The following is a 288,358-nucleotide window of genomic DNA, read 5'->3' as shown; positions in this document are numbered from 1 at the left end:
GTACGCGTACTAAAAAAATAATAAAAAAAATAGAAAAAAAGTACTGCAAATAAATTTTACATGTTTATTTTAAAAAATATATTAAAAAAAACATATTAAAGAATTTTAAAAATTTAATCATAGTCTTTATAAAAGGTAAGAAAATTAAAATAAAAATATGTTAGAAAAAATAGAAGAAAAAAAAAAATTAGCATTTAAAAAACCTTGCAAATTCACTGAAAAAACCATGGGTTTCACACACGTTATAGTTAGGAATTAGCATTTAAAAAACCTTGCAAATTCACTGAAAAAACCATGGGTTTCACACACGTTATAGTTAGGAATTAGCATTTAAAAAACCTTAGAAATTCAGTGAAAAAAACCATAGGTTTCACACATGTTATAGTTAGCTGGACATTTTACTCGTAAAAAACCATTGAAATTGCCACGTTATAGTTAGTTCAGCTAACTATAACTCGCGCGCCCGCAATGCACTGCTGATGACGTCACATATTACATCACTCATGACATGGTCAGTGACATCACTCATGACATCACTGATGACATCTCAAATGACATCACTGATGACATCATCCTTGTGATAGAGTGGTAGACCTCCTCTCACCCTAATATAACCTTTGATACACACATACAAAAATAGAGACTAAAATTTACAAAAGAATGGACATACCAATAACAGTTACAACAACCTCTTCAGTAATTCTAAGATCCACATACACATCCATTCATTCACCAACAGTTCAATACAGTCACTCATACATGTACTCACTTATCATATGTACTCATACACCTATACATCCTGTTACACAATGCCACTTATCCATAGAGCTACTCACACACATAGTCACCCATGCTAATAAAGAATAAAACATACATTTACTTGCATATACAGTTATTCACACACCACCACACTTACTTCTACGGAAACTTACACATACTTAGTCTTTTAAACAATCACTTATAGAAACACATACTTATTCATACAGGAACTCTTCCAATGTCTCACTCTCACATATACTCACTTATTTACACCAATAGTCACATATACTAGTTTAAAACATATGTAGTTACTCATAAAGACACTATTGAGACAGTCATTCACTCACTAACACACCCATACACACACTCATCCACCCATACAGTCCTGCACACATGCTGTCTTCAACATATACAAAGAGTGAGCCACTCATTCATGCACCTATGCACTACGTAATACCCGCCACCGAACCATGAAGACACTCAGACTGATACTCAAAAAACCAACTAATAACCCATATAGACACCCATGTAGCTACTCACCAACCCATGCAGCCACATATACACAAAGTGAGAGACTGATACAGATATTTCCATATTTAAACATTACTCACTAAGCCATGTATTCACTATGATACACTTAATCAGTCAGCTACACAATCAATTTTTCAAAAACAAATCATCCATTTAGACACTTATATACCCATTTATTCTTCCATCGACCTTGAGATATACATAAATAAAACATATTTAATTTTCAGGAAAACACACATTCACTGGATGATGTCATCAGTGATGTCATTTGAGATGTCATCAGTGATGTCATGAGTGATGTCACTGACCATGTCATGAGTGATGTAATATGTGACGTCATCAGCAGTGCATTGCGGGCGCGCGAGTTATAGTTAGCTGAACTAACTATAACGTGGCAATTTCAATGGTTTTTTACGAGTAAAATGTCCAGCTAACTATAACATGTGTGAAACCTATGGTTTTTTTCACTGAATTTCTAAGGTTTTTTAAATGCTAATTCCTAACTATAACGTGTGTGAAACCCATGGTTTTTTCAGTGAATATATATATAGATAGATATATATATGTATGTATATATGTATATATATATATATATATATATATTCCAAAATTGCATTGAAAGAAATCCATCCAGGAAAAAACAACGCTTCACGGCACCCAGTGCTTTTAAGGCAGAGTTTAATTAGGCCACACAAACTCTCCTACGGATGTTGGATATATATATATATATAACAAATTCACTGAAAAAACCATAGGTTTCACACATGTTATAGTTAGCTGGACATTTCACTCGTAAAAAACCATTGAAATTCCCCCGTTATAGTTAGTGCAGGCAACTATAACTCACGCGACCGCAATCCTCTGCTGATGCTAATACTGTATTTAGACACTTATTTCCCATGTCTTCTTCCATTAAATTTTAGCTATACATATATTGCAAATATTTGTTTTTCATAAAGACACATATGTCATCAGCAGAGGATTGCGGTCGCGTGAGTTATAGTTGCCTGCACTAACTATAACGGGGGAATTTCAATGGTTTTTTACGAGTGAAATGTCCAGCTAACTATAACATGTGTGAAACCTATGGTTTTTTTCAGTGAATTTGCAAGGTTTTTTAAATGCTAATTCCTAACTATAACGTGTGTGAAACCTATGGTTTTTTCAGTGAATATATATATATATATATATATATATATATATATATATATATATAATCTACTTTTTTTTTTTTTTTTTTTTTTTTTTGTCCTCATGTGCCGCTTTCCACCCATTCTATCTGTGTAACGCCCAAGGGTGTAAGTTATCTTATATTCAAGGAGGTCTGCTAAGCAGAGAGCTGGGGAAGCGACGATACGAGATCTTCACTCCAGCTTCCTACCGCAAAATTCTCCAAAAGATAAAAAGCAACTTAATCATAGGACTGGAAGTATCCACCAACACAATATTTCACAAGCTTCCCCCAACCCATCACACATAATGATCAAAAAATAACAGCCAAAATCTGTGTTTCTTTTTCAGGGGAGCTACCATGTCCAATTTACCAATGTCTCTCATAGCTCTAATCCACATGAGATCTGTGGGGGAGTCAGAAGAAACCCAAAGTTTACAAATTTCCCTTCGGGCCAACAGTATGGCATAAAACACCAATTTTGCTCTATCGTCCAAGCCCTTACCTTGTAGATCCAGTCTACCTGTAATAATATTCTCAGGGCTTACCTCAATCTTTTGCTTGAGCATGACTGCCAGACATTTACTTACAGCGTCCCAAAAGATCTTGATCGCCGGGTATGTTGCAAACATGTGAATATCATCTTCATTTGGGCTATTACATTTGGGGCATCTTACATTACCACCTTCTTTAAATTTTGCCAGCCGCTTTGGAGTCCAATATGCTCTGTGGAGAGTGAACAAGTGGTTTCTTCTTAAATTCGCAGGTTTAACCAATTTATATAGTATCGACATAGTTACTTGCAATTGGTCTTCTGTCGCGATCTTTGGCAAGCTCTCTCCCCATAGTTCCTCCGGCAGAAGAAAAGGGCCATCTTCCAGCTCCATTATAGCCCAGTACCATGTTGCCACTTCTTTTTTAAAACAGACTTCCAATGCCAATTTTGCCTCAAAGTCATTATATCGACCTATAAGATGATTTTTCCCAGTGGCCCAACTTTGAATTTGAAGATATTTGAATTTAGAAAACTTGGGACCCCAGCTTGAGTCACATTCAAACCATGGTAGCAAACAACCGTCGACAAATAACTCCCCCCATTTCTGAGGGCCCTCTAATTTTAGAGTCATTGCCAGGGCATCGTTGGTCCAGCTTGGAGCTCCCGGAGTTTCCCAAATTGGTGCATTCACGCTAAAATATGGAATTTTTGTGGCCCTTCTGACGCGATACCAGACCGTAGCAAGGTCTCTCAGGACTTTCAATCTTACTTTCTTAAAAAATTTTGGGTCTGAAAACTTATACATAAAACCCGACGGCTTGACACCCTCAATTCTTAACAAAATTAATAGTAGTTCCCCAATCGCTGAATTTCCTGGCGTTCTCAAAAGCATTCTATAGTTTTTGAGCAAAAAGGCCCAGGAATATATTTGAAAGTCCGGAGCTGCCAGTCCCCCCTTAACATGTTTCCTGCTTATCTTTTTCCACGATAGCCTAGACCCCCTGGACGACCAAATAAATGATCCGATCTCACTTTGCAACTTCATTAATCCCATATATATATATATATATATATATATATATATATATATATATATATATATATATAATCTACTGGCGGTCGACAGTAGGTAGTTATAGTTAGGACCGAGTTTCCATAGGAAATCTGAAAATTCTACTTTGAATAACTTTGGCGCTGGTTGACGAATCCTCGTGAAATTTTCAAAACTAATGGGGCGCTCCGTTCAGCTCCTACCCTGAAAGTCTCGGGGTGATTCGTCAAGCGGGGGCCGAGAAAAAATGGGGGTCCCAAAACGCGTTTTCAACATGCATTTTTCCATAGGACCTTTAGTCGAAGGTACAGCCCGAACGGCTGAACAGAATTACTTGAAATTTGGCAGAGAGGTAGTCCTCAGGTCAGGGAAGTGCCTTTTGAAGGTCTGGTGTCAATCTGTTCAGTAGTTCCTGAGAAAATAGCATTTAAAAGCATATAAATATCTATAAGCGCGCACCGTGCGCGCACCGTGCGAGCACCCTAACGTGCGCGAGCGTAATTCTGATTGGTGGTTACATGTTAGTCAACGTTCGAATCGGTCGAAATCAGGAAGTGTCGCCGCCATTTTGTTTGTTTTCAGTGCGAGAGTGAAAAAGGAAGGTGGCGAACGTGAAAAGGGGTCAGGGTAGAGAGTTCCTGACCCCCTAGCCTTTGTCAGGGGGTCCCTGAAGGACCCCGAAGGCAGAAATTTTGTTTTTTTTAAATATCGCGGGGGTGCGCACGGTGAAAAACCAAAAAAAAAAAAAAACATTTTAATACGTAGTTTATTGTAAAATAAATATATATAAAAAATAATAATACATAAATAAATTAGCATTTAAAAAAACGTACAAATTCACTGAAAAAAACATAGGTTTCACACACGTTATAGTTAGGAATTAGCATTTAAAAAACCTTGCAAATTCACTTAAAAAACCATAGGTTTCACACATGTTATAGTTAGGTGGATATTTCACTCGTAAAAAAACAATGAAATTCCACCGTTATAGTTAGTTCAGATAACTATAACTCGCGCGACCGCCACTCTATCACAAGGATGATGTCATCAGTGATGTCATGAGTGATGCCACTGACCATGTCATGAGTGATGTAATATGTGACGTCATGAGCAGTGGATTGCGGGCGCGCGAGTTATAGTTATCTGAACTAACTATAACGGGGGAATTTCATTGTTTTTTTACGAGTGAAATATCCACCTAACTATAACATGTGTGAAACCTATGTTTTTTTAAGTGAATATATATATATGTACATATTGATCATAGATTTCAGGGGCGTTATAGTTAGCTAGACATTTCCCTCGTACAAAACCCTAGAAATTCCCCTGTTATAATTAGTTCTGCTAACTATAACTCGCGCCCCCGCAATGCACTGCTGATGACGTCACATATTACATCACTCATGACATGGTCAGTGACATCACTGATGACATCACTGATGACATCTAAAATGACATCACTGATGATATCACTGATGACATCATCCAGTGAATGTGTGTTTTTCTGAAAAGTTTAAATATGTTTTATATATTTATAGTGAAAGGCATATGGAAGAATGAGTGGGTGTATAAGTGTGTGAATGGGTGATTTTCTAGGTGCGTAACTGACTCTATAAGTGAGTCATTAAATGTATCTTACTGCAAACTAGTGACTAAACTGTGTGAATGTCTGTATGTGTCTGTGTGTTGGTGTATAAGTGGCTGCATGGTTTTGTGAATAGCTATATGAGTGTCTATATGGGTTATTGATTGGTTGTCTGAGTTTCTGTATGGGTGTCTGAGTGTTTGTGTGGGTAGGGTGTGTGTGACTCTGTGCATAGATGTGTGAGTGGGTGATTCAGTGGGTGCATGGTTTTAGGAGTGCATCTGTGATGGACTGTATGGTTGGGTGACTGTATGAAAGGGTGTGTTAGTGATTGAATGTATATCTCAGTTGTACATGTGTCAGTAACTACATATGTGAAACACAGTGTATATGTGTGTAAGAGTATATAACTATTTATATGTGAGAGTGTGTGATTTTGGAAGTGGCTGTATGGATGAGTGTGTGCTTGTATCAGTAATTGTATAAGAGCGTCAGAATTTGTTAGTATTTTTATGAGTAAGTGAACTTGAGTGTGTTTAACTGTATAGGTGAGTAAATTGGACTGTAATTAATTATTTGCATGACTGACTAGGTGTGTCAGTACCTCAATGGATGATTGGCGGTGTGTGAGTGTCTATATAGGTGTATAAACGCATATGATTGTCCTGTACTGAGTGACTGTAAGTATGAGTGACTGTACAGGTGAGTGAGTGGAGGTGTATGTAGACCTAAGAGTCAATGAGTGGGTATGTAGTTATTGGTATTGGAGTATCTATGGATTTCAAAATGGCCGTCTGAAATTTTGAGTCGGTGTATCAAAGGTTATATTAGGGTGTGAGAAGATGCACTAATTTATCACATGGATGACGTCATCAGTGATGTCATGAGTGAAGTCACTGACCATGTCATGAGTGATGTAATATGTGACATCATCAGCAGTGCATTGCGGGGGCGCGAGTTATCGTTAGTTGAACTAACTATAACAGGGGAATTTCTAGGGTTTTGTATGAGGGAAATGTCCAGCTAACTACAACGCCCTGAAACCTATGGTTTTTTTAGTGAATTTCTAAGGTTTTTTAAATGCCAATTCCTAACTATAACGCCCCTGAAACCTTTGTTTTTTTCAGTGAATTTCAAAGGTTTTTTAAATGCCAATTCCTAACTATAACGTGTATGAAACCTATGGTTTTTACAGTGAATTTCAAAGGTTTTTTAAATGCTAATTCCTATCTATAACTTATCTCTAAAGATATCATGTTTAATGATTTTCATTGGATTTCTATATTTTCCAAATTCAGTGTGTCAATTTCATTAATTATGTTTTTTTGAAATTCTTTTTTATCACCATTTTTTAAATTTATTGTTTTAATTAATTATTTTTTGGGGTTTTTCAAACATATTTTTTTATATTTTTAAAAATATTTCTTTAACTATATGTTCAAAACTTTATTTTATATATTTTTTTCCCATGTTTTTGGATCCGCGCACCCTATGTGCACCGTTCTCGATCCCTATGCGTTAGCATCCGTGCATGGTATGCGTTGGGTACGTGTTTAGTGTGTGATCGCAATACAGCAGGTACGCAACTCCCAGCCTATACGCGACACGTTCGATGTACGTAACGTGACGTTTACGCGCTTCCGTGATGCGTCATCTGCGTCTATGACACGGTAGGTGCGCGGATCCCGCGAAATATTTAACATTTAAAAAGACATATATATATGTATTTCATGTGAATATTAATTGAAGACAAACTCTAAACTAGTCTTAAAACTAATATATTTTTACATCTAATCCTATAAGTTTTTTTTATTCAATTTCGCGGATGTGACCTGCAAAAAAAGAGATTTGATTGGTTCATTACACTTCCTCTTCTAACTATTGAAAGACCCCACCCAATTCAATCATTCTTCTTTGACCTTCTTTGGAGGAGCATCTCTTTGCAGAGAAGAAGATTTTTAGACTAATTTTACACTTAGCTCTAACTTTATTCAACTAAAAATGACTTCAGGGCAGCAGGCATCACCTCCATCTCCTCATACATCTGAGGATGAATTTTCGGAGGAGGCACCACGCAAAGAACGTTTTTCTTCAGTGGTGTGGAAATTTTTTACTTTTCTCGAGGGGCAGAATAAGACCAATGCCACCTTGGTCACATGCAAGATTTGCAAAAGAGTGCTGTCGCGAGGGGATCCTAACAAGAAATACCCGTGTAGCACGGCTAGTATGATGAAACACCTAAGGACCCTTCATCCAAACAATCTTGCACGAGAAGAATACCGACGGATGAGACACACGCCTGCTCCTGCGCCTTCCACCTCATCGCAGCCGAGCACTTCAAGAGTGCATCCATCAGCCCAAAATTTGGACATCCGTCCTCAATTTCAATTTTTCAAAGTGCTCTGCACTAAGTGCATTGCGACTTTGTGCTACGGTGAGCAGTCGATCGATCTGATCTGCTGCCGGCAAGAAAGTCACATTTGCAATTTTTTTTTTTTTTTATTGTTCCCCGAAGTTCATTGTTTGGTTCCTCCTGTTTTGTTTTTTGTTTTCTTTTTGCAGAAAAACCCCCAAAAATTTAAAATTGTTCAGAAACCCCCCAAAAAAATATAAAAGAAGAAAGGAGAAAAAAAAAGTTCTTGTTAGAACTAACTTTCTTGGTTTAAAAAAAGAGCTAAATTTCTTTGTTAGTGTGTGAAAGTTTAGATGAATGTATGTGTAGTACGTAATTGACTGAATGAATGCATTATTAGCGTATGGTGAATGTATAAGTGCAGAACTATGAGGAAGTGCTGCGGCATCACACAGTAACCTCTTTAACTACAGTGTGCTGTAGTACTTCCGAAGCACAGGGATGCAACATATGTACATAAATATGTTGCAAATCTATGCTTCTCTCTACACGGCTGCATAAACTGCAGCTATGTGGTGACACAGGCTCCCTTGCACCTTAGTGCAAGGATATCTGTGTCATGTGCTGTTTGTTTTTGTGCAGGAAGACACACCTTCCTGCACAAAAACAATCAGTAAAGGTATTTTTCTCCTTCAATGTATGCTGAGCATTGTAGCATGCATTGAAGATATAAAAATGTGGAGAAATGAAAACAATTCTCCTTGTTGTGCTTTCCTATACCAATTTTAGAATGGTGCAGCATTCACACACATATCGAGATTTATGATTTCTGACAAATCTAGACATGTGTCTTGTTCTATGAGTATTCAGTGCAATCATGTACAACAACACTTATAGAACACTCTTTCAACGCAAACTGGTGTGCATAATGAGGTTGTATTTACATGGAGTATAAAAAGTGCACAGAGTGCCTTTTTCCCTCTTTGTAAATATGAAAGTGTGTCTTGCGCAATAACTATGTTACAAAAAGTGACATATTTCCAGTTTTAAAATTCCTTGCGAATGATAGAAGGTAAGCACAGAGTTTTGTCTGCAAAGATGTTCAAAGAAGAATGATTGAAATGATTGCGGTCCTTCAATAGCTACAATGGGAAATATTATGAACCACTCAAATCTCTTTTTTTACAGGTCACATGATATCTGATTATGGTCAGATTTCAAAACTACATAGGTATAAACAGAGTGTTTTTAGAAACGTGTTACAACTTTGTAACTTCTTGCAGACCTCCTCATTCTGCATATTGAGACTTAGTTAGAATTACCTTCACAGTAAAAGCAATAAAAAATGGTATACATTTTTTTCAGATTTTCATTGCAATCTAAATTCATATAAATTGCTTATTTTTAAATTTGGATCTGTGAAAGAAAAAGAAAAAAAAATTATAACATGTAATAATAAATTTTTTACAACACAGCATAATTTCCACAAAGTAATTTGTTTGCCTTTTTTGCTGTTCTCAGAATATATTGAATTTTACTAAAAATAGTGATTTCAATCGTACTCATCACTTAACAGCGGGCAAAAAAAAAACAATCAGAAAGATTGTTAAAAAAACAACAACATGCTATTCTCAGCAAAATACCACAAGATACAAATCACAGATATATAAAATGCTTACGGCTAACAAAATGTTATACGTTTAACTTACAAAAACTGTAAATGTTGTTGCTTTAAAATATTCAACGAATCTGAGGATGAATTTTTGGAGGAGGCACCACGCCCACAACGTTTTTCTTCAGTGTTGTGGAAATTTTTTACTTTTCCTGAGGGGCAAACAAAGATCAATGCCACCTTGGTCACATACAAGATTTGCAAAAGAGTTCTGTTGCGAGGGGATCCTAACAAGAAATACTCGTACGGCACGGCAAGTATGATGAAACACCTAAGGACCCTTCATCCAAACAATCTTGCACGAGAAGAGTGCAAACGGATGAGAAACACCCCTGCTCCTGCGCCTTTCTGAGTTTCTTTTCTTTTTCTTTTTTTTTCTGGCATGATTTCTCTATTTTTCAGTTGAAAAACAGTATCTGTAAAAAAGAATCACAAATAAATGTATATTAATAACTTTCAAATGTATACTATTCCATTACTGTACAAACACATTTTATATAAAAACTGACTAAGAAACTATAGTCCTGAACCACAAGTGTGACGATGGTTAAAACACTACATGCATAGTGCATACTACTTTGAAGCAGTTCATGCCCTAAAGCCTACCTCACTAAAAGACTACATGCTAACTGACTGAATGATTACAGTACTATAAGGAGACACACTGGGTGAGTAACAGGGTATTTGCTAGAAGTGTATGAATGCTGACTGGGGAATTGAAGGTGTGAAAGACAACTGTGTAGGTGGTTAGAGGCCTGCATGCATAGTGAATAGGCATTTGAAGCTAAGGCCTGGCTCACTGCATGAGTACTTGGGAACTGACGGAATGATTAGAGTACAGCAAAGAGAGTGCCTGGGTGAATTTATAAGTGGTTGGCTTTTGACACAGTGAATGGATTGGTACTTGGTACTGGATGGGTCACTAGAGGAGTGCAAAGGGAGTGACAGAATGTTTGCTGGACTGTATGGATACTGACTAGGGAATTGAAGATGTGAAAGACAAGTGTATAGTATGTTAGAAGACTGCATGCATTCTGCATAGACATTTGAAGCAGTCTATGTGGTAAGGTATGGTTCACAACATGAGTACTTGGAAACTGACTAAATCATCAGACTAATGCTAGGACAGTGCCTGGGTAAAACTTTAACATTTTCAGTTCTGGCACAGTGAAGAGAATACTACATGGTACTGCACTTTAGTGTCAAACCCTGACTCATTTTATGAATGCATATGCAAAGAATAGCTTCTAAAGCTACTAAAACTTGACAACATGACCGGTTTTAACCCGTTCCCTGCTCATGACAGAACCACTCCGTCATGAGCCACGGACGCCGTGTGCTCATGACGGAGTGGTTCCGTCATGCTGCGGCCGTTGGCGTCCGCTCCGCCCACGCGGCACTGATTCCCCGCCTGTGCGGGCGATCAATGCAAGTGGGTGGAGTCATGACAGAACCACGCCATCATGAGCACAGCTCGCCTGTGACTCATGACGGCGTGGTTCCGTCATGAGCATGGCGGCGCCGTGCCGACCCCAAACCCCCCCAGCGCCGCGGCGGAATTCGTGCCGCGGCGAAGGGGTTAAAACAGTTATCTGTCAGCAAATACACGATGTTACCAAGTGCTTCTATCACAATCCTTACCCAAATGCACACAGACTCACAGTGTGATTTTAGACAAGCAACACTATCCTAGGAGTTCACCAAAACTCATTCACTAGTCTAGAAGAGGTAAGGGTACTGCACACAATCTACATATTTAAGTACAGCACATTAGTGTCAAAGCATGACTCATTTAATCAACGCATAAGCAAAGACTGGCTTCTAATGCTACTAAAACTTGACAACATGACAGGTTTTGGGGACTTAACGAACCGCACAGAAGCTTACCCGTGCCGTGTACCTGCTGAGCAGGGTGCTCCAGATCTCCTTGGGTGTCCCTCCCGCCGCCGCATCGACAATCCCTCGTGGCCGCAGTGCGGAGGGACTCCATTGCCCAGACTGCCCAGCGCTCAGGGGGCTGCACCAAGAAACGACGCCTACGCGCCTGGCGGCGCTATTTAAAACTGCTTTCCTCCGGCGGAGTGGGGGGACTTAACGAACCGCACAGAAGCTTACCCGTGCCGTGTACCTGCTGAGCAGGGTGCTCCAGATCTCCTTGAGTGTCCCCCCCACCGCCGCATCGACAATCCCTCGTGGCCGCAGTGCGGAGGGACTCCATTGCCCAGACTGCCCAGCGCTCAGGGGGCTGCACCAAGAAACGACGCCTACGCGCCTGGCGGCGCTATTTAAAACTGCTTTCCTCCGGCGGAGTGGGGGGACTTAACGAACCGCACAGAAGCTTACCCGTGCCGTGTACCTGCTGAGCAGGGTGTTCCAGATCTCCTTGGGTGTCCCTCCCACCGCCGCATCGACAATCCCTCGCGGCCGCAGTGCGGAGGGACTCCATTGCCCAGACTGCCCAGCGCTCAGGGGGCTGCACCAAGAAATGACGCCTACATGCCTGGTGGCGATATTTAAAACTGCTTTCCTCCGGCGGAGTGGGGGGACTTAACGAACCACACAGAAGCTTACCCGTGCCCTGTACCTGCTGAGCAGGGTGCTCCAGATCTCCTTGAGTGTCCCTCCCGCCACCACATCGACAATCCCTCACGGCCGCAGTGTGGAGGGACTCCATTGCCCAGACTGCCCAGCGCTCAGGGGGCTGCACCAAGAAACGACACCTACGTGCCTGGCGGCGCTATTTAAAACTGCCTTCCTCCCGCGTCGCGGGACAGCGCGTGGGCGGCGCCGGGCTAAGCCCGGGCAAAGGGCGGCCCGTTGTGTGGCCGTTAGGGGGCCGGAAGGGGTCGGGTTGGGCCACCCCCCTAAGCCTCGAGGAAACATTCCATGCGGCAAGTAATTACTGTGAGACATTGTGTGACTTATTGTGGGCTCAAATCAATCGAGATTGGATCATCTTGTCTAGCCCACTGCTTTTAGATTGTTGTGGTGTATATATCTTGTGAGACTGACTATAGTTAGTTTTACCTTTTAATTTACTGTTACCTATATTTGTCTAGTATGCCGCGATCCAATAATGAAATATATGCTATCGGCCAGGGAACTATTGATAACTATCTGGTGAAGAGAGTAAGCCAGATTAATAGTGACCGGCGTGCTTCGCTAGGGAGGGAGAGCCCAGCACCGGCTTTGGTGGACTTGCACTTACCAGTGGTGGATACTGAGTGTGAGGCTTCAACGAATAACACAGCCACTGAAAATGTAATGATGCCAATGGTGGTGAATGTTGAGGTTCACTCAGACGAACATAACATGGCAAGTGAGGTAATAGAGGAAATGCCATTAGTCTCAAGGCCAGTGCGAAACTGTAGGAAAGAGCTGCCTAAACGGGGGGCAAAACACAACAAAAAAAGATGTGAGCTGGATCAGTCAACTTGTACTGGTCCAACTTTAAACCCTTTCGTCTTAGCTGGAAACACTGAAAGTGGTCCGATTATGAATACTGACCAGTTTGCCATTCTTATCAAAAACCTAGAGGCAAAGTTAGAGGAGAGGTTAGAGGAGATGATTAGACCTCTGACCACCAAGATAGACACCCTGACGACGGAGGTGGCTAGGCTTGGTGGTCTTGTATCTATACACTTGGCAGCGGTCACAAGCGAAAGGGCTAAGGATAAGGTTACGGTAGAAGGGCTGAGAGACGTGACGAGTGATGAAGGTTATCAGAATACCTGTAATACTTGCAACACTGTTGAAGGAGCCATTTCAGTGAACAAGACATTAATTACCCCAGATACTTTAGTAATACCTGCCCCGCTGACGCAACATATTATAGCCCCTAATATAGCCCTGAGGTCTAGATTATATCATAGACCTTCCAGGACCAATCGCTATCTCAATTTGCCACCTGACTGTGCACCGTACGTGGTAGTCCTAACTAATTTTCCACCTTGCGGCTCCCATCCTGCCTCACCGTATGGTGAATCGCATGATTCACTTAAAAACAAGACAGTCGCATGGCTCAATAAAAACTGTGGCTTCCTAATTCCATACCTTGATCAGATAATGGCAGTGAGGAGGGTGGACTGGGTAGGTCCGTCTAAAAAGCAAGGAAATGGGGATTGTGTCGTTGTGAATTTTAAACATCCCCAACATGTGGCAACTGTACTCTTAAGAGCATCCACACTTATATATAACGAGAATAGTATATGTGTTCGCCCACTGGGGTATTTTTATACGCATTTGTGCAAAAATTCACCACCGCAAATGTTAATCAGCCCTGCAGTTGAATCTCAGACCCCGATGACGAATACCCAATTTGTATATAGCACTGTAAAATCACGTGGGTTTGGTAATGTTGTCAAGGCTCAGAACGGGACTAATTTTGTTGGCCACTTTCACCATGGGTCTAATGTTAATACACAGAATAGGTATGAAGTGCTATCCGGTCTTGAGATGTGCGACTGACATAAAGCACCTACGGGACAGGGTACTGAAGTAATAGGCGACTTAGCACCTGCTGTAAACTTACAGGGAAAAGCAATGACCAGTAATGTTGTCTCGTGTAATATCGCGGGACTGGCTGCTAAGATGGCGGATGCTAATTGGGTTAATTATATTAAACAATTCAAGGTAATTTGTCTACAAGAGACCTGGTCGGTAGAGTGCGACATGTTCATAGAAGGATATAAGGCCTTTTATGTGCCAGCTACACCATCATTTAGAGGTAGATCAAAGGGGGGACTGGTGACCTTTGTCTCTATTACACTCCCCTGCAACACCCGTAGAATCGCAACACATCATTTTGGAATGATGGGCCTAGTTTTAACGCCCCTAATGTTAGCTCAACGTCTAGTCCAATAACTGCGTTGCATGTTTTTATTACTACTTCTATAAAGGATTTTACTCATAACCTCATGATCATGGGAGACTTTAATGTACACCTGTGTGGTGACCCTTTGAGGAAATGTCTAACAGATCTGCAGTGTGAGCGCCTGTGTGGTTTACATCTGGAACATACGGTAGATGGGGAACTTTGTAACGATTTATTGAACAATGTAGATCTTGTTTTGGCAATGGCACTGTTTTGATATCCCTACTTTCAAAGGGCATGGCGGGGGCACCATTATTGACCATATGCTTTTGTCAGTACCAATGCAGACCTTCTTGGATTTGTTCAAAATAGTTCAGAGTGAATTTAGTGATCATAACCCCCTGACAATTCGCCTAAAGGGCCCCTGGATTAATATGGAAAAACAGATCTGCAGTTCAGGCAGGCTGGGTACAACTGATGGGAGGAGGCAACTTAAATGATCAATGGTCACACAAGACCAACTATATAAAAATATTATAGACAAATGCACTGAAGATATAAAGACCTGTATATGTGAGGGGGGAGACCCAAGGCAGGTTCTTACTGCATATCATAACCTGACGGAGAAGGTGTCTAAGCTGTTGTTGGTCCCCGCAAATAATATGGAGAAATGTGGCCCAAGATGGTTTAATCATGACTGCTCCAAAGCCGCTCGCAATCTCAGGAGAGCCCTGGCAGTTAAACCGAGAATCCAGGAGGATGTAAAACTATGTAGGAGAGAATATAAATCTGTTACTGCATCTCATAAGGAGACTTTAAGAGAGGAGGCTTGGAGCGAGATACTTAACCCCGCCACCCTAAAAAGCAGTTCCAGATTCTGGGCGCTAGTTAAAAAACCCTTTTTGGTAGAAGATCCTGGTGATGGTTTAGTTTGTTGCATAACCAAAGAGGAGTGGGAACACCATTTTAAACAACTGTATTACTCAGCTCTCAGAAATAATACCGAAATAAAGTCTCGATTGATTGATTGACAGGTTTTAAAAGAGTTATCTGCCAGAAAATACACGATGTTACCAAATGCTTCTCTCACAGTGGTTCCCAAATGCACACAGACTCACAGTGTGATTCTAGACAACAACCACTATACCTAGGAGTTTACCAAAAATCATTCACTACTGTGGAAGTGATAAGGGAACTGCACACAATCTACATATTTCAGGATTGAACTTTTGTGTCAAAGTCTGACTCATTTAATCAAAGCATAAGCAAAAACTACCTTCTAATGCTACTAGAACTTGACAACAAGACAGGTTTTAAAACAGTTATCTGTCAGCAAATACACGATGTTACCAAATGCTTCTCTCAAAGTGGTTCCCAAATACACACAGACTCACAGTGTGATTCTAGACAAGCAACACTATCCCTAGCAGCTTACCAAAACTCATTCACTACTGTGCAAGGGGTAAGGAGACTACACACAATCTACATATTAAAGTACAGCACATTAGTGTCAAAACATGAATCATATTATCAATGCATAAGCAAAGACTGGCTTTTAATGCTACTAAAACTTGACAACATGACAGGTTTTAAAACAGTTATCTGTCACCAAATACACAATGTTACCAAATGCTTCTCTCACAGTGGTTCCCAAATGCACACAGACTCACAGTGTGATTCTAGACAACAACCACTATACCTAGGACTTTACCAAAAATCATTCACTACTGTGGAAGTGGTAAGGGAACTGCACACAATCTACATATTTCAGGACTGCACTTTTGTGTCAAAGCCTAACTCATTTAATCAATGCATAAGCAAAGACTGGCTTCTAATGCTACTAAAACTTGACAACATGACAGGTTTTAAAAAAGTTATCTGTCAGAAAATACACGATGTTACCAAATGCTTCTCTCACAGTGGTTCCCAAATGCACACAGACTCACAGTGTGATTCTAGACAAGCACCACTATCCCTAGGAGTTTACCAAAACTCATTCACTACAGTGGAAGTGGTAAGGGAACTGCACACAATATACATATTTCAGGACTGCACTTTTGTGTCAAAGCCTGACTCATTTAATCAAAGCATAAGCAAAAACTGCCTTCCAATGCTACTAAAACTTGACAACAAGACAGGTTTTAAAACAGTTATCTGTCAGCAAATACACGATGTTACCAAATACTTCTCTCACAGTGGTTCCCAAATGCACACAGACTCACAGTGTGATTCTAGACAAGCAACACTATCCCTAGCAGCTTACAAAAACTCATTCACCACTGTGCAAGGGGTAAGGAGACTACACACAATCTACATATTAAAGTACAGCACATTAGTGTCAAAGCATGACTTATTTTATCAATGCATAAGCAAAGACTGGCTTCTAATGCTACTAAAACTTGACAACATGACAGGTTTTAAAACAGTTATCTGTCAGCAAATACACGATGTTACCAAATGCTTCTCCCACAGTGGTTCCCAAATGCACACATACTCACTGTGTGATTCTAGACAAACAACACTATCCCTTGCACTATACCAAAACACATTTCTTCTTCTAGAAGGAGTACTACATTTTAGTATGGAAACATAACTCATTTCACAAATTCATAAACAATGACTGGTTTCTAATTCTACCAAAATATAAAAACAGCACAGTTATCTGTCTGCAAACACATGAAAAACACAAATGCTTATCACAGAATGGTTTCTACATGCACACACACTGTCAATAAGATTGTAGAGAAAAAAAGTACTCCCTACACTTTAGCAGGAGAAATACATTAGTCTGATTAAAATCAAAATAGTCTACATACATCCCCTCACAATTAAATAACTCACCTTTCAAGTTGTTTTGTAGATTAAGAAGTATATCAGTCACACATCAGATATCAGTCACACACCACATTTTCTTTTACAGAATCTCTGCACTGTGCACCTCTCAGCAAAAACAAAGAATGGCAAAGATTCCCTTTCATTTTCCACACATGTACATGTAAACATCAAATCACAATCCTTCACACATGAATTCAAAAGCAACACACATTTCTATTGGTTAAACATTTCAACCCTTTCCAAATCAAATACATTTCAACCCTTCCCCCAATCTGCCTTCTGCCTGTTACCATAGAAACAGGTCATGGAACACTGCACTGAGCACACAGGTCACAAGTTCAGCACACAATGCTGCTAAACAAGACAGCAAGTGTGCTTGACTTTTCAACATATCAGCTTATCATATATAATGTTCCTTACAATCAGTTTTTGTTAACCAATAAGAATCATGCCTTTAAAAAACAGAAATATACACCCTACCTTTCAGTGTAGAAAGTTGTCATATAACCAATGATTTCTTGTCTTTTTTCAAAACTAATTTCCTTGGATCCGCGCACCCAACGCAAGAGGATCCGTGCACCAAACATGATAGAATGCGCGCATTTCGCCTTTTTTGTTTTTTAAAAGGGGGCCCCATGGGTTCCTTCTGGGACCCCCTAAGCACCTCTAGAGGGTCAGAGTTTTTCCACTCTGCCCCCTTTATATGTTTTACACACTTATTCCCCTTGCTTCTTCAGCCTCGCTTCTACCGAGGCAGAAAATGGCCGCCAACAGTTCCTAGTTTCGAATGTAGACAGACACTCGACAGCCAATTAGCATTCAGCGCGCGATCGGGAGGGTGCGCGCTCGATTCGGGGAGGGTGCGCTTACGGTGCGGGTAGGGTCTGCGGATCCTTCCCGGCCATAGATTTCACAAACTTTTTTACCCTAATTTTCTCAGGAACTAATGAAGAGATTCACACCATTTATGCAAAAGGCACGAGTCTGAACTGAGGACTACCTCTTTGCCAAATTTGATGTCATTCCGTTCAGCGGTTCGGGCTGTAGCTGCGACAACAGATCCTAAGGGGAAATTGCATGGGGAAAACGCGTTTTGGGACCCCCCTTTTTTCTCGGCCTCGCTTTACGAATCACCACGAAACTTTCAGGGTAGGAGCGGAGCTGAGCTAGGCAAAAGTTTGGAAAATTTCTCGAGGATTCATCAACCAGTACCAGACTTATTGGGAATAGAATGTTGCAGATATCCTATGGAAAATAGGTCCTAACTATTACTATCTACTGGCAACCACACACAAGGTTGCCCCAGTTGAGGCGGCCACCACGGAGGACCTTCTGACAATGAGGGCTCCGATCAGTTCAGCTCACCCACAGTCCTTTGCAGTACACGACGCGGCTCAACGCGTTTCGGGCCACCGCCCTTGCTCCCGAGCCTGAAAACATGCACAGATGGCAACCGTTAGTTTTCTCTCTGCTTTATTTTCAAATCTGTCCCACCGTGTGGGAGTGTATTGGCACCTATTATGGCGTATGCAGTTTGATGCATTGTGGTATTTGCAGTCAGAAACAGCAAGTATTACCCCAGTGGGTTGGTGCCATTTGTCCGAATACAATTTCAATAAAATCCACAGTGAGTGAAAGGAAAGTGGAAAGCTGAGCCTCAGGATTACGTCTCCCACTTGTTTGGAATACCTCCATTCCATGCTGACACTGAGCCTTTCCAAGTGCCTGGATCCGCTCAGACGCGGCGGGCCAACCTCGCGACCCGACAACGCCGCTAATTAAATCCACACACAAGGTTGCCCCAGTTGAGGGGGCCAACACGGAGGACCTTCTGGCAACGAGGGCTCCGATCAGTTCAGCTCACCCACAGCCCTTTGCAGTACAATACGCGGCTCAACGCATTTCGGGCCTCCGCCCTTGCTCACGAGCCTGAAAAAATGCACAGATGGTATATATATATATATATATATATATATATATATATATATATATATATATATATATATTATCTACTGGCGGTCGCCATTAGGACCGTGTTTCCATAGGAAATCCGCAACATTCTATTTTGAATAACTTTGGCGCCGATTGACGAATCCTCGCAAAATTCTCAAAATAGGTGGGGCGCTCCGCACCGCTCCTTCCCTGAAAGTCTCGGGGGGATTCGTCAAGCGGGGGCTGAGAAAAAGGGGGGTCCCAAAATGCGTTTTCCCCATGCATTTTTCCATAGGATCTTTAGTCCGAGCTACAGCCCAACGGCTGAACAGAATTACTTGAAATTTGGCAGAGAGGTAGCCCTCAGGTCAGGGATGTGCCTTTTTAAGGTCTCGTGTAAATCTGTTCAGTATTTCCTGAGAAAATAGCATTTAAATCAATATATATATCTATAGGCGCGCTCCGAGCGCGTACCGTAAGCTTACCGTACGCGCACGCCGCCGTGCGCGAGCGTGATTCTGATTGGTTGTTAGATCTTAGTAAACATTCGAATCGGTCGAAACCAGGAAGTGTCGGCTGCCATTTTGTCTCTCGCAGTCTTTTGGCGGGTGAAAAACAAAGGTGGATAACGTGTAAAGGGGGCAGGCTGGACAGTTCCTGACCCCCTAGCCTTGGTCAGGGGGTCCCAGAAGGACCCCCAAGGGCAAAAATGTATTTTAAATTTTTTACGAAAAATCGCGGAGCGTACGCGCACGGTAGAAACGGAAAAATTCCGCGAACTACGTAACGTGGGTGCTCGGTGCGCGAAGCGCACCGTGCGCGCACGGTACGCGCACGGTGAAAAACCTTAAAAAAAATAAATAAATAAATAAATACATAACTTAGCATTTAAAAAACCGTACAAATTCACTGAAAAAAACATAGGTTTCACACACGTTATAGTTAGATATTAGCATTTAAAAAACCTTGCAAATTCACTTAAAAAACCATAGGTTTCACACATGTTATAGTTAGCTGGGCATTTCACTCGTGAAAAACCAATGAAATTCCCCCGTTATAGTTAGTGCAGGCAACTATAACTCACGCGACCGCAATCCTCTGCTGATGACGTCAGATATTACATCACTGATGACATATGTGTTTTTCTGAAAAAAAAATATTTGTAATATATGTATAGCTAAAAATTAATAGAAGAAGACATGGGTAAATAAGTGTCTAAATACAGTGATGTAATATCTGACGTCATCAGCAGAGGATTGCGGTCGCGTGAGTTATAGTTGCCTGCACTAACTATAACGGGGGAATTTCATTGGTTTTTCACGAGTGAAATGCCCATCTAACTATAACATGTGTGAAACCTATGGTTTTTTAAGTGAATATATATATATATATATATATATATATCTACTGGCGGCGCCAGTAGATAGTTATAGTTAGGACCTATTTTCCTTAGGAAATCTGCAACATTCTATTTGGAATAACGTTGGCGCCGGTTGACGAATCCTCGTGAAATTTTCCAAACTTTTGGCCAGCTCCGCTCCAACCCTGAAAGTTTTGCGGTGATCCGTCAAGCGGGGACCGAGAAAAAAGGGGGGTCCCTAAACACGTTTTCCCCATGCAATTTCCCATAGGATCTGTTGTCGCAGCTACAGCCCGAACCGCTGAACGGAATGACACCAAATTTGGCAAAGAGGTAGTCCTCAGTTCTCGTGCCTTTTGCATATGTGGTGTGAATCTGTTCAGTAGTTCCTGAGAAAATTAGGGTAAAAAAGTTAGTGATATCTATGGCCGGGGAGGATCCGCGGACCCTACCCGCACCGTAAGCGCACCCTCCCCGAACCGAGCGCGCACCCTCCTGATCGCGCGCTGAATGCTATTTGGCTGTCGATGGTCTCTCTACATTCGAAACCAGGAACTGTTGGCAGCCATTTTCTGCCTATGTAGAAGCGAGGCTGAAGATGCAAGGGGAATAAGTTTGTAAAACATATAAAGGGGGCAGAGTGAAAATACTCTGACCCTCTAGAGGTGCTTAGGGGGTCCCAGAAGGACCCCCTGGGGCCGCCCTTTTTAAAAAAAAAAAAACGGCGAAATGCGTGCATGGTGCACGCATCCTATCGCGTTGGATGCACGGATCCTCTCGCGGTGGGTTCGCGGATCCAAGGGAAAAAAAATGAAATTGTTGGGAGATAAAGATTAAGCTTAAGTGTTTTGTTCTTGAGTGGCTCTAAAAAGAGCCGTTGTGTTCATTGAGAGTTTTTGGTACTTATAAGTAAGTACCTATACAGAGTCTAAAATTGTTGAGGAAGACTCTGTTTCCTTGATCAGTAAAGTGTACTCCATCTCTCCTATACATCTCTTGCATATGAAAGCGCAGATTGTTATTGTAAATGGACCCCATTCTGTAGTCTCGGAGAAAAGCAGAAACAGATTTATTCACATGTTTCCTAGCTTTCTCAATCTCTGGACAAAAATGATCGGACCAGTTCCATTTTTGCCTTTGGCATATGTTAGAGTACACAAAGGCAGTTTTAGGGAAAAGTTAAATCAGTTGTGCAAAGGTGTCCTTCATAAGCATTTCCAGACCTACCCCAGTCAAAGTGCCTTGGTCATTGCCACCACAGTGCACTATTATGAGGTCAGGGTGTTGGATTTGCATGAAGGATTTCACCAATGGCATCAATTGGTGCCACTTTAACTCTCTCTGTCCAATCCATTTAATGTCTACATTTGGCAAACCTAGGTCTTTGTGAATGCCTTTGTTTTCTGCATACCTTTGGCTCCAGAAAATGTAACTGTGTCTCACAATCCACACTGTAAGCCTCTTGTAAGGAGGTCTGGATGCACTCAGATGGTCTCTGTAAATTAAATGGCAGTTTGGAAAGTAAGATGTTTCTAAAATGGTGGCTGAGATGCAATTTTGAAAAAAGACAAGAAATCATTGGTTGTTTAACAACCTTCTACATTGAAAGGTAGGGTGCATGTTTCTGTTTTTTAAACGCATGATTCTTATTGGTTAACAAAAAGTGCATGAAAGGAACATTATACATGATAAGCTGATATGTTGAGAAGTCAAGCACACTTGCTGTTTTGATTAGCAACATTGTGTGTGCTGAACTTGTGACCTGTGTGCTCAGTACAGTGTTCCATGACCTGTTTCTATGGTAACGGGCAGAAGGCAGATTGGGGGAAGGGTTGAAGTTTATGTCATCTGGAAAGGGTTGAAATGTTTAAACAATAGAAATGTGTGTTTGCTTTTGAATTTATGTGGGAAGGAATGTGATTTGATGTTTACATGTATATGTGTGGAAAATGAGAGGGAAACTTTGCCATTCTTTGGTTCTGCTGACAGGTGCACAGTGCGGAGATTCTGTATAAGAAAATCTGGTGTGTGACTGATATCTGGTGTGTGACTGATATACTTCTTAATCTACAAAACATCTTGAAAGGGGAGTTATTTAATTGTGTGAGGGGATGTATGTAGACTATTTGTATTTTAATCAGACTAATGTATTTCTTCTGCTAAAGTGCAGGGAGTACTTTTTTTCTCTACAATCGTATTGACAGTGTGTGTGCATGTAGCAACCATTTTGTGATAAGGATTCGTTTTTTTCATGTGTTTGTAGACAGATAACTATGCAGTTTTTATATTTTGGTAGAATTAGAAACCAGTCATTGTTTATGAATTTGTGAAATGAGTTATGTTTCTGCAGTAAAATGAAGTACTCCTTGGAGATGAAGAAATGTGTTTTGGTTAGGCCTGGGCAAAAATTTCGTTCCGTTCGCGGAAATTGCGATAATTTGACATTTTTGCGTTCCGCGGAGAGCGCGAAAATGTCAAAAATTCCGGTTTCCGCAGCTTGGCGATAATTTGTTTCTTGCTCGCGCTGTAAAATGATACATTCTCGCGCGCGCGCGATCGCCTTACCTGAATCCCTGCGTTCGCCGACAAGTTTTCTTGATCCGGTCGCGTTCTCCATGAGATGTTGTATTGTTTTTAGCCATTTGCGCTGTCTCGCGACAGTTCGCGCCCGCAGTGACGTCATGCGTCGCGCGATCACGTCTTTCTTCTCGCGATCATGCACCGCGAGAACAACTCAAAACAAGATGGCCGCGCCCGCAAGCAACCACATGGGTAAGTTGGCGACCCGCAACCATGCAGAAAATCTCGCGAACATGCCGGAAAAAAACTTCCGCATCTTCGCGATATTTCTGCTTGTTTGCGATAATTTTAAACATTCTCGCGATAATTTGCGAAGGTTAATTCCGCAAATTCCGCCCACCCCTAGTTTTGGTATAGTGCAAGGGATAGTGTTGTTTGTCTAGAATCACACAGAGAGCCTGTGTGCATTTGGGAACCACTGTGAGAGAAGCATTTAGTAATATCTTGTATTTGTTGACAGATAACTCTTTTAAAACCTGTCATGTTGTCAAGTTTTAGTAGCATGAGAAGCCAGTGTTTGCTTATACGTTGATTAAATGAGTCAGGCAATGATACAAAAGTGCACTTTTGAAATATGCACATTGTGTGCAGTTCTCTTACCACTTCCATAGTAGTAAATAAGGTTTGGTAAACTCGTAGGGATAGTGGTTGTTGTCTAGAATCACACTGTGAGTCTGTGTGCATTTGGGAACCAATGTGAGAGAAGCATATGGTAACATTGTTTATTTGCTGACAGATAACTATTTTAAATCCTGTCATGTTGTCAAGTTTTAGTAGCATTAGAAGCCAGTCATTGCTTATGCATTGATTAAATGAGTCAGGCATTGACACTAAAGTGTAGTCGTGAAATATGTAGATTGTGTGCAGTTCACTTACCACTTGCACTGTAGTGAATGAGTTTTGGTAAACTCCTAGGGATAGTGGTGTTTGTGTAGAATCACACTGTGAGTCTGTGTGCATTTGGGAACCACTGTGAGAGAAGCGTTTGGTAACATTGTGTATTTGCTGACAGATAACTGTTTTAAAATCTGTCATGTTGTCAAGTTTTAGTAGCATTAGAAGCCAGTCTTTGCTTATGCGTTGATTAAAAGAGTCAGGCATTGACACTAAAGTGCAGTCGTGAAATATGTAGATTGTGTGCAGTTCCCTTACCTCTTCCACTGTAGTGAATGAGTTTTGGTAAACTCCTATGGATAGTGGTGCTTGTCTAGAATCACACTGTGAGTCTGTGTACATTTGGGAACCACTGTGAGAGAAGCGTTTGGTAACATTGTGTATTTGCTGATAGATAACTGTTTTAAAACCTACCATGTTGTGAAGTTTTAGTAGCATTAGAAGACAGTTATGGCTTATGCTTTCATTAAATGAGTTAGGTATTGACAGTAAAGTGTAGTCGTGAAATATGTAGATTCTGTGCAGTTCCCTTATCACTTCCAGTGTAGTGAATGAGTTTTGGTAAACTCCTAGGGATAGTGGTGCTTGTCTAGAATCACACTGTGAGTCTGTGTGCATTTGGGAACCACTGTGAGTGAAGTGTTTGGTAACATTGTGTATTTGCTGACAGATAACTGTTTTAAAACATGTTATGTTGTCAAGTTTTAGTAGCATTAGAAGCCAGTCTTTGCTTATGCGTTGATTAAATTAGTCAGGCATTGACATTAAAGTGCAGTCGTGAAATATGTAGATTGTGTGCAGTTCCTTTACCACTTCCACTGTAGTGAATGAGTTTTGGTAAAGTCCTAGGGATAGTGGTGCTTGTCTAGAATCACACTGTGAGTCTGTTTGCATTTGGGAACCACTGTGAGAGAAGCGTTTGGTAACATCGTGTATTTGCTGACAGATAACTGTTTTCAAACATGTCATGTTCTCAAGTTTTAGTAGCATTAGAAGACAGTTATGGCTTATGCTTCCATTAAATGAGTTAGGTATTGACAGTAAAGTGCAGTCGTGAAATATGTAGATTGTGTGCAGTTCCTTTACCACTTCCACTGTAATGAATGAGTTTTGGTAAAGTCCTAGGGATAGTGGTGCTTGTCAAGAATCACACTGTGAGTCTGTGTACATTCGGGAACCACTGTGAGAGAAGCGTTTGGTAACATCGTGTATTTGCTGACAGATAACTGTTTTAAAACATGTCATGTTCTCAAGTTTTAGTAGCATTATAAGCCAGTCTTTGCCTATGCGTTGATTAAAAGAGTCAGCCATTGACACTAAAGTGCAGTCGTGAAATATGTAGATTGTGTGCAGTTCCCTTACCTCTTCCACTGTAGTGAATGAGTTTTGGTAAACTCCGAGGGTTAGTGGTGCTTGTCTAGAATCACACTGTGAGTCTGTGTACATTTGGGAACCACTGTGAGAGAAGCGTTTGGAAACATTGTGTATTTGCTGATAGATAACTGTTTTAAAACCTGCCATGTTGTGAAGTTTTAGTAGCATTAGAAGACAGTTATGGCTTATGCTTTCATTAAATGAGTTAGGTATTTACATTAAAGTGTAGTCGTGAAATATGTAGATTCTGTGCAGTTCCCTTATCACTTCCAGTGTAGTGAATGAGTTTTGGTAAACTCCTAGGGATAGTGGTGCTTGTCTAGAATCACACTGTGAGTCTGTGTGCATTTGGGAACCACTGTGAGAGAAGCGTTTGGAAACATTGTGTATTTGCTGATAGATAACTGTTTTAAAACCTGCCATGTTGTGAAGTTTTAGTAGCATTAGAAGACATTTATGGCTTATGCTTTCATTAAATGAGTTAGGTATTGACAGTAAAGTGTAGTCGTGAAATATGTAGATTCTGTGCAGTTCCCTTATCACTTCCAGTGTAGTGAATGAGTTTTGGTAAACTCCTAGGGATAGTGGTGCTTGTCTAGAATCACACTGTGAGTCTGTGTGCATTTGGGAACCACTGTGAGGGAAGCGTTTGGTAACATCGTGTATTTGCTGACAGATAACTGTTTTAAAACCTGTCATGTTGTCAAGTTTTAGTAGCATTAGAAGCCAGTCTTTGCTTATGTGTTGATTAAATGAGTCAGGCATTGACACTAAAGTGCAGTCGTGAAATATGTAGATTGTGTGCAGTTCCCTTACCTCTTCCACTGTAGTGAATGAGTTTTGGTAAACTCCTAGGGATAGTGGTGCTTGTCTAGAATCACACTGTGAGTCTGTGTACATTTGGGAACCACTGTGAGAGAAGCGTTTGGTAACATCGTGTATTTGCTGACAGATAACTGTTTTAAAATATGTCATGTTCTCAAGTTTTTGTAGCATTAGAAGACAGTTATGGCTTATGCTTCCATTAAATGAGTTAGGTATTGACAGTAAAGTGTAGTTGTGAAATATGTAGATTGTGTGCAGTTCCCTTACCACTTCCAGTGTAGTGAATGAGTTTTGGTAAACTCCTAGGGATAGTGGTGCTTGTCTAGAATCACACTGTGAGTCTGTGTACATTTGGGAACCACTATGAGAGAAGCGTTTGGTAACATTGTGTATTTGCTGACAGATAACTGTTTTAAAAGCTGTCATGTTGTCAAGTTTTAGTAGAATTAGAAGGCAGTCTTTGCTTATGCGTTGATTACATTAGTCAGGCATTGATATTAAAGTGCAGTCGTGAAATATGTAGATCAGGAGTCTCCAACCGGTCGATCGCGAGCTACCGGTAGCTCGCCGACCCCCTGTGAGTAGCTCGCGCCAGTATATAATACGGCTTCATTCTGAGCATTCATTTATTATCACGTCGGTGTCTTTTGCCCACCCTCACCCAAACCGGCTGCTCAGAATGGCTGAACTGAGCTTAGATGGGGCGGGGCGGGCCGAAGAACATGACGTTCTTCCTGCACTCTGCACAGTCACGCGCCTTTTCTAGACTGGCACAGCGCTTGATTTATGCCGCTGATCCTCACCGAGAAGCTGTATAGGTAGGCAAGCCATTGTTCTTGTACCCGCATATTCATTAAAAGAGGCTCAGTGCAGGCAAAGCCCTTTGATTATAGTGTCGGCTGCCACGCGCTTTAAATCTACCTTCAATAATAAAACGCGGTGGCAGCCAACGTTTAAAATCCAAGGTCCTTGCCTTCACTGGGCCACTACCGCGTTTTACATTGCCTTCTACAGTAAAGTGCGGTGGCAGACCGCGTTAAAATTCAAGGTCCTTGCCTGCGCTGAGCCGCTTTCACTGACAACACCGCACTTTAGATTTGCATGCGCGTAGTAGTCAGTGAAAACGGCTCAGTGCATGCAAGGCGCTTTGTTTTCAACTTCGGCTGCCACCGTGCTTTACATCTGTGTTCAAAAGTAAATTGCGGTGGCAGCGGAGGTCAAAATCAAAGGGCTTTGCATGCACTGAACTTCTACCGTACTGTACATCGCCTTCAATAATGAAGAGGGGTGGCAGTAATGTTAAAATCCAAGCCAGGTCCTTGCATGCACTGGGCCTCCTACTGACTACTCCGGGCTTTTTATTTCCATTTGCATAATAGTCAGTAAAAGAGGCTCAGTGCATACAAGGCCCTTTGATTTTAACATCGGCTGCACTGCGCTTTTCATTTACCTTCAGTAGTAAACCGAGGCGGCAGTCGATATTAAAATCAAAGGTCCTTGCCACTTCATTTGTCGCGCTTAATCTTTCTGAATAAGTGACGCACTCTCTTTTTTCATTTTGACCGAGCCTAGGGAGGCAAAGGAGTCTCTCCCGTTCAGTGAGATTCCTTTAAGATTTAATATGTTATTTTGCGCCGTTGTTTTAATAGTGGCCGTTTGGAGTTTGTCTCCCTGCTTGCCAAAACCCACATGGTGAAACCGATCCAGAGGAGGGAATACCCTTCGCTCGCAGTTTAAATAACCTCTGGTCTCGGTTGAATAGCGCTGCATGAATAACCCAAAAGAATGCATCATTATAGCCATGGGTCCCAATTCTTCCCTTTACACTGGACTGTACTTTGCGCAGAGGACTCTGCTTGTGACGTCAGCATTAGTGATATAATTTTGCATCTCCTTTCTGCGGACTCATATCACTCATCATCCTGAACTGCAAGTTTCCCCACTCCAGCATGGCAGGTACCCAGAATAGCTCCGCAGTCCTTCTCTGTCACTGTGTTGGTGTCTGTCTCCCTCTGTGCGGTCAGGCTGCAGGGAGTGCTGCTGGTACTTAGTCTCCACCAGTGGTTCTGACTGTTTGATTGTAATGTCGGCTGCCACCGTGCTTTACATCTGCCTCCCATAGTAAAGAGTGGTGGCAGCCGAGGTTAAAATCAAAGAGTCTTAAATACACTGAGTCACTTTCATGGATTGCCAAACGAAGGCAGATATAAAGCACGATGTTGGCGAACAGACAAAACTGTGTATTTTCTGACAATGGACATTGCAGAGTCGAGCCATGTGTTCTAGCACTGAGTGAAGTGCTTTTTTAGGGAGAGTTGAGCATTGGCACGGTGGAAAAAGGACCGTTTTTTTTCTAAAGGTTTAAAAGAAATGCAAGTGGGTGGGCATGTGCAGAGAGTGCATGGTCTTTCTGGTAGCTTTGAAGGGTGGGAGGAGCTACATTACTCCTAATGCAAAGGAGATATTTACCATGAAAGAAAATGATTCCTGTGTGGATGCCATGGATTTATCCAGAATACTCGAGGACCCGAGGGAAACACCTGGCCAATTACGTAAAAAAAGCAACAACATTGGCATCTGCTAACAAGTCCTAAGAGTCAATACGTTATATAGTCATGCTGCAGAAAACTACACAAAACCACTAATACTGTCAACATTTAAAAGTAATGCTTTGTTTAGAGCGCCCAGTGTTTAAATGTGGTTTTATAATAATATTTAAGTAATGGGGGATCCAGATTTACAGGCAAAACTGGTACCATGAAACAATACAAGTATTGGGGGCTAGGCTGCACAGAGTGGTGCCTCTGCTTACTATGTAACCACAGTATGGGCTCCAAACAAATTCGGCTTAAAATCACTGAAGCTGGGTGTGAGCCGCTCTCGCTCGGAAAAATTTGCGCGTTGCGTGGCCTTTAGTAGCTCACAACCATTTTCACTGATCAGAAATAGCTCTCACTGCAGACAAGGTTGGAGACCCCTGATGTGGATTGTGTGCAGTTCCTTTACCACTTCCACTGTAGTGAATGAGTTTTGGTAAAGTCCTAGGGATAGTGGTGCTTGTCTAGAATCACACTGTGAGTCTGTGTACATTTGGGAACCACTGTGAGAGAAGCGTTTGGTAACATCGTGTATTTGCTGACAGATAACTGTTTTAAAACATGTCATGTTCTCAAGTTTTAGTAGCATTAGAAGACAGTTATGGCTTATGCTTTCATTAAATGAGTCAGGTATTGACAGTAAAGTGTAGTCGTGAAATATGTAGATTGTGTGCAGTTCCCTTACCACTTCCACTGTAGTGAATGAGTTTGGTAAACACCTAGGGATAGTGGTGCTTGTCTAGAATCACACTGTGAGTCTGTGTGCATTTGGGAACCACTGTGAGAGAAGCGTTTGGTAACATCGTGTATTTGCTGACAGATAACTGTTTTAAAACCTGTCATGTTGTCAACTTTTAGTAGCATTCGAAGCCAGTCTTTGCTTATGTGTTGATTAAATGAGTCAGGCATTGACACTAAAGTGCAGTCGTGAAATATGTAGATTGTGTGCAGTTCCCTTACCTCTTCCACTGTAGTGAATGAGTTTTGGCAAACTCCTAGGGATAGTGGTGCTTGTCTAGAATCACACTGTGAGTCTGTGTACACTTGGGAACCACTGTGAGAGAAACGTTTGGTAACATCGTGTATTTGCTGACAGATAACTGTTTTAAAACATGTCATGTTGTGAAGTTTTAGTAGCATTAGAAGACAGTTATGGCTTATGCTTCCATTAAATGAGTTAGGTATTGACAGTAAAGTGTTGTCGTGAAATATGTAGATTGTGTGCAGTTCCCTTACCTCTTCCAGTGTAGTGAATGAGTTTTGGTAAACTCCTAGGGATAGTGCTGCTTGTCTAGAATCACACTGTGAGTCTGTGTGCATTTGGGAACCACTGTGAGAGAAGCGTTTGGTAACATTGTGTATTTGCTGACAGATAACTGTTATAAAACCTGTCATGTTGTCAAGTTTTAGTAGCATTAGAAGCCAGTGTTTGCTTATGCATTGATAAAATGAGTCATGATTTGACACTAAAGTGCAGTACCATGTAGTATTGTCTTCACTGCACCAGAGCTGAAAATTTAAATGTTTTACCCAGGCACTGTCCTAGAAGTAGTCTGATGATTTAGTCAGTTTCTAAGTACTTCTGTTGTGAACCATTCATTACCAAATAGACTGCTTCAAATGTCTATGCAGTATGCATGTAGTTCTCTAACCACCTACACAGTTGTTTTCACACCTTCAATTCCCTAGTCAGTATCCCTACACTTCTAGGAAACGCCCTGTCAGTCCCTTTGCAGTCTTCTAGTGACCCATTCAGCACCGTGTAGTAATCCATTCACTGTGCCAAAACCCAAACAGTTATAAATTCAGCAAGACACTCTCTTTGCAGTACACTAATCATTCAGTCAGTGCCTAAGTATTCATGCACTGAGCCAGGCCTTAGCACATGGATTACTTCAAACCCCTATGCACTATGCATGCAGTCTTCTAACCACCTACAGACTTGTCTTTTACACTTTCAATTTCCTAGTCAGTATCCATATAGTCCAGCAAACATCCTGTCACTCCCTTTGCACTCTTCTAGTGACCCATTCAGTACCAAGTACTAATCCATTCCCTGTGCGAAAAGCCTACCACTTATAAATTCCTCCAGGCAGACTCCTTGCTGTAGTCAAATCATTCAGTCAGTACCCAAGTACTCATGCAGTGAGCCGGGCCTTAGCACATGGACTGTTAAATGCCTATGCAGTATGGATGCAGTCCTCTAATCACCTACACAGTTGTGTTTCACACCTTCAATTCCCTAGTTAGTATTCATACTCTTCTAGCAAACACCCTGTCACTCACCCAGTGTGTCTCCTTATAGTACTGTAATCATTTAGTCAGTTAGCATGTAGAGTTTTAGTGAGGTAGGCTTTAGGGCATGAACTGCTTCAAAGTACTATGCACTATGCATGTAGTGTTTTAACCATCGTCACACTTGTGGTTCAGGGACATAGTTTCTTAGTCAGTATTTATATCAAATGTGTTTGTACAGTAATGGAATACTGTAAATTTGAAAGTTATTAATATACATTTATTTGTGATTCTTTTTTGCAGATACTGTTTTTCAACGTTAAAATCGAGAAATTATGCCTGAAAAAGAAAAGAACAGAGACAGGAGGATTATTTGAAGAAACATCAACAACAAGTATCGAATGAACAAGATAATGTGGCTAAAAGGAAAACAAATTCTGGTAAGATCACGAAGCAATTTATTAAAATTTTTTGTAGGAGCAAACAGAATGTAGAGAATGCTGCAACTTCAGAACATTTTTGAAGTAAGAAAAAAAATCAAAATAAGAGAAAAAGTTAAAAAGCAAATGTTCAGTCAAAGGAGATAAAGTATGGTAAAAGAAGACAAAATCAGTATAAGGAATTACGCAAAAAAATATTTTACAAGAGAGTAGTGCATAATTTGCTGAAAGATATGAAGAAATATAAAACGAGAGCTTTATTTTAAAAATAGAAGAAGCATATTGAAAGCATTGTGGAAAAGGCTTTTGAAGTAAAAAGGAAACTGTTTATTTTACTGTTACACAGAATTCGATCACTAGATAAACCAATATATGTAATGAAGGCCAAAAGTAGGAGGAAAAGAGTTATTAATAAAAAAAATGCTTGTGATGTTTTTTTGGGAGAATGGAAACACAGTTCTAGTTCAGAGCCTTTTTTTAATGAAGAGAGTTATTCACTAAGTGAAAAATTATTGTACGCAGTTGACACCAGTGGTAGAGGTTATGAGGTTAGTGATGGTTGTCCAATGGAGAAAGAGAAAATGGTTGAAAGAAATGCAGAAGAAGTGATAGCTGATGAAGTTTTAGGGAGACATGCTAAAAACCCTGTGCACACTTGGGATTGCAGTAGTGTTTGTAGTGTACGACAGGAATCTATTGAAAAATGATGTAGTTTTTTACGAGTCTATACTAAAAAAAGTGTAAAACAAAAGATTAAGCTGTTGCAAGGACTAGACCCTTGCAGAGTGAGAAAACATACTGGTTTGCAAGGTCATTCTCTGGCTTGTCTTTCTAGGAAAGTTTGTGAAAGTGTTTTTCACCATTTCAGAATGCTGGCAATACATCATACTCAAATGCGGAAGTTAGTGAGAAGATTGTATTATGCAAAAAGTCCAGCACTAAAGTTAAGTGAGTTGAACAGTGCTCTTTTACGTGGGTCAGTTTCAGATGTGAAGCAGGTCTGTGAGGATATTGAGTTTTGTTACTTTGGGCCTCAGCAAGAGAATGAAGAAACTGACACATTAGTAGAACAAAATGTTGAAGACAATGTAGAACCTGTAATTACAGAAAAATTTGAGGATGAAATCACAAAGTTTAAGGTAATTCCAGGTGAAAGACCAAATGTTTCTTGTATTTGTTGTCGGCGAAGTCACTATAAAAATCAGACTAGGGGTGTCAATCTGTATTTAAAAAGTGAAATAGAAGATAATGATAAGTGGATGGAATTTGCAACTTATTTGTTGGTAGAGGATTGTTTTGATTTGGGATGTGAGCAGCATATTTGCAAATATTGTTATAATAAATTAGATGAGAATAAAATGCCTGCTAGAGCTGTTCATAATAATCTAGAGTTGGTTGCTATTCCTCCAGAGCTGATTGATTTAAATACGTATGAGTCTATTCTGATACAATGTGTTCACCCGTTTCAGGCTATTGTTCGTATGGAGCCCAAAACAAGTAAATTACCTCCATCAGAGTTGCAAAGAGGATTGAAAGGAAGAGTTGTGTATTTACCATTAGATTTAAGGAAAAATGTTGAAACTATTGGTGTAGATCATGCAGAAAATGAGCCACTAGTCATTCTAGTTAATGGTGTTCCTACTAAGAATAAGAGAATCTGGCAAGAGTTAGTGGATGTTAGAAAAGTGCAAAAGGCATCATTGTATCTGTTAAAAAATAATGAGTACTATAGAAATGTGTTTGTTGGAGAAGAAGAAATAGATTTAGCAGAAGATAGTGAAACATTAAGTGGACAAATTGAAAAAGTGGACATGTTCAGATGTGAAGAGATCTATGAACATTACAGTGTACATCCACTTCATTCCAAAGAGGTGATGGGGAATACAATTGAGCTGTTTCAAATGAAAAAAGCAACAGGAAGTCCCATGAGTGTATGGGAAGAGAGCTTGGAAGCTCGTTGTTTCCCGCAGAAAAGGTGGACAATATGATGAACGTCCTGTGCAGATTCCTGCATCTGAATATCGGACAACAAGATTATATGCAGAAGATCCAAGATTTCGACAATGTATCCCTTATATGTTTCATCTTCTGTTTGAAAGTGACTTGTCTGGAATTTCATATGCAGTAAATCACATTTTAAAAACTGGAATGCATCTTCAAAATGTAACTGCAAAGGATTTTATGGATAAAGTGCATCAGAGAGATGATCATTTAGAATCTCAGTTGATTAATCTGATGGCATGTCAGCGTGGGACTAATGAATATTGGTACCATCGACATGGAGAACTGAAATGCATGCTACGGAACTTGGGAACTCCTACATGGTTTGTTACACTAAGCTGTGCTGAGTATGCTTGGGATGATTTACTTGAATTTCTTCAAGAGGCAAATTCCAATATAAAAAATATTGAATACAAGACACCTGGAGAATTGTGCTCTTTGGATCCTGTCAATGTATGCAGATATTTCAATCATAGATTTGAAGCTATGATGTCTTTCATCTGCAATAAAAAGAATCCTCCTCTTGGAGAAGTTGTGGATTTCATTTGGAGAAAGGAGTATCAAGCAAGAGGTGCTCCTCACATACATATGTTGTTATGGGTCAAGAATGCCCCCAAATTTGGAACAGATTCAGATGAAACTGTTTTGTCTTTCATTGAAGATTATGCTTCATGTGCTCTTCCAAATAGCAGAGAAGAGAAAAACTTAAAACAACAAGTCTTACGATTTCAAAGCCATAGGTGTGGAAAATACTGTCGACGAAAGTACAAGTCAAAGGAAAAGTTCTATACCAAATGTCGTTTTGGATTTCCACGTCCTGTATTAGCCAAAGGAAGAGTGAACAGTTTTATGTCAGCTGTACGACATATCATCACAAGAAAGTCTCCAAAAAACACCTACAACTTAAGAAGAAGCGAAGAATCAAAATACATAAATGACTACAATCCAGTTATTTTATCCATGTGGAACGCTAACATGGATATTCAGTATGTTGCGGACAATTCCATTGCTGTTGCTCGATATGTAACGTCTTACATTACTAAATCAGAAAAGACTGAATTGAAAGAAATGTGGAAAGAGATTTCTCACGAGAAGACTCTAAGTAAGAAATTATACAGTTTCAGTTTGAAGATGTTATCGCATCGTGAAATTGGAGCATATGAATGTTCAGATCGGTTATCATCTGCAAGTCTATATTACAAAAGTAGAAGAATCATTTGGGTGAGTCTAGGTCTTGCAGAAAAATCCTAATTTTAAGACATTCGGTATTCACAGAAGGCATTTCGGAGTCCTAAAGTTAGGACTCCTAACTTCTGTGAATACCGAAATGAGTAAGTGTCTTCTGTGAATGCCAAAATGAGTAAGTGCCTTCTGTGAATATGAAAATTGTAGTAAGTTTAGTATTTTGTCTTAAGTTAGTTCTGTGAATCGGGCCCTGAGAGATTTCTGTATTTAACATTACCAGACTGTAAATCAGTGTCTTTCAATAAATTAGTGAAAGGTGCAAATCAAAACATGGAGTGTAGCCAATGTAAATCAGAAATGTTATCCACGTTATTCTTAACAAAATATGGAAAATACATTATTTTAATGATGCAACGTTGTACAGCTGATAGAAGAAAATTGGATACTTTAATAAAGCAGTTTGTAGCAACACAAGTATCAATATCAGGAAGGACTTTTGGAGCAATTGCAATAATTTTCCATGATGGTCCTTCCACCACATCTGGACATTGCACTGCCTATCTAAAATGTGACAAAGGCTGGACACTTTGTAATGATGCCCAGTTGGTTTTCAAACAACGTTTGCCTAGGGAATTACAAAATTCCTACCTAATATTTTTAAAGCCAAAGATTTAGGAAGATAATTCACTCTCTGAGGAATTTATTATTATAATTTAATAGGACTACTATTGGACAATTTACATAAAGAAGAAGTGCAAAAATACCATTTGCCCTCAACGGAAAGGTATATTTTTGAATTATGGTCATTTATTCGGTGATTATTTTAATGCGGCAACATTTACAGTTTTTATAAGTTAAAGTTATAAAATTTTGTAATCTGTAAGCATTTCATATATGTATGATTTGTATTTTCTGGTATTTTACTGAGAATAGTATGTTGGTTTTTTTTTAACAATCTTTCTGATTGGTTTTTTTTTGCCCGCTGTTAAGTGATGAGTACCATTGAAATCACTATTTCTAGTGAAATTCAATATATTCTGAGAACAGCAATAAGAGGCGAACAAATTACTTTGTGGAAATTATGTTGTGTTGTAAAAAATGTATTATTATATGTTATAATTTTGGGGTTTTTTCTTTCACAGATCCAAATTTTAAAATAAGCAATTTTTAACAATTTATATTTGAATGAAAAACAGCAAAAAATGAATACCATTTTTTATTCCTATTACTGTGAAGGTAAGTTTAACTAAGTCTCAATATGCAGAATGAAGAGGCCTGCAAGAAGCTACAAAGTTGAAACACGTTTCGAAAAACACTCTGTTTATGTAGTTTTGAAATCTGACCATAATCAGATATCATGTGACCTGCAAAAAAAGAGATTTGAGGGGTTCATAATATTTGATGTTTTTAGCTGTTGAAGTAACGCAATCATTTCAATCATTCTTCTTTGAACATCTTTGCAGACAAAACTCTGTGCTTACTTTTATCATTCGCAAGGAAATTTAAAAACAGAAATATGTCACTTTTTGTAACATAGTTATTGTGCAAGATACTCTTTTATATTTACAAAGAGAGGAAAAGGCACTCTGTGCACTTTTTATACTCCATGTAAATACAACCTCATCATTTAGACCACTTTGTGTTGAAGGGTGTTCTATAAGTGTTGTTGTGCATGATTGCACTTAATACTCATAGAACAAGACACATGTCTAGATTTATCAGAAATCATAAATCTCGATATGTGTGTGAATGGTGCACCATTCTACAATTGGTGTCGGAAAGCACAACAAAGAGAATTGTTTTAATTTCTCCACATTTTTATATCTTCAATGCATGCTGAAATATTCCGCATACATTGAAGGAGAAAAATGCATTTTCTCATTGTTTTTGTGCAGGAAGGTGTGTCTTCCTGTAGAAAAACAAACAGCACATGACACAGATATCCTTGCACTATGGTGCAAGGGTGCCTGTGTCACCACATGGCTGCAGTTTAAGCAGCCGTGCAGACAGAAGCATAGATTTGCAACATATTTATGTACATATGTTGCATCCCTGTGCTTCGGAAGTACTACAGCACACTGCAGTTAAAGAGGTTACTGTGTGATGCTGCAGCACTTCCTTATAGTTCTGCACTTATACATTCACCATACGCTACTAATGCATTCATTCAGTCAATTACGTACTACACATACATTCATCTAAACTTTCACACACTAACAAAGAAATTTAGCTCTTTTTTTAAACCAGGAAAGTTAGTCCTTACAATAACTTTTTTTTTTCTTCTTTCTTCTTTTATATTTTTTGGGGGGGTTTTCTAACAATTTTGTGATTTTTTTGGTTATTCTGCAAAAAAAAAAAAAACAGGAGAACCCAAAGAATGAACTTCAGGGAACAATAAAAACAAAACAAAAAAAACCTACCAAATATGACTTTCTTGGCGGCGGCAGATCACATCGTTCGACTGCTCGCCATAGCACAAAGTCTTATTGCACTTAGTGCAGAGCACTTTTAAAAATTGAAATTGAGGACGGATGTCCAAGGTTTGGTCTGATGGATGCACTCTTGATGTGCTCGGCTGCAATGAGGTGGATGGCGCAGGAGCGTTTCTCATCCGTCGGCACTCTTCTTTTGCAAGATTGTTTGGATGAAGGGTCCTCATGTGCTTCATCATACTTGCCGTTCCGCAAGAGTATTTCTTGTTAGGATCCCCTCTCAATAGGACTCTTTTGTAAATCTTGCATGTGACCAAGGTGGCATTGGTTTTATTCTGCCCCTCGGGAAAAGTAAAAAATTTCCATACCACTGAAGAGAAACGTTCTTTGCGTGGTAACTCCGGCAAAAATTCATCCTCAGAAGTATGAGGTGATGCAGGTGATGTCTGCTGCCCTGAAGCCATTTTTGGTTAAAAAAGTTAGAGCTAAGTGTAAACTTAGTCTAAAAAATCTTCTTCTCTCCAAATAGGTGGTTCTCCAAAGAAGCTCAAAGAAGAATGATTGAAATGGGTGGGGTCTTTCAGTAGTTAGAACAGGAAGTGTAATGAACCAATCAAATCTCTTTTTTTGCAGGTCACATGGGATCCGCGCACCGTGCACTTACGCAGCACGTACCCAGCGCGCATCCGCGAAATTGAATTAAAAAGAAATATAGGATTAGATGTCAAAATATATTAGTTTCAAGACTAGTTTAGAGTTTGTCTTCAATTAATATTCACATGAAATACATAAATATGTTTTTTTAAATGTTAAATACTTCACGGGATCCGCGCACCCACCGCGTCATAGACGCAGATGACGCATCGCGGAAGCGCGTAAACGTCACGTTACGTACATCTAACGTGTCGCGTATAGGCTGGGAGTCGCGTACCGGTCGCATTGAAATCGCGCACTAACCACGTACCCGACGCATACCATGCACGGATGCTATCGAGTAGGGATCGAGAATGGTGCGCTTAGAGTGCGCGGATCCAAAAACATGGAGAAAAAATATATAAAATTAAGTTTTGCACATATAGTTAAAAAAATATTTTGAAAATTATAATAAAATATGTTTGAAAAACCCATTAAGTTCAAATAATATTTTTTCATTTTTAAATTCATCTAAACTTTAACACACTAACAAAGACATTTAGCTCTTTTTTTAAACCAGGAAAGTTAGTCCTTACAATAACTTTTTTTTTTCTTCTTTCTTCTTTTATATTTTTTGGGGGGGTTTTCTAACAATTTTGTGATTTTTTTGGTTTTTCTGCAAAAAAAAAAAAAAAAACAGGAGAAACCAAAGAACAAACTTCAGGGAACAATAAAAAAAACAAAAAAAAACTACCAAATATGACTTTCTTGGCGGCGGCAGATCAGATCGATCGACTGCTCGCCATAGCACAAAGTCTTATTGCACTTAGTGCAGAGCACTTTTAAAAATTTAAATTGAGGACGGATGTCCAAGGTTTGGTCTGATGGATGCACTCTTGATGTGCTCGGCTGCAATGAGGTGGATGGCGCAGGAGCGTTTCTCATCCGTCGGCACTCTTCTTTTGCAAGATTGTTTGGATGAAGGGTCCTCATGTGCTTCATCATACTTGCCGTTCCGCAAGAGTATTTCTTGTTAGGATCCCCTCTCAATAGGACTCTTTTGCAAATCTTGCATGTGACCAAGGTGGCATTGGTTTTATTCTGCCCCTCGGGAAAAGTAAAACATTTCCATACCACTGAAGAGAAACGTTCTTTGCGTGGTAACTCCGGCAAAAATTCATCCTCAGAAGTATGAGGTGATGCAGGTGATGCCTGCTGCCCTGAAGCCATTTTTGGTTAAAAAAGTTAGAGCTAAGTGTAAACTTAGTCTAAAAAATCTTCTTCTCTCCAAAGAGGTGGTTCTCCAAAGAAGCTCAAAGAAGAATGATTGAAATGGGTGGGGTCTTTCAGTAGTTAGAACAGGAAGTGTAATTAACCAATCAAATCTCTTTTTTTGCAGGTCACATGGGATCCGCGCACCGTGCACTTACGCAGCACGTACCCAGCGCGCATCCGCGAAATTGAATTAAAAAGAAATATAGGATTAGATGTCAAAATATATTAGTTTCAAGACTAGTTTAGAGTTTGTCTTCAATTAATATTCACATGAAATACATAAATATGTTTTTTTAAATGTTAAATACTTCACGGGATCCGCGCACCCACCGCGTCATAGACGCAGATGACGCATCGCGGAAGCGCGTAAACGTCACGTTACGTACATCTAACGTGTCGCGTATAGGCTGGGAGTCGCGTACCGGTCGCATTGAAATCGCGCACTAACCACGTACCCGACGCATACCATGCACGGATGCTATAGAGTAGGGATCGAGAACGGTGCGCTTAGAGTGCGCGGATCCAAAAACATGGAGAAAAAATATATAAAATTAAGTTTTGCACATATAGTTAAAAAAATATTTTGAAAATTATAATAAAATATTTTTGAAAAACCCATTAAGTTCAAATAATATTTTTTCATTTTTAAATTCATCTAAACTTTCACACACTAACAAAGAAATTTAGCTCTTTTTTTAAACCAGGAAAGTTAGTCCTTACAATAACTTTTTTTTTTCTTCTTTCTTCTTTTATATTTTTTTGGGGGGTTTTCTAACAATTTTGTGATTTTTTTGGTTTTTCTGCAAAAAAAAAAAAAAAAACAGGAGAAACCAAAGAACGAACTTCAGGGAACAATAAAAAAAAACAAAAAAAACCTACCAAATATGACTTTCTTGGCGGCGGCAGATCAAATCGATCGACTGCTCGCCATAGCACAAAGTCTTATTGCACTTAGTGCAGAGCACTGTTAAAAATTTAAATTGAGGACGGATGTCCAAGGTTTGGTCTGATGGATGCACTCTTGATGTGCTCGGCTGCAATGAGGTGGATGGCGCAGGAGCGTTTCTCATCCGTCGGCACTCTTCTTTTGCAAAATTGTTTGGATGAAGGGTCCTCATGTGCTTCATCATACTTGCCGTTCCGCAAGAGTATTTCTTGTTAGGATCCCCTCTCAATAGGACTCTTTTGCAAATCTTGCATGTGACCAAGGTGGCATTAGTTTTATTCTGCCCCTCGGGAAAAGTAAAACATTTCCATGCCACTGAAGAGAAACGTTCTTTGCGTGGTAACTCCGGCAAAAATTCATCCTCAGAAGTATGAGGTGATGCAGGTGATGCCTGCTGCCCTGAAGCCATTTTTGGTTAAAAAAGTTAGAGCTAAGTGTAAACTTAGTCTAAAAAATCTTCTTCTCTCCAAAGAGGTGGTTCTCCAAAGAAGCTCAAAGAAGAATGATTGAAATGGGTGGGGTCTTTCAGTAGTTAGAACAGGAAGTGTAATGAACCAATCAAATCTCTTTTTTTGCAGGTCACATGGGATCCGCGCACCGTGCACTTACGCAGCACGTACCCAGCGCGCATCCGCGAAATTGAATTAAAAAGAAATATAGGATTAGATGTCAAAATATATTAGTTTCAAGACTAGTTTAGAGTTTGTCTTCAATTAATATTCACATGAAATACATAAATATGTTTTTTCAAATGTTAAATACTTCACGGGATCCGCGCACCCACCGCGTCATAGACGCAGATGACGCATCGCGGAAGCGCGTAAACGTCACGTTACGTACATCTAACGTGTCGCGTATAGGCTGGGAGTCGTGTACCGGTCGCATTGAAATCGCGCACTAACCACGTACCCGACGCATACCATGCACGGATGCTATCGAGTAGGGACCGAGAACGGTGCGCTTAGAGTGCGCGGATCCAAAAACATGGAGAAAAAATATATAAAATATATAAAATTAAGTTTTGCACATATTGCACATTGCTCGCCATAGCACAAAGTCTTATTGCACTTAGTGCAGAGCACTTTTAAAAATTGAAATTGAGGACGGATGTCCAAGGTTTGGTCTGATGGATGCACTCTTGATGTGCTCGGCTGCGATGAGGTGGATGGCGCAGGAGCAGGAGCGTTTCTCATCCGTCGGCACTCTTCTTTTGCAAGATTGTTTGGATGAAGGGTCCTCATGTGCTTCATCATACATGCCGTTCCGCAAGAGTATTTCTTGTTAGGATCCCCTCTCAATAGGACTCTTTTGCAAATCTTGCATGTGACCAAGGTGGCATTGGTTTTATTCTGGCCCTCGGGAAAAGTAAAAAATTTCCATACCACTGACGAGAAACGTTCTTTGCGTGGTAACTCCGGCAAAAATTCATCCTCAGAAGTATGAGGTGATGCAGGTGATGCCTGCTGCCCTGAAGCCATTTTTGGTTAAAAAAGTTAGAGCTAAGTGTAAACTTAGTCTAAAAAATCTTCTCTCCAAAGAGGCTCAAAGAAGAATGATTGAAATGGGTGGGGTCTTTCAGTAGTTAGAACAGGAAGTGTAATGAACCAATCAAATCTCTTTTTTTGCAGGTCACATGGGATCCGCGCACCGTGCACTTACGCAGCACGTACCCAGCGCGCATCCGCGAAATTGAATTAAAAAGAAATATAGGATTAGATGTCAAAATATATTAGTTTCAAGACTAGTTTAGAGTTTGTCTTCAATTAATATTCACATGAAATACATAAATATATTTTTTTAAATGTTAAATACTTCGCGGGATCCGCGCACCCACCGCGTCATAGACGCAGATGACGCATCGCGGAAGCGCGTAAACGTCACGTTACATACATATAACGTGTTGCGTATAGGCTGGGAGTCGCGTACCGGTCGCATTGAAATCGCGCAGTAACCACGTACCCGACGCATACCATGCACGGATGCTATAGAGTAGGGATCGAGAACGGTGCGCTTAGAGTGCGCAGATCCAAAAACATGGAGAAAAAATATATAAAATTAAGTTTTGCACATATAGTTAAAAAAATATTTTGAAAATTATAATAAAATATTTTTGAAAAACCCATTAAGTTCAAATAATATTTTTTCATTTTTAAATTCATCTAAACTTTCACACACTAACAAAGAAATTTAGCTCTTTTTTTAAACCAGGAAAGTTAGTCCTTACAATAACTTTTTTTTTTCTTCTTTCTTCTTTTATATTTTTTTGGGGGGTTTTCTAACAATTTTGTGATTTTTTTGGTTTTTCTGCAAAAAAAAAAAAAAACAGGAGAAACCAAAGAACGAACTTCAGGGAACAATAAAAAAAAACAAAAAAAACCTACCAAATATGACTTTCTTGGCGGCGGCAGATCAAATCGATCGACTGCTCGCCATAGCACAAAGTCTTATTGCACTTAGTGCAGAGCACTGTTAAAAATTTAAATTGAGGACGGATGTCCAAGGTTTGGTCTGATGGATGCACTCTTGATGTGCTCGGCTGCAATGAGGTGGATGGCGCAGGAGTGTTTCTCATCCGTCGGCACTCTTCTTTTGCAAAATTGTTTGGATGAAGGGTCCTCATGTGCTTCATCATACTTGCCGTTCCGCAAGAGTATTTCTTGTTAGGATCCCCTCTCAATAGGACTCTTTTGCAAATCTTGCATGTGACCAAGGTGGCATTAGTTTTATTCTGCCCCTCGGGAAAAGTAAAACATTTCCATACCACTGAAGAGAAACGTTCTTTGCGTGGTAACTCCGGCAAAAATTCATCCTCAGAAGTATGAGGTGATGCAGGTGATGCCTGCTGCCCTGAAGCCATTTTTGGTTAAAAAAGTTAGAGCTAAGTGTAAACTTAGTCTAAAAAATCTTCTTCTCTCCAAAGAGGTGGTTCTCCAAAGAAGCTCAAAGAAGAATGATTGAAATGGGTGGGGTCTTTCAGTAGTTAGAACAGGAAGTGTAATGAACCAATCAAATCTCTTTTTTTGCAGGTCACATGGGATCCGCGCACCGTGCACTTACGCAGCACGTACCCAGCGCGCATCCGCGAAATTGAATTAAAAAGAAATATAGGATTAGATGTCAAAATATATTAGTTTCAAGACTAGTTTAGAGTTTGTCTTCAATTAATATTCACATGAAATACATAAATATGTTTTTTTAAATGTTAAATACTTCACGGGATCCGCGCACCCACCGCGTCATAGACGCAGATGACGCATCGCGGAAGCGCGTAAACGTCACGTTACGTACATCTAACGTGTCGCGTATAGGCTGGGAGTCGCGTACCGGTCGCATTGAAATCGCGCACTAACCACGTACCCGACGCATACCATGCACGGATGCTATCGAGTAGGGATCGAGAACGGTGCGCTTAGAGTGCGCAGATCCAAAAACATGGAGAAAAAATATATAAAATTAAGTTTTGCACATATAGTTAAAAAAATATTTTGAAAATTATAATAAAATATGTTTGAAAAACCCATTAAGTTCAAATAATATTTTTTCATTTTTAAATTCATCTAAACTTTCACACACTAACAAAGAAATTTAGCTCTTTTTTTAAACCAGGAAAGTTAGTCCTTACAATAACTTTTTTTTTTCTTCTTTCTTCTTTTATATTTTTTTGGGGGGTTTTCTAACAATTTTGTGATTTTTTTGGTTTTTCTGCAAAAAAAAAAAAACATGAGAAACCAAAGAACGAACTTCAGGGAACAATAAAAAAAAACAAAAAAAAAACTACCAAATATGACTTTCTTGGCGGCGGCAGATCAGATCGATCGACTGCTCGCCATAGCACAAAGTCTTATTGCACTTAGTGCAGAGCACTTTTAAAAATTGAAATTGAGGACGGATGTCCAAGGTTTGGTCTGATGGATGCACTCTTGATGTGCTCGGCTGCGATGAGGTGGATGGCGCAGGAGCAGGAGCGTTTCTCATCCGTCGGCACTCTTCTTTTGCAAGATTGTTTGGATGAAGGGTCCTCATGTGCTTCATCATACATGCCGTTCCGCAAGAGTATTTCTTGTTAGGATCCCCTCTCAATAGGACTCTTTTGCAAATCTTGCATGTGACCAAGGTGGCATTGGTTTTATTCTGCCCCTCGGGAAAAGTAAAAAATTTCCATACCACTGAAGAGAAACGTTCTTTGCGTGGTAACTCCGGCAAAAATTCATCCTCAGAAGTATGAGGTGATGCAGGTGATGCCTGCTGCCCTGAAGCCATTTTTGGTTAAAAAAGTTAGAGCTAAGTGTAAACTTAGTCTAAAAAATCTTCTCTCCAAAGAGGTGGTTCTCCAAAGAAGCTCAAAGAAGAATGATTGAAATGGGTGGGGTCTTTCAGTAGTTAGAACAGGAAGTGTAATGAACCAATCAAATCTCTTTTTTTGCAGGTCACATGGGATCCGCGCACCGTGCACTTACGCAGCACGTACCCAGCGCGCATCCGCGAAATTGAATTAAAAAGAAATATAGGATTAGATGTCAAAATATATTAGTTTCAAGACTAGTTTAGAGTTTGTCTTCAATTAATATTCACATGAAATACATAAATATATTTTTTTAAATGTTAAATACTTCGCGGGATCCGCGCACCCACCGCGTCATAGACGCAGATGACGCATCGCGGAAGCGCGTAAACGTCACGTTACATACATCTAACGTGTTGCGTATAGGCTGGGAGTCGCGTACCGGTCGCATTGAAATCGCGCACTAACCACGTACCCGACGCATACCATGCACAGATGCTATCGCGTAGGGATCGAGAACAGTGCGCTTAGAGAGCGCGGATCCAAAAACATGGAGAAAAAATATATAAAATAAAGTTTTGCACATATAGTTAAAAAAATCTTTTGAAAATTATAAAAAATATGTTTGAAAAACCCATTAAGTTCAAACATTATTTTTTAATTTTTAAAAGAATTAATTGAAAAAATACATTTAAAAATGGTGATAAAAAAGTATTTAAAAAAAATCTCATTAATGAAATGACACACTGAATTTGAAAAATATAGAAATCCAATCAAAATCATTAAACATGATATCTTCAGAGATAAGTTATAGATAGGAATTAGTATTTAAAAAACCTTTGAAATTCACTGAAAAAACCATAGGTTTCAGGCCTGATATAGCTAGGAATTAGCATTTTAAAAACCTTTGAAATTCACTGAAAAAACCATAGGTTTCAGGCACGTGATAGTTAGGAATTGGCATTTAAAAAACCTTAGAAATTCACTGAAAAAAACATAGGTTTCAGGGGTGTTATAGTTAGCTGGACATTTCCCTCGTACAAAACCCTAGAAATTCCCCTGTTATAGTTAGTTCAGCTAACTACAACTCGCGCCCCCGCAATGCTCTGCTGATGATGTCACATATTACATCACTCATGACATGGTCAGTGACATCACTGATGACATCACTGATGACATCTCAAATGACATCACTGATGACATCACTGATGACGTCATCCATGTGATAAATTAGTGCACCTTCTCACACCCTAATATAACCTGTGATACACCGACTCAAAATTTCAGACGGCCATTTTGACAAGCATAGATACTCCAATACCAATAACTACACACCCACTCATTGACTTTTAGGTCTACATACATGTCCATCACTCACCTGTACAGTCACTCATACTTACAGTCACTCTGTGCATTTATACACCTATACAGACACTCACACACCGCCAATTATCCATTGAGGTACTGACACATCTACTCAGTCATGCAAATAATTAATCACAGTCCAATTTACTCACCTATAAAGTTAAACACACTCAAGTTCAGTTACTCATAAAAATACTAACAAATTCTGTGTCTTTCTGCAGAAAAACAAACAGCACATGACACAGATATCCTTGCACTATGGCCATACAGCCACTCCCAGAATCACACACTCTCACATATAGATAGTTATATACTCTTACACACATATACACTGCGTTTCACATATGTAGTTACTGACACATGTACAACTGAGATATACATTCAATCACTAACACACCCTTACATACAGTCACCCAACCATACAATCCATCACAGATGCACTCTTAAAACCATGCACCCACTGAATCACCCACTCACAAATCTAGTCACAGAGTCACACACACCCTACCCACACAAACACTCAGGCACCCATACAGATACTCAGACAACCAATCAATAACCCATATAGACACTCATATAGCTATTCACAAAACCATGCAGCCACTTATACACCAACACACAGACACATACAGACATTCACACAGTTTAGTAACTAGTCTGCAGTAAGATACATTTAATGACTCACTTATAGAGTCAGTTACGCACCTAGAAAATCATCCATTCACACACTTGTACACCCACTTATTCTTCAACAGGCCTTTCCCTATATATATATATTAAACATATTAAAACTGTTCAGAAACACATACTCAATGGATGATGTCATCAGTGATGTCATCAGTGATGTCATTTGAGATGTCATCAGTGATGTCATCAGTGATGTCACTGACCATGTCATGAGTGATGTAATATGTGACGTCATCAGCAGTGCATTGCGGGGGCGCGAGTTATAGTTAGCTGAACAAACTATAACAGGGGAACTTCTAGGGTTTTGTACGAGGGAAATGTCCAGCTAACTATATCACCCCTGAAACCTATGGTTTTTTCAGTGAATTTCTAAGGTTTTTTAAATGCCAATTCCTAACTATAACGTGCCTGAAACCTATGGTTTTTTCAGTGAATATATATATATGTATATATGCATATATGCTACTTAAGCAGGGCATATCTGGGTGAAAGAGGAACCCGTGGGCAAGCATTTCTTGGTATGAAAAGCATTATGTTCTGTTCACCATATTATTCCTCCTAAACCTAAATAAACATTGTCATGAGATGTCAAATTAGTTCTTGATTTTCTCTTGCAGTGGTAAAATGACAGACATCCTTCTTTGAAGTAATTGTCTGCGAAACCTATATTGCTGTATTCCTGATTTAGCTTCAATAGGGTGTCTGATGTCAAGGTGTTGATGGAAATAATAAATATTTTTCTCCATAAGGTGTTTTTATATTACCAGAGGAACTAAAACATTGTACACACCTAAGTTTTACCCTGCATTTTTAGAGTGTGTCAAATGATGTCAATTATATGTGGTCCAGGGTCTGAAACTGTATCTAGGGGGACCATGAACTGTATACCAGGAGGGACTACCAGTCCCAAGTTTCCACAGAGCTAGGAGGAGTCCTGCTACATTGTTTTGCATCTGTTGCCAGCACGTATTAGCCCATAAGGAGTCTGGCTTTGCTGAACTTGCTCAGGCAAATCCTGGGCCAAGGGCGGGCTCGTCCTGTGCCCATCAGCGCCAGGAGGAGACTGCCTCCTTAGCTCTGTGTTTGGACCTTGCAGTGACATTGTTAGAAATCTTGAGCAAAGGTATATTTATTCCTTCTCTTGCTGGCCCTTCTCCCTGGTCAAAGACCCAAGGTGACCCTACATTTTCATTATTGTAACTTACTATCAGTTTTAATACAATTGGATTCTGGCCAGATTGCCAGGTTCTCCCGTTGTTTTGTGAAGTAGCACTGGACAAATTCCCATCCTTGCGGTTTATTTGTTGATTTGTGCATCTTTTTTTCTGAAAAGCCGCATTTGACCCATTATAGCAGTGAAAAAATGAAGGGCTCCTGCTGGTCACAGCAAGTCTAGCCCATCTAAGCTGGTCTCACTGGCCGCCCATGTAGAGGGAGGATCTGTGCACGTGCTGCTTTGTTTTTATTTTTGCCTGTTTCTGTTTGGGAATTTAGATCAGGAGGGAGTAACATCTCGCCCAGCTGTGCTTTAGGCGGGGGGTTGATTGCTATCGGTCTTTACTATAACTGCTATTTTGTATTTGATATATTTTCTCTTTTCTTCTTCTTGATGTCAAATTGTGGCTCTAGCCCCTGAGTTTAATCAAAAAGGACAAGAGGAAAGCCACAAAAAGGCTCCTCATTGCTATGTCCCCTGCCTAGAGTACCTCTTTAGATAGAATGATCCATGGAGCTATGGGGGTTATTAGCACTGAGATTGAGCTTGCTGAACGCCACATGCCTCTCCAGTCCTGGGTCTTCCTAGTACAGAACTCTATCTCTACCACGTTATCCAGGTTTAACCAATAGACTTTGTCTATTTTAGTTACCTAAAAATTCAAGTAATACTGTAACTAATACTGCATTCACCCTAGAGACACATACCAGTGGAGCAGCCAAAAAGGGAGGGAGACCTAAGAAAGTTAAGCAGCCAGCAGCTCACAAAGGTCAAGTACCCTCCTAATATTATGAATCCCCACTAGGTATTGTTAAGCATACATCACAGGGAACCTGTAAAGGGGGGCTCATCATCTTTTAAATCCAAGTTTAAAGACCAAAATCTTGTAGAGCGAGTGTCTAAAGTCAGAGAGCTCATCCAGTGTGAACTACTCACCCTTATTTGCACCTGGATGGAAGCCATCAAGAAGCAGTTGACCCTTCTTAGGCAGGCTCAAGATAAATTAGCATCATTTTATACCACAGAGAATAGGTATCTCAGAGCCATCCATGGAATGACAGCTGAGGAGCATCCCATTACTAGCAGACAAGAGTCCATATCCCAGACCCCTCTTCCCAGCAGGAACGGCCAGGGACTGTTCATATACCAGCCAAAATTACATGCAATCAATATAGCAGAAAATTCTTCCAAAGGACTGCACCTCTGTGTTATTTTGGGATCTAGTGATCCCCAGAGGAGTCCTGCCCAACCAATAGTGATTCTTCCTCCAGCATCTTGTCCTTATGTTGTGATTTTAACCAGAGTCCCAAAACTGCACAAAGTGCAAACAGTGACATTTGAAGAGCTTTCCATCTAAAACATTGGGATGGTTAGTGCAGCACAGAGAATTTTCTCTCATGCACTCTACACAACCTCTTCACAAGAAGGCTTGCTTAGATTAGATTGGGCAGTGTGGACAGAGAGAGAGATTGTGTGATTAGTAACTTTAGATTCCCTATCTTGGCCCCAAGAGTGTTTTTTGGTTGTGCTGGTACTCATCCCTAAGTCAAGAGCCAGATTGAACCTTAAGTCCTAGGTTATTTCTACAGGCCCAGAATTCAAATCCATCCGTCCTCCTGCCAACAATCTTCAAGGTCGGGGCGTGGCCAAGCCGCGCGCTAAGATGGCCGCGCGGCGCTGAAGCTCCGCCGCCAGCCCGGCGCTAAAGCCCCTTTTCCTCCCCTCCTGCCACGGGCGCGGCACTCCTGGCGGCGCCGCTGAAGATCCTGAGACCCCGGAGCGAGCCGCGGCGATGATTGGGGCGCTCGTGACCGGCTGAGGACACATCGCCCTAGGTCCCAAGATGGCGGGCGACTGCGGGCTGCACAGACGGGAGTGTGAGACCAGAGGCCTCCGGTGAATCAGGTGCCCGGGGCGGGGCGTGGGGGGGGCGTTGAGCGCCGGGGTGCGGGCTGACGGGTGTCTGCAGTCCTCCCTGCGCCGCTGCGGGCTGGGGGAACCGGGAGCCTGGATCTTGCCGGGCGCGCCGGACTTGTCCCTACTCGTGTCCTCCTCCCTGGGGCCCCTGGTCTCGCGGTCGGGGGACCGGGGGGAGGCTGCGGGGTGGCCCGCTGGCGGTGTGGGGGGGCGGGTTGGACGCTGCGCTGGTCTAGCGCTCAGGCTGTCTCCGCCTCTCTCCTCGGGCCTGCTCTGGACGCGACCTGTGTACTGCGGCCTGGTCGTGTTGTCCTCCCTCGCCCTACCTGGCTCCGCTGGGGCTGGGCTGAGGCCTATTTCGCTATGGTCCCACCCCATTCCACTCTGGACCCTGCCTGCTGCACCTGGTGAGGTCCCGGACCGACGGCGCGGTGTAGCCGGGTCTGCGTCGGCATCCGGTGGGCACTGCGGCACCTGGGGGACCTGGGCGGCTTGACAACAGGCTGAACTATCCTGCCGGACTACTGCTGCGGCATAGCTGAGCCGACCTTACTCTACAGGCAGCGGGCTGGTGGCCCTCGGACAGTTGGTGGCATGGGTCGCAAAGACCCCAAACAGAAAACATTGCCATTTGAGAAACTCCCTGACCAGCCTGCGGGGGATCGCCCTGCCATGCCGGGCCCGGCTGAGGGGACGTCCGGCGGCCCGCTGACCGATGCCCCGTCCCCGGACTGGCTTCAGGAAATGCGTGCTGGCTTCATGGCCTTAGATGGCCGCTTCGATGCCCTGGACAGGACGTTGGAGAACATGGGGGCTAAGATCCAGGCTCATGACCAGCGTCTGGGAGAAGCTGAGGCCCGGATCTCTACTCTCGAGGACAAAGCAGTACAAGAGTCCAAGCGGGTAGACAAGCTTGAGCGTATCTTGAAAGAAGTGGCCATCAAGAACGAAGATTTAGAATCGCGCAGTCGGCGCAACAATGTGCGGATAACCGGGGTTCCGGAATCCACGGCCATGGGCCGGCTTGACGTTTTTGTAGAGCAGTTGCTTACTGACATTTTTGGGAGAGAAGCCTTCACTCCGGGATTTGTGGTTGAGAGGGCTCACCGCTCCTTGGGGCCGCGGCCTAACCCGGGGCTCCCGCCGCGCCCGCTTATTGCCCGTATCATGAACTTTCGGGACCGTGACACTGCCCTACGCCTAGCCAGGGAAAAGGGTGAGATCACTTGGCAGGGCTCGAGACTTTCCTTCTACCCCGATTTCACGGCCACGGTCCAGGAGGCCAGGCGGAAATATACGGGTGCAAAGGCTACGCTGCGAAATCTGGGCCTCAAATATGGTATGCTCTACCCGGCTCGTCGACGTCGAGGGCCGTACTCTGCTCTTTGATACCCCCACGGCGGTGCAGGAATTCTGTCGCAACTACAGGCCGCGTCGGGGCCCGCCGGGGGGTGACGAGGATGGACGTTCCCCCCCTCGCATTGGCGCTGCGCACAGCCAGGACCTGTTTGCGACCTCAGGTGTCGGCTGAGACGGCGCCCAGGCTCTAACTTAGCTTACATTGACTCTTGTTATTGGAGGACTTTTTGAATGATTGGTATATATTTGCTATACAGCGCTGGGTTGATTGCGGATCGTCGTCACCCCCCTTTGGTTGAAACCGTTGGGAGCACTTCTGGGTTATGATGCTCTGTCTTCTTTTTTTGGTATACATTTGGTATTACTATTTAGAGCTATGTTTTTTTCTTCCAGGTTGGGGATTGCCTCACGTTTGCGTGGTTTGGCTGGGTGGGGGGAGGGGGGTGGGGATGTTTAAGTTTGATTTTCATGACTTGGCTGTGTGTGAGCTATTATCTTTGGTACACGGAGGCGCTGCATCGCTCCTGCTCCTGCTACGAACAGTTTGGCATCGATGGCCCAGATAGGTCTGAATGTAACTCCCGCCAATCTCTCCTTAATGTCTTGGAATGTCCGTGGCCTCAATAATCAGCGTAAATGCAAACAAATACTACATTACTTGAATCGACACAGGGTCGACATTGCCTTTCTCCAAGAGACACACTTACACCCATCGGGGAATACCAGTTTTGCATCTTCCTGGGGCGCCCACCGCTATTTTGCCAATTTCAGCAACTATGCTAGAGGCACTGCGGTCCTAATTCATAAAAGGCTCCCGTTCCACTGCCAGACATTCCTGGGGGACAGGGAAGGGCGTTATTGCATTGTGAAAGGAGTGCTGATGGGGCACGTGGTCGCTCTGGTATGTGTATATGCTCCTAACACAGATTCCCCGGATTTTTTCCACGCGCTTGCTGCCCAGTTGGCCTCCCTAGCACCCGCTGCCATCCTGCTTGGAGGCGACCTCAACTTGCTACTGAATGTGGGGCTTGATAGCACCTCCGGGGCCACTGACTCCAAACCTAGGGCTAGACGCGCGCTCCTAGACCTTTGCACCCGTTTCTCTCTCACTGACGTATGGCGCAGGCGCAACCCAGACACTACGGCCTACACACACTTCTCTGGGCAACACAACACCTGGACCAGGATTGACTACTGGCTCCTATCTCCGGACCTGTCCCTCTGGTTTCGCACATCAGGGACCCTCCCTAGAACCTATTCTGACCATTCTCCTGTAGTACTGGGTTTAGAAGTTCCCCGCCCGGAGGGGTTTGAGCGGCAGTGGCGTTTTCCCGGAAGGGCCCTTCTGGATGATCTCTTTGTCCATGAGGTGTCTGAAGCAATAGAAGACTATTTTGCGCTAAACACTGGCTCGGTAGACTCATGGGCTGTCCTGTGGGAGGGGTTCAAGGCCTATATCAGAGGGGTTTGCATTGCTAAGCAGGCTGGGGTCCTGAGGGCGCTACGCACAACAATCACGCGCTTAGAGGCGCAACTGGATGCGATTGACATGGAGGCGCGACGGTCGCCCTCCGACGAGGTGTCTGCCAGGCGCTTGTGCCTCCTGTTGGACTTTCGGGAGGCTGCGGACAAGGAGATCCTATATCTGGGAAAATATCGGGTGGCTCGGCGGTATGGGGAGGGGGATCGGCCGGGGCGCACGCTCGCACAGGTTCTGAGACCGCCGTATAGTAAGTCCCTGATAACCGAATTGCGGGGAGTAGATGGTACGCTCCGCACGCAGCCCGCTGAGATTCGGGACGAATTCCTGGCCTATTATACTGAGTTATATACCTCCAAATTGGGTGAATCCACGGCCGCTCGGGACACCTACCTGTCGGAAATTGCGCTCGTGTTTCTGGATCGGGGCATGCAGGAGTTTATGGCGGAGCCCATAACGGTGGCGGAGGTACGGGGAGCGATTAAAGTACTCCAGAGCTCTTCTGCTCCGGGTCTTGATGGCTTCTCCGGAGACTTCTACAAGGCCTTCTCTGATCTGTTGGCGCCTAAGCTCATAGAGGTCTATGCGGAGGCGTTGGAGCGTGGTTCGCTCCCGGCTACTCTTCGAGAGGCGGTCGTAGTTCTGCTCCCGAAGCCAAACAAGGACCCATCGATGTGTGGGTCGTATAGACCCCTATCCCTCTTAAACACCGACTATAAGATTCTAGCCAAAATAGTAGCCAACAGACTTTCCCAGCTGATGGAATTCATTATCTCGCCCATGCAATCGGGCTTTATCCCCCGTCGCTCGACGTCGCTGAGTTTGCGGACTTTATTCACTGTTCTGCACAGAATTAACCCGGCCACACCTGCTGCTGCGATCCTACTGGACACCGAGAAGGCGTTTGATTCCTTAGAATGGCCATTCTTTCTTGCCGTTATGGAACGCATGGGCATGCCGGCGAACTTTCTGGCCACGACTCGTCTCCTCTATAGCCGCCCCACGGCACGCCTGCGTATCAACGGTACATTATCCCGACCTTTCTCTCTAACGCGTGGCACGCGACAGGGCTGTCCGCTTTCCCCGCTCTTGTTCATTTTAGCCATGGACCCCCTGATTCGGCATTTCCAGGAACGACACCTCCACAGGGGCCTTCAGTTTAGAACAGGCCCGTTGCTTGCCTCCCTTTACGCGGATGACACTATCCTGTATGTAAGGGAGCCACATATCAATCTTGCCCCCCTGATTCGGGAGATCCTACGCTTTGGTGGCCACTCGGGACTGGGCATAAACTGGCACAAATCCATCATATTCCCATTGACTAGTGGCACCTCCCCGTGGCAATGTGAGTTCCCATTGGAGTGGTGCTCGGATTCAGTACGCTACTTGGGCATTCAGATCCATTTGAGCACAGACGAAATCATCCGCCTCAATTATGGACGCGCGGCGGCGCGGTTGGAGACGCAGGTAGAGGGTTGGTTGCGCCTCCCGCTCTCCATGTCGGCCAGAATAGCCATCATAAAAATGATAGTGCTCCCCAAATTTTTGTATCTTTTTAACAATATCCCTGTTCCCCTCACTCGGTCTTTCTTTTCCACCTTGAGATCCCTCCTGATCCGACTGGTCTGGGGCGGGAAGCACCCCTGGATTCGCTGGAAGACTCTTACACTCCCACTAGATAGGGGAGGCCTCGGCGTACCGGATCTGTATCTCTACTATCTGGTCGCACAGTGTGCACATGCCTATGCCTGGTACCATCCGGACGCTAGGATCCCGTTTCTGCGCCCTGAGGCAGACTTTGTTCTCCCAGGCCAGTTGGCTGCCGTTCTGCCCAAGGGTATCCCCAGAAGCCCAGTGGATATCCAAACAGTGTCCACTACTAGCTGGGCCTGGAAGAAACTTTTGAGCTATTTAGCTCACCCTCGCCTATATTCCTCTTCGCTCCCTATTCGCAACCCGGGGCTACTGCCGGGCACAGATGAGGCGCTTGTGCAGCGAACGTTAAGCAAATTTAACCTCACCAAGATGGGAGATTTATACCCGGGAGGGCACATATTCTCGGCGTCGGAAGAGGCGCGTTTCAGCGAGGCTACCTTCATGGATAGGTTCGTTCTTCGCCGACTCTATTGCGCTGCCAGGGCGGTAATTGAGGGTTTCCCCCTTGAGCCTGCTTCCTTCGAACCCCTTACCATCGTTATTGACAGGGATACGGGGGCCCACATAGTCTCGAGGCTGTACAAGGCGTGTGCGGCTTTGCTCCCTTGTACGGATGACCGGGCACGGGCGGAATGGGAGACGGACTTGGGTAGGCCTATTACGGATGAGCAGTGGACGGCCTGCTGTAAGGTTACTGCTACGGTGTCACTGAACAGTCGTCACAAACTCCTTCACTATAAATTCCTACGACGTTGGTACATGACCCCAGACAGACTCCATTCCATTGACCCTGCACGACCTCACCTCTGCTGGAAGTGCTCGGCACCGCATGCAGACTTTGCACACTTGTCCTGGACTTGTCCTAGGCTGCAATCATTCTGGACACAAGTTTACAAGGTCTTAGAAGACATGTTAGAACTTACACTTGTTCCCGCTCCAGAGGTTGCGTTGTTGGGCTATACAGCAAATTTCCCTAAGAACGTTCGTAGGTTGGCCGCTATGGGTCTGCTTCTGGCCAAACGTGAAATCGCCAGGCGCTGGGGGGATAGACGGGCTCCTACGGTCAAATCGTGGCTCACTGCCATGGCGTTCTGCAGCACGAATAGCAAACTCTACTCCAGTCTCCTTCCCGCGGCGGCGCGTCCTAGGGACATCTGGGGCCCTTACAAAACATACATTGCGGGCCTCCCCGGTTCCTCCTCGTCACCCATTCATTCCGGTATAGTTCCAACGGGAGTGGGGTAGGCGAGTCGATATGGGCATCGAAGAATGGGGACGTCAGGAATTAATGGGATGATATGTTCCATGGGGCGTTTGTTGTGGGGGGGTAGATGGCATGGACTTCACAAGGGTAGCGAGGTAAGCGTGGAGGGATGGGGTGGCTGTGGACCCTCGGTGTGGATTGTTGATGTCAGTTTCATCTGTTTCAATTTAGACAAGTATTGATGGGGGATTGATCAAAGGGGTTCTGATGTCGGATGCCATCTATAAGTTACACATATTGTCAGGAAGCTGGAAATGTTATGATGTACCTCCATACTTTGTCATTCGTGAACGCACAGCTATCATTTGTGTATCGTTTGATTTTGCAAATCTAAATAAAGCTTTAAAAAAAAAAAAAAAAAAAAACAATCTTCAAGGTCATGTACACCTTTAGCTTCTGTTTGTCTTTCCCAGATGAAACTTGGTGATAATTTCCTTGTCCCAACCCATAATAGCTTGGAATCCCTAGCAAAGGTAGACTGACTCATTGAGAAGGGCAGTATCCAATCTTAATGCATTGGGGGTAGGTAATGGGGCTACCTTTGAATCTAGCCAGGAAAGGGATTTAACCTTACAAAGTTCACATAATTATCACAATATGTTCTCCAAATCGGTGAAAGCACACAGTCTATACAGTCACACTTTGTCATCAGTCGTACCTGTAGCAGATGTCGGGCAGCTTCCCAGGCAAAGATTCTAACCTCATTTCATGGAATGTGGTGGGTTTGGCATCTAAATTAGCTAACTCAGAGTGGCAGGAATTTGCGAACCATTATGACATTTGTCTCTTTCAAGAGACTTGGGGCTGCATTATGGAAGTCCCTGGGGGGCACAACAGGCATTTGCACCCGCTCTGCGCGCCCCCGGGGCACTTTAGTATTACAGAAGGTGCCCCCCACGCTTGTGCGTCCACTTCTGTAATACTGATAGTGCTGGTGCACATAAAGCGCCTGCGCTATCTTCAGAGGTCGTTCCCTTATTTGCATGGGGCGTAGCCCCAAGCAAATGAGGAAAGCCCTTTGCATCTGCGCTTGCATCATAATATAGTTGCGGGCGCAGAGGCAAAGAAGCTGTCAGGAAGTGCACTGATAGTGCTCACTGTCAGTACGCCCCCTGATAGCAGCCCTCTGGAGGGGGTCCCATGGACACCTCAGACATCCGCTAGCAGGCGGGTGCAGTCACTCTCTGCACCCGCCTGCAAGGGGATTTCTAATATCCCTTAAAAGTGCAAGCAGGTTGCTGACTGCACAGTGAAACCTGGAGCGGTTTCAAAACAGCCACTCTATTTTGCACATGAATGGGCAGCACAAGTTTGCGGCTGCCCTGGGGGCTGCCTTGGGGGCCGTGCATTCCATGTGTGCACTTTCCCTGTATGCGCCTGGTGCACCTGTTTTAAGGGGTGCCGGTGCAAAAAGGGAAAGTGCGCCCTTTACATATTAGGGTGCCTGGTCTTTACAGCCTCTCTATCATACAGGATATACTAACTTTTCCACGATAGCATTTTCCTTTAGGTAGGTCTTCAGGGGGACTGACGATCTGGGACCGAACTTCAATTATAGGTGCACTAAGAGAGGTTAAGGTGAACTCTCCAGATTTTCTCTGTCTTAGCTTAACTACATCCTCGGATGCAATATATTATATTTATAATGTATACTTCAGACTCAAAGGGACCAAAAGGGAACCTTCAGATTTGGACCAACTAAATGAGCATTTAGCCTCACTTCCAAACTACGCAAGGAAATTTGTGAGGGGCGATTTCAACTGCCAATCCGAACCCTGGAGCACAGATAGCCAGGTAATAATGGCTGATGAGGATACTGCTTGGTTCACCCCTGAATTAGAAATCCATCCTATTAAGAAATGGTCACCTATAGCAGTACAAATGAATGCCCTTATGTTAAATCAGGGATTAAGTGCCTGTAACAGGAGATCAATCTATGACAAGGCAGGCAACCATACCTTTAATAGGATTAATAATTTGGGTCTAATTGATTATATAATGCTGGATGTAAGACTATGGCCTCCCATATTTGACATGATAGTGATCCCTCGATGTGAGAGTGATCACAATGCCCTGGCGCTTAAGCTGAGTTTGTCTACTAGACTACCAGCTAATCATCAAGGAGAGCTAATCTGATTGAAGATTGAGAATCTCCAATAATAAACGTTGGGTAAAATGGAGTTGTCTGAAGCATTCTCAGGAGGGTGTAAGTGAGATATTTAGATTGCTTGCAGATGGAATGGAGGCTCTGCTACTGATGGGTCAGGCAGGGGGTTCTCTGTAATTCCCTTGGAGTGGTAGCAGAGTAGGTTGCTCCTCAAACTGAGAGACCATTACTACATTGATTCAGTGCATCCAGTACACAGGAAGTACCCATTGTCCTGGTATAACAAATCTTACAGAGACGACAAGACTCATTTGGTGCTTGCAATTAAAAAGCAAGATAGAATCCTAATCCAGGTCACCCAAAGATGTTATAGAAAATGCTATCTACTGCCAAATAGGATTGGGGAAAGGGACCTGGGATGATTAATGACAGGCTGCCAGTGCAAATGATCAGTGAATATTTTGGAACTTTGTGTCATCGTGCAGCAAGGATGGGTTCTGTACTATAGAAAATAACATAGCAGCAAGTGATTGGGTCACACGTTTTTCTGTCCTTTACGCGCAGCAGGTGGAAACGCAGGGGGACACGTGTAAACTATTGTTTTTTGGGGTTATTACCTGACCCATGGAGTGGGAGGGGGTGAGGTTGTCTTTTTAAACTGCCATTTTTTTGACCTGGCAAAGTAAACCTTTTGCCAGGCCCAAACCTTCCTTCTTCAATAAATATGTCACCCCTAAGGTAGGCCCTTTACAGTCTCAGGTGCAGGGTGCAGTATATTTAAAAAGTTGGACATGTACTTATACGTTTTACATGTCCTGATAGTCAAAACTCTTAAATTCATTTTTCACTACTGCAAAGCCTACCCCTCCCATAGGGTAACATTAGAGTTGCCTTATTATATTTTATAAGTATAATTTCCAAATGGGAAGAGATACCGGTTTATGTTTGGTGTCTCTAGAATCTAAATTTTAAATCCTAACTTGTGGTGAAGTCAGATTTTAAATTGTGATTCTGAAAATGCCACTTTTGGAAAGTTGGAATTTTCTTGCCTTAAGCCATTTTGTGCCTGTACCCTGTCTTGGTTCACATTACTGGGAGTAACTGACAGTTAGACTTTCTGAATTCCTCCCAGACAGTCACACCATAGTAGGATTAGGTGTACCTGAATGGGCCATCTGCTGGCAGGATAGGGGCAGAGCTTAGCACAGCCTTACTTGGAACTGAACAGCCTGTGCTCTGCCTTCACACAAAGTGCCTAACGACCCCACATTGTTTTTGCAGTCAGCTTGGAGCCAGGGCTGGGGAGGTAGGAAATTCCATGCCCTTCAAAGACACTGCCTAGAAGTTTCCCCCACCTTCCAGAACCAAGGCACCAGTGTATAAAAGAAGCACCTCAGACACCAACTTTTATGTACATTATTGGACCTGTGGGTACTCTGCCAGAAAGAAGGACTGCTGTGCTGCTACAAGGACTGTGCTACTCTGCTGGACGGCTACTCTGAAGGAGCTACTGCCCTGCAGTTGTGACCTGATGCCTGCTGCCCTCTTGCCTCTGGAAGAAGAACTGGATCTGAAACCCATCTTAAACCCAGGACCCCAGAGTGGGTCAAAGGGCTCGTCTGCTGGCCTCCTGACCTTAGCCTCAGGTACATCAAAGGCTCCCCAAGAGCTCCTGGACCCATCTGCAGTAGGTTTCCACCCCCCAAATTGTGCCCCTTAGGTCCTGGAGCCTTGGTGTGGATCAGCGGGCTCTAAATTCAAGCTTTTGGGCTCTTTGTGACCGCGAATAGGCCTGTTCGCACTGGAAACTCGCTCAGAAAATCAACAGAATCCAGCACCAGGCACCAGGCAGCCTATTCACACAGCAAGCGTCGATCACCCATATGGACAGCCAACGTGAAGCACCAGCCTTCCCATTCATGGCGCCTGACCTGCTACTAGTGCCATGCCTTCCACCGCCCAGGACGGTCTCCTTGCTCCCCGTGACCCCCTCCAGTGTGAATGGGACTCTTGGCACAAAACTTGAGACGGTAAACCTTTAGCGGGACTAATCTGGGGCTATATCGGACTTTTGAATTTGATCCAGTCCAGAGCAAGCAGATTGCCATAGTTGGCGCTTTATGCTTTTAGGCCCTATATTGCAGTTTATTCTTTAAAAATTAATAACTCCAGTTCTACTGATTGGGATTTGTTTGGTTTTGGTCTTGTTGTAGTTATTACGTTACTCTATTGGTCCAACTTGGTGTGGTGTTTTCACTGTTTTATTGTTTGAAGTGTTGCACAAATACTTTACACATTGCCTCTAAGTTAAGCCTGACTGTTCTCTGCTAAGTTATCAGGGGGTGAGCACACGTTAATTTAGGGCTTGCTTGTGCCTTATCTTGACTAGGATTGTGGTTGCTGCCTTCCAGGGCTGAAACTCCAGTCAATCAGTAACCTAATTTCTTACAATGGCCCAATAATAAATTTGTGGAAATATTAGCATGGATTAGACAGTTAAACTGTTTGGTGTTAAAGAGCACCTGCTGCACAGCTACCCCGATTGCTCAGTTCTTCAGCTGTTAAGCTGTTTTCCTGGCTATGTAGATGGTCTGTGAGCTAGTATGTGGGTCCAGTATTAGATATGTGATGCTAGTCTAAAAGTTTATCCCGGGTACTATGGTGTTTGCTTATTCTTAGTGGCAATGGTGTGTGGCCAGGCTGGAAAGCCAGTCTTTTTTAAATCAGTGGCTAGTTACTCAGTGGCACAATTGTCAGTTGGAGAATAATCCATTCTAGTCACACATCTACACACAAGCACAATAACACATATCCCATCACATACATCTAAGTCAAAGTGGTACTCCGTGTGCCCAGGACATGTAAATTAAAGGAATGTTGCTAGTGGGTCTGCAGCACTTATAAGGCCACTCACTTAAGTAGCTCTTGAGACATGTCTCCAGCCTACCATTGGAGCCTGTGTATGCAGTTTGAAACTGGCATTTCGACATGACAAAATAAACCATTTGCAGGCCCAAACCTTCCGTTTTAATACATATAAGTAACCCCTAAGGAAGGCCCCAAACAGCCCACAGGGCAGGGTGCCATATTGTTAAAAAGTAGGATGGGTACGTTTTAGTTTCACATGTCCTAATAGTGAAGAGCTATTAAATTTGTTTTTCACTAATGCAAGGCCTGCCTCTCCAATAAGATAACATTGGAGTTAACGTATTACATTTAACAAGGATATCTTCCAAATGGGATCAGGTAAGCAGTTCATGTTTGGTGTCTTTGGAATTGTAATAAAACATCCTCTTTTATGGTAAAATAAGATTTTGAGTTTTGCCGAGGCTTTCCGCGGCTTCCTGGCTTCTCGCGGCTCCCGGGGCTCCCGCGATCCCTGCCGCTTGTGGGTCGCTGCCACTGCTGGCTCGAAGACCTTGTTTTGGGCAGAAAAAGCGGAGCAGAGAGATCGGTGCAGCGCGGTGGTGGCTAACCTCCGGTAACGGTGCAGAAGCGAGCCGTTAAGTAACTCAGCCGTTCAGCCGATATAAAGACCTTGGCAAGGGGTCAAATGAGGATCTGTGCCTGAGCTTGAGTCTAAGTCTGACTCCGACGGACTACGGAATATCGATCACAGGCTTATTGGCTCTTCCGGTCCGTGGAGCCGTGCCGCGCTTTCCAGCAGCAGCCTGATCCACCTGATTTACCTGAATCAGCTGTGAATCAACTGGTAATTAGCTGGAAACCCACGCCGCTACAGTGGTAAGTGCGGTTGATTGCTGATGTCTGCAATGAGACAGAAGAGAGAAAAGCATACCTGTTGAATATTTAGGTCTGCTGAAAATAGCAGCTAAACTGCAAGATTGTTAGACTACCAGACTGACTGAAAACCTTTATTGAAAAACCTGCATTGCAGTATTACAGTGGTACGTATGCGGACCTGGAATCAGGAGGGACTGGTAATACCAGGAGTGCCGCTCGCAGGCGTAGGACCTTGCTCTGACTCAGGCTTACCTGGAACTGTCTCCCGCAGTGGACCTTGGCGCAGGACAGCACGGATCTTGGCAGAACTCTGTGGGGGTTTTAACTTCAACTTTTATTTTGTGTGAATTGCGGGACTGCGAGGACCAGAGTGCTTTCGTTCCTGCTGATTGCTCGCACCTGGTTCCTCTTCCCGCCCCTCATTCCGGCCAGTATTTCACGCCTCGCGGCCCCCGCTTCGCGGGAGCCGCTCGCAGGCGCAGGACCTTGCTCTGACTCAGGCTTACCTGGAACTGTGTCCCGCAGTGGACCTTGGCGCAGGACAGCACGGATCTTGGCAGAACTCTGTGGGGCTTTTAACTTCAACTTTTATTTTGTGTGAATTGCGGGACTGCGAGGACCAGAGTGCTTTCGTTCCTGCTGATTGCTCGCACCTGGTTCCTCTTCCCGCCCCTCACTCCGGCCCATTTAATCCTTGCCTGCTCTCGCGTTAGCGGGACGCGTGCGGGGCGAAGCCCGGGCCAAGGGCGGGCCCGTTCTAGCCCGTTACAGACCGGGTAAGACCGGACCGGGCCATTTTTCTTTCATTTTAGAGATTATAGCTCAAAATGGCAGCAAGGGAAACCCGTAGTAAATGTCTTGCAAGTAGTGGGTCTGTATCAGGGACTTTAGATGCATTTTTAATTCGAGCCAACTCTTTATTAAATAATGAGATAACGGTCCTTGAAAAGCGCCTTTCTATAGGCATTGAAAATGCCAAAAGATCCTCTTTGGGTCATATTGCCCAGGCAAGAACGCCTGACAATGTTTTTCTGACCGGCAAACAGACACTACCTATTGTTAGCCCTGCTACTCCTGTTACTAACTCCCCAACCGATAATGAGTCTCCCCAGAGAATGATTAATGCTAGGACATCGCCCGTGACAAGCCCCAATCTCAATCCCACTGTCAAACATAGTATGGTTAGTAGGAAGCGCTCTAGAGTTGTTAGGGAGGGAGCCATTCCTAAGAAGAATAAAGGCCCCCCAATAAAGAGGAACAAATTGCACAAGCCATTAGTCCTTCCCTCTTGTACTGATACAGTTCTTGAGAGCACTTTAAACTCTAGCGTGTCTCCCGTCGCTACTAGTAGATCTGTATCTACCATGACTATTTGTCCAGATCAGGTGGCTTCCCTCTGTTCTTCTTTAGTGACCCCTACCTCTAATACTAACTTGGCCACAAATATTGAACCGCTTTACAAAGATGTAAAGGCCTTATTAAAATCTTTGCTTGATCCTCTCTGTCTCAAGCTGGACCAACTGGAGGATAGAATAGCCAAAATGACAAGGGTAATTGAGTCTTACCCCAATCCCCCTATAGTTCCATCCTCTTCTGAAAGGGAGCGGGGTAATGCCGCTGCACTACAGAGTGCAAGCGCCTCAATCTTACAGCCACCCACACATACTCCTGCATTCTCGACATTGCCCGCCCAGGCTCCCATACTCCCTACCAGCAGTTCCATCCCTCCCTCTTCTATGGTGACAAACACAAATTCTCTAGGAAGGGTAGAGCCAGATTTGCTCCAGACTACTACTACCAACCTTCCCATTGTTGGAGCATATCTTACCCCAAACCTCCCCCCAGAGGCTGTCCCGTTTGTTGCAGTTCTAACGGGAGTCCCCAAACTTTCTGAAGGAACCATCGAGTCATTCTCATCGCTTAAGAATAAAGTGGTGAGTTGGCTTACAAACCACAGACCTCTCCCCCCAAATTTTTCAGGTGAGATTTTGATGGTTCGCAGGGCCCACTGGGTGGGTAATACTAAGAAAGATCTTACCGGGGATTGTGTGATTATAACCCTGAGGGATAAGGGTGCTGTTTCTTTCATCCTTAATTCCCCTCATGTAGGATCTGAATCTTTAATAAAGCCCTTCCCACTAGCTTTTTTCTATCCCCCATCGAGAAGACAACATGAACATAATTATGACCAAGGGTGGACACGTGTGGGTCGTAATGGATTCCGTAATGGGTATAGCACAAGATATGAACTACAGGGCTCTCCCTTATATATGGGGGACCACAATAGATTTAGATGTCTTAGCGAGGTTGATTGACTGGTCCCAAATACATGTTTAATCAGTGGGTTGTTCTGCGTTGAACCATCTACCCAAGGAGAATTAGATATGGGAATTACTAAAACCATATCACCAAGCCCGATTTTAAACTCAAATCCGGATGAGGGTTTTAAAATTTTATCACAGATTGTGTCTCCTGTGAGCTCCCCTATCGGCCCCTGCACCAGGGATAATGTCCCTGTCTTATGCTCTAGTTCTCCTTCTATAGCTGATTCCCCAAACCTAAGTATAGATGCCCCTACTATAGGAGAGCCCAAAACCGATGTTAACCTTATCTCTTGGAATGTAGCGGGCCTAAAAAACAAACAGATATGTAATGAGTGGGGTAATTTTATGGACACTTTTGACATTTGTTTGTTACAAGAGACATGGGCCGTGGACAACTACCAACGAGAGGGGTTCGCCTCTTTTGACATTCTGGCTTTATCTAGTGGCAGGGGGAGACCCTCTGGAGGTCTTAGCACCTGGGTTGCAATTCATCTGGGTGCTAAAGCTAGGCAACTCCAAACAGGATCGGATGACATTTTATGCGTTATATTGGACTTGCCTGAGAACAAGCATCTGGTTCTCCTAAATGTCTATTCTAGACCATCTCCTGGAGGACGTGAATCTAAGGTCATCACAGCTCTGAATGACTTTATTCTGACTTTAGATCCAGACTATTCCATCATAGTAGGTGGCGATTTTAATTGTCAGTTTGAGCCGCTCAGTCTCTTAGCCCAAAATGACCCTGTGGCGGAGGACACACATTTAAATATCCCTGACACTATGATCCCTACGGTCAGAGCTTGGACCCCATTAGTACTTCAAATTCTTTCTCTTACCCTTTCTTTATCATTGAGGGCTTGTAATGGTCGATTCAAATCCGACCAGCCTGGACACACCACTTTTAATAGAGCTGGGCATTTGTCGATCTTGGATTATATCCTGATCGACACAAAATCATGGAACAAGGTCTTAGATTTTAGTGTGCTTGTTCGTGATGATAGTGACCACAATGCCCTTACTCTGAAATTAAAACCAGATCACTGGGGATTTTCAACGTATGTCAGTGGGGTGTCCCTTCCATTGCAATCTTTAACTCTCCATAACAACAAACGAAGAGTCAAATGGTCTAGCATCCTCATGCATCCTGAGAAACTGGCAGAAACGTATAGATTGGCACTTCCCGGCCTTAATGAAATGGCCGGTGTAGTGCTAGACTGCTCTTCCGCGGAAAGTTTATCCAGCCCCGTTATTATCCACACTCAGTTATCAATGAAAATCCTGGACGTTTTTTCTCGCTCAGAGGCTCCTAAGGCACGAGCGCCCAATAAGCAATCTTGGTACACAGGTGAATGCAGGAAATTAAAAACCGAGCTGATTGTGGCAATAAAAGCAAAGGATAAACTTAGAACTAAATCACTCCGCGCCCTTTACAAACAACAGATCAATAGGGCTAGGAAGTCTTGGGAAGACGATATGTGGGAGGAGCTAAGAGTATCTTTACAGAATAAGGACTTTAAGACCTTTTGGGCTATTGTTAGCAATGGTAAGAAAGACTCTGACCCCATTACTGGCTCTAATATTGCCCCAGTACTCTGGGAAGGGCATTTCGGTGGCCTATACTCAATAGCGGATTTTAATCCACTTCCCCCAGTTGATTCTCCTCCTATTACAGCTTGTAGTGCTGCAGTTATCCCACGAATTAAAATTAAGGAGGTTCAACATGCCATTTCTATGCTCATACCTAACAAGGCGCCGGGCCTGGACAAAATCCCTGGCGATCTTTTTAGGTCTGAACCTACGGTGTGGGCTCCCTACTTATGTGTCCTTTTTAACTCTATTCTGTATGGTGCAGAGCCACCAGTAACTTGGCGTGGCGCAGAGATAGTGCCTATTCACAAAAAAGGCTGCCCTTTACAGCCCTCAAATTATCGCCCGATAAGTTTAATTGACACGACCCAAAAACTTTTCGGGCGCATAATTTTGAACAGATTACAGGCCTGGGAAGAAGAAAATAATGTTTTAAGCACTTTGCAGGCCGGCTTCAGGAAGGGTACTTCAACCCTTGACCAGATATTTCGTCTTCAGGTTATATTCTGGAAGACTGTGAGAGTAGAGGGTGGCAGCCTCTACCTCATTTTTGTTGATCTAAGGTCAGCTTTTGATCTGGTCCCGAGAGAAAAGCTCTGGGCCGTTCTGCAAGGGCTTAACATTCCCCCCTATCTCTTGGGTGTTTTGAAGAACCTACACAAGGCCAACTTCGCCCAGGTTAGATGTGGGAAGTTTGGCGAACTCTCTGACCGTTTTCCTGTTAGTCGAGGAGTTCGACAAGGATGTGTGCTAGCCCCCACGCTGTTTTGCCTATACATTAACGGACTTATAAAACACCTTCTAGCCCTCAAAGACACTGACGTTCCTAGGCTTGTATCGGGCAAGGTACCTGCTCTAATGTTTGCTGACGACACTCTGTTGTTGTCACGCACTCCCATGGGAATTCAGCGAGTCTTAGATGGCTTCGTTGACTTCTGTGGTGACAGAGGCCTTGAGATCAACCTAGCCAAAACGAAATTCATGATTCTGAACCCCCCTAAAAGTACCCGCCCGAGCCCAGTCCTGAACGGTATCCCCCTTGAAAGGGTGAAAACGTTCTCTTACTTGGGGATTACACTCCAGGAAGACCTTGGCTGGGGAGGCCAGGTGGTCAATTCTACACTTAAGCTGACCCAAACTACAGGAGGCATGGCTAGATTGTTTAGTGGCACGGTTTTCAAACCAGCGGCCCCAGTGGTAGAAATTTTTAAAACTCAAGCCCGATCTGCCGCTACTTATGGAGCAGAACTATGGGGGCATTCCCAAATAGATAGTCTAACGAGGGTCGAAAACTCCTTTATCAGGAAACTATTAAGTTTACCCCTTAGTACTCCGCTGGTCCCAATTAGATTAGATCTGGGATTGCTACCCATTGAAGAAGTGGTGGTGGCCCGGCCTGTCCAATATTGGAAGAGACTATGGTCCAATCCAGACCTGGAAATTTTCAGAGAAGAATTTCTGGATCTCTGGCCTACACTTAAACACATGAAGATCCCTTGGTTAACCCATGTTAGGGAAACATGCCTCAAGATTGGTCGCAGGGAACTCTGGGATACCCCAGAAGTTTCCTGCCTATCTGTTTCTAAAACCAATCTTGCTGAAGAACTAAGATATTTTCATCTAACACGCCTGCACATGGATCCGAACATGGGTAGGCTGACTGAACAGTTTCTCCAGATTAAACCGAACTATGGGAGGGAGTTATTTCTGGATCTGATTTTCCCTCCTGTAGCCAGGAAACTATACGTTCAATTCAGAATGGGTACCCTACCACTAAGGTCCTTCACTTCTAGATGGGACATTAATAATAGTATCTCATGCCCTGCATGTGGCTACAAACTGGAGGATGAAATTCATGTGTTCTTTGTTTGTCCAGCGTACATTATCCCTAGGAAACGCTGGGTAAAATCGATTTGTAGGAACCTTGGTTTTAGAGACTGTGTTAATGCCCTGCGAGTTTTAAAATACGACACCCATCCCCCAATTGTGTTCGCAGTTTCACGCTTTCTTAATGCTGCATGGCTTCAGCGTAGGAAATTTTCCACCAATTTTTAACAATGTGAAAATTTTAATTTAATCATTTTATTCTGTTTTGGTGGTTAAAAAGTGATCTGCTCTTGTTTTCGATATATATTTTGTTGTATTGTATTCTGCTTTTATGGCCCTTGTGGCCGAAATAAAGTTTTTGACTGACTGACTGACTGATTTTGAATTGCAATTTTGAAAATACCACTTTAAGAAAGTTGGTATTTTCATGTCCTAGCCATTTAGTGCCTGCAGCCTGTCTCTGGGTCACATGACTATGTGTAGTTGGCAGATGGTCTTTGTCTATTCCTCCTAGACAGCCACACACAATAGAGAGTTTACGTGTGCCTGGAAGGGCCATCACGGGCAGGATGAGAGAGCGGAGTTAGGCACAGCCCCCCTTACACCAGAATTTTCAATGATAGTCAAAGAAGGTAATTGATGAAGTTTTCCAAGGGCAGTCTATTCACTTGGTATACCAATACAATAAATCTGTTAATAGATCAATGAACTTAAGGTGTTCAAGTCACCAATGACACAATTGCAAGATAAGTTTACATAATCATGCCTATAGAAATCAAAAGAAGTTAGTCCTAATTAGAGGTGTAAACTGAATTGAGGAGAGCAAGATCTTAAGCTAAGTAAAAAGCACATAGATTGCATCTATATAGTGTTGAGCTTAGAAAGGTTTTTAAAAGTAAATCTATGGAGATTGTATAACAATGTTGGAACTAATTTACATGAGGCTATGCTAATTGAAGATCCGAAAGCTCAATCTCTGTGTCGATTTGTAAAGCAGTATTGGTTATTTCCTTCTTTCTAGAGACAATATTTGGTAAATGCAGTTTCCAGTTCATGCAATTGTAAATGGTTAATCCCAGATGTGGATAATTTAATATGGGATCAGCTGTGACTGCTGTGCTTTCTTGAGGCATGCTGTTGGAAATGTAGCTCCTAATGACACAAAGACTGCTTATTGTATTGTATTGTAATTGTATTGTAATTGCATTTATATAGCACTTACTACCGCTGACGAGGCATTGAAGAGCTTTTTCGGCAAGTAGCATGCTACTCTGGAACCCATAAAAGATTAGTGTTGAATTAGTACAGTGAAATATGAAAGTAATTTGAGTGGTGGATAGGTTAGTCAGTTGTTTGGATTCAGAAGGATAGTGAAAGGATAGTAGAAAGAAAAAAGTTTTGTATTTATATAGTGCTTTTTACCCCTGATGGGGTGTTGAAGTGCTTTTGGCGAGTAGCACGCTACTCCGGAACCCATAAAGGATTAGTGGTGCATTAGTATAGTGAAATTTGAAATAATTTGAGTGGTGGATATTAGTCAGTTATTTGAATTGAGAAGGATAACCGAAGGATAGAAGAGGGAAAAAGGTTTGCATTTATAAAGCGCTAGTTAACACTGATGGGGTGTTGAAGCGCTTTTCTGGCGAATAGCACGCCACTCCTGAACCCATAAAGGATTAGTGTTGAATTAGTATAGCGAAATATGCTTATGTCACAAATTCATCATGCTAACCATTAGAAAGATCCTATTATGATATGCAGTGGGTGTTAAGGACTGAAAGGTGCAACTTTCATGACTTTCCTGAAGAAAAAGGGTGAAGGTCATGTTTTGAAATGTTAGAGTAGCTGTTTGCAGGGAATGGATGTCTCGTCTGAGAAACACCTGCTGCCAGTCCTGTAAATTTGGATTTGATGTTGATAAGATTGTGAAGCTGTGAATGTAGGTGATTATATACTTGTATAGGGATGGAGCCCTAGCCAGGCATTATATAGAAGAGGTACAACATTTTAATACTATATGTTAAACCTGACTGGGATATGAAAGAGACAGAATATGCTTCTCATTAATGAAATAATTGTTTTCTACTTCTAGTCCTATTATTGTTCAGGATTTTAGCATACGTGGTATTGTCATAGCCAAGGTGTAAATGGATAACCCTCCCCTCCCCCGCTAGAGTGGTCAGGGAGATATAGAAAAGGACTATGTCGAACCACCTGAATTAACAAATCTCCTTTCATCACAGACCAAATTGGGAGATCAACTCTAGTTTTTCCATCACTAACAAACTCAAGGTATCTGGAAAAAAGCTGCAAAAAAGACTAGGTGTGAGTAGGAGGATGCGGTAGTGTGTGGGGATGAAGGGGGGCAGCCAGGTTGTGACGGCCCATCAGAGTGGTTGCTTCTTTAACCTCATTCACCTTGATTATAGCTCTTGCCCATCCACACTTTTAGAAACTCTCAGCACCATGGAGAAGGCTGTAAAAGTTTGCCAAGGGCTAAGGACGTACAAATGTCCATAACGTAGGTCTGAATCGTGAGGTGGCGTCCCTACAAGATCTCCTGTAATAGGGGGCATTTATAAAAGATGAGAGATAAGAACAGAAAGCCTTCTGGAAATTTACATGTGTTTTACTGTTAGGGTGTGGAATGCAAAGGATGGGCAGCGAGGCGAGGGAACTGCATCGCCAGGGCACCCAGGGGGCTTACGATTTGTAGCTGCGCACAGCATCACCGTCTCTCCAAGTTCTGCCCAGTTTAGGAGGCAGAGCTGAGTGCAATCTGGCTTCCTCTTATCTCTGTGGCACCAACCACTTTACAGTGGCTACTGCCTGCCTGTGTTGTCTCGGAGCTTAAAATAGCCCCCACGATGGGACAAGCAGTTTGCACTTCTAAGGGCCGTGGTAACTTAGCTTTATCATGGCACCAGTCCAAAAACAGAAGCATCGTACTTGCTGTACATCAGTCTTTAGGTCCCTTCTAGCCTCGTCCGCATCCGGCCCCGCCCACAAAGCTGTTTTCCCGCCTACCTCCAATACGCGGCTTGGATCCTCTGCTGGGCGGAGCAGGCTCTGTTAAAGCCTCTTTAAGCGCAGTGGCTTCCAGGCATCCAGGCTCTCCCGAGGTCCGCTCATCTTCACTCCATCGCAGGTAAGGGCTGGGTCACGGAGCGATGGGGGAGGTTGGGATCGTGGTCAAATGATACTCCCTATGTCATGTTTCCTAAATGGCCAATCTGCACAGGCTCCAATCTCTGCATTCTCAGGACAGCTAAGATTTGCAAATAGATGTTGAATCTCATTGCCAGTGCTGGTTGGGCACAGGGAATTTCAGTGTGATCAGCAAGGCAGTCTCATGGGCTTATCTCAAGAGACGTCCAGTGACTGCACCTCTCCTTCAGACGGATTCACCTTTCAAGGGCCCGTCCATGTCCTCTACAGCAGCTTCATACATGACGCGCACAGGCACTTTGGTCCTGTGTACACAAGTATTTTGTTATCGCCTTGTCTGTGATCGCAAAATCACATGATTTGTGTCCACAAAACACATTTCTACTATTTACAAAATACCTTTTACAAGCCAGAAAAGACTTTTAGACTCATAACAGGGATTTATGACCTTCTCTAAATCACAAATAGAAGGGAGCGTGCAAAGGGCGTCGCCAACCTGTTGGGGACTCAGAGGGGAATGCAGACATATGTTTGACCTCAATTGCTCATTGATGAGATGCCCACCCCTGAAAGGGGGTGGCATCTGATTCACAAAGGGGCAGCAGTCCTTCTTTAACATCTTCCTATTCGGTAATTATGAATGCGGTCCCTGGGGGTTACCCTGCCTGCTCCACCCGATACCTTCCCAAATGGGAACATTTTCTAAGAAAAAACAACTAAAAAAAATAATCTTTGTCTTCACCCTGAATGTGCTACTTTTATAATACCATGTGTCCTGTTTGGGATTGCATATACAGGGATGGAGAAGTGCTGGAGGACTGCTGTCCCTTGGACGCCACCATCCATTAGCAGTCAATCACAGACTGCAGTCTACCTCATTAATAGTCATTAGACAGGTCGTTTTGCCATCCCCTGGGAATGTGCAATTTGCGATGCAATTTACCAATTCACACGTTTCATTGCCAATTGCAATCCCGATCGCACAGCAGTCGATGTGGAAACTGCACCTCGCTGGTTTGTGACTGGACTGGGAATAGCACCTCAGGCCCTGTCATCCCTGCACTGCACCTTTGCCTTTTCTGGACTAGTAAAGGTGTTTCTCTCCACGGTTTCATTCCTTTTGGCTGATATTGCTTTATATACGATAAGGCAGTAGTTCCCAAACTTTTCACTCCTGAGGACCCCCATTGAGTCACTACTGGAAGCCGGGGACCCCCAGGCAATTTGTATGATTTAAATGTCAAATATTAAAACTGTAATTTGAAGAAAAAAAACCTGCACACATCAACCAAAGACTAGACTTGAATTACTAAAGATTTCAGTATTTTTATATTAAAAATATTTTCAAAAATCGAAAAATTCTAATGGGGAGGTTGGTGCTGCGTCTCGCAACTACCTTTACATTGTTTGGTTTTATTTTGCAGCCCAAGGCTCCTGCTCCTGCCTAGGCTGGACTGGTATCTTAAAGCTGCTCTGGCAAATGTTGTTAGACCCGTCCCCGCACAATGCACAACAAGTGCAGCGAGTGAGCCTGACCCCTACAAAGGGGGTTTGGGGGCCTCTCCACCAAGAAAATTTGGGGTAAAATTGTGTTTTTACAACACATTTGTCATTATATATTGAATTGTTTTAGCTTTCAAAGCATATTAAATAATGACCTTACTATGCACCAGGATACAACCATCTTTTGTCAATCTTTAATGATTGACAATCTTTAATGATTCCCTCACTTCTGCCCTCCAACAGTGCCTTTCATCTCTCCAAAGCCCCACTGTCACTTGTATTTAATTTGTTTTATAGCACCTCTCATACCACTGTAGGGTGTCAGAGCACTTCACATCACACACATACAGAGACAATTAATCATGCGTGTGTAAATCAGTGAATAGAAAATGTTACATAAGGCAAAGGGGACTACAAGGTGTAGGATTCACAAGTCATCCATACTGGTAGGCATTTTTTAAGAGTGCTTGGTCTGGAGAAGCACAAACTCAGGATTCAGAAAATAACACAGGGGTTGACTTTGATAATAAGGATTTATTTCTACCCAAACCAACCTTTTTAGCAGCATCGGGATAATGAAAGACTGGGAAAAAGCATAACTTAATTATTTGTGCCATGCAGTTTGCATGCAGCTCTTTGATGGCAGTGAACTTACGAACTGCACAATAACAAAAGAGTCTATGTGGCAAAAGCAGGAACTCACTGAGCCATGCACAAAACAAAATACTGTTTTTTTAATGCATGGTAGACATTCTTTGCAGCAGGCATGTTAACCACCTGGGCTTCCTAATATGAGTTAAAGCTGCCACTGGACAAAACCCCCATCTCTCTCCAGCAAATACATTAATCACCTGAGTTATCTTGACACTTTTATTGCTGCCCAAAAACTGCTGATTATGCAAGGAACTTTGCAGTGCTTTTAAAACTGCTCCCTGCGGACCCCCTGGGAATGTGTCACGGACCCCTGGGGGTCCCCGGACCCCAGTTTGGGAACCACTGCGATAAGGTGAATGCATTTACAGATCAGAATTAAGTTCTGCTGTTGAGAGCAGTTTGATATCTTGCAGAAATGTATGTCACTCCAGCAGCACCTATCTCAATCCTTTGATTTCTTTGGCTCTGTACAAACAGGAGCTTGGGAAACACCATAAACAAGCATTGGCATAGCCAATAGGTCTCGCCTTTGGGACCTTAAAAGTGCATAACTAAATACTAATAAGGTCCCAAAAGCGAGACCTATTGGCTATGCCAAGCGGCCGTGCGGCCGCGAAAGTGAAAGTGATCGCGCTCAAACATCATTCAAAGCGGCCGTGTGGCCGCTAAAGTGAAAGTAATTGCGGTAAAGAGCGGCGCGCGCGCCCGCACACATGCACTGTAGCTCTAGGCTGGCCTGGTAGCACTCTTTGGAGCCCTCTCAATAAGTCTCGCCAGACCAGCACATGCGCTGGGTCAGGCGAGACCTAAAAACAAGCATTGGCATAGCCAATAGGTCTCGCCTTTGGGAACTTATAAGTGTTTAGCCATTCAACAGTTGCATAACTAAATACTTATAAGGTCCTAAAAGCGAGACCTGTTGGCTATGCAAAGCGGCCGCGAAAGTGACAGTGATCGCGATCACGATCAAACATCAAAGCGGCCGCGAAAGTGAAAGTAATCACGGTAAAGCACGGCACGCGCGCCCGCGCACATGCACTGTAACTCTAGGCTGGACTGGTAGCACTTTTTGGAGCCCTCTCAATAAGTCTCGCCAGACCAGCGCATGCGCTGGGTCAGGCGAGACCTAAAAATGCGCTCACGTTTCCTGGAAACGTTTTGTAACATTGATCGTATCTACAGCCTTTTCTCCTTTCAAATACTGTTGTATTGTTCATTGCTTTACTTGGAAATATAGAAGTGCGTGTACTCACTATCCCAGAGTGCCTGTTTGTTTAAGAAGTACTGGATCTCTCCCTTTCAGTACCTGCCTATTTAAAGTACTGCTTATGAGTGGTGTTCATTTCTTTATTCCTGGGAGGAATTTCAAGAGTTTTTGTTAACTGTAACAGGACCTGCTCCTGGGACCCCTGCGTCCCCTGCGTTTAAGATAGTTCATTTTCTATCTCAGCAACTGAGTGAGCGAGTGAATGAGTGAAAGTCAATGAATGAGTTAATGAGCCTTTGAGGTAGTGAGTCTATGAGTGAGTGAATGTATCACTGAGCGAGGGAATCAGTGAGTGAGTGAGACTAAATAGGCTTTGATTATGAGTGGGTTGGAATTACCATACCCAGTGATACTATGCACATTTGACATAATTCCATCTTTAGGAAATCATTTTGGGCAGATTAAAAGTGCTAGCCATTTTTTTGCTGCTAAGGCTGTTTTTTGAACCCAGCTCCTCCGGTTGTAATGTGAGCAGTTTACGCTCAGATGAGCATCACCTGTCCATGCTGCTTAGGTTCAACCCATGCTGCCAAATTATACACTTTTCAAATGGCCATTGCGCTCTTTTCGGGCAAATGCACAGCGTACCTTAACTCCTGTTGCTGGGCTCACAATATATAGATAACTTAAATAAAATTAAACCAGTATCCTTTTCATACAGGGTCTTCTACTCGGGTTTTCAGCTTTGCAGAACTGTATATGACAGGTGCTGTTGTGATTTAATAAAACGTAGAGTTGCTGACATCTATTACATTGGTCGCTCCATATATACAGTGCAGATGGACGTTGGGGCAGGGGTATAACCTGCTGCTTGCATAAGCAGGGCAGGAGGGTGCCATTTTGGGTGCTGCGTCAGTAAGCACGTGCCTCTCCCCAGTCCTAGGCCCAGTGGCATAACGAAACTTGAGCCAGCCCCCCCCCCCCCCACCCCCCCAGCAAAGTACATGGAGGGGACCCTTCTCCCCGGCCCACCACTGACTTTGCTGAGGGTGCCCCCTGGAGCTCGGGCCCCCCAAACCGCGGGGACTGCGGGGGCTTATGTTACGCCACTACCTCACATCACACCTCCTCCATCATCCAAACACGCAACACCAACATGCCACACATTAGGCCCTGTTCAGCTCGTGGAGAGCCGTAGCTCCTGGCTACATATCTTCCGTCCCAGATCACTCATTCTTGGGCAGATAAGGAGGCGCTGCACTGATTGACCTGCATATCAGTGGCACGCGGGCCCTGCTGGGCGCGAGCCGCGCTCCTTTTAAGGAGAGTTATGCGGGAGATTTAAAGACCAACGCCAAGGGAGCCAGGAGCTGCGTTTATCCACCCGAACCCCTTTAAAATCATTATTATCGTAGGGAAAGGAAAAGGCCAATGTTTTGTGGTATGTCAGGGGACAGCGAGCCTGTGACTAAACGGGAGAGATGATGGAGACCCTAAGCGCACGAAGAGAAATGCAGAAGGGAGGCAGCGAGCAGGACCCTCCTCTCCTTGTATGGCGACAGGCCCTCGCACCCCTTGCATACCCTACGTATATGTCTTGAAGGAAGGACCCACACACCCTGTCTATTCATCTCTTGGCTGCTGGGGTGTCTGTACACTCCTTTGCCAATGTTTGTTCGGACCTTGTGCAAAGTTAGCAGAGCACTTTCCTGTTTCGTGCCCAGTATTCCCCCGTGACGTGTATGCACTTTATGCGTATATACGTCATGGAGGAATAGTGGGCATGCCTTTTTATGACATAAGTATGTGTCCATCAGTATGACAGTAAAGGTGTTAAAGCAGAAGTTCCACATTCCTTGTATTTTTCGTGTAGCACTTTTGTCCCCTAGCAGCATCGCTAGTTATGCTTCATGGAGGGGTTCACATTCACCAGGTACCTCTGCACATGCGCACTTTGCATGTCCAGTCTCTTCCCACTAACTCTTTTGTGCTGATGAAAGAAGACGGGCAGAGGACCCAGTCTACAGTTCTGATTAGATGAGTGCTGGATCTCCAGTTTGGAGACTGTAATAAGTACCAAATGATATCCTAAAAGCAGCACCCCCTAAAAGACTAATCTTGGTGGTCAAACTTGAGCGGATTTCGAAGGTTTATTGGTGAAAAGAAGTGCGGGCAGATGGATCAGAGTAAGGATAGATGGATGAAGAGAAGTAAGGAAGGATGGATGGAGGGGTGGATGGATGGACAGAAGGAAGGATGGATGGATTGATAGGATTGGTGGGTGATGAAGGGAATGGTGGGTGGATGAAGGAAGGATGGACGAGAGAAGGAAGGGGGCCGAGAGAAGGCTGGACGGAGAGATATACAAGTACATTCACTGAGAATGTAGGTGTAACATTCACGATTTGGTCAGAGTATTTCAGGATTTTTGAACGAGTGCCGGGCTCACTCGCCTGATTAACTCACTCATTTACTGTCATTTGGGATGCGTTTCAAAGTGAGGGGAAGGGGTATTTTATACGACTGCCACCTCCTTGAACGCACAGCATTTAAAACATGATGCAGTGAGGTATCGGCGTCCGATAGAACTACCTCTGTGGCTTTGAGAAATGATCACTTTTCCTCCTATGTAGAAGGTGCCTCTCTGCCTGCCGCAAGAACAGCACCTCCTGCTTGTCATAAGTACCATAGAGGAGTTGGGTTTCAGCTTTATAACCCAGGACTTGTTCCAGAGTTGCGTCCCCTGGGATATTTAGACACGTCTGCTCGATAACGCAATCTGACGAAGGAGCCTTCTTCACGGAACGCTAGCTCTTGGACGCTACTTATCATGTACCCCGTCCCAAAAACTGGCAAAAATGATGTGACCTAGAGCCATCTGGTTGCATAGGTGTTAGCTTAATGGTAAGTTTGGTTACACATTTGAAATATTTTTCTACCATGTGTTTCATCATAGACGCACCAGAAGCCAATGCTCTGCTGGGAGCCAAAAGCAGCTCTTTCAAATTTGCCCTAACAGCCCCCACATTGCCTGAGATGAGCAGGCTCAGTGAGTGAGCGTAACTGTTCAAAGGAGGCTTGAGAGGGGGTAGTCCACTCCAAGAACTATTTGGAAAAAGACACATTTTAAAGCACATTTTTCATCTTGTGCTGCCTTTTCTCTCTCGTATTTATCTCCTCCTTTTCTCATCTCTCTCACCCTTCCTTGAGATCCGTTTTCTTTTCTTCTTTCTCTAACGATAATATTTCTATCACTTCTTCTTGCCCCTTCTTTTTTCAGTTCCCTCCTTCTGACAAATGTTTGCTTCTTCTTCCCTTTGTCTTTACTTCATCTTATTCCTTTAACCTCACTATTCTATATTCCCATGTCTTTCCTCACTCCCATTATTTTCTTGCTTTATTTCCCACTTTATGTAATCCTTCCCTCCTCCTTCTCTCTCATCTTTGCTCCTTCTCCTCTTCCCTTTTTCCCATTTTCCTTCTATATTCCTTTCTCTCTTCAGCTTCTCCCTTTCTTAATTCACATCATTTTGTTTTCCCGTTTTTCTGCTCCTGTCTCCTTTCACACTCTACTTTTTTCTCTCCCTCTTTAGTCTTTAAGGCACAAACAAAGAAAGACGTGCACTACTGTCTGTGAAACCAGTACTTTTTTTTTTAATGTTTATTTATTTAAGTTTTAAAAGTACAAACAACAGCAAAAACATCAGCATGAGCAGTACCATATATAATCGAAGAATTTGGATAAGTACATGACATTCACAAAGAAAGAATTTAATCAGCTGTACATAGCAGGGTAGCCCCCAATTTTGCGGAGACATGTTCCAAATGCCCTCCCCCCATGTTCCTCCTTCTTAGAAGACCCCATTTACCCCGACCACATGTGCGCTCCACGACTCTCTAGGGTGTGTGTGTTAATACGTACATTCGGAAGATATCCCATATATCTCTCGGCCTAGAGGCCTCAGGAAGGAGCTCGGCATATATAAGGGATTGTTCCTGCCACATTATGAGATCTTGGAGCCAATCCTTAAATGTGGGCACTCTACCCCGCCCCCACCTGCAAGCCACCTTTCTTTTGGCCAGCAAAAGCCACAATGCAGCAAATTTCCTATTAGAGGCCTCCAGTTCTTCAGTGTACCCAGCACGACCAAAATGGGGGACATCAGCACTGACACCCCTAGCATTTCCTCGAGTGATTCGAGGATTTGCTGCCAAAATGCCATGATGGGATCGCATTCCCATGCCAAATTAAGGAAGTCTGCTTTACACCGCCCGCACCTGTCACAGCAATCATCCATCCGGAGTTGAAACCTATGCATCTTGGTGGGAGTGTAATACAGGCGATGAAGACATTTATAATGTATTATCCTCGAGCGACTATTGGCCAATATGCTCCCTGTCTGCTTACAACACTATATACACTGGTTATCTGGCAAGGGTTATCCTAACCCCATCCAGGCGGCGGATCTCCCCTCCCTGCTTCCCCCCCCCTCTTACCATCCTGCTATGTTCTGCTACCTCAAATCACCACTGACAACTTTTGTTGGGTGCCTGAAAAGGTCGCAGTTTATTCATATAATAACATTTTATACAATTGTAACACATTGTTCATGGTTATGTACATGTTGCATGGTTATTCTTGCCCCAGCTAATCACCTGGGAGGGGAGGGAACCCTTTTCTGTGTTTCCTGCTTCCGGGTTTAGGCTTCAGCTTGCTACCGATTGGGCGGGTCTCCGTTTGGACCTGTCCGGGCCGCAAGTGCCGTCCCGCTCGCCCTGTGTCCTTACATGGGCCCTCCCTTCTCCCAGAGGCCCCTGCCGGCTGGCATCCCAAGGGCCTTTCTTGTGTATCTACTTTAATTTCTTGTGACTGGGTCCTTTGTTTTTGTCTCCTTCTGAGCCCCTGCCGTGAGGCATCCGAAGGGTCATGGGGCGAGCATTGTCTCTAATCTTTGTTGGCGGCGTGCCGCCCTTTTGGCTCCCTCAGCGCCCCTGCCGTGCGGCATCCCCAAGGCACTGCGAGAGCCTCTCATCTATCTTCTAATGGGTTCTCCCCTTTCTTTTGTTAATTTAGTCCGTCTAGCTCCGCTACCCTCCACCTTGCAGCAGCGACGCCCGACTCTTAGGTGTGGGTGGGTGGGATTCTTCTTTCTTCGCCCTTGGCCCGGGGGGGGGAATTTGTGGTCACTGGACCCGGTGACCCCCTTTTATTCCCCCCCTTGGCCCCTGAGCTCGACCCCTGATTGGGGGGGGCTCGCTCGCGCCCTCGGGGGCCAATCCTGGCCCCCGTCGGCCTAGCCCTTATGTAAATGCCTGAAGGGGGTGGCCGGGGGAGGGGCGCCGCCCCCGGACGGCGTTTTGCCCGGGCCCCTATTGGGTCTGGCTTCGCCTACCCGGCCCGGGTTCTAACCCCATCCAGGCGGCGGATCTCCCCTCCCTGCTTCCCCCCCCCTCTTACCATCCTGCTATGTTCTGCTACCTCAAATCACCACTGACAACTTTTGTTGGGTGCCTGAAAAGGTTGCAGTTTATTCATATAATAACATTTTATACAATTGTAACACATTGTTCATGGTTATGTACATGTTGCATGGTTATTCTTGCCCCAGCTAATCACCTGGGAGGGGAGGGAACCCTTTTCTGTGTTTCCTGCTTCCGGGTTTAGGCTTCAGCTTGCTACCGATTGGGCGGGTCTCCGTTTGGACCTGTCCGGGCCGCAAGTGCCGTCCCGCTCGCCCTGTGTCCTTACATGGGCCCTCCCTTCTCCCAGAGGCCCCTGCCGGCTGGCATCCCAAGGGCCTTTCTTGTGTATCTACTTTAATTTCTTGTGACTGGGTCCTTTGTTTTTGTCTCCTTCTGAGCCCCTGCCGTGAGGCATCCGAAGGGTCATGGGGAGAGCATTGTCTCTAATCTTTGTTGGCGGCGTGCCGCCCTTTTGGCTCCCTCAGCGCCCCTGCCGTGCGGCATCCCCAAGGCACTGCGAGAGCCTCTCATCTATCTTCTAATGGGTTCTCCCCTTTCTTTTGTTAATTTAGTCCGTCTAGCTCCGCCACGCTCCCTATGGTTTCTCGATCAGAGGGAGCTCCCCCCAAGCCGACTCCTACCCTGCCTGACTGTCATAGGAAACCCCTCTGCTCCAGAACCCCTACAATGTTCAGCAGGAACATATCCATCCCCACCCCTGTGAGGTGAACTCCGTCCTCGCTGTGATACCCCGGGGATCTTAAGTTTATGAACCCATGACGTACGAAACCCCAGCCATTCGCCTTGCATACTTTTGCCATAGTAATATTGAGTTTCTTTCTAGACTTTTCCACCGCCCCCAGGTCGATTGCCCCCCGCCAGGCGTTCCGCACTATGATTTCTGAAAAAATTATGTCTGCGGGGCGTACCATTCGTGCTAATGCTGTGAGGCCCTTCTGCATGTCTTCCAGGAGTGCCTTCCGCCCCATTGCTGCCAAGTCATTCCCGCCCAAGTGGACCACCACTGCATCTGGCTTGCTGCCCCGCTGTAGCGCATCCCGCACCATGGACAGCAGCTCTCCCCATCTCATCCCGGGGCGCCCCCACCATTCTATGTCGGTGTCCCGTAGCCAGATCCCGCCAAAGTCCCGTCTGGCCGCTGCCCAACGCTGTGCCCGCGTAACGTACGAGTGCCCCACGATCCACACCTTCTTGTGTGCAGCGTCCGGATCTGGAAGAGAGGGGGGGGGGTCTTTTTAGCATCTTGCTGGGCGTATGTAACGCTTGTAAGCGCCGGATGCCCACCGCCCTATCCCCTTAATAGCGCCCCCCCCCCATGCCCAGCCCTGCCGCCGTGGTGGCCGCCCCAATCCTAAATGAGTGCGACCCATATTCCCGTGCGGGGAGACCCAAAGCTTCTACCGCCTTCCTCATTACCGCTATAAACTGAAAACGGCTGAGGAAAGATCCATCTCTGTGCTGAAATAGCGGCCCCTTCTTCCCCTGCTTGCTCTCTAGATACCTTCTTAGTAGACATACCGGGCAATGATCTGCATTGTCCGTGCAGTGCAATCTGGTCCATACACCCTTGCCCGTCTGGTCCGTCTTGGACCTTCTTAGCAGTATGTCCATGTGTCCCTCCTGCATGACCACCCCTTCTCTCTGCATGCATACTGCTCCTGCGTCCACCACTGAAGGGGCTACCACCTCGCTGACCCTATATGCCCCGAAGAATGCTACTGCAAACGCTGCCCGGAACAGTGCGACTTCATGCCTCGAGGAGCATATCCCGGCCAGGGCCCCCAGCATCGCCTGAAGTAATCTGAAGTGGATGGGGCGCCTCGCGTCCTCTGGTGCCCGCTGTAACCTGCCCCACCCTTTCATGGCCATGCGACATTCAAACGCCCCTGTTTGGTCGACGCGCCCTGACAATTTCGTGTAATATGCTACCGCACTTAAATGCGCTTGTGCCCAGGATTTTGATTTCCCTTCCTTGAAGGCCCAGTCGATGAAATCTAGAATGTCCCTTTTCCCGGCCCATTGCCCCCTTGAAAGTTTCCCAGCACCTCCGGTACCGGCTGTTGGTCTTTGGGGCCAGTGCATTCTCCAGCAACCATCTCAAACCGCTTCTACCCATGCCCACGCTTCCTCCGGCATCGGGGTCATCTTCCTGTCTGCGCCCGGGGCCAGCTTCCTGAATCTTTCCCACTGGAAACGAGAAATAGCATCCGCCACTAAGTTTTCCACGCCCGGAATGTGCCTGGCCCTTAATGCAATGTTCCCTCTCAACTGGCAGCCCACTAACTTCCTCAGCAAGGCCGCTACCGCTGGGCAACGCGCCGCTCCTGTGTTGATTGCCTGCACCACTGCGTGGTTGTCTGACCACAGCGTGATCTGCCTATTCGCGAGTTGGGGGGCCCAGATGTGGAAGGCTACAACTATGGGGAAAAGTTCTAGTAGTGATATGTTCGTGGTCAGCCCGGCTGCGTGCCACGCCGCCGGCCATGCCCCTGCCGACCACGCCGTCCCCAGGAGGGCCCCGAAGCCGTACCCCCCTGCTGCGTCAGTGTAGAGTTCTACCTCACTGGCCAGAGCCCAGGGGGCCCGCCAGATCAGGGTGCCGTTGAAATCTGTCAGAAAACTCTCCCATTGGACCAAGGCGTCCCTCACTCCCTGTGTAATGCGGACCCTGTGGTGCTTCTGTGCCAAGCCCCTCGTAAGCCAGGCTATCCGCCGGGCGAATGCGCGCCCTGCGGGAATTACTCTCATGGCAAAATTCAGTTTCCCCAGTAGCTGTTGTAACTCTCCCAGAGTCACCTTCTTCTGTTGCCTCAATCTACGTATGTCGCCCGGGGGGGGGATTTGTGACCCGGTGACCCCCTTTCATTCCCCCCCTTGGCCCCTGAGCTCGACCCCTGATTGGGGGGGGCTCGCTCGCGCCCTCGGGGGCCAATCCTGGCCCCCGTCGGCCTAGCCCTTATGTAAATGCCTGAAGGGGGTGGCCGGGGGAGGGGCGCCGCCCCCGGACGGCGTTTTGCCCGAGCCCCTATTGGGACCGGCTTCGCCTACCCGGCCCGGGTTCTAACTCCACCTCCCACAGAGTCCTGGAAGCCATGGGAGTGCACACCTCCAGCGCCTGTGTGTGGCGGTATAGCATGGAGACTACATGAGACGGTGAAGTGCACTGTAGTATTATGTGTAGTGGGCCCAGTGTTTGCGGCTCAAGAGGAAAGTCAGAAGTAATGGCCTTAACGCTCTGACGGAGCCTCACATGCATGAACAGCTCCATGGGCGTGGGTTCATCGTTAGAAAAGAATAGATTTTTAGTTTTAAAACTATCTCCAGCATACAGATCCCCCCCATGTGTTCATTTCGAACTTGCTTAGCATTCGCTGGGACGCGACCTCTCCCACTATCTCGAGGTCTGGAGACAGCACAAGTTGTAATCTTGACGAGTACAACATCAGGGTACCGAGTCTAGTGGCTATGTCCCTCCACGCCGCATTAGTGCAGTCTACCGTGGTGGGATCTTTGTCTCTGCCCTTGGGTTTATGCGCGATAAATCCTGCCAGTGGAATGGGATCCATGTATCCCTTCTCGATAGCTAAGTGTGTAATGTACGGGGCGAGGGTGGAACCAGTATGTGGCATAGTGTGACTGTGCGCTTATATAGTATAGTTTCATGTCCGGTGCTTTAAAGCCCCCTTGTGAGAAAGGGCGAGTCAGGGTGTCCCACTTTAGCCTGGGCTCTCTCCCCCCCCCTCCCTCCCCCTCACGCCAGCCTGATTAACTGTCATTGGAGCAGTTTGAAAAAATGTGGACCCGGGTTGTATGGTATGTTTAGGAACAGGTACAGTAGCTTGGGTAATATTAATATTTTAATTAGTGATATACATACCGCCATTGAGAGGAGCAGGGCAATCGAGCTCCTTATCATGTCCGTGAGGGATGCCAAAGTGCTGCCATAGTTAACACAAATCAGTTCCGCCCTATCCCAAGTGATGATGACTCCTAAATATTTTACCCCTTTTTGACTCCATACTTTAGGATTATCCCGTTGATACGGACAAGTAACCATGGTTAGTGGGAATAGTTGCGTTTTAGCCGAATTGATTGTGATTCCCGATATCCCACCAAAAGCAGTAAACTCTCGTAGAATGGGGTTTAGGCTAATCTGTGGGTCTCGCACATATAAAGTGAGATCATCTGCGAACAGGGATATCAAGATTTGTCAGGTGGGGTACTGAATCGCATGCTCGTGATATCTTTGATGAATCTTCACCGCTAGTGGCTCCAAGGACAGTGCAAACAATAGGGGTGATAGGGGGGCACCCCTGTCTCATCCCGCGCGACACTGGGAATGGAGCTGAGCACCTGCCTTTGACCGTCACCCTGGCCTGTGGTTGCCGGTATAATAGCTCGATCCAAGAAAGAAAGCCAAAGGGGACTCCCATCCTCCCCAGTATCCATGAGATGGCTCCACTCCGTCGAGTCAAACACCTTGGTGGCGTCGAGGAAGACCGCATTTGCCTTTATGTCGGTGTCATGTACAAGGCCCAGACCGCTGCACCTTTCTTAGCCCCTATAGCGGAGGTCGGCTGCTGGAAACGGGCCGCAGTGCTGTTCCGCGAGATGCAGGACATTTGGCAGGCTGCCGCGGGAGCCAGGTAACTACAGCTCCCAGCGGCCTGTGCATCCAACGACGCACGTGCACAGGAAGTGACGAGGCGCGAGGTCCGGGCGGCTACGTAAGCCGGAGCCGGAGAAGAAATGCCCGCAGATTATTCTGAAGCGCCGGAGAATACCTGATGGGGGGAATCCAACTGCCGTGATTCCAAGGGTGTGGTAAGGGTGTCGGTGACACTGCCAAGACTCAGTTATTTACGCTAGCGTTTCCTTCGCTAGCGAGCTCTGATGACTCTCAGCGCCAACTGCCTTTCGTGTGTTTCATGTGGATTAAGTATTTTGTTGCCGATATAGTGCGTGTGTACACGTTATTGGGTGACATTATCAGGAGGTATTTTGTTAATACCGCGCTATGGATTCTTGAGACAGGATTGTTTCTTCCTTATAAGTTCATTACAAATACAATGCCAGATGCTAAACATGATGCCAAATAATTATGTGTGATAAGTGTGTGTTTGTCTCGTCTTCTAGCCGGGGTTTGTAGAGTGGTCGCTAGGCAGCAGCATAAAACCATCTTCCCCAGTGAAGTCTACGCACACACCCTTTCGGGTGGGTAATTGTGTTACGTCTTGGCAAAGTGCATATTCTCATGTGGTGTGGACTAGTGTTTATGTGTTGTTTGTTTACCTACAGTTCTACAAGGTGAGCTTTACGTATCGAATTCCTACACCCAAAAGGAGACTAGGTGGTCCAGAAGAAGCTTTGCCAAATATTAATCGCCCTTCTTCTGGTACTGCCAGACTTGGTTCTTTTATTTTACAGGTAGACCTAGTAGTTAAGGTGGATTAAACTAGTGGGGCATTCAGTATAGTCTGTAATGTATGGTGTTAACAAACCTTTTGTTTCTTTACAGATCTCCTTCCCCTCTGTTCCCTTCCATTCCTTCCCCCGATTGACCCCCTTAAGCTTCCGTGCCTTTACGGCAACTCGGAATTGAGGTTGTCAATAGGTGGACCCCATTAAGCAACGAACCGGTCCTGAGAGGCCTCTGAGGGACCTGACAGTCTGGGTCTATGTCCTTGCAACAACGAGAACAGGGTGTGCAGATTATGTGAAGTTGAGCGGCCCGGGATGAAGTCCGCCTGATCAGTAAGGACTAGGGACCCCATAAGCAGATTTAGTCTGTTCGCAAGCACCTTGGCTAAGATCTTGATGTCACAATTTATAAGGGAAAATGGCTGGTGTGATTCACATTTATCCCCTGGTTTTACAGGCTTAAGTAGGGAGACTATAGTCACTTCTCTCATACTCTGAGGGAGGATTCCATCCTCTCTGGCCTCATTGTACACCCCCTTAAGTATTAGGACCAAAACATCGATGTACGTTTTGCAGTGGCGGCTACTCCATAGGGGCGTTTGGGCGCCGCCCCACTGCTTTCTCGCAGTGCGAGAAGGCAGAAACCTAAGTACGGTACGGGACGGTAAGCTTTATTTGATATATTGTTTCCCATTAAACCCCTCCCGCCTACCCCCATCCCCCGCGGTGCGATGACCCCATTTCCACCCACCCGCCCGTAATGCTGGCCGCGACTGGAGGGGCTGTGGTAACGATTGGCGAGAATATGGTTTTACGTGGAGAAGGGGACCCGGGGGATGGAAGGGGTGCAGACATCAGTTTGCCTGCTGCAACATAATGCCCCTTTTAATGAAACTGGCCCCCGGTCTGGATTAGAGAAGAGTGCTCCAGGCTACCATGCCTCCGGCCGGACGGCTGTTTACAGTGAGATACGCAAGGCAGAGGGTTGAAAAGTTGTGTAGTATTCCTCCCCAGCCCCAGGATTCACCGGAGGAGGGTGGGAGATGGACCGCCGCAGCTGCTGGCACACACACCCAAGTGTTGCATCGGCCTGAAATTTGGGTGAGAACTGAGAAGTCAGTGACAAAGTTTTGGAGCACAAATGGGGAAAAATGAAATCTAAAATCATTACTAACTCTCCGACATTTGTTGCCTCATCGCAGGGAATTGTTAATTTGTCTTTGTGTGCAGCTTGCTAATGTCAGTCGCTGTGATTATGACATTGCTTTTTGTAGTCTTCGGGAGGGCGGCTGAGCGAACCCTGGAAAGAGCATGCCAGGTGCTGCCCACCAATCACCGGGCAGCCTGCCCAGCACATTGATCTTTGTCAGCGGAAACCGTGCGCGCGCTTGAATGTTGTGGAATGCAACACTTCGTAGCCTTCTGAAAAAGCACAGAAACAGGGGCTAATGGCAAGGCCGTTTCACGCAGCATGGTTATTGCTTAAAGACTGTTCATGAGCTGCATTATAAGAAAAGGTGCGCAGTGAGTGTAGACCGATATGTTTGTTCAAACAGTTTGTGGTATGAAGGTCAGGGGTTTCAATTCTGTCAGTCGTTCTATCCATTGTAGCAAACATTCATAGATTTTGATCACTCTCTCAGAGAATTGAGATTCACCCATCTCTGCTTACATAATTACATAAGTAAATGGAAATGCACTACTCCGTGAATCTTGGCGTATCGTGATTAGTGAGCTAAAAACATGGTGTACGTGTTCCACCCAATGTGAGGTGAGTTAGCACATTCTTATTACAAGGGTAGTTCTCGCAACAGAAGCGTGTACTCTCTGATGTCCTCGGCTGCAGGAGGCAACAGTTATCTCTTAAAAGTCAATCACTCACACCCTCGGATGTCCTGTACAAGCTTGAACATTTGACTAGGAAGCGGGAGGTCAAGGGATGGCAGAGAGCTGGCACTGCCGCTGTTGCAGCAGGCATAGGGAAGGCAGGTGGAACAAGCATTCCAAGGGCAGGCGTGAGAGGGGAAATAAGAGGCAGAGAAAGGGTTTACACTAACCAAGAGGAGAGGCAGGAGTCAGGAGCGAGATGGAAGGGGGGAGGAGGCTGTGTGTCTGACTATTTGCCTGCATTATAAAAGTGCATTATGACAATAATGTTACGCCTCACCACTTTCAAATGTCACCAGCCGCCACTGACGTTTCGTAAAAATCGGCCGGTAGGCAGTTAGAGCCGGGTGCTTTGCCATATCGAACCTGCATAATTGCTGCCCTTATCTCACCCTCCTCGATCTCCGCCGCCAGGGACTCACATTGTGCCTCCCCAAGCCACCCTAAGGCCACATCCTCCAGATATGTTTCCAGGGAGATAGCCGGATGTCTCCAAGAGGAATACAGTCTCGATGGATGGAGGTTCCAGCGGTCTCTACCACAGCCAGAGGCCAACTAGAGCCACATTTCGGGGGGGAGGGGGGGGGGCTGGATCTTTAAGCAATAGGCAGAGTGGAGCTGCAGGGGCTCTTTGAAGGGGTGAAACAACAGCGAGGCCACATTAACATTCAAATGGTCTTTTAAAGACCTGTGAAGTGCTCGGGTGTGGCTGTGTGTGTACCCGGGAAGCTGTCTCATCCCGGCTGCCACACACGGGGGGGGGGCTGAAGCCTTTTGAGGCCAATGGGTGTTGCGCGCCTGACCACAGCACTTTCCTTTGTCCGCCGCGGCGGTAGAGCTCAGGAGCAGCAGAATTTCCCTCCAGCCTCCACGCTTCCGGGATGCAGCAGGCAACGAGGCAGTCAGGCCTCCAACAGGAACCTCTCAGTTTTCCACCTCTCGAGGTGTGATTTGTATTGTTGTCCCGAGAGCTCCTCGGTCGCACCTCAATCAGGAGGGGAATTTCGTACACGCGCCAGACTTCAAGCAGGGGTGAGAGGGTAGTATAGTGACGGATTTAGCATCCGGGCTGCGGAAGCTTCACAGCTGTGATGCCATCTTGTCCGTGCGCCCCCGTCTGTGAGACCTGTACTTAAGTGAAGTGTGAAGCCAGAGACCACGTAGTGTCTCACAGTAATGATCAGACTGGTAGGTCCTCCTTGTGCAGTTTTGTGCATTTCACCATATCTCACTGACTCTTTCACTACCAACCAGATTGGCTCGAACATATGAGCATTTTAACTCCTCAATCTGCCCAGAAATGCAAAATGATCCTTGATTAGCCAGTTTACCGGGTATACCATGGTTGTAGTTGCCTGCATCTTCCCAAAATATGGTCTCACACCACCAGAGGAGAAGCTGCTCGGCAACTGATACCTCTAAGCAAGATACCACATTACACAATAATGGAGGAGACAGGCCTTCCACACACCATGCACTTGAGATGCTCCTCCCCGTCATGCCTCCCATGCTGTTGTTGTATGTAGTTGAAATGTGCAGGGGACTGCGCATAGGCATCTCCCAGATTTTGCTCCTAAAGTTTCAGAGAATAAAGACCTGACAGGAAGCATTAGGAAGTACAGTGCATGGAACACTGAAGCAAAAATACTGCTTCTGCTTGCCATCCAGTAGAATGGCAAGCGTGGGATGCCCTCGTGTTATCAATGAAAATGGGATCCCAGAGTTCCTTTTGCAACTTGAAAACAACCACAATTGGGGTGTAGAGGGCCTTAAAGAGCCGTTGGCCCTAGTACCACTGCACAATTGATAGCCACATCGCAGTTGGCCCGAAGTCAGCTCATAATCATGTCAACTGTTTGTGTTTTTTACTTTACTTCAGGTGAAGACAAAGAGAGAGAGGAAGTAACAGTGATGTCTGAGTGAGAGATGACATGTAAAGGAGGCAAAGACGGTGAAGGTAGGAAGAGAGATTCCAACATAGACAATGACAGAGAAGAGGAGGGGCGAAGGAGACAAAGTGTGGAGGGACAGATGGAGGAAGAGGTGGAACAGAACAGAGAAGGCGAACAACACAGGTGTGAATTTGTGGAGGGTGCGGTTAAGGGAGCAAAGGTGGAAACGTTGCGCACAAAAAGATAGGGAGGCAAACCTGGTGAAGCACTAGAGGGACCAGCTTTAACACTATTGGTGCCCAGTACGTTAATGCTTTTTTGTGTCTGCCCCTTCCCCTCATTAACTCCTTTTCCCCGGATTTCCTCACTACCAACCTCCACTAGTGGCCTCATCTATAGCTCCTCCTTCAGAAATTAACACTTTTCAGCAACATTAGGAGAATGAAAGACCGGAGAAAAAACACATGCCACTCTAACCTATACCATGCCATTTGGATGCAGCTCTTTGAAGACAGTTCATAGGTCCGTGTGCTTTATTAGGATTGTAACTTATGAACTGCAAGTCACAAAACGAGCTGTGAGAAAAGCAGCAACCAACTGAGCTATCCACATAAATACAGCTCTGTGATTTGCATGATACCAGTTCTTTGCAGCAGCCATATTAATCCTTTGTGCAACTAAATGAGGAACCAAAACTGAAACTAGACCAAACCCCGAAGATTAATCGCTAGAGTCATCTTGACATTTTTATTGTTGCCTGAAAATTGCTGGACACATAACTTCAGTAACTCTGCAACAGGTGATCTTAAACCCATAAGATATTTCTACATATAGCACCCAATAGCACACCTCAGCTCAGCGCCAGGTGTGGCTGCACCACCCTAGAGCCAGTCCTGTATGAGAATATTAAATGTCATTATTTATGCAGTACGTGGCAGTTCATAGTGTCTGCTGTAAGCACGGCCTAGTCACATTAAAAGCCTGATGCCTTTTCGCAATATGTTTCAACTTGATCCTGTGCTTCACCTCCAGGAATCACTGACAGAACATCGAAACCACAAATATCGTGTGGATAGAATATCATGTCAAAAATATCGAGGAACGGAGAGTGGTGGGTGAGTTATTTGGCTCTGTTAGGTCCCTGTTCTCACTGTTCTTGTTGTTGCATTGGGGCTATACACCTGCTATCCTGTACGATGCCTGTATTCGCATTGATGCGCCCTATGTAAAAATCCATTATAAATATTGAAGAAAAAAAATATTTAGCACCAAAATATCAATAAGATAAGTGCAAATTGGTAAGTATAGATTTACCATTCTTAACTCATGATCTATGTACCATGAATATATATATATTTTCAAGATACATATATGAGGAGTTATATACAGTAAAACTTTACTTACCTAAAGAAACTTACATTCACAATATTTTTTGTCCTCGATGTTTTTGGCACGATAATTTGTCCCACAATATTTTGTGTTTTCAATATTCTGTCTAAATAACTCCAGCCAGTGTGCAGAAGTCAGTAAAAGATCAATGGGATCAAACTCAGAAGGGCCGAACTTTCACTCACTCACACATGTATGCTGTACATACATACATACAGGAACACATCCCTCCCTCACACCAAAGATGTTTTTATTTGTGTAGTTAAGTGCTTCACTGCTGCACGTGCTTCATACACAGGTCGTGGCTGTTTCCCCAGTATGTCTCCCATAGTCTGCTCCATGAGCTATCCACTACAACATGCAGATGCCAGTCATATTTACAGTGCTTTAAGGCAAGACCGATGGCACGTGCTCTTGGTTTCCTGCACTTTCATTCACATTGTGCGTGTGCCCTCGACCTTAACAGAAGGGGAAGCACAGGCAAGTGTGGGGCGAGGTTTGGGGAAACTGATGAAAATGGCCACCAGAATGCGAAAAACCAACTCCTTAGAGCAGTGACCAGCTGGAGAATTGCCCAGTACACATATATGGTGGGTCCTCAGGCTCCCACCTACCTGGATGGGCCTACAGCCAGTCAAGGCCCTTTCACACCCAGCAGCTGTGCTCTCGCTCTGTTCTTCTCTGGTTTGCATCTCTTCTGCTCCTTGGCCCCGCTTTCACCCATTTGTACTCTGTCCTTTGTCTCTTGTTTCTAGCCTTTCTCAGCTTATGCTCCACTTTACTCCAGGTCCTCTGACCTCCTCAGGGCTTTCCTGTTACCCTCTCTCACTCTCCTCACTCTCTCCGGTTTCTGGTCTTTCTTATTTTCTGCTTGTGCTATTGGGGCCTACATGGTGCCCTCTCACTCTCACTCTTCTCATGCTCACTGTCTCCTGTTTTCTGGTCTCTTTCACATGTTGCTTGTGTCTTGCCTTCTGCTCACTTTCACTCTTCTGGTCTGCCTTTTTCCCCGCTCTCCCTCTACTCACTCTCGCTAACACACTTCTGGTTTTCTCATTACATCTCTCCTTTTCCATTTCTGCCCTTCTTTTTCTTCTTTCTAAATTTCTGCTCTCTTCACCGTCCCGCCACCTCCCTTTTGCTGCTCCCATTGCTGTTTTTATGCTATCACCACGTTCTCCTACTCCCCCCTCCCAGCTCTTTATTTACTCTTGCAGCCCATGGTGGAGCGTGGTGGGGGTATTGGGAGAGAGAAAGAAGCGCACCATATATCGTCATTGCCCCGTGGTCAGGGTCGGACTGGGAACCAAAACCGGCCCCGGCAAGGTGCTCGGCCGAATCCCCCGCCCCCCACGGGAGGGTTGGGGGTGCCGCCGAGCTCTTTTCCAGGGCCGGTTTTCGGCCGATTTTGTTACAGGGACGATTTTGCAGCTATGCTGCAGAAACGGCCCTGTAACAAAACCGGCCCCCACCCGTGCGGCGCACCGGGGGATTGCCCGGTGCCCGCTATGGCCAGTCCGGCCCTGCCCGTGGTGCACAGGGAAGGGAGGGGAGGCTACGCAGAGTGGCATCAGCAGGTTTGACTGCTGTTCTAGTGGCTTGGGGTTCTTCCTCCTAAGTAGTGGAAGAGCATGGGGCAAGGAAAACAGCTCATATAACCCCCAGGAGCAGTGGGGCTGGTGAGATTAGCAAAAAATTGTGACTCGCAAGATAGGGTTGTACATACCCTATGCTGTTTTTGAAAGCGCAAAGGGGTTCGCAAACCCGTTTGTGCATGCAAAAATGGCCGTACATCTGGCCCTAAGTATGTTGTGAGTTTAAGCAGGTATCTTTTTACACTTAGGAAAATCATGCAAAAAAAAAGCTTTATCAGCAGGAAACAGCCTGAGCAACTTCCAGTGCATGTCATGCAATCCGGTACCGGGTCATTCTGATATCATCAGTTATGTGTGAGCCTCCCCAGGAGTACTATGTACATCTCAATATAAATTATGGTAGACTAGAGGCAGCCCAAAGAAGAGATCATGGAAGACTTGCTTCACAGAAATGCAATGTATTCTGTAAGATCTGAAAGAGAGAAGGGGGTGGAGGAGGGATAATCGACACAACTAAAAACCCAGGGATATAAATATTGTGAATGAAGTGAACATATTCAAGGAGATGCTCTTGGATTAACAACCCAAGAGTAGTAGGAAAAATTTGAATTCACCACCTTCAAGATGCTTTTTTTTTTAAATGTCACCAATTGCATTACTTGGAGAAGTAAAAGGAAATATCATATGAAAAAATACTACAATCCTCCCAAAGTATGTTTTCCAGTAGAAAACATACACAACTGTTTTACAAACAAGATTACATTTTTTGTGAGAAAATCCATTCTCCGACTTGGACGGTTGTTGTTTGGAATTGTTTTGGAGGAGTGTAGTAAGGGTTAAGGTATGTACAGTTGTGGGGACCTCATTCTCACAATTTTGTATTATATATTTTTTCAATTTGCAAGCTGCTTGCAATTCTTTAAAAAAAAAGAAGGTGGCAGCTCTAGGGTACTTGCACAATTGTGGAAAAGACGTTCCCGCTACTCATCAGGGCAGCGGGCGGCAATGGGAAACCGGTGCTAATCGGTAACAATGCACTTGGGGCTAAGCATAACCCTGAGAGGTAAGGATTATTTTTTCCCCATTCAGTTGTCAATGCTGTCCTTGTCCTTAGAATGACTTTATACTGCAGGAAATCATCTGGTGCATAAATATTGCCATGTACCAAATAGACCTGTGACAACTTTGCTTTGCTACTGCCTTTGTAAATGGCTAAGTATTGTGGCTTTACAGGCAATGTTTCTAACTTTGCTCATCCCTTTTAGGGGTCAGATGTATAAGCCGGAATTTCATTGTGGAAAGAATTCCAAATGTCTGCACCTATTATTGCACTTAATGACGATCACTGCACTCCTAACTCACAGGCAGGTAGATCTTAGATGATCTCTACTCCAGTTACTCTTGGACATGCTCTGGTTGACTTTGTTTTATTCCACACCAGGAGCAATTGTCTTCTCATTGGTCCTCCCACAGGTACAACTCTTTTGGGATTATGGCTGGCAAAAATCAGAATTCTAATTCAAAATGTTGTGAAACAGCTAAAGCAAATGATTCAAAATATGAAGAATTGATAATTTGAGGAATGTGTAAACCCTACTCCCATAAAGCAGTATGTGATCACCCTACTTCTGAAGAAAGATAATGCTGAAGTTTGGGTGCTATCAGACTATGGTTCTATGACTTTTCAAAGTTTTTGAAAAAGTCTCCACCTTACAACTCCAGAATTACATTGAAAAATCTGTCATTCTTGGGGAGAGACCACCTGGGCCCGTATTACAAGTAGAGCCCACTGTCCTTGTTTGAGCTAAGGAGCACCTTTCAACAGGTGTGCCGAGGGTAAACCAGGACAGTGCACTCTATTACAATGAAGTGCTGCCCCGAGGGCAGCATGAACCTGTGCCTGCCCGAGGGGCAGTGCATTCAGTGAAATACGTCAAGTGGCAGTTTACAAGCCACTCTGTGTTTCACAGTCCAGTGCTATCAGTATTATAGAAAGAGATGCACAATCGTCTACGACCCCTTCTGTAATACCATAGTGCCCCGGTGTGCACAAAGTTAACTCACTCCCCCATTAGGCCCCCAGGGCACTACGTGAAATATGGCCCCTGGTTTCCACCCCCCATAAGGGCACCAAGTTTGATTGATTGATGTTCAGTCATCTATGATAGATATCTTATGTAGGGGTGGGTGGTAAACTCCATTCTGCCGGCAGAGTTCACAGAGTTCTGCCACTTGGAGCACGGAGTTTGGCAAAATCTTTATTAACCACAGCAAAATGGAGTTTACCAGTGCCGCTGCCAACCCTGTGTTATATTCTGAATCTTTGCACCATCTCCGTGCACAACTGAAATATTCTCAGCACATGCGTACTAACCACCACATGAGGTAACGTCCCTGCAACATGCAGAAGCAGCAGCGCTCCGATCTGAGCTGCTGTTATGCATGCATGCTGGCACCCATCGTTCTGCTCTGCTTACAGGTTTTTGTGGCAGCCCAAGCCTGCCATTCATGCTCTGAGATCTACTGCTTCTGACTGCTCCAACAAGGGAGGACTCAATTTTCTGGAGAACAGGCAATGTTGTATGCAGTGCATGTCGTCGGATTGTGGTGAGAGATTCAGCAAAAGCCGTGTGGCAACACTGACAGGAACGAGGGACTACCAACGTGCACCAGTATGGTGATTAGCAGTGTACAAATGTACGGATACAGGGCTGTCATGTTGTCCTGCCCTAGTACGTCTTAAATAATGTGTCCCTCGCTCTCATGTCTTTGGGCTTCATCCTCTCTCACTAGGTGTTTTGGCCCATCCATCTGAGTGAGTTCCCAACTCAACTGGGTGTATTAATGCACCGCTTGCCAAGGTACTTCTGGTGAGAGGGAACCTGCTACAGCGCAGCCGGGGAGGTGGCCTAACTCTTGGATCTCTTCTATGGGCGGCAGAACCCTGAGCCGACCCTTGTACTCCGCACTGACAGAGCAGACAACTGCTGTTAGGGAGGACAGCAAGGCAGGTGCATTCCAGCAGAGCCTGGTCTTTGCCAACGACACTGTGGCACAAATAAAATCAATGCGGCATCATCACTCCATCGGCTCGTTTACAGGCCACTCACAAAGAAGTACTCAGTAGTATTGAAACATTAAGAGGGGTAAGGTGCCACAGACGCATGTTTTAAAAAAAAATAATAATATACTCCGCCCGCTCGTGTAACTCCGCAGAACTCCACGGAATTTGAAGGAGTTTTTTAATAACTCTGCAGAATTCCTTGTAGTGAAACTCCACAAGCTCCTCCCAGGCCTAATCGTATGTTCTGGGGACTTTACATTACTAATTATTCTGGATCTCTCTGTGGTCTATGACACCCTTGACCAGCCTATGCTCTTAGAAACACTTGGTAGAGCAGTCTTGGGTACAAAGCTTTTACTTGGGCGAGTCTCCTTTTAGTATGATCGGACACCTAGAGTGACCATAGATCAGTGTCAGTCAGAGCCCATGGCGGTCAGTTTTGGGGTGCCACAGGGTTTCATGCCTCTCCACACTTTTTTGATGTGTATGCACAATCATGGCATGAACTTCTGACTAATGTGGACATGAATTTGCACTGCTCTTTGGGCCATACTCAGGTGGTCTTTTGCCTATCTAAGCACTATAATTCACATAGAATGTAACCAGAATCTTTGGGGAAATTCAAATGTAGCTCTTAATGCTGCAAAGACTGAATGTCTGTTGTTTAGTATTGATCATTGGCTGACGTGTCACAAATCTGAATATTTTTATTTTCTTGTTGATTTGGCTAAAGTGGAACCAAAGGACAAAGTAAAATCCGTAGGAGCATTTTTAGATGAACTGATGACCATGGATAGAAAAGACAATCGGATAATATGATCTTTAAACTACGATCCTAAAATCCTATGAAAAATTGATCAGATGCTTCCACGGGAGACCCAGGCAGCATTGCTTGAGCTATTAGTGGCTCTAAACTATATTACTACAATATTCTGTTAGCCAGCACATTAAAAAAAATCTAAAAAAGCTACAACTACTGCAGAATTCAGCAGTGAGAGCAATTCTTGATCTCCCTAACACCTCACATATGTCTAAGGCACATGGGCACCTTTATTGGCTTTCAGTATTCTCCAAAATATGTTTAAATCACTTGCCTGTGCTAACAAATCTTTGTATGGAATGCTCCTGTATAAATAAAACAGAGATTTACCTCATTGCCTTACAAGATCTCTCAGATCTGTAGACAAGCAGCCCTTGACATCACAGAGGAGCATTAGGAGAAAAGCAGAAGGGAAGTCATCTCCGACCATTGCTTGCTCCTTATGGATGGTCTTAGGCAAAGGCAAAACCTTTCCCAACGTTTTTAAATTGTCAGGCTAATCCTCTACAGCTTGCTCTTTCACTCATCTATGTGGGCCGAGATGGGGCAAGCAAAGGTTGTCTGCTGCAACCCGAGAGCAGGCTCTGCACCGCTCCGCAAGAGGGAGAATTAGGATTCTGTTGTAATGTACTAATTACTCAATGCACTCTCCCTACATAGGTTCTCTGCCTTGCTGCTCAGCCTATGATGAGGTCATATAGAATGTTTAGTATGTTTGTATTGGAAGGGAGAATCAGTTGGTGTGGACGGGCTGAGCAGCAAGGAGGCTGCTCCTGGTGGGGCCTAATACCTATCTTACTTGTTTCCTGTAACCAACCAACAAGGAAGTAACCTGATGAATAAATCTACTATCCTGCTTTACATCAATTGGCCTACGTACATTTCTTCCTTGTAACATTGGCGACAATCTGGAAGTACCTATGCATCGACTAAGGAGGAGACTTTAAGGACTCTAAGGTAAAAGTATTTCTTTTATGAGTGAAAGCAACGTTTCTCAAGCAAACTGGCACCCCCACCCAAGCCCCACCAGTGACCCTGTCATCGGTCGCCCACAACTCAAGGTGCCAGTTCCTGCTGCTTTGTTCCTGTATTGGCCTGAGTAACTTGCTGTAACATGCTACAAAAGCAGAAGATTTAGCGTGTCACCTGAGCTGATGGTCAGAGAGCAATGCCATCAAGAAGGCCATTAACCAGCATTGGCACCTAGTGGCTGACGAATTAGGTAACATGCCCACTCCCCTTCATGCCTTCAGAAAAGGTAAAAACATCTGAGATTATCTTATCAAATCTCTACTACCTACTAGTCATACGGGAGGACAGACTACCCTATGGGGTACTCAGGTCATGGGCCACCACCCATGTGGCTCATGTAAAGCATGCGCTCTAACCAGACCCACCAAAGAGTTTACACATAACAACCAAACGTACAAATTAAGGGAACACAGCAACTGTAACACCTCAGGGGTTATTTATGTTATCGCTTGCCCATGTGACTTCCTATACGTGGGCCAAACCATTCAGAAGGTTAAGTGCCGGATACTGCAACACTGCAGCCGTATCCGTTGCAAGACACCTGGGGCCCCTCTGGTTGAACATTTCACCAATTTTGATCATACAGCAGACAGCCTGAGGTGGTGGATTTTGGAAAAAGTTAAACCTAACCCTAGAGGTGGTGACTTTACTGAAATACTGAATAAACGTGAGTATAGATGGATCCATTCCCTTGACACGGTCACCAGGGGCCTTAACGAACTGGAAGAAACCAACAAACAAGTTCACACCATGAATCAAAGATAGAGTGATCCTTCCTTCCCCCCCCCCGACTCATTCTGTGATTAAAGGGCTCTTTAATCAGTGTTACGTATTGAGTGGGGACAGACTGTTAAGTATCAATTCACTGTATGATGACAGTAATGTATATATTGTGCTCTATAATCGTTAGTATGTATGTATATAATGTCTGTGAAATTACCATATATGTTTTATCATTGTCCTTGTAAATAAGTATCAATATGTGGGTTGTGAACAGTAATTGTGTCTGTAAGGTATTACAGCGGCGTTGACAAGTTGTTCTCATTGGTTGATTGTTCTAAAATTGTTTCAGAATTGAATTCTTTAGAGTAATGCATTCCCCGGATACACACTAGTCGCCATACGCCGCTTTTTCATTATTCGGTTCGACCATGGGAATGAATGATGTCACGCCTTCCACCTTGGAGAATGACGATCCACTGCCCCACAGCAGAGGTGGATTTTTCTGCGATCTGCAGTCCCTTCACTAATCCCGGACTCATGCTTGGTTACCTTGGCAACCTCACGGTAGCCTCGGTTTAGCACACTTACGCCGTGCGTTCCAACTGAGACGCGCAACCTTAGTCCGTCGACTATCTCCGAGCCCCTGACTTAAACACCAATACGGTTACCCTGGTAACCGCACGGAGCCTCGGACGAGCTCACACCGCGCCGGGCCTTCAACGGAGACAGACGCTCCGGTTTCTTGAACACATTTGATGTGTATGTCATGGTAAGCTCTACTAAACACCACCACCTTATGCTTGTAGATCGATCACTCACATAGGAGGCTTTTAAGTAACAATGCCCCCTCCTTGTTTTAGCCCTGATTGATTCTCTGCGCTGGGTATCCATGAACAGACCTTGGAAACACCGCTATCAGTTTCGACTTTTCTTCTGAAGCGGTAAGATACATGGGTCTTTATCACTCACAAAGAGCTGGTTAATTAGTCACTTGTTTCCCTTTAATATGGTTTGCACCATTAGTTGTCTGATCCAATTATCTTTCCATTAGACACGGAATTAAAGACCCTTCAATACCAAGCCCTCTTACCCGGCCAATTTCTCTGTGGAACCACACCACTAGGTAGGCGTTTTTCCCTACACACCGCTTTTTAACTGTTTTTATTAGGACAACTTCCTCATGCCGAATTGTTTTAATATTTCAGGTGGTTTAATTAAAGTACCCTCCAGTCGGGTTGCCCCTTATTGGTCCTGATGAAGACCCGCAAGGCCAAGGTTTAAAAATCCACATAGGCCATCAAGACGGGTCGAAACGTCGACGCCCACCCTTTGCTCCCTGGGACACAATTCCAGTCCTTCGTGCAAGACCACCAATGGGGTCTCTTTCCTGAACTATACGAATTGTGTTCTCAATAAATGTGACCAGGTTTTTTGGCTTGTGTACGGTGAATTACAACCGATTCACATTGCCTGTAATTGTAACTAATTGATTACCCCTACTACTATGCATCTTTCATTCCTTGTTCTATCCACGCACTTTTCAATCACTTTCCTCTGATGCACGTTTCCTCTTGGAGCAACCTTGTTCTGTTTTATGAATATTGCAGTAAAAATTGCCAAAATTATAAAATAAATGTATATATAACGGCTTTCAGTGTTTTGGTTGTTGTCCTTTGCTGATTAGAATGACCTATTCAATATTACGAGCCTCTGTTTAAGTATAATTGTGTCTAGGCTCCTGATTAGTTAACTAACTGACTAAGTAAAACATAATTTACACTTATCAATCATTGGATAAGGACCATTGTCTTTGATATTACTAATTCGCCCAGGTCCTTCTTCCTTGGGTTACCCCATTTTTGTAATGGTCAGAGAGGCCAACAGTCATCAAGTGTCTTGAAACATACAAGCATCATTTTTGATAGTTTCAACTTTTGGTGGCTGGAAATCATTTGGGCCTGCAGTCAGCAGATGATGAAATGGTACCAGCACTTTTGGGGAACAAGCAGCGCTGCATGTTTTTAGTACACTGTTTGAAGTTTGAACTATTGGTGGCTTGCAATTGCTGTATCTGTTGTGGGGAGTCAGTAACTTGGACGGCTTCTAACTTGGCACCGATTTTGTATATGACTCGGAGGCACTAATCGAGCCTCAGCTTGGATTTTATTTAATTTTGCCGTTTTAGACTCCTAGTCTGCATGTGGATGCGCTTTGGCAGTTGTACCGCTGCCACATATTTAAACAAGCACTGTTTACATTCAAAAGCTTGTTCACGCGCACCTTACCGTCTTCGTGATGCTGAGTAGAGAAAGGGGGAATCCTTCATGACGTCCTTGCTTCATTTTTCCTTACTGCTGCCTAGTGACGCCTGCTTACAGCAACGCACCCTGAGCCATCCGGCTCAACGTGACGACTTGCCGCCATCTTGTGCTTGGAAGTAGCACATAATGGGTGTACTGTTACTCTGCGGGGGATCACGTTCCTTGCTAACCTAGTTTGTGGTTGTTTTCTATGGAATTGATCGAAGCGGCAAGAACTACAACCTGACTGTTTACAAGCAACCACCCCGGACACTGGCGGCTTGGGTAGGTCTGGAAGTGAAGCGCTCGTTAGCGCTGGACCCAATCGGTGTCCTTTAAAGCCGCCAGCTCCGTTGCGAGCGTGTTTAGTCAATGTATTAGGTCGCAGCATCGGACGTGGTATGTACAATACACATCACCATTTTTATGTAGACAGTTCCTGATCCTGATGAATTGCCTTGATCCTTCTGACAAATATGGCAAGAAACATGTCGATCATTTTAGAGTAGAGCTTCACGTCTAGACACCTTACTTCTAGCACTTAGCCACTCTACACATTTTAATAGGGTAGTCTACCTTTTGAATAAAGCACTGTTAGGACTGACCAACCCTTTTTACCACACACTTACATCTTCTGCTACATTTATTTACTAGGCCCCTTACACCCAAGCATATATCGGCAGGAACAAAAGATCCCCGATAAAGAGCCCTGTTTCGGGAGCCCGTCAAGGATTGCAGCGCCGACTTGACGAGGGGCAATGCTCATATGATGAAGCATGACACCTAGCTTGCTGGGTGTGTGAGAGCATTAGTTCCACCTAAGGGAATCTTCCTGGTTCCCTGGTGTTTTCTAACAAGTCTTGGTGAATAAATCTTCCTTTTACCAACCGCATCTCCTCTTTCTAGTACTTGAGGAACTCTGTTTCCAGCTTTGGATATAGTCTGTTGGGGCTTGTACATTGGACCTCCTTAAATATAGCCCCTTGTCCCCCCTTTTGGATTACAAGCAATAGGAGTCATGACACCTCTTGTTGGTAGTCGCGTTATAGGTTTGGGATTCATCTCGATGTGCCTGATTCGGCAGTTTGAAATTTGCTGTTATTCCACTCGTTTCACTTACTGGATGGTACATTTCAATCAACATGTCAAATAAGAAGCAGCCCCGCTGATTAGACAACGGTGACTACATTTGTTGATTTTATTTTACTTGTTATGTTGAAGATATTGTAATCTGTTATGCTATGCATGTTAGTTATATTGCTGATGTACTGTTGATACGATTTACTGTTGTGTGCGATTTACGCTACATTTTTGGCGCATGTGTGTTGAATCTGTATGGAGTAAGAGGGGTGTCTCTGGTCATGTTGGTGTATATTTTTTTGGGGGGAGTAATTGTTGCCTTGTGTGAGGTGTTGGACTGTGCGTTGCGGGTGCACACGTGAGAAGACTACTTCTAGTGTAGTTTCTCTGACTTATTGGTTTTGGTGATACCCTGTTAATGGTTGTTGCCTCGTGTGAGGTGCTTGGACTGTGCATTGTGGGTGCGTATGTGAGAACACTACTTCTTGTGTAGCTTCTCTGACTTACTGGTTTTGGTGATACCCTGTTAATGGTTGTTGCCTCGTGAGAGGTGTTTGGACTGTGCGTTTGGCTGTGCACGTTGGGTTTAAAGATACCCATATTAAGTTTCAAGGGTGTTTCAAGAGTGTTTTGTGTTATAATTACCCTGTTTTTGTATGGATAGAGTCTTATTTTTTTTTTAGGTAAACCTGTCTTGTCATTTGTATGTGCAGTTGAGGGTTCTAGATCCCTGTTCTGGCGCAGCTTTGTGCCTTAGTTGTGGCGCAATGGGTACTCCGTAATGTAAATGTAAATGTAAATGAATGTGTCTTGTAAAGCGCACTGCTGCCCTGAGGCGTCCTGGCGCTGTAGACCGCTGGGGAACCCGTCCTGGCTATCCCTGTGAGATGGTCCCTCCTGGGTATCTCCAAGGTGAAACCAGGCATCCCCGGCGAATGTGGGGGGCCGTTGTGGAGATGAGGCAAGCTAATGCCCAGAGTTGCCGAGTGTGATCCCTGGTTAGAGTAGGCACCGAGGCGAGAATTATCGAGTCCGCTGGCCCTGGTCCACGACCCTGCCGCATCGGGAATTGAACCCTGGTCCCGGGCCGTCCTCTGCTTCCGGGTCTGCTACTCCGTGGGGTGTGACGGTATTTTACCGCACTTCGAGGTGTGAGTTATGGTGGATAGCATCCACTGTTTTTAAGTTTTTAAGAATGTGTTTCTTTACCTTGCATTCTTGATTGTTTATGATCATTATAGCAGGGGGGTGATGTATAATTATTTTGTTAATGCATCCTCCTTTGCTGAGATGTGTGTTTTATCACCTTCACACATCACAGTAACCTGATGAATAAATCTACTATCCTGCTTTACATCAATTGGCCTACGTACATTTCTTCCTTATAACAGATTCCCACACATCTCGCAGAATGGACAGACTGTATGGCTCTATGGACAGAGGGTAATGAGGAACTTAGGACTAGATGCACAAAGCATTTTTGCTGTCACAAATGACCCAATAAGCAGCACCGGGCTGTTGCGACACAAAAATGCTTTTTGTTATGTACAAGCACTAAATTGTGATTCGGAAACTTGTTACTAAATTTCAATTGGGTTTGCCAACAAAAACATCATCATCATTTGGAAGGGGCATGTCCAGCGCATCACTTCCATAGAGGGAATCTGAATGGTATGTACTAATGTTTTAGCGACCGAAAAAATGTCACAAAACATTCACACAATTAAAAGTTGGTGGTAACCCATTCGCATATGGGAAGGGGTCTTCTTGTGAGGCCTTCCCCTTTGAGAATGTTTGAAAAAGATTAATTAAGAGCAGGCAGTGGCTGCATTGAACAATGCCTGCTCTCAAAAAATAAAAATGAAATGTTTCATTTTTCTTTTGAAACACATCCAGTTTTCCTTCAAGGAAAATAGGCTCCAGACCCCAACAGGCTGCCATCCCTGTGATGGCAGCGAATACTAGTGGGTCACAAATTGCGACTTACCTCATTAATATTCATGAGGTAGGTGTATTTGCGACCCACTAGAAATTGGTAATTTGGAAATCGGGGTCAAATTTCACTTTAGTACATTATTAATAGCAATTACCAAATAGCAATTCACAAAAATGACTATTTGGTAATCCCTCATTTATTTATTTATTTATTTAAAGAGTTTTATATAGCGCTGGCTAGACCCGAAGGTATCAGAGCGCTTTACATTAGGTTCCACAATGTAACAGAAAATGATAACAATTACACATAACGTCAAAAAAAAAAAAAATAAGCAATACATTGAGAGAGGAGAGAAAGGAGAGACAAATAGTGTAGGGGGGAAAGGGGAGGGGTGAAGAGGGAGGATGAGTGAAGAGACGACAGGAGAGACGAAAGGAAGTCTGTCTAAAGACCGACTGGGTAGGTGACGTCCGAGGAGGGAATCCATGGCCCATCTCCCCTTTAGCTAAACAAGGTAGCTCCATCGGGCATCAGATAAAATAGCTAGGTCTCAATTGACGAGGGAAAGTTCACAGATAAAAAGGGTGGGGACTATGGGCAAGAACAGGTGAGGGCAAAGGTCAGTAGCTGGAAAGAGGAGTAGAGTAGAGCGGAGAGGGGTAGGGAAAAAGGGTAGGATGGAGATACGACGGAGAGACAAAGGGAAAGTCTGTCCAAGGTCCTGCTGGATAGGTGAGGGATGAGGGGGAAGTCCGTAACCCATCTCCTCTATAGCTATCAGATAGCTCCACCAGGCATCGGCCAAATAGCTAGGTCTCAACGTAAAACATAATGTTCGTACACCTAGCCCATAATTCTCTCTGAGTTTCATTGCAAAACCAGACCGCAACAAATCCCCAAGGCTTTAATAGCAACTTAACAGCAGTCCACAGTCCCAGCTAAAGATAAGTCCAAGAACCAGAGAAGAACTGCATTTTTAGAGGCCTGCATCAGCATCAAATGATTAACCAAGAATGGGCTCCTAGCTTGTTTGGGTGCTTGATTTTGTGTCTGGAAATTCAAAGACGTACATGCAGAAGGTGCAAGTGAAAATATGGAGAGAAAACAGGAAATAGATTAGGTGTGAAATATACAGATGAAGGATTTCATAAAGATGGCAAGAGGAAAAGGGGTGTAAAAGTCTCACAGAGAAGTTATAGAAGAAAGTAGCGCGAGGGAAGAACATGAGCAATTGTGACACAGAAGACCACTAACCCTGCCAAAGACCTGAGTCAAGTTTCATTGAAACTATAATATTCTCAGAATTCAAACATTATAAATTCTAATTTTTCACAACAATATAATTGTTATATATTTGATAATGCTAACAAGCATTGGCAAAGCCAAATATGTCTGCCTTGTTTCTGGTGCATGTACATTATTGTATGATATATTTTGATGCAGTAACAGAAAACTCACATAGAGGCACTTAAATGCAAGCCAAATTCACACTTTGTGAAGCACAGGAGTTTAGTTTGCATGTGTTAAGTCACACCTTTGATTTTATAGGCTACATCTTTTGAAAAGGATTAATGGTTACCTTTCTTTGGCCATGCCCCATTTACAGACCCTCTCACCCTTTTCATCTCTCTTAAATCCCTTCTCAGAAGTCATAAGCACCGGTACTTTCGTCACCTGAGGAAATTATGCTGCAGTGAGAAGGAGGAGTGATAGATTGTAGTGAATTTACTTTGGTTATCTGGTTCTCCCCATAGTGCTAGAGTTCACTCTTCTCCACCTAACCTACTGCCAGGTTTCGACTATATGGAACACCTGGTATATTGCACAACTCTGAAAAGAAGTCTATTTTTAAGAAGACCTTTAGTCCACATACTAACAAGTTTGTAGACTGCAGGTAATTTAACACGTTACACCTATGGACAGTTTTCTATTCATCAAAATGGAATTACCCTATTAAAGACGTCAAGAATTTGACTTTTATACATTTGCCAATAAAAAGACAACCTTCCATAGTTTATTAGAATATACTTCACACAGTTTTGAGATGGGCACAGTGGCATCAACCTTAGAGCCATGCTCACAGCACGAGTGTGAGATAAACCACGTCTAAATGGGACACCCTTGCATTCCACATTATTCTACAATCTGCAGGTATCAACATCCTCAGCAAAGTTCTGGGAATAAATATCCCCTCATTTGAAATTTGCTTGTTATATTTTATTTTGTGTACAGCACTTTATCACAACATTTTAACATGGGCACGTGGCAAAATAGCCACTGGTGGGTATTCTATTGTCAACAGCAGCTTTAGCCTTTCTCACAAATTTTTTGGAACAGGCTTTGGCTTTATGCCACAAACTAATTTTCAGTCATAACTCTACAACCCACATCAGGTGTGCTCAGCCTTTACATTGTTCCACTTGGAGCACAGCTTCCACTCCAAACTTTATTGATTTGTAAACCATGTGATGGAGCGGAAAACCGGGAAAATTGGGGAACAAACATATACCAGTATCCTCCCTGATCCAGCGCTAAACTGGGAAATGGGGAACAACATATACCGGTATCCTCCCTGCGACGCAGACTCGTCGTTACACACACTTATTCATACATGCATTCATTGGTGGGGCCCATAACACCAACACTCACACAACCTATTCAAGAGTCCAGACACAGGAGGGATGAGTGATTCAAGCGCCAGACATGTGGGGGAAATACCTTATAACCTATAGGGAAGGAAAAGTAATTTACAAATGTATACATTAACGCCCTTTCACCTATAGATCCTTAATTCCAAACATCAAGGCCCTCCTCCCTCTTCGATCAATGGATCAAATTAGTTGGATTGGTTGATGGTGATTTTAGAACCAGCTAAAACACATTTTAAGACTTCAGAATCTATCTTTTAAATGAAACTCATGACTCATGAATTCTCGTTAATCAATAATTGTTTATCTAATATTTCATAATGGTTTTAAATTCGCATTTGTCTTGTCAAAGTTTAGAAATTTTATATCAATATTTCAGTAAATTGCAGAACATCATATTTACCTAATCAGGCAAATTGGAGTCCTCTAATTCATTGGCTCTGCATAATGTTGTCGTAAATTGTCCGAAAGCAAGTCAAAGCTCAATAGTTCTTAGCTCTGCAGGTTACAGTCCCAAACTTCAGCGTCAGTGTCCACCCGAACCTCAGCATCAGCGTCAGTAATAAGGAGATAGAGATAGAGATAGAGGTCCCTCTCTATTCTACTACTTTATAATAAAATGAAATCGAGAAGATACAATATAAAAATTTTGGACAGTCGTGATTGGCTGGTTGAGATCGTCCGATGTCAAGTTTGAGTTTTCTGTTCAGTTCAAGGGGTGAGATTGTCCAAAGTCAACTTTTTCCGGTTTTATTGTAAGGTTGATTGTTCTCTATGCTTGGCTGGTTGCCCACTCTGTCCTTGCTCTAGTACATGTCGAACCAAAGGTCGTGACGAGGTTTAGGAGAATTCTTGCGCTTGCGCATCTCACTTCGCACCTCGTGGGACAGTGGCCACTTCGTCGTGTGGTGTCGGCGGCCATCTTGGTTTTAGGCCCAAGTGCTAATTTAAGCGAAACAAACACAAAAGTGTAATTAATAAATTGAAATAATGAATCTAATGTTAACCCCTTACTAATCCCTCTATGTGCTTGCATTTATCTAGCGTATAGCAACATTTAAAGCCATTATATTCACCTTTTCGGTCCTCCTCTGGGCAACATTACAAAAGCAACATATATCATGCAAAATTCTAATTACCACTTATACTACTGTTAATATGCGTACAGATTTTAGTCATAAAGGTTATTTTAGCCATTCAAATGCAAATCCCACGTGTAATTCGAATGTTAATAATATTGGTTAATAAAACATGCAAACTCATTTAATAATATTATAGTTAATAGATTATTTAATTAGTATTTTCATGCAGGATAGGGGAGGTATACAAAATGTTGTACTACCCGCTCCATCAATCCCCACTTTGGTGATTTTATCACCACACCATTAAATTTTGTATCAATTTTGTCATGAAAAGCGAAATGAACTCTTTAGTTTAGTTCACATCTCTGTTTCCCCAATTTCTTCTCTTTTTGCTGTTTTATACATATTATCTTTCATCTCTTCTAATTCTACTTCTTCAAATTCCCTCTCTTGTCTCTTATTCTGTCTTCTTTTCCAATTTTCTCTTTTTAACTTTTTCTGTATTTTCTTCCTTTTGTAACATAAACATCCTAGTCTTAAAATTAATACTAGAAAAATCACACATGTTAATGGAAATAAAATCCTACCTATAAATGTACCACCTAAGTTAAATAAGAAATCTTTAATAGAAGAAAGTTTCTTTCCAATCTTTTCCCAAACACTTTCAACCTCCAGTGGTGTAATTTCCTCACTCAATTCAGTTATATTTTTAATGTAGATCTTCAGATCTTTAATTCCGTCCGGAATGTAAGTACAGCAATATTGAACTTTCAGCATTCCACATACTCCACCCTCTTTTGCCAATAATATATCAAGGGCAAGTCGATTTTGCATCACCATGGCATGCATGGCAACCATTTCAGTATTTACCAATAAAAATCCTCCAGCGGTGCTTGTTGACAAGCGATCCACTACTGTTGACAATTTTCTAATTTTGTGTGCATTCAGAGATATTCCCACTGCTGGTATCAATGCTCCAAAGATGTCTCCTACAATTTCTGACCAAGATTCTCTTTTCCTACGTGTTAGTAGACTACCTAACTTATGTACACCATCTTCTCCTCTTCCCATGTGGAATATCTTTGGAAAAACCAGACCTACATACCATGTGCCATACCAATGGTATGGCAACCGATAATATGCCTTGTTCTCGCAGATAAAATATAACCCAGGAAAAACTGGAAAATTTCCTCCTTTAAATCCTCATCCACCCATGATTCGGTATGTATCATGGCATTCACTGTTACCTACAAAGTAATTATCATATGCAGTTTGATTCCTTCTAATACACAACTTTCCTTTCTGAGGCCAATCTAAAGCCATAGTTGGACTAGCTTCTCCTTTCAAATGCTTTTCCATTTCAACATCCCAGACTGTCTTTTCCTCTCTTCCCTCAGGTACTTTCTTTTGCATTTTTAATCTCCTTTCTTCAACCATATCCAAGAACACTTTCTCCTCCTTCTTTAAACTACACGTTAAATTATTCCTAAATATAGATTCTGTAGTTTCTAAGAAAAATTCACCTAATACCTTCGCAGGCTTTACTTTATTCAATTTGTTAATTACAGGTACTTGTGAAAATATGTTATCTACATCTGAAAAGTAATATTCTAATTTCCCTATTTTGTAAAAAAGACCAGCTATCACACTACATGTTTTTCCATACGTTACTAGAAGGTGATGGTAGGTCACTCCCTCAGATACAGGTGCAGGTAACTGCATGCAGACGTAGCAATCCCTCACATCCATTGTCTTTACATATTCATACAATAGTTTCGAAAATACATTGTTAGAAAAGTCATTTATAGACCTGTTTTTATGCAGATAATTTCTATCTATTTTAGTCAGATATACCTTTTGAATCTTCTCTATATTAGTTTTATTTTCACTATGTCCTTCTATTGTTCCTAGTGTAACTTTAAATGATATCATCAAAGCTAATACATTCCACAGAAGCATTAGTAATCCTGTACAACAACAACACATTTTAAACCACCTTCTAAGAAACGTACATTTAGCTTTTCTACTTTCTGTGTTTGCCATTTTCGTAAAAATGATCAATGTCTTTTGACTTAGCCTCTTTTATTTCACAACTAGTTTTTTCTAACCTAAGGCTCTAAGCACCTACTTGGTTCTATCAGTTATGTCTTTTTCCGTATTTTATTGTCTTTCCATTTGCAACACTTTTTGTCTTATTCAGTTTGGCATTTGATCGTCTTTTACTTTTCTCTCGTAATCTTGATACAGAACTTCCTGAACATCCGTTTTTTCTCCAATATCGGACAAGAAAGCTCTCAGGATTTCCGATTCTTCGTCTTCCTCAACCACTTCTTGTACAGTCACCTCTGGATTTTCTTGGCTATCTGCCTCTTCTTTTATTTCAGGCAAGGCCACATACGTCCATTCTGGCGACTTATACTTCTGGTTAGGTTTTCTCGTTCTTTTGCTTTCTTCCTCTGTAGTTACTTTCTCATTTTTCGGTTTTTCTTGACTGGATACTTCATTCACTTGTTCTGCTCTTGGTGAATTCACTCGTGTCAGTCTATATCTCAATCTCTTTATTTTGTTTGGCCAGATTTCATCTCTTGCTGGTCGTTTCATTTTATTTTTATCATTCTTTTCAGCTCTCCATGTTCTTTTCCTCAAGGCTCGACCTTCTGGTATTTCTTCATCACTATCCTCTGATTCTGTTTCAACTTGCTTTTTGCTTTCAGCTGTTCTTCTTTCCACCACTTCTTTTATTTCCCCTACTTCTGTCCCTCCTCGTGGTTCTTGCACACAATCTTCCTGCTGACTAACTGATCCTTTTCTAACTGGATGTTTGAATTCCCTACAACTCCTCAGGGGTCTTCGGCAAGACTCTTTCCCTCACTTTCTGTATCTGGCACCTGTCCATCTACTTTTGTTATTTCAGGTGGAATTTCTCTCGGTTTTCCATCAAAAACTTCCTTATCAACAATTTCTTTGACTGTTTTTTCACTGCTTTTCTCTCAATGTACCTGTTCTTGTTCAGTCTCTGAGTCTGAGCTGGTATCAGAAATCTGTAATTTTCTTCTCAAGGGAATATTTTCTGGAGCAACTATCACATTTGGTTTCGATTCCCCCCTTTCAGGGTTTTCTCTAGTTCTTGTTTCTTCAGCATCTGATTCAGAACTAGTCTCTGACTCTTCAAAATATTCTCCTTCCTTGTTATCCACTGGATTTGGAATTCTCAATGTGTGACTAGCATGAATCCAGTTCTTTATTCCAGCACACTTCACAGCTGTGGTTGTGGTCAAAATCACTTGTCGTGGTTTTCCCCAACGTGGGACCAGACAGTTCCTTCTTCTGTGTACTTTAATTCTCACCCAGTCTTCTGGGCTCAGATCATGAGCTTGCTTCCGTTCAAGAGTGGTGGCATCTGATCCAAACTGATGAAACACAGAATGAACTGCATCAGCCAGCCCCTTACAGTAATCCAACACCAAGTCATCAGTTATAGGCAACAACTTGTTGACTGGTATGAAAACATGTTGCATTGCTCTTCCCATGACAAATTCATGGCGACTCAGACCTGTGTTCCTATCTGGAATAGATCTAATAGTCATAAGTACAAGAGGCAAGACATCAGGCCATTTCAAACCTGTGGCTAAACACATTTTTCCCAATCGGTTTTTAATGGTGCCATTCATTTGTTCCACCACACCAGAAGCCTATGGGCGATAGGCACAATGTAGTTTCTGTTGTACTTTCAATGCTTCACAAATCAATTTCATGATCTCATTATGGAAATGTTTTCCTCTATCTGATTCAATTGTGACTGGAAACCCGAATCTAGGGATGAATTCCCTCAAAAGCAATTTTGCTACTGTGATTTCATCACTCTTTCTTGTTGGATATGCTTCTACCCATCTAGAAAACAAGCAGACCTTCACTAGAACATACCTCAACCTGTTACAAGGAGGCATTTCAATGTAATCAATCTGCATTCTGGTGAAAGGCCCTCCTTCTCGAACTATCGTTCCTAGACTTACCACTGTTTTCCTTCCAGGATTGAACTGCTGACATATAAGGCATCTTTGACAAAGGCTCTCAGCTACAAGTCTGAATTTTGCATTATACCATGTTTGTTTAAATGACCTAACCATTGCATCTCTCCCTATGTGTGCTTGTCCATGATACATCCGTGCCATGGCAGACACCATGCTATCAGGCATAACTGGTCTTCCATCTCGATAAACCCACACATGATCTGTTTCTCTTGGTGCACATCCTGCTTTTACCCATTGTCTCATTTCCTCATCTCCTGCTTCTTCCTGCAATTGCCTCACTTCTTCCTAGGTACTCACAATGTTAGTAAACAGTAGGGGGCAAGAATTCATTTCCCTTTCTTTCGCCCTGTTGATTGAATTTTGATTGCGCGCTTTAACCCTCAAGCCCTGGTGACATCAAATCTTACCTGTACAGACTGCACAGACTGCCGTGAGGGGAACGGCTCGACCTGAAGTCAGAAGACAGGTGCCCTGCAATTCTCATCGCCGTGAGGGGAACGGCTCTTTCAAACTTCAAATTCCATCATCCTCTGCTCCGGGCGCTCGCCGCTAACGTCATCTGGCAGCGCCCGGCCCGACATAAAGTTTCCTGAGGCTCCCGCAGCGCGGGACGCGCGCTTTAACCCTCAAGCTCTGGTGACATCAAATCTTACCTATACAGACTGCACAGACTGCTGTGAGGGGAACGGCTCGACCTGAAGTCAGAAGACAGGTGCCCTGCAATTCTCATCGCCGTGAGGGGAACGGCTCTTTCAAACTTCAAATTCCATCATCCTCTGCTCCGGGTGCTCGCCGCTAACGTCATCTGGCAGCGCCCGGCCCGACATAAAGTTTCCTGAGGCTCCCGCAGCGCGGGCAGCGCCCCGGCGAAGCCCGGGCCAAAGGCGGGCTCGTCCTTGCCCGTCCCTGACTGGACCGGGCTGGGCTGGGCCACCCCTCTAACGTTGCTGCTGAGTCCCTACGCACAAGGTAGAAGTGTGCTCTTAAATTGACTGGACAGTAGTCAAGTATGTATTGTATTTGCTGCATTTGCTGTTGAGGACTGTTGGCCACTAATTTGTATTAATTCAATTTAGAGTTTTACTATCAAGCCAGACGCATATTTGTGTTCCCCTGTACTGCTGAAACTGCCTTGAGTCCATATTGCCACTGGAGTGTTTCCAGCACATGATGGCGGGCAAAGGGAAGCGTTCTGGTGGGGGTGGGTATGTGTCTGGTACTCTTGACCAATTTATTACCAGAGCAGTTTCAGTATTAGAACATGAATTAGCCATCACTGAGCGTCGTTTATCTTCAGAGCTAATTCAAGCTAGACGCTCCTCTCTGGGAACTCTTGCATTAGCAAAATCCCCTAAGAGCTTAGCAGGGCAGGATATAGGTGACTTAGTTCAGCGGGGGAATACTGGGGATAGCACTATTATATCATTGGTTTGTAGTGACTCGATCGATGCCCTGGGTGAAGCCGTCCCTACAATAGGTAGTACTCTTAATATTCCTAAACCTGTTTCAACCTACCCCCAGACTAGGGCCAGCAGAAAAGCTGTAAAATCTTCTAATCTCAAGAGGAAAAGAGATGGGCTGACCCAGGGAGGGAGACAGGCGAAGCACTCCAACATTACGAAAAACACATCAACTGTGACGGGTGAGGCTCAGGCTGATGATAACTCACTCTTGGGCGAGACTATCAACAGGCCCTCGGACCAGCCCCAAAACAGTGATTTGATTGCCCAGATCGAGCAAATGATGCGTTCTCTATTATTGCCACTCTTAGAAAAGGTAAAAGTGGTCAATGAAAAGGTCGAACGACTTGAGCAAACTATTTTAGATAACTTTTGTTCACTGAAAAATGTTATCAAATTAGTTACTAAAGACAGTGACAATCCCATCAGGGTTAATTCTACTCTTCCTGTCTTACCACTTTCTCCTTCTGACCATGATGTGTCATCTAAGGACAATTCTAAGGTTGCCCCACCTAAGATTCTGGTCAAAGATAATGCCACCAGTCAAGGTGTCGGTCAAGAAAGGGTTAACCTAAAGGGTATTTCCAGTATTAACACTGCAAGTAAGGGTGTGCATAAAGGAGCAATTATGGAGTCTGGGGATAGAACTAACAAACTCCCCAGGGCTCATATTCATCTTCCTCCGGATTCCACTCCTTATGTTGCTGTTTTGACTGGTGTCCCTGAACTAAAAGATGGCATATTGGAATCCTACCAACAACTCAAAAACAAAGTTATATTCTGGCTAAATAAGAATAGACCGATCCCGAATTATATGGACGGGAATATTCTTTTTGCCAGAAGAGTTAGTTGGGTGGGCCCTAGACCCAAAGATGTCCCAGGGGACTCTATCATCATTAATTTTGAAGATAGACGCGTAGTGCGTTTTATTTGCGACTATCCATCTGTAGGTGATCGGTCGGAAATCAGGGTACACGATTTGAGCCATTTTTATAATTTTAATTCCAACATATCTGTAAGATCTAGTCAAGACCAGCCACGTCGGGGAACTTACTCAGTGCCTGCCACTCACTCCCCTGATTATATCAACAACTTATGTTACCCTGTAGCTTTAGCCTGACCGGCGCCCGAGGGGCAGCTTCTTATTATGTCTCCTATACCAAACATCCCTCTGGTGGGCCTAAGGGTGGAGAAGAGGCAGATATAACCGTGTATAAGCCATGTACGAAGACTACATGTAAAATTTTAAGTTGGAATATCGCGGGTATCAGATCTAAAAGTCAGGATGAGATATGGGCTGGCTATGTTATATCCCATGATATTATAGCACTACAAGAAACCTGGGATATATCGAACAGTTTTTCTCTGGATGGTTATGCCCATTTTTATATCTCAGCTACACCTAGTCTGGCGGGCAGGGCGAGGGGGGGCCTTGCACTTTTAGTTTCATTGAATTTGAAAGGATCTGCAACTCAGTTAGAATCAGGCTCCCAAAACTGTCTAGTCGTAGAACTAGCGGTTGTAAATTCTCCCACTTTGCTACTTATTAATTTTTATAATTCACCTGATAGTGTCAGTCCAAACCAGCATCTAGAATCTCTAGGGGAGGTTTTGGATAAATTCAGAGCGTCACACAATAGTCCCGAGGTCATCCTGATGGGTGACTTCAATATCCATCCATGCAGTTTGGAGTGTGTTGTGGAGGACGAAGGGGGACTTCCCTATTCGTCACCCACACACTTTGAACATACCAAACAAGGCGAGGCTTTGGAGAGCCTTCTGGCCTCCTCAAACCTCTCTGAATCCGGTTGTTGCATGGAAGGGCAGAGGACTTTTACATTTAAAGGAAAAGATTCAGGATCAGTCATTGATTACATATTTTTATCTTCTTTGATTTTGCCTTCGGTTTTAAACTACAGGGTAGAAGACTCTGTTTTCAGTGACCATAATCCCGTGATAGTAGAGGCTGTTCCGGAAGGGTCACTGATTTTTAAAGATATAAAAATTTCAGGAGCTACAGATCTTTTTTTAAAAGACCAGGGTAGGAGATTGAAATGGGCCAAAGTGACCCCGGTCACTTTCCTAAAAGAGGTCCTGACCAAGGTTGAAATGGAGGTGGGCATATGTCTAGATCACGCCAATGCCAACTCAAGGATAGTTGAGGCCTTTAACACCATTTGCCTACAAGTAAATAATGCCCTTTTGGTAAAAACCAACTCAGGCGGCCAAATAGGCAAAAAATGGTTTGACACAAATTGCACTAAGGCTCACTCTGCCCTCTTAAAGGCATTAAAAGAAACACCTAGAAACAGATCACTGAAAGTATCCTTGAGGAAACAATATAAACAGGCCATCACAGCTTGCAAAAATGAGATCAAGGAAGATGCTTGGAATGATTTACAGTCAGTCGAAATCTTGCGGGATAGTTCCAAATTTTGGGGAGTGATTAATCACCCATACTTTTCCGGTAGCGAGAATCTGGCCATGGAATGCAGTATTCCAGACGAGCGGTGGCTAGCTCATTTTGGAAACATTTACAGTCAGCACTCAAATGGGCACTCAGATGTGATGTTATCTTTTAACCAGGTTGGTTTAGTCTTGACCTTTAGGGAGGAGGATGTGGAAAAAGCCATTAACGAGACAACTAAAAAACGGTGTCCCGGCAGACCTATATAAGTCCGCCCCCAAATTTTGGGCCAAAATACTGACTAATGTTTTTACGCCGCTAGAGACAAGATCATCCCTGAGTCCTGGGCCAAGTCCATCATCATTCCAATTTTTAAAAAAGGTCAGAGGGGTGACCCGGCCTGCTATAGGCCTATTTCTTTAATTGACTCGGCCGTTAAAATCCGAGTCATCTTGGGCAGGCTGACCACGTGGCTTGAGGGTAGCGGCATACTATCTAATGCCCAGTATGGCTTTAGGGCCAACAGGAGCACGCTGGATCAATGTCTAAACCTTCACCTACTTATCTGTAAATATACAATCGCGAAGGAGGGGTCCCTGTATATGGCTTTCATGGACCTCTCCTCAGCTTTTGACCTGGTTAATAGGTCAAAGCTGTGGAGAATCCTACTGAATATGGGGGTTGATCCCCCTCTGGTTGGCTTCTTGGCGGACCTGCATTGTGGCTTATTAGCCTCGGTGAGAGTTACCCATGGAGGAAGGTGCACCAGCTGCTTTAAGTCAAAGAGGGGTGTTACGCAGGGGTGCATTTTGGCACCCCTCCTTTTTACACTATATATAAATGCACTGGACCCAGCTTTGGCCAACTCAACGGCGGACGTACCGCATGTAGGAGAGACTAAGATCCCAGTTCTCCTATACGCTGACGACGCCGTTCTTCTGGCTCGCTCTGGTGTGGCCCTCGATAGACTACTGGCCTCATTTGGCGATTTCATGACCTCTTTAGATCTGAAAATTAACACCCAAAAGTCTCAGGTCATGATTACTGGTCAGGCCAGTAGGAAAAAGAAATCCAAATTATTTTTTTGCCTAGATCATGAGATAAAAAGGGTCCCCATCTTTACTTATTTGGGGGTTATCTTTGATGAGAAAGGAACATGGGGTCCGCAACAAAAAGTAAAAGGCAATTCTGTGGCAAGATCGGCCGCAGCTATACTTGGTTTTGCCAAACGGTTGGGAGCTCACCCAATGGAGGCTATTTTAAAGGTCTATAAAGCCAAATCTTTGGCTATAGCCGCCTATGGTTCTGCCATTTGGGGCTATACTAATACTGATACCATCCAGAGGGTGGAGAACATGTTTTTAAGATCTCTGTTGTCCGTCCCTCAGTCCACACCCACCTTTACGATACATTCAGAGCTGGGTGTGGGGTATGTTGCAGACCTAATTAAAGTGGCCCCCGTTATTTGTTGGCTAAAAACCTGGCTCAACAAGGAAATTTCCTTAACCCACCTGATACTTAAAGATTGCCTTGCCCTGGACAGAGCCCACAGAATCCCTTGGCTGGCCTACGTTAAACGGACATTGGCAATAGTAGGCAGACCAGAGCTATTCAACTCCCCCGACCGTATTAATAAAAAGGATGTTATGGGGATTAAATCCGCATTAGTTACCCTATTTATAGCTGAGAGGGAGGACTTAGAATTAAAAAAGCCATTAGTTAGAAGGAACTATGCGCTTATAACTGTTCCTGGTCTTGAACCCTATTTGGCCTTTGTAACCAGTCCATTTCATCGGTCTCTCCTAATCAAATTTCGTTTTAAATTGATAAATTTTTTGCTTGGTTTTTATCCCACATGGGCTATCCCTGAAAACGCAATCCCATGCAACTGTGATAATTTCTCCACCCAGGACACATTACATTTTATTATGTTTTGCGAACACTACGCACAGATTAGGAAAAAATACCTGTTACCTATCCTAAAGGAGGCTGTTTTTTTACAAGTGAGGCCAGCGCTCCTGTTCTTGCAACTTTTGCCTAGCACCACTATTGCATTTTATGTAGCAAGTTTGTTAGTTGCGGCTGTTCGCATAAACAAGAAGCGTGTCAACGTACGGCCAAGCTCGATTATGATCTGACCTGGTGTGTAGGATGTGCAGGGTTGGTGGTTTCTCTCTTTGGAGTTAATTTTTGTCTCTATCAGACTTTTTTACATTGAAAATATATTAATGTATTATATCTATTTTATCTACTTTGAACTGAACTCATGAAATATGTTCATTTTAATTTTTTTTTATCTTGATAAATGTTATTCATAATTATTACTGTAATTGATGAACTTTTGTCCTGTATTTTATGTGACTATCTGTTTGTTATGTCTTTTTATGATTTTTATTAATCGAATAAAAGTAACTGACTGACTGACTGACTGATTGCAAGCACAATATTGTGCAACATCGTTAGCGTACTCATTACCAACTGCGACGTAATCTCCTGTCTGAACGTGTGCAGCACACTTCACAACGGCCAATTGTTTAGGCAGCTGTATCGCCTCATGCAACACTTCAGCATTCTTTATAGGAGTTCCACTCGAAGTCAGAAATCCTCTCTGCAGCCATATCTGACCGAAGTCATGCACAACACCAAAGCCATACTGACTATCAGTTATTACAGTTACTCTCACATTCTTTCCCAACTTGCATGCTCTAGTTAAGGCTACAAGTTCAGCAACCTGGGCTGATTTTACTCCCTTCAGGTGAGATGCTTCCATTACTGCTGCAACTGTGTATACTGCATATGCTGCACTTAGAATTCCTTCGTCTGTTCTCAAGCATGACCCATCCACAAACATCACAAAGTCACTTTCTGACAATGGTACATCTTTTATATCAGGACGTAGTTTAGTACAGAAATCAAGTACATACAAACAATCATGATCCACTTCATCTCTGACTTCCACATTCTCAGCATCAGGCAGTAACATTGAAGGATTCACATTCAAGCATCTCGTAAGGCTCACATTCGTTGCACCTAATATGGCCTTCTCATATTTAGTCAGCCGACTATGTGTCATGAACTGAGTGTGGCTCCTTGTTAAAAGGATTGCCACATCATGAGGTGCAAACACTCGCACAGGATATCTCATCACAATTCCTTCACTCTGTTCCAGACTCTTACAAGTAGCAGCTACTGCTTTCAAGCAACCTGGCAACGCTACAGCTACAGGGTCTAACATAGCTGAAAGTACAACTCAAATTCTTTTTCGTAATGAGGCATTCCTAACGCTGGTGCTTCACACAGACTGTCTCTCAATTGTTTAAAAGCTGCTAATTCTTCCCTATTTAAGTCAATGGGGTCTTTTACATCACGTCTTGTCAGGCATACCAAAGGTTTTGCAATCGGGGAAAAGTTACTTATCCACTGACGACAATATCCAACCATTCCAAGAAACATTCTCACTTCTCTTTGTGTCATTGGGGCTCTCATTCCTTTTATTATCTTGATTCTATCTGTAGTTATTTTCCTCAGTCCTTTTTCAAGTTTGTGGCCTAAATATTGCACTTCTTTCTGACAAAATTGCAATTTCGATGGAGATACTTTAAGAACTCCATCTGCCAAATGGTTTAGCAGTGCTATGGTGTCCATTACACAAGCTTCTGGAGTCTTTGATGCCACAAGTAGGTCGTCAATATATTGAACTAGCACTAAATTCTCGGGCATTTCTAGGTCTTCTAAAGACTTTTTCAATATCTGATTAAATATCGAGGGGCTTTCTGTATACCCCTGTGGGATTCGGCACCATGCCAAAATACGTTCACCAAAACGGAACGCAAACATTTGTTGACTGTCATGATGCAACGGGATGGAAAAGAAAGCGTGACACAGATCAATCACTGTATACCATTCTGCATCATGTGGGATCTGATACAAAATCAGATGGATTTGGTACAATAGGAGAACATGACACAACCATTTTGTTTATCTTTCTCAAATCTTGAACTATTCTGAACTTTCCATTAGGCTTTTTCAGTCCCATAATTGGTGAATTACATGGACTACTCATTATTTCTCTCAAAATACCCTTTTTAACCATTTTCTCAATTATAGTAGTAACTCCTTCAATTATCTCAGGTGTCAATTTATATTGAGGAACATTTGGGTAACTTATTCCTTCCTTCACTGTTATTTTTACAGGATCCACATTTTTCATTAAACCTTCTCCTGTGAAATCCCAGACTTCTGCTTTTACTGTTTGTTTCAATTCTCTTGGTAGTTCATCAGGGTTGAATACAGCAAATGCTTCAGTAATCTCAGGTTCCATGTTAGCCATTGTCATTTTATATAGTACGTCTTTATCAGGGGTCTCAAATGCTATACCATCAGGAGTACAAAATATGGTGCAATTCATCTTGCACAGTAAGTCTCTTCCTTACAAATTTACAGGACTTGAATCGCACACAACAAAGCGGTGCATTTCTGAAAATTTCCATATATTGACTTTTACTGATTCTGTGAGATATGTTTTAATCTGTCTGTTGGATACTCCAACCACTTGGATTGTTTTGTCCGAGAGAGGAAGGTTTTTAACATCAGCTGACCTAACAGTTGAGGAGCACCAGAATCTACTAGGAAAGTAATATTTTCATCATTTACCTTTCCGTCCACAAAAGGGCCTGTCTGGTCTACTTCTAGAGTTGCACCAAGTACGCACTCTTCTTCCTCCCTTCGGCACTGTCAATAACCTTCTTCTGACTCACTCTCATCGCGTTTTAGCCAATACTGCGAAACAGCGCTAGCTTAGTTACCTGTTCTTCGTAGTAGAATCCTGTCTCATTACTCTATTTCTGTGAACTTATGCTCTGTGGAAAAGGCGGTTTTGGCGCCTGATTCTGTTGGGTAACAACCTGCTGCTGTTGCTGCAGTTGACAACTCACCTCTTTCTGCACCTGCGGATTCAATGATGCATTATCACTGTTAGTATTCGGGGGAAATTTACACTCGGATTTCCAGTGCCCTATTCTTCCACAATTGTGACATGGCCATTTCTTTTTGGCTTCTTCTATATTGAACTGTCCCTTACCTTTTCCAGCATTAAATTTATGTTTTGATCCTGCACTATTTGCTTGTTCGGCCAACTGAGCTTCCTGTCTTTCTGCCACCTTTACCTGTGCCCACAAGGCTTTTACTTTCAACTTACGCTGCTTGGCTTCGATTTCATCACTAAAATATTTTGCATGTCTTAGTACTTCATCTATTTTCTTATTCTGCCAGTCTATTGTATGATGTTTAATCATTTCACTGATTTCTGGACGTAAACCATATACAAATCGGTATACAAAGTGACTTAAATCTTTTTCACTCACGTTTTCATCGCCACTAAACTGTTTAAAGGCAAGAATTAACCTCTCGTAGTATGCGTGTACTGACTCCTTAGTCTCCTGATGAGTTTGATCTATTTTTACGCAATCAGTCTCTATGGGAGGTACCTTGTTTTTCAGGAAAACAATTACTTGTTCATATTTTTTCATAACTTCCGGATCTGGGGTTCTTGTTTTTGGATCCCTAGGGTATTCTTGTGTAGGCCAATTAATCATCAACTTGCACTCTGTCCATAGATCTGCTGGTACTATTATGTCAAATAGACTGTTTAGATCAATCCATAAAACTTTCGATAATTTTACAAATTTATTCACTTGCCTGTACCACTCGACTGGCTTTTCGCGTAGTCGAGGGAAATCATTTGTAAATGACAAAATATCTTGCCTAGTCCAAGGAACATGTACACATCCTCCTCCTGGAATTTCTCTCATGGGACATTCTGTCACTACTTTTTCTCTTACGGGGAAAGCTGCAAATGTTTTGTCTACGTCTCCCCATTTTCTTAACAAAATGAGTATGTCTTTAATTTGAGTTATTCTTCCTGTGGTGTTCAGATTTTCAATATCTTTTTCTGAAAAATCTATCTGTATGGCTTTTGTAAAGCTTTTACCCTTTCAAATTCTATTCCCATTTCATTTGCCACTTCTTCTAGTCTTTCATGTAGACTTTTTGCTCTCCAGGTTATACTTTTACATATAAATATTAATTCTTCATCCTGATAATTTTTAAGCTTTTCTGTGGGGATAGTCCCTACTATTAATTCTTCCAAAACCATCCTTAACTTGGCCACATCTATAGATTGGGATTCCTTATCTTTTTGCTGCAAACTCCTTAGCCATTCACTCAATTCTTCTGAAGTAGGACCTACACTATCTTTCTCAGTATTTTGTTGCTCTAATCTCTCTGGTGTTCCTGGGACTGATTCTGTCGTCATTATTATCCTATCCACTAAACTTTGATTTACTGTCAAATTTCTAGATGTACTCTGTTCTAATATACTTGTTGTTTGTCTCCATGGGTTCTTGTCTATATTCTTTTCTGACCTCTCTGTTTGTTTATTACTGTTATAAGGAATCGTCAGACAATGCTTACTATCCTTCTGTTTATCAAAAATAGGCATTACAGGTCCTATGGTCACTGGAACAGTTACGGCTTCTAATTTTTTAGTTAATTCCCTAATCTTCTCAGTTAATTCTAAAGTGGTTTTTGCTAATTCAGTTGAATTTTCATTACCCATTTTACCATGTTGCGTTTACTCTAATTATTTAAAAGGATTGTTCCTTCCTGTCTCTGGTAATACTGATTCAAATGTTATATTCTGTGAAGTCTCTCTCATTTGGGCACTTGGTGTCACTATGGTAGAATCTGACTGATAAGGAGGTGGATTTTTATAAAACATGTCGTCAAGAACATCATCCTCCGATTCATACACACCATATCCTTTTGACTCGACATTAGTTCTCTTTTCCATACATTTTCTACTGCTGACTTCTTCAGTATGTCTTCACAGGGAATAAACCATCAGCCATATTTGCACTTCGCCATCTTTTCATTCTATCATCATGATTCTCCTGTCCATATGATTTACCAAACATGTATCTATACCTTCTGCCACTCCTCTGTCGTTCCCTGTTATGCATCTCATCTTCCCATTCAGTCAGTGCTTCAAACTGTGTTGATCTAGGTCTCGGTTCTAGATTCATCATTCTTTCTCTCAAATTCCTCAAAACCGCTAAATTAAATGAACCATGTTCTGGAAATGCTAAGACTCCATCATCTTTTGTATACTTTGCCCAATTGTCCAACCAAATACATGTATGATATCCGTATTTCGCAACCATAAAGGATGCGGGTGATTTTGGTAGGGGAAGCAATTGTCCCTCTCTGGTCACAATCGGTCTGTCCTTTTTAAATAAACACTTGATCTTTCCAACCCAGGACTTTTTCTCTTTTTCTGGTGGATCGTAATACATCATTTTATCTTCCGTGTATCGCTAGATTTTCCCTACAACTATTCTGTTGTTTTAACCAATCGTAGCGTGACTCACACTAATGCACCAATCAGGAGCGTCTATGTCACTTCTGTAATTCTCCAATCCCAGTGTGACTCACACTAACGCACCAATCAAGAGCGTCTACGTCACCCTGTAATTCTCCACTCTCAGCGCGTCATACACTAACGCACCAATCAGGAGCGTCTATGTTTCTTACTGACTGGCCAATCCCAGCGCAGTCTTTCTGACGTCAGCTTTTCTCGCTGCTCCTACTTCTGCTGACCCCTCCTTTACAAAATTTTTCTGCAAACTTTTTACATTCACTTTTACTAAAATTCTGTAAGTAGCGACTTAAAAACGCCACCATTATCTGTTTCACTAACAAAAGAATAGTTAATGACCTTTCTTACAAGAATTCCTTCTTTCCCGAGAGCAGCGCTTACCTCTGCTTTACTACGGAACCGTTACAAACTTCCGACTTCCTACATCCCAGAAGCCATCAAACAACATAGAACTCAACGCAACTCAACATAGTGTTAATACATAAACCAATTCTTATCCACAATCAATAATCAATAAGCAATTTACAAGCAAAAATCACCAAACCAAAACAATAAAAACCATCATCTTGCTGCCAGAAAAACTGATGGAGCGGAAGACCGGGAAAAATGGGGAACAAACATATACCAGTATCCTCCCTGATCCAGCGCTAAACTGGGAAATGGGGAACAACATATACCGGTATCCTCCCTGCATCGCAGACTCGTCGTTACACACACTTATTCATACATGCATTAATTGGTGGGGCCCATAACACCAACACTCACACAACCTATTCAAGAGTCCACACACAGGAGGGATGAGTGATTCAAGCACCGGACATGTGGGGGAAACACCTTATAGCCTATAGGGAAGGAAAAGTAATTTACAAATGTATACATTAACGCCCTTTTGCCTATAGATCCTTAATCCCAAACTTCAAGGCCCTCTTCGATCAATGGATCAAATTAGTTGGATTGGTTGATGGTGATTTTAGAACCAGCTAAAACACATTTTAAGACTTCAGAATCTATCCTTTAAATGAAACTCATGAATCATGAATTCTCGTTAATCAATAATTGTTTATCTAATATTTCATAATGGTTTTAAATTCGCATTTGTCTTGTCAAAGTTTAGAAATTTTATATCAATATTTCAGTAAATTGCAGAAGATCATATTTACCTAATCTGGCTAATTGGAGTCCTCTAATTCATTGGCTCTGTATAATTTTGTCGTAAATTGTCCGAAAGCAAGCCAAAGCTCAATAGTTCTTAGCTCGGCAGGTTACAGTCCCAAACGTCAGCGTCAGCCCGAACGTCAGCATCAGCGTCAGTAAGAAGGAGATAGAGATAGAGGTCCCTCTCTATTCTACTACTTTATAATAAAATGAAATCGAGAAGATACAATTTAATAATTTTGGGCAGTCGTGATTGGCTGGTTGAGATCTTCCGATGTCAAGTTTGAGTTTTCTGTTCAGTTCAAGGGGTGATGTCATGAGATTGTCCAAAGTCAACGTTTTCCGGTTTTATTGTAAGGTTGATTGTTCTCTATGCTTGGCTGGTTGCCCACTCTGTCCTTGCTCTAGTACATGTCGAACCAAAGGTCGTGACGAGGTTTAGGAGAATTCTTGCGCTTCCGCATCTCACTTCGCGCCTCGTGGGGCAGTGGCCACTTCGTCGTGTGGTGTCGGCGGCCATCTTGGTTTTAGGCCCAAGTGCTAATTTTAGCGAAACAAACACAAAAGTGTAATTAATAAATTGAAATAATGAATCTAATGTTAACCCCTTACTAATCCCTCTATGTGCTTGCATTTATCTAGCGTATAGCAACATTTAAAGCCATTATATTCACCTTTTCGGTCCTCCTCTGGGCAACATTACAAAAGCAACATATATCATGCAAAATTCTAATTACCACATGTACTACTGTGAATATGCGTACAGATTTTAGTCATAAAGGTTATTTTAGCCATTCAAATGCAAATCCCACGTGTAATTCGAATGTTAATAATGTTGGTTAATAAAACATGCAAACTCATTTAATAATATTATAGTTAATAGATTATTTAATTAGTATTTTCATGCAGGATAGGGGAGGTATACAAAATGTTGTACTACCCGCTCCATCACATGCATCCTCTAACTTTCAACATGCACAGTTACTATTGCCACCAAGGCTTATGCTATTTCTATGCTATGGATCCACAAGTGTATACTCAGTAACTCTATGGTGTAAACAATCATTGTGTTATCAGTCTTATTATTGATGTCATCAATTATATAGTTTGAGATATCATCCGTGATATGGTGGTCATAAGCAGTGCACGATTGGGGCGCAAATTAAAGTTCGGTCGTAAACTGTAACTGGTGAATTTCAGTGGTTCATTTGTTTTTTCAAGGTTAGTTTTTGTGTTATTTCAACACCTAATTATATTGTCACTTTAACCTTTGGTTTTTTTCAGTCAATTACTAGGGTTTCTTTTTTAAAGTAAGCTAAAACCGTTTTACTATAGATATCTATACCATCACTTCGACCTTTGTTTGTTTTTTAAATATTAATTGCTACAGTGGTACTGACTATCAGTTTTAAACATCTTTTCATAGTTCTTAGCTTTTAATGGGGTATTGGTCCCACTTAATCTTTCCATTGAAATGCTTTGGAGGGCCTCAATACAAAAGAGAGTAGTTATTTACATAAAACAGGTTGAAAATCTGCCTTTCCTGCGCGGTCACCCCGGATTTTCACCTTCTGGTGGGCCTTATATTTTAGCTGGCTTTAGAACTCTGTGCACTTTAACCCTTCTAACAAGTAGTAGAGGCTGTGCTCCCCCTTTACACACAGTAGAACTGCCACACTCCAAATTGGCACATTTAACTTGCCTATGAGTCCATTGACTTTAGCACAAAATGTACCAAGGGACTGGAAGTTACATGCCACTACTGGACTGCTGCACCACTTGTGTCATTCACTACAGTAGCAGTGTAGACATGGCATCAAACCTACCATTGTAGCCTAATGATAGATGTGTAAGAACTGCAATTCTACTGGTCAAAACTAACCCCTTTGACAAGTCCAAACCAACCTTTTAAATAATGATAAGTCAGCCCAATTGTAGGCCCTGTGGCTCACAAGGCAGGGTGCATGGTATTTGAAAATTGGACATGTAGAAATATAGTGTTAACATGTCCTTACAGTGATTAGCACTCGAACATTTGTTTTTCACTATGGCATGCTTAGCTGTCCTATGTAGAAAACCAGAGTACAGATTAAAAAACTTATACTGTTATTAATAAACTCTTTTAAATAGTTATTTAAAAAATCCTATTCAGTTGTTAAGTTGGATGTTTAATACATATTAAGGAAAAGTAACTTTTACAAAGTTCCCTTTTCACTGCTTGAAATTCCTGGAGGCTAATTTACATTGGGTATCTGGCTTTTCGTGGGCCGTACTTATCCTTTATTATGTGTGAATAGGAATGAATTGCCTCCCAGGAGCAAAGAATATGCTGACCTGAATGGGCAGCAATGACACCTCTAAGTATGCAGGGTGGGGGGCTGTGGGCATCCTTTTTGGCACTCTAGTATCAAATATTGCTCGATTATGGAGCCCTGCCTGTCATTTCCGCTGGCTTCACACATAACACTTGGGGCCCATTTGAGAAGGGAGAGAACAGGATTCCAAGACAATTTTTGTGGAGCCACCGTCTGGTTGCTGAAGGACTCTACGTTTGCCGTACCAGATTTCTGTCTCTGGGTATTTTGAGGGTACAGTGGATGCCCTCACACACAGCCCCAGCCCTTAGAGCTCAAATGTAGTGTGGTTGAAGACTTTCGCCATCTTGAGAATTTCAAAAGTGGGTAGGTTTGGCCCTAGGAACATTTTCCCCGTTGGTTAGGTTCGCCATCTTGAGAATTCCAAAAGTGGGTAGGTTTGGCCAGAGGAACTTTTGCCCCATTGGTTAGGGCATGCCCAGGAGTCATTTCCACCCACTAGCTAGTTCCAGGAATAAATGTTGCACCTCTAGGCACCCACTTCAGAACACTTCAAGGACTTGCAGAAGATCAGATGAACACTGGACCTGCTTTCTGTGGCCTCAGAAGAGCTCTGAAGGATTAGACCTGATCTCTCTTGTACCCAGAACCAAGAAGTGGAATCCAAGGGTCATAAGGCGGATCTTTTGTTCAAGCTATAGGGATGCATCAAGCTACAAGAGGCCTTTTCCTGGAAGTATCCAACTGACCAGTGGCAACTGGACCTGGACTGGATCCTGCTGTTGGCCTCTGCCTTACAATCTACGAGTCTTTATGTGCCTCCACTGAAGGTCAGTGGGACTCTAGAAGTGCACACCTGTGGTGGATTGGGACTTAAAGGACTAAGTCAGAAGGTAAAATCTTTGATCAGGAGGAACCTGGCGTATCCGACCTGCACTCACAGCCATCATAAAATTGCACCTAGGTCCCTGTCTACCACAACCAGTGATAATCATTGGTGCTTTGTGTTTCTACTCCTACTTAAAACTTCAAAAACTCATAACTCTAGTTCCCTTTTTAGATTTTTGTCTTTTTGGTGTCATTTTGTATAATAAATGTGACTACTTTTCTAATTCAATTAGAGATTTTTATTGTTTTGCATTTGGACTTTATTACTGTTTTAGTTCTGTATGAATTCTTCACACTTCGCACAAGTAAAGCCGGTCTGATCTGCACCATAGCTAGCGGGGATAGAGCTCAGGTTAATTTAGTGACTTTAAGGGTTTTACTCTCTGACAAGGATTGTGATTGTTCCTTGAGTTGGGTAGTGACCCACCCCAAATAATAACCAATTTATTTTACACAATGACTGTTTTTAAATCAAAGCAACAGTGCTAAAAGCTGAAAATGGAGAAAGATGGGGGCTGCTAAACATATGAGCACTGTGGCAAATTTAAAAAGTAGGAATCAACAAGAAACATCACGAGGTAGATAAATAGACCAGAACTGAAGATTGGTGAAAAAAGAGGCATGGCTTGGAATCAAGATGAAGCATCCTTGAGATTCAGCAGGCTAGCATTCAACAGCTTCAAACAGCGCTGATAGGGACCTCCTAAGAACAACCGTCGGCATTACACTATTTTTATTTTTATTTTACAAACTAAGCACAGTCTGTGTTATTTTCAGTTTTAGAAAACCGACCATTTTAAAATTCTAATATGTGCTTGTAGAACAAAGAGCCTCCTCTTCCATTAGTCTGAAAAGTTGGGCTGTCGTTGTACTTCAACCTATAGGTTTGATGCTAAATTAATCTCTTGTCAAATTCCCTTCTTGTGAAAATCCAGGATTGTTTTGATCTTTGAAGACTGTATGATTGATTTTATTTTTTATAAACATTGATAGATATCTGAGTTTGTTTAGAGCACTTCACAGATAGGTATTGTTTTGTATACAACGTTTAGGTTCAATGATATGATTAACCCCTTCCCCGCTCATGACGGAACCACTCCGTCATGAGCCACGGTTGCGCTGTGCTCATGACGGAGTGGTTCCGTCATGCTGCGGCTGTTGGGGGCCGCTCCGCCCACGCGGCGCTAATTCCCCGCCTGTGCAGGCGATTAGCGCAGTGGGCGGAGACGTGACGGAACCACTCCGTCATGAGCACAGCTCAACCGTGGCTCGTGACGGAGTGGTTCCGTCACGAGCACAGCGCCACCGCACCTGCCCCCAAACCCCCCCAGCGCCGCGGCGGAATTCCTGCCGCGGCGAAGGGGTTAAAGTGAGCAAGAATAGAATGTGCCCTGGAGGAGTAAAAGCACCATGGAGCAGACATAGAATGATCACCCTCTGCAATGCATTTCCTGACCAAAGGTCAGAACACCAGGTCTGACACTGTTCGTGTTTGCTGTTTCAGGTACAGAGCAGAGCACACCATGGCTGAGATCGAAGATGTCCCGGAGGAGTACGAGTGAGTGTTGTTCTCTAATCAGTCACTGGAACATTTGGGAGAAAGCTTAATGTTGTAGATTAGAGGAAACCGTTTGGCAAGCCATCCCAGTCTACCTAAGGATAATCGGAGGATTCTTTGTACATGAAAAAGTGTAATATTATTGTGAATATGTATCCATGAGAATCAAGAAGTGGGCCTGTCAGAGCAGAGCCTGGGACAGGGCAGTGTTTGAAATGCATGTAGGTCTTCGATGAGGTGACGGGGACTGGATTCTTCACAGAGTAGGCAATTGGATCATTGACAGAGACCAGGGTTGGCCCAGCCTTAGGCATGGGAGTGCTCGAAGTTGGAGGTAAGTGATTTGCCCTTGCATTAGTGAGTGTCAAAGAATCACAAATCTTTGATTCACTTTTGACTTTCCCAACACAGATGTTTTCGGACATGCAAGCATGTTGCTATGGGTTGTATAACATCAGTAAAATGTGTTCTCTACTCACAGTAAAGCTAATAAAGCTCAAATTACCTCCTCGTCTGTCTTCCCCATCCCAGTTCTGACAGTCATGTGGAGGTCAGCCTCCATGAAACAGTTTACACTATCAGATGTAACTGGAAAGAAATCTCCTCCTCCTACAAAAACATCTCTTCCCTTTTGACAAACTCTAGTTACACCAAGCCACCTCCCCCACATCTATGCCTCCTCTTATATGGGTAAAATGGGTACAATTTTGTTCTGTCTCCTAAGAAAACGTTTGCCTTGGAAGATGTCAATTTTTTATTTTTTTTATTTCTTATATTATTTTCTGTTAAAGTATCCTCTTTGAGTGAGACTTGAATTGTGAATAACTTAAGCTCCGTTTTGCACTATAGTGGGAGCGATGAAGATAAAACGTCAGATCCGGCTTGAGGAAGCAGTTAAAAACCTATTACATCTTCCTTAAGCGTTCCCTGACCTTAGCAAGTGTAGAGCAGAACCTCTTCTTTCCCTGGTGGAGTGGGATGCAATGATTGTTAGGTTATACCTGTCATGCTTAGTGAGCCATTGGGGGAGCGGTATGGAACAGATTAGTGCTTGCTTGAGCGGGACAGGAATGGATGCATTTTGTGGGCCTAATATGTTTTGGCTTTTTGAAGAAGCTCGCTGGTTTCATAAAATATTTGTAACCCCTGCATGAGCTGCACTTTTTAAAAAAACTTTTCTTTATTGAGATTTGTAATGCATAACAATACATGTCAGCATCTGTTAAGGTACATATTCTCAAATCCGTCAGAGTTGATCGTTGATAATAAATAACGTCACCCAACAATAAAACAAGGTACAGAGTGTTTCTTATCAAGATAATAACACTCATTTCTACAAGATGACTTATCCAACATAGTCAATGTCCCAGATCTTTTTGTATTTGGAGTATGCATTTAGTCTAATAACTATTGATAAAGGACAGTGTCCAGCCATAGTTCAACTCCCCTGTGTAGCACACAAGTCAAGGCATGTCCCCGACGAGCCCTGCAGGATTATTAGTCCCCCTCCAGGGGGTACGTCTGTAAATAACTTTTCAGTGGTTGCCAAATGTCCCGTGGACACAAGGATGGCGGTGGCAACGTGGCATATGTATCGCTCATTATGTCCCAATGAACTAGGTCTCGAAGCCAGGCCTTCACTGCCGGTGTTTGTGCTCTGCCCCAGTGTAGGGAAACCTGATGCATCGCAATCAATAGGGCGATTGCTCTAAATCGCCTTATACTTTTCTTCAAAGGCTGGACACATCCCAGCAGTGCTGTCAGTGGTGCAGGGTGCAAGGTACGTTCGATCATTAGGCATAAGTGCCGAAAAACCTCCCCCCAGTATGCAAGAATGGGCCAGCAGTTCCATGCAAGATGTGAGAAATCAGCGTTAGCAGCGGCACACCTAACACACGCGTGTGAGGTGCTGTGATCCATCTTGGCTAACAGACATGGGGTTATGTACGCTCTGTGTAAGTACTTAAAATGTAAGAGTTTGTGGCAGTGGTTATTTGATATATATCGTGTCTGTGTGCAACAATAGTACCATATCTTGTCAGTCAATGGTATATCTAAATCCTGCTCCCAGGCTGTACACGCCTTGACCCCGTCCGCAGGGTGGAGAGTCAAAGATAAGTGATATAATCGGTAGACCAAGTGTGCTCCGTCTGGCAAAGTTATGACTATTGTAAGTAGGGAAAGGTCGGCCAGCTCTGTCGCAGCATCCGGGAGCGCCCCAATCAGGGAGCAGCAGATCCTGTGTAGGAGAAATGTGTCCATATAGGAGGCGTTACAACAAACAAATGATGGACGGAATGCTGACAATGCAGACATTCTCCCCCAGTCAAGAGATCTGGGTTAAATCCATCGTTCTTTTGCCCACAACACCACCCCAGTTTAGACATGGCCATATGCAAATCAGTCTTGACCCTGTGCCTCATGGGAACAGTCCAGCCCGAACTGCCAAGCCATGTCTTCCCTGGACCGGAATCAAGCATCCTAGGACCGGTTTCTGGCTATCAGCCGTCATCAGCCAGGATAGCTTGACTCCAGTGGCGTAGTGAGCACGGGTCCCAATGATGGATTTAGGCCCAGATCTCTGTACTGGGGTGAATGTATGACATTGTTCTGCATTCTATCCATCAATTGTTGTTTTTGCATTTGTCACCCCGAGTGGGACGGGTATGCTCAGACGTGAGTCCCGTGCTCCCCATGCCACTGGAATCAAGCTATCCTGGCTGAAGAGGGGTGAAACCCCGAAACCGGTCCTAGGATGCTTGTTTCCAGTCCAGTAAGGACCTGGCTTGGCAGTTCGGGCTGGACTGTTCCCATGAGGCACAGAGTCAAGACTGATTTGCATATGGTTGGGTTCAAACTGGAATGGCATGGTGAGCAAAAAAAATGATGGATTTAGGCCCAGATCTCTGTACTGGGGTGAATGTATGACATTGTTCTGCATTCTATCCATCAATTGTTGTTTTTGCATATAGGAGGCATCACCATAAAATGGAGCGAGCGGTGGATCAAAATGCAAACCCCATGGGGGTATGTACTATAACTGCCAAGGAAGCGGTGATTGCCCCATGATGACGCAAACCCGTGTACTGGTGCCGGTGCATGATGTGTTTCCTGGAGGAAAGCCAGTTGGATAGCGTGTCTAGACAGATAGGCCAAAACTTGACGACCCTTCCTGGGGTTCGAAAGCCCTCTCACATTCCAAGATATGCATTTTTTAAGCGCAAACCAGCGTTGCGCACACCTGGAGAGGTCATGTAGGCAGGGCTCTGTCGTTCATGATATTGTGCAAATATATAAGAACTATATGGTCAGCATAGTAGGGAAACATTACTCTGTGCCAAACTTGAACAAAAATACTAATACCTAGGAACATTTTACCCATCACCCCTGACTCACATTGGATGCGTAAAAAAAAGCACCCGGTGAATCCCATTAGATATCTAGAACAAGCATTAAAAATGCAATAGGTCTCGCCTTTTATTAAGTTAAAGCCATTTGCTTTGCTATACAATACCATTAGCAAAGCAAATGGCTTTAACTTAATCAAAGGCGAGACCTATTGCATTTTCAATGCTTGGGCACACAAAAATGGGCAAGCAGAGCACATTGTGTAATACCAAGTGTAAGGGAGGTGTAACGTTCAATGCGAATACTGACCAAATCCACCTATATGTCGATCCCTTCAGGAAAGGTGCGTAACTACAAACCTAAAGATAGGTGACCACCACCCAATAAAACATTGAGATCAGCCTTATGTACTGGTGTGTAATGTATAACCAAGAAATGGGTGACCACCACCCACTAGGACACTGGGAACTCCCTCATGTAAGGGGTACCCAGGCTAACCTAAGAAAATGGGCAACTCCAGCGCATAATGCAATCCCAAAAATAAGGAATGTGTACCAACCAATGTAGTATAAATGTAAAGTATGAAATATAATTAAGATTCCACACAACAACATTATGTATGCTGAGCATGCAGATAGCAAATATGGCAAAGCGCCAAACAAATGCAGAATAACTTTTGAACAGGAAACACTATAAGCACGGCAAGATTGTAGAATACCAGAAGAAATGAGCGATTTAGACAGATTAAATTCTCAAGGCATGTCATAAAAGATTTTTAATAAACTTGAAACGTACCAACTTTATGGGAACCATACACCACGTTATTTTGCGCACCCCCAATATCCGATCCCCAGTGTTTACTTATAAAATAAATAATGCCCTTCTGTGAGCTTTCAACTCCCAAACAGCTTCAATGAGGTTTGCTTTCCAGAGCACCCGTCTGGCGTCATGCGACAAGTTTGACAGCTGGAATATTTGTGGAAAGACACGGCCTTGGAGACCACCCAGTGATACAAAAAAGTGATGCATGCCATGCTTGAATGAGTCTCGGCCACTGATGTTGAAGACTGGGACAGAAGTGTGACAGGGTGCTTAGGCATGGGAGCCATATTTGTTGTGCCACAGGCTCAGGGCAAGCAGGAGTGGATTAAATGTAGTCAAACTTCCCAACCACCGCTAGTGTGTTAATTCTCTGTCTGACGAGCAAACAGATGCACCTGCCTGGGGCATGTCGGTCAGCGAAAATAACGCACCTACACTGTACGTTTTCAGTGATCACGGCCCTTTTGAATACAGAAGAGAAAGGTAGCATCCTCCTAAATGGGATGTATGACGTTACAACGCACACTATTACAACGCATGCACTTACAACGCATTTTTTACAACGCATAATCCATTACAACGCATGACATTACAACGCATGACACTACAACGCATTTTTTAAAAATACCTTTACAACGCACTACCATTACAACGCATACTACCTTTACAACGCATACCATTACAACGCATAATATTAAATTACATTTAAGGTAAGTATTAGATAGTATAGGGGTAAAAATTACTATTCTAACTCCAGGGGGTGCAACAGTAGGGTAAGTGTTGGATAGTGTAGGGGTAAAAATTACTATTCTAACTCCAGGGGGTGCAACAGTAGGGTAAGTGTTGGATAGTGTAGGGGTAAAAATTACTATTCTAACTCCAGGGGGTGCAACAGTAGGGTAAGTGTTGGATAGTGTAGGGGTAAAAATTACTATTCTAACTCCAGGGGGTGCAACAGTAGGGTAAGTGTTGGATAGTGTAGGGGTAAAAATTACTATTCTAACTCCAGGGGGTGCATCAGTAGGGTAAGTGTTGGATAGTATAGGGGTAAAAATTACTATTCTAACTCCAGGGGGTGCATCAGTAGGGAAAGTGTTGGATAGTATAGGGGTAAAAATTACTATTCTAACTCCAGGGGGTGCATCAGTAGGGAAAGTGTTGGATAGTATAGGGGTAAAAATTACTATTCTAACTCCAGGGGGTGCATCAGTAGGGTAAGTGTTGGATAGTATAGGGGTAAAAATTACTATTCTAACTCCAGGGGGTGCAACAGTAGGGTAAGTGTTGGATAGTGTAGGGGTAAAAATTACTATTCTAACTCCAGGGGGTGCATCAGTAGGGAAAGTGTTGGATAGTATAGGGGTAAAAATTACTATTCTAACTCCAGGGGGTGCATCAGTAGGGTAAGTGTTGGATAGTATAGGGGTAAAAATTACTAATCTAACTCCAGGGGGTGCATCAGTAGGGTAAGTGTTGGATAGTATAGTGTAATATTATGCGTTGTAATGGTATGCGTTGTAATGGTAGTATGCGTTGTAATGGAATGCGTTGTAAAGGTAGTTTTTAAAAATGCGTTGTAGTGTCATGCGTTGTAATATCATGCGTTGTAATGGATTATGCGTTGTAAAAAATGCGTTGTAATGGTAGTGCGTTGTAAAAGTTGCGTTGTAAAGGTTGTTCCCCTCCTAAATGTGCTCCAGGCTCTCTAAAGTACACAGTAACACACTGCAGAATTCATGCATTCATATATAGGTAATAAATACATCATTACATGAAAAACTGTATAACATTAATAATTTCTAAAACAAGACACAGATAGACAGAAAAATTCCCCCACAACAGTTGAATTGACATGCCACGTCACATCCAGGTCGAAGGTGTGTTACTGACTGCTGTGGGCTCCGTGCAAGCTCAGACCGCCGAACTGAAAACTCCTGAAAGGCGGAGACAGTCACCCACAACTAAAATGTACCTCCTCTGAAAAAATTCCTGTTTGAAGTTTGTACTTGAAAGCATGGAGGAGAAGTATGATCATTGCAACCGCATATTTCATGGCTTTCCGAACGAGCTCTGAAACAGGCTGGACAAAACAAGACTCTCCGCAGCCCCTGAGCTTCTGTGCTGCCTCCAACCTCAAGATGGCGGCACGCAGTTGTGACGCTTGCTGGGTGGCTCAAGTTGCGTCCATTCTGGAAAGCGTCCGACATCAACTAGGGAACTGCAGAGAAAGGGCATCGTCACAGAAGATCCCTGAGCTGCTCCATGCATGAGGTAAGGTACATGCGCCATGTACACGCGCCGCGAGCACACCATGACCTAAGGCATGCACGCAATGTTTTAAAAGCCAATAACCGTCGTGCCAAATGCTTGTTGCTTTAACGGTTGAAAAAAAAAACAACTGAAAATAGCCTTGCAGACATGTACGGGATGTAAAGTATTCACGAGTGACCCCTCACATGTCCTCAAGCTGAGACAGCACATAGTTAACCGTTCGCCTGAAAGCAAAAACAAGCGCTTGCCATGACGTATTTGCTCAGCTTTTTCTGCCGTCCCACTTAGACGGCCTCGCCTGGTAAAAGGTTTCTTGTCTTTATGGGGCCATGTGTTTGGCCCCATAAAGATAAGAAACCTTTTGCGACAAACGTAATTCAGGCGAGCCCGTCCAAGTGGGAAGGCTCAAAAAGCCGAGCAAATACGTCATGCACAGCTCTGTTCCAATGGCTGGCCACCGTTTACCATAAACGGTGACGCCAGCCAATACAGAAAATACCCGTAAACGTTAAATCTCGCCAGCGAGACTGCGCATGCGCGCAGCCTACGCCAGGCGAGACCTAAATAGGAAAAGAGGAGGGAAGAAGGAAGAAAAGGAATAAGGTAGGAAACCTTCCTGGGGGGGCTAGGAAACACTCCATGGGAGCCGTCTGTGAAAGGTAAACAGGATAGGTAAATGCAGTTCCGCTTCATGAAACAGTTATGTGACTGAGAAAGTTCGGGTTGGTGTACGCAGTAATAATATGCTCACAACTCACAGATTATGCCAATTGTTCCATCAGTATTGCGGCTGCTGCACATGGGTTATCCCTGCGCTCCGCTAAAGGGGGCATCCTCAGTAATACAAAAATAAAAAGGTCACTAACCGGTTACAGTCTGCTGGGAGCCGGCGTCCCTGTCCCCTCCAAGCTTATGAAGTCTATTTGCATTTTGCTGTTTCCAGAATTTCGTAGCGTCATCAGGGATGTTGAAGATGTGAGCTTTGCTACCAATTTGGATGCAGAGGCGTGCCGGGCACAACATTGCATATTTAATATTCGCCTTTTGTAGGGTATGCTTGATGCCGTATAATTGCATCGCACCTCTTGCACCATTGGTGTAAAGTTCGGAAAGATAGCTATGGCTGACCCCTGATGTGTGAGTGAGCCACGCTCCCGGGCGAATGTCCGCACCACTTCACGGTCTTGATTGTTGAGGAATCTGGCTATTAGTAGTCTCGGAGCCGCTCCTGGCGCCGGGCGAGCCCCCAATGTCCGATGTGTTCTCTCCACCGCAAATGTACCTGTAAAGACATCCCTGCCAAAAATATCCACAAGGATGGTTTCTACAAATTTAGCCATGGGGCCGGTATTTGTGGATTCGGCTACACTTGCAATGCGAATATTATTGCGGCATGCCTCTAAATCCTCTGCCTTGGCTGCCAATGTTTTAAGCAGGTTCTCGGTTATCTCCGGTCTCTTATGGACGCTGGGTTGTGCATTCGTCAAGGCGGAAATTCCTTGCTTGGCCTCACCAATGCGGGTATATTGGGTCTCCAGGCGCCTGTTGATGTCATCTAATAGGGTGGTGAGGGTATCCAGGCGAGCGTCAATGGCCTTAAAACCGGCTTTCAGATCAGCCATGATTGCGGCAGTGCCCTCCAATTGCTGCGGTTCTGTGCCCGTGGTGCCCTCAGTCTCCCCGCATCGGGGGGTTCTCCCAGCATCAAAGTTCAGCTGGCACTGTTTGGGGTCAGTGCATCCCATCATGCCCGGTCACATGTGGTAAGGCGTGTTAAATACCAGAGCTGGAGATCCCCAGCGATATAGTGCCTCCACGAGCTTTGCTGGCGCCATCTTCATGCATCTGAATAGAGAAACTGTTCCCAGGGCCCACGCCGTTGTCCATTAGATCAGAGGGAGGGGGTCCCCTCCGTCGACATATTTACCCAGCAGCATAGTGCGCAGGGTCGCAACGGTAGCGCCAGGTATTTCAGAGGGAGGAGGTGCAGGGGGGCTCACCAGGGAAGAGGTGTGGCGCAGCGGCCAGGGCGACTGACGCCGGACGCTGGGGATCACGGTTCGATCCCCGGCACCAGCAGCAGGCCAGCCCCACACCATGTGACTCTGGGCAATAGCTCGCTTAATCTTCCCGATGGCGCCCATTGTAAAGCTGTGCGCTTTACAAATACTGGATTTACATTTACATTTTACATTTTTGTGAGCTATATATGTTTTTATATGCAGCAGTTATTTGCGGGGCCCTCCTACCGCATTAGTAGAGGCAGTCGTGAAAGGTCGGAGCACTCTCACTCTGCGGCTGCCCTGGCGCCCGCAGGGTGCCCTAAAAGGGTGGGCCTCTAATGCCAGCAAGGCACCAGCCCACCCCCCTTCTTCTAGGGCACCCCTCGGAGAGGAGTCCCCCCACTCTGTCAGCCAATGGCTGCGGCGCGCAGGGCGCGTCACTTCTTGGGCGCGAGGAACGGGGGGTTATATAGGATAGGCCTCCCCCACCCTCTGACCTTCCTCTTTTCGCGCCCTGGACACGCTGTCTGCATGTCGTCCACTGGTTCCGCGTCGTGTTGTATCAGAGACAGCGTCGGGGTTTTGCGGGTGAGCTGTTCTTCCTACTTCTTTGCGACTGCCCATACTAGACAGGGTGACCTTAGGGGATTTGCATGCCCTCAGGTTGGTTGCCATGCTGGAGGGACGTGCCCTCGCCTCCATGGGCATGGATTGCAGGGAATGCACAGGGCGGCTAGTGGGCGTACCAGTCACAACTGCAGGCCTCCACCTCCCCCTGGTGCTTTGGCTCGGCCACGCTGGAGGATTGCTGGGTTGCGGGTCCTGTGGCTGGGGGTGCAGCATGGGGTCGCGCCGTGACGGGGGCAGGAGTGTTATGGACCGGGTGTGATTAGGATCGTCATGGTCAGGGCGGCCGGCGTTGTAGGCTGTAGAATAAGGTGCGTGCCTTGGTGCCTGCTGAATCATCCTGCGATTCTTCCTGAAAATAAGTTGTATGTTTATTGTTGCTTTTGGTGGGAATAGCTATTAAGTGGAAAGCGGCAAGGGAAAAGTGAGGGGGAGTGGCGATTTGGCCACAAATATCGGTATGGGCTTTTTAAGTCATGAACCCCGTAAGTGCGGCAAACAGTATGTGTAATGTTTTGGAATGCAGCGATGCGCTCCGCGGTGCCGTGAGGTACGAAGGGATTTCCCTGCTGTGGTCCGTTCGATCGAATAAGGGAGCGAGGTTGGGGGATACAGAGCAGCACGGCTGGTCGAGTCTTAAGGAGTAATGGTGGGCACTGCATCACAGTTTCCTCGAAGCAGGCATTAGTAGGCAGAAACGGGTTACGGGCTGCTGCGGCCCACGAGTGCGTAGGTATGCGGGTGCTCCCCTTATATCTTTCACCACTAGTGCTCATTTGGAGGACGGTTCATATTATGTCCAGGGACCTGGTTGCGGGACGTGGACAGGGGTCCGCGACAGTTAAGAAGGTGCAGGGAATTAAGTGGCAGTTGTGGATCAAAGATGGCGGCCGCTGCGCACCCATTCCATAGGTGAATGGCTGGGGCCGACAGGGCACCGGAATTCCTGCACAGTCATGGCCAGCGGACCTGGATCTTGAACAGTCAAGGGGTAGGTTGCTGGGCGATGGTTGCGGGTACTACATTACCACGATGGTGGCAGTAGGGCCAAGTGCACTTAATGTTGTAGGGACAGGAAGGAGCCAGGTCCGTTATAAGCTATCCTTCCTGTGTGCCTGAAGTGCGGGCAATTCAACGGACATCCTGCAGTGGCTATTGTGATGGATTGTAGCATCTGTTGTTTGCCGCACGATTGAGGCACGGCGCGTGGTTGGTGGGGTCCAGAGCATCATATCCTTGCGGCGTCCCGATGGCTAGCAAGAGTGTCAGGTTTAAGGTACAACCGAACATGCTGCGGTCGGTAGTTACAATGGTCGCTAGCAGGAGCACCTGGGTATAGGTACCACTGAGCATGCTGCACTCTGCAAGAGCAAGGGTCGCAGCCTCACTCGTTTGCAAAGTGTGGAGGCTTGCTGTGGTGCCCCTGCGCACGTTTTAAATATTTTGCAATTTGTATGTAGGCGTTTGACTGTTCTGATACAGTCAGCGTTGGCAGCGTTTCCTGAGGTTGTCTGCAGCATCGGGTCTGCTGGATTCTTCAATGGCGGCCGCCCCTCGCGGGAGGTGTAACTGCGGGTGGTTGTTGGCAGGGCTGAGTGTGAATGGCCGATGCATCGATGATCGCAAGCACTTCCTGTTTGCGGTCAGCCCTGGGTGCATTCGCTGCGGGTGCTTGTTATATACACAGTCCTGGTTAACCTGCTACTAGTTAAACTAGGATATTTAAGCCTTCCACCCTGAATGCGTCTGACCTCGGAAGCTAAGCAGGGCACATCGAGGCCTTCGCTGCATTGTCTGTCGAGAATGATGTTTAGGGCAGTGCAGCTACATTGTCATGGTATCGGCGGCATTAACTGAAAGCTTTTCAATATCATACACAAGCCCAGTGCTGCGCATTTACCTCAGGCAACCAACTACCTGTTACAAAGCCAAGAAGCCTGACATGTGCAGGTTGTCGTTTTGGCTTTATCAATATACCTGAAATGCAAGGGCAGAAACAGCATCACACTTGTCGTGCGACTCAACTGCTAAGCAAAGAATTTTGCTTGCACAGGTTAGCCATACCCCTCGTTACGGAGGAGAGAAAGTTTTGCGGTAACTGCTTCCGAGGGGCTTTTTGATGCTTAGTTATCGTATCACAGCAAATGTTATGGGTGGCTGGGGAAACACAGACGTGCCTGAGGTTGCCGGGGGGCACATTGATTGATTAACACCTTCTCTCTGTTGGCAATGCACAGCCTTCTTCAGGATGCGTAGGGGGCTCTGGCGCATTACACGGCAATTTGTGGGTTTGAGGTGAGGAGTGCCTACTCGTGCACAACAGCACATGCGGTAGTAGTAGCAGCTGCCCTTGGTAGAAACTTATCTGGGGGCCCCTGTTTGGAACAGTGTTGTATTTGATACAGTCCAGCTTTCATGCCCACTCTGGGAAAGTTACTGACAGTGCACGGACACACTCTTCCAATTTCTAATGAGTTGCATTCAATATTCAGGGATGGTGACGTGTTTTCAACACGGCAACACAGCAGCAGCTAACTATTATTACAGAAATAATAGGCCACTCCACCACTTAGCATATAGGAGGTTCTGTTTGATCATAAGAAAACCCTTTAGTGATGTTGTAAGTGTGGAACACATGGCCCATTCAGCGCATGGGGAAGCTTTGCAGGTAGGCATACCGGGGTCGGTAATTGGAGTGCTGTGGGTTGGTAGTGAGACCATTGATGTTAGTTTTGCTCCCACAGGTTGAGAGGATTAAAAAGAAATTAGTTCTTGGTTGGCACCAATTGGATAAGGGACTGTGTGCTTTGCAAGCACATGGAGTTGGCTAACCGGCGGGTGGCTAACATACAATCTAGGGACCATTCACAAATGTGGGCAATTCCAAAGGTGGTCTAAGCAGCCTTATGCATCATAGGTTAAAGCATTCAAGAGGGCTATTAAGGGATCATTTTGGACATGCTCTGGTATCCTAAACGTGTTGTTTGTCTCATGACTTCAGCATTGCGAGTATAAACTCCTGAGGAGTTACCTGGGTCACTGGTCTTCAGTTAATTAGCTTTCATGGCTGCAGTTCCAGAGTTTTCATTTTCTGTTCAGGGATAGCTCTTCACCAGCCAAGGTCACATGAACGCAGATTATGCGTAGGCAGGGAAAGAAAGCACCTTATTTGAAGTTTCCTTGTATAGCAAGAGCCTTTGCAGCGCGGGGAGCTGCTACAGTGTTATGCCTTCTTTAAGTCACCTGGCATTCTGTTAATGATTATCGAGTTACAGATAGAAGGGACAGGTTGTCTAGTATTGGTTAAATCTCTACAATGCCCCAGACAAACTGCCTCCATGGTTTCGTCTGGCTATGGCTGGGTTTCACACACACTACTGGCTTTGCAGGGGGGTATGGTTGATTTCCGTTGATGGGTGGTGTTGCTTAGTGTAATGGTCTCACTTGCGCTTGCTATTCATTGAAGGCGCTGTTCAGGGGTGGATCCTTCAGCAGTGCCTTGGTGAGTAACTTGCACAGGGGGTTGGGTTTGTGGTGCCTTTCCTTTGGAATCGGGATGTTCGGTGTAACCTCGGTGTCCTGTTTGGCACCTGGGTGGTGTGCACCGTGATAAGACTGTTTCGTATTATTGCATTGAGCGAAGATTTCGCTGCTTGGCCGACAAGGTCCTTTGGCCACCAGGAGTTATGCATGTGGCCCTTATCCATGTCTTATTGATGCATGTGCTACTGTTGACAAAGGGTAAAATGGTTGTCGGTTTTGGCTGGAGCTCGGCAAGTATGGTTTCATCTTTCTTTCCTAACACTTGTGCGTTATCGGCCTAGAACCCAAGTATAATTCACGGGGCTCTGCTCACACCAAAGTGGGCCAAGATCACACAAAGCACAGGGGGAGAGTGCGGTGTCAGCCGTATATGGGAATTATAAGAAATATGCCAGAGGTAGAGTATATGACATCACAGACTTGATCAGTGATATTATCATGGTTCATCCCTGTCCCAAGATAGACATATGTTACGGACAGGATCTGTTTTGGCAAAGGATAGTTTGTTGTCTCCGCTTGTGCCTCTCTCGCAGTACAACAAGGTCAATTTTGTCTCCAACGCGGGGATTTTGTGCCACTATTCCGTTTCCAAAGGGCTCCCGCTTTCCGCTTTCGGCACCTAGTTTACATGCAGGTAACCTGTCTGGCTGTTGTAGAAGTTGATTAGTGTAATGGTCCCATTTGCGGTTGAGCTTGCTATTCATCGAAGGGAGACATTTAATGAATGTTCAACACGTTAAGGTGACAGTCCCACCAGTTCAGAATGGAAGCATTCTCAATATGCTACGCAGGGAAGCCAGAATTTTGGCTTCAGCTATCTTATACAACTAACAAGCATTGTTAAAGCCAAGGGTACTGGCGTGTAGTAAGGTACTGTGGTTTGTGGTATATATCCGGAGGCAATGTCAAGAGCCGCAAAATAACAGTCTGCCTTGCCACCGGTTAACAGCCCAATGGTGGGAAAGTATAATTTTACACTTACACAATTAATTTCAACGCATAGAGAGGCACTGCGAAATACTGGGACTGCATTGCGCAATTGGCTATGAGGGCCTTCAAGGGGAACATCTGCGGGCACCATATGGAATCAGGTACCATGTACACTGGGTGGGCAGTCCCCTGCAGTCAAGGGCAGGTATCAGGTAGCTTCAGTAAGACATATTCACCCGCGCGTTAACCAGGGCTGCAGGCGGTCGGTGGTAGTTGGCAGCTAACAAGTGTGCTGTGGCGCGGAAAAGTTTGATAAACTCTGCGTTAGTGCCAATCGGCGACAGGGTATTTTCGACCTTTTGGCGTCCCAAAATCCAGGAAAGGGTAGGTATTTGCACACAACTTTTCCACTGGCCGCAGACTTGTCTGCTCCCCCTGGGTTATCCTTCTGCGGGCTAGAACCAGACAATAGAAGGGGCATCTTTTGGGATTGTGGTCCCTAACACATTGATAGTCGAGTGCTGGGGTAGATGTACCCTGTAAGGCAGGGTCACCACTGGGGTTGTCCTCAAGTTCTGGGGTCAAAGTGGGTTGGAGCATTAAGTCTTCAGTCCTGGGGTAGCATCAAGCAACCCCTCAATCCAAGTAAAGGCAGTTAGGATAGATAAGTATGAGTGAGGGAATAACATACACTGGCTAGCAGCGTCATCGTGCCCCAGAGGCATGCACGCTTTACAAATACACAAAGCTGCAACCAGAAGGGTGCCAAGTGGCATAACGAGTGAACATGTTTAAGAGGTGTGTCTCTGGCGTTACAGCTGGGTGGAGCCAGTCCCACTTAGAGGTACGCCCGGGGGATAATGGTGTGCTCCTTTAGATCCCCATGACCTAGGTGGTGTGTGGCATCTCCCACATCTAAGGTTAGGCACCAGATTACAGACAGTGCGCCCTGTATTGAATCAGCAGATTCTCTAAGCGGGTATTCCTAGGGGCCTTCCCAGAGGCAGCTGAGCGGTCGAAATTCCTATAGAATAGGGGATGCAGGGCAAGTGCTGGGGTGCAGCCGTGCTCAATGTTCATACGCCGTTAGGGACATCCATGTGCGCATTGATTTAGTAAGTAAAGGGACGGTGCCAAGGTTAAGTATAATACTTCCCGCCCTAATAGCCTAGCTGGTTAGCAGGGGTAGGAACGGTCTCCTAACAAGTGAGTGCTGTCCCAGAGATCGGAGACACATGTGTCCAGTCACCACGGTGCCAGAAGGTCGGCATCCAGTGTGATCAGCATATAGGTGGGGCATCGTGAGCCAGGGTGTCTGAAACTGTCCCGCCCTGTGCGGGACGGGGCTGAGTCATGTGACGCAGTGGAACTTTGCGGCGTGAGGTAATTAGTGCTTGGCACAACTTCACAGGCATAGGGCGTTTGTTTCATCAGACACCAGCTGATCCAAGCTAACGTCTAGGGCTATTGGGATATAGATGGGGCATCGATAACCAGGAGGGATGTTCTTTCATCTAGATTTGCAGGAGCCTCTAGACAGTAGATCTAGCGGGCAAGACTATAGCTATTTTGGTGGGGGGCTCTGGCGGCAACGGTGGCCGCCTCCAGAGCTGTGGCGGAGTTACAGGGAGATCTGGAAGCAAATGGGTACCGAAGGGTACCTCTGCACGGCACCATAGGGGGTGCCAGAGCCCAGGAGCCTCATGGGAGGTTCCTGGAAAACCGTGTCGCTGCCCCGTTAGTCCTTCGGGCGGTTGTGGGCCTGAACAACTGGGGGCTTGCCTTGCTACGCTCCGCCCTGAAAGGGGCATGAGTAATAAGGGACCGTGATCCGGGAAGAGGATCACCGAAGGGGCAGCACAGACAAAGTGTAAAAGAAAACCAAGGTTTACTTTCACATCTGTCCCTCTCTGCCCCAACGGAGGAAAAGAAGTGTACTTAATGTTAGGCAATGTGGGGCCAGTGGTTGCAGAGGAAGGGGAGATGCTTTCCCTTTCTAGTACTGAACTACATGAGAAGATTGCTGAAGTAGTTGCTGCTTCTTTAGGGCCTGCTGAACACCTTCTTTTGAATATAAAGAATAAGATCCAGATGCTTTACCTGAAGGAAAGTTAGAGCAAGGAGGTTAACTTCAGAGGTTTTAACATATCAGAGAATTACTGGGCTTTCAGGAACCTGCAATAAAAAAATTATTGGAATGGGAATGTCCCCTGCATTAGGTGCAGTCGTGTTTCCCTGCTGTTAGTGCCCAACTCCATGCATCTGGTTTCCTGGTTTTAGAGCTTGACCCTAGCGTCACACAAATCTAGTATGTGCAAGGAGGTCTAGGATGTGTCATTTGAATCAGAGGTGTGCACCAGTGTGCCCTCGTTTACAGGCAGGCGACTACTGTCACTGTCATAGATTTATCATATAGAATGGTGATAGCAACGTAGCATGTTTTATGAATCCATAGTTGAGAGTGGACTTCTTTATCTGTGTCACTGTAGTGGAGGCCTACTGTCCAACTAGTTTAAAGTTCAGCTTCTATGCACTTTCTCAGTTCCAGTGGAGTAGCAAGGGGGAGGGGCGAGGGGCAGTCTGTCCCAGGCGGCACACATTTTGGGGGCAGCAGTCTCCCCGCCCCCACTCTTACCTGCGGCTGCCATGGGGCGGCAAGCTCAAGAATTGCCAGCAAGCACTCCCCGCTCTTACCTCTTACTTGCGGACGCCAGGCGGCAAAAGCAGGGACCGCCACGGTTGACAAAAGGTCTTGCTACGTCCTAGCACTGACATACATATGTTTATGTGTCTGTGCGTGTAGCCTCTGTGGTATATGCATGGCATATGTATGAATGAGCCAGATTATTAGAGGGCTTTGGGATTCCTTTTGGATACCCCGGGCCTCACCTTTTCACAAACAAGCTGTGAGATTATTTTCCCAGACAGTGGATGTTTATTGCTGATATTCCTAAAGCTTGTGAGGGGAGACATAGGAACTCAAGTGAAGGGAGTGGAGACAGGGCTTCTTTAAAAATCCGATTATGCCTTTTGTTTTGCAAGAAGTTGCTGATTTAGTCTTCCTGAATACTGCAATTGTGTTTCATAGTAGGATTGAGGGATGGCACTGCAGTTGTGAGGAGCCTTTATGTGGGGCCTGACCTTTAGTATTTCACTGATGAACTCCTCCAGTTGGCTGATGAAAGCCATGTACAGAAACCTCATACATCTTTGTGCTTCTCTTACTTGCAAGGAGAAACGCGTTAAATTGGTTCTGAAGCCACAAATATCGGATACACATATTCTGTCTGATGTTGGTGTATGGAAGTGAGCCCTTGCTGTGCCACTTGTTCCAGTTCCAAGTTCTGTGTGGTCAAGAAAAAAGAGTGCTCCGCAGAGTACTTAGTGGACTGCTGTTCAACCAGAGCTGCCTGATAGTCAGCTGCCCAGAGATGAGAGGACATCACCTAGGCTGGGGTCTCTTGCTCGAAGAGTTGTGTACCTGTCCTGAAGTCCCTAGAATCCTGCCTGCTGAGACAGGAAAGGAGCTGCCAATCCTGCTGATGGAATATCTCTCCAGGAGGAGCTGGGTGCAGCATACCCTACGTGTGGGGTCACCCAGAAGAGAAGAACTCCATTTTGGTTTCTCAACCACAATTGCCAAGGCACAGTCAGACCTGTGATAACATATCAGAAGTAATGCGTTTGTGTGTGGCTACATTAGCCAACAATTAACCCCTTCAGTGCCACGCCCTTTCCCCCTCCTGTGCCGGGCGTTGCATTAGTGGGTGGGGTTCATGACGAGATAGTCTCGTCATGGTCACAGCGCAACCGTGCTCCATGACGAGACTATCTCGTCATGGGCACAGAAGAGGTTAATCCGCCTGCTCGTGACTGCATCTCTCCAGAGTAACCATCCTGTGAGTGGCTACATCTCCCCAGAGAAGTCAGCCAGTACTTGCCAGTATCTGCTGGCCAGTGCAGGGCTACATCACCTGCGTCGAGGACAGCCAAATGAAGATACACCTGTGCTCATCGCTGAGACCACCAAATGCTGAAATATCCATCGGAGGTCCAATCAGGACCTCGATGGCCCAGGACTGCTGACTCCATGCCTGCAAGGTGCCCTGCCAGAGAGCAGGCCCAGGCGACATAGCCAGGAGCATGAAGGAAGACGCCAGCTCTCAGGAGACAGGGGGCGAATGCACAGGGGAGAGAGAACCAAACGGCTATACCAATTCAATGAGGATTGACCAATCAAGGGTGGTGTCTTGTGCTGGGTTAATAGCATACCAACTGTAGTAACTTAAATGGATTGCCTACAATCTGGTACTTTTTATGTCATAAGGTAGAGTAAGTGACACTCGCAGAGAAAATAAGAAAGCATACAAATGTATCAGTATTTATTAAGCAATATTTATTAACCAGCAAGAACATCAATGAAATAAAGAATTGGTAAAAATAATGTCTCTCTCACTCTCCTTTGTCGGTTGGTTGTTTGCAGCTGGAAGCCTTGCACCACGTTAATTCTGACAAACCTGTGAGCACCGAATGGCAGTGCAGGTGACACAATTCGTAGGTGCACATTTGGATTGTGTCAAGTTTTAAACAAATGCGCACAAAGCCCACTTTTATAGGAACAAGCCTGCAATTTCCATTCGAGAACCTTCCAGCCCTTTGCTGTAGTTTTCAAAGGATCACAAGTCTGTGTTTGTGTTTGCCAAGAACCACTTTCTCAACCTCTCTCGGGGTGGTGGGGCTGGTGATTGCCCTGTCCAGGACTTTGGGAATTCTGCAAATATAGACACGTTTGGTTCTGTATTCTCCGAGAAACGTCAACCTCCATCTTGTGTGTAGCTCCGGTTTAGAGAACTGCCAGAGGCCTTCATTCCCGCTGCAAGTGTTAAAGCCATATCTCTGTTCAGCTGAGCTTTGTCCTGCTGCTCTTTTCTCATTCCCGGATAATGGCAATGACTTCTTCAAGTACTGATAACCATTTATGATCTAAACCTTGCATATTCCATTGAGATGTGTTCCTAGAAACTAATTTACACTAAATCTAGTGCTGCTCCTTACTCCTAGGAGCTGTCCCTACTTCTGTGGGCTATGATAACACTGGTACACCACATAAGAGTAAAACCGGAGCTAGAGCAGTAGACTGAGCTCAATATCTTCAGGGGTTTTTTACCGGCACCTGAGTCATAATCAGGGTAATATCTCTTACCCCAAAGACATAGGGGAGAACCAAATTTGGATGACGGGGGGAGAGGGGAGAGGGGGGTGGGGGACATAGCAGATAGACGTTCAGCTCTGCAAGGACACCAAAGTGCATTATTTCACAATGATGTGTAGTGCTTTATTCTAGCGTGCATTAATGTACTTTTCTTTTCCTTAAAGTTAAGTACCAGAGCTGATCATTAATTTATTGTGCTGTCTGGTGTATGAGCTCAAGAACCCCCCCACACTACCTCCCTGAAAAGCGGAAAGGTTTGCACGTGGTCCAGTTTGCAGAGCAATAGTAGGAGGGACCCTGGGACAACAGAGGAAAATGACCTCAACCTCCACAGTTAAGACCAGGTAGCTCCTGCTTATCCCATGTTCCTCGGAATGGGATCTGGCAAAGATGCAGATGGTTTCTATGCCCAATGTGAGCATACTGCCACAGATTATTATTCTGTGCATAAGATGAACTTTGATGGAGAAGTTCCTCAAGCGCCAAATGTTAATTGTATTCTGACTTGCATGTTTTTGCCATTTTCATTACCCTCAGAAGACACCTGCTTGCCAGATTTTAAGAATAAAATAGTAGAAGAAGCACATACGCTTTTTCTTGCAGCTTCAGATATTGCCTTACAAGCTGAAACTTATGCTGCATTTGTGGTTCAGACCTTGTTGAAGGATTCCAGGCTCACTTTGACTGTTTATGAAAGGGAAATAATCCAGGTCCCTTATTAGTCACCATGGGACTGTTAACACTTTTTATATATTACATGATCTTCAATCTTTTTTGGTACCAGCAGGCGCTTCAATGGTGGCTCAACATCATCTTTGGCTTAAGCTTTGGAACCAAGAGAATTGCTTTTCTGGAGCCAAAGTAGTTTGTTCTTAATATTAATGAATTTGCCTAGAAATCTGCAGAGGAACATATGAGTTTGCAGCCCTTAGAACAACTCCTCTTTGCTCAAATACCTTGGTGGCTTGAATGGTTCCACAACAAGTGCAAGAAGGTAATCGTTCCTCTAGAGGCAGAGCCTGTGGAGCTCTGCCCTCTTTCAAATCCCAGTCTAACTCATAGCCATACCAAGGCCAGCCTCCAAAATCTGTATTTCCTTCTGCAACTCTAGTTGTAAAAGATAATCAACTTTAAACAAAGGTTGCATTCCTCTAGTAAAGGACCGTTGGGTTCTAAATGTGTCAAACATGATTATTCTATATGCAAAGAAATGGCCTGAAACACACCCAACAGTGGAGCCCTCTATTGACCAGCACCTAAGCTGCTATCCCTTCTATATTTATATCCCTATGTGGTTACTAGGGGTATGTGTGCACGCTGAATCGCACCCACTGATACAATGCAAGTCCAAACGGACCTAACAGTTTTAAAATAAAAGCACAGGTGCACCACACATCGAAAAGACGGGAAGGATAATAATACAATTCATTCCCCACATCAAAATTATTCAAAAAAAAGTTCATTTTTATTCAAAGATTTACAGTAGTTGTCTCATTTTCAAAACACAAAATTGTAAATACAATTTGATCTTGACAACACAGCCGACGCGTTTCGTCCTTGAAGCGGACTTCTTCAGGGCTGTTTGAACACAAACACATAAATATTCATAAAAATACATATAAAAATACAAATTCAACCCAAGACATTACATGCTACAAATTCCTTATGTGCAATTATTTGTAATTTTCATTACATCAATGTCATCTTATTATAGGCTACACAGCCTATTTGCGAAACAATGAGTATATTCATTCAGTGTAATGTTATTCCTAACAGTCATTGATATCTAAATTCCAAAGTTAAAGCGAATCAAAAGAAAGGGAATTCATGTATAAGCTAAGCGCGGGGGTTGGGAGAGAAAGACATGTTCAGTATAACCCCAAGCTGGCTACTTTAATTAATTTATCAAGTAACCTCAAAACATCAAAAAAACAACAAATGAAAACGGAGAAATGAAAACAGAAAGGGTAACAAAATTATAAGCATAATATTATTAGTTATACAAGAGAAACTCAATCTCGCTTACATGATTATTCTATAGCATTCCGTTACCCTCTCGACATACCACTCTTCAAGACCACACCTCTCATCATCAGCCTCATGAATGTCAGGTCTTGGGCAAGGAGGATGGACAAGGAGGTAATATCTGGATTATTTACTAGTAACTTTACTTACTTCATGTCAATGTTATCCTCATCACGGTCCTACCGTACTACCCTCCAACCCCAATTCTATTTTCCGTGAATACCATGAACTGGGATGTTGCTTCTGACTTTTTTGTATGGGGCTGTGAGAAAGTGGGTTGTTGGTTTAAGGGATGCGATTCCTTCTCATGCAACAGCCACAATCCTTTTTAGGGTGAACTACAAAAAGTCACTAAATCAACCTGTGCCTAAAACCTCGGTAGCTTGACACAAATGCAGTCAGGCTTAACTTTAGACACAATGTATAAAGTATTTATGCAGCACATGAACAATAATAATGTGAAAACCCAACATAAGTAAAATTCCACACCAATTTTGAAAAATAGAGTAAATTGTAATAAATTATTTGACACCAAAATTACAAAAACTAAAAAGGCTAACAGCAGAAGGTACCACTCGCAGGTATCTGAATGTGCTAAACAGGAGGGAAAGTCACAAGTTCAGGCCGCTAGCAATAGAGCATGGGTCGGATACAGGGACCAGATTAGTCCAGTGGAAATATCAGCTTCCCAAGATCTGGTGCACATTTTCCAGTTTGTAATAGAGGAGGCCGCGAGGAGCAGGGAGAGTGTTGCGGATGGTCGTCAAGGTAGCACAAAGAGCACACCTGGCATCATGGCTGTAGCGTGAAGATGCTGTTGAGCATCTCAGATTGTCTTTGCTGGAGCTTCACATTGGCGGTCACTATTGGTTGTCAATGCTGTAGCGCAAAGTGCAGATCTCATGTTGATGGTCGTTGCTGGTAGTCGCTGTAGTGCGAACAGTCGAGTCCACCAAAGCTTTGATTTGCCGATTGTCGGGGGCCGCGAGATCTCAGTGAGAATGGGCCCATTTGTGGTCGTGAAAAGCCCAAAATGTCAGAATTTCTTCTGAGGACTGCACTCTGATTCAACCAAGGGCCCTAGACCCAGGGGGATGCCTCTTGGAGATCAAGGACTCACTCTTGCAGAGGCCAGCAGGACTCGGGTAGGTCCAGTTGCAGTTCCAGGCAAGTCCAGTTGCAGCAGGTAAGCTGGGCATATGCAGGGAGGCCTCTGGAGCTTGTTATGTCCATGTAGCTCTGAACAGGAGGTCATTCAGCTGACCCTTGGAGTCAGTTCAGTTAGGGAGTAGGTCCAGTCTTCCTTCTCAGACAGAAGGGCAGACCTCAATCAGCAGGGTAGTCCTCCCCCAGCAGGGCAATCCTTTTTCTGTAGTTTCCACAGGTCCGGGAGTGTACTAAAGAGTTTGAGTGTCCAATATTTATTCCTGGTGCCAGCTTTTAAGTGTTAGGAACATTTAGACTTTCCCCACATCTGGTTCTGGAATTGTCGTCATCCCTGCCCTGGTCCTAGGATATCAAGAGTCAGAAAAAGAGTTTGAAGTTCTTTGTGTACATATTGAGGCAGCTCCTTTGAAGTACAGGTGTGGTAGATGACAGTTCCCAATGTTATCCTATGCAGGAGGTAGGCCTTGCAATAATGAAAAACAAATATAAGAGTTTTTCACTACCAGGGCATGTAAAATGTAGAAAAACATGTCCAACATTTTAACTACAATGCTTTCTGCCCCATGGGCTATTTAGGGCCTTACCTAGGAGTGATTTATAGGTATTCAGCCGCGGTCCGTGCAGGTAACAGCGGTGGGGCCGTATAAAGGGAGATTCCGAGGGACGATGCAGAGGGAAAATTATTTATTTAATTTTCCCTCTGCATCGTTCCTCGGAATCCCCCATTACACTGCCCCACTACTGTTACCTGTACGGACCGTGGCTGCAGGTATTAAAAAGGAAGTGTTAGTACTGTCAAACTTTATTTTGCTAAGTCATAAAAGTATTTTAATACTACACACAAGCTGCAATGGCAGTCTTGAGACATGTTTAACAAGGCTAATGAAATGGGTGGCACCATAAGTCCTTTAGGCCCACTAGTAGCATTTAATTTACAGGTCCTGGGTACATGTACTACCATTTTTAATAGTGACTTACAAGTAAATTAAATGTGTCAATTGGTTGTAAGTCCATTTTATAATGTTTAGAGGAGTGAGCGCTAGCACTTTAGCACTGGTTAGTAGTGGCAAAGTGTGCAGAGTCCTAAGACCCACAAAAACAAATTCAGCAAAACAGGGGGGGTTAAAGAAAAAAGGTTTTGGGTGACCCTGCAGACGGGGCCAATTTCAACAGTGGTGATTCCTGGAAGGTAAGAGGTAGACATTCAGGGAGGAAGGGCTATGTCACCAAAGTTTTTTAAAAAAATGGGAGTCAAGAGTTTTTTAGGATACAAATCTTTCCTGCCTTTAAGCTCCCCTTCTCCCCAAATATATCTTCTTGTCTCAGGGAGACTGAATTTCATGGTTGGTATGAGCAAGGCATTGATTCAGTAATAAATAATTAACCATAAATAATCTAGATATTCTCACTTACATTTCGTCCTGACTTGACCTTCGCTTCCTAAGCCCTGAGCCAAGCACCCTGCCTGCTTTCCACCTATTTCAATTAGGCTGTCCCACTTCTCTTAAACCAACTTCTTTCCACTCATATTCATTGTTGCTCTCTTTTTTGTCTTCCATACAATCTGTCTTCTTGCTTTTGTGAATCTACACGTAAACCCTGATAAAAACAGAAGTTTCTTCCTGGGAGGGTAGAGGGGTTTTTTTTGGGGGGGGGGGGGCAATATAGGATACTGCCTCACTGAATTAATCAACCACGCCAAAGGTATCCCATTTTGCCATATAAATGGATCTAGATGGGAAAAAACGTTCAGGATCCAGGATAGGTTATTCTTTTAGACGTTTATCCACTCAGTTAGCGCCACGCTTCATCATCAGGTCTCACCCTGGTCCCTATAAACCAGAGTGGGCTCAACCATATTTCAGGGAGCACTTGTGATATTTACTACCAGGGTCATTAGGGATAAAATTACCTTTGGGTCACTCAGGTATCCCTTTATTTGGGAGTGTCTATGGTATATTAAAAACAAGGCGGGGTGTTTCTGTAAAATGATGTCCTTATAAGGTGTAAGAACATAACTTTCCAGAAACACTCCATTTATACCACAAAATGGGGTCTAGTACTTAGGTTGCAGAACACCGTTGGTGTTACAGTTTCCTTGCTGTTCTATACATATGATTTTAAGACCATTTCCCTTCTTACATGATCAAATTAATATTTCTATGTGTCCCATGTGCACCCAATACTTTGTGTCTTTCTGTCCTGCCATTCATTCCCACCTTCAATCTTTCGCTTTGTATGCTTCCAAAGCAAACCACTCTCTACTGCTGCCCTTGTCAGAGTCTATTATCTGTCTGCTGCTTTCCTGGACAACTTCCTGCTGGTATTATTTCTGTCTACTTTTTCCTTCTTCCTGTTTTCATAGATGCAAATTTTGATTAGGTAAAAAATGTGCTCTGTTTTATAATTAAGTAACCGTTCTAATGTCTTTATTTACTATTGATTTTGTCATCTATAAAGTGTTTTCAATAAACAAACGTACTAGAATGACATGCAGCGGTTTATTGACAACAGTTTGTTAATGGCCTAAAATGTATAATTAAACACACAGATTAGAATGGCAGCTTCATTTGCTTGAAAGGTGGGGAAGAGCTCACCAGATTTGGTTCACCCAATCAAGGAAAGGTGCCAAAAAGAGGGGGCTCCATGACCATACCTCTGGAATCATCTAGTGCTGGCCCAGGTTGAAAGTGACAGTGTCCTTGAACTCCTGTGGATAGTTGGAAGACTGAGAAGCCCAGTGACTGCTCCACCTTGGGTGGGGGCTGCATCCTTCGGTACTCTGGTCTCCAGATGCAGGGTAAACCCCTTTGAAGCAGTTGAAGTACTGCATCGGCTGTAACCCTAACAGCTGTTGGTTAATGGGCTTGGGTGGTTGTTTGTCTGTGGAATATCAATGCTTAATTTGACTATATTGACTCATCCTGACCTTCTGCCACCTTTGATCATTGATCTTGCTCTCAGTTCTTTATATCCTGCTTATTTACTTATGTTTATCCCAGTTTACCTAGCTCCTAGCTGCTCAGCCAGTGTGAGTGTTCTGAGTGGAATGTTGGTGTGACAGAGATGCATGGGTGCGTTGGGTGCCTGTGTGAGTGAGGTGTAACGGTTGAAGATGGGCTGAGCAGCAGGCAGGCTGCTCCTGGCGGGGCTGTAGTATATGGATTACCAGGCTGAGGGACTGATGTACATGATTACCATCCTGTTGTACAGATCTATCATCCTGCAACTTGATCTTAATAAAGGAACTTATAAAATACAATTCGGCTACGTTTGGTAAGATACAACACAGTTGATACTGCTATGCTGCATTAAAGCTTCCAAGGTACAACCAAAGAGAAATTAAAGAACACTGTTTCATAACACGACAGCTGATCCTTCTATATTGCCTCTGCCGCACATAACAACTGTGTTGTTTCTCTCTTTTAATTGCAGGGGGGAGGATGAAGAAGGTAAGGAACAAATTTTGCTTTATGGATATGCAGTCTCTAGTGCTAAGATTTCAGTGTTGGCGTCACTAACGTGGAGCTCAATGAGCAGAGATGGGGTGCGCCATCTTTTACTTCAGAATCACCCGCCACATATAGCGAGGACACCCCATAATCCCACCCGGATTGACCTGAACTGATCAGGCTTTGGCTGAGTGTGTTTTGCTCAGAGGGAGCATCCTCCCACTGCAGCATCTTCTCATTGGGTTCTAGAAAATCTTAAAATAGAATACTTGCGCCTGTCTTCAACAAAAGAAGCATATACATGCCCAGCGTTCCTTCTTATAAGACTATATGCCCCTTTTTACATTTTGCACTTTATGTCTTAAGCATTTTTAGGGCAGTTGCATATTTGAAATGAGAGATTAGGACCTCGCAGATGTATAGCATTCAGAAAACTCTCCTTTGTAGATCCTGACCGTTGTACCCTAGTCTTGGTCAAATCAATACTGATTGGATTCACTGCCTCTCCGAAACAGTATTTTACTCCTGGGTTTTACATAAAAATGCCAAATCGCATTAGCATTTACATTTTGGAGCGCTCAACGTTGACAGGTCTGAACAGTTGTGGCCCACAAAAAACAACACAAATCTACACAAAGTCTTGTAAAATGATTTACTCTCCAGACAAAAAGTGTTCTGCGCTGGCACAGTGCACTTTCCTTAGCGCAAAAACACCTTTGTGGTGCTTTGCATGGGGTGGATCGGCGGAAAAACAACATAGTTTTTCAGGCAAAGCCCAATCTTCTAAAATAGCGAGAGCGGGACTTGGGTCTAACTAACTCTTCATTGCACAGGTGTTAATAATGGAAATGTGTTTATTCTAAAAACCCACGCACTGCTTGTGAACTGCACTGCACTGCACATATCCAGTGGACGCGATCCCGGTGAGTTTATCTAGGCTTAGGAGAGTCTACCAGTAGGCTATGCTTCCTGCACATATCCCATGCTAAACAGCACACACTCATCTCCACACCAAGGTGCGAGGCCATACTTTGTGCAAGGCACTCCGTTTATACACCAGCATAGGGAATAACACCAGCAGCAGGCCACTCTTAGCGGATATGGCCCTGCTCTGTCTTCCCCTGTGCAACATAATGCAGCAAATGTGTGGCTCCGCTGCACTGCGTGAACATGTAGTAACCCTGGCTCCCTGTATGTTGGAGCTGATAGAGCTTGACTGTGTAGGCTACAACTGCATCACCCACCCCTTGTGGATGGCAAAGACACCTGCCATGGAAACAGCTGAAACATCACCAAACAGTTTTTCCACCAAAAGCTTTTCCAATGTCTTCTACAACATGCCCAAAGTCTTGTTGGGGTGGGGGGGGGGGGGGGGGTCACTTAGGTTGGACTATTAGCATTCTGTGGCAGGTTATTTGACGACTTTAGCAGACGTCCCGTTTACCAGATAGGTAGCAATTTATTGTTTCTGGCTTTGCTATGGTTTGGTGAGGGATGTGTAAGCCAAACAAGGGCCGCCCAGCAAACCGGTGACTGTAGCAGCAAAGTGCCCAGTGAGGTGTAGACCTAGCAGCAGGGAGAACCCAGGAAGCTGAAGCACCAGGAAGCTGCTATTGAGGGAGGTCCATTGGAGGCAGGAAGGCCATTTAAGTCGTCCTGGTTGGGAGGCCCCAGTACGACAACATGTGGGAGGCAGGCTCCTGAACTCGAAAAGAAGAGCAGGAGGCGGTTTCTGGGGAATCATCACCGACAACGCATCAGCAGGCTCAGCGCCGCCTTGCCTACAGCAGAGCCTAATGAACTCATATTTGTCAATTAGCCCACTGAGCCCACATTAGCAGGAAGGTCCAAGCAGTGATGATTACTGGGTGCTTGGTATGAGGAATGCGTGGTAAATGAGGCCCTTTGAGGCTGCAGTAGTAGCCAGAGTGTGGTGCCGCTGTGCTAGTCCAGGCACAGTGAGGCCTGTCAGTGGGATGGGCCACTACGGATGGATCAGAGGAAGTCAGACCGAGGATCCATGTACGGAAAGAGCCAGTGAGACACCGACAGCAGGGTGGCTTGATGCACTAGTATGATCATATAAGGAAGAGGTCTCAAAGAATGGAAAAGGGTGAGACCACATGTCTGCGTCTATAGGATGGTCAAGCGAGAGTGGGTCCGTAGGCGGTCTAGTTGGACCCTATGAGTGCAAAGGTTCAGTGAGGTCACCTTAGCAGGAAGACTCTTTCCGGCTAAGTCACCAGGAAGCTGAAATTAGGCCTTTTCAGCCGGAATGCTTATTTAGGGCATATGTACTGGAAGGCCGGTTGACAGAGTAGCAGGAGCAGCTCTTCAATAGAAAGGATATTTGGGAAGGCCAAGTGATGCTCTAGCAACATACATGCAGCTGAGGCTGAATTAGTACGAACACTCAGGGAGGTTGAAGGAGGTACAAAGCCGCGAAACAGTATCGAGTACAGCTTTCAGTGTGGTTAAATCACATCCGCATCCAAGCTCAGAAAGGTCTCAAGTGGTTGGAGAGCAGAGAGGCTGCATAAGCAGCCATGCCCAGGGAGCTGGAGAAGCACCTGGACAGCAAGTACGAAGACCAAACGAGCATGTTGCAGAAAGGTCCGAGGAACCCACATCAAAGGGAAGGCCCCGTTTGGGTGCAGCTGAAGAAGAGCCCAGTGACTTTGTATCCACATGATGGACAGATGAGGCTGTTTCAAGCATGCCACGTGAGAACAGCAAAGACACAGGGAGGCTGCATCAGCCTTGAGGCCCAAGGACACTATCCAAAAACCAAAGGAAATGATGGACGGAGTGTTGAACAATGCAAGTACTCACCCCCCGTCAACTGATCTGGGTTTAATCCATCACTGTTCTTTAGCCCACTCTGCCACCCCAGTTCAGACATGGCCATATGCAAATCAGTCTGACCCTGTGCCTCATGGGAACAGTCCAGCCCGAACTGCCAAGCCATGTCTTCCCTGGACCGGAAACAAGCTTCCTAGGACCGGTTTCTGGCATTTCAGCCGTCTTCAGCCAGGCTTGCTTGAATCCAGTGGCAAAGTGAGCAAGGGACTCACGTCTGAGCATACCCTGCCAACTTATGGCGAACAAAGCAAAAACCAAAGGAAATGATGGACGGAGTGTTGAACAATGCAAGCACTCACCCCCAGTCAACTGATCTGGGTTTAATCCATCACTGTTCTTTAGCCCACTCTGCCACCCCAGTTCAGACACTATCAGCAGAAAGTCACAGGAGGCTCCATCAGCAGGTAGGACGAGAGAAGGTGGGTGAAGGGGAATGAGAGGAGGTCTGTCTCATCGGGAGGGCCAGTGCAGCTGTATCACTAGGGGCGTGGGGCGTGAAGTCTGATACGTGCACTCATACTAACAAGCGCCTGTTTAATATATCACTGTTTCACCCCGAGGAGGAGAACAAGGAGAAGAAATGACCGTAGAAGAAGAAAAACTAGAAGAAACAGCAGCAGAGGAAGAAGAGACTGGTGAAGCTCACATGCAAGGTATTTTAGTCTTCTAATAATCCCTTTACTCGGACTGTGCACAGGGACAGTGGATGTCACATATCGAGTACCGAATCAGATTAGAAATCAAAAATGTAGTTATATATTTGGATGAAGTCGAGCTGCTAAGCGATCTTATTAATTTATTTAGCCGTTTTGAATCTAGCGCAATCCTTGGCTTTAAGGGTGTGGAGGTATGCCTACAAATAAACGATTTAAAAAAATATGTTTCGACTTTAGTAGGACATTAAAGCAAAACAGACGCTCCATGTTGCCGCTGTTCTTTGAGTATGTTTGAATTAAAGCTTATTTCAGGAAATGATGAAACCTGTGTGTTAAGGTGCTCCCTGAAAGAGAGTGAACTCTTTTGCTATGTCAGAGGGAGTTGCGGGTGAAATTGGTGGTCTTAGAAGGATTGTTTAGAGCAGATGTTATTCTGAGTTTTGGAACCTGGGTTGTAAAGTTTTTCTTCTGTTTAGGCTTCCCTTACCGAACAAGTATAAGAGTTAAGTATGACTTTATTAACTCTGGGTGTATGTAAATTGCATAGATTGCTATCTCGTAACTCAGCAAATGTACATCAAAATTATGCGAGAGTTTGCAGAATTGTGTAACCATGTATTTATTGCTATTTGGTTTTAGTGCAAAATGCATCCTTGTCTCTAAAATGAACCCAAGGATACATTTGCACTAAGAAAATAGAAGTAAATGCAACAAAAGAGTAGCAGCCAGCAGCCACTCGTGCTCTGTTCCTGTGCTCTTAGTTGGGCATTTTTGCCCAAAATTACACGAACAGGAGTAATCACGTAGTTTTCTGTAATTTCACGTTACAAAAAAACGTGAAATTACTCAGATTATTCCGGTGTAAGTAAAATTTAACTGAGAATTATTATAAACCAGACAGTAGAGTTTGAAGTGACCCCTCGCCAACATGAGGAGCCAAATGGCGATTTGTAGACAATCATTTTTGCCTGAGCCTGTTTGCTGAGTGCTTCACATCTTTGAGTGGTGCAATAGAGACCTGGGGAGCTCCTGCAGAATGGCCCTATCAAAATGTAGTCTTAAAATAACCGAGGCATTAACAGCGGTTTATAGCTGGTCATTGAGAAATATTTGGCATATTTTCATGAGGGTGTACACATCGACAGTTGCCACTTTTGCCTTCTTGTTTATGTGTGGGATTATACTGAGCCAACGAAGTACCAAGAGCTCAAGGGATTTTACTAGTGCAGAGAATGAGGAGGAGAATCTACCAAATGTTGGCCTGAGGGCGTGGCATGGAGGAGTTCCATTTTTAAGGGTTTTATCATGAGGACGTTCCTTTTCTTCCCTAAGCAGGTTCCCAGGGTAGTGATTTCCTCAGTAGTTAAGTTTGTAGAAACAGTTGCATTCAATCTGCATACTGGTGAATAGTGACACCTGAATCCTGGCCCTGAGGCTGCATGCTCAGAGTGAAAAGGACAGGAACTAATGAAGACTATGTTAAAAAAACCACATAACCCTTAAACTGTGTCCACTGTGTAGCCCCAATTCTCACATTTGGTATCTTTTGGTGAGGAAAGAGGTAGACCATCCCAGGTCTGTCCTTGAAATCCCATTTGCTGTTGCAGTGTCTGAATTAGTCTGGCACCATCAACCATTTCAAAAGCCTTCAATAAGTCCAATAACCTAAATAAACAGGCGACACCTTGATCTAACACGTAATGAATGTCATCCAGAATTATTAGGGTGGTTTCATTACAGAAGCCTAGGCAAAAGCCGTATTTATAGTTTGCCAAAACATCTCATTTTTCAATTACACACTTACTTGGTTGACCAGAGTTCGTTCTAAGACATTCACAAGCCTGGTTGGTTTAAAATTGGTGGTGGTTCAGTAACTGGTCTGGGTTAAGATTAAGGCTTTTCAGGTAAGGAGTGATTGGACTAAGATTCAGCTAGTTTGGGAAGTGCCTTGCTTTGGAAGACAGTGAACCAGCCACATCATGAAATTAAAAAATATGGAACTAATCTTTGATTAAGTTTGCTAGTAGAATATTGGGGAAATCTTTTGTTAGCTGAACATTTTTTTGGATTATGGTTTATATGTCATTACAGGTGATAAGTAAATGGAATTCCAAATATTTTTATATTCTGGTCAGACTTTACCTTGGATTGCATTGAAGTTATTTCTTATGCTATAGTGTTATCAATGAAGTGCTTGAGGAATCAATTTAATTTTACTGAAGGGGGTTTGGGGTTTGTCTTTCCTATGTCATTTGGTGATGTTTTAATGGCCCAGAAAAGAATATGAATGGAATAGTTAGAGGAATTAAACTGTTCTTGAATTTATTTGGGTTTGGTAGAAGGAATAGTGTTTTTGTGTTCCTTTTTAGTTTTCTTAGCTGGTAGAATGGTAGGGAAGATTTTATGCTCTCCAATTGTGTTAATATTGTTTCCTTAAAATTCTTCTAATGTTATGCTTACTTCTGAGATGATGTTCGTCGGTCAAATCGTATGACTAAACAGCCATATTTTTAGTAATTTATATATATATTTTGTCCAAAATTACTCCAAATTATGCTAACAGCAGTAATCATGTAGTTTTCTGTAATTTTCATCACAAGAATAACCTGCTGCCAGCTTTTTTTGTGAAACTTGGTCATTTGGACACACATTTGAGTCCCTGGGACAGAAACCATCAAGCCCTCTGTGACGCAATGCTTTCTCTTTTCACAGTGGCTTTCTGGGTTGTTCATTTCACTATTATTTTTTTACCCATTGATTTATAGAGTATCACAAAGCATTCTGAAGGAGTTGGGAAGAGGCACGTTGTCTACACAAAACACCTAAATGAAGTGACATGCAAGTCCAATAAGTGACTAAAATAGCCCACATCGCTGATCACAACTGTCTACTGAATACATAGAGACAATTGACTAATTGATTCACATAAAAACATTAAACGGACATTTTCCACCTTTTGTTTTAAACACAGAGAGTGAAGGTGATGGGCAGGATCGTGAAGAAGGTAAGAAATTTAAGTAAATGGTGCACAGACTTATTTCACATTTAAAATGTACAAAATGTAGAAGTTTAACAAATTGCAAATACTTTGTGACACTTCTTATTAACCTAACAAAGAAATGTTTTACTTTAAAGAGCCCAATCATAACATAATATATTATAATTTACTTTCTCCAAAGATTTGGAATCATCCTAAAAAACTAAAATGGTATATGAATTGTGAAAACCAATAAGTTCCAGAATTTACAATTTCATGAAGACACAGGAAGATAGATAAAGTCACAGACACACAACAGATTCATCCAGGTATAGCATTCTAACAAGAAAATATTTTATATACATACATACATAGATACAGGGTCATATTCAGCAATTTCTAATCATAACCCTTGGAAATGCATTCTATATTAAACCACATAAACCCAGACAACATTTTTATTGTACCCACTTCTTTTTTTGCGAATCATCAGTGTACTTATTCCCTTAGTCCAGTTTTCAACAATAGCTTTAAGTCATGATTTACCAGGTCATCAACATTATCTTTTCAACTTTCAGCCAGAGGTTAATCACAAATTCTCAATACTGTTTCAGAAAACCCACCTAGGGCGCATGTATATATCTCATTGTCAGTCTTTTTTTTATTAAAGAAAATATCAAAAGGATAATTCATAATTGATTAATACACTCAAACTCTATATATACAAATACAGGAGAATATTTCAGCATCATACGTACAACAAATTCACAGCAGCTAAAAATCAAAATTAACTTGTAACAGTGAAGACAATAATTATTTTAATGTAACTTAAAAAGTGTAATTAGAAACTAGTGTGACCAGCCATTCACTGGGGGAGGGGGGGGGGGGACGTATTCTGTTTAGCTTCTGTCATTGGAGATAGTTTTACATAATAGAAATTTACAGACCACAAAGGGAAACTATTTCCTTCTACCATACTTTGTAATCAGGGGTTTGCCTTTGTAACCAGGCACTAGCAATGCCCATTCTTCCCACAGTGATTATAAAACGAGAATACCCCTGCCATGTGAAGTGAATAACCCAGCATAGTTATTTTGGGTTCAAAAGAATTTTGTCTTTATTAAATCATTGAGTTGATCAGACACTTTAGAACAGTAAGGTAACATAATTGGATGTGAGGCAAATATGAGTCGTATCAGCTTCTGGGCTTTGATAGCGAAAGCACGGGCCTTATTGGAGCAGTCTATATTGTGTATAATATAGTTGATACAGCATTTCATTTTAAAAGAATGGGCCTTAAGACGACAGACATTAGTGATAGTATGGGCACGCTGATTGCTCAATTTGATGTCCCGATGGGAAACATCCATACCCACATTTCAGGCCCATTTACTGGTTCTGTTCCTGTTTCTTAATATTCTTGAGAATTTGATAAAACATGTGACTAGAGCCTACTAAAGCTGTGCAAGAACTCATTATGGGCCATGTCCACATCATTCATATAGAGATATTGAGGCACATTCTTAAGTTGAAAAGTAAAAAATTAATTAAATCCCTTGTTTAGGCATTTGTTTTGCAACTCCTCAAATTACCATATTGTCCTGTCCCTATAAACATGGCCTAAAATCGGAAATTATAGGTCGCCCCAGCAATGTAGATAGCTAGCATGCACCAAAGGCGGTGCTGGGGCCCAATTTTCTTGTTTTCCATTCATCTCCAAGAACCCACTCTGGTCGATTGAACCTTTTTACTTGCCCAATAGCGTGGAGGGAGCAAACACAATTATCAGAGAATACTTTCCGCAATTTGACATAATTAAGGACTCGAAACTCAATCTCTATTGCTCTCGGGATTTTATTATCAACATAAACATCTGCAGATATAGGCACCTTAGCACAAGGCACAACAGGTAAATAGGCACTAACACAAATGCTACTCTACGAAGAATCCGCATTCGACTAAATATAAACAAAAGTACAGCTTCTAAAAGCATAAGGTAGATAACTACCAAGCTAATGTCGATATTAGGAATCATTAAACAAAGCATCTCTGTCCCTACTCTATGCTAGATGACATCCCTGCTTACCATTCCCTTAAGACCCAAGAAATCGTGAAAAGGTGTCAGAAGTGAAACTTCCTAAGAAGTCTTCACTTAGAGAGAGCTTGATCTAAAATGCTCCTTCTAGCTCCTCGCCTACCTCTTCCCTGCTCAACCCACGGGGCGCTGTCCCTAATACAAAACCCCAAATCACAGAACACGCCCTCCGACACACCTCCTCGACCAGGTCTTCTTCCAGTAATTTTCCATCCTGAGATGTCCATCTTCCATCATCCATCAGCTTGGCCTTGGGTCCCAGACACCGTCCGCACTAGGAATTGCGATTGGCACATTCCAAAGTACTCCCATGTCTGGCTTCCCCCATAATTCAACTCTTAGACAAAGACCTTTTCTACTACCGAACCAACTGTCCTTGCACCTGCGGTGAGATCATGGGATGGAGAAATACTTCACATCTTTAAACGTTACAATTTACTGCAGCCCAAAACCTCTACCAGAATAAATCATTTGTGGCCTACCGCATTCAGCTAACATAAGAAATAACAGGCCTTTCTTCTCAACGATATATGTGCATTCGGGCCTCTACTCGGTTAAACATGCTATTAAATCACATTCTAAGCATTAGGGCTTTTACTTTCATATATATGAATAAACGACATACATGAGTAATTTTAATCAGGTTACACGTTTAGCCTAATACATTGCATTGAACGGAAACTAATCGTCATGCATTTTACTGAATACATTCACAATATGTCTTCACATCTTCTAACACTTCTACGTTGCGATATAGCTGATACATTTCTTAATACATTTCGCACGACACATCTAAATATACATTGATTATGTGCGGGTGCCAACTAATGGTGAATATGATGCACCCCTACAAATTTCAAAACCTTTAGGCGCTACATCAGTTCCCCCCTTTGATGACAACTGTCATCACACCATCATATTCTCATTTCTCCTGGAATGAGAAGCTGATCTAAACGGTAGTTGCTACCATTCTACTCTGTCGGATCCCTTCCATTCTTTTAAGATTCTGATATTGACGGTCCTGCAATCTCGCCATTCTCTGCTCATTCGCTCTGAGGGCTCTTTCGACCCTATTCCCTCTGTACCATTTCCAGGCTCTTACGAGTCCCCACAGACAGAACACACAAACCACAGCAATTATTATTGGCTTCAACACAGATCCAAGAAATCCCATTCCCAAATTCGCAAACCAAGTCCCCACTCGACCAAAGCCTTGACCAATCTTTTCCCACACATTCTCTTCTGTCAAATCTACTATTTCCTTATGGATTGTGGTAATGTTGTCTATGTATTTCTCCAGGTCCTTACTATTGTCTGGAATATACGTGCAACATTCCTGGACCTTCAGCAATTTACAGACTCCGCCCTCTTTTGCCAATAATACATCTAACGCAAGCCGATTCTGCAAAACCATATTCCGAATCGATAACATTTCTCCATTCACCAACAGCAATGACCTCGCCGTATTCATTGACAATTCATCCACCACAGTCGCCAATCTTCTTATTTTCACATCATTCAGGACCACACCCAAACTAGGTATAGTCACTCCGAATATATCACCAATCACCGCTCCTGCATTTGCAGCTCTACGCACTTTAGAATGACGTCCCGTCTCTAGTAGATTCAAATCTTCAGCATGGTAAATCTTCGGGAAAATGATAGCCAAATAACACGTACCATACCAATTCGCACGCAATTTCACATATGCATTCCTCCCACATACATAATACACAGTCGGAATCACCTGTACCGGACTTTGCAAGAAGTTCTTAGCAGAGTCCTCCATGGTAAAGGTATGTTCACACGTACTATGCCCCACTAGAACCTTCTCCTTAGGAGTTTGAGGACGGGCAACACACAATTTCCCCTTCTGTACTTCATCTAATGTAATCGGTCCATAACTTCCCTTCGATTTGTGCAATCTCTCCTCATCCGTCCAATCCACTGGACTATCTCCTGTATCTCGTGTCTGGGTCAGTTTTCTATACCTATCCTCTATCTGACCTATGAACTTCTTTTCCGTTTCGGACAACCAACATGTCAAATTATGTCTATGAGCATAAGTTGTATCTAGCTTCACAGTCGGTATGAAATACTTCCGAAGTCTATCCTCTGACTTGTAATAATCATACTTATTCAAATGCTTGTATGCCGGAACTTCAGGAAGTACTGTATCATAATTTAAAAAGAAATACTCAAACTGTTTACTTTCATAAAACAAACTAAGCAATAGGCTACAAGAAATCCCATATGTCAATGGGAGATGATGGTATCTAATACCTTTGTCTACTGAAGCAGGCAACTGCATGCACACATAACAATCTTTCGCATCCATCGCATCAACATACTCATACAACAGCTTCGCATAAGCATTAAGTTTAAAATCAGCTCTAGACAAATCTATATGAAACATACGACTCTCCTCAAGCGTCTGAACTCTCTGATCTCTAATAGTGACCCCTTCCTGTCCTAGAGTGGTAGGTGTGGGTGTTCCCTGAACCTCCCCCTCCTGTCTATGGGCCACCATGTACGAACTTACTACTACTGCAAATATAACAGCTATCACTACCCCTAACAGTGTGCCTATCACTATTTTGGCTCTACGGTGTGTATTTCCAGGTTCTGCCATCTTTGAAATGTTCTCAATGGTCAGTACAGTCTCTGCTGACACAAGTCTCTTTCTCATCCAGCAACTCAGTTCAGCTGCTCTCTATAACCGGGGAAACCTCTAACAGAGTTCAATTTCTCATCTCTTTGGCTCAGGAAGACTTCCCTAATTCTTCTTCGCCTTCCAACGGAAAATCCCTAAATTTATTCTTCTTCCTCTCGGACCTAGGTTATCTTCTTTTCAAACTTTATATACAGCAAATTTACAGTCAGTCCAGAATAACTGCCGGTCCCAACAGCTCTAGGACCCCCTGAAATATTTCAAGTTTAAGGGTTGTCAGTTCTTGGGGAGCTGGTATAACTGCAAAGGTTGGGAAGTCCAGCGTTTCCAAAATCAGACCACGGATGATGTTCAACAGTGGCGGATTCGGAATATTGATGGTCAATATTCCTTCGATCTCCAATCCAGGAATTCTCAACAACACTTCCACTCTCGGAAACGGGAAACTGCTGACCAGTGTGATCGATCTCAACCTTCCCGTGTTCAGTAAGCTTGGCATCAGTCACTGAGTATGCCCACTCTGGTGAGGCGTACTTTTGGTATGGCACTCTTGTTCTCTTCGATCTTCTCAGAGCACCTTGGGGTCGATCTTCGTCACTTTGCTCTGCTTCTGATTCTTCGGAAACTGGGGCGAGATCTGTTGGTGGTGCCGCTCTCAAATTTACCCGTCTCTGACTCATGGGCCAAACCCTTTATGCTTCTGTGGCACCTCCACGCTCCCTACTGGTTCCCTGTGCACTGCTTTCTTCTTCAGCAGAATTTGACTCGGTACTGCCCACTGCAGCTCTTTCTTCTTCTTCCGAGTCCGTTTCAATGTTACCTTCACGTTCCCTTTCGGCTTGGTTTAGTGCACAACCAGCTGCGTCAGCAACCCCTACAGCTTGACTTGCCCTCTCAGATGGCTCTGCCACCTCAGCTGGGTTCTCGTTCTCAAGAGGGGCTGTTTCTTCCAAGGGTGCTGGAACTCTACAGGTATGGGAGGCGTGTACCCAGTTCGGCAATCCTCCACACTTCACTGCTGTGTTTGTAACTAGAATGATTTGATATGGCCCACGCCACCGAGCATCCAGGCAACTCTTCCTCACGTGTTTGCGCACCAATACCCAGTCCCCTGGGCACAAGTCGTGGCACAGGTCACTTGCGGCTGGAACCGTTGCTGTCTGCACCTGCTGAGACACAGAACGGACCACGTCAGCCAGGCCTTTACAATAGTCCAAAATCATATCATCAGTGATGTTAATCAAAGCAGTGGCAGGTATTGCTGGCAAGCGCATCGCCCTTCCCATAAGAATTTCATGGGGTGACAATCCAGTCCTCCTATCAGGGACACTACGGAGACTCATGAGAACCAAAGGTAATGCATCTGGCCACTTCAAAGATGTCGAAGAACACACTTTCGCCATTCGGGCTTTCAAAGTTCCATTAACTTGCTCCACAATCCCAGAAGCCTCTGGTCGGTAACTGCAGTGCAATCTTTGGTCTACATTCAAGGCAGCACAAAGCAGCTTCATGATTTCACTGTGGAAATGCGTTCGTCTATCTGATTCAAAAGAGGTCGGGAAACCGTACCTCGGGATTAGTTCTCTCAATAGTAATTTAGCTACGGTGAGTGTGTCACACCTACGTGTCGGGTAAGCCTCGACCCACCTGGAAAAGACAAATACTATGACTAATATGTACCTCAACCCATTACACTTCGGCATTTCAATAAAATCCAGCTGCACTCTATTAAAAGGTCCACCTGACCTACCTATGTGACTCAACGTCACAGCGGTCCTCTTTCCTACATTCATCTGTTGACATGTGACACACCTCTGGCACACAGCTTCAGCTACCATCCGAAACTTCGGATTGTACCATGTCTGGCGAAACACTCGCATCATTGCATCTCTGCCAAGATGTACAGCACCATGTATCAATCTCGCCATGGGATTCAGCAAACATTCCGGTAACACAGCTCGTCCATCATTCGAAACCCATATATCCACATCTCCCTTCTCACATCCCGCTCGTATCCAGCTGTCCCGTTCCTGATCAGAGACTTCACCTTGCAACTGCTTCAGTTCCTTCCATGAGTCTGCCATAGCTAATATCACATTGTAATCTGTTTTTTCTTCACTTTCCACAACATGTTTCTCAGTAAAATTACATCCCTGTTCTGCACAAAATCTAGCAACTTCATCTGCGTAATTATTACCCAATGACACAAAATCGTTTCCTTTAGTGTGTGCAGAACATTTAACAACAGCAATTTCATCTGGGCTTTGCAATGCTTCCAACAATTGTCGTACATAATCCCCATTTCTGATGGGTGAACCAGAAGATGTCATAAACCCTCTCTGGGACCATAGCTGTCCGAAATCATGAACTACACCAAATCCATATTGACTATCCGTGTAAATCGTTACACGGATCTTATCAGCGGCCAAACAGGCACGGGTCAAGGCAATAAGCTCAGCCACCTGTCCGGAGTGGACTCCTTCTAGACAAGCGGCTTCAACCACCCCTGTGATGGTACACACAGCAAACGCTGCTCTCAGTCGACCAACACTGTCTCTTAAACATGAACCGTCCACAAAGAAAATCTCATCTGAAACTGGGAGCGGTTCATCAACAATGTCAGGTCTCGGTTTGGTGCATAGTTCTGTCGCATCGAGACAATCATGGTCCTCACAATCTTCATCATCATCTATATTTGGAATAGGCAACAGTGTAACAGGATTTAAAACAGAACACCTCTTCAGCGTCACATTTTCTGCAGCAAGGATGACTTCCTCATAACGACTCAACCTTTGTGAGGTGCTGTGTTTTAGTCCTAGTCATCAACAACTCAACAGAAGGTGGCACATGAACAGTAAGCGGATGACCCATCACAATGCTCTCACATCTTTCGATACTGACACCTGTTGCAGCAACGGATCTGAGACATCCGGGCAACGCAGAAGCTACTGGATCTAAAGTAGCTGAAAAATAGGCAACTGGTCTACGGACACCTCCGTGACTCTGAGTCAACACTGCTAATGCGCAACCTTCCTTTTCGCAACAGAATAATCTGGCATTCCCAAAGCTGGCACGCTGCATAAAGCTTCTCTCAGCCTCAAAAATGACCTTAAACAGTCGTCATCCCATGGTACCGGATCACTCACATCCTTATGCGTCAGCCGCTGTAAAGGCTTCGCTTCAAAGGAAAAGTTTGGGATCCACTGGCGGCAATAGCCCACCATTCCCAGAAACAGTCTGACTTCCCTCTGAGTCGAGGGAACCGGCATTCTCAAAATTGCATCAATACGATCTGGAGACACCTTTCTCTTGCCTTTCTCAATTCAGTGCCCCAAATACTGTACCTCGCTCAAACAGTACTGCAGCTTGTTTGGAGACACCTTGTGACCATTCTCTCCCAGGTAATTCAAAAGAGCAACGGTATCAATTCTGCAGGCGTCTTCCGTCTCCGACGCAACAAGCAGATCATCAATGTATTGCACTAAAACAGAGTTTCGTGGCAACAAAAGACCTTCAAGATTTTTCTTCAAGATCTGATTAAAGATAGATGGGCTCTCTGTATACCCCTGTGGGATACGACACCACGTTAACACACGATTTTCCAGCCGAAATGCAAAAAGAAATCGGCTTTCTTTACGTAGAGGAATCGAGAAAAAAGCTTGACACAAGTCAATCACTGTGAACCATTCAGCTTCACATGGGATCTGAAATAGGATCACAGATGGATTCGGTACCACTGGACAACATGGAACAACTATTTCGTTTATTTTTCGCAAATCTTGCACAATCCTAAATTTCCAACTCGGTTTCTGTAGTCCCATGATAGGCGAATTACATGGGCTACCCATAATCTCCATTAGTATTCCCTGCTTGATCATAGACTCAATCACAGGTTTAATCCCTGTAATAGTTTCAGGAGATAACTTATACTGGGGTGTCCTCGGAAACTCTACATTTGGTTTAATCTGGATTTTCACTGGGTCTACTCTTCACCACTATGTTCCCATACGTCAATAGACACTGAGTCCCTCAGATCAAGTGGAAGCTCCTCCACCGTCAATGCTGGGTACATTTCCTCACACACACGCTGATTTGCAACCTTAAAGGTCGCGTCATCGTAACTCGTCTGAACCTCCACTCCTTTCGGGGTACAGTAGATCGTGCAGTTGAGCTTGCACAATAGATCTCTCCCTAACAGGAAAACTGGACTAGAATCGCACACCACAAACTGGTGTCGATCACTGAAATTTCCTATCCTGATTGGAATTGGCTCTGTCAGTGGACTAATCAGTTTCTTATTTGCCACACCAACAACCTGGATACTTTGTCCAGAAAGAGCTAGACCTGGAACCACTGCCGATCTTATAGTCGATCTGGTAGCCCCCGTATCGACCAAAAAGGTTGTAGGGTGACCGTCAAGGTCTGATTCCACAAAGGATTCTTTCTGATCTACCTCTAGGATGGCTCTAAGCATGCAATCCTTATCTCTCTTTGAACATGATCGTGCCAACAGGCTTGTATCATTTTCCTCACTCACTTCAAACATTGGCATTTGCAAATAAGTTTGAGCTCCCTGCTGTACATTCTGTATTCTAGGTGGCTGGGGAACCTGCACCTGCGGAACACCAGTCCCCCCTTTTATCGTTCTGGGTCTAGTCACTGTCGGTACCGCCTCCGCCCCAGGGACCTGAACTACTTCTCCTTCCGGCTGTATCTGATTCCATGGGTTCAGGGGACACTCGCGTCTCCAGTGTCCAACCTGGTGACACTGATGACATGCTGTAGTCTTTTTCAATGTCGCCACATCCATGCCTGTTCTAGGGTCTATTGGTCTTGGCCTTCCCTGCCCCTGAACATTCTGATTTCCCAACTGATAATTTCCCTGTCTCCTTACCAACGCTCCCCATTAGGCTGTCCCTGAGCGGTTTGCATCTGAACAAGCATCAAGTTATCTTTCAACTTCCTGTGTTTGGATTCAATCTCATCTGTGCAATATCGGGCGTACCGTAAAATCTCATCAACAGGCTTGTTCTGCCAACAACTCAAATGCTGCTGTATCATGAGACCAACCTCTGGCCTCAATCCCAACACAAACTTTGAAACAAACTGTCCCATATCTTTCGTGTCCAACGCATCTAGGCCACTGTACTGCTTAAAAGCCTGCAAGAGTCTCTCATAGAATTCATGTACCGTCTCCTTTGGTTCCTGCACTGTCCTGTCTATCTTCACCCAATCGATGTCTTGTGGTGAGACCTTCGACTTCAACCAAGTAATCACTTGCTCGTACTTCCTCATCACTAGCAGTGCCGGACCATTCGTGATCGCGTTCCTATCAGGCTCGTAAGTCGGCCATTCAACGGCAATCTTGCATGCTGCCCACAAATCTCCCGGAACCACAATATCAAATAAGGTATTCAGATCGATCCACAATACCTTTGAGATCTTTACAAAGCGGTCAACCTGCTTATACCACTCTGCGGGCTTCTCCCTAAGCCGGGGAAAATCATTGGTAAACACCGCCAAATCACCCCTGCTCCAGGGTACATGCACGTATCCTCCATTCTGCACTTCCCTTAAAGGGAAATTCCTTATCTCCAACACCCCTCCACCCGGAGGTGGGGTCTCTCCTATCGTTCTCCTAGAGCTTTTCTTCTTGGACCACCTTTCTTCCCATTTATCAAGCATCATCCATGCACACATGGCTGTGATCAGATCTCTGCTGTGGGTCCTCAGTCCAGTAACCCTTTTCTCCTCCAGTTCCTGGTCACTGTACTGCAACCTATGACTTCCTTGCAATGTTTTAGTCTTGGACAGATCCACCTCATATCGCTTAGCCAATTCTGTCAATTTCTCAAGTGCAACTCGTGCTTTCCGAGTCACATCCTTCGCTACGAAGAGTAATTCATCTGGTCCATATATTAGTATTCTCTCAAGGGGTAAGTTTCCACCTATTATCTCATCCACTTCCGCCTTTAACCTTACTACATATATCATCTCCCCTTTCAGGGCTCCTCTCAGCACTTCTCGGCAGACTACCCCTTCTCTACCACTGTCCTCACATTCTTGGTCCTGCGACCTATTCTCTTCTGGTATACCCATTGGAGCAGACGGATCCATGAAAATAACCCGCTCTCTCTCTGCTGTCATCACTCTTGGGCCTTGGTTTCTCACTGGTGGTACCCATGATCGTAAATCTGATCTCGACTCCATCAGGGACCTCGGCCTCTCTGGTCTCTGTTCTCCTTGTCCCCTAGATGAGTCTGACATGGCTGGCAATGGTGTACTCCATTCGATAGGGTCCGGAGTCCGAGCCCTTCCACCCACTAGGCCACTTCCTGCGACCTCTCTCCTTACCCCCTCGGCTGTCTGCTCTGGGTTCACAACTTCCTCTGAATCTGGGTGGTAAATTCGAAACAATTGGTCCAATAGTGACCGGTACCTTTAGAGCATCCGGTAACCTCACATCTCTCTCGACCTTTAGGCTAGCCACAGACTGGCTCCTTGTACTCTCTGTTCCTATCGAGATCCTTCCTTCTACTCTCATCTCTGGGTGGATCGTTACTCCTCTAGTCTCTTCTATCCGAACCAACGTCTCTTCTGGGACCTCTGGGTTATACGGAGGTGGTCTCTCTGATAACAACTTTTCCAACAGGCTATCATCAGTATCACTATCATCCTCATCATCTGACTTTACATTCTTTACCCCCTCCGAAGTGATCAATAAGGGATACAGTCTATCTCCCTCTATTGCCTGTACCCTCCATCTTTTCTCCGCTGCATCCCATCTGGCATCCTGAAAAGCCCTGATCGACTGTTTCACCCTTTCCTGATTTCTTCCTCTTTCTCTATCATGCGCTGCTCTAATCTACGCATGTAGTGCTTCAAATTGTGTTGGCCTTGGCAAAGGTCGTAAAGCCGCCATCACAGACTTCAACTGGTACAACACTGCTAACCTGAATGAGCCATACCTCGGGAATGCTAATTCTCCTTCATTTTGAGTCATTTTATGCCAATTCTCAAGCCAAATTATCGTATGCAATCCCACATTCCTTGCCATGTAATGTGCTGGAGTATCCTCAGGAGGGGCTTCTTCTCCCTCTCGAGTAACCACATGTTTGTCACCTCTACACAGTTCTCGAAAAATCTTAAAACACTTCATGATTGACAAAGCTCGGTCTCACACACTGTTTACCTCTTGATGTCGAACCCTCCAATAACAGCGCGACTAACACCAACCAGCCTATCACAGCGCAACACTGTCTGACATCTTCCTTCGTTCGCAGCAGTTCCATTTCCTTACGCTTTACGTCTCACACCTGCACTCGTCTCATTCATACACTGAAATAACTGTTTGCCCCAAACAAGTTACTTCTCTGGCTGTCCGTCCACAGCCTCTGACTGTTCGTCCACAGTCTCTAGAAATTGTTGACCTCGGTTGGCAACTGTCTGTCCCCGTCCGGCCAGACAGTTCGCCTCTGATAGGTTACAAATACTCAAATCCACATACAGCAACCCACGACCAGCGTCGAGTTGTCATGCACTCACACATTCGCTCCCCCTATCTCGGTCCAGATGATAGATGGTACCTCACGATTTCCTTTGGGTGGTCAACAAAATCTACCACGGGTGTCTTCCACCCCACGATTCCCGGGCTGCGTGCGCTCACAGCCTGATCTCACAATCACTCAACATTCACTCCAACTCCGCAACACATCACACAACAAATCAACACCGCAATCTACAACATCTCATCCTATTCATACTCACTCCACGAACTGCTGCTTCCTGCCGCACTGCTACTCGCCGTCAATGTTCATCATCTGGCGTCGTCTGATGATTCACCATCACTTATCTATGGGTCTCAAGGATCACTTATCCTATTCTAATCGTCCCTCGCTATCGGAAGTAACCATCCGACTCTGCTACCAACTGCTGGGGCCCAATTTTCTTGTTTTCCATTCATCTCCAAGAACCCACTCTTGTCGATTGAACCTTTTTACTTGCCCAATAGCGTGGAGGGAGCAAACACAATTATATGAGTATACTTTCCGCAATTTGACATAATTAAGGACTCGAAACTCAATCTCTATTGCTCTCGGGATTTTATTATCAACATAAACATCTGCAGATATAGGCACCTTAGCACAAGGCACAACAGGTAAATAGGCACTAACACAAATGCTACTCTACGAAGAATCCGCATTCGACTAAATATAAACAAAAGTACAGCTTCTAAAAGCTTGAGGTAGATAACTACCAAGCTAATGTCGATATTAGGAATCATTAAACAAAAGCATCTCTGTCCCTACTCTATGCTAGATGACATCCCTGCTTACCATTCCCTTAAGACCCAAGAAATCGTGAAAAGGTGTCAGAAGTGAAACTTCCTAAGAAGTCTTCACTTAGAGAGAGCTTGATCTAAAATGCTCCTTCTAGCTCCTCGCCTACCTCTTCTCTGCTCAACCCACGGGGCGCTGTCCCTAATACAAAACCCCAAATCACAGAACACGCCCTCCGGCACACCTCCTCGACCAGGTCTTCTTCCAGTAATTTTCCATCCTGAGCTGTCCATCCTCCATCGTCCATCAGCTTGGCCTTGGGTCCCAGACACCGTCCGCACTAGGAGTTGCGATTGGCACATTCCAAAGTACTCCCATGTCTGGCTTCCCCCATAATTCAACTCTTAGACAAAGACCTTTTCTACTAACGAACCAACTGTCCTTGCACCTGCAGTGAGATCATGGGATGGAGAAATACTTCGCATCTTTAAACGTTACAATTTACTGCAGCCCAAAATCTCTACCAGAATAAATCTTTGCGGCCTACCGCATTCAGCTAACATAAGAAATAACAGGCCTTTCTTCTCAACGATATATGTGCATTCGGGCCTCTACTCGGTTAAACATGCTATTAAATCACATTCTAAACATTAGGGCTTTTACTTTCATATATATGAATAAACGACATACATGAGTAATTTTAATCAGGTTACACGTTTAGCCTAATACATTGTATTGAACGGAAACTAATCGTCATGCATTTTACTGAATACATTCACAATATGTCTTCACATCTTCTAACACTTCTACGTTGCGATATAGCTGATACATTTCTTAATACATTTCGCACGACACATCTAAATATACATTGATTATGTGCGGGTGCCAACTAATGGTGAATATGATGCACCCCTACAAATTTCAAAACCTTTAGGCGCTACATCAGTTCCCCCCTTTGATGACAACTGTCATCACACCATCATATTCTCATTTCTCCTGGAATGAGAAGCTGATCTAAACGGTAGTTGCTACCATTCTACTCTGTCGGATCCCTTCCATTCTTTTAAGATTCTGATATTGACGGTCCTGCAATCTCGCCATTCTCTGCTCATTCGCTCTGAGGGCTCTTTCGACCCTATTCCCTCTGTACCATTTCCAGGCTCTTACGAGTCCCCACAGACAGATCACACAAACCACAGCAATTATTATTGGCTTCAACACAGATCCAAGAAATCCCATTCCCAAATTCGCAAACCAAGTCCCCACTCGACCAAAGCCTTGACCAATCTTTTCCCACACATTCTCTTCTGTCAAATCTACTATTTCCTTATGGATTGTGGTAATGTTGTCTATGTATTTCTCCAGGTCCTTACTATTGTCTGGAATATACGTGCAACATTCCTGGACCTTCAGCAATTTACAGACTCTGCCCTCTTTTGCCAATAATACATCTAACGCAAGCCGATTCTGCAAAACCATATTCCATATCGATAACATTTCTCCATTCACCAACAGCAATGACCTTGCCGTATTCATTGACAATTCATCCACCACAGTCGCCAATCTTCTTATTTTCACATCATTCAGGACCACACCCAAACTAGGTATAGTCACTCCGAATTTATCACCAATCACCGCTCCTGCATTTGCAGCTCTACGCACTTTATAATGACGTCCCGTCTCTAGTAGATTCAAATCTTCAGCATGGTAAATCTTCGGGAAAATGATAGCCAAATAACACGTACCATACCAATTCGCACGCAATTTCACATATGCATTCCTCCCACATACATAATAAACAGTCGGAATCACCTGTACCGGACCTTGCAAGAAGTTCTTAGCAGAGTCCTCCATGGTAAAGGTATGTTCACACGTACTATGCCCCACTAGAACCTTCTCCTTAGGAGTTTGAGGACGGGCAACACACAATTTCCCCTTCTGTTCTTCATCTAATGCAATCGGTCCATAACTTCCCTTCGATTTGTGCAATCTCTCCTCATCCGTCCAATCCACTGGACTATCTCCTGTATCTCGTGTCTGGGTCAGTTTTCTATACATATCCTCTATCTGACCTATGAACTTCTTTTCCGTTTCGGACAACCAACATGTCAAATTATGTCTACACTCTAGAGTATTGGAGGCAAGATGGCGGCCGTGCTGTTGGCCGGTTGAGCGGGCTGTTCCTCACTCCCCTCGCTGTTTATTATAGATGCGGTGAATCTGCTTTGGCTGATTTGCTTTTACCGACGACTCGACATTGAAGCACGAAGAACGAACTGATGTGCTGGCGTTTGTTGCTGTTTGGTAATTCCTTTCGCCAGCTTGTCTATCTGGATTGTTACTGCTCTATGCAAAGACTATCGGATCACGGAGTGCAAGTGATGGCGACAAAAACATCCCGCTCAGCAAGACCGCGTACTGCTGCAATTCAGTCCGGCACGCCGGTTAAAACACGTTTGGCTGCCAATACTGCTAACGCTGCTCTAAGCAAAAAAACTTTAATCCTACCTGACTCTGAGGGGGCCAGAAGGCATAATCGATCACCACCAGCTACAGTGTTGGATGCCTCGGGACAGGGCGCGAAAAGTTTGTTGGACGGCTCTCTAAGCACAGACAAAGTTTGCACTCCCACTACACCAGCAATACCCGCGATGTTCACGCAAAAGGTGAACAGAAGGAAACGAGCGGACGAGTCAGCTATCCGGATGAAGCAAAATGAGGAGGCGGATGGCCTGGAGCGCTACGCGGGTATTATGGTGAGTGTGGAGAGTGCAAAAATGGGGATGGTGGAAGATAATGCAGTGCCTTTAGCCTCAGTTCATTCAGCTGCCTCGCAGGGCTCACAGGGCTCTGAGCCGGGTGACAATGTACTCACTGACTGCATTCTGGGAGATGAAGTCCAGCCAGCAGAAATAATTAAACAGTCTACTGATAATGCCTCCTTAGTATTGATGGCCGATAGTGGAGGAGCTAGTAGGATTATAACCAAGAGTGTCAGGTCTGATGAAAGGACTGGTGCTGCTATGGATATTGCTAGCGCTTCTACTCTGGCGGACAATCACTGCCATTTGGAGCTCTGTGAGCCACCTGATAAATTATCCAGTGCAGACGATTTCTTCTCCTTGTCAGATCATTCATCAGATGAGAGTTTTAAAAAAGACGGGTTGGAAGAAGGAGGATCAGGCATAGATGGGGACAAGGTGACAAGACCTTTAAATGGAATGAATTTAGAGAATCCAGAGAATGTAATAAGTGCTTCAAATGCAGCAGAAAGAGCTGAAAGACAGAGCCTACCAGGTTCAGATGTGTCGCTCTCCTGGGATTATGAGGGTTCGCCTAATAGAATTATCCCTCCTCCAGAATCCCACTTTTTGGTATCCGCTGATGAGGCTGCTGCAAGGAGCGAGAAAGGGGAAATAACGCTGGCTACTATCTATGACCTGATTGTGGCGCATAGGGCAGAAACCCAGGCCGAATGTGCCCGAATGCAAAAATCATCTAAAAAAATACAGAACTCGATTCGGAGGGTGGTGAAGACATGCACGGATATGTCTAATAGAATTAGCGAGGCTGAGTCACGGATATACGCTTTGGAGGATGATCTCACTAAGCAGAGAGAAATTACGGGATCCATGAAAGCTCATCGTGACGACCTACAGTGGAAGTTGACTGAGTTAGAGAATCGTGTAAGACGTAACAATCTTAGAATTTTGGGGGTCCCGGAAGGTAAAAAGGGAGCGGATGCACGCAAGTTCGTGGCTGAACTGCTGAGTGAGGCGTTCCCGGAGCTCGTGCAATGGGACAGGCGAGTGGAGATACAGCGAGCACATCGCTTTCCAGCTATCCAGAGAAAGAAGCCGGCCCAGAGTATTGCTTATCCTCGTGTGATTCGTATCTCGCTAAACAACTTTCTGGCTCGTGAGGCCCTTTACGATATTGCACGACCTAGTAAGAGAGGTCATGCGAAAGACTGTGATTTTTTTGTGAGGCCTGATTTTTGCCAGTCCCCAGAAGAACTTCGTTGGAGGATGCGACAGTTGATATCGCAGTTTCAGGATAAAGGTGCTCAAGTCTTCCTGCAGAACCCGTCAAAGTTGAAGATTGTAGTTAAAGGGCGGACAATGATGTTCTTTGACGGGTCGTCGGCTAAGGAGTTTTTACAGACCCTATAATATTTAATAGCTATTTTCTTTTTAACAGGAAGGCTATTAGTTAATAATGAGCTTGATCTTTTTTTTGTTTTGTTTAATTCACCTGTTTGATGGAGAAAACTTAAGTTTCAGCTTTGTTTTGGGGGAGGAGAAGAGGGGAGTGGGAGGGAAGGGTGCTCGACTCTGCTTCGTAAGGGATTGTGATCCCAATGCCTCATGGGGGTGGTAGGGTGACTGTGGGGAGGAGGGGGTGGGGGTGCTGGGAGTGCAGGGGGTGTCTGCATTGGGTGGGGGGGTTCAGGGGTTCTCAGGGGGGCTTGGGGGTGAAAACTTCAGCAGTTGATGATTATTTTTCATATTGGTATGGAGGGAATCCTTCAATTTATTTTTCAAGTACTAGGCTTATAATGGTAGTAGCGTACTTAAGCCAGGGAAGAAATGTTGAACGTAAGGGGGGAGAGCTTGGGAAAGAGAAGTGATGATGTTGGGAAAATTTATAGCAAAATAAATGGGTAAACCTACAGTTTGTTCTCTTAATATATGTGGGTTAAATGACTCTAATAAGAGGAGGGTTTTGGCTAGGATAACCCAGGCTTTGTCTTGGGATATTTTGTGTCTACAAGAGACGCATATCTCATGGGCGAATCAAGATTGGCTCAAGGCTCTGGGTATGGATTTGGCTGTCTGCTCACGTCAGTCAGTAAGCTCGAGGGGGGTTGCTAACGCTGCTCTAAGCAAAAAAACTTTAATCCTACCTGACTCTGAGGGGGCCAGAAGGCATAATCGATCACCACCAGCTACAGTGTTGGAAGCCTCGGGACAGGGCGCGAAAAGTTTGTTGGACGGCTCTCTAAGCACAGACAAAGTTTGCACTCCCACTACACCAGCAATACCCGCGATGTTCACGCAAAAGGTGAACAGAAGGAAACGAGCGGACGAGTCAGCTATCCGGATGAAGCAAAATGAGGAGGCGGATGGCCTGGAGCGCTACGCGGGTATTATGGTGAGTGTGGAGAGTGCAAAAATGGGGATGGTGGAAGATAATGCAGTGCCTTTAGCCTCAGTTCATTCAGCTGCCTCGCAGGGCTCACAGGGCTCTGAGCCGGGTGACAATGTACTCACTGACTGCATTCTGGGAGATGAAGTCCAGCCAGCAGAAATAATTAAACAGTCTACTGATAATGCCTCCTTAGTATTGATGGCCGATAGTGGAGGAGCTAGTAGGATTATAACCAAGAGTGTCAGGTCTGATGAAAGGACTGGTGCTGCTATGGATATTGCTAGCGCTTCTACTCTGGCGGACAATCACTGCCATTTGGAGCTCTGTGAGCCACCTGATAAATTATCCAGTGCAGACGATTTCTTCTCCTTGTCAGATCATTCATCAGATGAGAGTTTTAAAAAAGACGGGTTGGAAGAAGGAGGATCAGGCATAGATGGGGACAAGGTGACAAGACCTTTAAATGGAATGAATTTAGAGAATCCAGAGAATGTAATAAGTGCTTCAAATGCAGCAGAAAGAGCTGAAAGACAGAGCCTACCAGGTTCAGATGTGTCGCTCTCCTGGGATTATGAGGGTTCGCCTAATAGAATTATCCCTCCTCCAGAATCCCACTTTTTGGTATCCGCTGATGAGGCTGCTGCAAGGAGCGAGAAAGGGGAAATAACGCTGGCTACTATCTATGACCTGATTGTGGCGCATAGGGCAGAAACCCAGGCCGAAAGTGCCCGAATGCAAAAATCATCTAAAAAAATACAGAACTCGATTCGGAGGGTGGTGAAGACATGCACGGATATGTCTAATAGAATTAGCGAGGCTGAGTCACGGATATACGCTTTGGAGGATGATCTCACTAAGCAGAGAGAAATTACGGGATCCATGAAAGCTCATCGTGACGACCTACAGTGGAAGTTGACTGAGTTAGAGAATCGTGTAAGACGTAACAATCTTAGAATTTTGGGGGTCCCGGAAGGTAAAGAGGGAGCGGATGCACGCAAGTTCGTGGCTGAACTGCTGAGTGAGGCGTTCCCGGAGCTCGTGCAATGGGACAGGCGAGTGGAGATACAGCGAGCACATCGCTTTCCAGCTATCCAGAGAAAGAAGCCGGCCCAGAGTATTGCTTATCCTCATGTGATTCTTATCTCGCTAAACAACTTTCTGGCTCGTGAGGCCCTTTACGATATTGCACGACCTAGTAAGAGAGGTCATGCGAAAGACTGTGATTTTTTTGTGAGGCCTGATTTTTGCCAGTCCCCAGAAGAACTTCGTTGGAGGATGTGACAGTTGATATCGCAGTTTCAGGATAAAGGGGCTCAAGTCTTCCTGCAGAACCCGTCAAAGTTGAAGATTGTAGTTAAAGGGCGGACAATGATGTTCTTTGACGGGTCGTCGGCTAAGGAGTTTTTACAGACCCTATAATATTTAATAGCTATTTTTTTTTTAACAGGAAGGCTATTAGTTAATAATGAGCTTGATCTTTTTTTTGTTTTGTTTAATTCACCTGTTTGATGGAGAAAACTTAAGTTTCAGCTTTGTTTTGGGGGAGGAGAAGAGGGGAGTGGGAGGTGAGGGTGCTCGACTCTGCTTCGTAAGGGATTGTGATCCCAATGCCTCATGGGGGTGGTAGGGTGACTGTGGGGAGGAGGGGGTGGGGGTGCTGGGAGTGCAGGGGGTGTCTGCATTGGGTGGGGGGGTTCAGGGGTTCTCAGGGGGGCTTGGGGGTGAAAACTTCAGCAGTTGATGATTATTTTTCATATTGGTATGGAGGGAATCCTTCAATTTATTTTTCAAGTACTAGGCTTATAATGGTAGTAGCGTACTTAAGCCAGGGAAGAAATGTTGAACGTAAGGGGGGAGAGCTTGGGAAAGAGAAGTGATGATGTTGGGAAAATTTATAGCAAAATAAATGGGTAAACCTACAGTTTGTTCTCTTAATATATGTGGGTTAAATGACTCTAATAAGAGGAGGGTTTTGGCTAGGATAACCCAGGCTTTGTCTTGGGATATTTTGTGTCTACAAGAGACGCATATCTCATGGGCGAATCAAGATTGGCTCAAGGCTCTGGGTATGGATTTGGCTGTCTGCTCACGTCAGTCAGTAAGCTCGAGGGGGGTTGCTATTTTATCTAAGAGAGGGGTATTAACGGTTGGGAAACATAAGGAGGATAATTGGGGGCGCTGGGTTATCGCTGAGGTTATTGTTAATAGTAACAAGTTTACAATTTGTACTGTTTATGGCCCGAACCTAGATGAAGCAGAATTTTTTGATAAAATTAACTTAGAATTGTCTACTTGGACACGACCGCTCATAATTTGTGGGGATCTAAATATACACTTGAATGAGGGGTTTGATGTCAAAGGTAATCAGGCTTATCAGGGTAGGAAGCCTAGAGTATTTAAAAGTTTGCGTAGTCTGGTTACTGATCAAGGACTATTTGATGCTTGGAGAGAATTGAATGCTAATCAGTCAGGCTATACGTTTTTCTCAGTCCCTCATAAAAAATTGGTACGATTGGACTATTTTTTTGTTTCTAACTCCTTGCTCGGAAAGGCGAGCATATTTACGCTGCCTAGGTTTATTTCTGACCATAATCCTGTAGTTTTAAAAATTGAGCTTGATACAGATACCCCACGAAATTTTGAGTGGACATTTGACAGGAAAATGCTGTTGGATACTGAATATTGTAACCATATTAAGGATTGGATCTCAAGTTTTTTTGAGATCAATAGGAACTCTGCCTCTGTAGGCATGGTATGGGACGCTTTTAAGGCGGGACTTAGGGGCGAGACTCTTAGCTATGCTGCCCATAAACGTAAAAATATGAAGGTAGGTTTGGAAAATCGTATCAGGGATTTAAGCAATATTGAACGTGAGTTGGATAAAAAAATTAAAGAAGGAGCGGATCTGATTGAGATAATGAGAAAGCTAGCTATTAATAGATCTGTTTTATACCAACAGTTTGCTGAGGAGGTGGCTGCCAAGTTTCAGCTGTACAAAAGGGAATGTTATGAGTATGGGGAACAGACCGGCAGGGTTTTAGCCAACCGACTTCGACAAAAGGAGGTACAGAACAAAATCCTTAAAATTAAAGATACTCAGGGAACAATTCAGGTAACGTCTCAAGGGGTGAGGAAAGCTTTTCAAATTTTTTATGAGAATTTATATCGGAATGAGGAAACTGAAAATGCGGAGAACTATTTAGCAGGGATCGCCTCCTCTTCTTTGATAGCAGAACAGAAAAATATTTTATCTGAGCCATTAACGCTAGAAGAGGTGGAGGCTGCTATTTTTTCACTTCCATGTGGCAAGGCGATGGGCCCTGATAAAATACCTTTGGAGGTTTACAGGAAGTTTAGGGTAGAGCTGGGGTTAGAGTTATTGGCGGTGCTACAAAACGCTTTTAAAGGCTCTCCGCCGGATTCTTGGGCTAAAACGATAATTATGGTTTTTAAGAAAAAGGGGAAGGATGGGCTACAACTGGGCTCATACCGACCCATTTCTTTAATAAATGCAGACAGCAAAATTTACTCAAAACTTCTTGCTAGGAGAATCTCGAAAGTTATTATCTCAATTGTTTCTTCGCGTCAGCATGGCTTTATTGCCGGACGAGGTACTACTGATCATATCAGCCGGGTCATATCTCTTTTGGATTGGGCACAGGCGACGGATTCGCAGGTTGGGGTGGCCCTGTTGGATGCCGAAAAGGCATTCGACAGGGTCTCCTGGGATTATTTATGGTCGGTACTTAAGTGGAAGGGAATCCCCCCAGACCTTCTGAAGGCCATACAGACTATATATAGGAAGCCGGTTGCTGTTGTAAGGGTTTCAGGGGTGGAATCAGAGGAGTTTAAAGTGTTAAGGGGTACACGACAAGGATGCCCCGGTTCGCCTTTTCTCTTTGCTCTGTATATAGAGCCGCTGATTTATAAACTGGAACATGACACACTAATTATTCCCGTCAAACCTCAGGTACATGAGGTGAAAGTTTTAGCCTATGCTGACGATATAGCAGTCCTGTCAAGTGATGTGGTTAGAGAGCTAGATAGAATAGAGATTTTTACAAATGAATTTGCCGGGTATTCAGGCTATAAGCTGAATCTAGCCAAGACCCAGATTCTACACTCGGAAAAGGGACACCCAGTAGACTCTAAAATAGTTGATGAGGCAGTATATCTGGGCATTCGAATCTCGGCGAAAGTACAGGATATTCCAGCCTTGAATGCTGAGCCTGTTGTTTTAGATTCTAATAAGACCTTGGAGAGAATGGATCATCTGCACTTATCACTTTATGGAAGAAGTAACGTTATTAAAATGTTGATTTTTCCGAAGTTTCTTTATCTATTTCGGGCTATTCCGTTAATGTTTCCCAACTCTTTATTTCTGAGGATAGAAAGGCTCTGTTGCCGGTTTTTATGGAGCTATAAAAGAGCGAGAAGAGCCATGAAGTGGCTTTATCTACCTAGTAATCGTGGGGGGTGGGCTATCCCTAATTTTCGTGTATATTATTATGCATCGATGCTTCAAAATATTGTGGAATTTTGATTTATGGAGAAAGGGTGTGGCTATATCTCCCTCTATTTTTGAATTAGTGTTGGGCTCAGAAGCATGCCATCTATTAGTTAGAGTTATAGAGCCTAGTTACTATAAGAAAACTAGATTTAAAATTCTGTGTGCAGCTTTTTCGTTATGGAAGAAGATATGTTTGCTGTGTGAGATAAAGGAAGTTAATTGGTATACACCGATTGGCTTGCCTGGGCCTGCATCTACAGTCCTAATGGTCGGAAGTGGCGGTCGGCAGGTATTTGGACTGTGGGGGATCTATGTGAACATGGTCAAGTAATGTCATATGCCTCAGTGAGGGAGAAATTCGAATTAGATAAGGGAGACTTTTTAAAATATTTACAGGTGCGTAGTTATTTAGACAAAGCCATTACGAAGGGCATCTGCTCATTTGAGGAAATTCCCATACTTAAGGTTTTAATACGCAAGGGGAATTTGTCACAACTATATAAAGAAGCTACTCGTGGACAGCAAGATGACCTCCCAATGCAGGAATCAAAATGGGAAAGAAGGCTTGGGATTCAGAATATAGACTTGCAGGAGTCTCTAGAGTTGGCAAGCTCTATTCTGCTTTCTGGGAGTTGAAAGGGTCAATTCTTTATGTCAATCTTTGATCTTTATTATACTCCAGCCAAGATTGCAAAATGGAAGACGGGAAGGGGGGACAAATGTGCGCGGTGCGGTGAGATTGCAGCGGATGCTGCACATATGTTCTTTTTGTGCTCGTCACTGGCCCCCTTCCTGGGTGAACTGCACATTTTTCTGAATACCTCTTTAGGATTATCGGTAGCTCTTAATCCGGGTTTAGTTCTGTTTGGTATTGAGCTTGGTTCATCAATTGGTAGAAGGTCAGCACCACAAAGGGGTTTTGTATTTTTATGTATGGCTGTGATGCTTCTTTGTATAACCTCAAAGTGGCTAAGTCCGGATCCCCCTGTATTTTCTGAATGGAGGTCAAGGATCCTTGCCCTATATCATATGGAATTGGCTCTTTCTAAGTTGAAGGGTTATAGAAGAATGCAATTTGGGGAGCAATTATGGGCACCGGTAACAGATTGGCTGTGAATTGCGATAAATGCTCAATATGTTGTGAAATTATGTTTATTTTTGATCCCTATTTAATGTGGCTTTTATGTATACTTTATGAAATCTGACACTGCTGAATAAAAATTATTAAAAAAAAAAAAAAAAAAAAAAGATTATGTGCGAGTGCCAACTAACGGTGAATATGATGCACCCCTACAAATTTCAAAGCCTTTAGGCGCTACATCAGCGGCATATTGGTGTTATGGCCAAATAAGGTGTACTGATTAGAGCTACAGATATGAGACAGTCCTTATAGCCTGCCTTATTTTGTAGCAAACCAGAAGGATTTTGAATCTTGGCTGTTTGAAGTAAGCGGGGTCTATCAAACCTTTCTTGGGCAAATGACTTGACAGTAAACAGGATCATCAGGAAAAAAATGTATTCGCATGAGCCTTCAAGAGTATGAAAATGTTAGAAGAAATATAATATAACCCAAGGGAAGGAAGCATACTACCCATGTTACGAAGAAGTTGTGAAAACGTATCGCACAGCATCGTTTTTCATATTGCAATAAAACCTTTTCCCAGCTCAATTCAGCCTTTTCAAAGAACGTTTTAGAGAGCATATACCTGAATAGGTAAAGATAGCGAGGCAATATGATCATTTTGATAACATTACATCTGCCAGTAAACCCAAGCATAGTCTATCCCATTTTCTGAATATAGCCAGTGAATTCAAATAATTGAGTCTGATAATATCCTCCATATTGATAAATATTTAAACACCGAAATAAGTGACAGTCGTAAAAAACAGGGACCTGGAACTTCTGTAGAAAAGCTCCACATTAGCTGCGTCTTTTCGATATTGAACTGATAGTCTGACAGCCATATTGTGAGGCCAAGTATTCAGTTGCTGGTAGGGCGGCGGACGGAGGGAAGTGTTAGAATAGCTATGCCACCCGCATGTGCTAGTAGTTTCACTTTTTATTTATATACTATAAAACAATATAAATATCATAAATATTATATACATTATGTGCATGTATGTGTGTGTGCATATGTGTGTATATATGTGTGTGTATATATGTGTGTGTGTATATATATATATAATGTGTGTGTATGTGTATATATATATATGTGTGTGAGTGTGTGTGTATATATGTATATGTGTATTACCTACTGGCAGTCGCCAGTAGGTAGTTATAGTTAGGACCTATTTTCCATAGGAAATCTGCAACATTCTATTTGGAATAACGTTGGCGATGATTAACGAATCTTCGCGAAATTTTCCAAATTTTTGTCCAGCTCTGGTCCGCTCCTATCCTGAACATTTCACGTTGATTCGTCAAGCAGGGGCCGAGAAAAAAGGGGGGTCCCAAAACACGTTTTCCCCATGCATTTTTGGAACGGAATTACTTCAAATTTGGCAAAGAGGTAGTCCTCAGTTCAGACTCGTGCCTTTTGCTTAAATGGTATAAATCCGTTCAGTAGTTCCTGAGAAAATTAGAGTTAAAAAGATAGATATATCTGGGCGGAGCCTAACCACACATCTCATCGTGAGATCTGATTGGCTGTCAGTACTTCAGCCAAGAAGTGTTGGCAGCCATCTTGGGACCAATATACATGATAGCACCTCATTAAAAAGCATTGCAGTTAATAGAAGGTTTTAAGACTTTAGTTACATTATAATCATTTGTTGATGGTACCATACTCATTTTAGGAATTGTGGTGTGTTCTAAGGTGATTTTACCATGTGAAAAAGCCTTCTGCTGTGATATCATGAATAATGTTTGAGAGAAAACTATTTTCTCATGCTTTTCCCACAGAGGTTTGGAAGGTGATCTATAATCTAAACTGAGAGCATATATTCTGTAAATTCACATTATCTTTCTCAGTCATGTGAGAATGAAGTCTTACATTCTCAGTAAAACATGTACATCCAACAAGGGCAGAGACTGTCAGTTGATTCCTTTGTGTTCTACTGCAGCTTCCCAGAGTGTTCTAAAGAACAACTAGAGCGCTTACAGTCCTACTTATGACAAACGTATTACACACCTGAAGCCATCTTGATTGGAATAAAGTGGTAACTCTTAAAACATTTAATTTAAAAAGGAACACAATGAGGGGGTTCATTTTGCCATAGAAAGTAGGATTAGTGCTGCAGAAAGAAAAATTGGGGAATATTTTGAGTGACTTCTTGAATCCTCTTCTATTTCATTAAACAATTCTGACATGAAGACTGAAACATGCACTTTCAATACCAGCAGCAGACTTCCCTGGTGAGCAGTAGCTTTACTGCAGTGATCTAATAAGCAACTAGAGTGCTAACATTCATAATTTATGGGAAATGTGTGACACATCTGAATGCCTTCTTGATGGAACCAAAGTAAAAAACTGAAAGTATTTCCTACTGAGGAGACCGCAGTAAAGGAGGAAATTAGGAAACTTCATAACAAATAAATCTCCCAAGATGGCCACCAGAGACAAAAGAGCCCAAATGTAACACAAATATCACCCAGATGTAGCCCACATGTAGCCCAATGACACAAGTGTGCAAAACACTTATTGTTTGTGTATTTGCAGTTTTATATAGTGCAGACTTGTCAGGTATTGGAGTGCTTTACATGAGCATTGGTTACATCACACAAGATCAAATTCATTTTGGTTGTAGACATGGGGAGATTAAGTGATTTGACCAGAATCACAGAATGTTGAGCTGAAGCAGAAACTCCAACCTGGTTCCCCAGTTGCAAAGTCTGCAGCTCTGGAAGTAACACCACATCCTCTCCCCTAAGTGCAACATTTAATAAAGTGGTCAAATGGATAAAAAAACATAAAGATTACAAATAATTTAAAAGTTCTTTGTCGCTATTTGAAAACTCAGAAAATATGTCCTCATTTTAGTTTTTTAGAGCACTAACCATAATTTTGATGCAAATAAGACCCTATCATATATGTAATTTCTAAAGGAAATGCTCTAGGTATTACAGTTTTGATTACATCAAGATGACGTCAGGCGTTCCACACTTTTGTAATAAATATAGAATGTTCGCAATCTAGATGTTCATTGGGATACTGTTGAGAGGCAGAGGCCAGGGGCACAGATTCTGAAAATTGAAGGCAGGTAGGAGAGTGCAGAGGCAACAATTTGACCACACTGGGCAGGCAGGAAGGGCAGTGGCAGCACAACAGACTGTGGAGGGCAGTGGAAAGGGGGGCAGGGGCACCAAACCAACAATACAGGACTGGCAAGAGAGGCTGTGGCAATATAATAGACCATTGTGGGCAGAAGGAAGAGGCAGAGGTAGTACAACCATACATGCCAACAGACCCGTTTCAGCCATGAAACGTCCAATGTTTTTAAGCTCAAATGGGCTTTATTTGATCTGTCTCCAGTCTACAATCTCCTCTTTTTCAATGTAACTCAAAGGGGAAAATCAATGCCCCAGTTTTTTTTCAAAATCTCCCTCTTACCAAGTTCAAAATGTTCGCAAGTATGGTACATTGGATCATGGTAGGCAGGAGGAATTGGGGTAGGGACATGGACTCGGGTAACAGAGGACAGGAGGTACATGGAGAGGTGCACCAAACTGACCCTACAGGGCAGGCATAAGGGTTTGCAGCAGCACAATACAGCACACAGGGCATGCGGGACGGGAGTGCAGCACAACAATCCATAGAAAGCAATAGGGAGGGGACAGGACCGTGCACATGGACAACAGAGAACAGAGGGGAAAGAGGCAATGGTAGCTAGCTGACCATAATGGACAGACAGGAGAGAAAGCTGCAGCATAACAGACCATAAAGGGCAGGAGGGACGGATCAGGGGCATTACAATGGAATAGACAAGCCAGGAGGGAGGGAATAGGGGTCTGCACATGGAAACAGAGGGCTGGGGGCAAGGGGGCAGGACAGGACCATGGAGGTCAGGCAGGATGGGCACTAGAAACAAGACACACCATGGAGAGCAACAGTGAGACTATGATGGCATACACACAGACCATGGAGGGAAGGTGGGAGGGGGTCAGGGGCAGCTAGCTGACCACACAGGGAAGATTGGAGGGGCCATGGCAGCACAGAAGACCATGCATGGCAAGCGGCAGGGTTAGTGGCAGCACAATGGCTATGATGGGCAAGAAGGAGGGTGCAGGGGCATGCACAAAGGACCATGGAGGATAGAAGGGAGGGTGAGGACCTGGGCACAGACAAGAGAGTTCAGGGGAAGGGGCCTCACAACAGACCGCGGGGGGCAGGCAGGAGGAGCAGTTTCAGCACAACAGACCAGGGAGGGCAGAAGGGTGTGGCAGTAAAATGGACCATGGAGGACAGGAGGAAGGGGATAGGGGCAGGGCATGTGGACAGGCAGGGTGGAGGTGGCAGGGACAGGTTACAGTCATCTGACAATGCTAGGCAGGTGGGAAGGGAGTGGCAGCCCAACAGAACACTCAGAGTAGATAGGAGTGGCAGGTCCATGGAACATGGTGGGCAAAAAGGATGGAGCAGGGGCATGCACAAAGACATCGGAGACCAGGGGAAAGGAGAATAGGGGCAGCAAGCTAAGCACAGAGGCTAAGCAGGAGGTCCATGATGGGCCATAGAATTCGGCAATGGAGGGCAGGAGGAGTGGACTGGTACATGATTGATTGATTGATTGATTGATGTACTTATAGAGCGCAGCTATCATCATGCTCAATGGAGGGCAGTGGCAGCACATCAGACCATGCATGGCAGGAGGGAGGAGGCTAGTCCATGGATTCAGACAACAGAGGATAGGAAGGAGGTGGATGGGGCAGCAAGCTAACTGTTCAGAGAAGGTGGGTATTAGGAACTTTATTGTTTTTAAAATGTGTGTCTGTGCGAACTACTTAAAATATGAACAAGTATGCAGCATAATCTCACTTTTATTCAGGAAGAAGAGGACGTTTGTGACTCCGGGCTCATTTGGCAGAAACACCCCCTGACCCTCCACCCCCCATCGCAAAATGTAATGCCCGTGAAAAGGGTAGGTGGACGCAGTGTTATATAGAACATAGTCCTGAGAGCACGATTGAAAATGAAAACTAGATATAGTATATGGTATAAACTATGCACCAAAAAGTGTGATATAAGATTAACTGGGGCGTGAAATATAATATGCAATACATTGTGTGCAATGACAGAGTCATTGGAGAGCGTGAGATAGCACAGGCACTAGCGCGTGCTATGCGATATGCGCCTTGGAGTGTAATATGCACAGGGCAGTGTTGTGTAACCTAACTAGTCTCTAAAGTTGTAATATAAAATATGTGCTGGGGAGTGTAACGTTGCATATGCACTGTGACAAAGATATGGATCCCAGATTGTAATATGTATGGCATAGCGCTGTGCGTTATAACATAGACATCGAGGAAGGCACGTTAGATGGGGCAATATAACCCGTGCGAAGGCAAGTTTGGCATGACATATTCACGGGGTGGTGTTACAGTGCACATGGGCTAGAGAGTGTCATAGCATACGCACTAGCTGGTGGAATACAACACAGAGGTGTGTGGCACTCGGCGGGCACTGGTGGGTGTAACACAGCATTGGGTTCAGCTAGGAGCACGCTGTGACTCTCAAGTGAGGTTTGTCTCCTTTCCAGAGATTAAAATAAAAAGTATTACACATCCGACGGTGGATGTGTGTTTTATTATCCATGAGGGGGGTTTCTTGCATAGTTTGGTCGAATTTTTGTCGAATCCCTTTGAATGACTGGGTGTGCGTGTGCCCATCAATAGCTACCCATGTTTGTATAAATAAACAACAAGGGTGTCTACTTGGAGAGTACCCACCGGCGGGGGCACCGGGATTAGGCACGGTTGGGCGTCAGACACGTCAGAGCTTCACTAGCGGTGTAAATACATTCCTTGTGGATTAATTCTATGCATAGTCGCCTTTTAATGAATATCACGCAAATCGTCATGGTGATAGGTACATACGGTTTGTCCAGCATGTCCTAGGTTTTTCTATAAATATATATTTTTTTAAAATAATAAAAAACAAAGGCCGGCCCCAGGGGATGGGGTCCCCGGGGCCATAAGTGGCCTGAGGAGGGGGGCATAGCAGCCCCCTCCTAAAGATTTTTTTTTTAAAAAGGCCATGACCCGGGGGTTGGGGTCCCCGGGGGCCGATTAAAGCCTTGGGAGGCCAAATTTACTTTTTTTCAACAAAAAAAATTAGTCCAGCATGTCCTAGGTGTTTCTATAAATATATATATTTTTAAAATATTAAAAAACAAAGGCCGGCCCCGGGGGATGGGGTCCCCGGGGCCATTAGTGGCCTGAGGAGGGGGGCAACCCCCCTCCTAAAGAATTTTTTAAAAAAAGGCCATGACCCGGGGGTTGGGGTCCCCGGGGCCAATTAAGGCCTTGGGAGGGGGGCCACGCGGCCCCCTTCCAAATTTATTTTTTTTAACAAACAAAAATTAGGGTGCAGGCCCTGGGGGATGGGGTCCCCAGGGCCAATAAATTAGAAAAAGAAGGGGGGCCACACAGCCATCCTTCTTAAAAAAATAAAATAAATAAAAGACCGGCATCGCGCCCCTGAAACCTATGGTTTTTCAGTGAATATATATATATATATATATATATGTGTATACATATATATTCACTGAAAAAACCATAGGTTTCAGGCACGTTATAGTTAGGAATTAGCATTTAAAAAACCTTAGAAATTCACTGAAAAAACCATAGGTTTCAGGGGCGTTCTAGTTAGCTGGACTTTTCACTCGTACAAAACCATTGAAATTCCCCCGTTATAGTTAGTTCAGCTAACTATAACTCGCGCGCCCGCAATGCACTGCTGATGATGTCACATATTACATCACTCATGACATGGTCAGTGACATCACTCATGACATCTCAAATGACATCACTGATGACATCACTGATGACATCATCCAGTGAATGTGTGTTTTTCTGAAAATTACATATGTTTTATAGATGTATATCTCAAGGTCGATGGAAGAATAAATGGGTATATAAGTGTCTAAATGGATGATTTGTTTTTGAAAAATTGATTGTATAACTGACTGATTAAGTGTATCTTAGTGAATACATGGCTTAGTGAGTAATGTTTAAATATGTAAATATCTGTATCAGTCTCTCACTTTGTGTATAAGTGGCTGCATGTGTTGGTGAGTAGCTAGATGAGTGTCTATATAGGTTATTAGTTGGTTTTTTGAGTATCAGTATGAGTGTCTGAGTGTCTGTATGGTTCGGTGGGGGGTATTACGTAGTGCATAGGTGCACGAATGAGTGACTCACTGTTTGTATGTGTTGAAGACAGCATGTGTGCAGGACTGTATGGGTGGATGAGTGTGTGCATGGGTATGTTAGTGAGTGAATGACTGTCTCAATAGTGTCTTTATGAGTAACTACATATGTTTTAAACTAGTATATGTGACTATTGGTGTATATAAGTGAGTATATGTGAGAGTGAGAGATTGAAAGAGTTCCTGTATGAATAAGTATGTGTTTCTATAAGTGATTGTTTAAAAGACCAAGTATGTGTAAGTTTCTGTAGAAGTAAGTGTGGTGGTGTGTGTATAACTGTATATGCAAGTAAATGGATGTTTGATTCTTTATTAGCATGAGTGACTATGTGTGTGAGTAACTCTATGGATGAGTGGCGTTGTGTAACAGGATGTATAGGTGTATGAGTACATATGATGAGTGAGTACATGTATGAGTGACTGTATAGGACTGTTGGTGAATGAGTGGATGTGTATGTGGATCTTAGAATTACTGAATAGGTTGTTGTAACTGATATTGGTATGTCCATTGTCTTGATACGAGATTAAGTCCCCTTGAATCCTGAGGGTCCCTAGGGTCCAACTAGTAAGCGCCACAGAGCTGCGTTGCAGAGAGATGTAAAAAGGGGCACGGCCTAGACCACCTCTCTGCAACGCAGCGCAGTGGCGCTTACTGGAAGCACCTGGTGGGCTAGTTAGCCCCCAGGGGCCCTCAGAATTGGAGGGGAATTATTTCCCCAACTTAAAATGCGCCATAGGGCGTGTTTGCACACGTCCCCTTAGGCTCCGTCCCCTCCCTTCCCCACTGTGTAAACACGCCCTGTGGCCATTTTTTAAGTTGGGAGATTAAGTCCCCTTGAATCCTGAGGATCCCTAGAGGCAAAATAGCCCACTAGGTACGTCCAGTAAGCGCCATTGCAGAGAGGTGTAAAAAGGGGCACGGCTTGCACCACCTCTCTGCAACGCAGAGCAGTGTCGCTTACTGGAAGCACCTGGTGGGTTAGTTGGCCCCCAGGGTCCCTCAGGATTGAAAAGGAATTATTTCCCCAACTTAAAACGCGCCACAGGGCGTGTTTGCACACGTCACCTCAGGCCCCGGCCCCTCCCTTCACCACTGTGTAAACGTGCCCTGTGGCCGTTCTAAGTTGAGAGATTAAGTCCCCTTGAATCCTAAGGGTCCCTAGGGTCAAACTAGCCCACTAGGTACCTCCAGTAAGCGCCACAGAGCTGCGTTGCATAGAGGTGTAAAAAGGGGCGTGGCCTCAGAACACCTGTCTGCAACGCAACTCCCTGGCACATACTGGAGATACCTGTTGGTCTAGTTGGCCCTCAGGGACCCTCAGTATTGAAGGGGAATTAATTCCCCAACTTACAACTGGCTAGGGGGCGCGTTTGCAGAGTGCTGCAAGGAGGGGGCGTGGCCCCCCCTTCTTTTTCTAATTTACTGGCCCTGGGGACCCCATCCCCCAGGGCCTGCACCCTAATTTTTTTTGTTGAAAAAAAGTAAATTTGGCCTCCCAAGGCTTTAATCGGCCCCCGGGGACCCCAACCCCCGGGTCATGGCCTTTTTAAAAAAAAAATCTTTAGGAGGGGGCTGCTATGCCCCCCTCCTCAGGCCACTTATGGCCCCGGGGACCCCATCCCCTGGGGCCGGCCTTTGTTTTTTATTATTTTAAAAAAATATATATTTATAGAAAAACCTAGGACATGCTGGACAAACCGTATGTACCTATCACCATGACGATTTGCGTGATATTCATTAAAAGGCGACTATGCATAGAATTAATCCACAAGGAATGTATTTACACCGCTAGTGAAGGTCTGACGTGTCTGACGCCCTACCGTGCCTAATCCCGGCGCCCCCGCCGGTGGGTACTCTCCAAGTAGACACCCTTGTTTTTTATTTATACAAACATCGGTAGCTTTGACGGGCACATTTAATATACACGCACACCAAGCCATTCAAAGCGGATTCGACAGAAATTCGACCAAACTATGCAAGAAACCCCCCTCACAATTAATAAAACACACATCCACCGCCGGATGTGTAATACTTTTTATTTTACTCTCTGGAAAGGAGACGAACCTCACTTGAGAGTCACAGCGTGCTCCTGGCTGAGCCCAATGCTGTGTTATACCCACCAGTGCCTGCCGAGTGCCTCACACCTCTGTGTTGTATTCCACCAGCTAGTGCGTATGCTAGGACACTCTCTAGCCCATGTGCACTCTAACACCACCCCGTGAATATGTCATGCCACACTTTCCTTCGCACGGGTTATATTGCCCCATCTAACGTGCCTTCCTCGATGCCTATGTTAACGCACAGCACTATGCCATACATATTACAATCTGGGATCCGTATCTTTGTCACAGTGCATATGCAACGTTACACTCCCCAGCACGTATTTTATATTACAACTTTAGAGACTAGTTAGGTTACACAACACTGCCCTGTGCATTTTACACTCCAAGGCACATATCGCATAGCACGCGCTAGTACCTGTGCTATCTCGCGCTCTCCAATGACTCTGTCATTGCGCACAATGTATTGCATATTATATTTCACGCCCCGGTTCATCTTATATCACACTTTTTGGTGCATAGTTTATACCATATACTATATCTAGTTTTCATTTTCAATCGTGCTCTCAGGACTATGTTCTATATAACACTGCGTCCACCTACCCTTTTCACGGGCATTACATTTTGCGATGGGGGGTGGAGGGTCAGGGGGTGTTTCTGCCAAATGAGCCCGGAGTCACAGTCACAAACGTCCTCTTCTTCCTGAATAAAAGTGAGATTATGCTGCATACTTGTTCATATTTTAAGTAGTTCGCACAGACACACATTTTAAAAACAATAAAGTTCCTAATACCCACCTTCTCTGAACAGTTAGCCTGCTGCCCCATCCACCTCCTCCCTATCCTCTGTTGTCTGAATCCATGGACTAGCCTCCTCCCTCCTGCCATGCATGGTCTGATGTGCTGGCACTGCCCTCCATTTAGCATGATGTGCCAGTCCATTCCTCCTGCCCTCCATTGCCCAATTCTATGGCCCATCATTGACCTCCTGCTTAGCCTCTGTGCTTAGCTTGCTGCCCCTATTCTACTTCCTCCTGCCCTCCGATGTCTTTGTGCATGCCCCTGCTCCTTCCTTTTTGCCCACCATGTTCCATGGACCTGCCACTCCTATCTTCTCTGAGTGTTCTGTTGAGCTGCCACTCCCCTCCCACCTGCCTAGCATTGTCAGATGACTGTAACCTGTCCCTGCCACCTCCACACTGCCTGTCCACATGCCATGCCCCTACCCCCTTCCTCCTGTCCTCCATGGTCCATTTTACTGCCACACCCTTCTGCCCTCCCTGGTCTGTTGTGCTGAAACTGCTCCTCCTGCCTGCCCTGCGTGGTCTGTTGTGAGGCCCCTTCCCCTGAACTCTCTTGTCTGTGCCTAGGTCCTGACCCTCCCTTCTATCCTCCATGGTCCTTTGTGCATGCCCCTGCACCCTCCTTCTTGCCCATCATAGCCATTGTGCTGCCACTAACCCTCCCGCTTGCCATGCTTGGTCTTCTGTGCTGCCATGGCCCCCCCCCCACCTTCCCTGTGTGGTCAGCTAGCTGCCCCTGACCCCCTCCCAACTTCCCTCCATGGTCTGTGTGTATGCCATCATAGTCTCATTGTTGCTCTCCATGGTGCGTCTTGTTTCTAGTGCCCATCCTGCCTGACCTCCATGGTCATCTTGCTGCTCCTGCCCTGCCCCCTTGCCCCCAGCCCTCTGTTTCCATGTGCAGACCCCTATTCCCTCCCTCCTGGCTTGTCTGTTCCATTGTAATGCCCCTGATCCTTCCCTCCTGCCTTTATGGTCTGTTATGCTGCAGCTTTCTCTCCTGTCTGTCCATTATGGTCAGCTAGCTACCATTGCCTCTTTCCCCTCTGTTCTCTGTTGTCCATGTGCACGGTCCTGTCCCCTCCCTATTGCTTTCTATGGATTGTTGTGCTGCACTCCCGTCCCGCATGCCCTGTGTGCTGTATTGTGCTGCTGCAAACCCTTATGCCTGCCCTGTAGGGTCAGTTTGGTGCACCTCTCCATGTACCTCCTGTCCTCTGTTACCCGAGTCCATGTCCCTACCCCAATTCCTCCTGCCTACCATGATCCAACGTACCATACTTGCGAACATTTTGAACTTGGTAAGAGGGAGATTTTGAAAAAAAACTGGGGTATTGATTTTCCCCTTTGAGCTACATTGAAAAAGAGGAGATTGTAGATAGGAGACAGATCAAATAAAGCCCATTTGAGCTTAAAAACATTGGACGTTTCCTGGCTGAAACTGGTCTGTTGGCATGTATGGTTGTACTACCACTGCCTCTTCCTTCTGCCCACAATGGTCTATTATATTGCCACAGCCTCTCTTGCCAGTCCTGTATTGATGGTTTGTTGCCCCTGCCCCCCTTTCCACTGCCCTCCATAGTCTGTTGTGCTGCCACTGCCCTTCCTGCCTGCCCAGTGTGGTCAAATTGTTGCATCTGCACTCTCCTACCTGCCTTCAATTTTCAGAGTCCGTACCCCTGGCCTCTGCCTCTCAACAGTATCCCAATGAACAACTAGATTGCTAACATTCTATAATTATTACAAAAGTGTGGAACGCCTGACGTCATCTTGATGTAATCAAAACTGTAATACCTAGAGTATTTCCTTCGAAATTACATATATGAGAGGGTCTTATTTGCATCAAAATTATGGTTAGTGCTCTAAAAAACTCAAATGAGGAGATATTTTCTGAGTTTTCAAATAGTGACAAAGAACTTTTAAATTATTTGTAATCTTTATGTTTTTTTATCCAGTTGACCACTTGATTAAATGTCACACCTAGGGAAGAGGATGTGGTGTTACTTCCAGAGCTGCAGACTTTGCAACTGGGGAACCAGGTTGGAGTTTCTGCTTCAGATCAACATTCTGTGATTCTGGTCAAATCACTTAATCTCCCCATGTCTACAACCAACATGAATTTGATCTTGTGTGATGTAACCAATGCTCATGTAAAGCACTCCAATACCTGACAAGTCTGCACTACATAAAAACTGCAAATACACAAAAGATAAGTGTTTGGCACACTTCTGTCATTGGGCTATACTTGGGCTACATCTGGGTGATATTTGGGCTACATTTGGGCTCTTTTGTCTCTGGTGGCCATCTTGGGAGATTTATTTGTTATGAAGTTTCCTAATTTCCTCATTTACTGCAGTCTCCTCAGTGGGAATACTTTCAGTTTTTTATTTTGGTTCCATCAAGATGGCATTCAGATGTGTCACACATTTGCCATAAATTCTGAATGTTAGCACTCTAGTTGCTCATTAGATCACTGTAGTAAAACTACTGCTCACCAGGGAAGTCTGCTGCTGGTATTCAAAGTGCATGTTTCAGTCTGCATGTCAGAATTATTTTATGAAATAGAAGAGGATTTGAGAAGTCAAAATGTGCCCTAAGTTTTCTTTCTGCAGCACTAATCATAATTTCTATGGCAAAATGAACCCCCTCATTTTGTTCCTTTGTAATTTAAATGTTTTAAGTGTTACCACTTTATTCCAATCAAGATGGCTTCAGGTGTGCCATACTTTTGTCGTAAGTAAGACTGTTAGCGCTCTAGTTGCTCGTTAGAACACTCTGGGACATTCTGTCATTGTGCTATACTTGGGCTACATCTGGGTGATATTTGTGCTACATTTGGGCTCTTTTGTCTCTGGTGGCCATCTTGGGAGATTTATTTGTTATGAAGTTTCCTAATTTCCTCATTTACTGCAGTCTGCTCAGTAGGAAATACTTTCAGTTTTTTACTTTGGTTCCATCAAGAAGGCATTCAGATGTGTCACACATTTGCCATAAATTCTGAATGTTAGCACTCTAGTTGCTCATTAGATGACTGTAGTAAAGCTACTTCTCACCAGGGAAGTCTGCTGCTGGTATTCAAAGGGCATGTTTCAGTCTGCATGGCAGAATTTTTAAATGAAATAGAAGAGGATTTGAGAAGTCACTCAAAATGTGCCCTAATTTTTCTTTCTGCAGCACTAATCATACTTTCTATGGCAAAATGAACCCCTCATTTTGTTCCTTTTTAAATTAAATGTTTTAAGAGTCACCACTTTATTCCAACCAAGATGGCTTCAGGTGTGCCATACGTTTGGCATAAGTAGGACTGTTAGCGCTCTAGTTGTTCTTTAGAACACTCTGGGAAGCTGCAGTAGAACACAAAGGAATCAACTGACAGTCTTTGCCCTTGTTGGATGTACATGTTTTAATGAGAATGTCTGACTTCATTCTCACATGACTGAGAAAGATAATGTGAATTTACAGAAAATATGCTCCCAGTTTAGCTTATAGATCACCTTCCAAACCTCTGTGAGAAAAGCATGAGAAAATAGTTTTCTCTCAAGCATGATTCATGATATCACAGCAGAAGGTTTTTTCACATGGTAAAATCACCTTAGAACACACCACAATTTCTAAAATGGGTATGGTACCATCAACAAATGATTTATAATGTAACTAAAGTCTTAAAACCTTCTATTAACTGCAATGCTTTTTAATGAGGTGCTATCATGTATATTGGTCCCAAGATGGCTGCCAACACTTCTTGGATGAAGTGCTGACAGCCAATCAGATCTCACGATGAGATGTGTGGTTAGGCTCCGCCCAGATATATATGTGATTTTACTTTTGATTTTCTCAGGCACTACTGAACAGATTTACACCATTTAAGCAAAAGGCACAAGTCTGAACTGAGGACTACCTCTTTACCAAATTTGGTGTAATTCCGTTCAGCAGTTCGGGCTGTAGCTGCGTCAACAGGTCCTATGGGAAAATGCAGGGGGAAAACGTGTTTTGGGACCCCCCTTTTTTCTCGGCCCCCGCTTGACGAATCACCGTGAAACTGTCTGGATAGGAGCGGACCGGAGCTGGCCAAAAGTTTTGAAAATTTTGCGAAGATTCGTCAATCGGCCCCAACATTATTCCAAATAGAATGTTGCGGATTTCCAATGGAAAATAGGTCCTAACTATAACTACCTACTGGCAACTGCCAGTAGGTTATATATATATATATATATATATATATATATATATATATATATATATATATATATATAGATAGATAGATAGATAGATAGATAGATAGATAGATAGATAGATAGATAGATAGATAGATAGATAGATAGATAGATAGATAGATAGATAGATAGATAGATAGATATATGATTTCCAAAGTCCTTCAAAATGCAAATAATGCAACAGCAGGAACAGACCACTCCGTGACTGCAAAATAAAGTGCTTTTATTCTTCAAAACAGCAGCATGACGCGTTTCGACCGGGGAACCCGGTCTTGATCACATGACATGTACAAAGATCATAGAGTTTAAATAGCATGTAGTGAACCGCCAAAACTGCTAACCATAGAATGGAAATAGAAAAAATACAATATATATACTATGTTGGTGCATCAAATTCATTGTACATTTTTGAAAATGTTTTCTAGTATACCACTTCGGTCATCCTTTTCTAGACATCTCCCAGTTCTAATCACTTTTGTTGGAGTTTTAAGGGTCTATTATGTATTGTCTTCAAGCATTTCCTAACTACATTGTATGGTATTAAAACTTACTATTTAGACATCCAGTCATTCTGTCAATTAGTTTTTGGACTGAGGACTGTTAAAAAGAAATTTTACCATACTATGGTGCATTCGCCTGTACCTAAATCTGCCTTAACAGTGCAATGATGTTTGTTTCCACCAGGTGGCGATGGAGAACAGGAGCATGGGGGAGGTAATTTTCCATACTTTAGCAGCCAGTCCCAGCCATACCCTTTTGTCACCCATCGCTGAAACAACAAAGGTCCTGCTGAAATTCCGTCCCCAGTCTGTGCACCATTGATTGGAAGCTGTGATTTAAATTAATTTAATATGATGCTTTCAAACAAATACATAATCTAAAACATGAAATTATAAACTGACTAAGAAAACAAGATGTAAATGCAAACAAAATAATTTCAAACTATGGCCCTGATTATGAGTGTGCCGATTTTTGGTGCAGAGATACTGGACGACCTGAAACTCTGATTCCTTTAAGGATATTGGGGGCCCTGGGATAAACTTATTTTGGGGGCCCCTTTACAGAATGGATTTGAATTTATGATCCAATTTCAGCCCTCTTTGGCCAGGTCACTGACAGTGCACAGGTACACTGGTCCAAATTCGAAATGTGTTTTCATCTAATATTCAGAGATAGTGACGTGGGTTTTCAATATTGCAACACAGCAGCAGCTCACTAATATTACTGCAGATAATCTCTATGACACCCTCCCATTTCTAATATGTGTGCTCCTGTTTCGATCTTAAAGAAACTTTTTTTGTGGATGCTGCATGAAACATTAAAACAACATTTCTCTGTGAAATATCTGCAATAGAAAATCACACACCAATCATATTAAAAATAAATGAAAGGAAAACGGTATTTAAAACAATCTGTTTAAGAATTATTAAAGGTCATAAGGGCAAGACTCTGCAGAACAGAGCTGGCTCTTTCAGGGGGCCCCCTGAAAGGTTGGGGCCCTGAGCCATAACCCTCTTTGCCCATGCCCCAAAACGTCTCTGATCCTCGCACCAACAATCAGGTGATTACAAATGTTCTCCCTGGAATGAGGAATAACCATATAGACCTGAAAGTACTGAATCCCTTTCTCCAGTGTGTTTCTTGATTCTGGGGCATACATCACTGACCTTTTCAACCTGCTCAGAGCAGATGTAAACTTTCTGCAGGAAGACCAGTAAGGAGTAGATTGTTGGAATCCGGAGGGGGGGTGTTGAGGGTTGTTGCCGGATAATAGCAGGCTTCATCTTGTCCAGGAGGACTTCAGTCTGCTCAGACCGTGCAGGTGTTTGGTGAGGGTTTAGCTGTATTGCTATCACTGCGCATGCCGTATTTAAAAGGTTATGGTGTCTGAAGGTCTAGAATTCTCCAGGTCCAGAATTTGTGGACCTGATATTTCTAGGCCTTGAAACTGTTCAAATTCCACCCAGAAACTTTGGCTCTTCTAAAACTTGTCATCAGGGACTTAATAACACATATTTGCCACAAACGTTTTTTAAAACAAAGGCTAAAATCTTTGAATGCACCTGATACAGACCAGACATATGGTTGTGTGCTGCGCAATAGAGGATTTTAACATATATCGAGAATGGGACAGGCGTCTTGAGACTTTCTAGCCATCCATCGCAAACTAATGATCTACAGGGGGGTTTTCAGATGCCCCATAGACACTGAGGGGCCAATTTACAAATAACATTTTGTAGTATGTTGAGTAGTACTACAATAGTACTACTCAAGATACTAAGAAATTATATTCACTAACCTACGTGCGGAGGTCAATCAATCAATCAATCAATCAGGGGTATGAACAAGCACGGCTACTCTCAGGGTCTCAAGGCGCTGGGGCGGGGGTCTGATGATCTGTCTGAGCACTGGGGTTCAGTCGAAGAGCCAGGTCTTTTGATCTATCCTGAATCGGGTCAGTGACGGGGATTGCCTGAGGTGGAGAGGCAGGGTGTTCCAGGTCCAGGCAGCGAGGTAGGTGAGTTCTTCCTCCAGTTCTTGTCTCGTGGATCCGTGGGACGGTGGCTAGGGCCAGTTGTGCAGAGCAGAGGTGTCTGGTGGGTGCGTGGAATGAGAGGAGGTGGTTCAGATATACTGGTCCTGCGTCTTGGAGGGCTTTGTATTATCTACCTACATTTTTGCAATAAATGTGGGTTGACCGGCAGAGTGGCTGGAAAATTGTAAATACTTACTACTAAATGGAAGTGGTTCAGGGAGAAGTAAGGCGAGGTTAAGGAAATTTTAGGAAGTGGTTTACAGATGGACATGGAGCCACCCACAAAAGTGTACTGTACGCACACATCTGTTTGCAAACTGTACATCTAAAGTTACTGCAGTTAAAAAGGACAGAAAACTGCACTAAATATACTCCAACTCAGATTGGAGTAAGTCCAGCAACACACAAGGCCAACACCGGTACTGTAATACCCTCCCATATAGATTAATGGAGACAGGCATTTAAAATAACACCCCATGGAAATAATGTTAAAACTAAATAATTTATATTGACTTCTTAAAAATATACATACATTTAATTAAATGTTAAAAAAAGATAAATAAAACATAATTAATATATTTAAATTATTCCACTGGTGAATAGGCCCTTCAGAAAGCTGCCCAGATTATGTGTAGCTTTACTGGACCCAAGGTAGAAAATGGGTTCTCCAGTTTTGTGCAGAAAGTCATTTGAAATAGCAGTTTATCTGTGTCTGTTTGAGAAAATTGTTGTGAATGGTGGCTATACAGATTCTGGGGAGTCTACCTCAGGAAATGCTCTGTTTAGTATTGTAAGAATACAATGGTGGATCCCGAAGAATCCCAGCTAACGAGGGAACTGAGTGAAATGACATAAAACGGAATATCAAGTTATTTCTCTACCATTGCAGGGTGGTGTGTGTGCAGGGAGGGAGGTGGAAGATTTAAGCACGTGCTTTGCTTTTAATTGCATATTTTCTTCCCTTTTTTGTGCATTACATGGACCAAAGAAGAATCAAAAACCAAACCAAAGTAGGTAAAATAATATGTGTAATTGAAATGTGATTGAATTTAAAAAAGATTAAATTGAGCAGTGTGTATATTCTAAGCAAGGAAAAGCGAGAAAGAGGTGAAGAGCGAGAGAAAGACAAAGTGAAAATGACAGAGAGAGAGAGAGAGAGAGAGAGAGAGAGAGAGAGAGAGAAAGAGAAATATGAAAAAGCAAGAGTGAAAGAAATGGAGAGAAATAGAGAGGTGGTTGTGATACGAAACGGGTCGAAGAGCAAGTAGTGAGTGGAGTATTGTGGTGGCAGTAGGCCAAGGAGCTGGAGGGAGCGAGCTGATAATAAGGCGGGCCCCTTGCAAAGGAAGCACTATCTCTTACATCCAGCATTCCCATTTGAAAGAGTGAGGCTATAGAAGTGTATGTTCCCAATGTGATGGGAACAGCGCCGAGGGATGTAGCAGCACAGAGAGGGTGCAGGTTAACAGAGCACCCCTCACTTTAAGAAGATGCCCAAAGGAAATACAAGGAGAAGAAAGGAAATTAGAAGTAGGAGCAGACATGACAATTGAAGGAGTGGGCCAAGACGTTAGCAGTCCGTGTGAGACTAAAACAGTGGAAGGTGTAATCTGTTATATATCTGAGTTTGGGGTCACTGAGTCAGTTCGCTACAGCTCTCTTATAGGTCATTCGAGGAGCTGGTCAATGTGGGAGATATTGGGGATTTGCATGGGTCATCCACAGAGGAAGAGAGTCAGTCAGAGAACGACAGGGCTAAGCGAGACAAGGGTGGTAATGGAGAGCAATCTTCAGTAGCATCAGTAGTGGTGGTGCCCCAGCAGATGAGGTGACATGATGAGAAGGACCGCAAGATATGACGAATATGGTGGAACGGACATGTGGGCGAACAACAAAAAGTGCATGGGAGAGTGAAAAGACAACTATCACAAGGAATGGCACTGGAGAGGAGAGAGATGGTAAAGAAGAGAGCGAGATGGACACGAGATCGCCATGTGCAAAGGGCACTGGTATCCAGTGAGTTCGAGGGTGATTAATATGAAGTATAGGAGGATGGGGGACTTTGAGGGAGAGGTTCCAGTGTGATAGTGATGGAGTTATTCGAGACCAAGCAAGCAATAATCTCATGTTTGGGCATTCCAAATGACTTGGCAAGAGTTTTGGGGCAGGTTTGTAGAGAATACAGACTGGACAATGAGGATGATGATGCAGGGGATGACTGGGGAAAAGTACAGATGGCTGGACAAAACTGTAGCAGGGGCAGGGACAAGGTCACGTGTGAGGGCAGAGAATTGAGAGAAGGACTGCGGGAAGGAGGCAGAACAACAAACAGGACAGGCAAAATAGAAAAAGATTGCACTCACAGAGTGTTCTAGTGGCATGATCATTAGTCGTCCTGGCCCTCAACCTTTGTAGGCCTTATGTAACTAAACTCCGGGATCAAGACCAGACAATTCATTTTGCTCTTTCAAATATCAATTTTTTAAAGAAAAATTAAATCCGTAGTAATGTTACAGTTATATGACTTAGGTTATACCATATATGTACTGCATGCTAATAGCACGATAGCTTTGAATTAATAAATAAGCCTGGTCAAAGCACTACGCTACGCTCGCGTAGTTTGCGATGTTTGCGCTACTTCGCACTACACTAATTGCACGTAGCACAGTGCAAACATGCGTAGCATAGCGTTGTGTAGTGCAGCGGTCATTTTTGCTTGCTCGCGGTCCTCAACATCAAGTTGGCGACCGCGAGCAAGCAAAAGGACATCCCGGCGAGATTCTCAACGCCGGGGGGGTCAGGTTTCTCATTGTGAGTGGTCGCGTATGCTCGCGACCGCTCGCGATGAGAAACTACCAGTCCACGTTGAGAAAGCTGCCGCTCGAGTAAAAATCTACTCAAGCGGCAGAAAACTACAGCTCGCACTGTGCAAGATGCCGTTTTCAATGATTGCACAGTGCCGGATGCTTGTCCGCACTGTGCAATAATTGAAAACGGCATCTTACACAGTGCGAACAGGGTACTACGCAGTTCGCGAAGTGCTACGCGTAGCTCGCGTAGTGCGAAGTGCACTTTGCGTAGCTTCGCGTAGTGCTACTTCGCGAACTACGCCCAGGGTTATTAATAAAGGCCTCAAACATGGCCAGGTAGATGATGCAAGGAGTAAACAATTAAGGAACCCTACCCCATGCACCCGTGACACACTCCTGAGTGCTGTTGTTAACTTTGCCAAATAAATTGTCTATTTCTTTCCTGCTGCAGGTTGTTTATGCCAAACCTGCTGCCCCTCAAAATCCCAGATGGCGAAAAAGTGGACTTTGATGTAAGTTTAGTGGTTCAAGTCATAGTAACGTTTACTTCTACTTTCAAATGTAGGACCTCTGGACAATTTAAAAAAGAGCAAGGGCTAGTCTAGTTCTCCAGATTCCTCTCCATCATGGCAGACTTTTATCCCCTTGAGTTACATCAAATGAGGACCAGTTTCAAACGTGCAGTCTGAAGTAAGCGATTTTCAGCCTTAACACTGGCAAGAAGAAAGGTAAACAAAAAATTACAACTGCGAAGACAACACCCAAAATACTTTCTACACCTTGAAGACGTACACTTTCTATCATCAGTTCAGTTGCTCTTCATCAACATGTTGCATGTGCTACTGGACATCTTCCTGCACATAAACAATCATTTCCTCAACACAGGCACCCTTGCACTATGGTTCGGGAGTACCTGCATTGGCACTAGGCAACTGAATTTAGCACCAGCGAAAACTCTGGGGTGCGCCGTATCATTGTAAATACGGCGCATCCCTGCATTTTCAGAATGGCGCAGCGCAGTGTTACCAATTTTAGCTTAACGCCACGCTCCGCCATTCCATTGTAAATGTGCCACTAAGTTCCTAGCAATGGTGGGGCATAATTTCACGATCCCTTTTAAAATCATTGCCTTGCAAATACAACTGATGTTGAGTGCAAATTCCAGGAGTATCCCTCACTTCTCACCCACCCCCTCTGTACACACACAGCATGCTAAATAATTAAACCCTAGTTAGGGCATTAAGTAGAACGAAAAAGGTGGGGTCTATATAAGTGACATGGCCCAAACTGTGGAACTAGAAATCTTTTCCAAGAGGCATGGCCTAAGTAGTTAAAATTGTGGCTCAAAACATGTAAAATAAAACCCTGAACTTCATAAAGCATGTCACCTGAACAGTAGTTGGTTGCCTCTCTGTGAATTTTCTGGTATTTTATCAAGCTATATAACACAACAATGGAGATATGGACTTTAGAGGAAAAATAACTTTAATATTTAATTTTAATGTCCTAAATTTAGAAATTATCACCAAGCAGGTGGTCATTTCTAAAGCACTGGCAGGAACCGCCATCATGGCAGTTCCCGTCAATTCTTTTTTAAGTTTGACAGATGGCTCTGTCAAAATGACTAAACCTTCTGTCAAACGTATATTTTTTCCAAGATGAAAATCCTGAAGTGGTATTTTCTTTTTGAAAATAAACAAAAATGTCATGGGAGCCATGTCACACGATGAGGGGGCATTACACAGTTTTGACTGTCCCTTACCACCAGAGTTTTTCTGTCAATGACCGACAGTGAAAACTGACTTGTATGTTTGCAGTTGACGGACACAGAGGTCAACCTCTTCTAGTCCTTACTCTGTTGAGCCGCCAGAGAGGTGTAGCCACTGCAGAGACTGAGTCGTTTCCCATGTGGTTACACCAATAGTCCTCCCACATTTAAATCGGGTGGGCGAACCATCATCTTGGCAGTAAGGCTGCTATTTCACTATTGTAATGGAGTATTCTTACTTCCATGATGTAAATGAGGCCCTTAATAATTTTTTCCACCAACCAAGGACAGGGACAAGGTGGTGAATCTTTTCCAGAGAGGGCATGCTCTTGGATGTCAACTAAACCATGTTCGTACCACTCTGAGAATTGGTTCAGGTGTATCTGGTCTTGTGGATCCTCCAAAGGTATATCCTTGGACCAGGGCAAGGTGACAAACCTATCCCAGAGCAAGGTGACACATCTATCCCAGCGGCGAAGTGACCTCTGCAGCTTTATCTTGCTCTAATGGTTTAGCACTAAAATCCAATGACTTCAGCTGGAGTTTTACAGCATATTCGGCCCTCATATCTTTAGATTTGGATCTTGTCACGCTGGAAAAACTTTTGCTCTGAAAAATAACCTAAGACTAAGTTTAAAAACTTGGACTGGTACCCAATCTCTGCTCCTTCGTGATCAGCCTGAACTCATTCCAACGTTCTGGTCAACATGAACTGATACTTATATTGGTGCTTTACCAATATTTGTGCTATATATTTTTGAAGGGCTCTTCATCTTAAAACTTTAAATTAATTTCTCTGGTTCACCTTATCCGATTTTTATTGTTTTGGTGTATTTTTACTAGTTGTACTTTCTGTTTGTTCTAAATTGGTTTGGAAATGTTGTTCTGTTTTATCTCGAGCTTAAAAATGCTGGCAGTGCTTGAAATAATCACATATTTCTCTGAGGGAATTGCCTCTCTTCTTTTGCCATAACTACCAGGGACTGAGCTCCTACTCTCTAAGAACTGTGTTTTAGCATTACCAGATTGTTGGGGGTGATACCCCCTTCCAAATTAAAAACCCAATTTCTGACACAGGCATTTACCCGAACCCTTAACGCATAGTTGTATCTATTCACCATGTAGCTGGATTCCTAGTCTGCAATGGAAGGTTGGGACTCCAAAATTTCACTGGCTGTCTTTTGTAGACTGGTCACAGAGTTAAGGCCCAACACATGTTTATTGTGAAAGATATAATAATATAGACTATTGCATAATAAATATGAATTTAGAGTAAATGTTAGTAATATAAACACTGGGAGTTAATTCATTAAAACTAAAGATCAACAGTGAATGTCTCAGGTCCTTAGCCCTAACAATTTAACAGACATTTAAGAAAATAGCTTAAAGGTTAGGCCTCCGATATACTGTTAGTTGATTGGTTCATGGCTTAGTTTGCAGACCAAACCTTACTAGCTGTAATAGGATAATATTATGCTAAGGTATTGTAGCAAATCAAAGTGCTGGAATTTTACAAAACCTGGAAGTCTAACGATGTGCAATGGATGTGCGGTACTTCTACTTCTACTGTTACAGGCATTAGAGTTTGATGGATACCATGAATTACATGCTCTTGATCCACCCACAAGATTTTAGATGCCTTTTTCCGTTATTGACAGGCGTAAATCAAAGTATGAATGAAGTGAGATTAAAAAAGAAAAAAAACAAAGATCCCAGTTCCAACTAGTTGTGGTCCAAATCTTTTGATTTTCCACCAGGGTTCTTCGGTCTCCTTGCACTTCACTGTTGGCTACTGGGATCAAATTTCAATTTTATACCATCATCATTGATCACTTCCAAAGCTTTGAGTACTCCTTAAACAAAAGATCAATGTAACCACAGTACCATAGGGGAAAGTGAGTTAGGGCTTGCTACAAACCAAACAAGAAATGTATATTATAGTAGAGATCTACTGAAGTCATCATCAAGATTCACGTTCCAGTCCATGAGCGCTGGATCAGGGGCACAGGTTGCCAGCACTAGCAGTTGCCGTTGCGCAGCTCAACAGAGACAAAAGGAGCACTAGTGTTGCCCGGGAACACCTCTCACTTCTTCTGGAACCAGTTCCCATGCTAGAGTTGCTGCATGTGTATCTACGTGCTGTTGAAGGCTGAAAATTGTAACCATTGTCATGGGTAGTGCAGAGGGCATGCTCATCAGGTAGAAGCACCACACCAGGGTCAATGTCTGTGCACTTTGTTGGTGAGATTGTTCAGGAGTTCCCAATGTGATTTGCATATTTACTTTTTTAGTTTCCTCTCACTGCTTGTTGTTGTTCTCAGACATTGTGCTAGACTGGCTTAAATTTAAGCAGCTAGTACCTAGGTAGATCTTCTTCAGGACTGATTTCATCTCAGTGGAGATGGGCAGTAGGGCAGTAGAGAATTGCATTTGACCAGGAAGCATCCACCGGTCCACACAGGTGTGCCAAGTCAATTTCTTTAAATTCGTTAAGCTAGATTTCAATTTATGACTAGATGTGTGGTTTCCCCCAGATAGATAAGCAAGGAAGGCAGGAGGTGGGAGAATGGAATGGGAGCGATGATTCTACTGTATGTACAGTCACACATTCAGCATTAAATGCATATAGGCTGCTCTGAAGGGCACAGTCTTTCATGATTGCACATTACCACCACAGACCCAGTACAAGGAAGTAGAGGTATCAGTTACTGCATACTAATGGATTTTATACACTGTTGTTGGTAGATCCTGCAGATTGTATCCCCAAGCCTTGTACAACAACACCACCACTCCAGCTGCCTGTAAGGACTACTTCTTCAATGACAATATTCGTGGTGGGCGTTCTACTGTCATTCTTTTTCAAGCACCCCAGTAAGGCTGTTTTGGTGGTGTGCAGGAGTCAGTGTTCAAGCAATCCAATTGATCAGAAGCCAACTGAGACTGCATTGAAGCCTGACTAACTTTATTGGGATAGGCCTTGTTGGAATTTGGGTTACTGGTTGGGGGGGGGGGCCTACTTAAGTATCAATGACAATCTCTTTCAGGGTGAGACCTAATCATACCCCAAATTAACCTGTGCTCAGCCCTCTGGTAGCTTGGCACAAGAGCAGTCAGGATTAACTTAGAGGCAGTGTATAAAGTATTTATGCAGCACTTAAAACCTTAAAAAAGAGAAAATACAACACAAGACAAATTCCACATCAATTTAGTAAAATAGAGTAAAATGTAATACATTATTTGACACCAAAAGAACAAACATCCAATCAGAAGAACCAGAGAATACAATTTTAAAGTTTTCAGACCTAAAAACCCAAAGCGCTGCTTGCAGTTATCAGGTCATGCGAGACTGGGTAAAAGTCACAAGTTGAGACCAACTGCGATGGAGCACAGGCCGGATACAGGGACCAGGTTAGTCCAGCTGAAAGAGTTACCGAGTTCCGTTCAAGGTGAAAGGGGCAGCAGGGAGCAGTGAGAGCGTCATGGATTGACATCGATGTAATGTGAAAAGCAAGCTAGGCATCGCGGATGGTCATTGTTATAGCATGAAAAACCCTGTCAGGCATCAAGGACAGTCGTTGCTGAAGTTTTGCACTGGAGTCACCGCAGAGCTGCCAATGCTGTAGCATGAAGTACAGATCTTGCTTTCCCGGCATTGCTGGTGGTTGCTGTGGTGCGGAGAGTCAGGTTCACCGGAGCTTCCCGTTATCTGGTGGTGCAGGTGGCAAGATCTTGTTGCAAATTGACCTTTCCCATTTGCAATGAGCCCAAACTTCAGGATTTCTCCTTTTCTTTAGCGAGGTGTTCAACTGATACCACACCAAGGGCCCACGACCTGTGGGGCACCTCTTGAGGTCAGGAACTTACTCCAGCAGTAGGCAGTAGGGCTCAGGTTGGTCCAGTTGCAGGTCAAAGCAGCAGGTCAGCAGGGCAGTTGCAGGGCACCTCTGGAGCTTGTTATGTCACTGTAGCTCAAAACAGGAGAAACGTCACCTGACCCTTGGAGTCACTTCAGCCTGGGATAAAGGGTGCAGGTCCAGTTTTCCTTCTCAGCAAGTAGGGCAGCAGGCAACAAAGCAGCAGAGTGGCAATCCTTCTGGCAGCAAAGCAAAACAGCAGGCCTTCTTCTGTAGCATCCACTGGTTCAGGAGTGTATTGAAGAGTTGGGTATCAGGGTCCAATATTTATATCTGGTGCCCACTTTGAAGTAGGAGAAGGTCCAGGAGGTTTCCCTTTGAAGTTTTCGGCCTCTCCTCCCCTGTCTCCAAGCTGGTTGCATGAACAATGCAGTGGTTACAAGTCCTTTATGTGAAGACAGGGCAAAGTCCATTAAGTTGTAAGTGGGCTGTGCCCAGCTCCGCCTCCCAATCCTGCCAGTTGATGGCCCATCCAGGCACAACTAATCCCTCTATTGTAAAACTGTCTGGGAGGAATAAACAAAATACAACTGCCAACCACACTCAGTCATGTGACCCAGAACACGCTGTAGGCATCAAATGGTTGAGGAAAGAAAATGCCAACTTTCTAAAAGTGGAATTTTCAAAATTGTAACTCAAAATCTGACATTAAAGAGGGCTTTAAACTACAATTCTTTAGACACAAAACTCGACATTCCCACTTGCCTCCAATAATTAAATGCTATTACTTACAAAATGTAATAAGTTAACTGAATGTTATTCTATGGGAGAGGTAGGCCTTGCAGTGGTGAAAAATAAATTTTAAAGGTTTTTTACAAGCAGAACATGTAAAAGTGAAAAGTACATGTTCAACTTTTTAAATATGCAGCACCCTGCTCTGTGAGCTCTTTAGGGCCTACCTAAAGGACGACTTATATGTATTAAAAAGGAAGGTTTAGGGCAGGCAAAAGATTTATTTTGCTAGGTCAAAATGGCAGTTTAAAAATACACACACAGACTGCATTGGCAGGCCTACGACATGTATAAAAGGGCTAAACGTGTGGCATAATCACTGTGGTAGCTCCACTAGTAGCATTTAATTCCCAGGCCCTGGGTACATGTAGTACCACTTTACTGGGGCCTTTTATGTAAATTAAATTTGCCAATTAGGTGTAAGCCAATTTCTCCATGTCTAATGAAGAGAACACAAGCACTTTAGCACTGGTTAGCAGTGGTAAAGTGTGCAGGGTCCTAAAAGCTGACAATAATGGGTTCAGAAACAGGGCCAAACTGGATGTGGGTGCCAAAGCCAAATATTGGACTTTGCCTTTTGATGCATTAAGGTTTAAAACCTTGTTGACTACATACGCAGTATTCATAAAACTAAAACTAGAAAGTCTTAAAATATAAGGGTAGGCTAAATTGACATATACAGATCTATTTGATGGAAATGTGTTAACTATGATAAATGAATGGCAGGGGGGAGAAATTGGGCTGTGTCTAGATGTATTCACTTAGCAGGTGCTACGTTGCCAACTAAATGCTTCTTCAGGATACTGTCAACTGGCCAGCATAGTTGATCAATCACATCACACCAATGTGATACAAAAGCACAAAACAAAAAATATTGGAACTGATTAAAAGACCTGTGAAATTTGGCAGCCACAACCAACAGTTAAATCAGGACTGCCTGCATGCTTCCTTGTCCGGAAGCCAGACTTCTGGTTGTAAGTAGCCTCACTGTTCTAATTAACTCTATGTAAATTTATTGAGTCTACTAGAGCCTTCTCCCCTTGTATTTATACCGACTATTCGATTACGTAGTGGTATTATTTGAGGAGATTGTATCCCAGTTAGTATGTCTCGTACACATCCAATGTAATTGGCCTATATACTTTGTCCCTTTTATAGTTTTATTGTATGATTGCTGTATGTTTTATATTTGATGTCTGCTATATGGTTGTGTAAACAAACCGAATAAAGCATTTTGAACTGATCTAATTAACTCTATTAGGTGCAGTTATTGGGAGCTATTCAAAAAGGCATTTTAGATTAGGGAAAGTAGTAATCCTCTGGTGCTCATGTATTCTTGCATGCCCTTGTGAGGAGGCTCAAAACATCTAAACTGGAATCAAATGGAAATAGGGAATAAGATATCACAAAAAGATGTGATAGTCATTGAAAGTATGCCTAATTCAGGGCAAACCCTATTTTGCATTTAATGACTAAATGTCTCTTTTTGAGCTCCACTGATACATAGAGGACATGCCAGTTATATTGGATGCGGGAGCCTCAACCACTTTTTGTGCAATGCTCCATCCTAGGCTACCTCATCCCACCCTGGTAAGATGTTACTAACATTGTGGATTCTACCTCAATGCAATGGAGTGCTTGATATTATAGATACTATATAACCAGGAGACCCAGGTGAGTTAAAGTAAATAAAAACCCAAGTATATCCTTTTATTAGTGGGTACTCCAGGGACGTTACAACTGAGATAGGTGGAGGGTGGATGCCCTTTTGGCTGACATGCTTCTGCCCTCTCTAGTGCCAATACCAGTCCGGGGCATTCATCAGGCAAAAATAATTCCCATCTCTTATTCTGAATGCTTCTTTATGCCTGAATTAGGTAGCCTGTCAATGACCATTGAATATTTTGTGATATCTGATTTTCATGGAATTGATTAATGCTCAGGGAATATCCACATACATTTAGAAATAGAAGGGTCTGTGCGCCTCTTTTCACTTTAAAAATAAGTTGAACGTTTCGGGTCCGATTCACAAAGGCATGTAAGATAATGTAAACAATTCTCCTGTTGTGCAACTTCCTGAACTCATAAATGGCCCTGAAGTGTTGTCTGTTCTCTTGTGTCACATACTTCAGCGTTATGGCATACATATTAAGGTACAGATTAGGGTAATAGCAAGGGCGGATCTCAAGTTATTATGAACTTGTGATGAGGCCGACTTTGAAGCTGCCACATCATTTCGGTTCCAGAAGCTGCAGCTCAGCTGGAGGCAGCCAGAGAACATTCCGAACTCTATAATGAAAGTTTGTCCAGCTTAAGTTGGGTGTGTGTGTTTTTGGGATGGAGGGAAGGGGACAGAGTCACCGAGGGACAGATATGCACGGTACTCATACGTGACAGTAAGCACTGCTCATGTCTTTACCCTATAGGACATTCACCGCAAGCGCATGGAGAAAGACCTGAACGAGCTGCAGACACTGATCGAGGCGCACTTTGTAAACCGCAAGAAGGAAGAGGAGGAACTGATTGAGCTCACAGATAGGATTGTAAGAAATAACGTTTCCTTAAATAAGTACTTTTATAAATAAATTGCACCCTGTTCCTGCTTTCAGATGCGATCACAAACAGAGCAGCATTAGTAGTGGCAGCAGAGGCTGGGGGAGTGGGGCAGGAGGGTTTTTGAATTCATCATTTTTTTTTACAAACCTTACCTGATCCTGCCGGCCACCTCGTGCTTCTCAGTTCTCCTGCTGCTTCTGGTAGTCCCTGGGACAGACTCCCCATCCCATCCCATCCAGATGCTACTCTCATACTATGAGATAAGCACCCATATTGGCCTGAGCAGGCTGGTTTGACGCTCCACTCAGACACAGGGAGTCTGTGACCTTTCTCCACCTGGCTATAAAATACAGCTGGATGGGGAAACCTAAATGTGCATGTCTGTTTGGACAGACATGAGCACCAAGAAGTGCCCATAGCCCTTCATGCCTTCTCCCTCCTTAGCCCGGCCCTACCCCTCCACACATACGCGTGGCTGAGAAAGCATTTAAAAAACAGAATTATAGTAAAATATCATTTTATTCTTTAGCTGCTGGCTCTGAGCCAGTGGGGTGACGCTCCTCCACCATTGCAGAGGAGCCACCGCTGATTTGCTTCCCCAGATGTACGGTGGGGAATAGCAGGCTACAGGCGCAGTAGTACTGTGCGTCCAACAGGGCTAGCAGTAAGGTAATGTTGCCATTCTGCAGACCGTGGGCGGTGATTACTGCGCCTGCTTAACCTCTTCAGTGCCCCCCCCCTTTCCCCGCCCTGTGCCGGGCGTTGAATTAGCGGGCGGGGTTCATGATGAGATAGTCTCGTCATGGGCACAGCGCAACCGCGCTCCATGACGAGACTATCTCGTCATGGGCACTGAAGGGGTTAATACCATTCTGGGTTAGGTAGGTATTTACCTTGTGTAGTAAGTCCCACCTATTCAGAGTAATACAGGTTTGAATGAGGCATAAAATCTACTGCTGATGTTTTTCACACCAATTAGAGGTTGTTTTTCATCTTTGTAATATTTTGATCTGGAAATTTTCAACAGGCTTTACCTGAAGAAATGTGCCCTAGGAAAATGATGGGTTCAAATATTTGCCTCATTCAGAAATTAATGCAGGGGTCAGAATTTCAATTTGTGTCTGAGCTCTTGCTTGTGCAAACGTCAGAATGTACCTCAGTGCCAGGAATGATGGCCGTCGTGTTTGCCTTTGCTCAGGAACAGAGGAACGGCCTTTGCAAAATGTGTGTAGTGTGTCCACATGCAGGGGCGGCTTTAGGCATGTGCAAGCTGTGCACCTGCACAGGGCCGCCAAACCCCAGGGGTCGCCACGAGGAATCGGATACAATACATATTCGTGGTGGCCCCTGGCAGGGATTTGGCGGCCTCCGGCTTCCACTAACTTCCTGAGCTCCGCCCCGCCCGGACCCCCTCTTCCGGGGCCCCCTACCTATGCTCCCTGCACAGGGCCACCATGAGCCTAGAGCCGCCCCTGCCACATGGCCCGTTAGGGAATCCAATAGCTGAGTAGAAGAAGCAGATCTGCCTTCATTCTATCATCTCAATTCAAATAACTGATTAATCTATCCACCACTCAAATTACTTTCATATTTTCAATATACAAATCCTTTATGGATTCCGAAGTATCGGGCTACTCGCCAAAAAAGAGCTTCAACACCCCATCAAGGGTAGCAAACCTTTTTCCCTCTTCTATGCCTCCACTATCCTTCACAATCCAAATAACTGACTAACATATACCCCACTCAAATTACTTTCATATTTTCACTACAAAAATTAATCGCTAATCTTTTATGCGTTCCGGAGTAGCGTGCTACTCGCTGAAAAACCGCTCTAACGGCTCGTAGTAAGCACTATATAAATGCTATTACAATACAATACAATAAGGAATCACTGAAGGTTTTTTCAGCCTGGGGGCAGAGGGAAACTACACTATTGTAGCAATGCCAGCAAAATGAGCCCGGAATCCGATGGCTATACTATACTGAGCTCCAGCAGGGAGTCTAAAGGAGACAATAGCACAGGTAGATACTACTGATCATATCGTTCAAAACCGATCTATTTGCTAGTGCCTGATTTCGCTGTGGGAGGTGTGACAGTCGTGCAGTGATGACAGGTAAACATAGTACGGAGGATGGTGACACCAGCTTTCTAGAGAGCGCATGCAATCTACTATTTGGTCACAGGAGGTCCCTATTGTGCTATGGATGCAAGAAAGCAACAGATTAACTGCAAGTTAGAACGGGAACCTTGCTCCTCCGAACCATACCTACATTGGGGCATGTCATCAAGGCGGCGCTATGAAATTATCGCTGCTTTTGCGTCCATTTTCGCCCGAAAAGCGGCAATAATTTCATCGCCTTATCAGCAAAGACATGCTATCGCGTGTTTTGCTGACTTAGCGCCCGTCACAACAACGCCCAGCTTTGCATCACTAATGAGATGCAAAGTGGGCGTTCCTTCCCAAAATAACTGGAGAAATGTCGCTAACCGACATTTCTCCAATTATCAATGAGCACGCTAACAAGCATAGCGATAATAAATGTATCGCTAACCATGGTTATCGCTACTTTCCTTATGCCTGCTTTTAATTTGACTTAGCCATGATATCCAATGGAAGGTGGATATCATGGCTGAGTCTGCCCTGCCCTATCAACGAGCTATCGCCAAATGTTGTGAGATTATCGCTGGATTTCCAGCGATAATCGCACATTTGGCAGCTTGGGCCTGGAATTTTATAGCTTTAGAGATAAGCGTTGCTGACAGCACGCTATCTCAGCGATAAAATTCAGCGTTAGCCGGCGATAATTATCCTAGCGCTATGTGCGCTTAGCGATAATTATCGCCGGTTGTTGCTGATATGCTCCATTGTTCTGATGGCTGGATTGCCATCCAAAGTAAATTTGTATTGCTTTAGGGATATTAATATCAAAAGGATGGTCTTCCGGCACAGAGCTGGACAAGAGGATATAGTTGCTACTGATGACAGAGGATGCAATAGGAAGAAAGGAGAAAGGTCGAATCCATTGGTAAAGCCAGTCCTTTCTGGGTTAAATTCTGAAATTATGTTTGATTTCATGTAAATGAGAATCTCTCTTTGATGTGGTTACTGCAACTGGTTTGTTCTTAGAGACTGCAATCACTAAGAGCGAGATTTAATATTTGGCAGACAACCCTTCCTCTGCCAGGGCGACGGAATAAATTACTCTGCCTCCATGACAGAGGTGCTGGTCACTAAATTTTGAAATGTCCGATGGCCTAGCAGACACGTCAAACATTGACAAGAACCGACGTCATGCCGGTTTCTGCCAATGAATTGTAAATTTGATGGACAGCTCTGGCAAATTTAAAATTATTTTTTTTATCTTCAGAAAGAAACGAGATTTTCTTTTTGAAAATGAAAGAAACAATGCCCCCCTCACCTTCGGAGTTTCTTCCCGATGGCGAGGGGGCACTGAGCACTTTTAGGTGTAACTTACTGACAGATTTGAAAAATGTCTCTATGTCCGCTCATCTAAATTAAGCGGGCGTACATGCAACCAAACCCATGACGGCCCTTACTCTGTCGGGCTGTTTTAGGAGTTTGACCATGGTGGAGTCTCCACCATCATCAAACTATGGTCTGCTCGCATTTAAATATGTTGGTGGGGAGGGTACTCAATCTCCTTGGTGATTGAGTACCCTCTCTGCCAATATATAAATCAAGCCCTAAGTTAATCAATCAATCAGGGTTTGTAAATCGCTGTTACTCACCCTTGAGGGTCTCTAGGCACTGTGGGGTGATGGGGGTCGCAGCAGATCAGACTAAGTGCTGAGTTCATCCGAAGAGCCAGGTCTTGAGGTCCTTCCTGAATTACGTCAGTGAGGGTGATTTCCTGAGGTGGATGGGCAGAGTGTTCCATGTCTTGGAGGCGAGGTAGGAGAAGGGCATTCGTCCAGTTCTGGTCTGACTGATTCATGCAACGCTGGGTGGAGCGGAGGTGTCTGTTGGGTATGTGGAATGTGAGGCGGTTATTCATGTATGTGGGTCCGGGTTGGGAAGGGCCTTATATGCATGGATGAGTACTTTGAAGGTTACTCTTCTGTCGACTGGGAGCCAGTGGAGTTTGCAGGGGTGTTGAGTGATGTGGCTGAGATGGGGGATGTTGTGGATTAGGCATTCTGGAGTCTTCTGAGGATTATCTGGGTGAAGCCGGCATAGAGTTCATTGCCGTAGTCAAGTCTGCTGCTGATGTGGGCATAGGTGACTGTCTTTCTGGATTCAGTGGGGATCCATCTGAAGGTCTTTCGGAGCAAGCAGAGTGTGTTGAAGCAGGCCAAGGAGACGGTGTTTATCTGGTGGTCCATTGTGAGCAAGGAGTCCACTACGACGCCGAGGTTTTGTGCATGTTTCGTGGGGGTAGGGGTACTTCCTGGAGCAGAGGGCCACCAGCAGTTATTCCAAATGGACGGGGAGGCTCCCAAGATGAGGACTTCTGTCTTGCCTAAGTTGAGCTTCAGGCAGCTGTCCTTCATCTAGCGGCGACAACTTTCACTCCTTCATGGAAGTTGTTCCTGGCGACTGTGGGTTCTTGGTGAGGGAGAGGATCACCTGGGTGTTCGGAACCCAGATTGGGAGATGTACAGGACGTGGTTGGTTTCAATAAAGTCGGCGAGCTGGGCTTTGATGTTTTTTTTTATGATTTTGGCTGGGAAGGGGAGCAGGTAGATGAGCCTGAAGTTCTTGAGGTCTGTCGGGTCCACGGAGAGTTTCTTTAGAAGGGGGTTGAACTCGGCGTGTTTCCAGTCATCGAGGAAGGCGGCTGTCTTGAGGGAGCAGTTGATGGTTTGACATAGCTCAGGTGCAATGGCGGAGGTTGCTTCTGTAGAAGATGCGGTGTTGGCAGGGGTCTGAAGGTGCTCCGGAGTGGATGCTTTTCATGGTCATTATTGTGTCATCCGTGGTGAGTGGGGACCAGCTCTGCGGAGTCAGTCGGGGGTGGTTGGCATTGGTTGTGGTGGTTGCTGGCACGGTGGGGTGGTCCTGGTCGGCGAAGTTGTCATAGATAGTCTTGATCTTGTGGTAGCCTAAGGTGCCAAGACAGTTTTAGAGGTCTTGGGAGGACTCGCTGTTGGGTTTGGCAAACTCCTTGATGATGCTGAAGAGTTCTTTGCTATTGTGTGTGTTGTTGGTGATTCTGTCTTGGAGGGCCTTCTTCCTTGTGGTTTTGATGAGGTTGTGGTGTGCTGTGGTGACTGCTTTGAAGATGGCGTGGGCTTCTAGCATTTTGCTGTTCCTCCTTGTCTTCTTGAGCCGTCTACAGGTGCATCTGGACTCTTGAAGCGCTGGGGTGAACCAGCTTGCTTTCTTGACATGTTGTTTGCTAGTGGCTTTCTTGAGGGGGGCTTTGGTGCAGTGAGGGTCGGTAGTTCGGGTGAGGGAGCCGGGGTACAGAGGTGGGTGAAGGCAGGAGAGTGGGCCATGGGTGTTGGTCGGCGTTGAAAGCTGGCAGTTGTTGCGTACGGGGTTGAGATCATGGAGGATGCTGGCATCGTAGCGGTGGTAGGTCTGATGACCAAGGTCCCTGGCACTGGGCGCTTTAAGGTCGCGGATGGGCACAGGTGGGCTTGCTTTTGGTGCACCTTTGGTATGCCTTCCGCGCGCGACCGCCATTAGGTAGTGTGAGGGGGAGGGATGGTCAGCTGGGAGGTGGGAAGCAGGGCGCAGGGAAAACGGCACGCTGGAGGGAGGAGGGCGGAGAGGTGAAGGGGGTAAGCAGTGGCAGGAAAACGGGAAAGTGTAGGACAAGAAAAAGAGGCAAAAAATTTAGAAAAAGGCAAGAAGAGAAAAATGGCACAAAGAGTAGGAGAAAATAAAAAGAGAAAGAAAAGACAGAAGCAGCAGAGGGACAGAGGGCAGAACAGCAGAAAAGCAGAATGCTATCCCACTGGACCACCAGGGATGAGGCGCAGGCAGGAGCCTGCAGCTGGAGGAGGGCCTCGAACACCCGAACCAGAAGGGCCAGAGTGCACTCAGGGGGCAGCTATTTAGTGTTAGAGCTGCATGGGGGAGAGCAGTGGCACTGACCAGGTCCAAGTCACTACAGAGTATATCGTGCAAGATTACACACTTACCACTGACCACTGTGTGTTGTGAAAAAGGCCTCTTTATTAGGAGAGGTCTACAACTTAATTAACATATGGTGCAGGTAGAAAAAAAACAATCCTCACTAATACATAGTGAAACAACGTAACTAACCCCCCTCCATTAAAGTTCCCTCCCAATATGCCAAATGTATCCTCAAGAACTCTTGCACACCCCCTTTCCTCTGTTTCGCATCAGGCGGATGGGAGGAACAACAGTATTTATCACACAAAAAACCCCTGCAAACACCTCGGTACTGCCCAATGGATCAAGGGCCAGCAAAAAAGGCTGGCCCTTTATCCCACACCTAATATATGCTAGCTAACAACCTCGGCCTCCGTGGCCTAATAGACCTATCCTAACATGGGGTCAGCAAAGTCCACTTGCCCAAATCACCCCAGAGGAAGGGGGCAATGAGCCTACTGGCCTAGACTCCCCCCGGGTCTCTCATTGTACAAGAATACACATTTATCATAGACCAGTCATAGACTAGTGGGTGTTGTGAGAAATGCCACTTTATTAGGATAGCTCTGCAGTAAATCAACACCATTAACAAATAATATGCACAACAACAACAAAAAACGAATGCATAGTAAACAACCTAACCCCCTCCCTTAAAATTCCCTCCCAATATACCAAATTCACTCCAAGAACTCCCACACTCCTTCCTTTCCTCTTCATTTCACGTTTCATGCCCAAACTTGCTATATGCACTTCACCCAAGCATGCCCCATACTCTTCTATTTCTTAAGCTGAACATGCTGCAACGGTCCCCCAAAGTTGTTCCTCCTGCTCTGTGCCCCATCCGCTCTGAGGGGTGGATATACCTGCTAATGACTTACCAAGCCCCACTACGACCGCCACTTAGGAAACCCTGCTAAGGAGTTTCCTTGCTCCCCCTCCCCATCTTTCCTCACACCAGAAAACATCAAACAACGACCTCTGCAACCATAAAATCATTGAGACCAAACTTTTCTCCCCATAACTTGGCCAGAAACTCCCACAAGTCCATCACATAATAAGCATTATCAGACACTAATAAAGTATACCATCAGCACGAAATAAATTAGCATCCTCTTCCATGATGTGATCGTGAGTTAAAACCTTTTTACGACTTTCCTAGCAAAAAGCTTTGTCCACTATAGTGTGTTTTAGTGCACCGTGCCAATGTTTTTTGGGTACAAATGCAGTCCCCGCCACACACATGCCTGCCCAAATCTGACAAATTAATGTCAAGTCCTCCTTCATAGCTTTCAACAGTGTCAACCCCAACAGCTGGACCAGATCATCTTCACACAAAAGGACAATTAAAAGATCAGGACATCCCCTCCCGGCAAACAGCTCAGCCAGAAAGAGCAATGACCACCCCTATCGTATTCCGCTCTTACCCCAGCAACTGATTTCATGCCTATTACTCGTCAGTCCTAAGGAGCATGGTTTTCTGCAAATTTAGTTGCCCATCAAACTAGGGAATGTCTAACTATCCAAGTCACATTTTGTCAACAGCCAGGCCTCTCACACAATATGCAAAAAAATAGAACAATGTTAGGAAAGCATTGCAAACCCTATTAACTTATATCTCAATCCTCAACCTTATGTACCATTCAACACATCTCAAGCGTCATCTTTCAATCTGCCTAATATTCACATACTGCAAGCCCAAACCTCCTGCTGCTTCTGAAGCAGCCCCAATCTTGACCAAATGAATTCCAACCAAATCTATTAGCATCCACGCCCAAATAAACCAGAGCCATCCTAAGAATGCCTAACAAATGATCTGCTGTAACTGACTGAACATTTGCATGACAAAAAGCTGATCCCTTCTTCCAAGGGCAACCGTCCTAGCACCTGTGCCAAACCTCAACATTTCAAATATCCTCTACAATACATTTCTGAAGCATGATTCGCAGCTCTCTACCCTTCTGATCTGTTTTTGATCAACCCAACCATATCAAAAGACCACTCTCCATCACCACCTTATGAAACTGGAATCCATGCCTACCCCTAAAACCCAAAAGTTCAGAAAATGAAAAGGCACAAATAAACATCCAAACCATGCTCAACCGAAACACCCGGACTTCAAAATCATCATAGAAACAAACTACTAAAGCTTTCATTAGCCTAATCAGCAAGGAGAAGGAAACTGGCTCCCTCGGAAACTCCCTGCGCCCCCGAAACTTGGACCACCCCAACAGGACTCTCCTCACTAAGTCCCCCTCAGCAGGGTAATAACCCCAAACATGTTTACCATAAAAAGACAGACTGGCCAATTTACTAGAAATGGTCACTACTGATAAACCTTTATCAATTAACAGCAACACAAAATTCATAACATCCTCCTGATGATTCACAACACTGTTCTCACCCCCCCATCTCGATCTGGCACCACTCAAGAAACTCCGTCCATGCTTGTAAATAGGACCTTCTAGTAATACTGGATACTGAATGCTCCACTAAACTCACACCCCTCATTTCCCCGGTGCCTAGATGCCCAGGGGCAACTCTGTCTTCATGTCTTCTACTCCAGGGGCCAAGTGCCAGAACCCCTGCTACAGCAAACGAGATAAAGCATCAGCAGTATCATGGATTGCGTCCGGGACATTTCGTGCATTAAACATGATGTTTTGTTGTAAACAAAAACAGAATATATCTCCTCAGCAGTCTGAGAACCCGCATATCACTGGTCTTCTGTTTGTTGACCAACTGAACCTCTGTTATGTTATCAACATTAAACAAAACCTGTTTATTAGCCAACTTCTTGACCCACTCCTCCAATTCTCCCAGCAATGGAAAAAAACTCTAGGAGAGCAATGCTCCTGCTCTGTGTAATCCAATGCCCTGGTTATTTCTCTGCACACCACCTTCCTTCCCAGAACAGGCCGAGACCTGAAGCTCCTACTGCATCTGAAAATATATGAATATGCCAAGATGTCTTTAAATCAACAATACAAACAAATGGAGAGCTGAAACTTTTCTGACACTGACCCCCAGTCACAGATCTGGGTTGAATCCATCATCATTCTTTAGCTCACTTCGCCATCCCAGTTCAACCCAGATCTGGGACTGGGGGTGAGTGTCTGAAACGTTTTAGTGCTCCATCCATCATCTACTTGTGTTTGCGTTGTTCGCCCTATGTTGGCAGGGTATGCCCAGACGTGGGTCCCTTGCTCACTTTGCCACTAGATTCGAGCTAGCCTGGCTGAGAGGGGCGTTACCCCGAAACCAGTCCCTGGATGCTTGTTTCCGGTCTAGGGAAGATCTGGCTTGGCAGTTCGGGCTGGACTGTTCCCATGAGAAACAGGGTCAAGACTGATTTGCATATGGCTGGGTCTGAATTGGGGTGGCAAAGTGAGCTAAAGTACGATGATGGATTCAATCCAAAGTTTCAGTGCTCTGCCCATCATCTCATTGTGTTTGCTTTAAAGTAACAATAAACATGTCAATTCCATGAAAGCAATCTAAGAAATGTCCCTATACTCTGAAATCCACCCTTAAGACCAATGTGACCCTCACTTTGTGGTGCGGTAGCACTGCTCCTGACACGATAACCCAATCCTCCTACAAAAAGTTCTGACTGATCTCACACCCTAAATGCAAAATTAAGGTGACCCAATATGCACTGCACTTTCTGCAATTCCAATTTACAAGCCTCACTCACCTCTTTTAGTAAAGCAATGATCTGTTTCACCTTATATGCTGGACATCTACCCTCCATCCTTTGTGTATTCAGTTCAATGCCAAAGAATAGCAAGCACTTGCTAGGCCCCGCAGTGTTTTCTGGAGCTAGGGGCACCCCAAACCTATTTGCAACATCCTGAAAGATATGCAACATTCTTGCAAATTAATCTGACCCACTCTTTCCCACAAACAGAAACCACGCCCTGGCTGCAATGTGTGAGGCGGCAACTGAGCTGCACTCCCTCCAACTGACTTCGGGCCACATCAGGCTGCAGACTTCGCCCTCTTTGCGCCACAACACAGAGGCTGAGCCGCACTCACGGCAGAAAGCCCTCCCTACACACCTTTTCCCCAGTGGCGTAACGAAATTTGAGGGGGGGCCTCTGCAAAGTACATGGAGGGCCCCCCCTCTGAACTCACTCAGAAGGCTCAGGCCGGGGTACTGTGCTGAGGGCCCCCCTAGAGCTGTGGGGTCTTGCAGCGCTGCCTAACAAACAAGAGTGGCGACAGTGCCACACCCTCAACCACCTGCCTACGCAGACGAGCCATGCCCACCCAAGCCTGCTCCAATACCCTTGGCACAACTGTCTCGACCAGGCATACATAAAGTGCACAAAGCATCCCTGAGTGCTGAAATTGGCTCCATTACTGATAAAAAAATAAAAAAAACATTATTTATCCCACAGAAATCCCCTGTATCCAGCTGCTCTGTACTGTCCAATGGATCAAGAGTCAGCTAGAGAGGCTTGCCCTGGACCCCACACCTACTACATGATAGCCTACAACCGGCCTTGCCTGACACGGGCTCAGTGGCCCATTCCTCGTTCTTAAATCCCCCGGGGAGGGGAGGCTGGCATAGGCTCCCCCCTGGTTCCCCATACACCGAGGTATTGTTCGAGCATGCCTCCTGCCCCATTGATCCCTGTGCAGAGTATTAGCGGTCTGCAGCGGGAATACATTTTATGAACCAGCTATTCTTGCAGCTTGATAACAGCACAGCCATTGCAGGAACACTTTCATAACTGAGCTCCTGTGTGTGAATGTTTTACCGTTATAGATTTTCACATTCAACAAGACTTTCTTACATTTCCATGTCTTCTTTTAAACCCTTTTTCCAAAAGTTAATTTCAATATTGTATTTATTTTTCAAGAAGTTGCATACCCACCAATGAGTAGGGCAGTGATTTTGAGTTCCAATGACCCCTTCCTTTACAAAAGTGTGGTGAGCAAATCTGGGCAGCGGGTCCCTCCTGGAAGCTGGCCTGGTGCCCTCGACCTGCTTTGACAGAACTCTCTTGTGTCTTGATTCCTGCAGGAGAAGCGGCGATCCGAGCGGGCCGAGCAGCTGAGGATCCGCACCGAGAAGGAGAAGGAGCGGCAGGCGCGGCTCGCGGTGAGCGACTGGCGTCCAACCACAAACTGTGGCTCTCTCCTTGAGAGTGTGGGCTGCCAGGACCATGGGTGGTCTCTTTCCTTCACACCAGTGGGAGGGCTCACTCAGTCCTTCAGGGTGTCACCCCACCACCAAACACAGATGAGTCTGAAAGTCGCAACTTTGCATTGTATGATCCGGAGTAGTACTCTGGCATCAGTAAATCACGTAGCTTCCTCGTCAGGGGTAGTAAATACTATATAAATACAATTACAATACCGTCCAATATAGACAGTGAGTGGGTGCCCTCTGGAGACAGAGTTCGGTCTGCAATAGCAAGGGCCGTCTAGATGAATACTGCACTTTTCCTTTTTAGGTCTCGCCTGACCCAGCGCATGCGCTGGTCTGGCGAGACTTTTTGAGAGGGCTCCAAAAAGTGCTACCAGGCCAGCCTAGAGCTACAGTGCATGTGCGCGGGCGCGCGCGCTGCGCTTTACCGTGATTACTGTCACTTTTGCGGCCGCTTTGATGTTTGATCGTGATCCCGATCACTTTTACTTTCGCGACCGCTTGGCATAGCCAATAGGTCTCGCTTTTGGGACCTTATAAGTATTGTTGCATGGCTAAACACTTATAAGGTCCCAAAGGCGAGACCTATTGGCTATGCCAATGCTTGTTATGATTCTTATCAGAACCCTCACTAATGATCACACCGCAGTGAGCTTGGGGTTTCACACCTGCTGCTAATTTCACAAACTTCTTAACATGCCCATCTAAGAATCCATGTGTGATGCTCTCCTGTCAACAGGAAGAAAAAGCAAGAAAAGAGGAAGAAGAGAACCGAAAGCGAGCAGAGGACGATGCCAAGAAGATGAAGGCCTTCTCGAACATCTCTTTACATTTTGGTGGATACTTACAAAAGGTATGTCCTCACTTTGCGCCCCCATTTTCTTGACTAAGAGACCTTGCACATTTAGCACTTCCTGGGTGTAATATACTCACGCTTGCATGAACCAGCAGCTTGGATGAAGCTGCCCAGTAGGTCAGCCAGTGCTTGCTTCTGTGGTGAGGGTTGGGATTTTTAATGCAGACATTAGGACATGGACTAACAATGAGAGGACCAGTCGGTAGGTTAAGGCAGTGTATTTTCCTGGTATAGCAAGAAGCTAGGGAAGATGGAATGATCTTTGGGTGACGGGGTGTACCAGCACATTTCCATATCTTTGACAATGACTCATCAAAAACCTCAAACACTGACACATAAACAAATGCCCCTTAGACATAACAACATATGTAAACCTAATAATCAAGGGATTAAACAACCCCGATTAGCTTTCAAAAAAATAAAAAATAAATCAGAAGAGAGCATATAAATATAACCCAATTAATGTATTTTATATAACCAAAATAATTTGCATGTCTAGATATCGCTGCAACCTTATGTGCATCCAAAAAGGGTCCTATTAAGCCCCCCACACATCCCTTCCACAAAACACAAATACAAGACAAATAACACAACTTCATTTCATTATCGTCCATTCTTTCGGCATTCAGACGGCTATTTTAGACTGTGCAGAAATCATCGTAGTGTTACGCTTTTGTGCTAAAAGAAAATGGAAACCATTCTCTTCACATATGGGTGACTTGGCAGTGTCTTGTTAATGATACAGTTACCTGGATGTGATGCCGATAGAAGGCGGTCAAACAGTTCTACTTCTCGAAAAATGTGATCTGTAACGTCAATGGGTCTTCTGAAGGGAATTTATGTGTTATCATTTCTGGTTACCCCAGCACCTTGGGACATTAGTTAGCGGGTACACCCTATTTTGTACCTTCAAAACCTCATCATGAAAAAAGTTGCAAATATTTTATTGATGTGCCTTACCACAGTGCAGTAGTTAGTGGAAGAGACAGTCATTAACAGAGTTTTAATAATCTGTACTCTCTCTACTGATTTATCCATTTTAAACTGTGTTGATGGCACCACAACTTCAGCCAGAAAATACATTTGCGTGGCCAAGACACATGGAGGCAAAAAATAACAAAAGTATGACAGCTTGACAGACTTACAGATTCTCTCTCTCTCTCTCTCTCTCTCTCTCTCTTCTCCCCCCCCCCCCCCCTCCTCCGGTTTTTGCTGCCTTGCACTTTTTGCTGGCATTAGGACTCTGCACACTTTACAACTGTTAACCAGTGCTAAAGTGCTTTGCTCGAGTCTTAAAACAAGATGAATTGGCTTATTTATAACCAGTTAGTATATTTGATTTACCTGTAAGTCCCTAGTAAGTGGCACTACCTGTGCTCAGGGCCTATAACTTAAATTCTACTATTGGGCCTGCAGCGCTAATTGTGCCATCCACCTAAGTTGCACTTTAAACCTGTCTCAGGCCTCCCATTGCAGCCTGTGTATGTGCAGTTTTAAACTACCATTTAGGCTGGGAAAAATAAATCTTTTGCCAGGTACAAACCTTTCTTTTTAAATACATACAAGCAACCACTAATATAGGCCCTGGACAGCCCCAAGGGCAGGGTGCAGTGTATTTGAAAAGTTGAACATGTACCTTTAAGTTTTACATGACCTGGTAATGAAAATAAACTCTTGAATTCGTTTTACACTACTGCAAGGCTTACCTCTCCTATAGGATAACATTGGAATTATTTTATTTCATTTTATAAGTGTTATTTATGAATGGGAACAGGGAACTCCTTCATGTTTGGTGTCTCTAGAATCACAAGGTAAAATTCTAACTTACGGTGAGGTCAGATTTTAAATTACTATTCTGAAAATGCTACTTTTAGAAAGTAGGTATTTTCTTGCCTTAGCCATTTAGTTCCTGCAGCCTGTCGTAGGTCACATGACAGGGTGTAGATGACAGTTGGGCTTTGTGTATTCTTCCTAAACAGCCACACACAGTAGGAAGCTTAGGTGTGACTGGATGGGCCATCACTGGCAGGATGGGAGGGAGGAGTGCACCCAGCCCCACTTACATTTGAATTGGCCTGGCTCCACAAAAAGGACTGCATACCCCCTGTAGTTAGTCTGGAGGTAAGACCAAGAAGGCAGGACACCTGTGCATGTCAAAGGCATGCCTCTAGAAGCTTTTGCCCACTTCAAAGGCACAACTGGATGTATATCTACTGAACCTCAGACACTGCCACTTCAGTACACTTCTGGACTCTTGGATACTCTGCCAGGAAGAAGGACAGCTCTGCTGCTGAAAGGACTGCCACTGTGCTGGAGTCCTGTTGTGAAGGAACTGCTGCCCTGCTTTACTGACCTGCTGCCCTCTTGCCTGGGTGAGACGGCCTGGACCTGCATCTCTTGAAACCAGAAACCAGAGTGACTCCAAGGGCTAGTTGGCTGACCTTCTGATCTGAAGCGTCAGGGTCATAACAGGCTTCCAACAACCTTGTTCCTGCACCTAAACTCTGACATCCATGAACCCACCCTGTCAAGTGGTGCCAGCTCAAGTCCTGGACCCTTGGGAGTGGGCCTAAGGTGCTCTGCCAGCCTCTGTGGGTCCAGCGGAGCCGACGCATCTCTTCTGCTGTGGGGCGCATCCCTGAGCAGAATTGATGGATCTCTACTGCTGCATGGATTGGACCCGTCGCAAAGACCCACATTGCCTCTACAGCCCGCATCGCCTTTGGAACCACTTCTGCGTGACTCATCCTCGGTGCAGGTCCTCGCATCCCTCATCAACAGCAGTCTCCACAATGAGGCCAGACTGTGCATTGCAGCCTCACAGCTCTTAGGAACCGACGGCTTGTTCGACTGCATGCCACATCTTCAACGCTGTGCCTTGCATCACAAGCCCTGTTGACGGGATCCTCGACGACAATACAGGCCCTCACGTCGCAGCCTCGACACATCTCGAAACCGACTCATTGCTTCAGCTGCACAACGCATCTTCAACACGGATCTGCGCACCTTCCTGCAAATCAGGATTTAAGGTACTTTGTTCAGCGGGCCTAACTTGGTCCCTGTAGCCAGACCATCTTCCATCATGGTTGACCTAAACTTATGACTTTGTCGCAGTCCGGTGCATCAAGATATCCACAGTTCACTCTTTGTTCTTTTTAGCACTATTTTCACAAAAATCTTTCAAATTGCATATCTCTAGCTCTCCTGATTGGATTTTTGTAATTTTGGTCTTGTTATATTTATTTAGGAAAGTACCATTTGTCCAAATTGGTGTCAGATCATTTTTGTGTGGTGTTTTCACTTTATTACTGTTTGAAGTGTTGCACAACAATTTTTCTTATACATTGGGGCATATGTGCAAGCCCCTATCGCCACCACAACGTCACTTTTAACGATGTTGTGGTGGCGATAGGGGCTGCACCTTATGTACAAGGCAGTGTTAAGCCACTTAACGTGGCTTAACACTGCCTTGTACATAAGGCCTCCTTTCACGCTATGGTTAACGTGAAAGGGGTGGGCATTGGGTGTCGCGGTGGGCGTTCCACTGCAACACCCATTCATTTTGACGCTGCCCCCTATGTACAAGTGTGGCATACATAGGAGGCAGCGCCAAATTTAAGATCAGGTAAATCCTGGTCTTATGTTGGCAAAAACGAGGAGAAATGCATTATTTCTCCTCGTTTTTGCTTTTTCCATGTGTGCTGCCTTGTGCAGCACACATGGAAAAAGGAAAATGACATGGTTTGTTTATGTACAGGAAGGTGTCCCTTCCTGTACATAAACAAAGCTTTTTAAAAAAAATCCATTGTGCCACTTTCATGTGTGCTGCATGAAGCAGCACACATGAAAGTGACTGAATGGCATTTTAGGATTGTTTTTGCGCAGGAAGGGACACCTTCCTACACATAAACAATCCTCCCCTGTATGCAGACACCCTTGCACTATGGTGCAAGGGTGCCTGAATTGGCACTCAAAGACAAATTTAAATGTCCAATTTTCTCTAACATGGGTTGGACCCTGTAGAGAGGAGTAGAGTAGTTGGGATTGGTTTCTCTTAGACCACCATATCACATGTCACCTGGAATGAAATAACCAAGCATTGTCTCTTCCAGAGCGGCAGAGGTGGGGGTGGGAAGAAGCAGACTGAACGTGAGAAGAAGAAGAAGATCCTTGCTGAACGCCGGACGTCCCTTGACGTGGAGAGCCTAAGAGAAGACCAACTGAAGTAAGATGAGCTTTAAGTATCTCTTCCAGCTTTAAGGGCACCAGTAGGAGACAGTGCATCTGTGGGTCATTTTAAGTGCTGCATTGCTCATGCAGGCCTAGCAAGTGGTGCACAAACAATAGAGAGTCACACTCTAGTTCCATGCAGGCCAAAGACTTGTGCTCCTTTATTTATACCCTCTGACCCTCCTGTGAGGGTTGCATGCATCCATTCGGATCACGGCTCACCCAGCAGGTGCCGGGTAGCTCATTTCATCTCCTCCAACCTTAGTTCAGTTCAGTAGTTTATTTTCACAGGCCTAGGAGGTCCATACAAAGTCTCTGAGACTTTGGCTCAGCTGCTGGTTGGGTCATCGGTTGTACCTTTGGCTCCTGGTGGGGCCAACTTGATCCTCAGCTGTCACTGGAGCCATCCCTCTTGTTGCTTCCGCCCGACAGCTGTCATACTGGGAGTCACACCTCGGTGGTGGGTCTCCATCACTGTTTGATCCGTGATTGTCCTGTGCTGGTGGTGCAGGTGTGCCCTCTGCCCCTGCTTTGTCATAAATTTGCCAAGGGTGGGCTCTCACTCTTTTAAACCAGGACACATTATTGATTGCTGTTACCTCCCCTTGTCGGGCTGTCACCATGATGCCGTCTATTGCTGTCACAGCCCAGTGGCCAGTGTCGTGTGGAGTGGGGAATATCCTCCTGGGGTGGCGATCATGCATCAACACCGTATCCCCAGGTGTTAAGTGGCAGCTGCATGCTCTTAATGTGTGGATTCCTCCGTATTTGTGTGCTCTCTGGGTAATTTTTGGGTGGTATCCAACCCAGGTGAGCTGCAATTGCATCTCACCTCCTCCCATGGGGAGCAGTGTGGGGTACCATGGAATTCTCAAAAGAATCTGGTGGGGCTGATTTCTGGGTCTGATCCTTCTTGTCCGGCTATCTTTCATGCCATCTTTATGGTGCAAATAAAGTGCTCAAAATCGCCATTGGCTTGTAGCTACTGAGGAGCAATTTTACTGTGACGCATGCCTAGGTATCATAGGAAGTAACTATGCCCCTTGGAAGGGTGATCCATTGTCTGTCCTGGCGTCCTTAGGGAGGCCAAAAGGTGTGAAGGTTTTCTCAAGTGCTGGGATGACTTTGGAGAATGCAGTTGACTCCATCATTTCTACTACAGGGTATTTAGAGTGGCTGTCCATTACTACTACTACCACAACCGTGTGGGAAGCTGCCGAAGTCCAGGATGACCTTCGCCCATGGTGTCTTACAGCGTTCTTCAGTGAATACAGGTGCAGTAGCTTCAGGTCCACTCGTCATCTGGCAGGCTAAGCACTGCCTTACCAGACTGTCTACAGCCTCATCAAGTCCGGGGAACCGTAACTTTTCCCTCAGGTTGTTTTTCATCTTGGCTGCTCTCTGGTGCCCATCGTGAGCCAGTTCTGTGACACTGCTGAATTAATTATGCCAGAATTACCAGCCAATGTCCTTTGAGTAATATTCCTTCCAGTGAGGTAATTACATCATTCCTGTCTCTCCAGAATTGTGTAAGTCTTTCTTTGTCCAGGTTTGTCCACTGGTTGATGTCACTTAGGAATGTTTTCCGAGCTCCGTCACGTAGGGTGGTGATAATCATTTAGAGTACTCAGTCCTCTGCTGTTGCTCAATGGATCTCCTGGAGACTGAGCTCCCTTGGGCGTGCCCCTTGGTTTATTAGTCTCTAGTACTCCTCTATTTGAACGTTGTCGACCACTGAGGGCCTTTTGCTTGGCATGGGGTCCCTCGAGAGGAAATCTGTAGAATTCCTTGACCCTTGGTGATATATAACGCTGGAATTATACTGCTGTAACTGTCCCATTCAGTGCTCAAATTTGGGCGGGGTATGTGGTGCAGTGTCCTTAAATAGGGTTACTAGTGGTTGGTGGTCCATGACCACTTGGTATAGCCCCCCACCTAGGTACAGGTGGAAGTCTCCACAGCCCCACTTGATGACAAGGGGCTCTCTTTTGATTTGGGCGTATCTTGTTTCTGTGGGCTCTGCTAGCAAAAGCTAGAGGCGCCCACCTGCCAGGTTCCACCTCTTGGCTCAGTACTGCCTCAACCCTACAGGGCTTGCATCCATGATGAGTTCTGTCCTTTTTGACTGGATCAAAGTATGCCATGGTGACCTTGTCTAATAGTGTGTTTTTTAATGTGTTCGGATGATTCGGCTTCTTTGAAGCTGAAAGTCTACCTATCTTCTGTTTTTGAGGCCCTGCTAGAGTCATGAAGTTAGGGTTGAACCGGCCGCAATAGGTGGTCATCCTGAGGAAACTGCATTCCTCTGTGTCGTATTTTGGTGCTCAGACTTGTCAGATTGCTTGTGACTTGTGGGTGTCCACCTGAATGCCATTATGTATAAAGACATATCCAAAGAAATCTACCTTAGTTTCAAATAATGAGCGCTTCCCTCAATGGAGGGCAAGTCCATGCTCACTGAGTCGCTTTAGGTTGCTTGGCATTCACCGTGATGTTCTCTGTTGGTTGTCGGGTAAATTTAGAAAGTTATCACTTATGTTCACGACATCTTGGGGGCCCAATAGTGTCTTTCTTATTGTGTTTTGGAATACTTTTGCCACTGAAGAGATCCCAAAATGTAGACTCTTATATTTCCTCAGGTTGAGGTGTGTTGAGAAAGTTGTTATATATCAGCAGCCCTCATCTAGTTGCAGTTCATGATAGCAGTCATTTGGGTCAAGCTTGGAAAACCACTTGGCTCCACTGCGGTCAGGGATTAGATCATCCATGGTTGGTGTGATGTGCCTCTCCCTCGTGATCACCTTGTTGGGGAGGCGCATGTCAATACACAGCCAAATGTTTCCTGAGTGTCTGGGTTTTTCCACAGTTACCATTAGAGGTGCCCATGGAGTAGGCCCGTGCATTTTTTCGGTAACCTCTTATTTTTCTAACTTCTCCAGATTTTTTTCAACCAGTGGTCACAGGTGGAAAGGTACCTTGTGGTGTCACAGGGCCACCGGTTTCAACATCCTATCGATGTTTAGCTATACTAGGAGTCCTTTGAGGCATCCCAAGCCCTGGGTCTAGTGTGGGAATTGCCGTACAATGTCTTCCACATGGGTAGGCTGGACGTTCCTAGCAAAGAGTACGAGACTGAGTTCTTCAACTGTGAGGCACCTAACTAGAGTTTCTGAGTCTAGTTTCACAAAGTGGAATCTGGCCAGCGTTTCCGTGTCCTGGTTCTGCACTGAGACATTGGTTGTCCCCACTAGCGGGAGTGGTTTGCAGCCTCCATAGGCACATATTGTGGTCCCAGATGGTGACAGAATTGGTCTTGGTCTGAGGCAAACATATTGGTGCTGGCTCATCACTTTCACTGATGCCCCTGTGTCAATGAGTGCTTTGACTGTTGTACCAGCTATGACTATTTCGTACATGGGTTGTGTTCTGTGAAGGATATGAGAAAAATGTCTTCATCTTTTGAATGGTCAGTGCCCTAAATGTCTCCTGTCCACTTGCAACTTGACGTTTGGTTCTGCAGCTCAGTTTTATTGAGTGTGAGGTTTCGGATTGCTTTCGTGGTGTAGATCTCCCTCTGGCCCATTGGCTTCTCGCACACATCTGCACAAACTTGCAAAAAAGTTTAGTTTCTTGCAGCTGGAACATGTTCTTCCTTGGGTGGGGCGATTCTCTGCTGTGTGTTATTCATTCCCACAGTTCCTGCAGCGGGTGCCGGGCGCATTGCTTGGTGGCATCCCCTTCCCGACCTCAAACTGTGTCCTGAGTGCATTAACGGTCTCCATCTTGATCATTGGTTGTTTGCCTGTGTGGGTACCACCTTTATTGGGGGTGAGTGCCGAGTCCATTTCAGCTGCCCATGCCACAGAAAAGTTGTGGGATTGGGCAAGTGCCAAGATGTCATCTAGGCCAATGCCCAGTTGCCATAGGATCAGTCCTCTAAGGGCCATAGACTTGCATCTTTTCTTGCGCTGCACATGCACTTCTTTGGGCTGGTCATCGGCAGTGCAGGTGCTAGCCAGCTCCCTCAGATGGGCATATAAGTTGTCGATGGACTTCCCTCCCATTGGCAAGCTTGTCAGGGTTTAAATCAATCAAAATCAGGGTTGAGCTGGAGGTCAAAGTGAGCATTAAGGGTCTTGACAGCACCTTTCTAGTCATTGTCTGCACCTGTTCCAGGGAAGTGTTCAAACAGCTTCTGAATTTCTTTCCCTGCATAGTGTAGTACCAAAAACCTCTTGACAACACCATCAGTTTCTCTGGTTGCCCCTAAATAATTGTTAAGGCCATGCCACTCACATTTTCTATCACAGCACTGCTGTTGCAGGGTCTCCAAATTCACCAAATGGCTGAAAAGCAACAACTGCGTTCTGGGCGTGTGCACAAAGTGCGGCTGTTGGGGCCTATGCAGTGCCTTGCTCAGCGATGGCATAATCCGCCATGATGCGTAGCGTGATTAGCTGTGTGGGACGGGGGAGGGGGGACACTGGTAGGGGGTCCCATTGCCCTGTAATGATGACCTTTCTCTATGGGCGGCACTGTGCGCCCAAAAAGAAAGTGCATTAGAAGTAGCATTCAGGTCCTCACATTGGTGCGACCCTCTTTATGGTGTACTATGCCAAACTTTGGATGTATGCGTGATGATGCCAGGATTCACCACTGAGCAGGTAGTAGCCCCACAGATGATGGTGGCCTGGACAGGCTACGTGCAGATCTGAGGATGTGTTACTGGGCAGAGGCACAATGGGGTGGAGCAGGATGCATGCAGGGCCTCCCCCTATGTGATTGTGAGGATGCACGGGCTCCAAACCAGCCTCAGGATGGGCGAAGCAGTCCAGGTGGGGCTCACTTGCGCAGACGCTTCTGTAGTGCTAACGGTCTGTGGTGGGTGCAGAGTTCCAGGTAGTGGGGGCCCGCTGCAGGAAGGCCGTCTGGGGCCGCCAGGAGTGTTCACGATGCAGCTGAGGCCAAAAGGCGAGTGCACATGGCGGGAACTATCCCCGTTACGAACATTAAGTGCTGCGTGACGCATGCAGGCTTAGCGAGCGGTGCACAAACAACAGAGAGCCACACTCTTTAGTAGAAAGTGGGCCGAAGTCCATGATTGGTCTCTCAGGTCTCTTTATATAAACCCTCGGCCGTGAAGGTTGCGTGCGTCTGTTCAGGGTCAGGGTTCACCCAGCAGGTGCCAGGTACCTCATTACAAGGTCGCAAGATTAAGACAGAGTCATGATAAATGGTCATATAAATGACGTACAAGAGCTTGTACTGCAGTGAATTTCAAGCCCACGAGTTTGGCTTTGATAGACCCTTGCTCAAAAACTATTAAAGTTCATAAATGTCACAAGAATTATCTTGGCCACTAACACATTTGTATCATCCTTTCCATTCCCAGGCAAATTACCCACTACTGTCGTAAATAAGCATGTTACTTGAAATTGGAAAGTTCCCAAAAACTCCACGTAGTGGCCGGATTGAATTTTTCCTCTCCCCAGCTCACCAATGTTAAGTTGGCAGCTGCGAGAAAGGCGGTCTCGGCTGGTCACTGTAGAGAGCCACTCGGCCTCTACACTACAATGTATATACCAACACACGCATCCTCCACCCCTCGAGGCGGGCTCGCCCCGAGGGCATAAATAAAGGTACGGAAAGACCGCTCGGGGTCTTTTCCGGCTAACCATTGAACGGCCTACTGCGTATGTGTCAGTGCCAGCGCAGCGTTTCAGCGTGGCCTACTCCAGGCCGCCACATTGGCGATGAGGCCCGAAGTCCCGCTGCGTGCCACCAGCGATATCGCTGCCACCGCGGCGTCATCGGAGCCCACCCGAGACGCTCCATCGACGTCCTCGGAACCCACCCGAGACGTTTCATCTGCGGCCTCGGAGCCCACCTGAGACGCTACATCGCCGCCGGTACCTTTGGCTGGCCGTGCCCCTCTCCGGAGATATTCTTGCTGTCCTGCTCCTCCGTGCCGCCCACGCGCGTCCCTCCCTGTCGGGGACACGCTGCAAGGGTGTGGCGCATCATCGCGTGCAGCCAACCCTGCTTCAGAGGCGCTGCCTCGTGGAATCCCCGGCTGCGGCCGAGAACACGCCTCTGCCTGAGCGACCCGCCCGCGACCTCCCGGAGCGGTGAGTGCGTGCTCCAGCGCCAAACAGCACACAAACGAACTTTGGGGAGAAACCGGTGTGGCTGAGTCTTGAGGCATTGACCACACACATCAAGCAGTGGCAAAGGCAAGCACTGAGAGCTGCATAAGTGTATGTTGGGTACAGCGAGTTTCCCTGCACACCAGGCATTGGTAGTGGCAAGCTGTAGGCTGGGAGGCCCTCCAGGTGCTGCATCACGCCCTCCTGCAGCGGAAGTGCACCGCGTCTCCCCTGACTGCCTGGAGTCGCCAGTGGAGGTGAAAGACTCTGTGTGAGGAAGTGAGTACTCCCACCACGCGCCCAGCGTCCCGCAGCCTCTGACCCAGTGCCACCCAGCAGATCCACGTGCCTGGCGCCAAATGCAGGTGCCACTGCCTGCCACCATGAGCACCCCACCACCCGCTGGCGCCAACGCCCCGCCGGCCCATCAAGCGGCTCAGGGAGGAGGAGGAGAACAGGCCGCAGATCTTCGCCACCACGCCACGACCAACCCACTCCCGCCATTTAGCGAACTGGAGGATCCAGCCACGGCGGCGCCACGTTGGAAGGCGTGGGTCGGTCAGCTCAATACGATTTCACTGGGACCCAAGAAACAGATGAGAGAGTGAAGCGCTCCCAGCTAATCTTCTACGGGGGACCTGAAATATATGATCTCTTCGAGTCCCTTCCCAACACGGGCAACGCGGACAACTACAACGCCACAGTGGCGGCTCTCAACCGGCATTTCGACCCACAGCTGAACCTGGACTTTGAAAAGTTCAAGTTCCGACGATCTCTCCAGTTAGGAGATGAATCAATAGACATGTTCCACGCGCGTCTGCGGAAGTTAGCAGCTACCTGTGAATTTGCCGATCAAAGAGAAGAAATACGGAGTCAGATCATACTCGGATGTAAGTCAACCCTGCTCAGGAAACTGATTCTGCGCCAGCCGGGCATCACACTGGACCAGATCTTGGTGCTGGCCAGGTCACATGAACTCTCGGATATCAGGGCAGAGGAGATGGTCGCCGCCCTTCACAAACCACCCCAAGTACAGAGCACCGCACGGGCCCCTCCTATCAAAGAGGAACGCGTAGACGTGATCTGGAGAAGGCCTACACCTGCACTAGTCAGGGCGCGACCGCCACCTGGAGGACCTTGCGGAAACTGCGGGGAAGAGCACGCCCCCACGGCCACGTGCGGAGTAAAAGGGCGCAAATGCTCCCGCTGCGGGAGAATGAACCACTACGCGAAGGTATGCCGCAGTAGCCAGCCACGGCCTGCCCCGACAAGACCGAGGGGATTCACGCAAAGAGTCAAGCAACTGTCGATTGCCGAATCCGATGAGACCGAAAAGGGGGTGACGCACCAACAAAACCTCGACCTGGAAGATGAAGACGACGAGGTATACTATGTGTCGTTCGTAGGACAGGCAGGGAGTCGGCGGAGGCCGCCGCCCATGTGCTCCGTCAGGATACTCGACACGGACATTCAAGCGCTCATTGACACCGGAGCGACAGTAAATGTCATGGACTCCCGACAATTCGAGGCTCTGGAACACCGACCCCCTCTCCTACCGACCAAAGCAAGGATATATGCATACGGAGGAGTCGACCCCCTCCCCCTGAGAGGAATTTTTGAGACAACAGTCACCAGTGGGCCCCTCACCACAGCGGCCAGATTCCACGTGACAGAGGGGAGGAAGGGAACCCTCCTAAGCTGTCACACGGATGAAGATTTAGGCCTCGTGTTCTTCACGAACGAGGTGCACGATGCACACGCTGAGGACATTCTGAGAGAGTTCCCCGAGCTGTTCACGGGGCTAGGGAAACTGAAAGGGAAACAATTCAGACTCCACATAGACCACACAATCAGGCCGGTAGCCCTCAGACACCGAAGAGTACCCTACAACTTGAGGCCCCAGGTTGAAGCAGAGTTGGCAAAACTCGAAGCACTGGACGTCATCGAGAAGGTCACTGGTCCCACGCCCTGGGTGTCCCCGCTGGTGGTCGCCCCGAAACCAAAACAGCCGGGGGCCATCAGACTGTGTGTAGATATGAGGCTACCTAATGCAGCTGTTAAGAGAGAGCGCCATGTGACACCTACAATGGACGACATAGTAGCGGATCTTAATGGCGCTAAATGGTTTGCGAAACTAGACCTCAATGCGGGGTACCATCAATTGGAGCTGGAACCGAGCATTAGGTACATCACGACGTTCGCAGCACACTTAGGCCTCAGAAGGTATAAGCGCCTCAGTTTCGGAGTATCTTCGGCAGCGGAGGTATTCCAGAACGCTATTAGAGAAACCCTGTCGGGCCTGACCGGAGTGCTTAATCTAAGCAACGATATTCTCGTATTCTCATGTACACTTGAAGAGCACCACGCCCAGTTGAGAGCAACACTCGAACGACTGAGAGACCATGGCCTCACACTGCACAAAGAAAAGTGTGTCTTCTATCAGGAATCCATCGATTTCTTTGGCTACACATTCACACGCGAAGGCCTGAAAGTAGACCCAAAGAAGGCACTCGCCCTTCCGTCGGCAAGCATCCCCAAGTCTCCCACTGAGGTGAGAAGTTTCCTCGGGATGGCGACGTATTGTGGAAGATTCATTCCAAACCTAGTGGCATTATCCGAACCCCTCCGTGCCCTCACGAGAAGCGACCAGCCCTGGACATGGACAGTAGAAGCCAATGCCGCATTCGGAAAGATCAAGGCGGCGCTGCAAGACAAGACTGTCATGGCGTACTTCCACCCTGGGAGGCCGACGGAGCTTGTAGTGGATGCCAGTCCGGTTGGGTCTGGGAGCGGTGCGGCTTCAGGAGCACGAGAAAGGCACGTGGAAACCAGTGGCATATGCCAGCAGGGCGCTATCGGATACAGAAACCAGGTACGCGCAGATTGAAAGAGAGGCTCTAGCGATAAAGTGGGCCTGCCAACACTTCCATTTGTACCTGTTCGGACAAGACTTCAATGTAATCACAGACCACAAACCGCTGGTCTCACTGTTTGGAGGCACCACGCGGCTGGCTCCGCCCCGTATTGAACGTTGGGCAGTGCAGCTGCAACAGTACCAGTTCACGGTACTCTTCCGCCCAGGAGCCCACAACCCGGCGGACTACCTGTCCCGACACCCTGAAGATCTTCCCCCGGCATGTGTCCCCACAGAAGTCAGGTACTCCGACGCCTATGTACAAATGATCGGCCGAGATGCCTGCCCGGATGCGATGACTTTGGAAGAAGTCGGACAGGCCACGGCCCTAGATGAAACTCTGACGAAAGTCAAGGCGGCCCTGGTGTCCCACAACTGGAAGAGGTTCCTGGAAGGCAACCAGGCACTCACAGGGGAGGAAAAGCATGCGCAGCAGCAGATGTGGCAAGTTCGTCATGAGCTGAGTATTGGGGAATGTGGCACGGTGCTACGAGGCCATCTCTTGGTTGCCCCTAGAGCTCTGCAAGAACGGTGTCTACAGCTGGCACACGAAGGCCATCAGGGGATGGCGAAAACCAAGGCACGTCTCAGGAACAAGGTGTGGTTCCCTGCCATGGACACAAAAGCGGAAGAGCTAATACGGCGGTGTCGAGCGTGCACAATCACAGGGAGTGATCCACCGTCAACACCAGTTATCACGGAGGAGCCATGTCACCACCCATGGTACAACGTGAGCGTAGATTTCGGCAGTTTTCCGGCTGGGAGACAGATGCTGGTCCTGGTAGACGCCTACACAAAGTTCCCGGTGGTGGAGGTGGTGGAATCCACGTCGTTTCAACACATAAGGATGGCGCTAGAGAAAACCTTTGCGATGTTGGGGAACCCGAAAGTGATTCGGTCAGACAATGGGCCACCCTTTTAAGGCCAAAAATTTAAGGAATACATGGCGAAGCGGGAGATCAAGCACAGGCGGATAACCCCTCTGTGGCCACAGGCGAACGGAGACGTGGAAAGGCTGATGCGTACGTTGAACAGAGCCCTGCGCAATGCTGTAGAACAAGGGCAAGATGTGGAAGCAGCGCTAACCAAGTTCCTTGACGCCTACCGGCACACGCCTCATTGTACGCCAAAGTCTGCACCTGCCCATCTCCTGTTTAAAGAAGCCCCGCGAGATGGAATACCGACGGACCCGTCGTGGAGCCCACCAGCGCATGATGATGACGCGGTGCAAGGACGAAGAGAACAAACGAACAATAAAGCCAGCAAATACCGAAGAGCCTGAGAACATCACATTGTGGCTGGAGACCAGGTCATAGTAAAAGATCGGCACCCGGGGTGGAAGTTCCGGACGCCTTTTGAACCAGATGTGTGGACCGTCATATCGACAAAAGGGACAATGATCACAGCACAAAGAGGCGATGTGAGAGTGACCAGGAATGCGTCATACTTCAAAATCTACGGAGTTGTAGCCACGGAACCAAACAGCAAAGAAACAGAACCAGAATACGAGGGCCTCCAAGAGTGGCTGGCCACCCCGGATAGAGGATCGCCGAGGCGGAGAGGAGACACACCACCAGAGGACTCGGGACGAGCCGCAGGGAATCACCAGGAACACTGAGCTCGAGGAGAGGGCGATGGTTCCCGGGGCCTGGCTGAGAGAGGCGTACCCAGCAGGGGAGGGGGCTCCAGGCTGCGGAGCAACCCAGCCCCCAGCCAAAGACTCAGAAACTATGTGTGTCCCTCGCCATGAGCGTAAGACTTTAAGTGAGAGACACTGTCTAAAATGTTGGAGGGATGTAGAGAGCCACTCGGCCTCTACACTACAATGTATATACCAACACACGCATCCTCCACCCCTCGAGGCGGGCTCGCCCCGAGGGTATAAATAAAGGTACGGAAAGACCACTCGGGGTCTTTTCCGGCTAACCATTGAACGGCCTACTGCGTATGTGTCGGCGCCAGCGCAGCGTTTCAGCGTGGCCTACTCCAGGCCGCCACAGTCACTACCGCTCGCGCTGAGAAAGTTTACCCACGCATTGAGTAAACTGCTGCTCCAGTAGAGCATCTAACTTAAGCGGCAGAAAGAAGCAGTGCCCTCGTGCTCTGCGCATGGTGCCATAACACGCTGGCTAAAGAGAAGCGCAAGAAGCATGATGTATCACACTCTGCCACTTTCGGAACTCCGCATAGTGCGACAGAGTTTTCTGGTCACTTGCGAACTCCGCCCAGGCCTAGTTACACGGCCTCAGAGGTTTATGTCATGGTATTTTACTACCACCTAGTGGTCTTAGCTGATACTGTTCAACAAACCTCAATGACTGCATTCACTTTGATGTTGATGTGTTGTATTGAGATAGCTTCAATACCCCCTTATGTATTTGGGTTTAACTTGTTGCCTAGGTATGAACTGCATTTCCTTCGTGTCCAGATTAAGATTATTATTCCATATTAGATTTGCTCAGGTGTCCACCGGGTATAAAATAGTCTTCAACTCTCTGCGTTTTTAGGTAAATCTTGTACAAGTTTGACATTTTACAGCCCTCTGCTGCTGTCTTTCTGATATGTTCAAGAAGATGTTCATTGTTCTGCGTCTCTTCCCACAGAGAAAAAGCTAAAGAGATGTGGCAGTGGAAGAAGGACCTACTGGCAGAAAAGATTGACTTGCAAGAAAAATTCAAGCGGCAGAAATACGAGGTAAGTGCAATTTCACAGTTCTGTAGCACCCTCAATCTCCAGGGTGTCGCTGTCGATTACAGGTCTTGCCCAAGTTAGACTAGGTCCTACCAACTGGTTGGCGCTCTATTCCCCCAACAAACATCGAAGGCTGTCCCATCTGCAGGGTAAGCTGGTACAGTGTCATCCTCAATGCCAACAGAAACGTATCCTGCCCAGGCACGGAGGAAGAGGAAACACTTACGTTTAAGTTAAAAGAAAACCCAGAATCAGTACCTGTTTCTAGATGTGGAAAATTATTTATTTATTTGTCTCCTCTCTAACTAAATCATTTCAAAGTCTTGCATTATTTTCTTATAACCCGGAACCGCTAAGGCATCCAATTTGCTTTCTTGGTCATTGTAATATCATCCTTACATTTCCTTAGCAGTTTTACCTCAACCCAGAAAATAAAAAGCTTGGTAGCTTCCAGCTTACACTACAGAGTTAGGTCACAGTTTATTTTCACTATAGTTAAGTGCATCAACTGATGCTATATAGAGCAGTGCAAATACACAGCTTTATAAGCAGTGGAAAAAAGGAACTTTATGAACAATAAAGTAAGGGTTAAAAAAAATGAGACTTCAATGTGAACCCTTGAAAGATACAAATTTATGTTGCTTGGTTTGCACCACCTGTAGTGTTTCCCTGATTCTCCTTAAACACTGAAAGGTCTTGAAGGTGGGATCATCTTGTGCTTTAGTGTCACGGATGCAACATGCTTTTTAAATGTTTTACATTTCAATGCATTGTAACATTATATTTGTAGTTCATCTGGTTTGGAATGGAATAAGAGTGCAACTCCCAAAATACTTTGCAGTGTTAAATGTTAGCCTGAAACTTAAAACATGGTTTCACTGGCACTAAACGCATATCAACTTTCATTCATATCAATAAGGCAGGAGAATGACATAGTTTCATCCCATAATCCATTTCGCACTATTTGAAAAGTCTTTGCTTGACTGTCACTAGAGTTTCTTATTGGTCTGTTCCTAGTGCGCACTTGGCTCTACTTTTAACCTGCGGCTTTATGAGGGCCAGGTATTGGTCACCTAACAGCAAAATCACCCAATTCTGACAACTCATATGATTCAATATAACTTCAATATAACTTGTGTGTATGGCTCTCAGGGACTTCAGTTTTCAGACACAGCTTGGAAACTAAATCTGATTTTCAAATCCACACCACAAGCCATTAAACAATTTGGTTGTCACAGAGAGCCTGTGCTACTAGGGTGGACCTCGTATAGATGCATACTGACCCCATGACATGGGAGTCACATTCACTCGGTCTGGGATTGTTAGTTAAGGACACTTGGGATTCAGGCATTTATACTTTTTAGATCTCACCGTCTGCAGGTCCAAACACGCCGAGTGCTGTTGCCTAAAAAACATGATTGTTGAGGGCGAGCCCGATGGCTTGCTGTCACTAAGAGAAGCACAAACAGCACAGACATTAGCAACGCTTATCTCAATAGCGATAAAAATCCTCACGCTAAGTGGCTAATGTGAGATTATCGCTGGAAACCCAGCGATAATCTCACGTTAGCTTGTTGATAGGGACAGACAAACTTAGCCATGATATCCTCCTTCCATAGGATATCATGGCTAAGTCAGAAAAATACCAGACGTAAAAAAGCAGCGTTAACCGCGGTTAGCGCTGCTTTTTTTGTCTCTAAAGGGGTTAGCGATATTCTTGATAATAGGAGAAATGTCGCTTAGCGACATTTCTCCTATTATTTTACTCTGGAACGCCCCCTTTGCATCTCATTAGAGATGCAAGGGGAAGCGTAGAGTAAAAGGGTGCTAACATGCAAATTTGCATGTTAGCACCCTGTTGTTGATAGGGTGCTAGTTTTATCTCTGCTTTTTTGGCTTTTAAAGCCAAAAAAGCAGAGATAAAGCCCTTGTTGATATGCCCCTTAATCTCCCCGTGCCCACCAAAAAACGAATGTGTCTCTGTAACGCAACCACTGCTCATCTAAAGCACTCTGATACCTTCGGGTCTAGTTCGTGCTATATAAATCTGCACAAAAAAAACCTTGGTGCTGTCACTTGGACATTTACAATGATCTTCTCTTACAGATTAACGTCCTGAGGAACCGAGTCAGTGACCATCAGAAGGTGTAAGTATTCAAAGCCACGTGACTTTACTATCCACGCACTCCACCGCCTTCCCTCAAAACATCTGGGTGGAACAACTTGCCTGAGTAATGATAAATGGGGCCAGTGGTGAGGACTAGGTGGTAGGTGTGTGCAGCCCTGTCGTGAGTGAGCCGAGCTCAGTCAGTGGTTTGGAACTAGGGGTGCGGGAGGTGCTGCTGCACTCAGAAAACCTTTGCAGTATTTTCTTTTCATTAAAAGACACAGGGACAACTGTCAAGCAACTTCTTATGATAAACTTGCTCGACATGAAGGTCTCTGTTAACCTTTCCTTTCTCGAACTTCAGTGATGGGGACATTTTGTAACCGGATGCTCCTGCTGGTGCCCTGCAGATTGTAAAAAGGAAAAGGCTACAATATGGCAAAGTTTTTAACACACATAAAAATATATTTGCTTACTTGACAAACTTATCTTTACACATATTTCAAAATATATCAGCAACATGCCAATTACAAATGTGGCACTTTGACTCTTAATCCTGATGTGTCATGAGTCAATCTCGGTTAACACCAGTGAGACTTACTTTTTCTTAGTATTCAATATGTCCTACTTTCATTAAATATGACAATTGCAAATCCAGAGATGGTATACTTTGTGACATAAGCAATGAGCCCAATATATTATTGCCATGCAATTAAATTGATCGTGAAGCCTGTTTAGAGTTAAAACCTATGTTTTTTAACTCATATTACCATTAGGCCTGGGCCAAAATTCTGTTCCGTTTGCGGAAATTGCGATAATTTGGCATTTTTGCGTTCCGCGGAAAGCGCGAAAATGTCAAAATTTCCGCATTCCGCGTAGCGATAATTTGTTTCTTGCTTGCGCTGTAAAATAATACATTTTCGTGTGCGCGCGATCGCCTTACCTGAATCCCCGCGTTCGCCGAACAGTTTTCCCGATCCGGTCGCGTTCTCCACGAGATGTTGGATTGTTGGTAGCCATTTGCGCTGTCTCGCGACAGTTCGCGCCCGCAGTAACGTCATGCGTCGCGCGATCACGTCTTTCTTCTCGCGATCATGCACCGCGAGACAAGTGAAAACAAGATGGCCGCGCCCGCGAGCAACCGCATGGGTAAGTTGGCGAGCCGCGACCACACAGAAAATACCGCGAACAGGCGGGAAAAAAACTTCCGCATCTTCGCGATATTTCCGCGTGTTTGCAGAGATTTTTAACATTTTCGCGATAATTTGCGAAAGTGAATTTCGCAAATTCTGCCCACCCCTGATTACCATCTGGTGAATGCATTTTAAGTTTAGCCATAACCTCACTTATGTTATATGGTTATACCACATCAAGGTGAAACCGCATCTCCCCAAGTAAAACAAACATGCCCCATTACCACCATAAAAAAGGTAAGCAAAATGCTTGTTCTAAAAAAAGTAAGAATGTCCGAAAGCAGTCACGTTACAGCAAGTGTTACAGCACACCGTGGCTCATTTTGATCTACAGAATGCTAAATTGGAAGGAAAAGCCTAGAGCAAAATTATTTCTGCTATCAGGTTTAACTTCCCAATAGAGCACAGGCTAAAAACAAGCATTGACAAAGCCAGTAGGTGTCGCCTAGTTTACCTGTTGACTTTCTTCAACTAGGAGCTATAGAGGGAAACTGCCAAGCCGCCCTCCACTCAACATCTATCAACACCAATAATGGCTTGGCATCAAGAGGAATCACTTTTAAATTCAAGGACCTCTACTACTATTGGGAATAACTATTTCCCAACCTCTGACAACACGTCCAAATTAGTGAGGTCCTGGGCCTCTTAAATTTCAGTTAAAACGACCTGCAACACTGCCCTTCATTGCCTAACAATATTTTTTACACAAAGTAGATCACCACAACTCACAAAAGTAATCAGAGAAATAGATGTGAGAAGTGAAAAGTGAATAGTGAGAAGGCACCTCACGTACGCAACACCAGGAAGGCTGCCAGCTGGTTCTCGCTGGTATGCCCACGTTTTATCATCATTGGTTGCCAACTCACAAAGATAAGGAAACTAGTGTCCAGTGAAGGAAGGGTGAGCAGACAAAGAAAAAGGAATTCGAACAGAGACTTTGCTGTCCCCATAAACAGAAAGAGAGAAAGAAAAACCCAGTGTATTGCAGAGAACAAGTGTTCCGAGCAATATTAAAATTGAGTTGAAAACTCACTATAGGTCACCCTCTTTATTCAAAACCAGTGAGTTCACTCAAAATAAAAGCACTATATGTCGCTAACCTTTATAAGGAAGGCCAACATGTTTCATTGCCATTAATCCTTATTGTGGCAATTTCATCAGGGCATAGGGTTTCAATCACTCGCCTCACTGGACATACACTTTTGTGTTGCAGAAGAGCTATATAAAAAAGCAGGAAAGAAGAGAAATAGAATGGCAATTTTCTATTCAATCTTCAATAAAAATATGGACCAACCATTTATGCTTTTAATCAAGTCTACACCAAATATTCATTCCAATGAGTGTATTTACCATGTAAAGGCCGAGGGCACTCATACCAGCCTTCATAATGCCAACCGGGGTTGTATTAAATATTTTTTTCCCCGATTTTCGGAAGTGCGCTGAAACTAGCGCGTGTTCCACCTGTGGAAAAGAGGTTTGCAACTTCTCATCAAGTACCAATGCATATTCTAATTAGTAATTTCCACAAGCATGTACTCACTACATATCCTCAAATCTCGTTTTACATGTCTCAAAAAACCCGCTATATTCAAACAGCGGCAGTGTTTTGGTCACATATCCATTTTAATCAGCACAGGGTTGCTCAACATGGACCCGACTTGGACTCATTACGGCAGCGCAAAGATTCATCGCAATTACACTTGATAATGCCCGGCACACCATAATGCCCCCACAGCGTTTCGCAACCTTTGTACCGGAGTTTAAGAAATCTCACCGCAACCAGTATCGGAGCGATCCGTATCTCGTCACCGCCTCAATTCAAATCCGTTTCACAGCCTCTAATGTTATCTCTCTGTGCCACGCCTCCCTACTTCCGCTTCACGTATAAAGGGGCCAGTGTTGGGAATGACTCGAATCTACAAAGACAGCGGTGGCCATCTTGAAACAGCCACTATCGCTCACGAGAAGCTCTAAGTCAGACATTCAGTTGTTTAATAATCCAGCACAGCAAAACAATTTAAAGGGAGTACACAGGATTCACATACATGTTCCTCAAACCCGTGTAAACAGATAATTTGGAACTGGATCAGTTTGTGTCATTATTACAAAGGACTCTCCCTTCACAATAGGCACTGAATTCCTGCAAATACTCGACGAACATCAATCTACAACGACAGCGGCGGCCATCTTGGAACGGCCACTATCGCTCACAAGATGCTCTAATTCAGATGTTCAGTTGTTTAATAATCCAACACAACAAAACAATTTAAAGGGAATACACAGGATTCACATACATGTTCCTCAAAACCGTGTAAACTGATAATTTGGAACTGGATCAGTTTGTGTCTTTTTTACAAGGGACTCTCCCTTCACAATAGACACCGAGTTCCTACAAATACTCGACGGACATCAATCATTTATTTCCCACAAAATCTACACTCATTTGAAGTGGGAATTCAGCAATTTCCATCTTACACTGCTGCGCTTCTCGTAGTCATTTCTTTAAACATCTCCTGTCAGGTCATACATATACCCCATGGGATCAATGGTGTGATGTTACTATCTGCTAACTTTATTCCACTCAATATGATCATTCAGGCCTATTAGATCCGCCTTCTCAGTAAAAATCCAACGAGCTTCTCTGGTTGCCAGCACTTTCTCTATACTATCATTGCTAGCTAACACCCTCTCCAGGACAACCCATTTCAAGGCTTGCAGATCATGTTTGGATTCACAAAACTGTTGTACCAGGCGTGTGGTGAGTTTGCCGGCTTTGATGGTACTCAAATGCTCTTGAATCCGTATCTTTATTTTTCTGGTAGTTAGACCTATGTACTGTAGCCCACACTGACAGGTAAGTCTATAAATCACATTCATTGTATTACAATTTGAAAATGTGTTCAGATGCCATTTTTTACCACTGTTAAGATTAACACAGTTTGTCTTCTCCGTCAGCTTACAAACTGAACACCCACCACAGGGGTAATGTCCAGCCGGCATTGATGAAGATCTTTGTTTAACTTGTGGTCGCGTGTGCACTAGCTTGTCCTTTAAATTAATTGCACGCCTAAATGCAAATCTAGGTTGTGGCATATTGAAGTCTGCAGTTGACAGCAATGACCAGTGTTTTCTCATCAGTTGCCTAATCTTAGAGGCCAAAGGGTCAAAAGTCATAACCACCGTAAGTCAATCACTTGTCTCTCTTTTATTCCTTTCTAAGAGCGCCTCCCGTGGTGTATTACGTGCTCTTTTACACGCTCTATAAATGATTTTTTTGGGGTATGCTCTTTGTGTCAATCTGCTTGTTGAGCAAAAGTCTCCACAGTGGAGCAATTGCGTCGATATCTAAAAAATTGGTCTACCGGCAAGTTGTCACGTAAGACTCTCGGATGATATGAATGATAGTGTAGGAGTGAATTTCTATCTGACCCCTTTTGATGAACCATTGTGTTCAAGGCATTACCCTGTACCTTGATGTCAAGATCTAAATATACCGCACATTCATTGCTGAATGTCCAAGTGAATTTTAGACACGGGTCAAGACTATTGAGCCAATTCAAAAATTCCAGGAGGATGTTCTTATTCCCTTTCCAAATGCACAACACATCGTCAATATACCTCTTCCAGAGGCAAATATGTCTCTGGAAGGGGTTCGATGTATGATACAGAAAGTGTTCCTCAAACTGGCCTACATAAATGCAGGCCACTTTTGCGCCCAGTCTGGCTCAATAGTCTCGACCCATATCTAAAATTCACTTGGACATTCAGCAATGAATGTGCGGTATATTTAGATCTTGACATTAAGGTACAGGGTAAAGCCTTGAACACAATGGTTCATCAAAAGGGGTCAGATAGGAATTCACTCCTACACTATCATTCATATCATCCGAGAGCCTTACGTGACAACTTGCTGGTAGGCCAATAGATATCGACGCAATTGCTCCACTGTGGAGACTTTTGCTCAACAAGCAGATGAGCTCTCTAGCAAATTGACAGAAAGAGCATACCCCAAAAAAATCATTAATAGAGCATGTAAAAGAGCAAGTAATACACCACGGGAGGCGGTCTTAGAAAGGAATAAAAGAGAGACAAGTGATTGCCTTACGGTGGTTATGACTTTTGACCCTTTGGCCTCTAAGATTAGGCAACTGATGAGAAAACACTGGTCATTGCTGTCCACTGCAGACTTCAAAATGCCACAACCTAGATTTGCATTTAGGCGTGCAATGAATTTAAAGGACAAGCTAGTGCACACGCGACCACAAGTTAAACAAAGATCCTCATCAATGCTGGCTGGACATTACCCCTGTGGTGGGTGTTCAGTTTGTAAGCTGACGGAGAAGACAAACTGTGTTAATCTTAACAGTGGTAAAAAATGGCATCTGAACACATTTTCAAATTGTAATACAACGAATGTGATTTATAGGCGTACCTGTCAGTGTGGGTTACAGTACATAGGTCTAACTACCAGAAAAATAAAGATACGGATTCAAGAGCATTTGAGTACCATCAAAGCCGGCAAACTCACCACACGCCTGGTACAACACTTTTGTGAATCCAAACATGATCTGCAAGCCTTGAAATGGGTTGTCCTGGAGAGGGTGTTAGCTAGCAATGATAGTATAGAGAAAGTGCTGGAAACCAGAGAAGCTCGTTGGATTTTTACTGAGACGGCGGATCTAATAGGCCTGAATGATCATATTGAGTGGAATAAAGTTAGCAGATAGTAACATCACACCATTGATCCCATGGGTTATATGTATGACCTGACGGGAGATGATTAAAGAAATGACTACGAGAAGCGCAGCAGTGTAAGATGGAAATTGCTGAATTCCCACTTCAAATGAGTGTAGATGTTGTGGGAAATAAATGATTGATGTCCGTCGAGTATTTGTAGGAACTTGGTGTCTATTGTGAAGGGAGAGTCCCTTGTAAAAAAGACACAAACTGATCCAGTTCCAAATTATCAGTTCACACGGTTTTGAGGAACATGTATGTGAATCCTGTGTATTCCCTTTAAATTGTATTGTTGTGTTGGATTATTAAACAACTGAACATCTGAATTAGAGCATCTCGTGAGCGATAGTGGCCATTCCAAGATGGCCGCCGCTGTCGTTGTAGATTGATGTTCGTCGAGTATTTGCAGGAATTCAGTGCCTATTGTGAAGGAAGAGTCCCTTGTAATAATAACACAAACTGATCCAGTTCCAAATTATCTGTTTACACAGGTTTGAGGAACATGTATGTGAATCCTGTGTACTCCCTTTAAATTGTTTTGTTGTGCTGGATTATTAAACAACTGAATATCTGACTTAGAGCTTCTCGTGAGCGATAGTGGCTGTTTCAAGATGGCCGCCGCTGTCGTTGTAGATTCGAGTCATTCCCAACACTGGCCCCTTAATACGTGAAGCAGAAGTAAGGGGGCGTGGCACAGAGAGATAACATTAGAGGCTGTGAAACGGATTTGAATTGAGGCGGTGGCGAGATACGGATCGCTCTGATACTGGTTGCGGTGAGATTTCTTAAACTCCGGTACAAAGGTTGCGAAACGCTGTGGGGGAATTATGGTGTGCCGGGCATTATCAAGTGTAATTGCGGTGAATCTTTGCGCTGCCGTAATGAGTCCAAGTCGGGTCCATGTTGAGCAACCCTGTGCTGATTAAAATGGATATGTGAGCAAAACACTGCCGCTGTTTGAATATAGCGGGTTTTTGGAGACATGTAAAACGAGATTTGAGGATATGTAGTGAGTACATGCTTGTGGAAATTACTAATTAGAATATGCATTGGTACTTGATGAGAAGTGGCAAACCTCTTTTCCACAGGTAGAACATGCGCTAGTTTCAGCGCAATTCCGAAAATCGGGGAAGAGAATATTTAATACAACCCCGGTTGGCATTGTGAAGGCTGGTATGAGTGCCCTCAGCCTTTACATGGTAAATACACTCATTGGAATGAATATTTGGTGTAGACTTGATTAAAAGCATAAATGGTTGGTCCATATTTTTATTGAAGATTGAATAGAAAATTGCCATTCTATTTCTCTTCTTTCCTGCTTTTTTATATAGCCCTTCTGCAACACAAAAGTGTATGTCCAGTGAGGCGAGTGATTGAAAACCTATGCCCTGATGAAATTGCCACAATAAGGATTAATGGCAATGAAACATGTTGGCCTTCCTTATAAAGGTTAGCGACATATAGTGCTTTTATTTTGAGTGAACTCACTGGTTTTGAATAAAGAGGGTGACCTATAGTGAGTTTTCAACTCAATTTTAATATTGCTCGGAACACTTGTTCTCTGCAATACACTGGGTTTTTCTTTCTCTCTTTCTGTTTATGGGGACAGCAAAGTCTCTGTTCGAATTCCTTTTTCTTTGTCTGCTCACCCTTCCTCCACTGGACACTAGTTTCCTTATCTTTGTGAGTTGGCAACCAATGATGATAAAACGTGGGCATACCAGCGAGAACCAGCTGGCAGCCTTCCTGGTGTTGCGTACGTGAGGTGCCTTCTCACTATTCACTTTTCACTTCTCACATCTATTTCTCTGATTACTTTTGTAAGTTGGGGGGATCTACTTTGTGTAAAAAATATTGTTAGGTAATTAAGGGCAGTGTTGCAGGTCGTTTTAACTGAAATTTAAGAGGCCCAGGACCTCACAAATTTGGACGTGTTGTCAGAGGTTGGGAAATAGTTATTCCCAATAGTAGTAGAGGTCCTTGAATTTAAAAGTGATTCCTCTTGATGCCAAGTCATTATTGGTGTTGATACCTGTTGACTTTGCCAATGCCTTTTGCCAAAGATGCACAGCATCAGTTAAAGCATGATGCTTTTTTTCTGATTCTGTGCAGCGTCAGGGGAAAAGCCGTTGTGAGATAACTGGTGCGCACATGTGTAATAAGATATGTGAGCGCATGTGTCATGACACAGGCAACATATTCTTTGAAATTTTTAATATTACCGACTCAAGATAGTGGACTTCAGATGGATTGGTAAATAAAGACTGTTTTTCATGCACAAAAGTGCGCAATGTACTGCGGAGCATCCCAGCAGTAAGTAGCAGCTCCCTGACCCTTTAAAAATAAAAAATGAAATGTTTGGCATAGGTTAGGGATGCCATGGAGGAGAGGGTGGTGGAATCTCGGGGGTTGAGGGAAGTACATAAAAATAAAAGACCGGTAGCAGGAGAGGGAAAAAAGAACCTTACCAGCGAGGTAGCAACATGGAGCCTGGGGGGAGAAGCACACAAGGGAGAGAACAGCTTGGAACAATGGGAGAAGCACACACGGGAGAGTGCAACATGGAATGCAGAGGTCAGGGAAGAAGCACACAAGCAAGATAGAGCAACATGGAGTGCAAGGGAGAGAGAAGCACTCAAGCAAGATAGAGCCACACAGAGTGCAGGGGAGAGAGAATCACACAAGGAAGATAGCTGGAAAACACATGCACTCTCGTGGACTGCTTCACCAAAATGAAAAAAAGAATTCCCTAAAAATATGCAGTGAAAAACACACAAGTCGGCCAATCAAGTGGATGTGGCAGTGGAGGGACAAACTCAAAATGGAACAAGATAGACAATGAAAGCCATAGAATATGAAGCAAGGAAGTGACAGTGACAATAAAGCCAACCCTTGGAAAGCACTGGGCTGGCTCTAAGCCCACTGTAAGTTCGAAAATAGGCCTTTTGTGACCAGACACCTTGCCTTGTCTGGCAGGTGATACCTAATGAGAATTATTGTGTTTCTGTTAACTTTGTGATGCTGGCCGTGACAGGTTGTTTTAGTACATACTAGGTTTTACTAATCTTTCGCATATGGTATTCCCATAACTTTTCCCTCTTTTGTGATATTCTTAATTCTGTGCAGCACTAGCATTAACAAATCGAGCTACTGTAACATTTATTGGCACTAAAAAGCTGGGTAAGAGTGAACCCTCGGTCCGTCAGTCCTGACACATTCATTATTAGTTATAAATAGAGTATGAGGAACATATTGATTACCAAACTAAGCATTACCATTAGATACAAATAAATAAATGTAGCATTGTAGTGATAAGTGATATCACACACTAAAAATGAAGGGAACAGTTCCCAATGCAATACACACAAATAAATTATAAAACCTCAAGTATAGATAATTCCATACTAAAAATTTAATTAATTTAGCAGCATACTTTTATCAAACTTATTTTGGACATCGGGAATTCTCGCTGACTTGGCTAGTGGAAAGCTGACTTCAGCTCACATTCCCACAACAGTAGCCTGCACCTTCCTTTCCAACCCTCTTGCATGAGTAGGTAACACGCTTGGCTGGAGTGCCTTCTAAGCAAGTAGACAAATAAATTGATCAGCATGAATTCAGTTCTACAAAGCACCTAATCTAGTAGACCAGCAATCTAGCAACCCTAGATAGTAAAGATGAGTTGGCAGGGGACACAAAACTACTTTCTTGGCACTAGCCCCTGCAACAACATTTTATATACCTAGTCATCCCTGACATTCAAAAAGCACAGTTATGTAACATTTCAGTTCTTTACTGTGGAGCATTATTTCTCCAAAGTGCACAGCCCTTCCTATGGGAGAAGATATCTGTCAGAATAGGCTTCTTGTGTTTTTTATTTTGTTATAACACCACCTTCTTATGGGCTATTACTTTCCCCTGCACCGTATGTACCATTGGTGGTACCACCTTTGCTACAGCTGAGCATTTAAATAAAGAATGTGCTCGCGATAAATTACAGAATCTTACCAACACACATTTTTGCCACATATAGTGAAAATGCCCTTGAAAAAGCAATCCTGGATAGCAACTCCTTTACTTAGACTCTCCTACCATTAGACATTGACTAAAATGGTTTCAATCATGTAGAGAGGAGGGAGAGAGAAGGGAAGCGATGATCCATTCAACTTCCAAACGTAATGCAGAAAAATCAATAGGGGAATGAATCACTTGTAACCACTATACCAGGGTTTGTTAGTTAGTGGATCCTTCTTAGAAAACCCTCCTACATGTACGTAGCTGGAAATGGAAAGGGGCGGTATATCTTGTTTCTCCGACCTATGCGTAGCGTGACAGCATAGTCATAGGGTTTGTTAGGTATGCTGACCTCCACCCGGAGGTTAACCACTGGTATTTGCAGTAGTGTCCGGAGACAAATAGGTTTAAAAAGTGCTTGAAGTGAAATTAAAATTCTTCAAAAATCCTCACTTGAGTGCAAATATTTATTGGTGAGTGGGAGTTTAAAGAAATTAAAATGGTGAGCATGTGATTTTAAACTGTGTTACTATGTCTAACACACTAAGAAGTCCATTTATACGGTCAACATGTTTCAGCCCCGTTTGCCCAGCCAGGTCTAGGGGGCTTTCTTCAGAACCAGAGAAAGTGTATCTGTGCACATACGATTTGTATTGCACTTGTCAGTTGGGTTAATATTAGCCCACTGTGAGGATTAGGTCAATAGTACCTGTAATTTGAAAAAAAGAGAGAAAAAGAAATAGAGGGAGAAAACTAAGTCAGTACCTCCCTGTGATACTATCCTGGTTTCATCTTTACATTCAAATTCTTATAGAAATGTTAAGAAAATTTAAGGCTCCTGTTTTATGCTATCTGGCGCATTTCGCCGTTAAAACACACATTACAGAAATTATGGCATCACTTCTAATTGTCATGCATTCGTTGTAAAATGTGTAAGGTCTCATAATGTTAGTTTAGATTGTTATCGGTTAATAGTTAATTAGATAAGGGTTCTACTTAAATCCATATTTGCTATGTAAAATATTGAGACAGGGTCATGGTGATTTTTGCAAAAATAAGGTTCTCAAACGTGCCGGTTACGGCTCAGTAAACATACCCCAATGCGGTTGGTGGTTTACCTTAAGAGACACTCGTTTGTGGCATCTTCGGGGTAGGCAAGTGTATCCCAGCTTGCTGTAAGGGGAAAACGATACTTAATAAAGGCCTTACTTTAGTTGTTTCAAGCGCGGTCCTTCGGCGTCTCTCCCTCAACTGCAGCCATGGGAACTTCTTTGCTTGTGCTTGCTCTGCCCTCAGTGGTACCAGTTGTTCTTGGAGTCCTCTTTTATCTCTTTTATTTCATTTCTTCAACAGACATGGAAAAAATACTAATGGAAAAAATACTCCATGGCTTGTAAAAGTGAGTGTAACCGGATATGGGATCAATAAAGTTTTTGGTGCAATAAGTGTTTCATGTTTGTTTGCAAATTCGATTGTGAAGATTAAAAAATATATTTTCAATTTTACGACTCTTCAACATTAGTGTGAATAGAATGTGTTTAATAATCTCGTGACGCGGTGAATAATTTTAAAGTGACTGAGTTGTTGTTCTGGGGTTCAATGACCTCGCTATTTTCGTGGCGATAAGGTGTAAGTCTTCTAAGTATGATTAAATCTATATTATAGGTCTTGTTTAGTCGCTTGTAAATAGTTGCTAATTTGTAGGTACGGATTTATCAGACAGGAAATATTGTCAATTAAACTGGTGCCAAGGTATATCGACGTTTAGTCCGAGCACATTAGTTTTTAAGCGGTGGACCCAACGTTGTTCTTTCTCAAACAATATACGTTCTGCATTCTGATTTCTGTTGGTTAACATCTCTATGATTGTCCAGCGAAGCTCCTCAATTGTATGGTCAGAATCTATATAATATTTGCTCATTTTGGTCGTCACTTTTTTACATTTGATGTTAATTTTATGTTATTTTATCCGCAGTTTTACTTTTCGACACGTCATCCCAATGTATCTGAGCCCACACTGGCACGTGATCATGTAGATCACGTGTGTGGAATTACAATTGGTATGTTGTAGCTGTGTCCATACTAAATTGTCAGACAGAGACACGGTTTTTGTTGCAGTGGTTAGTTTGCAGACCACACAGGACCCGCATGGATAGTGTCCTGTTATCGGGCTCAGGTTCCAAGCTGTGGTAATGCTTTCTGTTTTCATTTTGGGTGCCGGTCGAGTATGCACCAGGAGGTCTTTCAGGTTTTTTGTTCTCTTATTCGCAAACCTTGGTTTTGGCCATTTCAGGTTGCCAGAAGTGACAATCTTCCAATTCTTATTCACAATCTTTTTTACAGTGTTACTTGTCACACATGTGTTGTCACACATGTGATTGGGTTCTCACTTGTCTCTTTGGGAATGGTAGTCAGCAGACATTCTTGTGGTTGATGTCTCGCTCTTTATTTACATTTGCTAATTGTTTGTAAGGGGTAGTCTCTTTTTAACAACTTCTTAGAGAAATCCTCAGCTTGTTGCCTATAGTCTTCCAGCTTGCTCCAATTACGTTTGAGACGTACAAATTGACTGTAGGGGAGATTGTCCCTTATAGGTCTGGGATGAAAGCTTTTATAAGATAACAGGCTATTCTTTGCAGTCGTTTGTAATAGGTTTTTGTTTGAATACTGTTATCTTCTATGTAGAGCGAAAGGTCCAGGAAATCCAATCTGCTTTTGTCAGCTGTGTAGGTGCATTGGAGGCATTCGTCTCTGGTGTTAATCCAGTGTATGAAGTTCTGGAGGATGTCACTGGTAGGGTTCCAAATCACGATAATGTCATCTATATATATCGCTTCCAGAATAATATTCTGGAAGCGAAAGGATTTTGGTCGCTCAATATATGTTGCTTCTCAAAATTGCTCACATACAGGCCTGCTACCGATGGCGCGAAGGCGCTGCCCATGGGTGTTCCGTGGCTTTGTTCATACAGTGATCCATTGTACTCAAAAAAGTTTTCCATGAGCGTTAGTCTGCAACATTCTAGGACGAAATGCCTTAGTGTTTTGTATTGCCATTGTTCAGAAAATAAGATGGTCTCCAATGTTTCCAAAGTGTCTTGTTGTGGAAGGCTGGTATAGAGACTTTCTATGTCTAGGCCTACCAGTAACATCTTGTTTTCATCAAAGGGTAGGCATATCAGTTGGTTCAGAAGGTCTTGAGTATCTTTCAGATATGTAGGAGTTTTTTGGACCAGAGGTTTCAGAAACTGATCCGCAAATTGAGACAAAGGTTCTAATATTGAGCCTATCCCAGAAACGATGGGACGTCCTGGTGGCAAGGATCTGTTTTTATAGGTTTTAGGTAATGAATAGAAGTATGGTGTCTTTGGGTTTTGTGCAATCAAAAAATCTGCTTCATGTTTTGTGATCCAAGAGTTTGTTTCCGCTTCTTCCACCATCATTTGTATGGTGTTTCAACCTTGGAGTTGGATCAATTGTGATTTTTTTTGTAGAATTTTTCATCTGAGAGAAGGAGGAGGCACTGTTGGTCATATCCTTCCTTTTCCAGTAGGACAATGCCTCCCCCCTTGTCAGCGGGTTTGATTATTATATTTTCATTTTTTCTGAGTTGATCCAAAGCCTGTTGTTCATGTTTGGTAATACTGTGGAAAGGTTTTTTGGTGTTCTTCTGGACTTCTTCTGCCTCTTTCATAATAGCCTGTTCAAAAGCTTGTATTTCTATTGGCACAGTGTGTGGCGGGGGCAGAACGTTGATTTTTGTCTCAAGTTTGTGTCACTGTCAGGTGTGGGGTCTTCTTTTCCAGTGAAGTAGGCTTTTACTTTTAATTTCCTACAAAATTCTGTCAGTTCACATCTTAGTTTGAAGATGTCTAGTGTCTGGGTCGGAACAAAGCCCAGGCCTTTATTTAGGATCTGGACTTGGTTCTCAGGGAGAACTGTATCTGTAAGGTTGACTATCAGTGATTCGGTGAGCTCGGTCCTGGTTTGGCCTTGGAAATGCTGCGTGTCAATACTTGACGTTGTTTTTGTTCGTTCCAAGTTACCCCTTTCCGTCTTCCTCTTTGAGGGGTCTGGCCTCATCCTAAAAAAGGCGCTTGTTGCATATTCTGTGCTCCCATCATTGGGGTCATGGTGGGCATTCCATGTTGGTATGTATTCATCCAACCGTGGTAGTACAAATGATGGTGGAAGAAGTGGAAACAAACTCTTGAATCACAAAACATGAAGCAGATTTTTTGATTGCACAAAACCCAAAGACACCATACTTCTATTCATTACCTAAAACCCTAAGACCTTCTGAACCAACTGATAGGCCTACCCTTTGATGAAAACAAGATGTTACTGGTAGGCCTAGACATAGAAAGTCTCTATACCAGCCTTCCACAACAAGACACTTTGGAAACATTGGAGACCATCTTATTTTCTGAACAATGGCAATACAAAACACCAAGGCATGTTGCAGACTAGCGCTCATGGAAAACTTTTTTGAGTACAATGGATCACTGTATGAACAAAGCCACGGAACATCCATGGCCACGCCTTCGCGCCATTGGTAGCAGGCCTGTATGTGAGCAATTTTGAGAAGCAACATATATTGAACGACCAAAATCCTTGATATATAGATGACATCGTGATTTGGAACGATACCAGTGACAACCTCCAGAACTTCATACACTGGATTAACATCAGAGACGAATGCCTCAAATTCACCTACACAGCTGACAAAAGCAGATTGGATTTCCTGGACCTTTCGCTCTACATAGAGGATAACTAACAGTATTCAAACAAAAACCTATTACAAACCGACTGCAAAAAATAGCCTGTTATCTTATAAAAACTTTCATCACAGACCCTGTAAGGGACAATCTCCCCTACAGTCAATTTGTACGTCTCAAACGTAATAGCAGCAAGCTGGAAGACTATAAGCAACAAGCTGAGGATCACTCCAAGAAGTTGTTAAAAAGAGACTAACCTTTAAAAACCAATTCACAAATGTAAAAAAAAGAGCAAGACATCAACCATGAGAATGTCTGCTGACTCCCATTCCCAAAGAGACAAGTGAGAACCCAATTGCATGTGTGACAACGTATAATATTGCCAGTAACACTGGAAAAAAGATTGTGAATAAGAATTGGAAGATTGTCACTTCGAATAAGAGAACAAAAAACCTGAAAGACCTCCTGGTGCATACTTGATCGGCATCCAAAATGAAAACAGAAAGCATTACCACAGCTTGGAACCTGAGCCCGATCACAGAACACTATCCATGAGGGTCCTGTGTGGTCTAAAACTAACCACTGCAACAAAACCCTGTCTCTGTCTGACAATTTAGTATGGACACAGCGACAACATACCAATTGTAATTCCACACATGTGATCTACATGATCACGTGCCCATGTGGGCTCAGATACATTGGGATGACGTATCAAAGTAAAACTGCGGATCAGAGAACAGAAAAGTAACATCAAATGTAAAAAGCGACGACCAAAATCAGCAAACTTTATATAGATTCTGACCATACAATTGAGGAGCTTCACTGGACAATCATAGAGATGTTAACCAACTGAAATCAGAATGCAGAACGTATATTGTTTGAGAAAGAACAACATTGGGTCCACCGCTTAAAAATGAATGGGCTCGGACTAAACGACGATATACCTTGGCACCAGTTTAATTGACAATATTTCCTGTCTGATAAATCCATACCTACAAATTAGCAATTATTTACAAGCGACTAAACAAGACCTATAATATGGATTCAGTCATACTTAGAAGACTTACACCTTATTCGCCACAAAAATAGCGAGGTCATTGAACCCCAGAACAACAACTCAGTCACTTTAAAATTATTCACCGCGTCACGAGATTATTAAACACATTCTATTCACACTAATGTTGAAGAGTCGTAAAATTGAAAATATATTTTTTAATCTTCACGATCGAATTTGCAAACAAACATGAAAGACTAATTGCACCAAAAACGTTATTGATCTCCTATCCCGTAACACTCACTTTTACAAGCCAAGGAGTATTTTTACCATTAGTATTTTTTCCAAGTCTATTGAAGAAATGAAATAAAAGAGGGCTCCAAGAACAACCGGTACCACCGAGGGCAGAGCAAGCACAAGCAAAGATGTTCCCATAGCTGCAGGTGAGGGAGGGACGCCGAAGGATTGCGATTGAAACAACTAAAGTAATGCCTTTATTAAATATCGTTTTCCCCTTACAGCAAGCCGGGATATACTTGCCAACCCCGAAGATGCCACAAACGAGTGTCTCTTAAGGTAAACCACCAACCGCATTGGGGTATGTTTACTGAGCCGTAACCGGCACGTTTGAGAACCCTATTTTTGCAAAAATCACCATGACCCTGTCTCAATATTTTACATGGCAAATATGGATTTAAGTAGAATCCTTATCTAATTAACTATTAACCGATAACAATCTAAACTAACATTATGAGACCTTACACATTTTACAACGAATGCACGACAATTAGAAGTGATGCCATCATTTCTGTAATGTGTGTTTTAACGGCAAAATGCACCAGATGGCATTAAACATGAGCCTTAAATGTTCTTAACATTTCTATAAGAATTTGAATGTAAAGATGAAACCCAGATAGTATCACAGCGAGGTATTGACCTAGTTTTCTCCCTCTCTTTGTTTTTCTCTCTTTTTTTCAAATTACAGGTACTATTGACCTAATCCTCACAGTGGGCTAATATTAACCCAACTGACAAGTGCAATACAAATCGTATCTGCACAGATACACTTTCTCTTGTCCTGAAGAAAGCCCCCTAGTCCCGGCTGGGCAAACGGGGCTGAAACATGTTGACCGTATAAATTGACTTCTTAGTGTGTTAGACATAGTAACACGGTCTAAAATCACATGCTCACCATTTTAATTTACTTAAACTCCCACTCACCAATAAATATTTGCACTCAAGTGAGGATTTTTGAAGAATTTTAATTTCACTTCAAGCACTTTTTTTAACCTATTTGTCTCTGGACACTATTGCAAATACTGGTGGTTAACATCCGGGTGGAGGTCAGCATACCTAACAAACCCTATGACTATGCTGTCACGCTACGTATAGGTGGAGAACCAAGATAATACCGCCCCTTTCCATTTCCAGCCACGTACCTGTATGAGGGTTTTAAGAAGGAACCACTAACTAACAAACCCTGGTATACTGGTTACAAGTGATCCATTCCGCTATTGATTTTTCTGCATTGACTAAAATGGAGCATTCAGTCTTTAAGTAGTACCTGGATTATTCTGAACCCCTATGTTATTAGAGAGATGATGTTGCTGGCCAGCAATCCAACTCTGAAAAATTGTTGTAGCACCTCTTAACTCATGCAGCATTGGTAGGCTTGGACATCCAGCCCCTAATATTAAGGGGTTATCCACACTTGGAGCTTCTATTGCTTAGAGGTTATCTGACACCAGATCATGCAGGCCTCCGAGCCCAGGTAAATAAGGTTTTCGCTTGACGTGGTCTTGAAGTGTTCTGCACTTGACATTCCTACCTGCCTTTTACAGAACTGGTTTTCCCCCTGTTAGAAATGGGGGTCTCTAGTTGGCAGCAGTATGCACCCTGTCCAAATAGGGACCCTTCCTTCTAGTCAGAGTAAGGGGGTTACATACCCAAGATAACCTCTGCTCTCCCCCTTGGTAGATTGGCACAAACAGTCAGGCCTATCTCAGAGGCAAGGCCTTTGTAGGAGGGAGGGAAGTATCAGAAAATACAAGCAATGTGTCAATTTTTGAGTCCCAGGTGAATGGAGGCATCATTTTTGTTGCACACAGGAAAAGTGTTGTGTTGATTCCTTACTGTGAGGACAAGTGACGCGTCGAATTCAGAAAGCGGCTCCTTACTGCCATGCAATGCACTGGAAACCAGGCACCCAGGTGCGGTGCATGGAAAATCCAGACGCGCTGGGGTTCATACGGCAGGGGAAAACAGGTGCTGCATCATTCTTCCAGCCGCGAGAAGGTGATACATCAATTCCTTCAGCTGCACAGTAGGGCCTGCATCGGAGTTGAAGTGCGGGTCTTGGACGTTGGAGACATGTGCTTTGGACTTGTGGCTGCGATGGTTCTTCCAGCCACGAATAGGCGCTGCCTTGTTTTTCAGCCGTGGTGATGCGTTGTTTTTTCAACTGCATGGCAAGCTTGCGGCTGGAAATACAACGCTGAAGAGCGTTGCGTGGAGTTTCGGCTCTTGAAGCAGCAGAACCATTTCCAAGGGCCCAAAAAAGGAGTTGGCATCACTTGGCAGGTCAGAATTCCCAGCAGAGGAGTTCAAAGGAGCTGCAGATGAAGTCTTTGATACCCCTGAGACTTCCAACAGTAGGCAAGCACAAACAAGCCCTTGGAGAACCTTGAGAAGTAGGATAAGAGAGTACAGTCCAGTCTTTCTTCTGCCCAAGACAGAAGCAGCAAGCAGCAGGCAGGCACAACACAGCAACAGCAGAGTGGCAGTTCTCCTATAGTTTCTCCAGCTATTCTTCTTGACAGAATCTCTTCTTGATCCAGAAGTGTTCTAAAAATGTGGGGTTACGGGTCCAATACCTATACTCCATTTCGCCTTTGAAGTAGGCATGCTTCAAAGTATACTCATTGTAGTGCACAGATCCTGCCTTGCCTTGTCCTGGCTCCAGACACACTACAGGGGGGTGGAGACAGCATTGTGAGAGGACAGGCACAGCCCTATTCAGGTGTCAGTGACAACTCCTCCCACCACTCTAGCTCAGGAAGGCCCATCAGCATGGTAATGGTAATCAGGATATGCAAGGCACACCTTAGCTCTCTTTGTGTATCTGTCTAGAGTGAATGCACAAAGAGCCCAACTGTCATTCTAAACCAGACGTGGATTTCACAGGCAGGCAGAGGCACAGGATCCTAAAGCAAGAATATGCCAACTTTCTAAAAGTGGATTTTTCAAACACACAATTTAAAAACCACTTTCACAGAAAGATGTGTTTTTAAATTCTGAGTCCAGGGAACCTAAACTCCAAATCTCTATCTCTTCCCAATTGAAAGTTACACACATGTAACAAGGCAGCTCCAATGGTAACCTATGGGAAAGTCCTTGCAAAAGTGAAAAAACGAAATTAGTAGTGTTTCACTATCCAGGACATGTAAGACACACATGTACATGTTCTACCTTTTACATACACTGCACCCTGCCCATAGGGCTGCATTGGGCATACCTTAGGGGAGCCTTACATGTAATAAAAGGGAAGGTTTGAGCTTTCCAGGTGGACATGACAGTTTGAAACTGCACTTGCTAACACTGCAGTGGCAGGCCTGAGACATGTCTACAGGGATACTCATGTGGGTGGTATAATCAGTGCTGCAGGCCCACTAGTGGGATTAGATTTACAGGGGCAGACACAGTACACTTTACTAAGGACTTACCAGTAAATCAAACATGCCAATCACGGATAACCAAACATAATCACAATTTACACAGGGAGCATATGCACGTTAGCACTAATTAGTCCTAAAGCCAACAAAAACAGGTAAAAAAATAGGAGGAAGAAGACAAAAAGTTTTGGGATAACCCTGATAAAGCGCCAAGCCCAACACCCCCTCTCAGGAACCCTCTGCTTTGGTGTCAGGCAGGATAATCATGTTAGAATACCCTGTGTAAAACATTGCATTTACACAAGTCCGTGCTGTTCACCAGTCTCTCTTTTTTCTCTCTCTCCTCCTTGTCTCCCTGCCCCCTCCTGTACCGTTCCCGGTTTCAGGAAAAGGTGAGCATGCTTCAAAGAGGGTTATGTTCTGGCATTTGTTCCTCTTCGTATTGTGTTTCAGAGATTTGACCATGTGGTTAAAGAAGTTGTACTCCCCAAATCCCCTCCTGGACCCACTAATAACACTGATCTGTAATCGGGGGCCCTTTGTCGCTATTGTTATATGTGCTTCCTAGTCTACTACAAACCTACTACCATTGCCATAATAAAAGCTGAACTTCTTTTATTAGGCATTTATGCACAGCCACCTAGCATTTATAATATTGTACTATTTGCTGATTCTCCATGTGCTTAGTATACTTGCAGTGCTCAGTACACACCCATCAGGTAAGTGCATTTCTTTCATCTAGTTGTGAGCCTGGCTGTGACCCAGCATCTTTGTACAAGACATTGCAGGTGTGAATTGCTAAATATGAGTAGCTGTCAATGACAGATAATTCTCAGAAATGCCATCTAAATCCATGCAAATGTATGCAGGTTTGGTATTACATGTTATCTATGCTGTTTGAGGAGCAGATTTTGGGAGACTACTATTATGAAGGTCACAAATATACAAAAACAGTGAAGGGTGGAATGCCTGAATTCATCTCAGCCAATCATGATTGTTCTGAGCCATATCAAAATCCATAATTGTTTTCCACACCATGCCACCTCCGTTTGGGCCCAGCCATATGGAAAACAGCATTGACCCTGATCCAATAGGAACAGTCAAGGCCAAACTTTGAAGCTCCAGGTCTGCAACACATAAAATGCTGGCTCCGATCCAACTTACCCCACTGACCCCTTAGAGGAAGGATCAGGATTAGCGACCAGGAGTCCAAAAAAGTGTTGATCCACGGTATGGGTCTGAATACTAGGGCTGTGCAAAATTTGGATAAGTTGTAAAGTCACAAAGTTGGGGCCATTTACAAACAAAGTCAGTTCAAAAGTCCTAATGTTTTGTTGAAGGAAAAATGTTAAAGTCTCTTTTTCACCAAAAGAATCCTGTTTCAAAGAAAGCTTTTGTAGTAGAAACCTCTTTCCAATGTTTTTTTTTTTTGCATACTTTTTCATCCGCTGGTGTTTTTGCAAAGGTAACACTCCGCAAGTTTGTGAAGTTGAGCAGTTTGTCTTCTTCAGAAACATTGGTGGTCATATTAGTTTGCCTCGGCAGAATCCTTCCTTAAGTTTACAGCACCACAGACGTCTTCTCATGATTTTAGTGTGGCATTACTCCTGCACATCAGTCCACCATGCCAGAGATATTCCTGGAAATTCACCACAGTCAGTCTGACACAGCACAAAACACTTCCTCGCAATGACCCACTCCAATAAATCTTCCTACAAACATGACAACTGGCTTTTTTTCATTTACTTTACTACAGAAATCAAGCTGCAGACCACACCTTCCCATCACATCTAGTGTTATCAGCTATCCTAATGTATGGACGGCAGTGCAAGGCAGGCTTTCCCTTGTTCTCGAGGATCTCGTAGGACAGGTTATCAAGGAACTACGTCTTCTGGTAGATATCTTCTGAGTGCATTAAATAGAAGGGCCAAACATGGCCACCAAAACACTAAAAAGAGCAGTTGCTAGAAGGGTAGCTAATAGTGGGAGGGGGGACCAATAAGGGATAAAACAATTAAAATAAGATCATATTTACACTTTTCTGGGTCAGTGGGGTGCACGTATCTGCATGTCTTGAGGGAGCAAGGGCTGGTGGGTTCAGCTGGCTGTGTATTCAAGGTTGCGAAAGGTGAGATTTCCTTACCCAATTGGTCTGTCAGAAGGAGGAGTTCTCTAGACGTTGACCAGGGCAGACATACAACACAAAGGGTATGAAAAGTTAGAAGAATCAACACCTTGATGATGCACATGGTGGCTTAGGAATGGTTACAAGATTTTGTATTGTGCGGTAATAAAGCATTTGCCTAATGCTTTATACCTTTGTTGAGGCTCCGATGTGCCCTTGGGTGGTTGTCCAAGAGGTTACCTGTTTTGTTGTCCATGGCTGGTAGAGTGTGGGTTGTAGGTTGGTCTATGAGCGAAGAGATGTGTGTTGTGTGTGAGGGTCAGAGAGGGATGTTCCTATCATTTTTCAGCACTTAAGCATGGAGTGAAGCAGAGAATTGTAGCTATAGTATGATTTGCAGATGTAAGAACCAGGAAATGATGCGCCACAGCACAAACTAGGACACAACGCTTGAGAATGCAGAAGGAGGCAGGATCAGAAATTGCCATTGAGCCTTGGGATTAGGGTGAACCAGCCTGCTTTGTGTTAGAAGTGTTAAGTGGGGAGCACATCAGAGAAGAATCAACAGAAATGTTGTTTTGAAAATTAGTATAATATCGATGGAGGAGAAGACCTACTATTAGAGGCCACTGGAAATAGTCTACTTAGTACTAACTAGAGTTTTGATTCGTGACCTCATGGTCTGGACGGGGAAACGGTGTCATACTTTACTGAAGTTAAGTGGTAGGAAACAAACTGTAGTCCCAGGGTCCTGGCTGTCTGTGAGGGATTTGGGTGTCTGGTGGAAGAGAAGATAATGGGAGAGTGCAAGGTTATTGGAGCTGTTGATTTAGGAAGATATATATTTAAAGCTTGGATGCATTAACTGTGAAAGAGTGGAGGGTGACCTTAGGGGTGATGCCTTATTGCAGCTGAAGATTTTAGTTTGGAAACAGGTGTGAATCAAAGGAGAAAGAGATTTTGTTTCTTATTGATAGAAGATCGAGGAAACCAAAGGAGAAGAGATCACTGAGGCATGTGGTGTAGATGGAGCATATCAATGTCAATGGACTGCATGGTCGAGCGAAGAGATCAGGAGCCCTAGGAAACCTGGAGTAATTACCCTGAAGACTAGGATGCAAACACTGAGGAGACAGCTACACGAATCCAAATGCAGCTAAGAAATTGGAGAGTATGAGTATAAATGTGTTGTTGGGGTACATAGCCGTCTCAATGAAATAGAGTAGGCAAAAGCCAGACAGTGTTGGGTTTTAGTGAGAGGAGATGTAATGGGTAAATCCATTAAATGGTGCAGTATTTTAGCCTAGGATAGAACATGAGATTGGGTTGGAGAGGAGGGGTTGATCTTTTTGGAATGCTTAGGACAACCAGTGAATTGAGCAGTCATGGAAGGAGCCACAAAAGGAGCAAAAAATGAACAAGTGGTTTAAAAGTTAAGGCTCTAGATGAGAGTGCAGTTGTTTGATTTAAGTTCCTCGAGTGATTAGGCACATGACAGGAAATGTTACGGCTGATCTTCACACGCTTACACAATTTGGTCAAGTGAGGCTGGTAAGGTACGATTTCAGAACTTTTGGTTCCAAATCTGTCAATTGAACCACCAAAGCATGCCTTTGTGTATTTTGTTAGTGGCAAACCGCATTTTGTATCTTCCAATTAATGTGGAACAGAGATTCATTCTAAGCCGATAGCTGTCTTAGGATATGTAGGTGCTGCAAAATGTGTTGTCACTGATCTATATGTCTTCTCTGGAAAGCTCAACTATCTAAACCACTCACTCTCCTTTCTCTTGCTTCTAGTTCAAAAACAGCCCGTGGCAGCAAGGGTATCGTTGGAGGCCGTTGGAAGTGAGGGACACCCCCTTCACAAAGATCAGGACCAGAGACCATCTACCTGTAGGAAGTATGGAAATTTATGGAAAGGCTGAAGTCTCTGAAAGTTCGTCATGCACGGTGCAGAGTCGGTCGTATGTCAAGGCTCAGTTCTGCCCCTGCCTTGCCAGCCTTTTGCAACAAATTAAGCTTGTTTAAGATCAAGTTTATTGGCCATTTCGCCTCTGATCAGAAAAAAAGAGCAGAAATCATGTATTGTGTTCCTCTATTCTAGCATGAACATTCACTCATCACCTTGCTGTTGTACATCTCCCCTGCCAAGATGTCCAATATCCTCTGCCATTGCCTGCATGTTATTCAATACACGTATTTTTCACATTCTTCATTTTTAAAAGAATCGGTTGTCAGAATACTATTTTTATTGTGATGTAAATAAAAACGTGCGCATTCTGACAGTATGCATCAAAGTTTGTGATTTAAGAGATCCACCACAAAAGAAATGTGTGCAGGATTCTGTTGTCAGTGTGCACAGCAGTACTCTAAGGGGCCGATTCCGATCTGGGTCGGAAGGGAACCAAACGCGGTCCGGCCGGAAAAAGTTTGAGTCATATGCGTGTTTTCCGCCCGACTCGTACAGCTGGACGAGCGAGCCAGTATGATGCGAGCTACATGGAAATCACCGACCGAGTCGTTTCCGGGTCCGAACCGCTCCGTACGTCTCGGTCGTAAGCTAACCGTGGCATGCAATGAATGCGATTCATGACCGAGCCAGTACGATGCATGCGTCGGACAGCCTGTGGAAGCCAGAGTGTCTGGCTTGCAAAGGTTCCCAGAGTCGGACTTCGGGGGTCCGCGTTGGACCCCCCGACACCCGCAGCCGTACGACTTGCACACAGGGGGAGACCCATGGGTCTCCCCCACACAGGCATGCACGGCGCGGATGGCACCGACGCGTACCCACTGTAGGGGACGCACTTGTTTGAGACGTACCCATTCGTCAATGGGACCACATGTACGCGTCGTACAACTGGCTCCCATTGACTTCTATGTGAGTCCGACCGCAACGAGTCCGACAGCATACGTGCGCATCTTACTCGCTCGGTCGGACGGTAGGGGTCCGGCTCGGTCGGAAAACACTCCGGATCCGACTCAGTCGGAGTGCTTTCCGACCCGGATCGGAATCGGCCCCTAAGTGGGATGAAAAAATGGGGCATAGCCTCCATAATTAGGGGCGTGGTTTAATGACAAACTAAATTTCTGCGAATCCCATCGTGTGCCACCGAGATGGTATTTTGGTTCCTCTCTAGTTTCCTGTTCCTGTATCCAGAAATGTAGCAGAACAACTGATACACAGAAACCAGCCATAACTATTGTTTTTTGTCAATGGTTGTTAGCAGTTTAGGATAAATGAGTAAAACAAATGAATTCATTGCAAATAGTATTAAAAATGTTTCCATTCTGAAATTATGAATCATCTGTGAATTAAACATTACTGAGGGCTGTGGAAGGGGTAGTGGTCTTCAGCTTCTCAATCTCTCTCATTATGTTCACTCTATATTAGATATGAGTTTACGGATAGAATATCAATGTTAAAAATATTGATGTTCAAAATATCAACAAAAAAATATAGACTATAAAAATATCGACTCCCATACCTACACAGGTAAGAACAAAAATATAAAATCAAAAATATCGATGTAAAAAAAGTTAGATGTAAACAATTTCGATTTAAGTATATATATATAAAATTAAATGATATATACTAAATATTAATTTTATCAAAATAAATAAAATGTAATATATATTTTTACAAAATTTTAGAAATAAATGTAATCAAAAAATAAACACACAAACAATCATGTATACATAAATATACTTACTTTGAAATAATTAATAAACTATTATCTTCAATTTATTTTAAAACTCTAAAATTATATAAAAATTAAAAAAAATATATATATAAATAATTTAAATACAAAAAGAATATAGAATACATTAAAACATTAAACTATGAAAAAATATTTAAACTTAAATTGCCCAATACAATCAGTGCAACAGTAGGAAAAGTGTTGAATAGGAAAATAATAAAATTTACTATTACAACTCCAGTGAGTGCAACAGTAGGGAAAGTATTGGATAGCAGAGGAGTAAAAATTACTATGCCCACTCCAAAAAGTGCAACAGTAGGAAAAGTGTTGTATAGGAAAATAATAAAATTTACTATTACAACTCCAGTGAGTACAACAGTAGGGAAAGTATTGGATAGCAGAGGAGTAAAAATTACTATTCCCACTCCAAAAAGTGCAACAGTAGGGAAAGTGTTGGATAGCGGAGGGGTAAAAATTACTATTCCCACTCCTTTAAGTGCAACGGTTGGGAAAGTGTTAGATAGCGGAGAGATAAACATTACTATTCCCACTCCAGTCAGTACAAAACTACACACTTCAACACTATATTATCCACAACATACACCTCAATTATACTATAAAATAATAAAACCCTATTAAAGCTTATTTTAAAATTAAAAGCTATTACTATTTGTAAGAAACTGGCTCTAAATATACTACACCAAAATGAGGTATAGTGTGTATAGAGTCCAAGTGTCTCCAGAGGTAGGCAGAGGTTAAAGTTAGATAGAACCTTACTCTCTCATAGTGGTAGCTTGGTTGAGCAGTAAGGCAGTATCAGAGAACAGTGTTAAGCATTTGATGTACACACACAGTCAGCAAATGAATTCACACACTCAAGAACTGAACTCTAGGCCAATTGTTTTTGTATAAAAATATACTGTTGTTTATTTTTAGAACCAAGCTAGCCTGGCACAGGTAAGCATTAAATACTTTTCAGTAATAAGTTACTGGATATAAAACAGTTTGAAAATGCAATAGAAATTGTACTTTGTTTGATTTACAGGGGAGCAGTAGTATGCAACACTTAGCAAATACAGTACATTGAAATGAATAGGCTTTTTCAGTAAATTACAGGTAAGTTACTTTTCACGTTACTTTTCTAACTCAGTGTTGGGTACCTAGATTCAGCACTGGGACATTTCCTGGAAACAGGTAAGTAATTACGTTTTGGTTATTCGCATGATTCTTAAAGAATTTTTTCAGACTTGAAAACTCCACACAAAAACTTTTTGGAGCAGTACATTGAAATGAATAGGCTTTTACAGTAAATTGCAGGTAAGTTACTTTTCACGTTACTTTTCTAACTCAGTGTTGGGTACCTAGATTCAGCACTGGGACATTTCCTGCAAACAGATGAGTAAACACGTTTTGGTTATTTGTGCGATTTTTAAGGAATATTTTTAGATTTCAAAACTCCACACTCAAAAACTTTTTGGACAGAAAGTGTCAATGTTATCCTATGGGAGGAAAACAGGTTAACGGTTCACAGGTAAGTAAACGATTATGGGAGTTAAGGTTCTGGGGTAAGACTTAGGGGTCCCCCAGGGTCAGTGATGCACTGTTGTTGCACCCTCAGCAGCACTAGGGCGGCCGGGTGCAGAGTGTTGAGGCCCGATGTTATCCAACGGGGGATAGGGGCCCTCCGGTTGGTGGCTGCTGGCAAGCAGGCCGCTGGGTTTTGGGAGCAAAGCCCCTAGGGTTAAGGTCAGGGCAAATGGGGAGAAAAAGTAGCACAAAAGGTGCACCCTCAACGGCACAGAGGCGGCCGGGTGCAGAGTGCTGGTTCGACATATGTCGCCCTGTTGTTTTCTATGGAGAACCTCCGGTTTACAAAAGCACTGCGGGCAGGGAGGCGAAGGACTTATGGGTGCGACCACCACTTGGAGAAGTAAGTTGGGAAGTTAAGGGTTGGCTAGGCAGCGTTGGTTTAGGCACACAAGGCCGTGGGGCGTCGGGTGCAGGGGTGCCTTTTGGGGTCAGATCTTCTTACCAGCTCCTGGTCGCGGTTAGGGGGGGCCTTCTGGATTTAGGCTGCAGGCGTTGGCTGGAGGCTTGAGGCAGATCAGGGGTCACCGGATATCGGGTCAGGATTGCTGGGGGGACATCCTCATGGTGTGTTTCCACCCTAGCTCGGCCGGGTTCAGCGGGTGCAGAGTGGGCTGGATTTGCGGTCTCTGGCCAGCACCAGAAGCTGCAGTTTGAACAAATCCGGTATTCACGGGAGATGCAGTCTTTAGAAGTGAAGGCAGGCAGGTCCTCTGGGTTTCTTGAGGTTGCTGGCTGCAGGATACACCAGGATTTCCCAGTAGCAGGTTCAAGGGGAGACAGGCCTGTAGGTCTGGGGCCAAGTCAGTGGGCATCGTCCTCTTGTTAGCTCTGCACGGCTCTTCGTCCTTCTTCTTATCTTCTTTTCTTGTTGTGTCTAGATCTGAGGAAGCAAGGTTCAGGGTGCCCCCTAAATACTAAATTTAGGGGCGTTACAGGTAGGTAAAAGGCAGGGACCAATGGATCCCTTCCCTGGGGTGGATGTACTCCCTATTCTGCCACTCTCCAGTGGGAGGGGGGCAGGAGCCTGTCCTTGGTTGGCTGAGTTCCCCCATCCTCAAGATGGCGGGGACTCGAGGTTGTGCTTCACCTTGCCTCCCCCACCTGAGGGGTGGAGTTGGCAGATATGGGCACACCTCTCTTCCTCACTTGTTTTTCACACGGTTCACCCGCCCAAAGTGGGGGGTAGAACCAGTGGGGACCAGTTGCTGAAAGCAGCAAATGGTCTGGAGAGGCTCACAAAGGCGGCATGCCTTTGAAGCTTCTCTTTCATGAACCCTGCCCATCCTGGGGAGGAGGCTTATCACCTCGTCCCAGGATGGGCATTATTTCAGGCCCCCGAGAGCAGCAGCTCTCGACCCAGGGGGTCCAGAAACGTGTCTGGTGGTGGCAGCCTAGGCAGCCACTCAGTCAGGTCACTAGAAGTTGGTTGAGCTTCAGGGGGCATCTCTAAGATGCCCTCTGTTGTGCATTTTACATTAAATCCCACACTGGCATCAGTGTGGGTTTAATGTGCTGAGAAGTTTGATACCAAACTTCCCAGTCTTCAATGTAGCCATTATGGTGTTGTGGAGTTCGTAATGACAAACTCCCAGCACCATATACTCTTAATGGCAGCACTGCACTTACAGTGCCCAGGAATGGACTTGGGCACTGTAGGGGTACAGGGCTCATGCACCTGTACCTTCACCACTGGCATAGGGCACCCAGTTAGAGGGGTGACTGATGTATGCCAGGGCAGTGGTTTGTGGGCATGGCACACAGGGATACGTGCCATGTCGACTCTTCACTCTGTTCTGCACCAAGACACGCAGCCTGAAAAGGCAGTGTGTGAGTGTCAGGGTACAGGGCCTCTAAGTGTGGCACAATAAGTGCTGCAGCCCTTAGAGGCCTTCTCTGGTCTCAGTGCCCTGGGTACCTATGGTACCATTTACCATGGGCTGACATGTGGCCAGAGATGCCAATTGGGTTTAGGCTTCAATGCAGATTTAGGGGCAGAACTTAGGCCCTGGGTACCTGATTAGCAGAAGCCGAGGGCAAACTCAGTCAAAGAACATCAGCAATTCAGCAAAAAGTGGGGCATACCATGCAAGAAAGAGGGCACTTTCTCACACTATTAACAACTAATACTTAAATAATGAAAATGTATTTAATACCCACCATTTATCCCTTTAAAAGTAAAAACAACACACAAAGAAATAAACAATTACCTAAAATAATTAACATTAATTAGCAACTATATATTAATTAAACACCCTTTACTCCTATAAACACCACAACACACACTTAACATTAATTACACAATTACCATAATTAATTACCAATTAATTAAAGTTAATTAACAACCAATTATTAAGTCCGCAATTAAAGATAAATTACTTCCCACCCTTCTCGCCCTTTACACCTATAAAAACCACAACACACCCCTAAAATTAATCACACAATTACCAAAATTAATCACAAATTAATTAATTAAAATTAATTAACCAATTATAAATACATAAATTAAAAATGGAATTACTTCCCACCCTTCACACCTATAAAGACCACAACACACACCTAAAATTAATTGCAAAAGTACCACAATTAATTACCAATTAATTCATTTAAATTAATTAACAACCAATTATCAATTCATAAATTACAAATAAATTACTTCTCACCCTTTACACCTATAAACACCACAACATACACCTAAAATTAATTACACATTTACCACAATTAATTACCAATTAATTCATTAAAATTAATTAACAACCAATTATTAGTTAATTGAAATTACTTTACACATGTAACACTATAACATCTCAATTAAACAAATATTAATAAATACAAATCAATAAATACATGTAATATAAATGAATGGCTTCCCACCCTATTCCCCTATAAACCCACAACCCGCTACGTAACTAAAAACGCAAAATTCAAATTAAAAAAAGAAACACATTTAATATAATTAAATTACTTCCCACCCTATTCCCTTATAAACCCACAACCCGCTACGGAACTAAAAACGCAAAATTCAAATAAAAAAATTAATGCAATTAAATTACTTCCCACCCTATTCCCCTATAAACCCAGTAGGGAACTAAAAGCGCAAAATAAAAAAATTAATAACTACAAAAAATGTAACGCATATTAAAAATACAAACAATTCTGATACAAAAAAACATACATCACATACATATAAAATATATACTAAAATACATAACAGTAATAAAAAATGATATTTTTAACAACTGTATATTTGCAAACGATATTAAACACTTCGATATTTTTAAAATCGATATTACTTATCTTAAGTCGATATTCTTGCTGTCGATATTTCTGACACACAATATTAATGGCTCGATATTTATGCAGCTCGATATTTTGTACTCGATATTCTGTCTCTGCACCTTAGATATGCATACCCTTTTTCTTTCCTTGTCTCGTCCATCTGCGTATCTTCATCGCTTTCCTCTTCTAGACCATGTTTTCATTCCCTTTACAATGCATTCTCTCTTATTTCCTTAACTTTACCACCCTCAAAACATATACAACACACCCACTCGCCTCTAAGCAGTGCATTTCCTTTTACTTCGGAGCCCGCTATAGTCCGAGTACCTAGGAAGGCTTATAAGAGCACCCAGAAAAAAGCTAAAAAACTATGGGACGAGGCAAGATGGGAGGATCTTAGGGAGGCATGCTCTCGGAAGGATAGCAAAACTTTCTGGAGTATAGTTAAGTGGGATAGAGGAGGCGAGCCGGAACACCCCCACAATCATGTCGCACAGGAAGACTGGGTAAAATTCTTCAAACCACAGTACGCCCGCCCTGATAGTGAGCCAAATTTGAAGGATCCAATCTATGCACTATATGAAGAAGATGCTTTTAACTGTACCGATGTTAGTGTAGCATTGGGTTCAGTAGTAGGAGGGAGGGCTCTGGGTCCTGATGGTGTCCCTGCAGACATGTTTTTATACGATAAATCAAGATGGAGTAGGTACATTCTGTTGCTGGCTAACTCAGTTGCAAAAGGTGCCCCCGTACCAGATTCGTGGTAAGGCGCAGAAATAATTCCCATTTATAATAAGGGAGACAAAACACAACCCGGCAACTACAGGCCAATTAGCCTGATAGACTCCCTACAAAAAATAATGGGCAGGCTAATTCTCAACAAGATCCAGGAGTGGATTGATGAGAAGAGTATTTTATCCCCTCTGCAGGCAGGCTTTCGAGCATACACCAGGACCATTGACCAGGTATTCCGCTTCACCTTGCTGTACTGGAAATCAGTGGTCCTGTCCAATGGTAGCTTGTATGCCGCCTTTGTTTAAAATCAGCATTTGATCTTGTTCCACGCCACAAACTATGGGTAATTCTGCATGAGATGGGGATCCGTCCTAAGTTACTTACATTACTTGTGAAAACTATGCTAAAATTTGCTGGGGTTCCCAGGGCATGGTTACCGGCCCATTTCCAGTAGAGAGAGGGGTGCGCCAGGGTTGTGTGCTTGCGCCAACCTTATTCTCCCTATTCATTAATGCAGTGGTTCCCAAACTTTATCTACCTGGGGCTCCTTTGACCTATTTGCAGTTGGCTGCGGCTCCCCATTAAGTTATGTTTTTGGGGCAGGTGGGGATGTTCGTCCAGCCTCGGGAGTACTTCCATTTTTCTCCTGAAACAAATGCTTACCATTCATTAAAATAACCAAGGCAGTATACTAACCTCGATGCCTTCCACAAAGAGATTATATGTGGTCTATTCTCCAGCGGTAGCCAGAACTTTCAAAAGTCATGATCAATTCCTTCCAAACTCGTAGGCCCAGTAAATATTGCATTTATTTATTGATGTAAACAGGCATTCAGATGTTGGTTTTCGTAGCTTCAACACTGCCTGAATTTCATTTTCCATAATTTTTTGCAAAGTGAAAATGAGAGTAAAACAATGCTGACCTTCGTGACACTCAGCAGTTGTGCCAACAATCAAACAAAAGACTGGCAGTAATCGACCTCAAACACAAAGGTCTTCAATTAAATGGATTCTGTTTAATTAAATGAATTGACACCACTGAAGTTACAGTGTGAAAGAGCAGGAGACTTGGGTAACCGTACTTTGTCATAGAGCTGATAGAATGAAATTCCATGGTCTTCGAAGAGCTCCCAGCCTTCCGTAACCATGGGCCGGTCCAGCTCCTGCCAGGCCTCTTGCAATGCTCCTGTGAATAGGCGAGCACCGTGATGCCCTCCAGGCAGTCCACGGAACTGCAATGGTATCATAGGTCACAGTTGGAATTACGCAGCAGCCAATGCTGCTCTGGAGAGACACTTCCGAGTTCGCTGCCTAGCGACAGCAGAAGCTGAGGTCTTTAAGCATGCACGTTTCTAGACTCTCAAGTCTGAAAGTGATGCCCTAATATGCTGGCAGAGAAAAGAGGCTGAAGCGCCAGGTCTAAATAGTGTGCAACTTGGAAGAAAAAAAGATGTGAATTTAAATAGGTGGGTCCGACTGTTTTAGTTTTCTCATAGTTGCTGGGTATTTTTTAATATATATTGTATACTCTAAAGCACTGCTATTTTAAATAACAATATCTGCTTGCCTGTGGTACAGATGCAGATCTTTTTGTAGTTTTACATGCATTTTACTCCAGCATGTCTAAAGCACTGTGCACTCACCTTTTGGCTAATGTGAGCCCTTTATTATATCGTGCATTGGTTCCCAAACGGTGTCGGGTGCTCTTCAATTCGTGGCGCCCCTGGCAAGTTTTGATGGCGCACTGGGGAGCCACGGCGCACAGATTGGGAACTGCTGCATTAATGGTATTGTTGACTATATGAAAGCCGAGCCCACCGATGCTCCGGTATTAGCCGGCAGTAAAATCCCAATTTTAATGTTCGCGGACGACACGTTGATTATCTCAAAGACCCGAGTGGTTTGCAGAAGGCCCTGAACATCTTTGAGGAGTTCTGCAACACTCGAGGTCTGGAAGTCAACGTGTCGAAAACAAAATTCATGTCTTTTAATCCTCACAGAACTTTTAAAAGTAAAATTGTAATGAATAATCGTCCATTGGAGCAAGTAAAAGCATTTAATTATTTGGGGGTCATTATCCAAAGTGATTCTGTTAGTCCTGGCACCGTTGGCGTGGGTCACCCTTCCATTTTTGTTTGTGCCTCAATGTATTTTTGTGCTGGTGTTAGCTGCTCAGGGCCCTGTGACACTGCCATCCAGTGCCACAGGGCAAGTGCTCCCTATGGTAAAATGTATTATGTGAATTGACTTCCACGATTGGTTTATTTGGTTTACTGTCAGCCCCTAGTAAAGCGCACCAGGAGTGCCAGGGCTTGTAAATACAAATGCCGCTAGTGGGCTGCAGCACTGGTTGTGCCACCCACAGAAGCGGCCTAGTAAAATGTGTCTAGGATCTGCCACTGCAGAACCTGCGCGCAGTCAGGTACTGTCGCGGTGGATGCGCAAGTGCTCCCACTTGCCAGTCCCTAAACCTTCCCTTAACTGCATGTTAGCCACCCCTCTGGTAGGCCCAAGGGCAGGGTGCATTGTAGGCATAAGGTAGGACATGCCCTGATGTGTGTGGCATGTCTTACTAGTGAATTACAGCCCTTTTCGTTTTTCACTAGTGAAGGCTACCTGCTCTCCATAGGCCAGAATGGGCTGCTGGGATTGCTACACGCTGTGATCCCAGTGGACTCATAGAGCATGGTAGAAAGTCATGTTTAGTATGCCTGAACTCAGAATAATAAAATACTTCTTTTAGCAAAGTTTATTTTAATATCCTGTGTTTGTAAATACTACTTTTAGAAAGTTACTATTTACTGATCTGGCCATCCAGTCCGCCTCTGCGCTGTGTGTGTGTTCTGCCTAGTAACAAGAGGAGCAGGGCTGGGGAATTCCAGGAGACAGGTTGGCTGCCAGGTGGTGGGTAGAAAGATTACACCAGGATGGGTGGGAGGAGTACACCTTGACTCTTGAATAGACCTGTGCTCTGCCACCACAAAGCCGGCTCTGCCCCCTGTGGAGCGGCTGATGTCTCTGCCCTGCTGCTGAAAAGAAAGAGCCGAGTCACCACAACAAAGTGCTCCAAAACTGGACTAAGCCAGGCCCGGGCCCCCGGCGACAAAGAACAAAGGATTTGTGCTTTAAAAGAAGGAGCCCTGCTCCTAGGAAATCAGATCCTGCTTGTGACCAAGAAGAACGCTCTGCCTGAGGAGGAGGAACCTGAAGCTGAAGGAAGAAACGCTGTTCCTAAAGTCTGGAGGACTTGCCTGCAGTGGTTGCCTCGCTGCCAAAGGAGAGAAGAAACCTGCATAAGACTTGCTTTATTTGTTTGACCCAAAAACTTGTGCTCACAGCAATCTCCAAGGGCTTGATTGAGCTTGCCCCCTGAACTGAACCCCAGGACCAGTGGGTTCACCGTGCCTCCGCTCGTCTGTGAATCGAGCCGTGTGCTTTCTCCCGCCGGAGTGCTCTGCGCACCTGCCCCCCTCCAAGGGCCGTGACACTCAGAAGCATGGCCGCCTCCACTCGCCGAGAGCCCTGCTCTACCTGAGTCGCTCTTGACCCCTCGGGTCTGGCCGCCCCACTTCCCTGTCACCCGCCTGCTGCTGGAGTGGGCTTGGTGCCCTCTCGCCCTCCCGCCGGATTTCTGCTCGGACCGCGAGTTCAAAGCCCCGGACGGCCGCCCGGACGTCGTAAAGTATCCGGCCGCCCCGCTTCGCCTCTCCGCAAGATTCAGACAGCGCCGCCCCCAGAGGTACCTCCCGCACCGTCCGTGTTGGAGGCCCTGGGCCGCGCCTGTCGTCCAAAAGCCGCCCGCTGATTCCAGATCCGGAGTCCCTCAAGGTGCCGAAGCTCACCCCCACCGAAGACGCGTCCAACCCGCCGCACGAACCAAGGTACAGTGAACACTCTATCGGACTCGGGGTCCGCAACGTTCTGATTTCCCCGTATCACTGTACCCTGGGCGCACGGCGTTTCCCCGTGGCTGGACAGATCCAAGAGAGCGCTACAGAGCGCCCGTAACAAAGAACTTACCAACCAAAGAGAACTGTGCCGAATTGTCACCTTGTGGCTCCCCTTTCCCAAACGTTATTTATGGTCTTGTACTAAGTCTGCATAACAAAGAACCTCTTACATAAAGTATACGTATTTTTGATACAACTTACGCCTGGCGTCCATTTGTGGGGGATCTGGGGATTTACTGTGTGTGCTCATAAATGCTTAACTGACGTAACGCCCTGAAGTTTAGCCCTGACTGCTCGCGCCACACTACCTATAGGGTGAGCAGGGGTTGTTCTGAGGGAGTAATTCTCTTGCCCTGACTAGAAGAAGGGACCACTGCTTGTCACACGTAACCACTCGTGCCAACCGGAGGTTCCCCATTCTAACATTGGTGGCAGCGGTGGGATTTCGGATTTGCATTTATGATTTACATACAGTGAATTATTGATCACCACGTAGCGAGAGCAGACCTATAACGCAGCCACAGGTTGAATTTTGTTTTGCTGAAGAATCTCCACTTGAAACCATGCCTTGCTCAGTCAGTGGAGGCGGAGCGTCCTCCATACTCTCTGGGATTGATGACATAGATTGGGAACAAGAGGCACTGAGAAAGTACATTAATGAAGTCTTGAAAGGATACCTCTCCAAGTACAGAATTAAACAAAGTGGATTGACCACCAAGAATCAGTACATAAAGGCGCTGAGGGCCTGGCACGAACCAAAGTTCCCAGAGAATGCAAGAGAGGTGATACCCCCAGAAGGTGTTCCTGAGCCTGGCAGAGGCATGTCGCCAGAGGAGATGGCCGACAGGAGTGCTGCACGCGCACATGAGGTGGAGATGGCAAAACTTCAAATGGAGATGGAAAGACAAAGATTGGCCATGGAGCACGAGGTAAAAATGAGGGAGTTGGATATCAAGGCCAAGAGTTTAAACCACTCTCCCTCTGGTGGCAGCAATTTAACGGAGTCAAGGGTGCATATTCCTAAAGATGTAGCAAGAGAGTATTATAAACAGGATGATATTGGGCAGTGGTTCAGGGCCTATGAAGTAGCCATGTCCTCCCACCGGGTCCCTGAGAAAGATTGGGGAGCGGGGTTGTAGGGAAGGTTCCTGAGTGAGGGGCGGGACACACTGCTGGATCTCCCCTCTGATGTCAAAACATCCTATCCACACATGAAGGAAGCTCTGATGGCAAGGTATGGGTTAACTCCTGAATTGTACAGGCAGAGGTTTAGGGATTGCACCAAGAAACCTGGTACCACTTATGTAGAGTATGTGACCTTTTTTTCCAGAGCGCTAGATGGTTGGGTGAAGGGTAGCAAAGTAAATGATTACCAAGGGCTGTTTGATTTAATTGCATGGGAGCACTTGTCGGATAATTGCTGAGGAGGCGGACCGCTGGATGAGCACCAGGGTCCACAAGGGTCCCGTGGGAGGCCCCGCCAAAGGTGTTCAGGGTCCCCAGCAGAAGAGTGGGGGGGACAAGGGTAAACAGAGGGAGTTCTACAGAGGGCCCCAAAGTAATTCCCAAGGGAACCAAGGGAAAGGTTCTCAGCCACCCCCACCCCCGAAGCAGACCGGTGCCCCGACAGGTAACCCTGTTCAAAGAGGGCCCCTCAGATGTTACAAGTGTAACAACCTGGGGCACATTTCCATGGATCCCAAGTGCCCCATGTATGGTAAACCGGCACCCTCTGGTGCTCCACCCCCCCAAGCAGGTGAATAGTGTAGCCTTGGGGAAGGAGATAGATGTCCAAGGGGCGGGGGATCCCGTACAGATGACCCTAGTCTCATTAGGAGACAGTGAGATGGTCGCTGAAGCCCAGCTGCCCCTCAATACTCAAAAGTATGGGCAGTGGGTGACCATAAATGGCCGAAGGGTGGGGGCTCTTAGAGATACAGGAGCCAGTGGGACTGCTGTCAAGCAACACCTGGTGTCTCAAGAGCAGGTTGTCCCACACGCATTCTGCCGTGTTGTCAACGCCGACAACACAGAGAGTCAATGTCCAATGGCTCAAGTTCCCTTTGAGTGGGGGGGGGTCTCTGGTACTCTGCAAGTGGCTGTGAGAGAGGCCATGCCTGTTGATTGTCTCCTAGGTAACGATTTGGAGAGCTCCCCTTGGGAAAAGGTGGAGAAGACAACTCACCTGAGGATGGTGGGTTTACCCGATTGGGCATGCGTGACCACCCGGTCGATGGCAGCCAGTAGGGGTGTTGAAGGGACCCTGGAGCCTGAGGGAGAGGCCCAGGAACCGGCCTTAGAGAGAGGGCACAGGAGGCACGGGAATCCGGCTCCTGAAGTTCCCACGGCCCAGGAAGCAGCAGACCTTGAGGGGGATCCCCTGGAGCCTACCGGGGAACAGATAGCCGAACTGGGGGACCTGCCTGAGCTGACCCATTGGCAGCAAAAAGGAGGCTCCACCAGGGAGGAATTCTGCAGGGAGCAGAAGGAGTGCCCCTCTCTAGTGGGTATGCGGCAGCAGGCTGCAGCCCAGGCCAATGGTGATCAGTCCGGTACTCACTTGATCTACTGGGAGAACGACCTCCTGTACTCACAGCCTAAGGTTGCTGAACCTGGGTCAGCCCATGCGCTGGTGGTACCCCAGAAGTTCAGAGCCTTCCTACTGGGGCTGGCTCACGACGTTCCGTTAGCAGGGCATTTGGGGCAGGACAAGACCTTCGAGAGGCTTGTCACCCACTTTTATTGGCCTCAAATGCGCAGGAGTTCTGACACTCACTGCAGGACATGCCAGACTTGTCAGGCAAGTGGTAAGAGTGGAAGGAAGCTGAAGGCTCCACTCCAACCTTTCCCTGTGGTCAGTACCCCATTCCAGCGAGTGGGGATTGACATCGTGGGGCCACTGGACCCCAAGACAGCCATGGGCAACAGGTTCATCCTGGTCTTGGTGGACCATGCCACCCGGTACCCTGAAGCCATCCCTCTGAGGACAGTGACGGCCCCCGTGGTGGGACGAGCACTGATGGGAATTTTCTCACGAGTAGGATTCCCTCTAGAGGTGGTGTCTGACAGGGGGACCAATTTCATATCGAAATATATGAAATCCCTTTGGCAAGAGTGTGGTGTAACCTACAAGTTCACCACCCCTTACCGTCCCCAAGGAAACGGGTTGGTTGAGTGCTTCAACCGAACCCTGAAGGGCATGATTATGGGTCTCGAGGAACCCATGAGGCGTAAGTGGAACGTCCTCTTACCATGCCTTCTGAAGTACGGGGTTTTTCGGAACCCAGCGGTGCCAGGGAACACACCCGAAGACTTTGAGTTCTTCCTGTTTCAGACTACAGAAACACAGAGTCTTCTTGGTGAAGTCAAAGATCGTATTTATTGGCTGCAGCCAGTAACAGGTATCCTAGAAGTACAACACATGTATATTCTCAGGAGACTGCTCACTTACGAAAACCAGCCTTCTCCTTATATACCAAATATTATGCTTGAGGCAAACATTCCTCATTTTACGGTATGATCGTTCACATGCATTCATTACAAAGGAAAAGACAGAGTCATAATGGCAAGTACATATTCCAGTTCGTTCAGCCCTTAATCAATTACCCGGCAAAGCTTAGCGCCTTCATCAGACACCCAATAAAAACGGGCACCTCCTCCTCGTAAAACGGGTCATAAAGAGGGAAACAGGGGCAGGTGTGTAGAAGATTAGACATGGTTCGTGTGTGATGAAAGGTTTCGTGATATGCTGGGCCCTGATACTAATCTCATTCGGCCGCGGGAAGGGAACTGACCGATCAGGTTTGGCCTTAGGCAGCGGAGTCAGTTCACCCAGGTCACCGAGGAGTCAGCGAAGGTGTGTGTGTCCTTCAGACCCATGCTCGGCCGTAGTCCTGTTGCCTATGAGAGGGCAATCACAAAATGGCTGTCATCCTAAAATGGAGCTCGAGGTATTAGGACAGAAATTCTGATTTCAGGCGATCTCGTCACTCGAATGTGATGCAAATGCTTGTGCATAGTATCCTAAACATTCTTGGTCTCTTGATAAAGAAATCGTCATGTTAGAATCATGCCAGATACGTGGTTCCGAAATTTACAGTACCACAGACCCTCCTTTTGCCCTTACATAGGCAATAACCTATACTCCCGCTAGTCTGAATCCAGGTCTATGTCCATGAAGTCGCGGAGATGTTGCTGTAGCATCATCCTATTGCTTAGCTCGTCTCGCGTTACAGGTTTCCTTATGCATGATGTAGCGCAGATGCCACAAATTACAGGAGCACACTGTACACATAGACAGAGCAGGAAAAGAATGGCTAAGATCATTCCAATGACTATCAGGATCTTCCAACCCCAAGCGGATATCAGTTCCCAGAACCACCCCGCCAATGACCATTCCCCATTATCTACGTGAATAGATTCGGAGATTCTATGCAGTTTGGAAATGGCCTGGAAAACTGTTGGAGCTTTATCTGGAATAAAAACACAGCAGCTAGATTGGATCACTCTACATACCCCACCTCGGTCTGCAAGTATGACGTCTAACGCGACCCTGTTCTGAAGAGTCATAAGACGATCCGACTGGAGCTCAGCAGTCAAATTACCAAGGGCACCGGCTGTTTCAACTACCGTGGATTCAACCACTCTTGTCAATTGCCTTATGTTCCTGCTGTTAACCATTGGACCTCAAAACGGCAGAGAACCCTTTATGAAATCTCCAAATTCTTGTCCTGCAGTGTCATCCTGACTGATGACGCCTCTAACCATCCTTGTCTTATGGTAATCTGCCGCGGTCGTGTAGGTGGGAGGCAGCAGGAACGAAACAAAACATGTGCCCGAAAAGTCCGGGGGCAACCAGGTATAGGCTCTATCATGGCAGATGAAATAGGTACCCTTGGCTGCTAAGAACGAAGGGGAAGTCTGAGATGCAAAAACGTAAGTTTCAGCGCAGATACTTTTCCCTAACTGAGCTCTGGGATTCTTGCCATAACCTTGCAAACATAGGTGACCCTGATGGGGTACAATCCAGATCGGTGAGGATTTCTTTGCTCGCTGGTTCTCGCTCAGAGTAACTTCATATCCTGTCATATTCCAGCCAATATATGCTAGTGTCTCATCTCTTGGGATGGTTTCATAGGAAATCTCTTCCCTAATCATATCCACGATCCCCTTAACTAGAGCACTATTCTTGGGATTATCTTTCACAGAACGTAGGGGGTTGGCTTCATGAGCATACATGAATATTGTTCTATATGCCCACACAGAACCATTATGGCTGAAAGGTAGGAGTAGGTACGGGATACCTTTATCAGTAGTATGGGGAATAAGGCCACACACCCAACAGTTAGTTGTGTTAACTACTAATTGGTGTTGGTGTAGAAGCTGAATGAACGAATTATTGACAAATTCTAATCTTCTAGCAGACTCGTGTTCAGGCAGAGAGTGAAATGAATGCGAGGGAACAGTAGGAGGAGGTATGGGCTGTGCAGTTGGTGCGAGTGTTACTTGGAAAGAGAATAAGACATATCCTATGAAGATCGGCATCACACTTAGTAACATGGAAATACATAACATCAAAAATTGTTTTCTTGTCATCATTATGCATGTTCTGTCTTTGCAGTCCATTGGTTTAGCAGGTCTCTCATTCTCGAAAAACTCCATCCTCTCTGAGTGCTGCTCGCGGTGGTAGGGTGTTCTATGCTAAGGAAGTGCTTCTGACAGTCCAGGGCAACTCCTTGGACCGACCAGAACTGCTGACCTAACGTCTTCAGTTGCACTCCAAAGACTTGGGCAACCGCGACCCTGCAGCTGAACCCGGATGGCGGTTCGAAAAAAGCAAAAATAAGCAAGTTTCTCAGATGAAAGAGAGAGCTGCACTTCCAAAATTATTAAAAATAGCAAGGGAAAGGAAAATAATTTTATTTGTCCATAGTCCTTGGCCTCAATTTGTAGCGATTTCTCCCAGGTACTGTCTGATCTTGGAACAAGAGTTCAGGCTCTGTAGTGTCCAATCGTATTGACGGTGGCACAGCCTCTTGCAAAATGTTATCGCTTTCCTGCTCAGAGCTTGTTCCTTTCACACGTGCATCGCTAAACGGCAGAAAACGAGGCACGGTTTCAGTCTCAGAATCAGCGATCCCCTCCTGGACCCATCGGTCATATGGCAGAGGCAAAGGGACCCTCTTGCAATGGACGCCGTGGATCCAGTTCTTTTTCCCTTTCACTCGAACAGCTGATCTCGTTGAGAGAAGGACGAGATGGGGGCCGGTCCAACGGGGCTCATCATTCTTTGTCCGTTGAAAGTTTTTGAGCAGCACCCATGATCCAGGATTAATAGGATGTCCTGGAGTTTCAGAGACCTGAGGCAGAGTATCATGCACCTGTTGGTGTAAAACACGCAATTTAGCCGTCAATTCATACAAATAATCAAACAGTACTGGATGTTCGATCTCGCTGAATTTTGTAGGCCTTGGCACTCCCCATATATTGGCCGGGCGGCCAAACACGATTTCATAGGGACTAAGTCCCATTCGTGAATGCGCAGTCATTCTTGTTGACAGGAGTGCTAAAGGCAAAGCGTCGGGCCATCTAAGACCAGAGCTTGCTTGAATCTTGGCCAACTTCAATTTTAACGTGCCATTATAGCACTCTACTAATCCAGCTGATTGGGGATGATTTGCAGCGTGAAATTTTTGCCGGATACCCAGTCCATCACATACTGTTTTCATCACTCGACCCACAAATTCACTCCCATTGTCACTCCAGACCATTCTCGGCATTCCAAATCTAGGGAAAAATTATTTGACAAGGGCTTTAGCTGTGGACAGAGCAGTGTTCTCTTTTAAAGGGTATGCTTCTAACCACCTTGAAAAGGCACAAACGACAATGAGTACATATTTCAAATTGTTGCATCTTTCCATGTGGATGAAATCTAGCTGCAAAACCTCAAACGGATACGTTGGAGGCGCAAAATGACCAGCTGGAGTTGGGGTTCCCCATACCAGGATTGTATTTCAGACATACCATGCAGTTTTTGACCACATTCTCTGCACATTTAGGAATTCCAGTATTTTGCCATACTGGAGCCAACAACTTACAAATCCCTTTCACACTGATATGGGCCATTCCATGAGCCATTGTCACCACTGCAAGCACGTACGCATCGGGTAACAACCATCGCTGATGTTCTGACAAGTCAATCCAACAACCATTTTCATCCAGTTTACCCGTACTTTCTCTCCACATACTTAATTCTTTCTCTGAAGCTTCGGCTTGAAGAGACTTCACACTCTCTATCGTGTCTTCACACATTCCAGCATCACCAACCCATCTTGCAGGGCCTGCAACATACATCCGATTCTTCACATTCTTTGCTGTTTCTTTTGCGATTTTATCCGCAAATGCGTTACCACGACCAACATCATCAGTAACCTTCTTGTGTGCACTGCATTTCACAATTGCAACTTGTAGCGGCAATGTCAGTGACTCAAGGAGCTCATTCACCAACTGACCATTTTGTATTTTAACTCCATGTGAAGTCAGGAACTCACGTTCCTTCCATAATCGCCCAAAACTATGGGCCACACCGAAAGCATACTGACTGTCGGTATATATGGTCACTTTCATTCCTTTTGATAGCACACACGCTCTTGTAAGTGCAATTAATTCTCCGGCTTGGGCTGAATTATGTGGTATACGTGCAGTTTCAACAATCGTATGCAAAGTCGTGACAGCATATGCTGCAGTCGTATCACCATTCGAAAGCTTGAAACATGAACCATCCACCCATAAGGTACCATCACACTCTACGAGGGGCGTATCCTTGAGATCCACTCTCCCTTTTGTTTCTTCTTCTGTTCTAAAAAGACAATCATGCTGCTCAACATCATCTGTCTCCACTAAAATCGGCAATAACGTGGCTGGATTCAACGTATTGCACCTTTGTCTGTGAACATGACTCGCTAGCAGTGTCAACTCGTAATCTGACAATCGAGCACTAGTTAAGTGCTGTGTTTTGGTTCTGTTTAACAACGTGTCCACTGCATGTGGAACCGTAACAAACAACGTGTTGTTCATTACTAACCCAGCAGACTGTCGAATAGAAACAGCTGCTGCCGCTGTGGCTCTCAAGCAACTCGGCAATGCTTTAGCTACCGGATCCAAAATTGATGAAAAATACGCGCATGGACGCTGCTTGCCTCCAAAAGACTGTGTCAACACCGACAATGCACAACCTTCCCTCTCGTGCACATACAGTGTAAAAGGCTTGCTGTAGTCAGGAGTACCCAGCACAGGAGCCGAACATAATGCTTCACGCAATTCGGAAAAACTTTTCTGACAATCTTCAGACCATGGGACGGGATTCGGTGTATCTTTACACGTTAATGCTATCAAAGGTTTGGCCAGCAGAGAAAACCCAGGTATCCATTGTCTACAGTAGGATGTAATGCCCAAGAAAGCACGTACTTCTCTCTGTGTCCTAGGCACACTCAATTTTGCTATTGCCTGAATTCTTTCTGGGGTCAGTTTCCTTCCCTCCTTCGATAAGAGATGACCTAAGTAGGTCACTTCTTGTCGACAATATTGCAGTTTTGAAAGCGACACTTTGTGATGTAGATTAGACAAATGACGCAACAACGACAATGTTGCTTCTTTCCAAATGTCTTCAGTATCTGCGGCGATTAGTAAATCGTCAACGTACTGAATAAGGGTAGCACCATCAGGTAAAACAATCGCATCAAGCTGAGTTTTTAAAGCTTGGCTGTATATTGATGGACTTTCACAGTAGCCCTGAGGAGCGCGTTTGAAGTGAAAGCTTCGACCTCCTAGGCTGAAACCAAAAATATCTCTGCTCTCCTCGGCGATCGGGATGCTGAAGAAAGCATTCTTTAAGTCAATCACCGAAAACCAGGCTGCGGAGGCTGGAATCATAGTCAATAAGGCAGTAATATCAGGAACGACTGGAAACTGTGGCACAACTATTTTATTGACCTCTCTAAGATCAATCACAAACCTGTAAACAGGTGGCTGAGAAGGGTCAGTACGTTTCAAAACAGGCAGAACAGGACTATTGCAAACGTTGCCTCTGGTCTCTTCGATCACATCTTTTCCAATCAAATCATAAATGATCGCTAGCAACGCTTTTTCACCTTCACTAGAGATCTTATATTGGGGAATGCGTGGCAATTTAACATTGGCTTTCAATGTTACAACATATGGCGGTATTTCCAAAAGGCCCACATCATTAGGACCAGTAGCCCAAATGGCATCAGGAAGAAACGACAATTCTGTCGGAAGTTTATCCTTTGACAAATACATTGGAGAAACCACTTTCCTACCCAGTGTAAGTTGTACTCCCGAAGGAGAACAATATAATGTTGCATACACTCTTTTCAACAAATCCAATCCCTACAAGTTTTCACCACAACCCGTTGTCAAAATTAGGGGTGCTTCCAATTCACAAGGTCCAACAGAAAGGGACATAGGGCAAGAAATCGGATTCCTAACCGGGGCGCCAGAAAAACCTACCGAAACATTCATCTTGCCAGACAAAGGCGCGCCAGGGAGTTTTGAATGCATAATAGAACTCTTTGCAGCACCAGTATCCAACAGAAAAGGCTCTGACACACCTGATGTAGTCACCTTAACATACGGTCCACTTTGATCTACTGGAACTGAAACAACTCCCTCTCTTTGTCTATGGCTGTCCTAGCAATCATTACCTTCCATATTCTCATCTTTCACATAATAATCATCATTATAGTACTGAGCCGTCCTGCCAGACGCATTAGTTTGTTGGTCAAAACTATTCAGTGTATTTTGAGGTGAAAGGGGACGCGCGTTCTGGGTGAGACTTCCGCGTCCTCTACCTCTGGGAGCTTGTTTAACACCTCGACCTCTTGCGCTAAATGCACCATTAGCACGCTGCAACAAAATAGGACAACTATACTTGAAATGACCCTCTTCTTTACAATATGAACACTGATTGGGACCTACAGGTGCACGCGGTCGAGTAAACTCATACCTTTGCATATTTTTCTGAAACTGTTGAGGTTGCTGATAATTACTCTGACCACCATGTGGCGGGTAGGCCTGTTGTAAAAGAACTTTCGTTTTTAATTCCTTATTTTTCTTGTCTGCTCTATCTTTCTCATCTTTATCCCTGTTTTCATAATACTGTGCAGTAGCTAATATTTGTGCTGAAGAGGAAACAGCCCAAGAGCTTTCCGAATCTTTCAATTTCTTACACAACTCTGGAAGCAAATTATGCACAAATTTGTCAACGAACAACCGTTGACCACCTTCTGTACCCATATCTTGACCACTGTGGTCGATAAACGTTTCCTCAAACCTAGTGAAGAAATCACACACTGTTTCATCTTTCTTCTGCTTACACGCAGATAACTTATCCCAATTAACACGCATCGCAGGCATTAAAGTTTTCATGTATGTGATGATCCTAGCAGGGAGTTCTGCTACTACGGGATCAGGCTTGGCACCACCAACATGCCCATCGTTAGCAGCTCTAATATTAGCCCATGTGGCGCCTAACTCTTGCACGTGATCTGTATTGCGAATCAATCCCCACAAAGGCTGCGGGACCACATTCCCAAATAGCATGTCTATGTCAGCCAAATTCATAACACATGATTCCGCAGTCTGCGATAACTCCTTATAATATCCTGCAGGGTTCTTGTGGGGGTCGGGTAAAGTTTGTTTAAGGGCTAACACTTCAGATCGTTTCCAAGGGACGTGTACCCAAACACGCTGAAAATGAGCTGGAGCAGCAGCAATACCTTGAGCGGCATCGGCCGCAACAGCGTCCTTCCATACCGGAGGGACTTCCCTCATAGGGTACTGCCGCACTTTTTTACCAGAGGAGTCATGTTTAAACAGTGACTGGGAAGGATCCTCAATCCTAAAAGATAACAATGTCTCAACTGCTTTTTCGACTTCGGGGCCCACAATCGTACCTTTTTCAAACTCAAACCGTACACGGCACAAATCCTGCGGATTTGCTTCCAAATCGTTATCCTCCAATTCCTCACAAAGGAAAACACACATCTGTTCAAAAACGTATCTCTGTTTCGGTGCTTCCCATTGACAAAAGACCTCCATAACAGACTCCAAATTATACCTAGATGGGTGAACGATCCATTTGCGCGCCATACGGTCAAACATCTCTTTCTCGTGAGAATTAGGCAGTTGACTACGTGTCTGCTTACGCTCTGGATCAGGGGTCACACCAGACGACCCGAAGAAAGGTAATATAAAACTAGCAACTGTATCCGTCACTCTCTGTCGGACAGAACGAGAAGCTGACAAAAGAACAGGGGAAAAAACAGAGGGAAGTACAGTAGGCGTAGACGTAGATGTAGCTGTAGAGACAGTATCAGGAAGAGCGCCAAGAGAGGCAGTCGCTATAGTAGGCAAAGTCGTAGAAGGTAAAGGGAGGACAGGCAGCAAAGTCGGCGGCCCCTGAAGGGGCTGCACCATGGGAGCAGGGGCCAACTGAGGAGGAACTGGTGGTAGAGGAGCTTGATGTAAAATAACTGGATGTTGCACAACTTGGTGTTGCGGAGGCGCTGTAGCACTCTGCGCATAAGGGGGTGGTGAACTTAACAAGTGTGACATCAAAGTATCTTTCTCTATTTCTTTTGACGCATCTTGCTGAAGAAGCGGCAAAACTGGATAACATTTATCTATCACTAGTTTACATTGTCTGTGCAACTGCTCACTCATCTGTTCTTCTTCATTATCTTGAAACTGCAAAGCAGCTTGCATTATCGAGATACCCTTTTCTTTTTTATTTCTTTTTGCCAATTTAATTTCCTTCTGTTTGGCTTCCTTACGCCATAGGCGGAAAGAGTCAAACATTGCCGGCCGGGCTTTCTTCTTAAAGAGTTTAATCTCTAGATTATCCAGAATCTCTGTGTCGAAACTACCGTATTGGGGCCACTTTAAGTCACCATCGTTTCTGGTGTAACGGATCCATACTTCATTATATGCGAGTGGGCCTATGCCATGTTTTACATATAATTCATAAGTTGGAGTTCCAATCGGAGGAACCGGACACGAGTCCTCCAATCGTGAATCCCTATTATAATCAAGACAAAACCAATTTCCAAGTATACTAGAACCAGGCATCTTCGCTCTCTAGTCTAGTTTCAAACTCCAAAGGATTAT

At 44.4% G+C, this 288,358-nt stretch overlaps 1 protein-coding gene and 1 pseudogene across 3 annotated transcripts; one reads left to right on the top strand and one right to left on the bottom strand.

Annotated features, from left to right (window-relative positions):
* Window positions 1-69,497: 69,497 nt before the first annotated feature.
* LOC146861373 (troponin T, cardiac muscle-like) lies at window positions 69,498-265,206 on the top strand. 3 transcript variants are annotated; one of them, XM_085645675.1, is made up of 15 exons: window positions 69,498-69,938; window positions 126,871-126,924; window positions 152,308-152,324; window positions 155,747-155,839; window positions 158,814-158,846; window positions 197,654-197,683; window positions 200,497-200,515; window positions 202,767-202,827; window positions 211,156-211,272; window positions 222,401-222,478; window positions 223,266-223,379; window positions 227,495-227,607; window positions 239,276-239,366; window positions 241,470-241,510; window positions 264,721-265,206. In XM_085645675.1, the coding sequence occupies exons 2-15, from the start codon at window positions 126,890-126,892 to the stop codon at window positions 264,770-264,772; spliced, it is 894 nt and encodes a 297-aa protein (XP_085501801.1). In that variant the 5' UTR covers window positions 69,498-69,938; window positions 126,871-126,889; the 3' UTR covers window positions 264,773-265,206. The 3 variants fall into 3 exon arrangements, with proteins under 3 accessions (XP_085501801.1, XP_085501800.1, XP_085501802.1); XM_085645674.1 differs by having other exon boundaries at window positions 200,494-200,515; XM_085645676.1 differs by lacking the exon at window positions 197,654-197,683.
* A 15,115-nt stretch (window positions 265,207-280,321) lies between these two features.
* Window positions 280,322-281,803, bottom strand: LOC146861372 (endogenous retrovirus group PABLB member 1 Env polyprotein-like; annotated as a pseudogene).
* Between the last annotated feature and the right edge of the window lie 6,555 nt (window positions 281,804-288,358).

This window comes from Triturus cristatus, chromosome 3_1 (genome assembly GCF_964204655.1).
Source record: "Triturus cristatus chromosome 3_1, aTriCri1.1, whole genome shotgun sequence".
Lineage (NCBI taxonomy): Eukaryota > Metazoa > Chordata > Amphibia > Caudata > Salamandridae > Triturus > Triturus cristatus.
This window is presented reverse-complemented; position numbering and strand designations above follow the sequence as displayed.

Bases quoted from the DNA above. Each gene is read 5' to 3' on its own strand.
- LOC146861373 (XM_085645674.1), top strand. From the start codon at position 126,890: ATGGCTGAGATCGAAGATGTCCCGGAGGAGTACGA. The intron at 202,828-211,155 runs GTAAGTTTAGTG...TTTACCCTATAG, and splicing joins GCGAAAAAGTGGACTTTGAT to GACATTCACCGCAAGCGCAT. The intron at 227,608-239,275 runs GTAAGATGAGCT...CTCTTCCCACAG, and splicing joins CTAAGAGAAGACCAACTGAA to AGAAAAAGCTAAAGAGATGT.